The sequence below is a fragment of the Equus asinus genome, chromosome 8, assembly GCF_041296235.1.
Source record: "Equus asinus isolate D_3611 breed Donkey chromosome 8, EquAss-T2T_v2, whole genome shotgun sequence".
In the NCBI taxonomy this organism is placed as follows: domain Eukaryota; kingdom Metazoa; phylum Chordata; class Mammalia; order Perissodactyla; family Equidae; genus Equus; species Equus asinus.
This window is the reverse complement of record NC_091797.1, coordinates 1,766,688-2,041,759: the sequence shown is the minus strand read 5'-3', so window position 1 is coordinate 2,041,759 and position 275,072 is coordinate 1,766,688. Positions and strand designations below refer to the sequence as shown.

The following is a 275,072-nucleotide window of genomic DNA, read 5'->3' as shown; positions in this document are numbered from 1 at the left end:
GGAGGATCTCACAGACCCCCTGAAAGGGTCTCGGGGACCCCCAGGGTCCTGGGTCCACATCCTTCCAAGAACTGCTGAGCTAATTTATGTAGAGAGGGAGGTACTAAATGCAGACTCTTTGGAAGGGCTAGCAGAACAGGCTGAGCCTCGAAGACCGGGCTCCAGAACTGCACCGCAGTGCTGGCCAGAAAAGGGAGCTGCTGCCAGAAGTCAGGGGCAGCTGCACCTCTGCAGGCAGGAGCCGCCACCGCCACCGCCACCACCACCAGACGCCTGAGGCTGCTGCCACCCACACAGGCAAAGTCAAGTCCCAGTAGCTTTCCTTTCCCCTCTGCTGACCCATTTCTGCATCCTTGTCTTGCATGGGTGGACACTAAAAGTCAGAAGTCTGCATCTTCGTGGAGGCTGGGAGGTGTACTTTTACCAAATTCCACTCAGTGTGGGTAAGACAGGCTCCACATGGGGTGACTATCTGATGCAAAGACAGTGTCAAGAAGATTTTGGGCAGACACAAATATGACTTGTCCACACCGCCACCACCTGAAGAAACTAGTTGAGAATAGTTCCACTGGAGTATACAATATAGAAGTGTAAAATGTATAAAGTATAATACAGACATGTAAAAATAAGGTTTAAGTAATCCCTAACATGTTAAATGTCTGTTCCTGCTCCTTTGAAGAATGCTTCCACAGGGATTGAGCTTTTGAGCCCATAGTTTATTTTTATGTCTTTTACATAGCTTTGGTTAGTGAATATAAAGATTACTTATGTAAAAGTTGCTTAAAATTCTGTAACATCCTATATTCTTTTCCAATATGGTTTAGATATATTTAGGCCCTGTATTTCTACCTTAGTCTTAGCAGGTGGAATCTTGTCTGAGGCCTTGAAACCGCCAGTACTCCTGATTAGCTGTTGCTGGTGAGAAGGAATTGTGGACAGATTCAGGAGAGAGGTTGGTGGTGGCGGAGTGTGAGAAGGAGGTGGAGAACGAGCTTTCAGAAGGAACTGAGTAGAGAATACTGGAGCCGAAAAGTACGCACAAGGAGACAGGAGTGTCTGCAGGTTGTCTTTAAGTAGCCCCTTTGGAGAAATCTGAATGTATACACTGAGATGTTCCAGACAGTGGACTGAAAGATTGTGTATTTGTTAGCGCAGGAGGGCACTGTGTTCAAATTGGTTTCTACAAATTTAAAGGTACATAAAATTTGCATCCTTGGTTTACCACAGGGCTTCGTGTTTTGTCGCATCACTAAGAGGCTCAGGTAGATCCCTTATATTTAGAAAAGCTTGCATGAGGTTGTATTTTGATAGTGATCATCTCGTTTAATTCTGGTCGGAAGTGTTAGCACTCCTGAGAGTTGTCTGAGACGGATCGGAACCCTTGCTTGCATGAGTCGCCGCCCTCTGCATTGTCCAAACGCTGCAGCCTGACAACACACCCTACATCTTTATTTCACAGCTTTCTATTGGTGATGCTGACTAGAATGCCGCCTGCCCTCCTCTCCCAGCACCTCTCTCCTCTCTCTTCTCTCCAGTCCTTTGTGGAGTGAGGCTAGGTATAAATTAGATAAGTGAAATGCCCTTCTCTACAAAACAATGCATGGCTCACGTCAGACCTGATGCTTTTCCAGCTCCTTCCTCCTGACCCTCCCGCCGTGCCCATCACTGCAGCGGCTCCTCGTCCCTCTTGTGGACACGTGGCTGCCCTGTGCACATGTGTACTGTGGTTGTGGTGACCTGCCCTTGTCCTCTATTCCCATTTCCTGGGGAGCTTTTCTGTTCTGTAGGGGTTAGAATGCTGAAGACCGCCTTTCTGGTGGGGGTTCTGAGTGCGAGTTAAGTCCTGCCATTAGATGCTCTTGCTGAGGTTTGAAGGGGTGCGGGGCATGGCCGCCGTCCTTTACGGCTGGCAGCACAGCGTGGAGAGCTAGACTGCCTGCAGCAGCGCTCCAGTGTCTGCTCACTAGCCTTGCGGGGTCGAGAGGCACTGCAGGAGTGGCGTCCGAGACTCCTGGTTCCTGGCTGGCTTCTCTGTCAGTGTGTTCTTGTACTGAGCAGTTCCAGACAGACACTTTAGTTCCCCCCTTCCTCAGTGTGGCAGAGGGGACAGCCCCCACCCCACAATAAGCCGCTTTGGCCATCTTTTTCTTGAAGTTATTCCTGGAAGTCCACTCGAGTCTGCCCACCTGTCCCTTCCAGAAATATTTTCAGCACTTAAATACCTTTCTGTTTAGAATAACTAGAGAGGTTTCTAATTCCTGTGGGAAACTGACCATCAAGGTATTTATCTGTGAGTAGACCAGTTATGTCACGTCCTTTCTTCCTAGACTCTATATCCCCTTTTCTCTATATGAGCTACATGACCCCACCCCCATGGCAGTCCCTACCTCGGCTGACAAGTCCAGAAGGAGAGAAAGAGGAACAGAGGGGTGGAAATTATTAAAGAATCAATACAAGACCACTTAGCAGAATCAAAGGACATATTACCAGACTAAAGAGGCCGGCCAGTACCGATTCCAAGTCATTGTGAAATGCAGACTATCAGAGATAAAAAGAACTTCAAAAAGTTTCCAAAGAAGAGGAAAAAAAGTAACATAGGAAAAACCAAATGGTAGTAAAGTTTCCAACAGAACACTAAGAAATAGTAAAGCGATCTGATCAAAATTTTGACAGCAAATTCTTTTATTTAGAATTCAGTATAGCCTGCCAATCAAGTGTGAGCATAGGATATACGCAATCAAGTATGAGAATAGAATAAAACATTTTCGAACAGCAAGGCCTAGCGGAAAAAACCAACTTTGCTCCCATGTCCTTCATCTTAGGAAACAACTGATGGATGTGCTTTAGCAAAGAGAACATGAACCAAAAAAGGAAGAATAAATGGGATCTAGGCAGCAAGAGATTCAACCAAGGGGTGCAGTAAAGGGAAGTTCCAGGACACAGCTGTGCAGCGGCCCCGAGAACAGCCCGTCCAGACCAGAGTAAGAGGTGGGAACTGTGTGGGAGAGAGATGGGGTGAGAGGGAAATGAAAATGATCTATTGTTTACTGTGCTTGAGCATTAGAAAAGTTATTTATGAACATTTGACAAATGTTGGAGGATTTAGGAAACATCACAGATACATAGAAAACTATGCAAATAATGAGACAATTATTAAACTATTAACAACTAGAAAAAACAAAACTTTGTGCAAGAAAGAATATGTAACTACAGTACATACCTGACTCAGAAGGTAACTCAAAAAGTATGTAATTATTCCATAATCACAGCAATTGTTAAAACATTGTCTATTGCATTTTTTAAAATTATAACAGTGTACGGAGAGGAGGGAGAGGAAGTGGGCAGAGAGTGGCACTGTTGGAGAGCTGAATCTACAATTCCATATTAATAGGAAGTCAAGACATAATTGCTAAAGTTGATAAACCCAAGGACAACGAGGTATGCATATTACTTCGAAATATGGAGGTAGAATCAACCAGAAGGACTGAAAGTGGTTGCCTCCAGGGGTGAATTGGCTCGGCAAGGACTGCTGTTGTGCATTATAAGCTCTATTTCTTAAAATAAATGAATAGTTATTATTTTAAGAATTTATACAGGTTCATTGGGGAAATTTAGAAAACAAAATATAAAGAGAAAACGAAATGATCTATAAAGCCTTATACCTGCTCAGCCTTTGATGTGGCGTCCTTCGTTCTGGTATTCTGTGTGTGCATGTTTTCTGTATCGCTGTCATCCTAGCCACTTCATAGCCAAAATGGTATTTCGCCATTTTCATCTTCACTTTCTTGATCATAGGTGATACTACACACGTTTCCCTGTGTTTATCAGCCCTCTGCCATTTTTCTAATTGCTGTTTCTTGTCTCTTGCTCATTTTCTGTTGGATATTGGTCTTTTTCCTATCAATTTTTGTGAGACTTATGCTTTTCAGTGTGCTTCTTTATGCTGAAGTTTTTATTATTTTTATGGGGTCAATCTTTTTTTATTTGTAGAATAACTTGGCCTCTGTGTCCTGGATTTATTAATATTCTTTCCCAGATACTTTCGGTGGTTCCCGCCCGTGACGAAGTCTTAGTCCTGTGTCCCTCCTGGTCTGGCCCGTGACATTTGTTCGGGCCCCTTGTCCACAGCCCTCCATCCAGTCCAGCCCCACCACCCACAGCCTCTCCAACAGGCTTTTCAGTCTCTCCACACCGTGGCAGATAAGTGTGCCTTCTGCCTGAAATGCCCTTTTCTTTACTATCTGCCTAGAAAATACCTGTGAGCTATACCTCACCTCTTTGACTATCTTTTCTGTGTCATTTCCACATTTAGCTATTACAGACAGACTAACTCATTTTAGAATTAATTTTCAATTCTGTCTCCATTAGTCTGTGGGCTTCCTTATCTGTTCTGGTATTCCTGATTTGATTTATTCAGCTCTGTACCCACGACTGCAGCACACTGCTGAGTATTTAGTAAACATTTAATAAATGTTGGCTCAGTGTTGAATAATTTGGTGTTTGTGGTAGGCAGAATTTCCCAATGGCCCCCAGGATCACTCCTCCTGGTGTGCGTGCACTGTGTCATTCCCTCCCCATCCGGTGTGGAGGGACCTGTGCGCATGATGGAGGGTCATTCCCTCAGTTAGGTGATATGACATGGCCAAGGTAATGGAATAGTCCTTCTAGCAGTCGTGTCCCCTGTGTAAGACTCCAGTGCAGCCAACTGGGGGAAGATCCTCCTGCTGGCTTTGAAGAAATAAGACAGTATGTGGTGAGACTGCCCTTGGCCAGGACCTGAAGGCAGCTTCCAGGAGCTGAGAATGATTCCCTGCTGACAGCCAGCAAGAAAACAAGGGCCTCAGTCCTGCAACCACAAGGCCGAATTCTGCCAACCACCTGAGTGAGGTTGGAAGAGGAGTCTGAGCCCCAGATGAGATCCCAGCCCTGGCTGACACCTTCATTTCCGCCTAGTGAGACGCTGAGCAGAGGACCCAACTGACCCGTGCCCAGACTCCTGATCCAAGGAAGCTGTGGGTATAAACTTGTGCTGCTATAAGCCACTAAGTTTGTGGTGATGTCTCAGGCAGCAATAGGAAACTGATAGTGTTCAAGCTGCTGTTACTAGGGCATTGGCCTTGAATCTCAGGAGCAGTGACTGGGCTGGTTTTTAGTTGGGATAACTGGATCCTTGTTTTGATTATTCATACACAAAATCTCTCTGAGATCTGCTCTGCCAAACTCTTGCCATTGTCTCTCTGAAGAGAAAGGAAGCCCTGCTATGCGTAAGCATTCTTCTCTGCGCCAACTCCCTATTGAGAACAACACAGTTTAGTTACTGCCCTGGGTTCCTTCCTGCCGTGTCGTCTGCATGTGCTGTCCCTCCTGTTCCTCTGCGTGACTCCCTTCCCAGGGAACCACGTGCGTGTGAGCACCAGCTACCAGTTCCTGCGATAACGTCTGTGTGCCGCGTCAGGCCTGCTGGACTGGGCTGCCTTCAGCAGCCTGGTCTCCTTCACTGCCCAGAAGGCGGATCTGCCTCCTTCTTAGACTGTCCCCTCCAGTCACAGTTGCCTGGCCCCATATTCTAGACTCACGCCAGTTCAGTCCCTCAGGTGAGGTAAAATAATCCTAAGTCATTCAAAGAACATTTAGATGTGATGTATAATGCTATTTGCTTTAATTTAGAAAATATAATGAGAAGCATTTTTAAAACTTTAAATTGCCATAGAAATGCCCTCAAATTCTTTTAGGAATTAACTTATTAAATAAAAATGCATTGTTTTTAAAACCACCCGAAATACTAAAAGATTTGGAGTCTTCTGAGATATCTGATGTCAGTATGAGACAAGTAGCAGAAAGTTCACTTGAGCTGCAGGGGTGAGTGTTCAAGGTGGGTGGTGTTTAAGGAAGAGTCGGCAGGTTGGGCCAGTGTGCTGCCTGAGGGACAGAGGGGCTGGAGAGGCTGCACGCGCCGAGAGGGGAGGAACGTGTCCCACTGACAACTTGGTCTCAAGATGTCTGAGACCGGTTCGGGTCCTAACATCATGTCTGTAAGGACACAGTCTAGCCACAGGCAGTTGCCCTCCTTTTCTGTAAATGAACCAAGAACTTCAGGCTGAGTAAGGCTGACCCCACTTACTGGTCAGAACCACTAACTCCTCTTAAACTACTCATATTATTTGCATTTAATTTATATTAAGGAAATCTAAAAAGAATTCACTAGAAATGGGAATCAATCTGTAAATACAGCAAGTGCTAAAATGACAGAATAAAGACTCTACCATGCTCAGATACTTTCCAAAATTTAGAATAATTAAAATGTAAAAGGCAAAAACTGTTTCACAGAAGAATGCTGACATTTTCACATACTCTGGCCTGTGGCAGCCTGACCAGTGGTCTCCAGTGGAGAGCGAGCTGCTGCCCATCCCTGCCCGGCCCTGTGCCCCACGTCCACTCCTGCCGTGGGCAGGTGGTGGGCCTGGCACCACTGCAGGGTCAGGCTGCTGGGAAAGCGCTTAGATGTGAAATGTCACAGCTATGTCAGTAATTGAAGCACAAGATAGTTCCTGTTTTTCCCTTCGAAATGTGAGCACCAGGTAAGTCCCCCAGGGCACACTCAGAGCCAGTTCGAGACCTCCTGTCATGATGTAACCGAAGCCCTGTCAGAAAATTTTCTTTTCCCAAACTCTTCCCCACTACACTTCATGATATTCGTCACATCAGTGTCACCCCCAAATGGCCCTCTGGGTGCATGCTTGTCACAGTTTAAGGTACATGTTAGCGTGTGTAACTCATTAGAATGTGTTAATTGCTTTTGATATATTCATTGCCACTTGGCATTAAGCACTCCCCTTTATGGAAAATTAATGTCTAGAAAGAGAGAGGACATGTCATCTTTATTGTTGCCTAAGCTTTTGTTATGGAAATTTTCAAATACACAAAGGTAGCAAGAATGATATGGCATGTCCTCCCTGAAACTATCACCCAAGTTGAACACTTACTAATATTTATCAGCAGTTATTAATATTGTTTCACTATCCCCTTACACACATCTTTTTCTCCCCTCTGAGATATTTTGTGGCAAACAACTTCATATATAGAGGAGGTAAGCAAGTTTCAGAGGATGAGCCCCTGGCTGGGCAGCCTGTCAAGCACGGGGTGACGCTAATGGGGGTGTCAGCATGAAGGAGGCGTGAGCCCGGGACTGGGGTGCCGCAAGATCAGTGGAGTTTTTAAAATGTGTTTGTGAGAAGGAAACAACCAATCTTGTCTGTAAACCAAAATAATGGTCTCGTTCTAAGGTTTTATTTCATCTTCCGTATAGGAAGATTTTGCCTATGTTCATTTATTTTGAGGTACTTATTTTAGACTTAAAATAACCCTAATTACATGAGTTTAAACATCCTTTTGCAACCAGGATGGTCACCCATTGGTTCTCAGTTCCTCAGTTTTATAGCCTTCTCTTAAAGACCAAAGAATATGATTTCACAAATTTTAGGACATACATGAAAAAGATTCATCATCTTTTACATTCAGGAAAATTATTATTATTGGTTCAGTTCTCTTTGATTATATAGTATATTTTCATTTCTTTTCCTTTGGAAAAGTGGCAGTTAAACTCTTCGGCACCGTTCCTTAAACAAACTTCTGTTTCCAAATAGTCAGCATGCGGTCTTTGAGAGGGTCCCTGATCTGTCTTTAAGTGGAGTGGAACCCCAGTGACTACCTGCCCCTTGCACCAGCATATTGGAAAGGGGGTTTGTCACAGGACCATATGTGAGTCAGTCCTCACTGCAGAGGCGGCATCCTGGCCACTCGGCCACTTGGCGCCCATCTGTGGCCCTCAGCCCTGCTCACACCTCCGTGCCCCTGCCTCCTCCTGGTGGGATGCTGATGCAGCCACCATGGTGTGGCGGAGTGTGGGGTGCTCTTGGAGCCACGATGGCCACAGCATGGTGGAAGGTGATGGGACAGGCCACACTTCCCTGTATCCCCGTGTCCCTGACTCCTCTGCTCATGACAGTCTCTCACCGAAGATTTGGGGAGACTGAGTTTGTGTTTGGGGCAGCACAGAGCAGGAACAGCTGCACACCAACAGGACAAATTATTAAGGAGAAAAATCCACTGGGCTTTTTTCTTATGTTATTGGTTTTGTTTAATTCTTGGGGCCTCAGCAGGGAATAAGAATTTCTCCACCCCTTCCACCAGCCCAGGAAGGGGAGGCCAGTATTGTGTCCATGGTCCCAGTTCTTTTTACGTCTTCCACTGCATCAGGGAAGTGAACAGCTGCTGTGATTCAGGTCCTTTGGGGGACTGAACCTTCCACCTGTGAGGGAGAGGGGATTCCTGGGGACAGAGGCTGAGTGCCACAGCCTGGGAGGCTATGTTCGTTTCCAGGGGTTGCTGTAACTTAAGTGTCACAAATCAGGTGGCTTAAGACAACGGGAACTTACTCTCCGTCAGTTCTGGAGCCTGGAGGCTGAAATCGAGGTGTCGGCAGAGCCAGGTTCCCAGTGGGACCTGTAGGAGGGTCCTTCCGGCCTCCTCCAGCCTCTGGGGGATGCCAGCAATCCTTGGCTCCAGTCTCTGCCTTCGTAGACACACGGTGTTCTCACTGTGTGTGTCTGTTTTCATGTGGTCACCAGTCATACTGGAGTAGGGTGGGCCCTTTTCTTAGCAAATCACATCTGCAATGACACTCTTTCCAAATAAGGTCACATTCTGAGGTACCAGGGGTTAGGACCTCAACATGTCTTTTTGGGGGAGACACAATTTAACCCATAACAAGAACCGTGGCACAAGGTGCCTATGCCAGGGGCTATGGAGGAGGGAGCCAAGCCCTTGAATAGGCCACGCGAGCTTGAAGAGGGGCCGTTCTCTGCACGGACCAGTTGAAGACCAGAGGCCATCCCCAGGCTTTCTAGCCTGTCAGCATTTAGAGACTGACACAACCTCAGGAGGAAGGAAGCCCCCTGTGCCCCTCCACACCCCGAGAGTCCAATTGTGCTGCCCTTCCCAGGGGCAGCCTGGGCGATCCCACCCCGAGCCGGAGGGGCACGTTCTGATGAGGACAGCTGACGTCTCCCCGGCTGCTTTTCTCCCAAGTGCCCCACCTGCCATTCACTGTGCACACTTGCAAGTGCTGTACCTGTAGAAGCCTCGCTTTTCTTCTGACAGTTGAGATTCTATGGCCTAAATACATGTGGGCAGAAAACCAAGGTCACTTCCTAGTGGAAGTGCCACCCCTCTGGGTCACCAGCCTCAGTAATAAAACGTTTTGTGATGACAGTTTTTCTCCAGTACAGCCTATATAAAATGTGTAGGAAGACCTCCTTCCCCTCCAGACCCTGTAAACAGCAGAGGAGGGTAGGAAACATGCTGGTCTCATCGCGTCCATCCTGGGGTTGAGAATGTGGAAGGCCGGATTTTTTCTTCCAGTTGTATAAAAATCAAAGAAATGCCCCATTTCTGCTCAAATTCATTTGAGACATCACCACTCTGATTTTTTCTTATTTTTAAAGCTAAAATCTGTCTACAGTTTTTGAAATCTCATAAATAGCAACCTCCCACTCAGAGACAAAATGGAAACCTCTGTACACTGTACTGTAATCCAAGCTTCTTCACACAGTTACATAGAGGGAAAAATCCAAGAATTAAGGCAACAACAAGCAAACCATAAAATCATATGTAAAAGCATTTTGTTATGTTTGATAATACAGCTAATTACCAATAAAATTGCTAAACCACTTTCCTTATTGAATACTGCAAACAAATTCTCCTTTAATACAATCAGAAGGTGGGGCTGTCAGAAATTGCCCTTTACCCTTCCTTCATAGAAAATCATTAAGGCAGTTTTAGCAATCTGAATGCAGGATCATTTACAAAGAGGAAGTCAGTTTATTTTTTTCAAGTATGTATATAGTTTTTCTTTGGGGCTGTGCATATTTGTGATCCAGTGCCTGAACACACCCGTAGCCGGCCCAGGGAAATTACTATGATTCATTGACTCATTTACCCAAAGCTTGATTAGCCGTACCCAATGAAAGTGTCGAAGAGGAGAGGCAGGGGTGGGAACCGGAGGGTGACCTGGATTCTACGAGGTAAGAACCGAGAGTAGCTCCTGAGCGCCTGTCGGGGCAGAACTGGAGGGGGCGATGTTATGTCTTGAGTAAGGGGACTGTTTGAGGAGAATGTAGGATGAGGGTAAGAGTTTCATCCTAGTCACGGCCGTTAGCTCCTGACAGGGTTAGATCTTGAAGGTACCTGAGATGACCTAGTGTTCAGCCTAGCAAACAGGTGCAGAGACTAGTATGGACCCGGCTCAGCAGCTCTGGGGTCAGAACTTGGGTTCTTGACCTCCAGGTCAGGGGTCCTCACCCTCCGTTCTCACCTCCCCATTGCTTCTCTGGAAACTAAATGTAAAATGTCACTAACTTAGAAAGGAAAGTTTCCAGTTTGAATTTGTTTTATTTGAGGGGTATGTAGATCATGGATCAGTAATGTAATGTTTTCCTCCATATTTAGTCATTTCAAAGTATACATATAACGTAGATGAAATTGATAGTCAAGTAAATGTCTTTTTAACTTTAGAAGTGAGTTGCTAGCCTCCATTTCAAAGATTCTCTGCGAGCCCATTTGTTCCCTTAACTGCTTCTCCAGTGTCAAGGGGACAGTCAAGAACAGCGTCAGCATCCTGTGCCTGCTTGCGTGAGCATGTGCCCTGGTCTCCAGCACTTTATTAGAACTTTCACTGCTCTTTGCCCCAGCGCCATCCACTTGAATTCATTTCCCCACATAGCCCTTACCCACTGCAAGGCAGTCAGTGGTCTCTCGCCCTCTGACACCAAGAAGTACAGGCACTGACAGTTTAATGGCCTAGTTACAAATTATTTCCATAAAGTTCATTAGTTACTCCTTGGTTTTAAAAGTAATGGTACAAACTAAACTACATATTGGTAATTGTTTTTTATGAAACCATCCATTTTTCTTTATTTCAGTACTCCCAAGCAAAACAAAAAACCCAGTGTACTTGGTCCATTTTTCTTGTCAAACCAAGCTGTTAAAAGGGCAAAGAGTACCATGAAAAACTATATGCCAACAAATTGGACAACCTAGAAGAAATAAATAATTTCTTAGACTCAACAACCTCCCAAAACTGAATCAAGAAGAAATAGGGAATCTGAATAGACCAATCACAAGTGAAGAGATTGAAACAGTAATTAAAAACCTCCCCAAAAATAAAAGTCCAGGACCAGACGGCTTCTCTGGAAAATTCTACCAAACATTCAAAGAAGATTTAATACCTATCCTCAAACTATTCCACAAAATTGAGGAAGATGATGCACTTCCTAACACATTCTACGAGGCCAGCATTACCCTGACCCCAAAACCAGCCAAGGACAACACAAAGAGGGAAAATTACAGGCCAATATCACTGATGAATATAGAGGCAAAAATCCTCAACAAAATATTGGCAAACCGAATACGGCAATACATTAAACAGATCATACACCACGATCAAGTGGGATTTGTACCAGGGACACAGGGATGGCTCAACAGCCACAAGTCAATCAATGTGATACACCACATTAACAAAATGAGGAACAAAAACCACATGATCATTTCAATAGACACAGAGAAAGCACTTGACAAGATCCAACATCCATTTATGATAAAAACTGCCAATAAAATGGATATAGAAAGAAAGTACCTCAACATAATAAAGGCCACATATGACAAACCCACAGCCAACATTATACTTAGTGGGGAAAAACTGAAGGCCATCCTTCTGAAAACAGAAACAAGACAAGGGTGCCCACTCTCACCACTCTTATTCAACATAGTACTGGATGTTTTGGCCAGAGCAATTAAGCAAGAAAAAGAAATAAAAGAAGTCCAAATAGACAACGAAGAAGTGAAACTCTCACTGTTTGCAGATGACATGATTTTATATATAGAAAACCCTAAAAAGTCTATCACGAAGCTACTAGAAGTAACCAACAACTACAGCAAAGTTTCAGGGTAAAAAATTAACTTACATAAATCAGTTGCATTTCTATACTCTAATAACAGACTAACAGAAAGAGAAGTCAAGAACACAATCCCATTCACAATTGCAACAAAAAGAATAAAATATCTTGGAATAAATTTAACCAAGGAGGTGAAAGACCTATACAATGAAAACTACAAGACTTTCCTGAAAGAGATTGATGATGACATAAAGAGATAGAAAGACATTCCATGCACATGGATTGGAAGAATAAACATAGTTAAAATGTCCATACTACCTAAAGCAATCTACAGACTCAGTGCAATCTCAATCAGAATCCCAATGACATTCTTCAAAGAAATAGAACAAAGAATCCTAAAATTCATATGGGGCAACAGAAGACCCTGAATTGCTAAAGCAATCCTGAGAAAAAAGAACAAAGCTGGAGGCATCACAATCCCTGGCTTCAAAACATACTACAAAGCTATAGTAATCAAAACAGCATGGTACTGGTGCAAACACAGGCACACAGATCAATGGAACAGAATTGAGAGCCCAGAAATAAAACCACACATCTATGGACAGCTAATCTTCGATGATGGAGAGGAGAACACACAATGGAGAAAGGAAAGTCTCTTCAACAAATGGTGTTGGGAAAACTGGTCAACCACGTGTAAAAGAATGAAAATAGACCATTCTCTTATGCCATTCACAAAAATAAACTCAAAATGGATCAAAGACTTAAACGTAAGACCTGAAACCATAAGCCTTCTAGAAGAAAATATAGGCAGTACACTCTTTGACATGGGTCTTAAAAGGATATTTTTGGACACCGTGTCTCCTCAGACAAGGGAAACAATAGAAAGAATGAACAAATGGGACTTCATCAGACTAAAGAGCTTCTTCAAGGCAAGGGAAAACAGGATTGAAACAAAAAGACAACCCACCAACTGGGAAAAAATATTTGCAAATTATATATCTGACAAAGGGTTAATCTCCATAATATATAAAGAACTCACACAGCTCAACAACAAAAACTCAAACCACCCAATCAAAAAATGGGCAGGGGATATGAATAGACATTTCTCCAAAGAAGATATACAGATGGCCAACAGGCATATGAAAAGATGCTCATCATCACTGATGATCAGGGAAATGCAAATCAAAACTACACTAAGATATCACCTTACACCCATTAGAATGGCTATAATAACCAAGACAAAAAATAACAAATGTTGGTGAGGTTGTGGAGAAAAAGGAACTCTCATCCACTGCTGGTGGGAATGGAAACTGGTGCAGCCACTATGGAAAACAGTACGGAGATTTCTCAAAAAAATTAAAAATGGAAGTACCATATGACCCAGCCTTCCCACTACTGGATATCTATCCAAAGAGCTTGAAATCAGCAGTTCAAAGAGACTCATGCACTCCTATGTTCCTTGCAGCATTATTCACAATAGCCAAGACATAGAAGCAACCTAAGTGCGCATCAACTGATAACTGAATAAAGAAGATATGGTATATATATATATACAATGGAATGCTACTCAGCCATAAAAAATAATAAAAGCATCCCATTCACCACAACATGGATGGACATTGAGGGTATTAAGTGAAATAAGCCAGATAGAGAAACACAAACTCTGCATGATTCCACTCATATGTGAAAGATAAACAAACACATGTGCAAAGGGAACAGATTAGTGGTTACCAGGGACAAGGAGGATGAGAGGTGGACACCAAGAGTGAAGGGGCTCACCTATAAGATGACTGACAAATAATAATGTACAACTGAAATTTCACAATGTTGTAAACTATCGTATCCTCAATTAAAAAAATAAATAAAAAATGCAATCCCTAAATGAAAAAAAAAGGGGTGAAGAATCAACATACAAAGTATTCAATGAAAATTATATGAAGCCACTCTAAACAATATCATTAGTGCAAATCCATTTGTCATTCATTTTCTTGAGAACAAATAACCAGTGAAACTCAATGATCAGCTCTCGACTTACCACCTGTGATTTTTACAGTGACTGCATAGTGCACAAGTCTCCTCTCCTCACCTCAGCTGCTCAGCAGCCATTCTAGGGCTGGAATTATTGGGGCTGGCTGGTGGTGGTGGATGTATCATGTGGTGGATGTTTGGGAATGGTGCACTCATCAGCTTCCCCAGGATGGCTGCTTTTCCCTGGACCTGTTCTCCCTCCCAGGCAAATGTGCTGCTGTACAGAGAGCACCCCGCTGTCTCCTGCCAGCATCCAGGTGGTGATGATAAGGATGGACGAAACGTGCCTAGCTTGCTCCCATGCAGGGCTGCTGGCCATTTCACTCTGTGCTCGCGAACCTCTACTTCTCATGTATGTCGCGGGGACAGTGCCCCTGCACACTGCCCAGGGCCTGGGGCGTGTCAGGGCAAGGCAAGCCGGGGCCCCTCAGCAGAGGTGGCTGGACAAGGGGGTGCTCTGCACATTCTCGTAGGGCCTGTGGCTACTTTCCCCCCTTCCCAGAGGCACCACCAGTTCTGGTCAAGTTATCAGAGGTTAGAACTGGACACTCCCTATGCATCGTAAATTCCAAGTAGTATCCAGAGCAGAGGAGAATAATTCTCAAATTAAATAATTTATATTTATATTTCTGTTTATGAAATGAATTGCTTCAGATGCTCTTGAGACGCAACTGTAACTAAGAACATGAGGTGTGTGTGAATTCTCCATTCGATTCCTGCAACCAGGAATTCAGGTTCATCAGATCTTTTCGGGAGATAAGATTTCTGATCAAGATAGAAAGTCTTCCTTAGGGAAATAAATAACCCTAATGGTAGAAGCATCATAGAACTGGAATCAGAGAATTACTATTTCTGGTCTTCTTATTTCAGAGAGAAGGAAACTGAGCTCAGAGAGGGTAAGTATGGAAAACACAGGATCACAGGAGGAGTCTCCCACCCCCCAGTGTGAGACACAACCAATTGAAGCAGCCCCCCCCTGGATTCAGCTCTTCTTCCTCAGAGCGTCCATCACCAGGTCAGAGAGCTGACCACCCAAGAGGTGGTGAATAATTATCCACCAAGAAACTGGCTGGGCCACCTCCAATTTCAGAAATTGGACTGGGTCCTGGTCTACTGATCTTTTCCTTTTATGAAATTATGAAATAGCCCTTTTCAAATGAAAGATTGATGCGTTTATTTATTTGTCAAACTGATGTGTAGAAGGGCTAACTGTTTCTGCACACAGTTTGGAAATCATGCTCTCACTGGCATTCATCACTCTAATGTGTTTGGCAGGATCATCTCAAATTTGAAGAAATTATGAGTCCAAGCCAGCACATGCATTAACTCCAAGCAAAATTAAATCTCAGTTTGTGAGAGTGCTGACATTACTTTGAAAACAGGATGCACTAAAATTATAAAAATAAAAATAGACTAGTACTTTTACTTGGTCTGTACCCATTTTTGTCCTTAGAATTACAAAAGGGAAAGCATTTGACAGTATTTCCTACTAGTGATGTATACATGTATGCGTATGTAAGGCGCACACGCAAACCATCCTGGACAGATAAATGCACACATATACACGCACACTGGTGTTACTGAACACAAACACAGGTTCGTTTACTGGCAGCATGGGAGGGCCAATAACTGGACCGCCAGGCTTGTGGCAAAGAAAGAGGTTTACTATGGAAACGCAGCCAGATGAGGAGATGGGAGTTAGAACTCAGATCCACCTCCTGGAAGGGAAAAAGGTAGGGGTTTTTATCCGGAGTTTTAGGTGGGGAGGGGGTGTGTGCTGGGGTTTCAGGTGGGGGAGGGGAGCCTGTGCTGGGGTTTCAGGTGGGGGAGGGGGTGTGTGCTGGGGTTTCAGGTGGGGGAGGGGAGCCTGTGCTGGGGTTTCAGGTGGGGGAGGGGGTGTGTGCTGGGGTTTCAGGTGGGGGAGGGGAGCCTTGCTGGGGTTTCAGGTGGGGGAGGGGGTGTGTGCTGGGGTTTCAGGTGGGGGAGGGGAGCCTGTGCTGGGGTTTCAGGTGGGGGAGGGGGTGTGTGCTGGGGTTTCAGGTGGGGGAGGGGAGCCTTGCTGGGGTTTCAGGTGGGGGAGGGGGTGTGTGCTGGGGTTTCAGGTGGGGGAGGGGAGCCTTGCTGGGGTTTCAGGTGGGGGAGGGGGTGTGTGCTGGGGTTTCAGGTGGGGGAGGGGAGCCTTGCTGGGGTTTCAGGTGGGGGAGGGGGTGTGTGCTGGGGTTTCAGGTGGGGGAGGGGAGCCTGTGCTGGGGTTTCTGGTGGGGGTGGGGGTGTGTGCTGGGGTTTCAGGTGGGGGAGGGGAGCCTGTGCTGGGGTTTCAGGTGGGGGAGGGGGTGTGTGCTGGGGTTTCAGGTGGGGGAGGGGAGCCTTGCTGGGGTTTCAGGTGGGGGAGGGGGTGTGTGCTGGGGTTTCAGGTGGGGGAGGGGAGCCTGTGCTGGGGTTTTGGGGTGGGAGGGGTGTGTGTGCGAGGGTTTCAGGTGGGGGAGGGGGACGTGTGCAGGGATTTCAGGTGGGGGAGGGTGGTGTGTGCTGGGGTATTAGGTGGGGGAGGGGAGGCTTGCAGGGGTTTCAGGTGGGGGAGGGGAGGCTTGCAGGGGTTTTAGGTGGGGGAGGGGGCGTGTGCTGGGGTTTTAGGTGGAGGAGGGGGCATGTGCTGGGGTATTAGGTGGGGGAGGGGCGTGTGCTAGGGTATTAGGTCGGGGAGGGGGAGCATGTGGCCTTGCTGGTTGGCACCTTCCCACCAGCCTGCCTTTGGCCTTGACGACTGAGTTTCTTTTCCCTTGACTATCTGGACTTTTCCAGTTAGTTTTCATCTTTAGCCGCGTTTGACCTTCTGAGGCTGTATCTTGACATCTGGACCTTGACTTCCTGGGAAAAACAGCTCACTCATATTAAGGAGGGACAGAAAGACCCTGTTAGTTTTAAACAGCAGTTGATTATGCTGAGTATGCACAGCTGCAGTTAGCAAAGCTAATCTCAAAGTTTTGGCTCTAAGGAAGACTTTAACTCCCTCATTCTGTTTCATGAGGTGTAGAAGAGATGTATTCTTCCAGCTGAGCAGGGAATTCCTCTTAGGGAATAGCACCCCCTCCCCCAACCCCACCCCTGTGCACTGATGGTTGCATCAGTCAGGACAGACTAGCATCTGCTGAGGTGGGTTGGGGGCCCAAGGGTCCTTTTAAGATGCCAACAAATCACAAACATTTTTCGCCCAGGATTATTGTTTCTTTGCTAGTACCACTGCCTCAAAAGCTTCATGGCCCTGTCGCCACTTTGGTTGGGATGGGGCGCTCAGCTCCTGAGTTTCCAGTGCTCAGCAGAGCTGGAGCTGGGGCAAAGGGGACTGGTCAGTGTGGTCCATGCGTCCAAAGGAGGAGGGGCCAAATGCACAGCCTGAGTGTGTGGAAGGCTGATTGCACGTGGAGGGACTGAGCAGCAAGTGAGATGTTGAGGATAATGGGAGCCAGTCGTCCTCCCGTCAGAGAAACGAGGTGCAAATATGGAACAGGGTAGGCCAGAATACATGCTGGGGCATCGAATGGGAATTGGAGGGAGAGGTATCAGTGTGAAAATATGGTTTTCAAGGTAGATGGGTAGATGATAGGCGTTTGTGTAGATGTGTGTGTGTGTTGACACATGCGTATATCACTTATCTTTTTCTGCTAAGAGGGCCTGCAAGTAATGACACTCCTGTAGCAGTGAGCACACTGAACTCCCAGATCTTGCTTTCTAATACCATTCTCCACTCAAGGAGCCAGGGCTCTTGAATAAATGGCTGATTGCAGGGCTGGGGCAGGAAAAGTACAAGGTGAGCCTGGAATATCTAGTTTTGCCAGAAAGTACGGCTGCATTCTAGCGGTTAAGATCAGCACTCTGACTGCCACAGCCCAGGTGCATTTCCTGGTCAGGGAACCACACCAGCCATTTGTCGGTTGTCACACTGTGGCAGGTACATGTTGCTATGATGCTGAAAGCTCTGCCACCAGGATTTCGAATACCAGCAGGGTCACCCATGGTGGACAACTTTCAGCAGAGCTTCCAGGCTAAGACAGACTAGGAAGAAGGACCTGGACACTCACTTCTGAAAAAATTGGCCTTGAAAACCCTGTGATTAGCAGCTGAGCGTTGTCTGATGCAGCGCAGGAAGGTGAGAGGACAGCGCAGAAAGACTGGGCAGGGTTCTGCTCTGCTGTACGCAGGGGCACTAGGAGTCAGAATCCACTCCACGGCACTAACAACAAAAGGATGTGTTCAAAGAATAATAAGCAAAAGGACACAGGAGCCACTGTCAAAGGTCTCCCACTGGCCAAATATGAAGAAACATTTTGAGGGTGAATGGTGATCCATGTTATGCTACAGCAACATATACTTTGCCTCTGATAATTGGGAAGGCAGATGATGTGCTTCTGGACGTGGAATTGTAGGAGAAGAGATTGATTAATTTTTGTTGGATTTCACAAATTACCACACGACTGATTGGTTCAGGAATAGCTGGCGAGTTTATAAGCAGGAACAAAATGGGATAGAGAGTCTAGAAATTCAGAACTCATAGTATTGAAAGAGGCAACTGCTACTCAACTCAAAATAATAAAAGATGAAAATTAAGAATTGAGTTTGTCGCAAGGATCAAGCCCAGGACGTGGCTGTCAGACCCATGGTTTATACCTGTGAGTGGACAGGTGGCACTCGGTAAATCCTTCAGTTGGAAAAAGAGCTCAGGGAAGACAGACTGAAGAGAGTGGCTCCAGAATTCCCCAGCTAACACTCGCCACATCAGCCTTGTCATAGTCACTGTCCCTCTGCTCGCTTGCTCTCCCCATACGCACGTGCACACATATCATTAGCACTTTCCTGTTCCCTTTGAGAGAGTAAATTGCAGACATGATGCCTGATATCTCTAATACTTTAATGTTACTCTGAAAACCCCACAGCTAGCTTCATACTTGAAGGTGAGAGGTGGAAAGCTTTCCCCCTGCGATGAAGAGTAAGACAAGGATGTCTGCTCCCACCACTTCTATTCAACATCGCGCTGGAAGTTCTAGACAGGGCGACTAAGCAAGAGAAAGAGATAAAAGGCATCCAAATTGGAAAGGAAGACAAAATTATCTCCATTTGTTGATGATATGATCATGTTCATAGAATATCCAAAGGAATCTACTAAAAAACTATGAGAACTAATCAGTGAGTTCAACAAGCTTGAAGAATACAAGATCAGTATATAAAACCAATTGTATTTTTACACCTTAGCAATGAACAAACCAAATTGACTTTAAGAAAATAATTTCATTTGCAACAGCATCAAAGACAATACAATACTTATGAATAAATTTTTAAAAGGAAGTGAAAACCTTGAGAACTACAAAACATTATTGATAGAAATTAGGGAAGAAACTAAGGACAGAAATGAAGTGGAAAGAGAATACTGTTCACGCATCGGAAGACTTACTGTGTTAAGGTGGCCACACTCCCCAAACTGATCTGTAGATTCGGTACAGACTCTATCAATACCATCTGCCTTTTTTGAATAAATTGACAAGCTGATTCGAAAATTCCAGTGGAAAGGCAACAGACTCAGGCTAGCCAAAACAATTAAAAATAAAACACGGGCCCACCCTGTGGCATTGTGATTGAGTTTGTACACTCCATTTCAGCAGCCCAGGGTTCGTGAGTTTGGATCCTGGGCATGGACCTACACACCACTCATCAAACCATGCTGTGGGGATATTCCACATGTAAAGTAGAGGAAGATGGGCACTGATGTTCGCTCAGGGACAATCTTCTTCAAGCAAAAAGAGAAAGATTGGCAACAAATGTTAGCTCAGAGCAAATCTTCCTCACCAAAAAAAAAAAAGCTAATTCAAAAAAGTTTAAAAGATGAAAATCCCTTTGAGACACAAAATTCTATCATCATACTGCATACCGCTGTTCAATAGAGACTCTCCAAGAATCCGTTATAAATGGAGGTATGAACCTTAGAAAATGGCTGTTCATGTGATTTGACATGGTCCTGATGAAGATTTTGTAAACTATGTGTTTAGTTTTGTCACCAGAGGATTGGATATCGCAGAAAGTACCATAGAGTAAGTCTGGTTATTTCTTTCCGAGATAAATGAATAGTCTACAAAGGCCCGTTTCTTGAAATTAGTGGGAAAGTTTAGTCAAACGCACCTCCCCGATGTCCGAAGGTGTCCTGCTGGAGGAGAAAGTCCTGTGCTGTTTGTCAGGCTAAGGTCTGGATCCTGGCTTACCACTCACTGTCTGGGTGACTGTGAGCAGATCACTTTCTCTCTTGCGATCTAGGATTCATCTTATATAAGGAGAGGGTTACTTCTGCCCCACGGGTCTCCTGTAGGGATTCAGTGAGGTGATGGACATGAAGAAGCTCATCAAGCCTACGGGATTATTAATAACTTCACTACTCAGCCTATGTAGATCGTGTATTGAAAACATCCTGAAAAGAAGTAACCAGATATTCAACTGTCAGCTTTCTAGAGTTTTCTAAGAAGACAGAACATCTGAGGACACTGCTCACTAAAGTGAGTAAACTGGTACCTTAATGAAACAGGCACCATGAAGCTCCGCGTCAGATACCCAGTTTTAGGATCATGGAGTGGTACAGAAAGTCTCAGGATGGGATTTGAGGAACCTAAATTACTGGGACTCAGACACTCACGGTTGCTGTGGCAAATGCACCTCTAACCCTTCCTTTGGGGAAATTGTCATTTCAGAGGCTGATACAAGAGCAGGGAGAGGTGACCTAATCAAAGGACAGTGTTAGTAACTCATAACACAGATTAATGGTTGGGAATGCCCTTTCCACATATGATCCCAAAGGAGAGAAACCGGGGCACTTTTCCTTCATTAGGTAAAGTCTGCAGGTGGAAGCGAGCTCGCCCCGGGAGGTTCCTGCCGGCCTCATGCAGAGGCAGGAACAGGAACGGGTGCAATGGGCAGGTGCACACCACGCAGAAACCCGCATCTCCAAAGACACACTAAAGCTTTTATGCATTAGAGAGGTGTTAGTATGGCAAAAAGGTGTTCTTAATAATTCAGCACACATAGTAGCCTAAGATGGGCTTAAAGTTCGTTTATTAGAAAAGCAACTTATTGTCAGCCCATTTTCAATTGGTCACTTTATTACCAGTTTATGCCAAAGGTTGTCATTTCTCTTTTTTGTTTTCTTTTATATCTGATTTCATATCTTTATGAGACAGATTTAAGAAGTCATAAGATATTTCTTCATTATGTTTTTACCTCGCTGAGTTTTCTCGCTCCCCTGCTGTCCCTTCCCCACATTATATTACAGAGTGTCATCAACAACAAGACGTTAACGGTTTAAAGGTTGAAAACAAATGTTCCTTGTCTGACACAAGCTTAGGGAGAGTTACCAGGACAGGAACTTGTGTTGAAAGGAAAGTTGGGACTGTATTTTAGTGGCCGATAAGCTTAATATGTACAACAGAATAATAGCTGCTTAAAAAAAAAAGCAAAAGGTCAAAATGAACTTAGCTTCCCTATATGGAAATAAAGTGCTTGGAGCACAGGAAGGTAGTAGTTGTATTTTTTGCTGGTGAAACCACAGCTGAGATAGAGAGTTCAATTTGGGAACACTTAATCCAGGAGCAGTATGGAGGAGGGCTGCCAGGACAGAAGGACTCGTAACAGTCAGGGCAGGAAGCGCAGAAGGCGTTTGGGAGGACTGGCTCGAGGAAGAGAACAAAAGGGGGAGACAGGACCATGGTCTGAAAACAGACAGAGAGCCACTGAGTGAAAGAAAGTGGAAACTGTGGTACCTTTATCCACAGAGCCAGGTTTCTTATGCAGAAATCAGAGGGAACTACATTATGGGTTAAATTGTTTAAAATTATGTTATCACAGATAGACCTATCTAAAAACAGAATACGCTATCTTGGAAAGTAGTCATTTCTCCACCATTCAAGTAGAAGATAAACGGGCATCTGTCTAGAGCGACACTGTCCAGTGGAACTTTGTGCGGTGATGGAAATGTCCCAGATCTGTCTTGTCAAGACTGAACCCACCAGCCACATGGCAAAGAGCCCTTGAAATATGACTAGTGAGACTGAGAAACTGAGTTATTTTATTTTAAGTACTTATAAGTTAAATTTAATGGGCACAGTGGCTGCCATACTGGAGAGTACACCTATAGTGTCTAGGAGCAATCCCTGCACTGGGCTGGGGTTTGGAATAAGCCACCTCTAGGAGTGCTAACCTTACCTCGTGACACCCCCCTGCCCCCTGCCTCCTTCCCCCACTCCCCACACCCCACTCTGGTGGTGTTTCGCTGCCTATGTTCTCCTGAATACACAGTGCTACTGCATGCTTGTAAATGTTTTCTTTGCATGCAATGCCCTCCTCCAATATGTTCTGCTTTTCCGCATCCTTCGTCCCATTCTCAGGTATTTCTGTGAAACTTATGTTGTCTGTATCTTGGACATACATCTCGTATTACGTGCATCACACAATGTGCTAACCCTCTGTTTGCATCTCCCTCTCACCCATGGCTTTGAGTCTCTTGAGGGTGGGGCAGTGTTGTCTCCAGCACCCAGCGTCCTGACTTCCGCAGTGGTGCCATTGAACAGAAATGGAAGATGAGTGTGCCCGATACTCCAACAGACACATGTGTTTACAAAGTGATACCTAAGAAATCTCCTCCACGTAAGAAGAGATGTTACCACTTATACTTTACAGGTAAGAATAAAGAAGTCAAGGTTTTAAAATGATTTGTCCAATATCATGCAAAAAAAGCAAGTAGAAGAAACTGGCATATGATCATATTTTAACACTCACCTCACTGCCCCATTTCTGAATATCTTTGTGTCAAGTTGAATACAGTTACTTTGGAAGAATTTTAATTAAAATTCTTAGAGCTGCAAGGGGTTCCAAGATATCTCCTGCCTTTTAGGAGTGACATCCACAAAGGACGAGTAACTTTCTCAAGTTTACTCAGCTAGGAAGTGTCAGCGTTGGCTTTAAAACCAGGTTTCCTATTTATTCAGAATTTCTGTCTCTGATATACAATACTAGTTGTTATTTTAAAATTAAATATGTGCTCAAATTTTCCTGATTCCAAAATAATACTTGTTCTTTATAGAAACATTTGAAAATATGGAAAAAAATAGAAAAGTATGAAGAAGAGAATAAAGATCATCCATAATTTCCAAATGTAGACACTGATAGATTCATTGACTCTGTCCCACCCAGTACCAAAGGCCACCAAGAACGCGGCCAAAGTGGGACAAGTGGTCTAATTACGCACCGCAATGACGGGGACACACCCCCTGGAGAACACGCGTCTCTGTAAGAGCATGTGGGGAGAATGTGCTACGCTAGGACTTGTGCCTTGAGTGACTCAGGGGAGGGTCTGAGGAGGGGAAGAAGGGGTTTGCCCTAGACTGGTTCCTGGCAGAAAATAAGGGGCTTCTGTGCCTGGGTATCTCAAATCATATTTGTGAGAAGGGCAGACTAGAACAAGGATGAAGTTGTAATTCATAAAGAAGCAGTCACTCATTTTGTCCAAGAGAGGGGGCACTTGGGGGCAGCACACTGACCCCATTTTTATCTATTGTTAGACAAAACTGTGAAGAGGCCTTACTCGTCTTCTTTTATCATGGTCTCAGAATAAGCTTGTCTGAGGTTGGTGTTCTCTGAGATGGTTTATTCTAACAGGACTATAGCATGGCCCGACCGTGTCAGGTGAGCTCAGAATGTGTGGGGCTGCTGCTTTTTGTCTTTCTTTTTCAAGTCAGTTGTTCATTCCATAAATATTTATTGAGCACCTACTTATAACTCAGATAAATGAGTCGGGATGTCGTGAATAAAGGACAGTCCGTGTTCGCCTGGGGATTACATTCTAACCTGGGGATTTAAGTAAGCAAGCAAATAAATATGTAAAACAAGGTCAGGAAACGCTGACCTTCGTAGTCAAATACGATGAAGAAACAGAAAGCCCAGGTGGTGGAGGTTCTGGTTTTAGGTCAGGTGGGCAGGGAAGGCCACTTTTAAGGTGATCTGAGCAGAGATCTGAATGAAATGAGCGCGTAAACCAGAAAAGGTCTGAGGGAAAAGAATTCCAAGCAGAAGAAACAGATTGAAAGTTCCTGGTGGGAGGGGGCTGGCCCCGTGGCCGAGTGGTTAAGTTCGCGCACTCTGCTGCAGGCGGCCCAGTGTTTCATTGGTTCGAATCCTGGGCGCGGACATGGCACTGCTCATCAAGCCACGCTGAGGCAGCATCCCACATATCGCAACTAGAAGGAGCCACAACGAAGAATATACAACTATGTACCAGGGGGCTTTGGGGAGAAAAAGGAAAAAATAAAATCTTTAAAAAAAAAAAAAAGAAAGAAAGTTCCTGGTGGGAGAGGATGCTCCCTATGTTTGAGGAACAGCCAGTAGGCCAGGGGGCAGCAAAGGAGTGAAGAAGGGGTCTGCGGTCAGAGATAAGGTCTGGGGGGGTGAGGGGAAGGGAGGTCCGAGGGTGAAGGGCTTTGTAAGCAGCGATGAAGTATTTGGGCTTTATTCTAAATGTGACCCAAGTCATTGGAGGGTTTGAGCAGGGAATGAACATGATCTTGCTTGCGTTTTCAAAGAATCTCCCTGGCTGACAAGAGGAGAAGATCTGTGGAGGCAGCAGGAGAGAGGCATGACGTACAATGGGAGACCAACTAACATACAGGGTCATCGGTGCAGGTGACAGACGATGCACTGTTCCGTATGTTACCATGCGTCACGTGGTAACTACTGAGCACTTGAAATGGGGCCCGTCCACACTGAGATGTGCCGTAAGTGTGAAATACACATGGGCTTTGGAAGACAGCTGAAAACATAATGTGAAATATCTCACTTATAATTTTTATAGTTATTACATGTTGAAATGATAAAGATTTGGATATATTTGGTCACATAAAATATATAATTAAAATTGACTTCACTTCCTTCTTTTTATCTTTTTTAATGTGACTACTAGGAAATTTAGAATTATCCATGTGGCTCACATTATATTTCTGTTGGACAGCACTGGTCTGGAGTCATAGGGTGAAGGTGATGAGGAAAGGTCAGATTCGTGATGTATTCCCAAGGTAACGTTGGCATTTCTTGCTGATAAACTGGATGAGGAGTGTGAGGGAAAGAAAGGAATCAAGGATGATTCCAAGGTTTGAACTTGAGCATCTAGGTGAACAGAGGTGCCATTTACTGAACTAGGAAACGCCAGAGGAGGAGCAGCTTTGGGGAGGAGGGAATCAAGAAGTCAATTTTGGACATGCTAAGTTTGAGGTGTCCATTAGAAATCCAAGTGAGATGTCTAGGAGGCAGTTCAAGGGAGAGGCTGGGACTGGGGATATAAATTTGCAGGTCACAGGCGTATGGATGTTATTTAAAGTCACGGAACTGGATGAGATCACCACAGAAATAAGAATGATGGAGAAAAGAAGCAATCCAAGGACCGCGTCTAGGGGCACTGTGGGAAAAAAGAGCACGTGTTGGGAAAAAAGTCCAGGAGAGGGTAATATTCCAGAAGTCAAATGAAGAAAGTGTTTGAAGAATATGGGAGTGTTCAGCTCTATCAAATACCACCGAGAGATTCAATAAGAGAGGGACCGAGAAGTGACCACTGGATTTGAAAATGTGGGTCAGAACATTGTCAGTGTGTGGTGGGAATGAGCCCTGATCCAAGTGGGTGCAGGAGACAAGAGGAGTGGAGGCTGAGGACACAGTGATTAAAGTCTGTCCTTGAGTTTTGTTGCAAAGGGGACAGAGAAATTAGAGGTAGCTGTGGGGCAATGTGGAGTCTGGCAGTGAGATGGATGGGATCTGGTGATAAGTGGAGAGGTCGCCTTAGGTAGGAGCCCACATTGTCCTTCCATTCCAACAGAGGGGAAGGCAGAGAGCACAGGTGGGGTACAGATAAGTGGGGAGAATTTGGAAGTTCTCTTCAAATTGATTTCATTTTCTTAGTGAAATAAGAAACAAGCCATCTGCTGAGAGCTAGGATGGGAGACGGTGTTGAAAGCATGAGGAAAGAAAACATGTAAAACAGGCATCTTGAAGAGTAGGAGAGTGATATTATTAGGAAAGATTTTACCTCCTGGCTCTCTGTCACTTTCTTCAAAACTAGTCCTTTCATAAAATGCTTTCAATTCAGTATCCATGTACATAATCTTTTCAACGCTCTGGCCTCTCAGTTGCTTCCTGTCCTCTCTTCCAACGATCTTTTCCTCCACTTACTCCCATGAGACCCTAGACTTTATCATTTACATAAAACTGCCACCCTCCCATAGTTTCTCTTCCAAGCACTCCACTTTCTGACCACCACCTTCCCACTTTCTAGCCTGTTTCCTCTGGTACCCCAACGCCAGCAATCCTTCAGTCCATCACACTCCTTTACTCTGTGCCTCACTCCACTCCCATTCAGCCCCCTCCTTAGCCAGCGTAGATGCCTCAATCCACCATAACGGCCCCTGGATCTCACCTCCACTGCTTGCTCCACCTGTCCGTCTCACTGCTCATAGATGGCACTCCAGTGAGTCTCCTCTCTCTCTTGTTTCTTCAAATTTTCTTCCTCTTCTTGATTTTTCCTTCCTTATACAATACATGCTATAATTTCTCCCATCTTGAAAAACACCATTTTTTTATCCTACTTCCTCCTCTAACTACTATGCTTACTCTCTTTCCCTGTATAGAAACAAAATTTGTCTCTATTGTTTCCAAGTCCTTTCCTTCCATTTTCTCCTGAACCCTCTCTAAGAGCCTTTCCTTACCACCACCCCACTAATCTCCATATTGCAGAGTCTGGTTGTTTATTCTCAGTCCTCATTTTACTCCTTCTATCAGGGATTTCATCTTATTTCATCCTTTTCTGCAGTTAACTTCAAGGACACCAGAGTTTTCTGATTTTCCTTCCATCTCACTGGCTACTCCTTCTGAACACCGAAGAGCTCAGACCTTGGACTCCTTCCTGTCTCCATTCACTCCCTTGATGATCTGATTGAGCCTCATGGCATCAAATGCCACATGTGTACTTATGACTCCCAGATTTTGTCTTTGGCCCAGGTCTGTCCCTGAATTCCAAGCTTGTATATAACTTCCTACTCAACATCCCCACTTGAGTATCTAACTGGCATCTCAGATCTAGCATATCCCAGACTGACATTTTAGCTTCCCTTCTCAACTTACACCACCCAGGCTTCCTTGTCAGGGTTGATGGCAACTCTGTCTTTCCAGCTGTTCAGGCCAAAAACCCAGGGCTCACCCTTGACTCCTCTCTGTCTCACATCTCACAACCAATGTGTCTGAAATTTGCCCATTTTTTACCACCTTGGGCCACCCCAGGCCTTCCTTTTTTCCTAGACTGAGTGGCTTCATGTCTCGGCAATGTGGACTTTATTTTTCAAGCAATGAGGAGTCATTGAAAAGTCTTAAGTAGGGGGAAACATAAGCAGATTCATTTTGGGAAGGTCACTCTTACAGCAAAGTGGAAGATAAGGTGGACAGGACACACCTGGAGCAGGGGGATACTCAAAAAGAAGAACGATTGCAATAGCCTAGGAGAAAGATGACAAAGACCTGAAACAAGGTCGGCTCTGTGGGGACAAAGAGGCAGAAGACAAGGCTAACATATTTAAATATATATATATATACAATCCCTTAGATTTGGTGTATCATTGAATATGGAGAAAGGAGGGAGTCAAGGATGATTCCCAGTTCTCAGCCTTGGGTGTGTTTGGATGGTGGTGCTACCACCTGACATAGGAGACAGGAGCAACTACAGAGGAGAAATGATGAGTTCTGTTGGACAGACTGAGTTCTGGGTATTCAGGGACATCTCAGTGCAGATGTCCAGGATGTTGTAAATTTTATGGGTCAGGAGCTCTGGAGAGTGGTTTGGGTTGAAGATGTGAATTTAGGGGTTATTTGTACACATACCGTTCTAGCCTGGGCTTAGGAATTGCTCAGTAATAGTGTAGTATCTCCCTCAGTGATAGCCGAGGGAGAAGAAAAACAATCCAAGGATAACAGTAGGTCTGTGCAGAGGAAAAGGAACCCCTAAGCATCCAGAATGGTTGGAGGTAAGATGAAAACCAAGAGAGGATGATGTGTCAGAAATTAAGGGAGGAATTTCACGAGAGGGAGTTATCATCAAGTAAGATTAAGATTGTCTTAGCTCCGGCTACTATAACGAATTACCATAGACCAAGGTGGCTTTAGCAACAGACATTGATTTCTCCCAGTTCCGGAGGCTGGAAGTCCAAGTCAAGGTGCTGGTAGATATGGGGCCTGGTGAGAGCCCTCTTCCTGGCTTGCCAAAGGCCACCTTCTGGCTGTGTCCTCACATGGTGGAGAGAGGGGTGAGGTATGCCAGAGCTCTGGTCTCGCTTCTGCTTCTTATAAGGACACTAATCCTATTATCATGAAGGTTACAACCTCATCACCTCATCTAAACCTAATCATCTCCCAAAGGGCCCACATCTAAATGCTATCACATTGGGGGTTAGGGCTTAAACATATGAATTTGGAGGGGACGGAAATCCATAACCAGGATTAAAGGAGTCCTCCAGATTTGGCAGTCAAGAAGCGTTTGGTGGCCCTGGTCAGAACAGATTTTGGTGAAATTGTGAGTGTAGAAGTCTGATGGCAGATAAAGAGAAAAGTCAGAAAGCCGAGACAATGATTTCACGCTAGTGTTCCAGCACCTGCCTTCAAAGGGAAGGAGAAAGACAGGAATGTATTCAGAGAGGGGTGCAGAGCTGTTTTAAGATGGAGAGATGTGAGCATGCTTGCAGGCATCTAGAGGGTGTCAGAAGGAGGATATCAGTAAAGAATAATCTGATAATTTTAAAATGCTGGAGAGAAAAGAGATGACTAATGCTCCTTCAGGTGGTGGAAGACGATTGCACCAGGAGAAAGAAGAGTTGGATGGGAAGCAAGACTGCTGCTGGGAGGAGAGAAGAGGAAGTGAGGTTGGGGCCAACAGAGTAAACATGTAAGTGTGAGCAGCACACGCTTCATGGGCGTGTGACCTGTCCAGGCCTGGTACACTCAGTTTCTTTTTCTTCCTTCTGGAAAGTTGGAGGCAAGAAAAATGAGGGTGGGTGGGTAGGAGGAGTGTAGGTTCTGAGTGTGGACTCCGGGGAGCATTTGAATGGTTTAAAATGTTATGTGGGGATCAGTGAGGGAGCGAGCACTTTGTCTGAGGGTTTAAAGTACTTCCAATATAATAATTTCCGTAAACTTCGTTTATTGCTACATCTATAATATGCATTTTATGACCAATCATAAAGAAAATTACTTTTAGGAATTATCCTGTTTCTACCAAAACATTTGCTGGGTTTAATATCATGTTTGACAAGTGCAATACAATTAGCTTGACTCAACAGGAAATAACAGTGTGCCTAAGGTCCAGATTCTAAAACTGGCATATACTCATCATTGAAAATTTGAAAATTTTGTTATATAGAGAAAAAAATTACAGGTCCTTCTTTCAAAGTCTACTACTGTTATAATTTTAATATGTTTTCTTCCAGATTTTTCCTCAGCAAATTAATTAGATTATAATTGTAATCATATAGTTACATGTTATATAAATTGTTCATAAAAATCATTTTAATGTTTATATGATTGTCCATTAATTGGCTCTGTCCTGCATGATTTATCCACTTACCTATTGTTGGACATTTAGGTTGTTTCCCACTTTTTTGTAATTTTATATGACTACATGAAGACTCCTTATTGAACTCCTTTCCAGGTAAAATATTTCTAAAATTAAACTAAATTTAATCATATTCCATTTCAGTGCCTGTCTCTCCTTTTTAACAAACACACAAAAATGTGAGTCACCGACCTATTTGAATCTTAGTTACTAAGACTGTTATCCATAAAAAAATTATTCTTGGAATAACCATTATGACCTTATTTTCTGTTATATGGCCTCGCAGTTAAAATGCCTGAGGATTTCCTAGTAGGGAGGGGAGGCAAAGATTCAGATATTGCATGACAGCTGAATGAATCATTGCAGGAGAGAACTCAGGCTGGAAACAAGTAAAGGATCCCTGACAGATATAATAAGCTATTTTCTGTCATCTCTAAACTATTTAAATGTACATAGGTCATTTGGAAGCACATTTAGATTTTCCCAAATGAGCACTCTCACTGGGAAACTCTCATTTGCCCTCTCTTCAATTACTGGCTGTTCAGGATATTTCTGTTGTGGGCAAGTGACTTGAAAGAATTAAAGCACTTTGCAAATGCCTTACTTGTGTGTGGGATTAATTTACTCCCACAACAGGAGCTGGCTGACCAGAGCTTCAGACGCATCTAAAGAAAATTCTATGTTACACACATCACTGCACCGCTTGCTGTCTCACCAGGAGCCCACACAAAAACAGCTTGGCGGAGTAAAACTTATTTTTGTCTTTCTGTTCCATGAATTTTCCACAAAACAGCTGGCCTCTTCTAGAATGAGGCTGACTAACCATTTATGAGATTTGAGAAGGGACTAATGAGTATTGTAGGTTGATTGGAGGTCGTATCTATTTTTATGAAGAAAAACCTCATAAGAGAAGCATTTTTCTGGTGGCTGGCTTATAAAATTAGTTTTCACAAGTCACAGCATCACAGTGTGGCTACAGCATAGGAACAAAGCCCTTGATTCTTTGTCGCTGTTTGAGATTGGGCCCGTCGTAAATAGTGTCACTCAGCTGCGTGATTGTACACAGTTTCATAGGTTGAGACACAGGAACCCTGACCCGTTGTGTTCACAGATGTGTCATCAGCTTTTCAAGGTAGGGGCCACACCAAAGTTCCCTCGCAGGCCTTTCCTTTGGGGGTTGAAGAGATGACGGGATACAGCACAGGAGTCTTGCAGTTGAGGGGACAGTGATCATGAGGGCCCCTCGCAACCTCCCTGCCCCCATCCTGACTCCTGACAAGGAGGCTCCTTCAACGCCCTGCCAGCACTGGGCCAATCCTTACCTCCAAAGAGAGCATCGTGGACAACACAACAGAACACAGAGAGCGCTTCTGCAGGGCTGAATGCCGAGTCTCGAAGCTCTTTACTGCTCTTCTCTCCCTGTCCTCCAGCTAGGCTAGGTCCTCTGATTAACTAGTCTCACTATCCTCCAGCTAGGCTAGGTCCTCTGACTAACTAGTCTCACTATCCTCCAGCTAGGCTGAGTCCTCAGATTAAATAGTCTGAATTAACTCGGAATTCCTAAAGCTCCAGGACTCTCTTCTCTCTTTACCTACATTCTTGTGAAACCCCCGCCTCGTGCAGCTTTGTCCTGGCCCCACTCTCCTTTGGCTATTTTTACCTTCACCGCAGTTTCAGTCCAGAGGGCAGCTTCCCGGACCATGCCCTGCCCCACTAAAACATGGAAACAAACAAAGGCCCCACAGGTGAGAGCAGCAACAGCACCACATGTAAAGCCCGCTCACCCTTTTCCCACAGCCTCCTGCGCGGAAGCTTCCAGTAGCACTCTCCTCTCTTAGAGTCACCTCTTCACTGGGGGCCTCCCCCGTTAGATGGTGACATTCTGGAGAACACTGCTTTGTCCATCTTTATATGCCATTATGTTAAAGAGGTCTACAACACAGCTCCTTTCATCAAGGAATTCGCAATCCAGTCGTGAGAAAAAGGTGTATTTATGTAAAACCAACAGTAAAAAGTATACATAATTAACTTAAAAACTGTTTGGTATAGTTATTAGATCAAAGGGAATTTATAGACAAGACTGACCTGTGAAGGCGGGAGCAACCTAAAGAGGCTTCACGGGGAAGCTGAGATTAGAACTGGCCAGATGTTGTTGCTGTAGGACTGGAAGGGGTGGTGCTATAGGCTGCGGGAATAAAATGAACAAAAGTGTGAAAGTTGGAATCAGCCTAAAAGATGGATTAAACTAGCCAGACAGCAAAGGCTGGGTCATGGAGAAGGAGTGTCAGCAGAGGTCGCAACAAGAATGAAGCACAAGGAGAGAACTAGCCTGACTAGAAAGAACTGTAGGTCATGTTCTGGGGAGAGAAGTAATTTAGATTGGACTTGATGGGAAATAAGGAATCATGATGTGTTCCTCAGCAGAGCCCAACTGTGGAGATGGCTACCCTCCCTCACTCCCACGGGGCCACCCCTCCCATGCTTTTAAACATGGACATGTGTACCTGTAGGTGAAGAGTTTCTCCTGTCTCTGCTCCCACCTTGACCCTGAGCTTGGACATGTGACTTGCTTTGGCCCATAGGGTGTCAGCCAACATGACTATTGCCTTGGAGTTTGTCCTTTTGGAATGCTGCCCTTGCTGTGAAGAGCGAGGCCTGGCAGTGCATCATTCAGCCATCCCAGCTGAGGCACCAGACGGGCAAGTGAGGCCACCTCGGAGTGTCCATCCCAGCGGAGGCGCTAACTGATCACAGTTGCATATGTGACCTCAGGTGAGACAACAGAAGAACTACCCAGCTGAGACCAGACCAGGCAGAATTGCTGACCCACAGGATTTGAGCAGTAAAATGGTGGTTGTTTTAAGCAGCTAAGTTTTGGGCTGGTTTATCACACAGCAATAAATAAATGATTAAGATGAAGGATTTTTCTCCTCTCTCTCTGGCTGCTTTTGCTTGGTCACCTGTGCAGGTTCATCACGCGTGGCCTATGTCAATACTCAGTAAATACCGAGGTCCCGGAAGGCTGGGCCGCTCAGTCCTAGGCCCTCTTCTGTGTTTACTCAGTTGTCCCTCCTTATGGGATTCCATCCACTTCCATAGCTTCTTTAATGTAATAAGGAATCACCACTTAGATACTTTCAACCACTAGTTTATATCTCCAGCTCAGGCTCTTCTCTGGGCTCCAGACTCAGATCTCCAGCTGCCTGCCTGACAGCTCCGTTTGCATATGTCAAAGGCCCTCAGACTTAGGATCGCCCTAAAACATACTCCTGTTCTGGCATTGCCTCGGTCAGTGAATAGCCCCATGAAACCAGAAATCTTAGTCATTCCTCCCCGCCCAGCTTTATTGAGATATAATTGACAATTAAAAGTTGTATACTTTTAGGGTGTACAATTAGGTGATTTAATATATGTATACATTGTGAAATATTCACCATAACCAAGCCAATTAACATATCCATTACCTTACATAGTTCCCTTTTTCTTTCTTTCTTTTTTTTTGTGGTGATAACACATAAGATCTACCCTCTTAGCAAATTTCAAGTATACAACACAATATTGTGAACTATGATCACATTGTTCCACGTTAGATCTCCAGAATTATTCACCTCAGAGGCATTTTTGACACCTCCTTCTCCCTCTCTGCCCCTATCGCTCATTGCTAGCGCTTGCTGATTTTGCCTTCTCAACTCTTCTCAAGTCCATCTGCTTCTTACCATCTCCATAACCACCACTCTCATCCAGTCAGCACCATCACACCTAGACCATTGCCAGAGATGCCCAACTGCTCTCCCTGCATCCACTTTTGCCTACACCCAATCTGTTCCCTACACTGCTGCCGGGAATGTTTATTTCTCAAAACAAATCTGATCATGTCAGTACAGAGTTTGAAACACTCCAATAACTTCCTAGTACTCTTGAGATAAAGACCCAAATCTTCATTGTTAGTTCAAGTTCTCCAAGAAACAGATGCTAAGATGGGATTAGACATGAAAGATATTTATTAGAGAGAACACTCGTGAAGAATACAGAAGAGGGAAATGGAGAATGTGGGAGAGCTCTCAGACTGGGATGCAGGTCTAACGCCTGTGAAAGAGAGAGGGAAGGAAGATGGGGTGCAGAGAGCCTCAGATTGCAGCAAAGTTCTGAGAAAGCTTTGGCCATGTCAACAGAGGTCTTTGAGCCCAAGTTGTGGGTTAAAGGGTCTCTTGTCATATAGTAGTAACCCCCCCCCTCCACCCCACGCTCAATCATTGACTGGGAACAGCCCAGGGGAAGTATGGCCTCAGTGCGAACACAGTGGTGCATCCACGAGATCGATGACTCAGGTTCAGTCAGCCATGCCCCCTGCAGCAGAGATCTGGGCGGGCACTTCTAAGACCACCACGAGGCCTGTGTGGTTTGGCTCTGCCCACTCCCCAGCCTCACCTTGTGCCATGCTGCCCTTTGTGGTGTCATACTGCCTTTTCAGCTGCTTTATCTGCCTGCAGCTAATGAAGAGTTGATGACCTCATCCTTTGATGTGAGGTCCACAGGTTCTAAGAAAATAGCATTGGGTGAATTAGGGTCAGAGAAAGTGTGGAAGCAAAGAGGCCCATCCACCCAGGACGGAATGAGGAGCTGATGAGCCAAATTATAGGAGACATTTTTAAAAAGAAATGAAATGAGAAGGTCACTTACTGAACATTTCATTTATTTAGAGTGAATCAAAAATGACTCTAAGGCTTTAAGTCAGGTGACTGGGATCACGGAGATGCCAATGTCAGAGGCAGGGGAAGATGAGTTTGCTTTTGAAGATGCAGATTTCTAAATGAAGCCAGCCTCTCCTAGTGGGGGAATGGTCAGGGGGGCACTTGGAGATGTAGAAGTGAGGCTGGTGTGAGAGGCGTAAAGTCCACTGAGTGTCTCCTCTACAAGAAGCCTGCCGTGGCAGCCAAGTTGCAGGGTCTTGGAAGTCTGGGTTGGGTGAGGAGGTAGGGGCAGCTCGCCCTCAACCTGCACCGGGTGGAGAATAGGAGGTGCCTGAGAGGCAGTTTCATGGAGAGAAGGAAAATGTTGGCTGGGCATCTGGCAAGCAGAGTAGACGGTCAGAGGAGCTCCCAGTGCAAAGTATCAACGCAGAGATGTGGAAACTGGATGGGAGCTGAGTGAATGGGAAATGGGCTCAGAAGAGATGGAAGGTTTGAAGAGGGTGATGGAAAGGGCTCCGGGAGAGACTCTCTGCGCCCACAGGAGGACGGCCGTCAAAGCCTGTAGCTCTGGCTGTGCAAGGACAGGACCTTTCTGCTAGTTCCTCAGAGCAGAAGTGATGGTGGAAGCTGTGCGAATGCACAGACCCTGAAAAAAACACACGTGCTTCAGAAGAGAAGGGCAAGGACTTGGGACTCAACACCAACAATGAGGGAAGAGATTGAGGTGAGGTTTTCATGAGGCTCAGAGAAGGAGCGTTGGGAGGCAGGTACACAGAAGTGCTGAGAGGAGAGCTTCAAAGAAGGAGAAGGAGAAATTCTCAGCTCAGAATCGGGAGTAATGGGAACAAGTGAAACCAGGCTATGCTCGATATCCTAGTGGTATAATGTCCCCAATACCTTCGTTCTATTGAGATATAATTTATGTATAATAAAATGTAGAGCTCTTAGGGATATAGTCCAATGAGTTCTGACAACTATACACTCCTGTGTATTTTACTATCTATGCCGCGCAGTTACCACACAAAACGTTTACATCCCCCAGAAAGCTCCCTATGCACCTCTCCAGTCAACCCCTGCTTGGCACCCTCTGCAGGCAATCAGGCCACATACTAGTTTTGTCCGACCTAGAACCTCATATAAATGGAACCATAGTTTGTACTCTTTTGTGTCAGACTTCTTTTACTCCACATAGTATTTTTGAGCTTCATCCATGTGTTTTGGGTACAGTAGTTTGTTCCTTTTAAATTGCTGAGTAGTATTCCATGGTAGACATATACCATTACTTGTTTATCCATTCCCTTGTTTATGGACGTTTAGGTTGTTTCCAGGTTTTGGATATCATGAATTAAGCTATTTTGAATGTTCTTATGTAAGCTTTTTTGTGAATATATTTTTTCATTTCTCTATGAGTGGAATTGTTGGGTGACAGGAGAAGTGTGTGTTTAACTTTATCTGACAAGTAGTTTTCCAGAATGGGTATAACATTCCTCACTCCCACCAGCGACAGAGTTGCTTCACAACCTACTTAATGTTTGGAATTGTGGGTCTTTTTCATTGCAGTCATTCTCGTGGGTGTAAAGAGATATCTCACTGTGGTTTTTACTTACATTCCCTTAATGACTAATGATGTTGAACACCTTTTCACATGGTTATTGGTCATTCACGTATCTTCTTTTTGACATATTTCTTTAAGTCTTTTGCCATTTTTAATGGGACTGTTTGTCTTTTTATTATTGGCTTGCAGGAATTCCTTATGTAATCTCTAAATAAGTCCTTTGTATTTATCATGTGCTGTAGATATTTTCTCCAAATCTATGACTTGCTTTTTCATGTTCTTTTTTAAAAACATATTTCCAAATTTTATTTTTTTTCCCCAACTTTTTTGAAAAATAATTGACACATTGTGTAATACTTACCTTAAACAACGTGTAAGTTTAAAGTGTACAACACCTTTTCATTTTCTTAGTGGTGTCTTTTGAAATTTTAAATTTTAATGAAGTCTGATTTTCAATTTTTTTCTTTTACAGTCAGTGCATCTTGTGTCCTAAGAAATCTCTGCTTATCTTAAGGTGGTAAAGAATAAATAACATTTTAAAACACTTTAAAATAAACCTATGCGTATTTCCTTTCCCCCTTTCTCCTAAAATGATGCTACTTTTAGTTGAAAATTATTAAGATGATATGCACCATTTTGGTAAGAAGGTCAAGAATGAGAAAGGCAGAAAATTTCGTCTATGAAGCATCTCATCCCAGCAAGGTCACCAAACCTCAAAGGCCTCGAAGGAAAGGAATGGGTTCCTTTAAAGACTAGAAAAAGAAGCTAAGTTTTTTGAAAATGTGCCACTCCACTTCCATCAGATGGCACATGGCTCATTATGTATAATTTTGGTGCTCTACGTAAGTCAGTTTTAGTTTGACTTTCTATATCTAACAAACAAAAGAGGACTGCATTAGAAGACTCACTGGGGCACTCAGAGAATCTAAGGAAAGCTAAAGCCAGTCTTCAGAAGGGACAGGAGCCAGAGTAGCTGTGAGGATGAAAGGAGCAGGATCAAAGTGATGAGCAGACCTCCTTGGGGATGAGCCATCTCTGGTGGTTTCTGTCTGTGTCACTCTTCTCAAGCTCAACTCTCAAGAGGAAAGTATCTGAATGGCCTAATTTGGTCACAGGTCCAAGGGAGGTACAGGAACCTCAGCTGACAGTCTCTTCTTCAAAACTGGATTCAACAGAGGAAGGGGATAGTTCCCCAAAGGGAAACTGGGGCACTGCTGTAGAAGAAGGGGGTGGACTCTGGTAGGGCGAAAACAATGCCCACTAAACTCGGACATGGCAGACACGCACCTTTCCACTTGTGCTTATGTCTCCTGCTTGAGCAAGATGAGACTGCCCGTATTCCTTTTTCTTTGAGTCTTCCCTCCAAGAACTGCGCTTGGTTGGTTAAACCCCATTGCTGCCAAGGCCAAATTCGTGAAAGTGCGTGTGCCTGACCGGAGCTCATCCCAGGTTAGTTTCATTGTCATTATTATTGTTTTGAGTCTTGAAGTTGACTGTGTATTTCTGATTACTTAGAATTCTCTTTCTAAATTGAGATGCAGAAACTCTGTGAAATCTAATATTAAGTGGCGAAAAGGGACAACACTAAGTAAGACATATCTTGACCAAGATCGGAAGTGAGTTAGGAGTGAGATAGAATTTTTAGGCACTATATTTCCTTTTTAAAAACTGCTTAAAATGTTATGTTTCTTAATTTTGCTTTGAGAAACTATATGTTTGCACATATAAGCTCCTACATTCAATCCTATTTTCTCATTCATTCAGCAAACACTTATTAAGGGCTTGCCATGGGCGTTACTGGCAGGGGCTCTGGAGGTCTCTAACAAGGAGATAGTGAGAGAACATGGTATAGGAAGATAGACAATAAACTATTGCAGGAGTGAGGAATGGGGCTGTGACTGATTTGTTCACTAACTGTTATCCCTAGTACCGGGCACAGAGCCTGCGTTTCGAAGGAACTCAAAAATGTGTTGTTGAAGGGATGGCTAAACGGATGGAGGAAGCAGCCAGCTCCCACCGAAAGACTGGGGGGGGAGGGGGGGCTGGGAGTGGAAGAGGATAATGGGAAGCGGCAGGTTCGGAAAATTTTCTTAGAGTTGTTGAATTTTGCCTCAACAAAAAGCTTAAAAGAATGAAGGCTAGGGTTGCCAAAGCCCAAGCTTGAGGACCGGCTCCCCTCTGTGGTCCCAGCAGGGGTCTGCCTCCTGCAGGCCGGGTATCCTGATCCATCAAAGAACCGCAGGGTTGGACGTGCTCCTCTGGCTCCTCGTATCAGGCGTTTTGTGACTGGGACACTGGTTGCCCATATCAATACCAAAAACATTGCAGTGTCTCTGCACTGCGGGTAAAAAGATGAGGTATTAAGATTTTGGAAATTACTTTTTCCTACATTAAGCAGTGTGATGTTATGGGTTCTTGTGTAATAGCTACTTGCTCAATCCTATATATTTGGAAATAACTTGCTTCTAAAGGAGGTGGGGAGGAGGTGTGTGGAAATAGAGACCACATTCCCCACACTGAGGGGAGTCCACTGGTGTGTAAGCATAAATCAAAAGAGTGCTCCACACACGAGTTGCACAGAGTTTTTAGGAACCACAAACACACTAACATTCCCTGGTGTGACTTTTAAAAACAAAATAAAAACAAAATCTGGGTCTTTCCTGGTTTTCCTTTCTTTGTGATTGTGTACGTTGTGTTTGTTTATATACTGTTCCTCTTGCCTCAATCACTTGGCCTCTCTTTAACTGGTGTCATTGCTGGATCTAACTTGTTATGTTTGTTTTCCATCGCAGGGGGTAGCATGGCTTATGAAAGGAGCAGGGCCTTAATGGTGAAAAGACCTGACTTCAAATGCCAGGTATGCCATGTAACATCTGGGCAACTTTCAGCAAAGTCCTCAACATCCCTGAGTTTCTGAGCTGTTCAGTGACATTTCCATTTCTCCTTCTAGGTACGAGGTAGGGTTGAACTTCTGATGCCCTTGATGTTAGGACCGGTCATGCACTTGCTCTGGCCAGTGGAGGGAGAGTAGACGCCGACAGGGATCGTTCCTGGGGTGAAGCCTGTAAGAGAGCTATTTTGTTGCCTCTCCCCTAAAAGACAGCAGAGACTCTATCAGTCTGGGTCCTGAGTTGGGACCAGGGAGCAGAATCCATACCAACCCACAGCACATGTAGTATGACTAAGAAATCAACTTACATTATTTGAGGTCATGAGATTTTGGGGTTGTTACTCGACATGAATTAGCCCATCCTGGCTGACATTTCCTAACACGAATAATGACTTTAATAAGGTTTACCTCACAAGTTGGTAAGAGGATTATTAACCCACAGCAGTGGCTCTGGTTATACTGTCACCCCCATTCTCCTAGCTGTCCCTATCGCCTGCTCTCACCAGACCTTCCGCCCCTACCCTCACACATGACTCACTCGTGTCCATTTCACTACACCGTATCTTCCTTCATTTCCGCACTCTCCCTCTTTCCCTGTGTCCTCGTGGAATAGTGGCTCCATTGTGTTCCAACTCTCTAAACCTGTTTCTCACTTTTTCCTCCAACTAGAAACAGAATTTTAGAGTTGAAAGGGACCTCACCTCTCCAAGAACTTTCAGGAACAGACCTTGGCCTCACTCCCCAGCCATCAGGCATCCATAGACACCTTGACATCCTGGACCTCTTCAGTACAAGTTACTACTCCCCTCTGAGAGCCGCCACTAGGTTCTCTCTTTCAGCTGTTAGCACCTGTGTCCTAAGGACCCCAAATCACCTCTGGCCTTGAAGGAACCTGCGGGCCGTGGCTGCTCCTGCTCCTCCTCTCCCACAGGCACTGTGGACACTTCCCTCACCTCACACTCCACAGTCAGCTCTGGCACTGCTTCCTGTCCTTGTGCCTACGTTTCCTGCTTTTTTCCCCTTCTAACCATCTCCACCCCTCCCTTAACCTTTTACTGAAACAGCAGACAATCGCAGTCCCTGGGAAGCCTCACTAGAAGATTTCTCTTCTCTTGTTCCTGGGCTAAAGGCCAGTTGTGAAGGAAAACAATGCACTGTGCAGACCCGTGACTACAGGCAGTACGTGTGGTCTAGAACAGAGGTAAGTGACTTTTCTGGAGCAGTGGCATTAGGGCTCACCCTTCTCAGAGGTCTCTCCTCTCACAGCCTCTGGCTCTCTCCCTGGCCACACTTCACCTCTATTTGCAATGGTTCTTTCTCTGTCCACTCCTCATTTAGCTGGCACTCCTCTGAGTTTTGTCCTTGGGACTCTTTTCTTTTTTGTTTACGCGATTTCTCTGGAGGAATCTCATCCACCCTTACGACTTCTTTGACCGTTTAAATGTAGCTGACTCCCAGATGACTTCACTAGCACTAACTTCTCTTTAGAGCTCTGGAAGTAGGTACACAGTGTCCTTTAGACATATGGACTGGATGTGCTATGGACACCTTAAACTTAACATGTCTTAAGCAAACACCTTTGCTCCTCTGACCCCAAATCTGTACTATCCCTTCTATTCTTGGTCTGGGTTAATGACATCACCATTTACCTGCCTCCCAACTTAGAAATTTTGGTGTCATTCTCACCTCCTCTCTCTCAACCCCCACACACATTCAGCTGCCAAATCTTGCTGCTTCTAATTTTAAAACATCATTTAATTCTGTCTCTTCCAAACTCTATGCTACTGCCTTGAAATAGGCTTTCATCATATCTTCTTTGGACATTATATCTTCTGTGTTGCATCATATTATTGCAACAGCCCTGTCCATAATCTGTTCCCTTGATAACATTTTCCCCCACCCATGTTCTCCAGCCTGCCACTCCGGTTACAGAAAACAAAGTTAATTAAGTCTTTTCTCTGTGAAAAGCTTCAGCTGGATCTCTATGCCCATGGGGTAAAATTCAAACTATGTAGTTTGGCCACACAGTTCTGGACCTCCCCGCCCCAATCGACCTCTCCACCTGAGTTTCTCCTCCTCCCTTCACATTCTCCATGCAAATTCTAGGTTCCTGGTGCCGCACAGTCTCACTGCCTCCAGCCATGCATTTTCAGAAGCTCATACAGGTTTCTTTCAAGCTATTCCTTTTCCTCCTCTCCACTTCTATTCACTTGAAAAATTCCCACATCTGTTAAAATCAAATTTAAGCATCACATACCTGATGAAGGCTTCCCTGATTCTTCCAGGCTACTGAAGTTCTGTTTCTTTTGCTCCCAGAACACTTTATATTTGCTACAGACTTTACAGTGTGGCTGTTAATTTTTCTATTTACATGTTTGTATGTCACACTAGACGGTAAGACATGTAAGCTTGTGATTATCAGAGAACTGAATAGAAGTTGTTTAATAAATGTTGGTGAATGAATGCAATGTTATTTTCCTCCCAAGATGTTTTAGCCATCAGTGTCTACTTTTATTTTCCATTCTTCCTGTTACATCCCTAATAAACAACCAACTCAAACTTAGATATGTTTTTGAGGAAGATTAGCCCTGAGCTAACATCCACCACCAATCCTCCTCTTTTATTTTTTCTTTTTTTGCTGAGGAAGATTGGCCCTGAGCTAACATCTGTGCCCATCTTCTTCTACTTGATATGTGGGATGCCTGCCACAGCATGGTTGATAAGTGGCGCATATGTCCACGCCTGGGATCCAAACTAGTGAAACCCGGGCTGCCGAAGCAGAGCATGTGAACTTAACCACTATGTCACTGGGCTGGCCCCTCAAACTTAGATTTTTAATAGCTTCTGGGCTGACCATCTAGAGCAGCATTGTTCAATAATGTACCCACTAGCCATATGTGGCTATTGAGCACCTGAAATGCAGCTAGTCCAAGTTGAAATGAGCTGTAAGTGTAGAGTACACACTAGATTTTGAAGACAGGATGAAAACAGGAATGTAAAATATTTCACTACTAATTTTTTATGTTACTCATATGTTGAAATGATAATATTTTGGATACATTGGGTTAAATAAAATGTACTATTAAAATTAATTTCATTTGTTCCTTTTTCTATTTTTAAATATGGCTACTAGAAGATTTAAAAGTACACACGTGGTGTGCATTATATCTCTATAGACACTACTGTGACCCTTCAGTCCATTGGGTAGATCATTTCTTGGTGGTAAGCTTATCTTTTGCTTTTTCTGAATCCTTGCAGTGCTAAGCAAAATTTTCGTGGGGTGGGGAGAGACCACTCAAAAATGGTGTTTGTTAATTAGACTAACTTTCTCAAAACATCCTTTTTTTCATGCTACTATCCTAGTTCAAGAATCTTCACTTTTCTATTGTCAACTGCATCAATGTAGATTGCTTTGTCTGCTTCCCCAAACCTTCTTTAATTCTGTTGCACTTGACTTATCCAGCCTTATCTCCACTCATCCCAAGTAGCACCCCTATCCTTCAGTCTGTTTTCTGGGCTCCTTGAAGTCTCTGTGCTTTTGTGCATGCTGCTCTTGCTCAATATCTCCCTCCTGCACCCCCATCTGAATCAAGCCAGTCTTCAAGATGTGGCTTAAAAGTTCTACCTCCCATAAGATGTTTTTTCTGTTTATTGGAAATTACTGTGCTATCTTCCTAGTTATTATTTGCCAAAGCCACACAGTTTAAGCTCTAATTTGCTAATTACTCAGCATCTTCACTGCCATCACCATTCAATTTAATTCTACAAACATTTTTGAGATCCTGGGCCAAGAACGGGGCTAAATGAGCATGAGGGTCACTTTCACGGAGGGTTTATGTGAGGAATTGGCCCTCTAAAAGGTATAAGACACAGACTCCTGCTCACTGCCTTTCTTAGCATTGGCCCCACCACAGGCAAGGGCCACGTTTATTCTGGTTACATAAGCCCCATATCAGCAATTGCTAATAAGCCATGTGGAAATGAATAAACAGAAACCTCATTAAATTGCAGTGGGAAGGCAAAAAGGGGGAGCTCTCATGCCCTACCTTGATAATAGAGCCCAACAGGAAAAAGAAAGACTTCATCTTCTTGACTAGCAAGAAGCTCAGCCCAGGAGAGACTGTTATAACTCAGCCAGTGAGAAGTCACTAGATATGGAGCTCTCAGTTCCTTCAATGGACTCTTTATTTACAACAGCCCTCCCAACTTCCTCTTCTCCTCTATAAAAGTTTTCTCCTCCCTTGCTGCTTGGACATTTGCATGTGGCTAGCCATGGTTGCAGATCCCCAATTGCAAGTTTTTGCTGACCCCAAATAAACCCATTTTTGCTGGAGAAATAACTGGCTATTTGTTTAAGGTCAACAGCCACAACATACCAAAACATTCAAACTGCCTCACCTGGGGTTCAGATCCCCTGAGCCTGGACTGGGGAGCTCCGATCTCCAATCAAGAGCGTCTTCTTCCCTTAGTTTTCTTTCACCTTCATTAAATATCACTGTTTATACAGCTCTCCTTAAAGTGACACTGCCCAGTATCTGGCTCCTTGGCCACAGTTTCCCCTCCTATGGAAGGACCTTTTCCCAGTGTTTTACACTCTGGAGCCGGCTGGCTTTGGATTTGAATCTCAGTTCCTCCACTGAGCAGCTCTGTAACTTCCTTCCCTCCTGCATGCCCCAATTTCCCACCTGTGTAAGGAGGCTATCAGTATCACAGATCTCAATAGGGTTGACTGAGTTCACGCACAGAGTAATTACTCACTGGTTGCACTCAACACATGTCACTACCAGACTACTTCTCTCCCCTAACATGTGAGAGATGACTTTGTCTACTTTAGTCTGTTACCGCAGGAAGCTGGGGTTCTCTGCCTGACGTGCATAAACAAGCCTATTGACTATGGCGTCAGCCTTGGGGGGAATCAGCTTTCATACAGCCAGATGTATCTGCATGGAGACAGGAAGTGTGGGCCCTCAGATCCGTCTGTCCAAGCCAGGATTTGGGGGTGACGTGTAAGAGGTTAGGGAGAACAGACTGGCACCTGGGAATGCCGGTAGGACAGGTTTTGACCGGTGGGTTTTAAACATTTGGGAAAGAATTTTGACACCAGATCTTCCTGAATGAGGGATCCCCTGCTTCTGATAAGAGTGCACCTTTCAAGTTCTGGTTGTGTCCTGGCCCTTGGGTTCTGTGGGGAGGTGGATCTTTAGTCCCGAGGCTGTTTCAGGTCACAATTTCTTCTTCTACACATGCTCTGGGTAGGTGACTTGGCAGTTTTTCTTAAAGACAATCCTCAGTCACTTTGTTGATAAGAGATGGGGTCCCTGGAACTGGCTCCAAATGGGCCAGCGATTACAACTCCACGTGTCTCCAGCTTCCAGGATGGAGCCTGTTTCAGAACTGCAAGTGAATGACCACCCCTCCCCGCTCCCTCCCAAGGAAGAAACAGTCCGCCCAGTCACTTCTATTTCTGAGCTTCTGACGTTGCGCCAGCAGCGGCAGAGACAAGAACCACGCGAGGCCGCCTCCCCGCCAGACGTCTTCCCGGACGTCTTTCCGGAAGCCCTCGGCCACAGTCACGTGTCACACCGGGGGAGTTCCCAGCGGGCAGCGCGCGACGCCCTTCCGGAAGCCCCGCGGCCAGGGCCTCGCGCGGACAGGCCGGCTTCCGGGAAGCCCGGCGCATGCGCGCGGCGGCGCGGGCCCCTTCCTGCGGCGCCCGGAAGTCGAGGCCCCGCCCTCCAGCCCTCCCCTCCCGCCGGCCGGGAGGTGCGTGCGGGCGGGCGGGCGGCCGGCGAGGGGGCGGGACACGTCGGCGCTGCCACCACCGCGCCGCTTCCTGGGCTGCGTCCCCGCGTCCGTCCCGCGGCGCCGCGCGTCCCGGCCCGGCTGCTGCCCGCGTCCGCCGCCGGGCCAGCCGCCCGCCGCCGCCGTGATGGCGACGCGCTCCTGCCGGGAGAAGGCGCAGAAGCTGAACGAGCAGCACCAGCTGATCCTGTCCCGGCTGCTGCGGGAGGAGGACAACAAGTACTGCGCCGACTGCGAGGCCAAAGGTGCGGGCGCCGCCGCGACCTTCGGGCCCGCGGTGGCGGGCGGCTACCCCCCGGCGCCCGCCGGGCCTCGCCCTCGCCTGATGCAGGGATGGAGGGATGGAGGGATGCGGGCCGCGGGGGCGGGCTCCCCACTTCTCCCTGCGCCCCGGCCCGCCCCGGGGACTCGGCCCGCCTCGGCTCCCGCGGGCTCCCCTCGGGGCTCCGGCCGCCGCCTCCCGCAGAGCCGGCCGGGTCGCTGGGCTGGGTCAGAGTTTGACCGAGTGGGCGGTTGGGAGGGGGCTTCAGGCTGGCGGTGAGCGGGCTTGGGGCCGGGTGTCAGCCGGAGCGACGGGAGCCTCGCGCCCGGACCAGCTGGGTGCGGGGGACGTGTGGACGCGGGTCGGTGTGCCCGTGCCCGGTGAGGGCGCGTTTCAGAGGTTCGGAATCGAAAGAACCCTAATTTTAGTTTGTTCGGTTGCAGGGCTTCTGCCCCAGCCTCGGAAATAGAGGCGCTATTTTTAGCCTATATGTTTTGGGTTTGGAGATCTGATGTATATTTAATGTCTTGTAAGTAATCTCACGGGACAGATGTTTCAGGTTTTTAAGAACCGGTCTCTCATATGGTTAGGAAGAGATCTTGCTCATTGGTGAGTTAGTTTATTTGGTGAGAAATAGGTAGGTCTCCGAAGCAGGACTCAGTCAGTCTTTGGGAATGTCATTTACGATTTCTGCCTTATTTGATCTATTGAAGCTTTACTGTTCTTCCTCAATGCTATATAAATGAGTCACGTTTCAGTAGGCTGGCGATGTTGGATTAGAGTAAGCCACACAACATCAGCAAATTACTAAGATGCCAGAGCAGGTACTGGAGTCGGGGAAGGTCGTGGGGGAATCCTGGAACTAGACCATTTTATGAAGGCCTTTTGAGTATCATGGTAACTTTATTGAGCCAGTCTTATATTTATTCTGTGTAACCTTTCAGGTGCTGAGTTAAAAATGCCTGAGTATTTGTTTACCTGGTATTGATTATGTGTGTGGTTTTTGGGGGGGAATACTGTTCTGTATTGAGGCCCATTTGCTCGCTCAATAAACACTGAAAAACAGGCCCTTAAAAGACCAGAAAAAGATAGGTGCTGAAGTTATAGAGTATGCATTTTGAGTAATAAGTAACATGGCCAAATAGAGATGCTAGTATATAGTAAATGTCTTTATTAAAAATTGAATATAACAGTTTCAGTCATTATCTCCCTTTAGGTATAGAAATCATTGAAAAATAATTTTTGTTCAAATTTCTTTCCCCCAAAATGGTACCTTATAAAATCAGATTTCTCAATAAAGCTTCCTAAAGTAATTTATGAGTTTTTTAAAAGTTATTATTTACCGCATGTTAACATTTTCATTCACCTTTTTTAAGATGGGGGAAGGAGAATCATGTATTTCTCAAATGAGGACCAACATTTTATTTCTTCTGCCCTGAGGAGTAGGGAGCATTAGTTTAGCTCACTGTTTGTACTGCCACTGAGGTCGATAGATATGTGTTGAATAGATGTCTGTTTTATTTTGGTTTTGTTTGGTCTTTTGTTTGTGAGTTGTTTGCTTTTGAGAAGTGGAGGAGGTGGGAGAGAAGAGAAGAGTGTTCAGAGTTTGAGGGTGCAAGGTGAGGGGCATGAACTCCACAGTTAGGATTTATGAAGATGGTTATTTTTTCCTTGTTCTGCTAAGTCTGGAATGTTACAATGATCTAAATTATTTAACTACTTTATCTTGATCTTTCAGGAAAAAAAATCACAGTTAAGGCCACTTACTGGTTTCATTAGACTTGATTTCGTAGTTATAATAATGGAAATTTGACATGATTGGGCAATTGATAGAATTAAATATATTTTGTAAAGTTTTTGAGTGTTTGGTATGGTTCAATCCTATTATCGAGCTCTCTTAGTAGAATTCTTGGCTTCTTACATGATTTTGGGTCTATTATATATGCCAGATGACATAATAAATGTAGTTAGTGAAATTCTGATTAAATTTACTTTTGGAAAACATGCTAAGGGGCTCATTCTACAGCTCAGTTATTATGAATTCCATACTGTATATATGTATTGATGTTTTCTTCACTGTCTTGTAAACTACATCAAGCTTTTCATGTATTTTGAAACTATTTCCTAGCTGATTCAATTTTCTTTCTTTCAAAGAATGCTTCCCCCTTTGAGAGCCCGTACCAGAACTGAAGTCTAGGGTTAGTGATTACCCCGTTGTGTTGACTTATAATAGTTAGCAGAGGTGTGTCAGTGGGATTTTGACATTTTCTTACTGAGTCACCAGTGTGTGTTTCCTGAGGTGACTGTTTAGGAAGTAGGGAAGGAGAAAAGGATGGCATAGGTGCCAGTGTCCTGCTCTTCATCCTCCTCCTACCAAATCTGTTGAGCGACTGGAGAATAGGGCAGGCAGATGGAGCTGCCCTTCCTCTCCCTGGCCTCGATCATGACTCTGAGTTTTAAACCAGTTCTGTTGGTTGTTAGTTGGTGGCACTTTATGGAGCAGTGAGGATTGAGGGCCCTTTGCCAACTTAAAGTTTAGTTTTTGCTGTTTAAAGTTTCATCCACTGTTAATACTGGCTTTGATTCTGAACACACATAAGTTGCCATGAAAATGTGTCTCTTGCCTGATAAGTTTTGGGGTAGTCAGAAGCATGAGGTTTTTGAACCCTAGAGATGGTCTTGTCCCACCTGTCTGATATTGAGAGGTTAAGCTCCTCGTCCACATGAAACACTCATTTCTTCATTCCGCAGATCTTGACTTGAGGGGACATGTTAAGCACTGTGTTGGACTATGAGGCTAAAACAGTTTGTTTAGTTGGGGCTGCATTTTTGCAAATGAATAATCCCACAGCGTCGCACTGAGTGTTATAACAGTGGTTGTAAGAAGTACCTGCTTCTCCACTGGTTTTGGGCAGCTGTCTCCCTTTCATCCTCGCTTTTGTCTGTCAGTGGTCTTCACGCTTCCTAGACTGCTGCCTCCAGGCCTTTGCACGTGGTGTTCCTTCTGCCTGGGAGGCTCTCTAACAGTTTTTTGTCTGATCAGTTTTGTCTGTCTTCCAGTTTTTGCTTAAATGTCTCTTCAAGGGAAATGATTCTCCCGGCTCCTTCCAGATTAGGTTAGACTTGCATTTATACACATAAGATGCACCCTGAATCTTTTAGTACACTTACCACAATTGCAATTAAACGCTGTTTGGGTTTTTACTAGGTAATCTATAGTTCTGTTGGATTATAGCTGTAAGAGAAAAGAGACCTCGTCTGTCTCGTTCTGGCTTGTACCCCCGGCCCTCCGCACAGTGTGTGACATGTGGTAGGTAAATGTAACTCAGCAAATGTCTTTTGAATGAGTGGATGTGACTGAGCACAGAGCCAAGGGCAGGCAACGGGTTTTGTGGAAGTGAGTGCACATGTGGGCATGTGGAATGACCCTGTTGGGAAAGATTCACAGGAGTGTGGTTCGAGCTGGGTTCTGAGGGTGGAGTGGGTTTTCACCAGATGGACAAGGAATCCAAGGACACACACAGTCAGCTGCATGCACAAGGCACAGGTATATGAAAGAACATACGAGGTTTCCAGGTGGCCCTTTTTGATAAGCTTTCTTTAAGCACGATCAGATTTGGTGGTGGCAAGTCAGAGGAAGACCTGGAATGGTGAGAGATGGCAGGGAAGTCACCTAGTTATGACAGCAGTCCAAGCAAGAGTGTAAGAGGACCTGACCTCACTTGATGTCATGATGTCACAAATCAGGGTGCAGGGCGAGAATCAGAACCCTGTAGCTATTTTAAGGAATAGGGTGCTTACCACATCATTAAAGGGCCTAGAGGAGCAAAATCAGGGAGCCACTTCTGGACGTCTGGTTTCAAGGCCGTGCACTACTGCCACTGCTCCCACTGCCACTGCTCCCATTGCCACCACTGCCATGGCTGCTTCTCCCCCGTAGGGCTGGGGCGCTCGCGGGGGAGCCAGGTTTGCTGCAACCGTTCAGTGCCCATTAGACGTTCTGTCACTTGCCTTACTGTAGGAAGATGGCCCTTGTCGCTCTTGTGCCTTCCGCGTGCAAATGGTTGGCAGACCTGTGCCTAACAGCTGGCCTTCAAGGGAGTCTTTTAGCTTGCTGACGTCTTCAGGAAGTAGAAGAATGAGAGGTGGTTGTGAGACCCAGTCCAGGAGTCCTCTGCAGGTGGAGAACTTCATGAAGTGTTCACTCTTTAAGTGTTCTTGTATAAACCTGTTTCAGAGTAGCTCCTACTAAAAGGTAAAGTTCACCTTGAGGCTCTGGAATTTGTGATGACGTTGGTGCTTGCAGGTCTGTGATTATAATTCGTCAGAAGAGACCTGCCAGTCTGAAAGTTCTCCCCGGTGCTAAACTTCAGTGTGATGGCTCTGTTGTGATTCTGCTGATCTTGAGTTTTTCCCTGATCATTGGGCGCAGGGCCCTGGTGTTGGAGCCGGTGGAAGTGTTTAAAGCTTGGACTGTGTGTCATCCCGCTCCTTTTTTCCCCTCTCGATTCTTCTTTGTCTTTTTTTTTAAGATTTTATTTTTTCTTTTTCTCCCCAAAGACCCCTGGTACATAGTTGTATATTCTAGTTGAGAGTCCTTCTAGTTAAGGCACGTGGGACGCCACCTCAGCATGGCCTGACGAGCGGTGCCATGTCTGTGCCCAGGATCCGAACCGGCAACACCCTAGGCCGCTGAAGCGGAGCGCGTGAACTTAACCACTCGGCCATGGAGCTGGCCCCCTTCTTTGTCTTTTTTTTAAGATTAAAATATTCTTTCATCACTAGATTTCATTAATTAAGGAAACCTGTGTCTCTAATTATTGCCGTAAAAGATATATTTAACCCCTACTGACCTTTGAGGACTTAAACCCATGCTCTCTTTAAGGCAAAGTCAAATATTCAGCATTCTAATTATGTACTTTCTAAACTGAAGCCTTTTCCTACTGCTGCTGCTACTACCACTTCTAGTCTTTTCACTGGATAGAATCAACTCATTTTTCTTTCCTTTTCTCAATAGAAGATAAACTTGGTGACCTTTTTGTTTAAGTTGTAATTATTATCAAAAATGTTGACTGCCTTCATTCTGACCACTGTAAAGAGTTGATTTAACAGACCTGTGATTTAGTAGGTAAATCAGTATTTCCTGGGCACTACAAAGATTAAATATCATGTCAGATACTGTTGTGTGTGCTAAGAAGTTTTGGGTGTGGTCCACAAACGACTTAGAGATCTCAGTACACATGAAACGACGATGGTTTGCAGTCTAACCTATGGGTAGACTCTAGATTCGTTAAAAGCTTAGTGATGGGAGAACTCACTGTGACTTGGAGAAGGTACAACTGTAGGGTTGAAAGTTCAAAACAGAACAGAACAAATAGTAACATTGCGTATATGCGTGTAAGTTAGTGATGCTTTCTTCCTGCAGGCCCTGTTGTGAGCACTTTACATGTGTTCATTCATTTCGTCTTCAAAACAACCTTTTGAGGTAGGTAGTATTATTATCCCGTGTCACAAAGGAGGAAATGCCACCCAACAAATGAGGCACACAGAGATTAATGAGCTTTCCCAAGGTTACCTAGCTAGAAAGTGGTAGGGCCAGGAACTTTTTCATTAGAAGACTAATTTTATTTATTTATTTATTTATTGGTGAGGACTGGCCCTGAGCTAACATCCGTGCCAGTCTTCCTCTATTTTGTAAGTGGGATGCCACCACAGCCTGGCTTGATGAGCCGTATGTAGGTCTACGCCTGGGATCTGAAGCCATGAAGCCCAGGCCGCTGAAGCGGAGCACATGAACTTAACCACTATGCCACCAGGCTGGCCCCAAAAGAAAAAAAATTTTGATGGCTGCACTATTTCAGGCACTTTTTCTAGAAGCAGGGAGCAGGTAGATGAGGTCTATGCTCTAAAGGATCTCCTGCTCTGTTGGATCTACCATCTGTTGGAAGGAGGCCTGATTCACAAGGTTGGCCCTTGGCTGGCATCAGGAACCTGGATTTGGGGAGGGTCTCACCACCCTTAGTGATAAGCGTCAGTCACTATGCCTAAACTGTACAAGCAGTGTGGTTTATGCTGAACACCTGCTTTCCTTCTGGGAGTCTGGAATTTGCATATGTGCTAGGCACAGGTCCTGTGTGACTGCCTCCTGGTAAAAACCCTAGGTACTGAGTCTAATGAGCTTCCCTGGTTGGCAGCATTTCACACTTGTTGGAGCTCGTGGCTGGGCGAATTCAGTGTGTCAGTGCAACCCCACTGGAAGGGGACACCTGGACGTTTATGGCTGTTTTCTCTTGGACTTCACTCCATGCCGCTCTCCCCTTTGTGGACTGTACTTGGCATCCTTGTACTGTAATAAGTGACAGCCATGAGGACACTGTCTGTGGAGTCTTGTGAGTCCTCTCAGCAAATTACTGAACCTGAGGGTGGTCTTGTGAGCCTCCCAGAATGATTGATAGTCGCGATTTTCCTCAGCATGTTGTGCAGGACGTGTCAGAGTCTCAGCGTCTCTCAGCTCTGGAGCCTAGCCTGCTAGCAAGGGTGCGGCCCAGGGGAGCAGGTCTGAGCATTAGAGGAAGCTCTGGCTTTCCTGGGTGGCATGGAGGTGGGGCTCTGGACTGTGGAGTCCACATTTGAGCCCCGGAGGTTTGGTTCTCGAGCTTGTGGTGTTAACCAGTGTTCGCCGGCGTGAAGTGAAACATGCTTTTGCAGTTGAAGTTTTGTGATAGAAGAGAGTGTTGTTGGGAAGACATGGTCACCTCCCAGCGGAGTTCACATGTCTCTCCAGGAAATCGTTGCCCAGTGTGCTCAGTGTGCACGGTGTCTTTGTTTTAACTTGTGTCTCTGCATTTAATAGCAGAACCACTGTAGCTTCAAAATACTGGTAGAAACAAAATAGAATTTTTTTCTCATCACTAAACTTTATTCTACAAATTGATTGAATCTGTAGACATGTCCTTTAGTGTTTTTGGTTTTGTCTTCCATATTGCGTCTTTGTTTTCTATTTCTGCCGTTATGTCCTTAGGTCAGGTGCTGGTCACGTACCCTGGCTTTTGCTGTCATAGAAACAGTATGATAGAGTTGAAACAGCACTGGCCTGGATGAGTTAGTAAAGCTAGATTTGAGTCCAAGCTTTGCCTCTGACTTGCTTGGTGACCTGTTGTCCCTGTCTTCATGGAGCCTTACTACAAAGATTGATTTCAGCTGTGACATGGTCTTTGTTCTTTTCTGAATCCCATGCCTCTTGTCACTTCTATGTCCGTATTTACTATTATTGTTAATTTTATTTATTTATTTATTTTTTGAGGAAGATTAGCCCTGAGCTAACATCCGCTGCCAATCCTCCTCTTTTGGCTAAGGAAGACTGGCCCTGAGCTAACATCCGTGCTCATCTTCCTCTGCTTTATATGTGGGACGCCTACCACAGCATGGCTTGCCAAGCAGTGTCATGTCCTTACCTGGGATCCAAACTGGCGAACCCCGGGCCGCCAAAGCGGAATGTGCGAACTTAACCACTGCGCCATCAGGCTGGCCCTTGTTAATTTTTTAAAATTTCTGTTTTTGAGGGTTTATACTTTTGGGTTTTATTTAACTTTGAATCATCATCAAACCTTTATACTTTTTAAAGCTTTTCACTGATGACTTAGGTCTTGCTGCACAGATTTACCTGGTATTATCTTTAATTTGTCTCAAGCCATATCATGGAACTCACAGGAATATTCCTCACAGGTTAAGGAATCCTTTTGTTTGGAACTTTGCCACTTTAATACTGTCTTGGAGTGATGAGAGTCGAGTCAAGGAAACCACCACCTCTTCCAGTCAGCTTCTACGGCCCAAGACCCTTTTATTCATCAGTTTAAAGAAAAGACCTAGCAGTATGTTAAATTTTCGGTCACCATGTACATTTATCAACGTCAGTATTTTCTACCTAAGCTATTAGGTAGAATTATGTTAACTCTGAATGGCATTTAGCTATAGTACCATGTAGAAATGATTTTAAAAAATAAATCACTTAAAACAGAGCTTAGAAGATGCTGTTGGAAATTTGTGCTAATTTCGTGTTCACATATATTTTGAGTGGTAAATGTGAGGACTTTCAGAGTCCAAAGGGGAGAGCTTTAGAAGCTTTGTAGTAATCCTCCGTTCTCTGTGCCCCTCGGCCCCACTCAACAGGTTTGGTCTCCATTTCACAAGAGATCCAACTGATTGCTTTTAGGAGTGATTGATGGTAGACCTTCCGATATCTGTCATTGATCTTTTGTAAAGAATGCATTTCAAGGACCAGTGATGAGCTCAGACCCAAACTTAAAAAGAAAATAAAGGAGATTTAAAAAATTCTGTGAGAAATCATATTTAAGATAGCTTTATCTTCCAGTATAAGAAAATTCATTAAAAATTATGTTTTAGTCTAGATGTTTTTTAGTTCATGCATTTCCACTCTTGAGAGTCGCTTTTGGTGTAGGGTGGTGATGGTGTCCAAGTGGTGCCAAAAAACTACAAGTATGTTTATTGAAGTGAAGTGATCATTACTGTTGTATTAACTTCCTATCACTGCTCTAACAAATTACCAAAACTTAGTGGCTGAAAACAACACAAGTTTATCATCTTACAGCTCTGTAGGTTAGAATCCAAAATGAGTCTTACTGAGCTTAAATCAAAGGTGTACCTTCTGGAGGCACTAGGGGAGAATCTGGTCCCTTCTCTTTTTCCAGCTTCTGGAGGTCGCCTGTGATGTCTGCTTCATGGCTCCTCCTCCGTCTTCACATCTCTCTCTGCTTCCATCATTGCATCTCCTTCTCTGGCTCTTTTGAGGACCCTTGTCAGTACATTGGTTTTACCTGGATAATCCAGCATAATACCGTCTCAGTGTCCTTTACTTAAAATCACCCGTGAAGCCTCTTTTTTCGTAGAAGGTAACATATTTCCAGATTCCAGGGATTGGAACATGGACGTCTTTGGGGGCCATTACTCTGCTTATCACTAGTGGATTTGTGATAAAAATTGTATATTGAACCTAGATTTTTATAAGAAGTACTGCTTTGGATGTATTTAAGATGGCATAGGATGGTGAAGTGAATACAGTTTAAATTAGCCGTTCTCACAGATACTACTTTAAAAGTATCATACACATGCAAGAGTCATTTAACAAACTCTTTGCAACATGATCATTTATGTAGAAAATCCTTAGAAATTTACAAAAGAAGCTATTAGAACCAGTAATTGAGTTTATCAAGGTTGCAGGAATCAAGATAAATATAGAAAAAAATAACTATACTAGCAACAAACGGTTGGAAGTTGAAATAAAAATTACCATTTACAGTAGTATGAAAATATAAAAACTTAGAGATAAATTTAACAAAATGCATGTGAGATTTGTACACCAAAAACTACCAAAGATTGCTGAGAGAAACTAAAGAATACCTAAAGAAATGCAGAGATATATCCTGTTTATGGATTAGAAGACTCTATCTTTATGTTACTTCTCTTGAAATTAATCTATAGATTCAACATGATCCCAGTCAAAATCCCAGAAGACTTTTATGTAGAAACTGACAGGCTGATTCTGAAGTTTATAAATAAATGCAAAAGACCCCCCCAAAAAATCTAAACAATTTTGAAAAAGAACGTTGGAGTTCTTATACAGCCTGACTTCAACAGTTATTGTAAAGGTACTGTAATCAAGACAGTGTGTATTGGTGTAAGGAGAGTCATAGATCAGTGGAACAAAATAGGTAGTCAAGAGGGACTAGCCCCGTGGCCGAGTGGTTAAGTTTGCGCGCTCTGCTTCAGTGGCCCAAGGTTTCGCTGGTTCAGATCTTGGGTGCGGACATGGTACCACTCATCAGGCCGTGCTGGGGTGGCATTCCACATAGCACAACCAGGGGCACTCACAACTGGAACATACATCTTTGTACTGGGGGCTTTGGGAAGAAGAAGGAAAAAAAAAGATTGGCAACAGTTGTTAGCTCAGGTGCCAACTTTAAAAAAAAGAAAAAAATAGATAGGGCATAATCAAGAAATCCACTCACATATAGGGTCAGTTAATTTTTAACAGAAGTGCCAAGGTAATTCAATAGGGAAAGGATAGTCTTTTCAGCAACAACAACAAAAGAATGTACTTTGACCCTTTCTTCACACCATGCACAAAAATTAACTTGAAATGGATTAAAAAAACTTGACAGCTAGGGGCTGGCCCCATGGCTGAGTGGTTAAGTTCGCGCGCTCCGCTGCAGGCGGCCCAGTGTTTCGTTGGTTCGAATCCTGGGCGCGGACTTGGCACTGCTCATCAAACCACACTGAGGCAGCGTCCCACATGCCACAACTAGAAGGACCCACAACGAAGAATATACAACTATGTACTGGGGGGCTTTGGGGAGAAAAAGGAAAAAATAAAATCTTTAAAAAAAAAAAAAAACTGACAGCTAAAACCATAAAACTTCCAGAAGAAAATATAGGAAAAAAACCTATGGGACCTTGCGTTTGGCAAAGATTTTTTGGATAGGACACAAAAACACAATCCAGAAAGATAAAATTGAGAAAATGGACTTCATCAAAATTAAAAATACTGCTTTTCAAAAGACAATGTTAAAAAAATGAAAAAGAAAACTGTAGACTGGGAGAAAACATTATATCTGATAAGGCCCTTCATTCAGAATATATAAAGAAGTATTGCAGCTTAAGACAAGATAAGACATGAGCTTGAGTGCTCATAGCAGTTTATTCATCGTAGCCCAACACTGGGCACAGTCCGCATGTCCGTCACTTGGTCAGTGGATAAGCACACGGGTACATCCTGCTGTGGAATACGGCTTTGCAGGGTAAAGGAGCGTTCTTGTGATGCAGTCAGTAACATGGATGAGTCTTAGAATCCTTATGCTTAGTGCAGGAGTCCACGTACAAAAGACTACGTAACGTATGCTTCCAATTATATGGAGTTCTGGAAAGGGTAAAACTCATAGGAACAGGAAATAGATCAGCGGTTTCCAGGGGTTGGGGCTGAAGGTGGTGAGCTGCTTTTCAAAAGTAAAGCGATACATCGTTTTATTCATTTGGTGATATTAGCAGTTGCTGTAGATTATATAGCAGTTTCTCACTTATTTTATTTGAATCTGCACAGCATGTACATTCCTATTTTCCTTTTCCATGAAAATAAATTTAATCATCTGAGTAAAGATTTTGCAAAAGTAAAACTCTTCTTGATCCTGACTTAAAGGATGAAGAATCCTTGATTGATGCCTTTTTTTTTTTTTGCCAAGTCCATTAGAATACCAATAGGTACTTTAAAAACTTTATGGAAATCACTGGTTTAACTTTTTGTTTTCTTGGGGAGTTGTGTTATTCATTTACAGCTCTAAAGTTCCTTGTGGCATCTTTAGGACATCAGTTTTTTGATACCTCTAGGGTACGGGATTTTCTACTAGGCACTGTGATAATCTATAGGGATGCAATGTAAATACAGTCTATAGATAAGATTGTCATAATATCAGCCAAAAGAATACCACTGAAGTACTTTTAGTTATTACAAGGAGCTATACAACTTTTTGGTTCTATGATATTGGAATTTTTTGTTGTGAGACAAGTGGCCCACTTCTTAGGACTTGGACATCATTATTTGGGGGAAATTCAAATCATAATAAGGCAACCTGGGACCCTTTCACAGGGAGCCTTAAGTTTCTGATGTTCTCTTCCAGCTTAGTAAACTACTTAGGGCGAGACTGTGCCTACTTTTATCTTTTCCTGTTCCAGAAAGTTGTTAAGTAGGATCATATCATTAATCATGCATCTGCTGCAACTTCTTGAAATTTGTTGAAAAATTTAAAATTAATTTGTTACGTGTTTGTCCATATAAGGAAGTCCTCTGTCATAGATTTGAACATTTTCTCCTTTTAATGGCATTCTATTTTGCTGAGATGAGTTACTGCTCTATTAAGATGCCCTTTCAACATCTAGACTTTATAATCAAAGAGGGGCTTTCTCAAATTTATGTCTTCTCTTAGTTAATTCTTTCTTGTTGTTGACTAATATTCTGTTTTCAATGTCAACAAAGTGGCAGGTCTTTTTCCTGAGATTAGCTTGCACCAATCTAGGGTTCATGACAGTAGGACATGTATTTGAATAGGTAAATCAGGACAAAGTTGTGGATTACATTCAGTGGCAGACAGTGGAGCGTGGACTTGATGCAGTAGATAATAGGGCCTGCACCAACTTACCATCCGTTTGTCCGAAACTAAACTCTGCACACTGAATAAAACAAAGCAGAAAGATGAGTTTATTTCAGGGCTTCCGACTGGCAAGCCAGGAAACTCAAGGCTGTAGGAGCAACGAGTTCCGAGTTGCTCACAGACTAAGCGATTTTATGGGATAAATGTGGAAGTTGCTTGGCTTTTCCAGCTGATTGGTTGCCTAGTGGTCATCTTTCTTATTTGGATCAGGATAGCTGAGTCAGGGGAAGGAGGGGTCCAGAGAGGGCGTGAACAGACTTGGCGTTGGGGATTAGCTGGTGTCCTCTGCTCGTTTCTGGGAAGAGCGTAAATTCCTGTAAGGTTAGGTTAAGTTTCCTCTATGTGCCTGTGTTGACATCTCCATTTTGTCTTGGACACAAGTGACTCCATTTTAGTTTTGTTCTGCACCCTCTAGTGTTGACAGTATGAAGTCACCTCTTACATAGGTGGTTGGATTTTAAAATCAGCTTTGGCTGGGCTTTAAAACCCGTTAAAGAATAGTATACATGATTTTTATATCTCTAACCCTGTATAATTATGAAAACTAAAATTTCAGCACCTCAGAATAGTTAGAGTTCATTAAAGGAAAGAAACAAAGGGAAGTTTCTATGTTTTACACTGTTCTACTTAAAGTTGAGTGTCACGTCCTTCCTGGTGAGTGGGATGTAGGGGAGTGTTCCTCATCGTTTCTCCTTGACAGCCTGGTTTCCTGTATACAGTTTCAATATTAAACTTGTATAATCTTAGTAACTGTTGATATGTTAATAGGATTATCTGTGATGACTGTTGCATGATATGATGTATATGGAGCATTTATACAGAGTTTGATACCTAGTGGATAGTCAGTAAATGTTGGATTTGAATCTAAGTCTTGCATAATTAGACCCACAAACAACTCTGCAGTTGAACAGCAGTAGAAAAGAGCCTGGTTGGAGATAAATTGAAGTGTGTGGAATTAAGGTCAGGTTTCTGAAATCTCGACTCTTACTCTGTCTGCCAGAGTGAGCCTTGAAGATAAAGATAAACGGATACTGTCCCACGTGCAGTGTTCGTTCACCGAGCGTTTCGGCTGTGCCCTTTGACTGGGTCTTTGAAGAGGAATGAGACGTGGGGCCTGCTCTCCCAGTGAAAACTGTGGGATTGTGCTTGACCAGAGCACTTAGCAGATGTTAATTCGCTCTCCTGTGACTCGAGAGCCTTGTGTGTTCTGCTTTTGCATCAGTACTTCATGGAATTCCCCGGCAGTTCCAAGGGTATTAGAGATGGGAGCCCTGAAACTTAGAAGGATTCCCAGCTTGGCCAGAGCTGCCACGGTGCTAGGACTCTCACCGACATCGGCCAGACTCTGGAGGCCGTTGTGCTGCCTCTCATGTCAGATGTTCGTCTTGGTGTGCTGGAGTGGACCATGAGGGGTTTTCAGAAGCTCCTGTAACTGTTCTCGATGCCCCTGGCCAGAGCGCTTTCTCTGGCTGCCCTCCTGTGGGCCTCCCTGGCTCCTGCTCAGCCTGCCAGGGCCCTGCAGAGAGGAGGAGGCATCTGTGGAGGCGAGGCTTACAGGGCTCCTAGTGTTGAGGTGAAGGAGTCTTGGATGAGTAATCTAGTGTAGGAAGGTTGGCAATCCATATTTGTTTTACTTCATCTCATTTCATTTCAAAATTCAGTAAGAAAGCTGATCTGCTCCGTGCCCACCTGGGCAGATCTCAGAGTAGTTGAGATGTGTGCTGACGAACGTTTTTGCAAGGCACATTTAAGAGACATGACAGTTTTGTTAACATGTTGATATAGACGTTGAAGAGATTGTCTTATAAACACCTTGTTAATGTGCCCTTGATAACTGAATTTCAAAAATAAAGCAAAAAGCGTTTTTGTTTTCTTTTTCCTTCTAATTCCTTTTTAAGAGACCTGTCCAAGGTTCCGATGGGAGAAGACTTCCTCCTCCTCATTTTGCCTGTTTTATTGTTGTGAAATTTTTCTGAATTTTAAATAGTTTTTTTCACTTAGAAGTTGTAATTGATCGCCTCATGAGGGTTAACTTTTTGATGTAATTATTGTAGGATGTAAAAAAAGGATTAATTTCTATCCAAATGTTTGGTACAGACACTTTTCTTTGTAATATGGTGTCCCTTTCTATTTTCATTAAATTATTAATTTTATAAGCAAAGATTACTAGTCTGCTATTACTCCCCGCATATTGTCAGATTAAAATAAATGTTTTTTCCCTGTGAAAATTCTGCTCAACCATTGTATAGAAGCAGTTTTCTCTTTCTTGTTTATTTACTGAAAATTAGTTGTTATTTGGAATTTTTTTTTCAGTGGAGACAGTGATTTCACTTCTGTGGATAAGGCACAGCTGTTGGTGATTGCTTTCTTTTCTGGACTTTTATCACTTGTCCCAAATTTAGGCAATTATACTTTTGACTGTTTTTAACTTAGTTGTTAAAATACGCCTGTATGCATCAGGAAACAAAGGTTTTAACCTAAAATAAATGTTTCTCTAGTTTTCAAAAAATAGTTGAGTCCAGCTTCCAGTCTGGCCTCCACACTGGAGAGAGCTTCAAGTCTTCATCCTGTGCTGACAACAAGTAAAAAGCCGAGCACGCTGAAAAGTCAGCGTCTCTTCCTGGCTCCTTCCTAAAAGTGGGGTCACGCGGCAAACCGCAGACTCTGGTGTTGGAGAGACCGACAGAAGAATACAGAGCGTCACGAGTCCAGTCTCAGTCTGTGGGAGCCAGGACTGGGGCAGGCAACCCTGAGCTGACTGACCGACTGTGGCTGGAGGCTCGCATGCACGAGGCTGAGTCGAAAACTCTGGGGGCCTCAGTCGTGCGGGGAGTTCCCACACTTGTGCGACCTTTACCTCTAGGGGCTCAACACAGTGACCATGGGAGGAAAATCTCCTGGTGCTTCTGGCAGGGGAAGGGGAAAAGGAACCATTTTGAAATACACCAGAGCGTTCTGTTCTTCTTAGCAAGGTCTGCCTTCAGAAACTGTTTAACTAGAGCTTGACTGACCTGGGGAGGGAAAGGAGCTGACGTCAGCCAGCCATCTCTGGCCTTTCCCGTGAGAGAAGGGAAGTCCCAGCTCCAGCCTACTCTTGGCATCCTGTCTCACTGAGGAGGAGAACTGAGAAGATGTGTGAAGGTCACAGTACAGGGGCAGGGGCTCCCTGGAAGACTGGGACCTAATCCTGGACTACAGGTCGTTTCCCCTCCCCACACCTACCACCACCTTTCTAAAGGCCTGTGCACAGCAGTTACTGTGTTTACCCCGTGCACCGTGCCCGCCTATCAAGAAAAAGTGCCAAGGCGTACGAAAAGGCAAAAAAATAGGTGAGGTTCTTAAATTTCACGGTGAAAATGTTATCCAATATCTGAAGTATGGTAACAGGCTGCCAGCCGACACCTTGTGAGATGTAAATGTAATTAGAAAAACATGTAAACATATTTTCATATGTTTAACTGAATGTGTAAAACACATATGTATATGCAGCTTAATATGTAAATGGCTTAAGTTACTCCATGTTAGGATTGAATAAACTTACTCGTTTGCATCAAATCTATACTAAATTCTCTTAGTTTGAAGGTTCTGATGTTTTTGTGGAGGGGATATCAGTCCCAGATGATACTGTTCCCCAGAGCTAAGGGACAGAACTTGAGACTGGTCCCTCAGCTGAGCTTTCATCCTTATGGCAGACCTCGAATATCCACATTCAGATTCTTTTAGAATTCACATGAAGGAGCGTTGTACTGATTACTGACATTTCATATATGTTTGTGTCCCTTGAAAATATTTTAAATGTAGGTTGTAATTATTCTTTATATTAAACCTGGGTTTAATGTCTCTTTACCAAGTTGATGTGAAAAAGTTTGGGGGGGGGCTCTTCTAAGTTAAAGGGAACTTAAGAGACATAACCAATCATAGTGCGTGGTCCTTGAGAGGATACTTTTTTCTTTTTTATAATTTTATTGAGGTCATAATAGAAACTAACACTGAAATTTCAGTTGTACATTATTATTTGTCAGTCACCATATGTATGTACCGCTTTACCACTTACGCCCACCCCCCAGCTACTTCCCCTGGTAACACTAATCTGTTCTCTTTGTCCATGTGTTTGTTTATCTTCCGCATATGAGTGAAATCCTACGGTGTTTGTCTTTCTCTTTCTGGCTTATTTCTCTTAGCATAATACCCTCAAGGTCCAGCCATGTTGTTGCAAAAGGGACGATTTTTGTCTTTTTTATGGCAGAATAATATTCCGTTGTGTGTGTGTGTGTGTGTGTGTGTGTGTGTGTGTGTGTGTATGTATGTACACCACATCTTTATCTATTCATCCACTGATGGGCACTTGGGTTGCTTCCATGTCTTGGTTATTGTGAATAATGCTGCAGTGAACATAGGGGTGCATAAGTGAGAGGATACTTTTTTGAACAAGACCTTTACAAAAACCTTTTTTTTTGGAAGTGCATTTGTGGGAAATAGAATACATATTGAATATTAGGTGACATTGAGAACTTATTGTTAATTTGGTAGGTGTGATAATGATATTGTGGTTATGAGGAAAAAGTTCATATTTTTTATAAGTTTATACTGAAGTATTTAGGGGTGATGTGTTGATGCCTGAAATTACTTTAAGATACTTCAACATTAAAAAAGATGAAAATATGGCAAAATATTAACAATTGTTGAATCTAGGCAGTGGATGTCTGGGTATTTATTATACTATTCTTTCTGTATTTGAAAAATTTTGGTAATAAAAATTAACAAAGAAAAGATTCTAATTTTTGTGCCTAAAACAAACTCAAACAAGCTACCAAAAAACGGGGGACCCGTCTGGATTTAAAAATGTTCTCTTCACTTTGGTTTGCAGGTTTTTTTTTTCCACTTGGAAGAATAGCATCAATTAGCTAGTCTCCACTGACAGTGTATGTCTGGATATTTCTGTATGCTTGTACTGAGTGACTGCTTTTCAGCCTGTGTCAACTATTCTGAACATGCTCCGAGTCTGTGTAAACATACCAAGAGAACAAAAGAAGTTAAAAAAAATTCAAATAAACTGTTATTGCAAAGACACTGTGATTAAGGAGTAATTAAATTAGCTGTTGGCTCTTTATGGTAGACCCCTAATCATTTTAGGATGCTGGTCAGAAAAGGGTAATCATGGAGCTGTTCTAGCTTTGTCTGGCTGTTTGAAAATGCAATAATGAATGTTCCTCTAATTTTACTTCTCCATCATCCTGTTTTCCAAGAACACATTGAAAAGAACTGCCACAAACCATGAAGATACACTCGAACATCTAATATCACTCATGATCTGGATTTTATCCAGAGGTTACTTAAAGAAGTATTCATTTCACAGGTATTTTCTGAGCACCTGTTATGGCACCTGTTATGTTAAGGGACAACTGCTAATTGCCGTACGAATTGAAGTTCTGTAAGGTGTGTGAATCCTGACCCCAAGGCTTTCTGCATTATTTAGGACTTTCCTTTGGAGGGGATAGAAACAGAACTAGAAGTAAGTTCAGCAAAATAGCACTGGGCATTGGTGTTTTTAATCAGAAGGGAAGGGAGGCTTGCCTCCCAGGACTCAGTTCTTGACCCTCTCTCTGTTTGCATTCACTCTTTTGCTGGTCTCCTCTTGTCTCTTGATTTTAACTATCGATTCTAAGTTGACTCCTGGATATGTATTTTCAGGCCCAAAGACCTCCTCCCAGAACTCCATGCTGGTGTATCCAGTTGCCTGTGCTTGTTCATTCAGCAGCTCCAAATTAGCATGTCTTAATTGAATTCTTGAGCTTTCTCATCTAAGTATGCTCCTTGGGCAGTCTTCCCTATCTTACTCTGCCCTTTTGCTCTGGCCCAGAACTTTGGCGTTGTCCCCATGCTGACTCCAGTGGTCTCCCAGCTTTGTTCTTACCTGCTGTGGTCTGTTCTAACACAGCTGCCAGGGTGATCTTTGAAAAGGTAAGTCAGATCAGTTAGATCATTCACGGCCATACCTGAGACCGCCGTTGTTTTTGTCTGTCAGAGTAAAAGCCAGCGCCCTTGCAGTGGTCCACGCTGCCCTGCTTGCTCTTGAGGGTCCTCATCAGGCTTCTGTGTGTGTGTTCACACTGCTCTTCCCAATCCCCGGGGTGTTCTTCATCCAGACACACATGCATGTGTGTGGTGGGCCTCCTCACCCGGGTTAGGTCCTCACTCAAATATGTTATATACTTAATTTTGTTAAACATTTGTTTCCCTTTCTAGAATGTAAGAAGTCATGGATTTTTGTCTTTTTTGTTCTGTGCCTAGAATATTTCCTGGCACATAAGTATTTGTTGAATGAGTAAATGACAGGAGGGGGAGGAGCATGCTGGGCACAAGAATAATGTATATTGCCAGTTTAAGACACTCTCTACAAAAGATAAATAGCCATAATACAAGCAATATGAAAATCTAAGTTATCTCAGTGGTCTTAGAAATACTTCATAGGTGACTATGACTTTGGTGGTTTTCTTTCTGGAAAATAAGACCTCACCCAATATTTCTCTTTTTCTAACTTTCTTTTTTAGCTTATGTAAAACTTTGTTTAGTCAGATTTATAAAAGCCACTGGCTTTGAATACTGTCATCATATATTCTTTTTGTATCTTTAAGTTGAGGTTGTTTTAGTAGGGCCTCAGCACAGGACACAGAACCCTCCCTGTGTCTTGATAGGAATGCTTTCATGCGGGAGATCAGGTACTTATGAAAGCCCTGGGAGGGGCAGAAGCGGGGGCTCCAGGCTGAGCCTCCAGGAGTGACTCCCACATCGCGGCAGAAGAGGGTGCTCCAGGCTGAGCCTCCAGGAGTGACTCCCGCATCGCGGCAGAAGAGGGGGGGCTCCAGGCTGAGCCTCCAGGAGTGACTCCTGCATCGCGGCAGAAGAGGGGGTGCTCCAGGCTGAGCCTCCAGGAGTGACTCCCGCATCGCGGCAGAAGAGGGGGCTCCAGGCTGAGCCTCCAGGAGTGACTCCCGCATCGCAGCAGAAGAGGGGGTGCTCCAGGCTGAGCCTCCAGGAGTGACTCCCGCATCGCGGCAGAAGAGGGGGCTCCAGGCTGAGCCTCCAGGAGTGACTCCCGCATCGCGGCAGAAGAGGGGGGGCTCCAGGCTGAGCCTCCAGGAGTGACTCCCGCATCGCGGCAGAACTGACCTGCCAGGAGCCTCTAGCCCTGAGGCTGTTGCTGAACTGTTGAGTCTAAGAAAACACCAAGTAGGCTGTGATCCAGGCATTGGAAAGCTACAGCTACCTTACAACACCTGGATGCTGGCGACTGGGGACTGGAATGTGGGGGTCTCTCCGTCATCCGTGTCAAAACTCGTCTTCACTCCCAAGAAGCTAGAGACTAGACATTCTGTGATCCTCTCTTCCTGCAGAAAACAGCCAAAAAGGACAGGAAGATCGTTTCCATCTCACTTTTGCTTTCAAATACTGCACGAGTGCATCTAATTGGTGGAAACTAATTCTTGTTCAGAATTCTAACTACAAAGGCATCTGAGAAACAGAGCTTTTTAACTTTCCATCTTCTGAATACAGGAAGGCACACCAGAAATTGGGTGGAATAGAGGTTGTGTGAGCAAATCAACAATATCTCCTGTGGCTTCTGTCTTAGCTAGTTGCACCAGAATGAGTACAACATCCACAGCTTGACCTGGAAAGAACTAGAAAGTCCTCAGGCAGCTATTTTTTCTGTCTCTCTCTTTGGCTGTCTCTGTATCTCTGGGTCTGTAAAGTGTGACGCTTGTCATCTGCTTCATTCTTTACTGACTTCTTTCCTTATTCATTTGATTGCCTTTGTCTCATTAGCTTCTAAGTCTATGTGACCTGCTGTGTGGCTTCCTCTAGATGGTTGTCTCTTTCCTTGGGTCATATTCTGTTCTCCTGGTGAAAGGACCTGGCCCAGCCTGGGCCGTATGCTCACCTCTGGTCGTTTTGGTTTCTAGGCGGGAGGCCTGCAGGAACAGCAAGTACAGGTTCCTTTTCCATGGCTCAGTGCAGGCGAGTCTCTAAGGAGAAGGGCTGGTATGTACAGTTACTGTATTAATGCAAGATGTAGAGGAAAATTTGATTCAAAACACTGATTAAGTGGTAAGCTTTGGACAGGAGAAAAAGATCAGGAAGAATGTGGATGAGTTTATGAGGAAAGAAAGTGAGAGGGGTCTGAAGTGTGACGGACAATTGGGTGATGAAGTCACTTGCTGAAAATAGGATGGTAGGACATTGCGGGGGAGTCAAGGTTACTCTGCACAGCATGCTTGCTAATAGTAAGTATCCTTAAGTAATTTTAAAGTATTTTAAACTAATCTGCCCCCTCATTGATGGATATTTGCTTTCTGACTTTTGTGGTTACAAATAGCCCTGCTGTTAAAGTTTTATGTGCACATAGTCATTTCCTTGGAATAAAATCTCATATGTGAAAGGTGTAGTTAGAGTAAGCCATGTGGAAGCCTGTTTGATTTGTATTGCCAGAATGTTGGCCCAGTTGACCTTCCCACCACTATGTATAAAGAGTGGCTGACCCTCTGCAGCCCAGCCTGTCCTGGGTGTTCGTGTTTTTGAAAAGTTTCCTTAATATGGTCAGCGAAAATGGTATCATGCTGTTTTATTTTGCATTTTATTGATACTTTTAAAATTGAACCTTTTTAATATGCTTATTGGTCATTTCTATTCCTTTATGATTTGCCCCTTCATTTTGGGGATAGGGGTTGGCTGGCTGTTTCACATTTTTCTCTTGACCAGTCCTTGGGCCACAGCACAAACTTCTGGGCAGCATTCATTCCTCTGAGTGTGGTGGTAGGCCACACCAGTGACCCCTAGATTCTATAAGCCCATGAGTAAGTGACAGTTGAGCACCTGGGACAAACTTTCAGTCTCTGATGTACATCTTTTTGTAACTATGAAATTATAGAAAGTTTAGAGGTAGAAGAGACCTTTCATAGTATCTGGTCTAATCTCCTCTTAGAGGTTGGACAGATCGAGAGAGGCTGAATGACTTGCTCAGAGCTTTCTGACAGTGAGAGACCATGAGAATGAACCCAAGTTGTCTAGAATCCTTTCTGTTGCTCTGTGGGTCCACAAATGAATGTGTTACCCTTGACCTTTATGAAAGGTAACCCTCAGCCTGTTAATTTTTTCATTCTCCTTACATTTAGCCATTGTCCACTGTGAGAAAGGAGGTAAATTCTGTGTTTTTATGCTTAACTGTACTGTATCTATGTGTTGGCAGAATATTAAAAAAAAAATTAGTAATCAGAGTGAAGAATGATTACCTATTAAGTATTTACTTAACCAGTCCCTTCCTGGGGGCCTGCGGGCCAGGCAGGCGGTAAGGAGCGGGGCACACAGGGGTGCTTATTGACTCGGGGGGGCAGTCATGTAAGCATGTTTCAAAACTTGGAATTCTGTTTGTTGATGTGTCTGCAGTGTCAATTAAAGGCAAATCTTATCTCATGGAATAAATCTGTAAAGAGTGTCACGAACAGTTTAAAAGAGAGAGATTTGTAACTGTTGAAGATCTTTGTGCTTGAGAGAGAAGTTTTGCAGGTACACGGTGCTGAGCATTTGTGAGCGAGGACACCAAGTGGAGGAGACTGAGACATGCTTGCTCAAGCTTTTCAGCTTCCGAGCTGGACTTGTGAATCAAGCTGAGTTACCTGAACAGAGTAAGGAATAGGTTTGAGAAGGCTAAACTTGAGGACAGTCCGCTGAAACAAGGATTCTCGAGTCCTAAAATTGTCTCATTTCGTTTTCTCTTTTTATCTTGAACCATCTGATGACGAGTGAATCGTTACATGATTCCCACAGGTTAACTTCTTTGCCAGAGTAAATCAGCATTTGAAAAATGGCAGGGGAATGCTATATTTGTAGAGTTTGTTAGTTCCCTAAAGAACCGTGTAAGTTTTTCGGTATCCCTATGACATTTTGAATTTATTTACATGTTTATCATCTTCTTGAGTTCAGCATACAAATAATAAAAAAGAAGAGTTACATAGTAACTTGCCCTCTGCAGTGTTCTCCGCGATTGAGCGTCCCTCCGCTGTGGCCTTGGGAGCACACTGGCCTGTGAAGGCTCGCCGCTTCAGGTCAGTCTCAGCTCTCCCATGGCTGCCTCTGTGGTTTCCTCCTGCTCTTTCCCTCCCTCCCTCTCTCTTCCTCTCTCTTCTCTCTGCCTGCCTCCCCTCGATCCTTACTTTCTTGGGGCGGGAGTGTGGTATTTACACTTTCCAAGCCTCAGTGTCATTACAGTAAAATGGACATACCTGTGTCACAGGGTCGTGAGGCTTGACTGAGCTTGTGAAGTCATGTTGGGCACACAGTAAGGGTTTGATAAATGAGTAAGAGTTTGATAATTATGTCAGGTCTTGTTTTTGTTGTCTTTAGCGCTCATAGTTATTTTCTTACTTTGAAGGAAGCGTTTGTGAGTTGTGTTTTTTGACAGTGTAATTGAGCAGATTCTGAGCCTAGAGCCACACGAGAGTGCGTTATGGAGGCTGGGAAGAGAAGGAGCCACCGTTACTTTTTTATCCTTTGTCTGCTGGCCCGCTGGCCTGGCGGTTCCTGAGAGGCGTGTCACCAGCCCTGCCCCGCCTTCAGGAGCTTCACCCCAGGACACAGGCAGGCCGCCCGAGGAAGGGTGTCCTGGAGGAAGGGTGTCCTGGATCCGTGCGGGGGCGTTCCGGGTCACTCAGGCGCCGAGGGAGCTGGGGGAAGGAGTTGGTGAGAGTGGACGCAGTCCTAGAGGGGAAGAGCAGCCGAGTGGTGCGGGTGGGCAGAGGCCGGTGGCAGGTGTGTGCGTGTGCCTGCTGTTCCCTTCCTGGGGGCCTGCGGGCCAGGCAGGCGGTAAGGAGCGGGGCACACAGGGGTGCTTGTTGACTCGGGGGTCACCTGCGTGGACGTTTGCCAGCGCAGTGTAGATCGGAGGGTCGATGGCCACGACTGGGGGCAGCAGAGCGAGGGAGAAGCATTGCAGGAACCTGCGGGGAGCAGAGGAGCCTGGGCTAGAGGGTGTAGGGAGGGGCGTGGTCGGGAGAGTGGACGTGGGGGCTGCAGAAGGGCGTCCGTTCGGGCGTGCTGAGCGCCCCCCACCGCCCGCCCCGCCTCTGCACCCCAGCCCCCGCGCCCCCGCGCCCCCCTTCCTCACGCCCCCTCGCCCCCTCGCCCCTGCCCCTGCCCTCGGGAGGCGGAGCAGCTTCTCTGCTGCCTCGCGGCGCGCTGTTGCCGTGGCAGCTTTGCCATGTTTCGTGGCTTATTTTTCCTGCAGTTTAGTTTTGAAACACATGCTTTATTTTCCCACGGAGTTGTGAGGAAGATGATTTAGAGTTTACTTTGCAGCCCAGGGAATGACGTGAATATGTCAGTGGCCTTGAAAAGAGGGCTTGGCTGACATTTCACTTGGCAGGGTTGTTTTTTGTTTGAAGGATTATAGTTACCTCTGGAGTAAACTGATGAAATTAACGAAACCCGGTTTCCGGGGAGAGCTGTCCGTTTGTGCCGAGCCGTCTGCGCTGGCCCGTCGGAGCGCGTGCCTTCCGTGCAGGAGGCGGGCTGGGTCCCGGCGCGGCCCGCTGAGCCTCCTCTGGGGCTGGGTCGGGTCTCCGCCGCGTCTGCGCTCGGGCGGCGGCTCGCAGTTCCTCTGACGGCCCGCGGCCGCGAGGGGACGTTGGCAGAAGATTCCGGTGCTGTGGGAGGGAATGTGTTCTCTTAGGGCAGCCGCACGCTGAGCTGCTCTGCCGCCAGGGCGGGGTGCCGGAGGGGGAAGTGCTGGCACCCCGGGCGGACGGCCGCGTGCTGGGGGCCGTGCCTGCGAGCCCCGCCCCGGGTGCCGGGCCTTCCTCCCCCGTGCCCCAGCCGCACCCCGGGCGGACGGCCGCATGCTGGGGGCCGTGTCGCGGCGTGCCTGCGTCCCCGGGGGGCGTGCCTGCGAGCCCCGCCCCGGGTGCGAGCCGCCCGTGCAGCCGGGCCTTCCTCCCCCGTGCCCCAGCCGCACCCCGGGCGGACGGCCGCCTGCTGGGGGCTGCGGTGTCGGCCGGGCCGGTTAGAGAAGGCTGCCGGTCACAGGCGGTGCAGGGGCGGTGCGACTCTAATTGTTCAGTTTTAAAGACAAGGATTATTATTTTCGTGAAGTAATCATTATTCTTACATTTGTAATGAATTTCTTTCTTGGCCGTGTATCTTTTTCACATAAAAGCAGTTTATCAATAAAGCACCTTAATTACCTAAGGCAATGTGTTTAATAGGACTTTAAGATTTTTTTGTACCATGTAATTTAACGTACCTTATACATGTTTATTGCCAAATGATTACAGTACAGTTTTCTCAATGTAGAGCACTGAGCATTTCTACTGCTGTCATTCTGTTTTGAAGATGAAATTTAGGTTAAGCATAGTGGTCATATTTTCTCTGTGCCTTTTAATTGAGGTGATAGCTTCTTTTCTCCTTTGTGTGTGTGGGGTAGGAGAACTATAAATCAGAGCGTAGGTAGGGAAACTCAAGACGTGATGACTCTGTGAATCATAGTTTAATATATGTTGGTTGATTAACAAAATAGACACTTTACCCAGCTTCCTCTAATGGTGACGTCTTGCAAAAGTATCGTCATGTGAGCGTGTGTGTATTTAGTTGTATACGGTGTTGTCACGTGTAGATTCGTGTCTGCTGCCACAGTGAGGTAATGTACAGCTTCGTCACCACTGGGATCTCTTGTGTTGCCCACTTACAGCCACACATGTTCCTCCTGTTCCTCTCCCTCCCCTGTCCCTGATCTGGCAACCGCCAATCTGTTTTTCACTCTAAAATTTTGTCATCAAAAAATGTTATATAAATGGAATCATACAATACTTTTGGGACTGGCTTTATTCACTCAGTATAATTCTTTGGAGATTCGTCCACATTGTTGCGTGTATTAATGGTTGTTTTCTTTGTATTGATAAGTAGGATTTTGTGGTATGTATGTGTGTACCATAGTTTGTTTAACCGTTCACCCATTGAAGGACGTCTGGGCTGTTTCTAGTTTTTGACAATTACGAATAAAGCTGTACGTTTGTGTAGAGGTTTTTGTGTGAACACAGCTTTTCATTTCTCTAAGTGCCTAATAGTGCAGTTGCTGGGTTGTATGGTAATTGCGTGTTTAGAATCATTAAAAAACTGGCAAACTTTTCTAAAGTGGCTGTATTATTTTACATTCCCACCAGCAGTGTGTGAGTGCCCCAGCGTCTCCGCAGCTTTGCCAGCATTCGTTGTTGTTACTGTTTTTTCTCTTAGCCATTGTGTTAGATGTGTAGAGATAGTGATACTGGTTTTGACTTACATTTCCCTAACGGCTAATGATGTTGAACATCTTTCCATGTGCTCAGTTGCCATCTGTATATCCCCTTGAGTGACAGATCTGTTCAGGTCCTTATTTTCTAATTAGATTTTTTTTTACTGTTGAGGTTTTTTAAATAGACTTTTTTAGAGCAGTTTTAGGTTTACAGCAAAATTGAGTAGAAGGTACAGCGATTCCCATATACTCCCTGCCCCCATGCCCGTATAACCTCCCCCATTATCACCATACTCTTGAGCTTTGCAAGTGCTTTGTATGTTCTGGATGCTAGTCTTTTGTCGCATATATGCAGATATTTTCTCCTGCTTTGTAGCTTGTCTTTACATCCTCTTCATATGGTCTTTTACAGAGCAAAAGTTTTTCATTTTGATGAGGTCCAATTTATTAATTTTTCCTTTCATGGGTAGTGTTTTTGGCAAGTCTGAGCATCCTTTCCTAACCCAAATCATGAAGATTTCCTTCATGTTGTTTCCTAGAAGTTTTATAGATTTATATTTAAGGCTGTGATCCATTTTGAGTTGCGTTTTGTATATGATATAAGGTATGGATCAAAGTTAATTTTTTTGCATATGGATATTCAGTCGTTCTGGCACCATTTCTTGAAAAGACTCTCTCTTCTCCCCTGAGTGGCCTTTGCACCTTTGTCAGAAATCGTTTGACCGTATAAGTCAGTCTACAGAGGTGTACCTCGGAGATCTTGCGGGTTTGGTTCCAGACCACTGCAATAAAAGCGAATATTGCAATAAAGGAGTCACACAGTTTTTGGGTTTCCCAGTGCATATAAAAGTTATGTTGACGCTACGCTGTAGTCTGTTAAATATGCAATAGCATTATATCTAAAAAATAATGTGCATACCTTAGTGTAGAAATGCTTTATTGCTAAAAAAATGTTAACCTTCAGTTGAGCCTTCAGCGAGTTGTAATCTTTGCTGGTGGAGTCTTGTGAAAAACCATGTCTGCGAAGCACAATCAAGTGAGGTGTGCCTGGATTTCTGGGTTTAATTAGGCTGCATTGATCTGTTTGTCTGCGTTTATGCCAATATTACGCTGTCTTTGTTAGTCTGTCTTTATGATGAGTCTGGACGTCAGGTAGTGGAAGTCCTCCAGCTTTGTTTTCGAAGTTGTTTGGCCTATTCTAGGTCTGTTGAATTTCCCTAGGAATTTGAGAATCAGTTTGTCAGTTTCTGCACGGTAGTCTTCTGGGATTTTAGTTGGAATTGCTTTGAGTCTGTAGATCTATTTGGGAGGGAATTGACATCTTTAACAATATGGAGTCTTACAGTCCATGAACAAAGTGTATCTCTGTTTATTTAGATCTTATTTAATTTCTCTTAGCAATATTTTATTGTTTTCAGTGTACAGGTCTTGCTTATCTTAGGTTTATCTCTAAGTAGTTTTTATTTTTAAATGTTGTTGTAAATGGTATTTTTTAAATTTCAATTTGTTGTTGGAATATAGAAATGCAGTAGATTTTTGCATCTTTGTCTTCTATCCTGCAGTGTTGCTGACATCACGTATTTGTTTTAGTAGCTTTTTTGTAGAGTCTATCAGATATTCCACCTAGGTGATTGTCATCCTCCAGTAAAGACAATTTTTATTTCCTCTTCAATTTGGATGCCTTTAATTTCCTTTTTCTTACCGTATTTCACTAGCTAGAACCTTCAGTAAAATAGAAGCGGTGAGGATGGACTTGCTTGTTCATAGTGTTAAAGAGGGGACGCGTTCAGAGTTTCACCCTTTAGTATGATGTTAGCTAAAGGTTTTTCATAGATGATTTTTATCAAGTTGAGAAAAATTCCCTTCTATTCCTAGTTTACTGAGATTTCATTTTTTAATCAGAAATGGATGTTGGATTTTAGCAAATGCTTTTTCTGCATCTATTGAGATCATATAGTTTTTCTTTTTCAGTTCTTTAATATAGTGAATTATGTTGATTTTGCACTTTAAACTAACCTTCTGTCCTTGAGACAGACCACACTGGATCATGATGCGTTATCTTTCCTATGTTCCTGGATTTGATTTGCTAAAACTTTATTAAGAATTTTTGCAGATCTTCATGAAGGGTGTTGATCTGTAGGTTTCGTTTCTTGTGATGTCGGCTGGGCTGCCCACCCCCCAACCCCAGGCAGTTTCCTGAAGAGTTTGTGTAGAATTTGTATCAGTCCTTAATTGTTTGGTAGATTTCCCTAGTGAAGCCTTCTGGGCCTGAAGTTTTTTTTGCTGGAGGTTTTTAACTACAGATATATGCAGCTGCTTTTAAGATCTTTCTGTTTGTCCCTAGTATTTTTTTTTTTTTTAAGATTGACACCTGAGCTAACATCTGTTACCACATCTGATGGGCCATGAAAGGTGAGATTTTCTAGTCTGTCTGGTGGGCACAGACAACATTGCTGCCTATTTTGAGCTTTAAGATCGTTCGCTCTAACAGTTTTGGGCGGTTCTTACTGTTCCTCACATGTGCGCGTTAATCGGTACATGGTGGAGTACTCACAGGAGACCTTCTGCAGATCTAAGGACTTCTCTCTGCGTCTCTCCCCTCTCTTGTGCGCTGCCTTCTGACAGCTAGCCCCCTTGGTCTCTGTGGACTCCCAGCTCCGTCTCCTTGAGTCAGTGAGATCTGGGCAGCTCCCAGCTTCACCTTCCCTGTGCTGTGGTCTGGACTCCCTGGCAATGTGCTGAGTTCATTGTAGGCCCCTCACCCAGCTTGTTTTCCATCTCTTGATTTCCAGTCTCTTCCGGAATGTTATTTTATGTTTTGTTTTAAGTTTTTTCAGTCAGTAGAGTAAATTCCATGTCTGTTTCTTCATATTGGTTGGAAACAGAACTCAGTATAGTATTTTATTAGAAAAAAGGCATGAAAAGAAAATTACTTTTAAATATGTTTCTTTTTATTGAAACAAACTTCTCCTAGTCTCTTTGAAGAGAATAGTTCTATTTCAATCTTTGGAACACCTGTCTTCAGGACATACTTAGAGTGACTAACACAGCATAGGAGAAAATGACAGAACTGTCGATGGCCAGTCCTCTGCTGTTCCGTTGTCAGTTCCACGCCTGACTGCTGACTGAACGGGTGTGCTCCTCGTGTATAAATCTGATGTTACTTTGCTGACTGCTGATAGCACAGATTTCTTTCAAGTCAAATTAAAACATTTCTTTATACTCTGTAGCATATTATTAAATATTTCACATTTCAAAGATCATCTTCTATTTTGTACTGTTGAAAACATGTTTATATAATTATAGATAGCTATTCTCAAACTGGTGCAGAATTTGGCTTAGACTTTGCATTTTTCGTTGCTAAAAATGTAAACAAGGCTAATGTATTCCACAATGATATTTGTTAAAATCTTGATATATCAATGTTTCATTGGTTTATTACTGATATCAAAGACATTGTATGGGCTAAGTCAGCCATTTGCATTATTTGTGAACTTGCAAGACAAGAAAGTAGTTGAACTTTATAGATAATTCAGAATATCATTTTAGCCAACAGTTTCTGCTTTCCCCATATAAAGGCTTTTGTTAAAGCAACAGTTCCAATGTATATAGAGACACTAATTATTTAAATTATTTTTTTCTACTTCAAGCTGAAAGTTGGTATTAATTGAGACAGACAGATCTAAAGAAAATGAAGAAAAAGCAAGTTACTTTTGGTTCTGTGTAGTTAACAAACAGGCATAGACTCTGAATATGTTGAGTATTGAGTATATGCTTTTTCTTATGTTGTGGTTTCCTTCATTTCACTTGCGTATTCAAAACTATTCAGTGACTCCTTTATGCTCATAGTTATGAAGTCAGATTTGCGAGTCAAGGCTCTCGGCAGTGTCTTCAGCTTGTGTGTTCACTTATGCTGTCCTGCTTTGCTTTCTGTTGGATGCCATGGCTCACAGATATCGTGTGCTTCCCTATCTACATGTGTGCTTGGTTTTTATTCTACTAGAATAACCTCAGGGCCTTTGCGCTTGCTATACTGTCTGGAATCCTTTCCCTGGATATGCCTGAGTGGCTCCTTGCTTTAGGCCTCTGCTCAAATGCCATTTATCAGTGTGTGTTCCCTCACCATTGTCTGTAAAATAGCATCGCCTCTTTTTCTAAGCACTTCCTGTTCTCTTTACCCACTTAGTTCTTTTTTCTACCTAGCCTTTATCACACTCTGACTTCCTGTGTGTCGTATAACTTGTTTGTTTCTCTGTCTTGCTCCACTGAAATATAGAGTTCATGAGGGCAGGGACCTTAGTCTGTTTTATTTTCCTACTGGATCCTCAGCGTCTAGAGAGTTCTTGGCACTTTGAGCATATTTTTGATGACAGTGAATCAGTGAATGAGTGATTGAACAGTTAACCTTCTCACTCTTTTCTGCTCATCCATATCTCCTGCATCTTTCCAGGCCCACTTCATGGACATACTGCTTTCATGAAGTGGCCTTTGAGTGAAGCTGTCTCGACCTACTTCAGGTCATCATGATCTTTTCCTTCTTTGAACTTGTGGTATTTTCCTATCAGTATGAGAGAGAATTTTCTAGTCGATCTGATTCATATAATTGGAGTAGGTGCAAGATGGGAACATTCTGTTACTTGAAATGTTTAAGGAATGGCAGGATGGCCTTGTCAGTAAAGGGGACTGGCGTTGACATATGTAGTTCTCTTTGTGCTAGGTGCTTGTATACTTACTTCGTGCCTTTAATTTCAAGGGACCCTAAAAGGGGTGGATGACTCGTCTTCCTTTATTGTTGTGGACACTGCCGTTTCGAGAGGTGATATAATTGGTCTTAGGTCCGTAGCCATACGTGTCTGACTGGTGCTTCAAACCTGGTCTTTCTTTGTAGAAGAGCTGTCATGCTGCCTTCAGTGAGTGACTGCTTCATGAACTCGGCGTCCATTATGAGTGTGTGAAGTCTGGCAGTTTGGCATTTTTACCTGAATGGTACAGAATGACAACACTTGACTAAGAAGACCAAAAGGTTTTGGATAATGGTGTAATTACAAACGCCGGCAGGGAAGCAGAAGCACCAAACTTGGTCATTCTGTTCAGATCTTGGCCTGGTGATAAGTCAAGATTTTGACAACAGAGTTGGTGGATCTTATTTTGATTTCTTTAAGAAACATTTTTTGTTGGGCTTTATTGCTTTAGTTTTTATTTTTGTATGATACAGGTGATCTTACTTAAAACTTAAAATGAAAAATCTTAATTATTAAGCCAGTTTCCAGGTGGTGATAGCTACCATGTTTAATTAGGATATATATTAATTAAAAATTAATACTTATCAAGAGCTTGGGGCTAGCCCTGTGGCCGAGTGGTTAAGTTCACGCGCTCTGCTACAGGCAGCCCAGTGTTTCGTTGGTTCGAATCCTGGGCGTGGACATGGCACTGCTCATCAAACCACGCTGAGGCGGCGTCCCACATGCCACAACTAGAAGGACCTACAACGAAGAATATACAACTGTGTACTGGGGGGCTTTGGGGAGAAAAAGGGAAAAAAATAAAATCTTTAAAAAAAAAAATTAATACTTATCAAGAGCTTACCATGTGTCAGATGCTATGATTTATGTACATTATCTCATTGAATGTTTTCTACAACCATTATTGTCCAGTTTCTATTTTCAGCACCATTTCACAGATCAGGAAGCTAAAGCTGAGGGAGAGTCCAAACTCACACAGCAGTGAAGTGGTGGAGTCAGCAGGAGCCTCAACTTTTTGTCTCTGGGACACACTGAGAAAAAAACATTTCACACAGGCACTCAGTACATATATACATGCTTACACACGTGTGGCTGAAGTAAATGCTGCTCGAATGGTATTCACTCTTAGCACAATGTTGCACTCTCTTCTGTTCTGTACTGGTGTGTACCCCAGGAAAGATAGGACGTGTGATGGGTCACTGCCTGCAGTCTGAAGCTCTGGCCTGGCCGTTGTGCCGTCTTCGCCTTGACTGTACAGCAGTAGCCCACCTTGGCTTCCTCACGGTCATCCTGTCATGCTTGCGCCCCCTTTATCATATCTACCAACTTGTCTTCTGGCAGCAGAAACAAAAATATTGTAGTAAAAAAGAGTCCTTTTCCCCCAAGTGAATTTTCATTTTAAGTTAAAAATATTGAACTAATAACTTGTTTTTAGTGAAGATCATGTTTACTGGTAACGCATATTTTGAATTTGCCCTTCCTCGTGGTTTCATGTGACCCAGACAAACCACATTAAACTGCTGCTGGCTGCTCAGTGGTTGATCTGATAAACCTGTAGCTTCTCTTTAAAATAGAGGTTAAGGGGGGCTGGCCCTGTGGCCGAGTGATTAAGTTCTTGAGGTCCACTTCGGCTGCCCAGGGTTTCGCCGGTTCGGATCCTGGGCGTGGACGTGGCACCTCTCGTTAGGCCATGCTGAGGCGGCGTCCCACATACTACAACTAGAAGGACCCACAACTAAGAATATACAACTATGTACAGGGGGACTTTGAGAGAGATAAATAAAATCTCTTAAAAAAAAATAGAGGTTAAAGTGGGTCAGGTTATTGGTCAAATTGTACTGTCACTTACTCTGTTTGCTTCCCTATATGCTTGAAATATTTTCCAAATTAAAATTTTTAAAAAATTGTGTAACCCTATTTCCGTTTAATAAATGCCTTTGTATTAAATGGAAAAAACTTTTCAATCTTTGTCATACCTCCAGATGGTGCACAGTATTAATCAAAATTAAGATGCCTGTACCATTTTCTGAATCATGTTATGAGTATTGTTAGAATTTTGGCATGGGTGTCTAGTCTAATAATAATGGGATCTAGAATTCAGGAATGAAAGAAAAAAATGGAGTAATTAAGTTGCTAATGTATAGGCCTAGGGTATATTAAACCAGTGTTCAATAGAGTTTCTGGAATTTAATCCAGAATTAGGAATTAGAATAATATTAGAATAAAATTTAGGATTAGAAGTCTAACTGTTTTATATTTTGCCAAATATATTTGTCTTTCCTTGTTCTGAATTTTCCTATGATCTTACCAATAGTCGGTTTTAGTTTATCAGCTACTATTGACATTACTGATTTCTTTTTTTTTTGAGGAAGATTAGCCCTGAGCCAACTACTGCCAGTCCTCCTCTTTTTGCTGAGGAAGACTGGCCCTGAGCTAACATCTGTGCCCATCTCTCTTTACTTTATACGTGGGACGCCTACCACAACACGGCTTTTGCCAAGTGGTGCCATGTCTGCACCCGGGATCCGAATGGGTGAACCCCGGGCGGTGAAGAAGCGGAATGTGTGAACTTAACTGCTGTGCCACTGGGGTGGCCCCTGATTTCTTTTGTTATAAAGTGGTTTTGGTACTAACAGAGTAACTTTGTTCTAATTATGGTGTGTTGGAATTTAGATCTATCAGGTTTTGTTATATTTTTATCAAATCAACTTGCAATGTTTGGAGCTCTATTTCAATTTGACAAAATGAATAAACTTCATTTCCTCTCTGAATGTGTCCAGTTGTATCTACTCCCTAGAATTTTCCTGAATTATCTGCAACAAAGTATGTGATTTATTTCAATAACAAAAGGATGTTGAACTTAAATTAGTCATACTAAATAAAAGCTTTATATTCTGATGTAAGCATTTTTTAAGTTAAGGGGAACGATAAGCGAATTTTTCCCCCTAGTGTCATTGAGATATAATTAACACAGCTCTGTGTAAGTTTAGGTTGTATAGCATAATGATTAGTCTTACGTATGTTGTGAAATGATTACCACAATAAATTTAGTTAACACCCATTATCTTCTATGTGTATTTTACTTGTGGGGAGAACTCTAGGATCTCCTCTTACCTTCGTGTGTGTTATGCAGCAGTGTTCACTGGAGCCGTCACGTTGTAGGAGAATCTGTGCCTTTTGACCACCTGTGTCAATCCCATCCCCGTCCCCTGACCCCCCCCCCCCAGCCACAAAGCTGCTCTCTTCTTCTGTGAGTTTGCTTGGTTTTTTTTGATAGGCAACACTGATTGTATCGAAAGTGAGTTCTGAAAGCCATTGAGAACATGTGGTCTTCTCTGCCTCTTACTGTTTCCCTGGGCAAAAGAAAACAAAGCACGTGTTTTTTAAAGTAAGCTATTTTGGCATTAAAAAAAAACCTTGAAAATAGACATCTGAAACCTAACATTAAAGATGTATAAATCTAACACATTTTCAAGTCACATTTTTAGGTGAATTTGTTTCTGCTTGTACCATTTAAATAAAACTAGGATTTTGTTTTTTAAAATATACTAGGAAGATATATTTGGATATTGATTCTCATTTTTCCTGGGTACATCTTCTTAAAAGATTAAATACTTGAGGATTCTAGGAGATGATATACTGAATTTTAAAAAGTTTCTCTAACGTATCTGTTCTGCTGTTCTCGGGAAAGAAAAAGTTAAGTGACTTGTCACTTGCTGATTTTCACAGAGCAGATTTTGTAAAAGAAATGACTAAAATATAATATTTTATTATTTCTCCTTCCCCACAAGCTCTTTTCCCACTATTTCTATTTTGTCTTGGTCAGTGGTACTATAAGTAAATATATAGTCTGCCATTTCAACATAAGAAATATCTTTGTTCAGTGGTAACCATGCATGTTAATATATGCAGCCTTTCTTCAGTCTTAAATTTATAAGGAGATTCTTGAGTCGAAGTTGGTTCCTAGGGCCTCATTCACTTTTTGCCCCTAGGCCCAGACTGGTTTTGTTTTCTGATAGCTTTGATCCATTTTTCTAGTGGTATTCTTCTCAGAAGGCTCTTGCGTTAGAGAATTTCCCAATTTTATCTCTGCTATGGAATATGTGCATAAATCTTTTTGAGGTTTTCTGAAAGTTTGTACTCCTGGAAACTTTATAAAAAAACAGAATTAATAAAATGAGAAGATAAAATCCAAAATGTAATAGATAAGTGGTTAGGAGAAATCTTAAAAATATTTCGGTATTACCAGAAGTGGAACTAGCAAAAGCTGTGGTAGGGAAGTGGTGAAGCTGAGCCTGGATCCTCTAAGTGATGCTGAGGGAATCAGACTGAGGCTTGATGTGGTGGGTTAGTAAACCTGAGAAGCAGTGTTTGAGCCAGGAGGCTGTTTGGGAGGATGTTGTGGTAGTCTAGGACTCCGGGTGGTAGCTGACGAGATCCTGCACTGGGGCAGAGGCCCAGCTGCAGTGACATTAAAGTCAAAGATTTGAAAAAATTAAACAAAGTTATTAGGATGTTTGCTTGATTGAATGGTTATGGATGATGAAAGAAAGAGAGGAGTAAGAATAACTTCCTTATTTCTCCCCTTAAGTCATTAGGTGGATAATGTTGGGGGAATCAGGAAGAGTAGAGAGTGTGTGTGTGTGTGTGTGTGTGTGTGTGAGAAACAGGGAGAGAGAAGGGGGGGGGAGGGAGGGGCTGAATGGAGAGATGAACTCCATCTTGGACTTGTTTGATTGGTGGTACCCAAGTTGGTTATTAAGTATCTGACGCTTAGAGAAGAGATCAATACTAGAGACATGCCACATTTCCTCAATTATAAAAAATACTTTCTTGTGTTTCTCATCTTGAGAAGTGTCTCATAGTTAGTGTGTACCTTTAATGTGCTCCTTCTCCTTGAAATAGGATTATTTTATATCATATATAATCAACGGAATAGCATCATTAAGGGAATAGAGGTTTTTGGAGTCAAAATCCTGGCCTCTTAACCGTAGTAGATGACATTAGCAAGGAAAAGTGTGGGATACAGAGAAGAGCACGTTAGTCTTAGAAAATGATTTGTTGCTTTAGTGTGTGTTCATACATATTTTGTCACTCGGTGTTCAGAGCAGTCATTTGAATGTGGAATATGGTGGTATGTTTATTTTCAGATAAAGAAACTGATGTTCAGAGAAGTTGTGTACGGGAATATGTGTACAACTTCTATACAACTATACAAAAATGTATACAGGGTACATTTTTTTCTTCTTTGTATTACAGTGTCTGTTGAATGCTCATGCATAAGTATTCTACTGTTCTCATTTACTGTTCATTTCTACATGTGAAAACATACAGTGAAATGGAGGAAACTTAATGTAATACTCTCCCCCATCCTTTGTCCAGAATCTTCAAATGTTAACAGTTCACCACATTTGTTCTCTTTTTCTCCTGTATATACACACATTATTTTTTTCTAAACTGTTTCAGAATAAATTATAGACAAAATATTTCTGTACCTCTAAATACTTCAGTGTTTATCTTCTAAAAACAGGACTTTTCTTATGTAACCACAGTATAGTTATCAAACTCAGTGTTGTTCTATCACCTAATCTATAGGCCTTACTCAGATTTCACCAATTCTCCCAGTAACGTCAGGGATAAATTTCTGGTTTGTCAGGCTCAACAAAACTGAATGAAGGACAGTGTTGTGTAAATGGGCAAAAAGCTTTAGATTGAAGTCTGAGCATTGGTGAGCACAGTCTGCTTTCTTAAGATACTTAATGGACGTGAGTCTCTGTGAGTGTGTTTGCCTGCCCTATATGTATATATACATCTCCCAGTTAGACTTTGGATTTGGTAGAGACTAGGGAGTAGAATACTTTTTGTTTTGGCCTTATAACCCTTCCAGTGACAGAACAGCAGTGCATGCCCCAAACCGTCTTCGGAGGAATCCCAGCATTATTGTCCCTACTTAGCTTTCTGTCTTTCTCTCTTGCCTTTCTTTCATGCTCACTAAGCGTGTGCTGTGCACTGAATTAAAATGCTGGAAGTATCTATAAGTACTGATGGTGCTGATTTATTCTTAGGGACTGTCAGTAGATTGGGCAACAGTCATTTAAAAATGTTTTATAATAAATGTTTTATTATGATATTTGATGTAGGGATGTAAAAGTGGCCCTTCATTGACCCTTTAAAGAACAAACAAGCCAACAGAACCTCCTTGGTGTTTCTGAAGGCGAGCCTGGAGGTAAGCCTGACCCTGAGGAGGCATGGTCTGCCTTAGGTCCTGGGCGCACTGGGCCCTTTGCCTGACCTACTCTTGCCCACGGAGCTCAGTGGTTTGGTCCCCTGCCTCCTTTGGATCTCTGGTCAGAGAGTTTTCTGGCCAAGTAATAACTGCCTTCCTCTCCCCACTCCACCTGTGCTCCCCATCCACTTTCCCTTTTTCTCGGTAATATTCACTGCCGTCAACACACGGTTACTTCACATGTTTGTTCATTGTGTACCACTTTCCCCTGGATATGAGCTCCATGAGGGCAGGCGTCTGTCTTTGCTGTTCACCACCAATTCCCCAGGGCCTTGAACAAAAGTGCCTTGAATTAGTAGGCACTCAGTAATACTTGTTGGGTAAATGCATGTGCCGCTATTCTGAATCTGAGTGTAACAAACTTCTTTTTTTTAAATAGCAGTTTTGAGGGGATTACTTAAATATTGCAACTTAAATGCTGTCTTTCTGAATAGGGAGGTTTTTGAGTTCCTTTATCCTAGACCTTTTCTTTCAGAGGTTTTATTTTCTGTTATGTTATTGGTTTGGTTTTGCATAGGTTCTTAACAAGTAAAGATACTGAAGAAAGATGACTGCAGTATGTTAAAGGTTGATTCTTTTTTTTTTTTCTTGCTGAGGAAAATTGGCCCTGAGCTAACATCTGTTGCCAGTCTTCCTCTATTTTGTATATGGGCCACCACCACGGCATGGCCACTGACAAGCGGTGTAGGTCTGCACCTGGGAACCAAGCCTGGGCTGCCGAAGTGCTGTGTGCTGAACTTAACCACCAGGCTGCCAGAGCTGGCTCTCGATTCTTTTTTTTAACAAAACAAAAAATGTTCTTTTCTTACTATTTAATGTCAGTCTTGTTCAGACAAGTTTTAGGAGAATAAATTAATTACTTCTGCTGTTGCAAGTGATCTTTGTATTTGCAGGGCTTTTTATTTGAGTTCATGTTTAAAGATGGGAAATTACTGTGGGCTCGTTTTTGAGCGATTGCAATCGCTTGGCCTCTCTGTTCATGCTTCGTAGTCCCCCTCCAGGAGGTGACTGACTGGAGCAGCCTGCGGACCTTTCTTCTGAGCAGCCTCGTGGTGAGCTCTGAGGCTCGTCAAGCTGTGCAGTTGCTGCAGGTTATTCCTGCGTGTCTTCTCAGCGTTGCTGATGCTGCTTCACAGGACGTGGGTGTGATGGAGGCTGGCCGTCGGTGACTGTCTCAGACCAACATGCGTAGTTCCTTTCAGATGGAAAAAGAGAATAGTTTAAAGAACACTTCATTTCCTTCTTAGTAAGGTATTGTATGTTAAAATATTTAACATTTAAAAAAATGAGCTAAACATTCTGTTGAGTATGTTTGCTGGAAGAAACTGGCAATTTAAAATAACTGTTGTTGTAATACTGTTTCTGGAACTGCTGTTTAAACTCTCAGGTTTAGTTTGGAAACCTTTTTAATATGGTAGCATCTGTTTCCATGCTTCTTACCTGACGCCTCTGTGTGCCTGCCAGGATTGCACATCCTGAGATCGTCCACTCGTGTCTTATCAACGTCAGCGACTAGTTGTACTACTGGCTGCCATTCTTTCTCTTCTGGTAAAGTAAGGACAAGCAGTGAAAGGGGTGTATGGTATTTCATGTCTACATTTAAAGAAATGTATACAGGTTTTTTTTTAAGCAACCTTATTGAGCTATAACTTACATACTATAAAATTGACTTATTTTAAGTGTATAATTCAGTAATTTCTAGTATAGTAACAGTTTTGCCGTCATCATCATAATGGAATTTTAGAATATTTCCATCATTCTAAAAAGATCCCTCATGCTTATTTGCAGTAATTTCCCTTCCCCTACCTACAGGCTCTTCTGCAAGTTTGTAATTCACTTGTTTACAGTGTGGAAACCATGTTTTCATGGACTGTTGTTTGGTTCTGTTGGTGATCCACAAGTGTGCCTGACCCATAGCGTAGCTGACTGTGCACATGGAGGGCCGGGCAGTGCTCTTGGGTGAAGAAGAAAGGGCCTGTGGTAGAGAAAGGGAAAGGGCTTCTTCCTTGTTTCAGGCTTGATCCTGGACAGAGTGTTGGTATAGATAATTTCTCTGGGCTCCTTTTACTGCTTTGGTGTGTGTCCCTTGCCTGGGTGGGTGTCCCTGTGACACTGCCGTATGAACTCCCTTTACGTCCCACTTGCTTTGGCTGTCCTCTTCCCTTATCAGAATTCTCCACCCTTCCCAGTTTCCTTCTCCAACAAATAAAGCCAATTGTTACTGCCTCTAATCTTGGGTATTATGAGGAAACAAAGTGAACTTATAATAAGGTGGCAAGGATTGATACTTCTGGAAAGATGGAAAGGCTATTTGCATCTTTAAATCTGTATTATTAGCCTCAATAATAAGTGATTTGGCATTTCAGAAAGTTGACAGAATCGAGTAAAACCAGTCAGCCACTGTGAGGGAATTTTCTTTGGAAGGATGGAATTATCGTGGTAGGAGATGCAAAGTATTCACTATTGCATTTTGGGATCTGCCCATGGCGTAGTCGTTGCTCTTTCCTGCTTTCCAGAATTTTTCCTTATGTTTTGACCTTAAGTTCCTCAGTCCTGAAAACCCACCTCATGTGTTTATTAGGATTAAGTCAGACACTGTGTTTGGAAATATGATGAATCTGATGTCGTGCGTATTAAATAAGATGGTGGTTTCCTCTCAAAGTGCCCTCCTGGTGGTTTTGGCATCAGTAACTCGGGTGACTCAGGTCTTAGCTACCATTTGTAAGCTAGAGACTGCCGACGTTCTTTTTTGCTGAGGAAGACTGGCCCTGAACTAGCCTCTGTGCCCGTCTTCCTCCACTTTATGTGTGGGTGGCAGCCACACCGTGACTGACGAGTGGCCCTGAGCTAGCATCTGTGCCCGTCTTCCTCCACTTTATATGTGGGTCGCAGCCACACTGTGACTGACGAGTGGTGTAGGTCCGTGCCTGGGATCTGAACTTGCGAACCTGGGCCGCTGAGGTGGAGCACGCCGAACTTAACTGCTGCATCACGGGGCTGGCCCCAAGACTGCCTGCATTTTTATACCAGATGCTGTGCTCAATCCAGAGCACACGGAGATCAGTGAAATGAAGTCTCTCCTCTCAGAGACCCTTTCTCAGAAAAGAGAGCTGAAACAGTAACTGTAGATCGTTGCGAAAAATGTCATTAAAAGAGTGGTGCTGGGGCAGTGGGAGAAGGCTTTATGGAAGAACTGAGTCGTAAAAGGAGGTCACTGTTAGTAGATAGTGTTAAGTTTTCTGTTCCTCGTCATATTTACTTTTTACTTATAAAAAAATTCAAAGAAGCTTTTGTCTTTGCTAGTCTCTCATGGTAATCAGAAACTTACAAGAAGTTTCTTCTCAGAAGAGCATGCAATTTCACCATGTTTCTCGAATGGTGAGACAGCTGTGAGGCAGGTATGTTGAGTTCTCAGTAAAATTCCTCTTCATTTTTTAGATATAGTATTTTTTACATCGTTTAGATATATAATGATTTATGATTCAGTAAACTTCATTTTTCCACTTTCTGCAGAGGTTCTGTATCTTAAACTCTTTCATGTCTATCTGAAAGTTGTTAGTCACTTGGCACTCTATAAATTTTAGGTGTATATATATCACAACTCAGGGAAATCCCGTCAGTGTGTAAAGTGAAGAAGCTTCGTGTGCCCAGGTGCTGCAGCCACGTCCTTTCTGGTGCAGCGTTACAGCTGGCAAGGCTCCTCAAGGTGGAGGCACCGCTGCTTTCACTGAGCGGGCTTTGTCCCTACTGGACCTGCTCTAGTTGGACTCATCGTTAGCGATCGCCCTGAATGCCTCTGTCTCTGCAAAGCCTGCCCTGAGACCCCTGGCACGTTTGTCTCTTCCTCTGCTGTGTCCCCCATCACTTGTCCCCTGTACCGTGACCGTCGTGGGACTTAGCCGAGTGCCGGCTCCTTGAGAGTGGACCTGTGTTTGTCCTCTTCCTTTAATACCTTGGTGAACATAGGCACCTAATATGTATTTGGTATTTAAATTGAATCTAGAAAACTAAGAGTTGATGAAAATGTGCTGTCTTGTTCTTTAACTCCTCTTAGGATTTTGGCTCTGGGGGGCTGGCCCAAGGGTGCAGTGGGTAAGTCCAGTGTGTTCTGCTTCAGCAACCCGAGTTCACTCGTTCAGATCCCGGCCGTGGGCTTACACCACTTGTCAAGCCATGTTGTGGTGGCGACCCACATGCAAAATAGAGGAAGATTGGCACAGATGTTAGCTCAGAGTGAATTTTCCTCATCAAAAAAAAAAAAGAATTTTGGCTCTGAAATAAGGGATTAAATCTCTGGTACATTCCATTTACTGCCACCAACTTGTCAACTTGCAAATATAATTCTCATTAAATTAGGTTTGTTGCAGGCTTAGCTGCTGTAACAAAAAAACCCCCCAAATACTGTGGCTTAAACAGGATAGAAGTTTATTTCTCCTCCACGTTAGTCTGGAGATGAACTGTCCAATGTGGAGAGAGCAGCTCTGTCATCTTCAGCACGGGGCTTTTGTGTCTGGGTCCAAGGTAGCAGGTTCATTTCTTACCATCTCCCAGCCAGTGGCAGATAGGAGGAGACCCAGGGTCACAGGCCTGGTTTGGTTAACGGTGAAACACATTTCGGCTCACATTCCGTAGGGCAGAACTTGGTCTTGTGGCCACACTTGGCTGCAGGGGAGGCTGAGAAATGTCATCTCTGTCTGGGCAGCCATGTTTCTAACTGAAACTCAGGGCTTTTGTTATTAAAAGGAAGAGTGGAAAGCTGAACATTAAAGACAGCAGCTTCTACCACACAGTTTTTGCTTTTGGTTCCATTCTTTAAAACAGTGGATGGATTGCTTCAAGTATCAAAGAACCTGTGTATTTGATTCAGTCATCAGCCTTAGCACATTTCTTAGTGTGCTACCTGTTCCCGGCGTAGGTGGTGTCGAAGGCCATGGAAAGTCTGCCCAGGGAGAAGTTTACCATCTGTGTTAGTCAATGTGACTGAACATGCGGCAGGTACCTGTTGTGGCCCGTTGTCATGGGCTGTAACATTTATAGGAAAGGAGAATGAGGGATGGAGTCGTAAGGAAAGGCGTTATGGAGAATATGGGACTCCCGTTAGGCCTCAAAGATGAGTTAGGATTGGTATGATCACAAGCAGAACGTTTCGGACAAAGGAAATGGTGTGCAGGGATGGGTCAACACAGGGTAATTGAGTTGTGTTCAAGGGAAGGCAAGGAGTCTGTTCGGATTGGCTCCCTGAGTGTGTGCAAAATAAAGTTGATTTAAGAAGGATCACGATTATGGATGGTCCTGAGAGCCAGATAGAGGGAAATAGAGAACTGTGTTAGAGGATTGGAGTTGGCAACGGAAGCAGCGAGAGTTTACTCTGGTGATGGAATTCAGACGGGCGAATCCGTCCTTCACCCTGCTTGCTTTCTGTCTCCTCTCAGTTAACACGTCCAGAGGTTCTTTCCTAGCCCCGTGCTTAACTTCTCTAAAACTTTCGACACTTGACCATCTTTTCTTTAAAACTTTGGCCTTCTCTGATTTTGCGCTACCTTTCATTTTCTCCTTAAGACTTCGCACTCTGCTGCTTTTGCTCTGTCTGTTCTTGGGGCTGCAGCTGTCATCTTGAAGAAGGCGCTCGGTATATCTTCCAGTTTGAACTTCAGCCATCTATTCCTGAGCACTTGCTGACATTTTCATCTTGATGTGTCACTATCATTTAGAGCATATGACAGATCTCCTTCAGTTTTCTGACTCTGCAAGTAACCTCATGCTTTAAATCCCAGATGGGAAGCAGTACTTCAGACACCTTGATTTTTACTTAGTGAGTAGCCCTCTGTTTCCTACTTGCTAAGTCCTGTCGGTTCCTCCCGGTGATGCTCATGTTTGTTCATTTCCATTCCTGTTGCTGCCGTGTTTATCAATCTCTCGTGTGGTGCGTTTGGATTATCATTGTTCCCTGGGCGTTCACGGATGAAGGGTGTAGTCAGGGTGCTAACATCGGCGAGGCCAGAGACCACCTTCTCTGCTGTCGCTCGAGCTCTGCTGTGTTGTGACTGTGACACTGCGATTGCTCACGTGTTTGGTTGACGCCAGCTTTCTTGTGTTATGCTAGCATCTAGTGATAGGGATGACTCAAGATAGCCTGACATCTGAATTCAAAATAAGCTTTGAATTGTTTCCTCAGCAGATTTCATTCCTCGTTTGTTAAAATACGTTTTCACAGTTTAAGTCACATGCTCAGTAAGAATAATGAAAGCAGATCAGGAAGTATGCTGAATGCTGGAGTTGAAGACCACGTTGAGAATAATCTAGATTCTTGTATTCAAAATGTAGTCTGTAATGGCAGTGTGGACCTCTCTGGTCCTTGTTAGGAATGCAGAATCTCAGGTTCCACTCCAGGGCTACAGAATTAGTATCTGCATTTTCATTATCTCCCCAGGGATCTGCATGCATGTTAGAATTTGAGAGACGATCACCTGGAACTGACTGTGCATTTCTTTAACCTTTCATGGTTTGAGACTTGGCTGCTAAAATGATTAAATCCGTCAGCTATTTATCTGTTTGTATTCATCTATTTGGTTACCTTAGATTTGTTTGTAAACTTCAAAATAGATGAAGTGTTCCACGTTGTTGTAAGTGTCATAAATGAGGGCTGTACCCGGGAGAGGCAGCACGTTAGAGTCCTCTGCGAGCGGGCAGCGTGCGAGCAGAGACCACGGGACAGGGACGCCAGGCGTGCGAAGAGCCGATAAGGGACATGCAGGGCAGAGGGGGCAACAGGTGAAGGCGCGGGCCTAGTAGTGTCTAGTAGTACGAGAGTTGGGAGTCCTGTGGAGAGTGCGGAAGAGGCATCGCGGCCTCTTCTGAGGGGCAGGGTGAACGGCAGAAGGCCTTTTGTTCGTGACTTCCTCCCGTGAAGTCCTGAACCTTTCCCCAGATACTCTCATACTCTCCCCTCCAGCTGTACCAGGCTCCCTGTCACTCTGCCTTTGTTAGCCGTCACCGAGAATGTGTCCTGGCATAGTCTGTGCCTGCTGCCGAGTGTCAGCCTCTCAATTTCAGTTGAGGCTCTGCTTCTGCCGAGACCTGTGAGCCTTCTAGCAGACTGTATCCTGGGGGGGGTCCCCTTTGCCCTTCATGTGTTATCACATTGTGCCAAAATTGATTACTCCGTCTTATATTTCAGATTTATCCATGTTGATATGTGCACTTTCTTCATTTTCACGGTTGTGTAATGTTCCATCGTTTGGTGAGATAAACATGCTGGTGAACATTCAAGTTATTTCCAATTGTTTTAGAAACCATGCTGCTATAAATATTTTGGTGCGTGGCTTCTTGAAGGCCTATATGGGTTTCTCTGTAGTGTTTTTCAGCCCTCTTTTTTGACCATGACACAGAGAAACAACATTTCACAGCATCATTCAGTTTGTGTGTGAATGTGTGTCTGTACACATATATATGTTATTGATTTCTTAAAAATTTAATAAAATTATATTTTCCCTTCATGAGATGCACTTGTATCTTTTCATTCTCTTCTAAAAATAAATACTTGTTGAGATTAAATTAATGAGCTGTGATCTGTCATTTAAAATGTAGCTGTAGGGTGTGTGTTGTGTGTGTGTACATAGATATGTCACGTTACATATATAACCTTGCAAACCTGTACATCTGTGTGTGTAAACATGTGTGTGACAGAGAGAATGTGAATAGATTGCCCGGTGGAAGGTTTATTCACCTACAACTTGGCTGGATTTCGCAGATTGGTTTTACGTAGTAACACCTGTTTATGCCTGGCTTGGCCTCCTGCCTCCAGGAACTTAGCTTTTTGCCCTTGTGTCTGTGGTCTCTTCACAGCGTGTGCTTGGTACAGAGTTGGTAAGTACTCACTGAATAGTTTGGCGAATGAAAGTGAGGATTTCCTACCAATAATTGAAGCACAGTTATGTTGAACAACTGCTATTTTATCAAAGCAATTTTAGGTAAATTTGCAAGGCTGATTTCCTTTTTTTTTTTTGAGGAAGATTAGCGCTGAGCTAACATCTGCTGCCTATCATCCTCTTTTTGCTGAGGAAGACTGGCCCTGAGCTAACATCCATGCCCATCTTCCTCTACTTTATATGTGGGATGCCTGCCACAGCGTGGCTTGACAAGCAGTGTGTAGGTCTGCACCCGGGATCTGAACCAGCAAACCCCAGGCCACTGAAGTGGAACGTGCAAACTTAAGCGCTGTGCCACTGGGCTGGCCCCAATAAGATGGTTTTTATAGCCTTAAATTGTATAAGACCTAAACATCACCTAACATTTAATTACATCTCGCTTTGCTCAATAGTAATGTAGCCATTTTTCCTAACTGCTAGCGTTGTTCTTGTACAACTCTTTTATACATTTTAATCCCTTTATTGTCTTTGGGTGTTGTAAACATACACCACCGTGTTGGGTTCCACAGCTTTTTACCTGCAAGGACAGTCGCTATCACATTATGCAAATGATGCTTCCTAATTAGTTCATTCAGTCACTGCATTTGCTGCTTCGGGAAAATTGTCCCATAGAGAAAAGTCTCCATTTGTATTTGGCTGTGGGTCTAGCGATATTCTGAGGGGAGTCATTCAGTTTTAAGAACAAAAATGAAGCCACGCTTAAGGTGTGTTGAAAATGTTTTGTTTTCCTGTCATGCTCTGGACTAACTGCCCTTTTGGGAGCTGTTCTTGAGGAAAGTCAGGATACGGTTCCTCTGCAGACCAATGTGGAAACTTCTCTAGAGAAGGAAAAAGTATTGTGTTTTGATTTTCAAACTTTCTTAATGTGACGATAACTTGTACTTGACTAGTGCTTTAAAACTTTCAAGGTGGTTTCCGTTCAAGTCTGGCCTAGGTAGTGAGGGCAGCCAGGCCACTCCGCACTCATTTGCAGAGAAGAATCTCGTTGCTCAGTTTGTTGTTAGTCGAGTGTAATTTCTGCAGCTCCGAGGTGGCAGAGGGGTTGACAGTCCAGGTCTCCTGGCCTCTAATTCATTTTGAGTGTTAGTGGTCGAACAAGTATTAACCAGAGCTTGTCCCAGATGCTTAACAGCGGGGTGTTTGGGTGTAAATTGTATATGCAGAATCCACCTCCAGTGTAATTAAGGAGTTTGGGGGGATGTGTTTAATTTTATTTACTGTATTGTAATTACTAGCTGCAACGTTATTTTGTAGATTAACTCTCCCCTTTGGGTAAAAAGTATATACTTGAAATAGAAGCCTAAATTTTTTTAAAAACTTGGTTTTTATTGATGTCTCTTACTGTCTATATTTTTTTGATAATCAAGTGATTTATAGAAATCTGTGAGGTATAAGCTTCTGAATATTTGACATAATTTCCAGATACTACTTTATTTTTTAATTTTTATGTTAATTGTATAAGCAATATCAAAATAATCATGAGAACATTTAAAATTGTCATGAAATAGTATATTCAGAGATAGGAAGAACAGTACGGCTAGGGTTTATATTCTTGTATACTTGTGAGTTTCTCTGTAGTGTTTCTCAGAATCTTTTGGCCATGACCCAAAGAAGTAACATTTTGTAGCACACCTCAGTTCAGCTCACCTTTCTTAGTCTCTGGGTTATATCTGAGATTTATCCATGTCAGTACAAGGCTTCTTGAGGTGGTCCTTGTTGTTTCTCATCCTTGCCAACACTTAGTATTAATCAATTAAAAAAAATGTTTCCAGCTTTTCCAATTTTGTATTGAGTGCAAAATGGGGGTCGTTGTGGTTTTACAGGGCATTTTCCCTAATTACCAGTGAGGTTGTACCTGTTTACATAAGTTTATTGGCTATACATTTCTTCTTCTGTGAATTACCCACTCATGTCTTTTTGCCCGATTTTCTATTAGGTTGATTGACTTTTTCTTCCTAATTTCTAAGTTTCATTTTTGAGAACTCTGATTTTTTCGGGATCTGAAGCCACGAATCCCAGGCTGCCAAAGCGGAGTATGAACCTAACCACTACACGTGGCCAGTTGGCCCCTCTTCGTTTGATTTTTATTTATTGGTGATCTTTTAAGTACTATCTTACATATTTAATAAAGAACTTTTTACTCTGGGATATTGCTACTCCTGGTTCAAATATGCTGCATGAAATTCTTGTTCACATATAAATTACTTTTAAAGTCTTAGATTGGAGGAAAGATTTTAGGAAAGCAAAATTAGTAAACTTATGAAGCTTGTTGAAAGTTGATTTATAGCCTTTCAGCACAGCCAAGACACATGTCTTGTTTAGCAAGCCGCTGTTGGTACCATTTAAAAATTTGAGCATGTAAATTCTGTAAGCCTCCATTATAATTGTATAAAAAAGGAGAATGCTTCTCATATTCTGTCATGATGTTTATTTTGGTTTTTAATATTTGCTTTTCTTTGTTTCATCTCCTTAATTAGGTCCCCGATGGGCTTCCTGGAATATTGGTGTGTTTATTTGCATCAGATGTGCTGGAATCCACAGAAATCTTGGAGTTCATATATCCAGGGTCAAGTCAGTCAACCTAGACCAATGGACACCGGAACAGATACAGGTAAACATTTCCTTATTGAGAGATTACTAAAAATACTTAAAATGAATTTAAAATCTATAATGCTTCTTGCATCTAAGAATTAACATTTAGAAGTAGTATATTGAAATGGCATGTGCCACATATAAAATTTGAGTGTTATTTAAATTGTCAGTTCACAGATGTTTATTTCTTCTTGGGTCTATAATAAAGTCAGTTTTTAATCTTTTTATCTAAGATAGTGACTTTGGAGTATTTAAAACATGAATTCCTTCCCCTTGTGTTGGTGAAATTTGCCAGTGTAATCCGTGGTCTGCTCTGCATTCCTGTCAGCAGAGGGAGCCTGGGGAGAGAGCGTGAGCCTTGCCAGCCCAGGGGCTGACCTGCAGGCCACCTGCTGTCGGAGGTGCTTGGTGTGCAGACAGGGCCTCAGTGGGAAGGCAGCTGGTGAGCAAATGTCCTAATGACTGATTTGGATTTGTTTCAAGTGGGTTAGCTTTCTTAGAGACACATTTATGGTTTTAAGGGTTCACTGTTTTTCCAGTGTGACCACGTTAGATTCTCAAAATCTGTTTAATATCTGTTAATATACTGTTTAATCCTTAAGGTTGACTGCTAATGTAAAAATGATTATTTCTACTGGCTTTATTTTGTCACTTAGAGTGAAATTACACTACTTTTCTTATGTCCTTTGAAATTACTTTTAGTTAATATGAAGGCTAAATACACAAATCTGTGTACGTGAACCTCAGTGATAAGCATACATACATCAGAATCAGACAAAAACAAACAAAACACAAAAGTGGCCCTGGTGGGGTGGGGTAAGAGTAGAAAGAGGAGAATGGAAGGCTGGGGGCAGTGGGTCATTAAAAAAGAGTTAGATTGGGTAAAGAAAGTAAAACTTCTACGCCGAAGGTAGATTTCTGCCAAAGTAAATTCTAAATGGAGCAAAGATTTAAATGTGTTTAAAAATTAAACCTCAAAAATATTCACAGGGAAAAAAAGAATAGAGAATAAAGTCAGGCATAATTTATTCAGTCTTAAATTAGTTTTTGAGTGTTTTGCTGGCTAGGACACAAAAGGAAATATATTTTACGTATTTTCAAGGTTCTTGAGCAAAGAATTTACTTGTTACATCAAGGAAGCAGAGCTTTTTGAGCTCTTCATATGAGGCAGTGTTCTTAATGGCATCTCTGTGGTCACTGTGGTGACAGAGTCCGTGATGTTTCTTAAGGTGTCTTCAAGCAAATGTGAAGGGTCGTTTGCAGGGTAACTTGGTGTTTGTAGTGGGGTCTGGACCCAGAGGGAGACCTGGGCGGTCTCGACAGGACCCCTGCCGGCGGGCGGCCTCGCTGCTTCCTCGGTGGAGGGTGCCTTGGTGGAGGGTGCCGGGTGCAGTGCGTGAGAGTGGGTGAAGCCTGAGAGCGGTAGTCCCTGGCCGTCCTCCACTCGCCACAGCCTCAGCTCGTCAGTTGCTAGGAGTACTGGTCCGTTTGCTCACCTTGTAAGACCCTCAGCCTTGCTCTCCTGACTATCTTTCTGATCTTAAGGAATTTAGTGTCCTGTGTGCTGAATTGGTTGCTAAATGTACTACTGAGTAAATAATACACAAACTGATCCATTCTGCAATATTATTGAGTATAAATGAATTACTTTTTCAGAATATTTGCCAAAAATAATTAATTCATTTTTGGGAGCCTTGGGTGCTGAGGCATTTTGAGATGAGTAGTTAGGTAATTGTGTCACTTGTTGTCGAGGGTGCTTTTTGTTCAGCTGAAGTGCATCCTATTTCCTGTGGTGGTAGGTAGGTTCCGTGTAATACAACTCTCTTTATACCTTGGCATTTTATTTTTTTTACTTTTTTAAAAGAATTGAGGTCTAATTACAGAGAGAACAATTGACAGGTTAGAAGTGAGTTTTACCTGTCTTGGTGAGCGTCTCTACTGTGCCACCACCACCCCAGTGAAGATACACAGAGCACTTTTATCCCCTAAAAAGTTTCCTTGTGCCAAGTTCTAGTCAGGTCCCCCAGGGGCAGACACTGCCCTGAGCTCTGTCCCCTTGCGTTAGTTTTGCTGTGCACTGGAACTTTTGTTTTTTGAAGTTTGTTCCTGTTAACTCTGACTGTTAATTTAGAGTAGGGAAAGTGAAGATCACAATGTGATTTATTCCTTATTCATATGAGTATTTTATAGTATGTTCTATGTGTTCCTTATTCATATGATATTTTATAAGAATTTCTTTGATATAAAAAAGATTGGTGATATTTATAGAAGTAAGAGAAATACTTTGCCTGCATATGTAGTTCTACTCTCTGTCCTCCCTACCACCACTCCCAACATTTCATGGAAGTCATGTTACTAATTTTCAGACTATACTTAGTTTTGGGTAGTTCTATTTTTTTTTAATACCTTTTGTTAGTAAATATGGAAACATGATTTAATCTTTGAGCCTAGTCAAGTAATTAAATGAAATTGTTCCCCTTTTTTTTGTGACTCTGTAAAGAGTGACTACTTAGTAAGTTTTGCCTCAAGGTTACTTATTGACTGACTGGAGTTATATATACTCCATATTTATATCAGTTATTTATATGTATGTTGTGTGTGTGAGAGTCAATTTGAAGGGTATCTACCATGTTATACCTGTGTTAGAATTGCTGTATGCTTATTTTTTAAAGAAAATAATTTATCTACCAAAACTTATTTTGATTATTGTTAGCATAGAAATAGAGTTATTCACCTTAAATTTTAATCAAAATTCTTTTTTAAAATGTGGTTCATGGTCAGATTTTAAATGTCTTTGATCTTGGGTTTATTGTCAGGTACTTCTCAAATTTTTGGAAAGGACCAATTTTTTTTAATACTTTTACAAATACTATAGCTTTTACTTTTTGTTTTGCACTGGTTCATTAATCCTAAGTCTTGATTACCATTTTTCCCCTTAATTTAAAATTCTTAATTATTCATTTTTCAATGTGTATATTGAAGGAGTAAAAATGAAGAATACCTTATTCTTATTACAGAGGAATGTTGCTTTTGCTCTCAACTTTCTTAGCTCCCTTGCAGAATTGTGCTGCTTAATGAAACATCTCAATGAGACCTTGTCCATGTTAGAAAATACACTGCGTGTATTTGGTATTTGTCATGATAGCTTTTGGAGCCCTTTTAGTGTGTTTTGTTTCTGTGAATCTTTCCGTGTCTTCTCTCCTGGGCTCTTGGTTTACCCCCTCCTCGTGCTTTTTGTTGATACGTACTTGGTGTTTTCCTGGGAACCCCAGGCCCACTCAACTGAAATGTGTTCTTTTGTAAAAATATGTCTTGGGAGCTTTCCATTTGAAATTGCCCAGTCTCCACAGGATGTGACTTGTCCTTAGTGAACTTGCCTTCAGCATTTGTCTGCGTTTCCGGAAAACCCCCTCAGTTTCTATCCTCACTGTTTTTGCTGTAGCTTTGACTGCGCTTTGGGCTGGGAGGTCCTTAAACCCAGCTCTTTTCACGCCGTGTTTACTCTTACAGTGAAAGGATAGCAGCTTTCTTCCCTCTCGTTTTCTGTCCACCTAGCCCGGAAGGTTTCTGCTTTGACTTCAGCTCTTTTGTTCTCTTGTGTTAGGGGCAGAGTAGAAGGTGGTGGCCTCTGGTTTCTCTGCCTTTGTTTTCTTTCTCAATCTTCCTTCCTGTTTTTCCACCCAATTAAAAACATTATGTTCACTTGGGAGGCATCTTCAAACTCTTTCTTCTTCTTTGAAACATGCTGCTTTACGCCTCCTTCCATAAAAAGTCTCCCTGACAGCTGCTTTCCCTCAACATACAGCTCTTGACTGCTACACTCATTTCGTTTGTTTGCTTGTTCAGTCAGCAGACATTTATTAACTACTCACAGTGTGCCAGCCACTGTCTTCTATGGACTAGCTATTATCTTCCTTGAGTGGGCGAATTTTTTTTTTTAATGATTGGCACCTGAGCTAACATCTGTTGCCAGTCTTCTTCTTTTTCTTTCTTCTTCTTCTTCCCAAAGCCCCCCAGTACATAGTTATCTATTCTAGTTGTAGGTCCTTCTGGCTCAGCTACGTGGGACGCCACCTCAGCATGGCCTGATGAGCGGTGCCATGTCTGTGCCCGGGATCCAAACTGGTAAAACCCTGGGCCGCCGAAGCAGAGCAGGAACTTAACTATGCGGCCACGGGGCCAGCCCTAGCAGTTGAATTTCTTGAGCAAGGTCTTTACCTACTCTTTCATTTCATTACCTTACTTTTCTCTTTGCTAACTCACTTTTGTTCCCATCATTCTGCTAAGTTTGCACTCACAAAGAACGCTAGTTACTCCTGATGGCTGAATCCAGCTCTCCATCTGTCTTTTGCTTGATCTTCCTGCTTCGCTTGACACTAACCGCTGTCTTCTTGAAGCTGCTTCTTTGTAACGAAAGCTAAAGTTACTGTCTCCCATCTTTTATGTTGTGTAGTCTTTATTTTTTCCTGTTTCTTTTCCTTCTTTTTCCTCCGGCTGGAGATTTTCTACACTTTTGTCCTTCGCCCTTTTGTTCTTTTGCCTTTCTCCGTGAGAAAGCTCATTTCCTCCTGTGACTCAGCTGTTGTTTTCTGCACAGGTGGTTCTCTCCTCTCTTTCCAGTGGTGATTTCTACAGTGAGTTTCACTTCTTGTTTTAGATTGTCTGTGAGACCTTTGGTGTTCATGGGTTTATCATTTTTAAGAAAGCTTGGAAATCCTTGGCATGAAGTAAGTGGTAATTTTCCCAAGCATCCATTTTAGTCCTGGTACCAAACCTCTCAATCTCAAGTTCGTGTGCCTGATGTGCAGTAAGCCAAACACTGAGACACTGGTGCTTGGAGATGGAGAAAGGTTTATTCCATTTGACCCAGATGAGAAAGTGGGAGCATAGGTTCTCTCAAATCGGCCTTAACAAGAGCTGAAAGCAGGGCTAAGGGGCTGGGCAGGAGGAGCTTTGGAGAAGCAAAGGGGTCACTCCTGATAAGCCCCTTCGCAGTCCGACTGCTGAGTGTCAGCCATCCAGGAATCACAGCCTCGCCAGAGGCATTCTCTTTCTGCTGCAAAACAAGCTCACAGATCCTCAGGACCCCTGAGTCACTCCTCAAGTTAAACAAGAAAATGGCAGATTGGCCACATTTATCTGTGTCTGTGTTGGTGACAGGGTCGAAAGGCAGTCCTGTTCTTACTGAGTATCTGCAGCAACCCTCAGGTACCTGGCTTCAGTTGCGTGTTCTCTGAGGCTGGAGTTAGCCAGTTAGGTTGATTCCATGACGCTGGAATGTCAGTGTGGCCTTGCATTGTCTACTCATCTTTCTATATTCAGTAACTCTTGTGAAGTAGTTAGGAATTTTGTTGCTTTATGGAAAATGCTTTGCCACGAAGCAAAGAAAGCTGGCTGTTAATGCAGTGATAGAAGAGAAAGGAATAGATATGACTAGGCATGGATTTTTTTGCCAGATAACATTATGCATCTGAATGGAATAAAGAACGGAATATCAGAATTAACCACTGCTCTATAGCAGTATCAACAAAACCTCTCCAGCTTCCGTATGGAGACAGGAGAGAAGGATTTATGAAATTGTTCCAATGTGGGACATTTTGGCCACAGTCATAGTTATTAATGTGTAGCATGTGTAAATGTTAAGACTGGTAGATAGCTATTTGCTTGCACCTTGACCAAAGCTAAAATGTGAAGAATTATCTGGTTGTCCAGACTGGCTTTCTTTCTTAGCTAACGTCATTGTTCGGGTTAATCCTGAAAGCTTGTAGTCTTCTGTGGTTCTTCCTTCTTTCTTGTGCCTCTGTGTTCCATCACTTCTTAGTTCATCCGTCACTTCTGTTGGTTTCCGTTCCCCTTTCCACTGCCATGCCCGCGGCTTTAGCTTCTCCCTGGTCTTCCTGTCACTGTCGCCCTCCATCTGTTGTGCAGTCCGTGTCCAGAGTAATCTTCCTGCAACGCTGCTTTGGCCATTTTACTTCTCTCCGAAGAGATTTGCATTGGTTCTCCTCTGAGAATCATAGAAGTTTTGTTTTCCTTAAATTGATAATCAGGTACCTCTGCCGCCTGGCTTCATCCTGTCTTTGACCTCGCTCCAGAAGCTTTACGACAGATGCTTTGTCTGTATACAGACAGCTCTTCATGTTCAATCAATCTGATGGTTTGTCTTTGTTTTTTGACTTTTTGTTTTGGTTTTGCTGTTGCCCTTGTTGGAAATGTTTTTGCATATTCTTTCTGTCAAACTAAATCCTTCCCATTCCTTAAAGCCCAGCTTAAACCTCTACTCTAATGAAACCCTCTTCTGGCTACAGGTTGTGCTTAATTGTCTACTACCATATATTGTTATTCACCTTTGTGCATGTCTGTTGAATTAACTTAATTGTAAGCTTCCGATAGTTAGAAACTTTATCCTGTGCCTATCTGTAGTTCTTGTGATGGCTACCACAGTGCCAGGAACGTAGTAGGTGCTTAATTTTTTTAATGGCATGCTGAGAATAATGTTTGGTTTGATAAAATTCTGTGAGAGAATGCTTACTGCCTTTACACAGGAACGGGGAGAATAAAGAAAATGAAAAAAGTCAAACATTTCCCCCAAATGTATCCTATATTTTGTATATGGCATCTTTTTCATTTCTTGATCTCTACTCATTTCTCCCCATGTTCCTATATATTCTTAAAATTCCAAAAATAAGCAGCCATAGGGAGCCATAAGGCAGTATAAGTTAAGCCAGCATGCGCAAGTTCCAATGTATGCAAGCACTAGAATGGCAGGACTTGCAGCATTTCAAACCATCCCAAACTGAAATTGATTGCATTGGAAAGTTATGAGTCTCCCATTACTGGAATGGTTTGCCCAGAGGCTGAACAACCACTTGGAAATGCGTAGGTGGGATTCAGGCGTCGAATGGGTAGATGGGGAGTAGCTTAGATACTCTGAAGTCTCTTCCATTCTCGAGGTTCTTTGTGTGCTCAGTCCTCTGTTACCACAGCAGTTCAGAAAACATTTCATTATTTGCCTTTGAGTAAAAATGGCGTATCACAGTTAGCAATGTGGTTCAGCATTTTCCAAAAGTTAAATTCTAACATCAGGATAAACATTTTCTGCACTCTCGGGTAATTCAAAAGAACCTGACAAGAGTCTCGGGTTAAGTCTGAAAGATAGGTTCTAAAAATGTTTTGAACAAACATTTTTGCTGTTTATATTTTCTATCCTCAGGAAAGATCACTAGCTCAATGGGTATAGATTTCTGTGAGAGCCTCGTTACTCCTGGAAAAGCCTGCTCTAAGGTCACTGGGTAGCCTTCAGTTTAATTTAGCAATGGGTGTGTCATAGTATTGACCTGCTTGGCTTCCTTTAAACTTTTGATCTTTCTTAGAAAAAAGATTTTTTAAAGAAAGCTAAAATTGTGGCTTTCATTAATCTTCATCAGTAGGCTTTGCTGTATTCCGTGGCCCCAGCTTGAATTCCCAGTTGTTTAGGCCAAATACAGGGAGAATAGGCAAAAGGGAATTCATAGATACTTCAGATACTTCTCTGTGTGTTAAAAAGCAGTTAAAATTCCAGGTGCTTCTTAATTGGTGGTCATGTCGTGCCCGTCTTCAGTGGTGAAGTTGGGATGTGAGGGATGGCGAGAGGTCGGGGAGGAAAGTGGTAAAGCCTTAAAGTGCCTTCTCTTTGACTCTCTGACGCAGTGTGTTTCAGGTAAAGTTAGGGTGCGTTTTATTCTTTACAGGCATATTAATTTTGTGAAATAAAATGGCTTGCAGTTGCTAGAAGCACAGCGTTCCTGTGAGGCACCTCTGTCATCTTTATAAAACAAACCTGGAACTAGAGGAAACCTAGACGCTGACAGGCAGTTGAAACTTAAGTTTTATGTGAGTCGTGCGGCTGGGCAGGTTTGTTTCGCTGGAACAGGACGCGAGAGTGCTGTGCATTGATCCTTATCCTGAGCCTGTCTGAGCTTAGCAGTTCATTGCGAAGAATAGCTTTGCGACAGTTCTTGAGTCTTTAGATGAAGGTGAGATAAGTTATTGTTTTCCATGGGAGTTCTGCAAAGGAGAAAGATGATAAATAAAATGTTATTAAAATTAATTTTGCATGTTTTTATTTGTTGTAATGAGACTACTAGAAAATTTAGAGTGATGTAACTGGCTTAGATGATCTTCATAGCCCCGGAGAAGCGTTAAGTGTACTGAGTTGTTCTGAGTTTGCCTGGAGCTGCTGCAGTGTTCTCTTGTTCCATGTTTGCACGGTCTGTCTTCTTTGTGATTTTATGTGTAACCCGTCTATACCTTTACATATGAAGAGGTTTCTTTTAGACGAGAAATGCCTGCATGCCATGTGCTCTTTCAATATGTAGTTTCACTTTTTTTTTGGCAAGGAAGATTGGCCCTGAGCTAACATCTGTTGCCAATATTCCTCTTTTTGCTTGAGGAAGACTGTTGCTGAGCTAACATGTGTGCCCATCCTTCTCTGTTTTATGTGTGGGATGCCACCACAGCATGGCTTGATGAGGGGTGTGGGGCCACACCCAGGATACAGACCACGAACAATGGGCTGACGAAGCAGAGCATGTGAACTTAACCACTACACCACCAGACCAGCCCTAATCAGTGACCCTGTTAAATTAGTTAGTACCCTGTCTCCTCATTTGAGTTTTCTTTAAGGGCCTCTGACCTGTGGGCAGGTCTTCACTGCCTGACTTCAGTATTTCTCACTTTCTTTTGGGTCCTTTTCATTGCTTTCCTTTTTTTTAATCTAAACATTTTTTCTTTTTTTGTCTCTCCAGTTTTCTTAGGCCATTATTTGTTGTGTTTATTGGTCCTTGTGTTCCATTTTATTTCACATTCATTTCTGAAATATTTTTTCTTTTATTTCTAATTTTTTCCTGAGTTTTCATTTTAGTTCTGAATGTTTCTAATTTCTGGTTTAGCTGTTCTTTCGTAACTCCGTGTCTTTTAACTCGTGTAGCGTGTTCTGTCGTCTGTCTTTGAGCGTGCTCTGGATGGGTGGTTACGGTTTCGCTCTGTCTTCGGGCCGTATCAGTTCAGTGTGGCTTCGCTGCAGAGATGTCGCTCTGCTGCTGCCAGTGACTGTGTGGGACGCGACCTTGGCTGCTTCCTGCTGATCCTTTCTGTGACAGTTTTAGAAGGAGTTGCTGTTCGAGAGCTTCAGGCTTCACAGAGCTCTCTTCAGTTGTTTTCATGTCATGTTTAAAAGGAACGCTGCTTGTTTTCTGAGATGTTCCTGCTCTGTTTCCTTCTCCCAGTTGGAGCTGGACCTTCTCTTCCCTTCCCTCGTTATTCCTGTTCTGCTCAGTTTTGAATCGTTTCCCAGAGTTTCTCAGTGTGGGGCCCTGTCCTGGACAGGACACCTGGATGGTCACTTTATGAGAGTTCCTAGGGCCTAGGCTGTTTCCCCCATTCCGAGCTCATTCTGGGCCCTTGGCTCTTACGGGCTGTGGATTGGGGGAAGATCCTTTCAGTTCCGTGCACTGTCTTCAGGGAGGCTCACTGTAGTGTGCAGTGTGCATCGCCTCACTATTTTAGTGTTCTGTTCTCGCATCCCCCCAGCTTCCTGAGATGCTGGCGTTGTGCAGATCTGGTGGTCGTCAGTGCCTCGTCCCTCCCTGACGGGGGTGTGGGGTGTGTGGGGATACTTGACCACCAGGTTTTGTTGTAAATATTGTCCATGGGTTTTTGGCTTTTCTATCTAGTTACACTCTCTCTCTTTTTTTTTGGTGAGGAGCTTCATAAACTGTCACTGCCATTATAGAATTCCTGTGACAAGCAATATTTAATAGAATAAAATTCCACTTAAAAAAGCTGCTTTGCAGGGCTCTGGATTTGACCGCGTTTGACCCATGTGTGTTAGAACACTGTTTAGTCCCTCAAGGCTTTGAGCCTTAGTTGAGTTTTCGATGCTTTATAGAACCAGGCTCATAGTCAGCTTTCAGTACACAATTCTTGTTACACACGTACTCAAGAAAACCCCAGGTCAAACAACTTTTTTCTTATTTTGTGAGAGGAGTGCTCATTCTAATTCCTTCAGGCTAATGAACTTTCTCAAATCATGACCTCATGTACATATTTAACTTTTTAAATTGATTGCGATTCAACTTATGCTGCGTCCTCACAGGATCATGAAATGTGTCCTCAAGAAGAGCAGAACAGGGTAGCTTGCAGTCAGGTTTATGTATCACCTGCGTGTGCAGAGCGAGGTGAGGAAAAGTATGTGGTACTGTCTATAACAAAATTTAATCTGTGAAGCGTAATAAGAGGTTGCATTTTTACGCAATCTATTTGGGGAAAAGTCACATTTGTTTTGAATTGAATGTGCAAGATCGTGCCCTGTATTTTCCTCTTTCTCTTGGTTTGTTAATTATTTTTAGGGTTGAACTTTTAAAAAGATCAGTAATAGTTTTTAAAATTCTCTTCCTACTGACTGGCTTTAGTTCTTGGGTCAAAACAGTGAACAAAATAGTAAGATGTCACTTTAGTGGAAGTCTTTCATTAATTTGACCCTGCTGATTCTATACTGCCTAATCCAGGTAGAACTGAGAGAGTATAGTGGAGGAATAGTAAGCCTTGAGGGGAAGGGCTTGTATCCCCGGGTGGAGTGCTGTATTTGGTAGAAAATTGTTAGGTGGCGATGCACGACTGCCTTATGCATGGATCATCTGAAAACTATTATTATTAATTGCGTTGCACATAGTAACTTAGAAGAGTGGTCGCCTCTCTCCCTGCTCTGATGAGCGTGGGAGCGATGGAGGATAGCAGGCCGAGTCAAGGCCCAGCCTGGTGCTCTGCACACCTGGTTCTGCCTTTGGCTTTGTTGACTAAGTGGCAGGCGATCTTCAGCAAGTCGTTTACTTAGTAGTGCTCCCCCGTTTTTTTATTTATTTATTTTTTTTAAAGATTGGCACCTGAGCTAACAACTGTTGCCAATCTTTTTTTTTTTAAAGATTGGCACCTGAGCTAACAACTGTTGCCAATCTTTTTTTTTTTTCCCTGCTGTATCTCCCTAACCGCCCCCCCCACCCCCCCGTACACAGTTGTATATCCTAGTTGCAGGTCCTTCTAGTGGTAGGATGCAGGACACTGCCTCAACTTGGCCTGACGAACGGTGCCATGTCCGCGCCCAGGATCCGAACCCTGGGCTGTGCAGCGGAGCGCGTGAACTTAACCACTCGGCTACGGAGCCGGCCCCTCCCTCGTTTTTTTTAAAATATCAGTATCTAGTGATACGATAATTTCTAAACATAGTTTTAAAATGTCTCATTACTATTTTATAGTGACCTTTATTTGTTTATAAATTTCTAAAGGCATACTACAATATGCACAGGGCCTTCTCAGCAGAAAGATGGAGAAAGCACATTGTATTTGAGAAAGTAAGATGGTTTCCTGTGACCAGAGTGTTGGTCACGGGAGGTGACCGATAGGGGGTGAAGGTGGAAGTTACAGTCAGCAGTTGCTTGGGTTTTGATCCTGTGAGTGGTAGAGGGTGGGGATAGAGACAGAGCAGGGAGCTCTTAAAGCGTTCTGTGTTGAAGAGTGACGTCTAATGTTATGGTCTTTTTAAGAACATAAGTATGATGGGCTTGTTCCTGCAGTGGCCTAGGCAGTGGGTGACTAGATCTTGCACTAAAGTAGTGGCAGTGGGGCTGGTGAACCGGGGAGGCCTGGAAGAAATGTTAAATAGCATCATTGAGGCTTCTGACTGAAGAGGAGCGTCCAGGATGATCCTGAGCTGGGCCTTGAGCACCTAGGGTGAAAGTAGTGGTTTATTCCTAGACTTCAAATGGTATGAATTTCGTAGTAAGTAGAGATGACCATCAGAGAGTATGATGTGAAACTTTTCCACCTTCGTCATCACAATGTTTAATTTTATTGCTTATAAAACAAAGAATGTGCATTCTCTGAATTTGTAGCAACTAGCAAATGCTGCAACAGATAAAGCAAGATCTAAGAATATCTGGAAATTGTGAAAAATATGAAAACTGGTACCTCTAATTCCACATCATCATTTAAAAATTTTAATTTTTAAATATGTGTGGTTTACTGACTTTGTTCTTAAAAACCGTTAAAACTGAAAGAGAACAACTCCCCTAAAACACAATTTTATGAAAACTGAAGGAATGGACTCTGTATTAAATATTTCCAAAGAGTTCCTGAGACCAAAAACGGTGGCGCTTCTTTTCCAGCAGCTGGAATCCAAAAGATCTTGAAACCAGTCCTGAAAAGCTTGCTCCTATGCAAGAAATCCTGGTGGCTTTTGAGAGGAAGATAGAGAACTATTCTGGAAAATTCCAAATGGTAGTAGAGGTGAGTCACTGACATGAAGGGTTTATCCAGGGACTACAAATATTCATCTTCTCTTTTTAACTGAGGCGGGGTTTTTTTTTTTTTTTTAAATACATTCAGCTAAAGCAGTTTGAAAATCTTAGTTTTTGTGTTCTAAAAATGATAACGAGTAGAAAATAGTAGAGCAAATAGTATTCCCTTTCCCACACAAAAACAAATACATTGAAATTTCAGTGATGTGATCTTCATCAACAGTACTGTTTCTTTAAGAAGATGGTGATACTAGGAAAAGATGTGGTGTATAAATGCCATGTTTATACTTTGAGTGTATTTTGAGTGTAAGATCTGCTTGGATGAGATTTTAAAAAATGTGTTCATTTGGTACAGATGATCAGTTTCGGATCATCAGTAGACTTTGTTCTGGTGGGAGTGAGGACACCAGTGAGGAGGCATCTCCTTGCTCTGATTCAGATGCTGCTTGGGTACCCCAGCTAAGCTCCCTCTGGATAGTATTTTATTTGGAAACAATGCACGATTAATATAGCCCCCCTCTAATTATTTTATTGTTTCGGGGAATGGGAAATACATGGACATGGTACAAACTTCAAAGGATACAAAAAGGGTCGAGTGCATCGTCTCCCTCCCGTTTCTGTCCCTCAGTCCTTGAGCGTCCCTCCGTAGGAACAACCGTCTTTATCGGCTTCTTGTATATTCTTCCTGAAATGTTTATGCATACATACAGGCATATAGGTGCTGCACATTTTTAGCTGTTGTTATATCCTACACAATAGTCTTTGGACCTGCAGCTAAGATTCTTTTCTCCCATGTGTTCCTCAGAAAATTGGGTGGAAGAGTTTTTAATTTACATAGTTTTACCTTTCTTCCTCCAGCTTTAACACAGATGTGTAGCACCCTTCTGTTACACACGAATGTGTAATAGTCTGTTGATTATTTTAGTGTTTTTCATGTTTGCCATTGGGAATCTGGAAGATCTAGTTGCCACATTGTAACCTAATTATTTGCAACAAAGAAATTAGTAATCTCAGTCTTTTATTTTGTAGCTGCTCTTCTATTATTTTCCCACTTATTCTGTTTTTAAAAGCAGCCAGTAAACCCCAAAGGGCAAGTCAGTAGGCAGTACACACATAATTTATGAAACTATGCAGATAGCTTCCTGAAATGATAGATTGGTGTGAATTTTAGTTTAACTATAAATGGCTGTTGACCAGGTGCTTCTTTGTATCTGAGGGAGAAAGCAGGAGGGATTATGGGGGCAGGGGTAGGGGCTGGGGGAAAGCGGAAGATGTGCGAAGCTGAAGGAAAGGGGAGGTCCAAGGAGCTGTAGTCCGCCTGGCCTGGCTGAGTCTTCGGCTGGCTCGCACAGAGAGGCCATGCCCTGCTCTAGCTGCATCACTTAGTTGGATTCTACGAGAGCTCTGCTTTCCAAGATTTTGAAAGATGAAAGAAAAGAAGAAGTTTGACAGTGAGTCATTAACTTTGAATTTCAGGAGGCCTGTCATTGATCTTGCTATTATTATTATCTCCTCATATTGACAATGACTTAAACTTGGGCACAGTTTGTTTGTGTCTGTTCCTGTTAGCTTTTATCTTCACATTTACTTCACGGCTTTTTTCAGTAAAACTGCTCTTAATTACCATTGTTCACTGGAGATGCTCTGTTGACATGAAACGGTGATTTTTAAAAAACATATACTGCACTGTTGCATAAAAATAAAGTTTCCTATTACATTTGTTTGCTTACGTAATGATTCTGCCTATTTTCTTTTTATCCTCACTTTTTGTTATATTTATTTTTCAGTTATTTTTGTATGTTTCAGTTTATTAAATTCCACAAATCCAATAAGTAAATGCCAATTAAAACTAAATTGACAGCCCCACTTGTCTTCAGTCTCTGTAAAACATTAAAAACTTAGAACTCTTTTAGAATAGATTTTATTGGTTTTAGTGCAAAAGCTAGGATTGGTGAAATGTTTTCTGCTTAGACAGTTTCAGAAACAAAAATGCTTCATCTCCGTTAGATTGTGATGACGTATGTTAGCCCATAGATGCTTTTCACCGTTTCAGTTCAAATGTTTATTTTTTTGAAACTGAATCTCAAGTGATAATGTGAGGCTTTGGGTAGGTGGTGTTCTATGTACCGAATCATGTGGAAAAACCAAAAACACATGGATTATGGATTGATGAGGACAAAATGCTCTTGATGGCAGCTTTCGGGGTTCTTAACTGAGATTTATTGTACTCTTTCCATGTGAAGCCTTCCTTTGCAACTATAGTGGTGGTGATTTTGGATGAAGATGGTTCAATCCAAAAGTACAGTATAAAATTGATCTTTCTGGGGACATATAATGTATACATATACATATAATGTGTAACAGTAAATAACATTGATTTACGAATATGTTTTATCTAAATGGCATTTGTTGTAACTATGAAGTACACATTTCACTTATTTCTCAATATTTTAGTCTATTTTTCTTAAAGTAAAAATGAATGTTGTCTTTGTACTTAATATGTTCTTACATTCATTTCTTTGTCAGGAATAGCAATACATTTTCTGTTCACTGCAAGCTTGACTTGTTTTTTAAAAAAGTAATTTTGAAATGAATTATAATTTATTAACTAAATAAATATTTATTTAAAAATATTTTTAAAACAAACTTAGTGGAAACTTTGACTTAAGTAGTTGAGTGCTCTTCCTCCCCTTTTCATACTTGAAGTGTGGGAGAAAGAGAAAAAAAATATTGACAAAGAATGGCATGACTTCTGTAAAGCCAAAGAATTTTCAAAATTGGTAAGATCTTTGAATTTTTAATAGTCTATTTGATAGCCTTACCAGTATCCCTTCTATTGGAGAAGTGAAAATAGGTGTGGAAAATAAGTTTTTCAGAATTATGTGTAGTCCTAAGGGTCTGGCTTGATTCCCAGGAACTAGACGGTAGAAGTTAGGGAGCTAGTTCATTACCTATAACTTAAGTCTCACTGGAGTTAAAAATAATTAAAAATATAAAGCTTACTTTTTCTTTTAAAAGAAGTGTAGGCCCTTTGTCATCCCTTTGTTTTGCAACCAGTTTGCTCATCTCAGCTCTGGAAAGCTAAATCATAAATTGCCAAAGAATAAGCGACGAAAAATCTCTTAATAGTGCATTTTGATAAAGCATTTTGGATGAGATAACCTAAAAGAAAAGGAATAGTGTTTTAATAACAGACATTTTGTGTCAGTAACGGAGGCAACACTTGCAGTACTCTTGTGGTGACGTTTTCTGGTTGCTTGCTGTGACTGGTGAGAGCGTGGTGGGGAGGGCCGGAGCCAGGGAGCCTGGTCCCGGCTCAGCTCTGGAACGGGGTCGTTGTGTTATGCAGTAGAACACTCACGGAGCCTCTTTGTGCTTCAGTTTTCTCTCATCTGTAAAGTGAAAACTGCGCCTCTAAAGCAAAGAGCCTGGTGTTGGTACCTGTGAGCCCTGCAGGACAAGTGCCAGGTTCCGCTGGATGCGGCCTGGGTAGCTGACCCCCGGCCGCGGGTGAGGGTTCCGTCAGGAGTTCAGTCCCCGAGGTGGCCGACCCCCGGCCGCGGGTGAGGGTTCCGCCAGGACTTCAGTCCCTGTGGAGGCTAGTAGTCTCGGACCTGTGCTTGATGTCTCACGGCTTCAGCTTCCTTTCCTCTCAAGTTAGGGTAATAATGTCTAAGTCAGCATCTGTTGAGATTTAAAATGGCATATATATGTACATATTTAAATATAATACAATATATATTTTATATATATAATATATATTTATATATATAATATATATATTATAATATAATAATAATTGTGTAGTTATTATATGCAATTTATAATGATAGCTCGAGGCTAATGCCTGTCACTGTAGTTGTTAGGCTATTTTCATTATTTTCTTCTGCCAATTACGAGACAGAGTTTGCTCTTCCGGGCAATAGAATAAGTTTTCCTAAGTGTTCTTAGGGCCCTTCCCTGTAGTGTCCTGAAACTTTCAGGACAGCTAGTTTGTACCATATTCCTGTCACCTCCCCAAAATGTCAGCTCCTGCTGTTTTCTCCCCCTGCTCTAACCATCTCCAGATTGCTTAGCCTTTCATCTCCGCTGGTCCTTTCATTTCTGGCCTTCCTCACACCCTACTCTGTCCTACTTTCTAGAAACCCAGAAACTGTCTGAGCTTACCAGTGTCTTCCTTCTCCTCACAAAATGATCTCTGCATCTGTGATGTCATTGAATCCTGGTTTCCTCCAGTCCCAGCTCTCTCGCTCGCTCTCTCTGTCTCACACACACCCCCTGCCCCTGTCCCCAGTCACTTTTGGGCAGTGGTCTCTCTCTCTCTCACACACACACACACACACACACACACACACACCCCCTGCCCCTGTCCACAGTCACTTTTGGGCAGTGGTCTCTGTCTCTCTCACACACACACACACACACACACACACCCCCTGCCCCTGTCCACAGTCACTTTTGGGCAGTGGTCTCTCTCTCACACACACACACACACACACACACACCCTGCCCCTGTCCACAGTCACTTTTGGGCAGTGGTCTCTCTCTCTCTCTCTCTCTCTCACACACACACACACACACACACACACACACACCCCCTGCCCCTGTCCCCGGTCACTTTTGGGCAGTGGTCTCTCTCTCTCTCTCTCACACACACACACACACACACACCCCCTGCCCCTGTCCACAGTCACTTTTGGGCAGTGGTCTCTCTCTCTCTCACATACACACACACACACACACACACACACACCCTGCCCCTGTCCCCGGTCACTTTTGGGCAGTGGTCTCTCTCTCACACACACACACACACACACACACACACACACACACACCCTGCCCCTGTCCACAGTCACTTTTGGGCAGTGGTCTCTCTCTCTCTCTCTCTCTCACACACACACACACACACACACACACACACACACCCTGCCCCTGTCCCCGGTCACTTTTGGGCAGTGGTCTCTCTCTCTCACACACACACACACACACACACACACACACCCTGCCCCTGTCCACAGTCACTTTTGGGCAGTGGTCTCTCTCTCTCTCACATACACACACACACACACACACACCCTGCCCCTGTCCCCGGTCACTTTTGGGCAGTGGTCTCTCTCTCTCTCTCTCACACACACACACACACACACACACACACACCCCCTGCCCCTGTCCCCAGTCACTTTTGGGCAGTGGTCTCTGTCTCTCACACACACACACACACACACACACACACACACCCCTGCCCCTGTCCACAGTCACTTTTGGGCAGTGGTCTCTCTCTCTCACACACACACACACACACACACACACACACACACCCTGCCCCTGTCCCCGGTCACTTTTGGGCAGTGGTCTCCTGTAGAAGTGGCTTGTTATTTCACGTCACTTCTCCCTTTCAGCTTTTTATACCTCTTTTTTTCTCCCTCCTGTGTAATTGTGATGGAGAACATCCCTAGGACAAAATTAAATAATTTGGTATAATGTGCTTGTATGCCCTATTCCTATTTATTTTTTATTTAACCAAAACAAAATATTAATGACCTACATTAAATAAAGAGAATATTTTATATAAAATGTATGCATTCACATTCATTGAATATAAGATTGCTGATTGTAGGAAGCATCTTCATTTTATGGACTAATACAAAATTATTACAAGACACCATCAATTGTAAGATGCATTCTTATTTCATAAACATTAAAATATGAAAAAAGTATAACAGGATCAGTGAGATATGGCATGTATAATACTGTTTTTAGTCTTATTAACTTTTTTGTTAAAATATCCATGTACTCTTGTTTGCTTGATAGAAACTTTTCAAACTTTCTTACTTTTGTAGTTTCTTTGAGCTGTATCTGAACTGTGTTTTGCTTCGTTGCTGATGCTGTGCACACTAAGAGACCTTTCTTTCTTGGTCTAGTTCTTAACAAATGTTTAATACCTTTATGATTACATAACTTGACCATCTCTACTTCCAAATTCCCACCATGGCACAAAGATGCAGTGTCATTTGAATGCTTGAGATGGAAAACATTTCTTGTTTTTTCAGGGAGGGTAAGCTACGCTGAGAGTTCCTCGCCCTTCTCCCCACACACAGAATTACGTGTTAGCTCTGCTCGTACTAACTTTGTGCTAGGACGCCTCCTGACACGGTCGAGCCCTCTGACCTTGTACTGTTAGTTCAGCTTATGAGTCTTTTTCCTCATTTTACATACTTTTGAAGTTTGGGTTTATTTTGCCTCAGCTTCTGTTTTCTCTCCACAGCTAAATAGCAAAAACCCCTCAATTTTTTTTGGTTTACTCTCCCTTGTGTTTCCTACCCTCCTATTATGTACTTCAATTTCTCATTATCTTTAGAGGAATGACTGAGAAACCTGGATTACTCTGAGAGAGTACTTCTGTTGAGGTAGGGTGGAAGTGAGTGTATGTTTGTGTTTTGCATACCTTCAAACTCTCAGAGAAAAGTCATTGTGTTTGAGAGAAGGTGGTTCTGTGTTCCCTTGAGGGCTACAACTCAAGGTTGGCATCTGGTAATCTGTTAAACCTGGGCTGTCTTCCCAAGGGTGTGGGGTGTGTGTCTAGAAAATCAGAACAAAGGAAAAATTATAAAACTGATCTTTCTAACAATTAAAACATTTCAGGGAGCTCAAGCTCTGTGTAAATGGTGTAAAATAGTAATAGTATAATGTTCTGTTGTAAATGTTACATTTAGTTTCTCATGTTACAGAATATCCAGGAAGTATAGTTTGGCTAGTACTTACTCATAGATGATACTGAAACTTAAATAAACTGGTTGAAGTGATTATCAAATTATTTTATGCCTCCCATGGGGTTTATAGATTTATAGGTTTATAAACTCCCATAGGGTTTATAGATTTTCGGCAGGACGTCCTATGAACTCCTGAACTTGTATGTAACATCTGGCCTTTGGGCCCAGGTTTCTTTGAGAGAGGATCCGTAGCTTTTGGCAGAATCTCAAAGAAGTTAATGACATCGAGAAGTAAAACCACTTCTGTGGAGTTGTAGGTCCGCAATATTTCTTTGTTATCTGCTCTCCATTGTGATCTTGGTTGTAAATCCTGAAAAACCCAGAGTATTTTGAAGCTCAAAACAAAGGAAATTTGATCTTGAGTTGTTAGCCATGGAAAGGGCAGCGCTGTCAAGTGGTGTACTGAAAACAGTGATGGTGCTGCCTCCGTCTGTCAGGGGACCGCTTCTAGGAGGTGGTGGGTATAAATAAGGAAGGCACTATTTTCACAGAAAAAAATTAGAAAACTGGATCTACGTATGTTGAAAAAATGTGAAGGATTAAAAATATGCTTCTGTTTTGAACTTGAGTAATTTCTTAGTTGTGATTTAAATTATTTTTCAAAGAAGACTATATATTGGAATAATAAATATTACCTGTTTTTGTTGTATATATGTTTGTATGTGTGTATATGTATATGTGTATAGGAATTATTTTTCAATGGTTATATGAGTAATGAAAATACTTGATTTTTTAATTATAGTGTATGCAAGATATGGGAAATACTAAAGCAAGACTACTCTATGAAGCCAATCTTCCAGAGAACTTTCGAAGACCGCAGACAGATCAGTATCCTTTGAAGTTTCTTTATTGTGGGTTTTAAAAGAATTAACTCACTTTTGCAGTTCATATTTTAACTGTTTGTATTTAAGAAGATGTGACCTTTGTCAGACTATTGTTCATTAAAGCTAGAAATCGATTTGCCCTGAACTGTGCTTTCTGTCTAGTAAGTTTTTAATGAAAATCTGGTAATACATGATCTACATAGTATTTTTATGTAATTATTGCCAAGTTTAAATATTATGACTGCTGCTTCTTGATTGTTCTCCAATTCTTGATTAGAGAGTATGTGTTATTATTTTAGACTATTTTTAGAGATTTGGTTTGTGAGCATCTTGAGTATTTTTTAAGCTCATTTCTGAAGGGATTTTCTTTGATCACTTCTATGTGATAGTTATATTTACGTGAAGCAATTTGGCATGCATTCATTTAAAAGGCAGCTTGCACATTTAGTGTAAGTGGATGTGCTGAAGTAACTTATGCTGGCATTTATTACTGACATTCTGTCTCCGTCATAGGTTGCACACTGTTTGCTTTACAGATCTGCCCTAATGAATGAATAGAATGTTTTCTCATAGGCTTGTTAGGATGTCTTGCACATTTGTTAAATATAAAATCATTTGATTCTATAGGATTTCTCAAACTCATATTGAAGCTTGACAAAGCAGCTCATCAAAATTGTGCTGCTTTATAAATAAATTGATGGTAGGTAATTGTGATTCTACCCAAGGGTGGCATTTGTAGTTTTGACAATAAAATGTAGTTTCTTAAAGATCAGTTATATATTACTCATTTGTATACTAAAACAGTTTGTGTGGTCAGTGAAAAAAATGTTATCTTTTCTCATGCAGAGATAGAGGCTGTTAATTTCTGTTTTCGTATTTGTCCAGAAACCTTCTAAGTTATAGTCAAAAAGTTAGTATTTGTATTTGGCCTTTTCTGTTTTTGCTCCTCCCACCTCCTTCCCACAAATTTAGCAATCTGATATCCAGGGCGACTTTATTATAGCAGGATCCTAGGGTAAGGGTGGGAGGAACATTTCAGGCATAAAAAATTGTGTGAGGAAACATGGCATTTTAGGGATTTAATGTGACAAGATTTAAGTTTTATGGGGCACGTGGCAGAAGAAGCTAGTTTTCCAGATTGTGAAGGGTTTTCAATAGTATACAGAGGAGTTTGGACCTCATTTCATTGCTCCAGAGGGTTGAAGGAGTTGAAAAGCCATGAAGGCTTTGGAAGCAGGAGAAACAGCAGAAACGTTAACTTCTTCCACAGGGGAGATTCGTTGGAGGAGGTCTTGGAGTCGGAGAGACCACGTAGAATACTGGTGCAGCCCTGGACTGGGCAGTGACGAGGATGGAGCCACACATGGCGTTGAGAGTGGACAGGAAGGACGGGGAGAGCAGGAGCAATGGCCTGGGTTCAGATTGGCCTGCTTCTGAGGAGGACACTGAGGTGACCCTAGACGTTCTGGTTTAGCTGAGGTTCTGTGGGTGAGGTGGAGCTTAGTCACCAGGAGAAGGCACTCAGTGCCAGATGCAGGTTTAAGGGTTAGAAATGAAAGTTAGTGAGTCATGTTTCGTTACTTTGGGCAGGTTCTGGAGTCTGTTGCACATGTTCATGGAGAAACCCACCCCGGAGCTGGAAACGTGAATCTGGACACTAGAAGGAAGCAGGACATGCAGTGCAGGTTGGAGAGTCACTTAGCATGTAGGCAACAGGAGAGTGCTGGGCGAAGTTACGTTTAGGGCGGTGGTCTTTTATTGTTTTGGGGGGTCTTATTGCGAATTTTGGGAATGCTGTTTTCCTTCTCTGAAAAATGAAGGCCTAGGGCAGAGTCCTGGGGACCAGAGCGTGGTGGAAGGAAATACAGCAGAGCAAATGACTAATGTCCTAGGTGGTTGTTACCAGCTGCTTGCTAGTTGTAGTGATTTATTCCTCCTGTTTCTGCTCCTCACCCCCAAGCCTGAGCTGATATACATGAGCCCTAAAATTGAGGAATCCCTTTTCTGGAAGTGTTTGTGTATGTTGGGGTGGGGAGAGGTTGGTTTGGTTTGAGTTGGGATTTTTGGACTTCCGTTGAATATTATTGGGTAAATTACTTGAGGTTCTTGAAATTTTTGGTAGTATCTGTGATGTGGTACCTTGTGGATGAAAGCAGCTTCCAAGTTTTTTAATCCTTCACCATGATTCCATGTTGTTTTGAATAAGCCTTGAAGACATTCAGGGAAGGACAGTATAGCTTCCTGGTGTCTTCTTATATGGAGCCTCCCTACGCACCATTTTGAATGTGTTGGTAGGAATACTATTTCTTAAGTAATTACCATCAGTTTTATTTTGACCCTCATAGACGTTAAGGATTAATGAGGTAGAGTTATTAATGTTGATATTTTTGCTATGTTTTTGAGTGGTTCGTCCTTATCTAAAAATTTCAGGAGAGATGAGATTTTTACAGTAAATTGATTAGTGTCTGGTATCAGTCAATCCTTGATCTTTGACACAGTGAAGATATAATGGAAACAACAGCTGCAGTGGCTTTACTGCTTAATAAGGGTTTGCTCTGTGCCAAGCACTGAGCTTGGCACTTTATGTACATTATCTTTTTTAAGTCTCAAAATAACTCAGTGAGATAGAGCCTAATGTTTTCATTTTTGGCAGGGGAGAGGGCAGGATGCTCAGAGAGCTGTTGAGACTTCCCCAGCCTCCAGACTTCCCTCCAGTATGGGGCACTTGATATTATTTAATGGTGATAGTCTGAGTAAAATCAGTGTTGCCACATATGAGACTTGATGGCCTTGAACAATAGATAAGCTTCTACCTTGGCACTCTTTGCAGCTAGGTCATAAGGTGTAGGTGAAGATTTCGGCTTTTGAGTCCCTGGTGTGACTCGTGTCAGCCTTTTAGGTTACGCGTATTTCTGCTACTGTTAGCTCAAGCATGCTTATTTTGATTTGTCAAACTGAATGTTACTACTTCTAAAGCATTTACAAATCATGCTCATATTTATATGAGGTGCTGACCTCTTACTGTTCACAAAAACGTAATCTAGTGGTTGTCAGAAACTACTCTAAGAGGGATTTTGTCTAAACAAATTTGAGATATGTGATTACTAATAATAAGAGTATAAGATGATGTCTCTTGGACCATACGACCAGCCTCTTTATCTAATATAATACTGTTTCCTTAAAAATTTTTTTGCCTTTGTTATTATAGCCACATCACTTTTATCCCTCTGTTTAATTATGAAACACTGTGACTTGGATGTTTTATTAGAGAGACTAGTAAGAAAACCAGTCCCCTTTTTCTTTCTTTCCTGAGTCACTCTAATGCTCAGTGCTCTTTGAAAAGCCTAACATCTCTGCCCTTTTATTGGTTTATATGTAGTCATCTCATCCCTAGAGGCAAGTGAACCGAACTGAGTGTAACTCACATAGTATGGGACCTCACTGCGTTCTTAACAATGGGTCACTTTTTAAAGCTTTACAATTTATACAGGTTATGCAGAAGCTGCTGTGAAAGTGTAATTTCTCATGTGAGATGTGGTTAATTATAGGTTGCATGTTCTAGTGCAGGACAAATGACAAGGCTGTACACTAAGGCTTTCAATATTAGGATATTTCGTCTTACTAAAGATTTCCCAGTCTTGCGTCACTCCATCGTATATGGGGTCCATCACTGACTGAGCGTCGTTGCGCGGTGTGCTGTGGGGTCCCTTGGTTCCATGAGCTCTCTTGTGTGCCAAAGCCGATCACGAGTTCTTCTCTCAGCTTTTGGAAGTTTTACTACTGTCAGTTGTATTTGTCTGGAACTGAAAGATTGTGCTCTTGGGAGTAGATATTAGTTGAATTGTCTTTTAAGTGGTATCTTTAAAGAAAGGAAAGCATCTTAAAATACATGTTAAAAGATGAAAGACATAGTAATGTTAAAATTTTTCTGGGCTTATATAGTACCATTTATTACTTTTGAGGACAGGCACAATTAAGGGTACTGTACTGAAGGATTTTAACTATAGGCATGGGAAAGATTCTGGGGTATTTTGTTGTTTGTTTACTAAATCCCAAATCAACCACTTAAACTTGAATTGAATTAATATATTCCTTGCCTTGGTTCTCTGAAAATATTATTGTTCTATTTCTAATTTATTTTTGGTCATATTATCGATCTCTCTCCGTATAACTAAGTCCTTATGTCTCAAATGACACCTGGAGACTGGAAAATGAAGTTGAATATTTCCTGGTCTCCAAATTTGTTGGTTCTTTTATTGTTGTTCCTCATTCGCTCACCTGTTTAAACTCAATGATGTGTGAGCCATCTTAGCCCTTCACGCAGTAGCTGCTGTCCGTCTCCTCCCTACAGTGAGTCCTCTGGTTTAAAAGATTTGCCTATCAAAATAGGTTTATTAATAATAAGAGCTAGAAATTAATCACACGCATTATGTGCCATGCACTGTGCTTAGTTCTTTACACAGCAGCTGATTGAATTCTTAACAGTAACGCTGTGAAATGTCTTAGCGTCATCTCTGTTTTACAGATGAGAAACTGAGATACAAAGTTATATATAAACACAAAAGCTAGCTTCATTTATTGAATGCTTACTGTTTGTTAGGTACTGTGCTAAGTGCTTTCTGTATGTTATCCCCAAAACTCTCAACAGCTTTGAGACATGAGCTATTCTCTTTCTTCTGCATCTAGACATGGGCTCAGTACCTTAGCTAACCTCAAGGTCACACTGTCTGCCAGTTAAATAACAAGTGCCTCCTGGTACCACAATGGCAGTGTACGTTGGAGACCATCTTCTTTGCGAATTGGCATTACAGTCAACATATAATGGAAAATTATTGTCAGAATTTCCCTTGAAAAGTCCTTGAATTATCATAATGACAGTTTGCAGACACAGAGACCCTCTATAAATCCGACTTAGCTGTCTTTGCCATCGAGTGTTGGAACAGAATTCAGAAATCTGTAACTTCAAACCCGTGACCCAGCTCTCGTTTTGGTAGAGTTTTATTGGAACACAGCCATGCTCCTTCACTTTCGAATTTTCTCTGGCTGCTTGGGAGCTGCAAAGGCAGAGTTGAGTAGTCGCCACATAGACCAACTGTCCTGCAAGCCTCAGATACTCTCTGGCCCTTTAAGAAAAATATACTGACCCTGGAATAAATCATTGTTTCTTTGAGTGAGTTAGCAGTGAAATACTGGCTTGCATTTGGGACCTTGTACAAAAATATATAAGGAGTGCATGGTACGTTCTTAAGAGGCATGTAGGAACTGAGAGCAACCAAGGACATCGCATGCTCCCTAAACCACAGCCCTTCCTCAGGCGACTTGTGTGGAATTTTAAAGGTTCACTTTGTGCTGTGCTTTGATTGCTTTTTAAAAGGTTATGTTTATGTTAATAATTAACAAGTAAGTTCTCCTGCCCTAATTCTTTGTTTTATTTTATTGTATTTTTTATATCCTTGAAAAACAGATCAATTTTCGTCTCATATAATTTTTTTAAATTGCTTACTTCTAGATAATTTCTGAGAGCGTTTCTTATCATAAGCAGAAACATTTGAATTACTTATATAAAATGCGTTAAGCGTAAATTAAGATTTCACTGATAGATCTATGTCTGAAAATACACAGCAACATATCATTTCACCAGATGTTACTATTGTTTTTCAGTCCAAAAGATTATATACTTAAAATGTTTGCCTTTTTCAAATTCAGTATTTATAAACCATCATAATTTCAATATTTTACTTTTATTATTGGTTGTTAAAATATATACTGTATTTCTAACCTTACTGAGTTTTCTAGTAGTAGTTTTTTGGTGATAAACAGTGATCTTTTCTTTGTTATAAGCATTTCATAAATGAGAATAGTGAAATCTTTTCAAGCTTTAATATGTAGTACACTACACAAGATCCAAAATAAACTGTTGTTTCTGTTTTTTTTTTTTTATTTTTTATTTATTTTTTTTATTTTTAAAGATTTTATTTTTTTCCTTTTTCTCCCCAAAGCCCCCCGGTACATAGTTGTATATTCTTCGTTGTGGGTCCTTCTAGTTGTGGCATGTGAGACGCCACCCCAGCATGGTCCGACGAGCAGCGCCACGTCCGCGCCCAGGACCTGAACCAACGAAACACCGGGCTGCCTGCAGCGGAGCGCGCGAACCCAACCACTCAGCCACGGGGCCAGCCTCCCTGTTGTTTCTGTTTTTAAGCAGGAAAAATATCAGTGTTATTCTCCTCTCAGATATTTAAATATAAAAATTATACTTTAAGAATTTAGATTTCTAAAAATATTCTTTAGTTAAAAAATTATATACATATTATGTTATATAATATTTTTATACAGTTTTTAAAAACAGTAAATATAAAATATTTTTTCTCTTCCCTTTCACGGAGGTAAATAGTTGTCACTATAAAGAAAATTGCTTGAATCATCCACATTCATACACCTCCTCCAAAGGGCCAGCTTTTTTGTGTCATTATTTCCTATTAGGAAAATGTAATATTGAAATTGGATTTACAGTTATGAGCAAATTTAGCATTTAGCTAATTTGTGAAATATTTTGAATAAAATAACGTTTTATTGCATTTTATGAAAATCTTGGCATATTTGTGATAATTTTTTGATATTGAGTTGGCTGCCAAAATAACTCAATAAGCACATAAGTATCTAAATATTCATGTCCCTAAATAAGCAGCCTTATAGTCTCCAAGGCTACCTTGAAAGCAAAGGCACCCTCCACATTTGACATTCTTCTCTGGTTTTTGAAGCATTTATTATCATGAGTGGAAATAAATTGATTCACAAAGGAACTTGTGATGACCGATAACATTCTGAAAAGGCAAATGTCAGACATTCCTAGTTTTGAATCACAGCTCTCCCTTGTGTTGTAGAATCGAAGAACTTAAACTTTCTATGCCTTAGTTTTAGTCGTGAAATGGCACCTACGTTATAGGTTGTCAAGAGGAGAAAAAGAGATAATCTAAAGTACCTTCCACATACTCAGCTTGCAGAAAAGTGACTTTAAAAATGGCCTTCAGTCGTTCAGCTTACTTCATAACCTGGACGTTTAGATTTCCTGTCCTACTTGCCTTCCCTGGCCTGCTCTGTGAGCTTTCGTAGTGCCCAGCTCTTGAGTGTCCAGGGTGTGGTGGCCCGCCAGCTCTTTCTGTGACCTGTTGACTCAACTGTCAATGTAAAAGGCTTTTGTAACTTCTGATAAGTGTATTGTTTTGCTGCTGCAGGTCACTTCTTTTGAATAGAAGGATGTCTTAACTTGTTATTCACTCAGAGATTGTGTTTCATTGTAATTCATTTCTTTTGTAATTCTATGGATTTTATTTTATGCTTTATTTATTACTTTTTTTTGAGGAAGATGAGCCCTGAGCTAACGTCCACCACCAGCCCTCCTCTTTCTCCTGGGGAAGACTGGCCCTGAGCTAACACCTGTGCCCATCTTCCTCTACTTCATATGTGGGACGCCACCACAGAATGGCTTGATGAGTGGTGTGTAGGTCCGCACCCAGGATCCGAACCCCAGGCTGCTGAAGTGGAGCACATGAACTTAACCACTGTGCCACAGGGCCAGCCCTATGTTTTATGCTTTAAAAAGCACTATCCCAGAAGGGAGTCCACAGGCTTGATCTGGCTGACAGAGCGATTCGTGATGTAAACAGGTTCAGAATCCCTGATGGAAGAATTCCCATTTCAGTGGAATGTGCTAAAGCAGATGCTGAGTGGTAAGCGGAGTCGTCTCTATCAGACAACTCAGAATTCTCGAATTCCACTAGAAGTGGCTCACTCTATCAATGGATAAAAGCTCATCCAGCCAACTTCAAAAAAATTAAATGGTGCCAGCCTTGGTTTTAGCATCTTGACTTCTCCATTCCTCAGCTTTGCCAGAAAAAAATTGGTTGCCATTCTTCTAATACACAGCGATTCCTCATGATATAGCCAGAGGCAGCCCTGCACGTTGGGACAGAACATAAGTATTGAAATCACAACTGTCTAATCTTTCCAAGTGACCATTGTTCCTCGTGGATGTGGAAATGATAATATGCACGTTGCTGGGTGGGGACTGCCAGTGGGTATTAGCTGCTTTTCTTATATTGAAAGTCTGAAATGAACCTTGGTTAAATTTAGAGTTTGGTTGGGGGTGAGGGCTGAGGAGTGTGATGCAGTTTGAGGAGTGTGGTTACTTTTCTTTCTAGAACTGGGTTGAGTGGTTTTGTTGAATGGGGAAAATTTCTTGAACGATACTTTATTTTGACAGAGAAAAAAGTAAGTTACAGAATTTAGTCACAAAAGGAGTGTGGGAAGAAAGCACAGACTGAGGAGTAGGAAAATGGAATTTGGAGTCTGGCTCTGTGGAGAGGATGAGTACAGGGGGTGTACCTGTTATGGAACTCATGCTTTTCCTTAAGTTATCTGTTTTCAGAGCAGTGGAGTTTTTCATCAGAGACAAATACGAAAAGAAGAAATACTATGATAAAAATGCTATAGCTATTGCAAACGTAAGTAAAACCTTCATCTCTATCACCAATTGATGATGTTTGTTGAATAGATTCAAACTTTTAACATACAGTACAACTTAATGTATTCCTTGTAAAAATATACTAGTTACATACTTTTCAAAATTTGAATTTTGGAATTTTTGTCGCATGATGTTAATAAGCTCTCAGAAAGCAGATCTCTTGATAATATTGAGTATATTCTAAGTAAGAGTCTAATAACTTCTTAAATGGCATTTGATTAAATTAATTTTATGAAATTTGCAAAAAAATAAAGCCACTAATTGAGAAAAGGGGAGAGAGAAAATGGTTTTACTAGATTGTGGAGATGAATGAAAAAGAAGAAATGTCAGATTTATCTTCCCTTCAGGGCTTTGGTGGATCTGCCCAGAATAAGTGGATTAAAACATGGCATTTTAGTTGGTTATTCTGAAGCATTTTGGTACGTAATAGTTGAGACCTTTGCTATGTGTTCAAATATGTTTTATCACTGTTTCTTTTAGTTTTGCTTTCTGATTAAATTTTCCCATCCCAGTTACTTACTGTTTAAAGCTAACTGGCTGTGTTGTCGCAGTCATTTTTTTTGGCCTTTGATTCCTAGATTGATAAGCTATAAATCAGCTAATCTTGTGGCTAGTCCTGTCGAGCAGTTTAGAGACAATCATTTCATTTCATTTTGCATGCAAACTGGGGTTTCCTTTTCAGTCCATATGGAGGAGCAATATACTAAAAAACTCAATCAAATACTAACAAAGTAAGGATATTTTAATATATTGTCTTTGACCATGAAAATAAATTTCGTTAAAAAATGTTTAAAGTATCATTACTGTCTTTTCTGGAGCAAAGATATCCTATGTGTAGAGTTTGGGTACATTTACAGTGGATGTAGGAGAGGAAATCTTTTGAAAGATTGATAAAAATGGACACTGTTGAGAATGATATTTATAATGTCCGTAAAATTAAGTTTAGTTATATCTTTAGGGGGAAAAAAGGACTAACTTTAAGAAATAAGTAACATATTTTCATAGGAAATTTTAAATCGTTTTAGTATATTTTATAAAACATACTGCTTTACATTAAACACCGTTTAAAAAAATCCTAAAGATTTGTTTTTTATTATATCTATATTTATAGTATTATTTTCTTCTTGGCAACAATTTAGAAATTATTTTTATGTAGTAAAGTATAGGAAAACAGTTTATCTTTGGGTGATTGCTGTCGTTATGAAATTGTTTTTTTCCTTAGGTGTAATATAGTATTATGCTTAGTTAAGAGAATCGCTTCTTTCATAAGACATGTCTGCTGGGATAAAATATTTAGGATCAAGTGTTATGATATCTGTAACTCACTTCTGAATGGCTCAGTGAAACCTGACAGCTGAGGTGTAGGGGAGAGAGACTGTGTGTGTGATCGCATACGCCCATAGGGAGAGAACAAAGTGGCTTAACGTTAACATTTAATGAATATTAGTAAAATTTGTAGAGGTATTCATTCTACTATGTTTTATATTTTTTGTAGACCTGAAAATAAAAATTCCATGATAAAAGATTGTATGCTCTTGAGTTTATAGTATTGATGTAATGAAAATTCAGAAAAGTTCACAAAAATCCCATTTAACCCAAGGGAAAATGTATTCTACTTATTCATTCATAAGCAAAATAATGTTCTAAAAAGTTTATATTATAACAAGTTTAAAATATTTCTTCCTCTTTCATGGCAGTCAGTGTTCAAGTAATTGCTAACTTTATGTGTTAAAGAATTACATTGTATGTTTATAGCCAGTGTTTTACCTTCAATAACAGAGTGAACATTCATTTAAGTAGTAGTTTTGATGACTTACTATGGTCACAGTTTCCTAGGATGCTAAAGCAAGGAGGATGTGACCTTTGCTCTCAGAGAGATTTAATTTCATGGTGGGGATGAGACCAGGTTAAAAAATAAACATAGCATGAGACGAAATAGAAGTATCTGATTCCTAAGGTACTTACGGAGTAAGAGGGCACTTAAGGGGCTGTCTCAGGAGAGACAGTTTGAAGACCAGTTGTACCCCGACACAGAGATGTCTTGCATGCCTGTTAAGCTTCATGCACTGGGACTCCTGTGTTACATGGCTCCAGATTGCTTTACCGTTAGAGCTTCCCTATCTGGCTTTTAGAATTTTCCTATCTCCTTTTATTTTAGCTGTCATCTTTTAGTGCTGCCAGTATCTGTTACTGCTCTTATTTTCCTATTTTCTACAAGAGTCCAGGCCTGAAGGGGACCCTGTTTCTGTCTGTAAGGCAGTAATTTCTTAACCCTTTTTATAAAACCACTGATAAAATCCTTGCCCTTCTGAAACATAAACCTTTCGGAATGTTATGGCAAAATACCAAGCAATAAACTACAGCAAAACAGTGGTGAAGTCTTGCCCTTTTCCTGAAATCTTGCCCCCCACCTCCCAGGCCGTCTAAGGTGCCTGTGAACTAGGCCATGGGAATCCATCATGCAGAGTGTGAGGGGCAAGGATGGGACTTCCCTCATCCTAGGGATTTATTTGTAGATGTGAAGAGTGGCTTCAGCGAATGTTAACAACCATGGTGTCTGGTTGTGTGGACGTGGTACTCCTGAGAAAGCAGGGGGGGTTGTGTAAGCCGCTTTTGTGGAGGGCACTGTAAGCATGAATTAAGGGACGAGGCTTAAAGGGGACAAGCGAATTCAGATAAAGACAAATACAAAGGAAAATATGTTACAAGTAGAAGTGTTTTTGTACTAGAATTTTTACTAGCTTGTAGCATCAAAAGGAAAAAAGATATTTTATTTCTTCTGCATATTTAAAAGTAACTGCATGGTGCTGGACGCCAGCATGGTCATATCACGTTAACCCTCAGTACTGCCCTTCATCGGTCCCCGGATCTGTGCCAGCCTCTTGTTTTGAAACTACATGTGGAATGACAGAGTTGGCCTGTCGAAGTTCCCTTGGATTGTTCTTTCCTTTGTTTGTTCATTTAGGCATGCAACAAACAAACGTTACTGAATGTATACCACGTGCAGGGCACTGAGATTGAAATGATATGATCTTAGTCCAAAAGTAGCTTACTCTCAAACATTGTCAACGTGTAAGGTACATGTACAATGAACTCTGCTCTAAAGCAGAATGTGGTAACCGTTAGAAGAATAAAAGTGCTATGGGAACACAAGTGTAGGCAGCACTAGGTAATTTCCACTGGTAGAATTCTTAAAGGAGTTATGTTTGAGATTATTCTTAATAGAAAAGTAGGATTTCAGCAAAGAGAACATGGGATGAGTGCTGATAATGCAGGAAGGACATTTCAGGCTGAAGGGACATTTTATCCCTTCTTTGCCAAAGTGAGATGAGGAGGAAAGAGAGGTCAGGTGTATCATTTGGCGTTTGGGTTTGGTGAGTAGTCCACAAGCGTGCTTGTCTCGTGAGTGTGAAAGAGGGCTCTCTGGGTGGGCAGATGAGGAGAGAAAGTGAGGAAATAAGTCTGGAAAGGCAAGTAGGGATTGTATGAAGAACTCAAATGCTAGACTGCCCAGGATTTTCCACTTTTTTTGAGTAAGGGATGGTTATTGTATTAGTTTTGCCATTTAAGAAATTGCTAGAAACTTGGTGACTTAAAACGACACACGTTTACTGTTTCTGTTGGTCAAGACTCTGGGTGTGGGTTAGCTGAGTTCTCAGCTCGGGCTGTCACTAGGCTGAAATCAGAGTTGGCCAGGGGTGTGATCTTCTCTGAGGCTCCTGTCTTCTTCCAAGCTCACGGTTGTCAGGATTCATTTCCTCTGGCTGCGTGGCTGAGGTCCTGTGTTCTTACTAATGCTGGACAGTTGGATGGAGACCACTCTCAGTTCCAAGGAGCCGCCCTGAGGTCCTTGCCAGAGAACCCCATCCTCTTACAACATGGCAGCTTACTTTTTCAAGGTCAGTTGGAGAATTCCTCTCACACTTCAAATGTCCTCTTTCAGGAAGGGGCTGGTCCTTTTAAGGGCCCATCAGATGAAGCCAGGTACACTCAGAATAGCTCCCATTTGAGTAATCCTCCATCAGCTGTTTTGGGATCTTAATTATAGCTGCAAAATTTCTTCACATTTGTCATATAACAAACTAAACCAGGGAGTGAGGCCATCATATTCATAGTCCCGCCCACACTCAAGGGGAGGGCATTATACTGGGGGTGGGAATTTGGGTGGCCATCTTAGAATTTTCTGTACCACACTGATGCAGAATGAGTCTGCCCTCCCTGGTTGTTCCTTAATTGCATAAGTGATAGGGGAAATTTGAAAAGCTTAGAGCACAGAAATCTGCCCATCTGTCTTCTCCCCTCCCCTCCTTAGTTGGTGATGAGTCACAAGGAAGCACAGTGATAAAGTGAGCTCCTAGGAGGCCTTGAGGAGATGGGGCTGTACTCTGCCGTATTGTTTGCTCTTTTCCATCAGCACCTTTTCTCTCTCCCTCTCCCTCTCCTGCCTCTTCCCCACGTATTTCTGTCTTCACATTATTTATTTGCTGTCATAATGATCAAAACAAAAAGAAAATCTATTAGAGCAGCAAAATGTATAGGTAACTCTAACTATTTAGTCCTGACTCCCTAACTTCCTCACTTTTGTCTTGGAAAAACAGCTAATAATCTTTGGGAATTGGTGACTTTAAAATGAGCATTCGCTTGTTCTTGTTTCAGTTTATCTTAGGTTTCTTGCCTCCTTTACCACTTCTCGTCCCTCAGAAATAATCTGTGAACTCAGTTTGAGTACATACTTGAGTTTCAGCACACAAAGGTTTTAATCCTCCAGTCTGAATTTCACACAAAATTGCTTTTCCAATCAGTTGCCGTATAATTATTATATAAAAAGTTTAAAAATAGTGGAGTTTTCATTTGTTTTATATATATGTGTGTAAACTAAAGTTAAATTCATTATTTCAACTTAGAAATCATTGTAGAAACAATGTGTAAGGTATTATAATAAAAATGAGATAGCACTAGTAATTTTTATTAAGTTCTGTTTACAATGAACTGATGATTATATAATTCATTATTTAAGATACATGAACAGTAATTTCAAGACAGTGTGAATTGCAATGAATTTTAGATGACCTTCAAGATAGGGAGGAGAGAACAGAGATTGGGACGTCAGCAACATGGCGTCATGAGCTCACCCAGGACTCTCTCCCCTCCAAATTACAACTAAAAAGAGCAGCTGCTTTCCAACCAAAAAAGCAATCCTAATAACAGAAATAGAGACCCACAGCAGCCAAACGACGGAAGGCAGAGAGGCTGGAACCGCCCTCGGAGGAGCTGCAACGGGGTAGGAGAGAACTTCGCTCCTGCCCCTAGAGACTGGGATCGCTGCCACGGGGGAGGGGCCGTGTGTCTGGGGATCGTCCAGGACTCCCACGCCTGTGCAGCGAAACCCTGTAACGGGAAACCTTTCGCATGGGGGAGCCCCAGCAAGCCAGGGCCCTGGGAGACCAGGAACTGAGAGCTGATCCAATACCGGTGGGCGTGAGTGAAAGTGCCCCTCCTCCCCCAACCCACGCTGGGCGCAGCCATCTTGGCTGAAGGCGCGGGTCTCAGAAAACAAGCCTCTCGACCCGCATCTAGTGGCGATAGGCTGTAACTGCAGCTGAATAATAACATCATGTGCAAAAACCGCTCCTCTACCGTCCAGCAATTTATAAAAGCTCCAGTCCAAAAGGAAAACAATAAAAATACAGAAGTAGGTCCTGAGGGCTTGGAAATGGGTAAACTAAGTGAAAAGGAGTTCAAAATAGCTATCCTCAAAATATTCATTGAGGTAAAGGGAAATATAGAGAAACAAGTCAACGAGTTCTGGAGTTACTTCACAAAAGAGATCGAAATTATAAAGAAGAATCAATTAGAAATACTAGAGATGAAAAATACAGTGGATCAGATAAAACAGAATACGGTTTCCCTGAATGCCCGTGTAGACACCATAGAGGAACAAATTGGCATAATTGAAGATAGACAGGCTGAATGGCTCCAGACAGAGGAAGAAAGAGAACTAAGAATTAAAAAAACTGAAGAAAATCTCAGAGAAATAGCTGACTCAATGAGAAAATTCAACTTAAGAATCATTGGAATTCCTGAGGGCGTGGAAAAGGAAAATGGCTCAGAAAGTGTGCTCAATGAAATAATAGAAGAAAACTTCCCAAATCTAGGGATTGAGAGAGAAATGTGTGTGGAGGAAGCTTTCAGATCTCCTAGATTTGTCAATGTAGAAAGACGTACTGCAAGGCACATAGTAGTAAAAATGGCAAAAATGAAGGACAAAGAAAGAATACTCAGGGCAGCAAGGAAGAAGAAAATAACCTACAAATGAACCCCTGTCAGAGTTTCAGGGGATTTCTCTACAGAAACCTTACAAGCTAGGAGAGATTGGAGTGACATATTAAAAACTTTAATGGATAAAAATCTTCAGCCAAGAGTACTGTATCCACCAAAAATATCCTTCAGATATGAGGGAGAAATTAAATCTTTTCCAGACAAACAAAAGCTAAGGGACTTCGTAGTCACACAACCTCCACTACAAGAAATCCTCAAGAAGGCTCTCATACCTGAAAAAGGGAAAAAAGAGAGTAAGGGGTCACCAAACACAGAGTAGGGAGACAAATAGATAGAATCTGAATGGGATAGCAAATATTCAACTATAGCATTAGGATAAAGGGAAGGAAATCACCAAAGCAAAGACAATCTTATCACTCTAACCACAAACTCACAACACAAGTTGGAATAAGAGATGAAAATAATAATTTAGGAGGGGAGGAAGAAAGGGACTGAAACAGTCTAGGCTAAGGAAGTAAGAGACTACCAGAAAATGGAGTATGTTATACACGAGATTCTGAATACAAACTTCAGGGTAGCCACCAAACTGAAAAACAGAAGAGAGACACAAAACATAGATAAGGAAAAATCTAAGAAACCTAGTATAAGAAATTGCAGAAGTCAATGAGTAGGCTAAAACATACAGGATGAGAAACAAAGGAAACACAGGAAAACCGGAAAATGAGCAACAGAATGACAGCATGAAGCCCTCATGCATCAATACTCACCCTCAATGTAAATGGATTGAACTCTCCAATAAAAAGACACAGAGTGGCAAAATGGATTAAAGAACAAGATCCAACAATTTGTTACCTCCAGGAAACACACCTCAGCTCCAAGGACAAACACAGGCTCAGAGTGAAGGTGTGGAAGACAATACTCCAAGCTAATAGCAAACAAAAGAAAGCAGGTGTCGCAATACTTATATCAGACAAAACAGACTTCAAGATAAGGCAGGGAAAGAGAGGCATAGAGGGCCAATATATAATGATCAAAGGGACACTTCATCAAGAAGAAATAATGCTTATAAATATTTATGCACCCAAAACAGGAGCACCAAAGTGCATAAAGCAACTATTAACAAACCTAAAAGAAGATATCAAAAATAAGACAATAATAGTAGGAGACCTCAACACCCCACTCACATCAATGGGCAGATCATCCAGACAGAAAATCAACAAACAGTGGAGCTGAACGAAAAGCTAAAACAGTTGGACTTAATAGACATATATAGAACACTCCATCCAAAAACAGCAGAATACACATTCTTCTCAAACGCGCATGGAACATTCTCAAGGATAGACCATATGTTAGGAAACAAGGCAAGCCTCTACAAATTTAAAAAAATTTAAATAATAACAAGCATCTTCTCCGATCATAATGCTATAAAACTAGAAATTAATTACAAGAAAAAAGCTGAGAAAGGCACAAGGATGTGGAGACTAAACAATATGCTGTTGAACAAGCAATGGATCATTGAAGAAGTTAAAGACAAAATCAAAAAATACCTGGAGACAAATGAAAATTATAACGTGCCGTACCAGCTCATATGGGATGCAGCAAAAGCTGTATTAAGAGGAAAATTCATTGCAATTCAGGCACACCTTAACAAACAAGAAAAATCCCAAATCAGCAATCTTAAACTACACCTAACTGAATTAGAGAAAGAAAAACAAACAAAGCCCAAAGTCAGCAGAAGGAGAGAAATAATAAAAATCAGATCAGAAATAAATGCTATTGAAACAAAAAAGGCAGTAGAAAGGATCAGTGAAACAAAGAGCTGGTTCTTTGAGAAGATAAATACAATTGGCAAACCCCTAGCCAGACTTACAAAGAAAAAAGGAGAGAAAGCTCAAATAAACAAAATCAGAAATGAAAGACAAGAAATAACAACAGACTTCACAGAAATACAACGGATTATAAGAGAATACTACGAAAAACTATATGCCAGCAAAATGGATAACCTAGAGGAAATGGATAAATTCTTGGACTCCTACAATCTCCCAAAGCTCACTCAAGAAGAAGCAGACAATTTGAACAGACCAGTCACAAGGAAAGAGATTGAAACAGCCATCAAAAGCATCCCAAAGAATAAAACCCCAGGACCAGATGGCTTTTCTGGGGAATTCTACCAAACTTTCAGAGAGGATTTAATACCTCTCCTTTTCAAGCTATTCCAAAAAATTAGGGAGGATGGTACACTTCCTAACACATTCTATGAAGCCAACTGATACCAAAACCTGACAAAGACAGCACAAAAAAAGAGAACTACAGGACAATATCACTGATGAACATAGATACAAAAATTCTCAACAAAATTTTGGCAACCTGAATACAGCAATTCATCAAAAGGATCATATATCACGATCAAGTGGGATTCATACCAGGGACACAGGGATGGTTCAGCATCCACAAATCAATCAACGTGATACACCGCATCAACAAACTGAGAAATAAAAACCACATGATCATCTCAATAGATGCAGAGAATGCATTTGACAAGATCCGACAGCCATTTATGATAAAAACTCTGAACAAAGTGGGGCTAGAAGGCAACTACCTCAACATAATAAAGGCCATATGACAAACCCACAGCCAACATCATCCTCAGTGGGCAAAAACTGAGCACCACCCCCTGAGAACAGGAAGGAGCCAAGGATGCCCTCTATCACAACTCTTCTTTAACATAGTTCTGGAGGTCCTGGACAGAGGAATCAGGCAAGAAAAAGGAATAAAAGGAATCCAAATGGGGGGTAAGAAGTGAAACTCTAACTGTTTGCAGACGACATGATCTTATATATAGAAAACCCCAAAGAATCCATTGGAAAACTTTTAGAAGTAATCAACAACTACAGCAAAGTTGCAGGGTATAAAATCAATTTACATAAATCAGTAGCATTTCTATACTCTAGTAACGAACTAACAGAAAACGAACTCAAGAACACAATACCGTTCACAATCGCAACAAAAAGAATAAAATACCTTGGGGTGAATTTAACTAAGGAAGTGAAAGACTTATACAATGAAAATTACAAGGCTTTTCTGAAAGAAATGGATGATGACATAAAGAGATGGAAAGACATTTCATGTACATGGATTGGAAGAATAAACATAGTTAAAATGTCCATTCTACCTAAAGCAATCTACAGATTCAACGCCATCCCAATCAGAATCCCAATGACGTTCTTTACAGAAATAGAACAAAGAATCCTAAAATTCATATGAGGCAACAAAAGATCCCGAATTGCTAAAGCAATCCTGAGAAAAAAGAACACAGCTGGAGGCATCACAATCCCTGACTTCAAAACCTACTACAAAGCTATAGTAATCAAAACAGCATGGTACTGGTACAAAAACAGGTGCACAGATCAATGGAACAGAATTGAAAGCCCAGAAATAAAACCACACATCTGTGGACAGCTAATCTTCAACAAAGGAGCTGAGGGCATACAATGGAGAAAAGAAAGTCTTTTCAACAAATGGTGCTGAGAAAACTGGAAAGGCACATGTAAAAGAATGAAAATTGACCATTCTTTTTCACCATTCACCAAAATAAACTCAAAATGGATCAAAGACCTAAAGCTGAGACCTGAAACCATAAGGCTTCTAGAAGAAAATGTAGGCGGTACACTCTTTGACATCAGTATTAAAAGGATCTTTTCGGACACCATGCCTTCTCAGAGAAGGGAAACAATAGAAAGAATAGACAAATGGGACTTCATCAGACTAAAGAGCTTCTTCAAGGCAAATGAAAACAGAATTGAAACAAAAAAACACCCCACTAACTGGGAAAAAATATTTGCAAGTAATATATCCGACAAAGGCTTAATATCTACAATATATAAGAACTCACACAACTCAACAACAAAAAATTAAACAACCTCATCAAAAAATGGGCAGGAGACATGAACAGACTTTTCTCCAAAGAAGATATATGGATGGCCAATAGGCACACGAAAAGATGTTCATCATCGCTGAGCATCAGGGAAATGCAAATCAAAACTACACTAAGATATCACCTTACACCCATTAGAATGACAAAAATAACTAAAACAAATAGTAACAAACGTTGGAGAGGTTGTGGAGAAAAAGGAACCCTCATACACTGCTGGTGGGAATGCAAACTGGTGCAGCTACTATGAAGAACAGTATGGAGATTCCTCAAAAAATTAAAAATAGAACTACCATATGATCCAGCTATTCCACTACTGGGTATCTATCCAGAGAGCTTGAAGTCAGCAATTCCAAAAGTCCTATGCACCCCAATGTTTATTGCAGTATTATTTACAATCGCCAAGATGTGGAAGCAACCTAAGTGCCCATCAACAGATGATTGGATAAAGAAGATGTGGTATATATATTCAATGGGATACTACTCAGCCATAAAACAGAAAAAATCGTCCCATTTTCAACAACATGGATGGACCTTGAGGGAATTATGTTAAGTGAAATAAGCCAGATAGAGAAGGACGATCTCTGTATGACTCCACTCACATGAGGACTTTAAACCTGTGGACAAAGAGAACAGATTAATGGCTACCAGGGGAAAGGGGGCGTGGGGGGTGGGCACAAAGTGTGAAGGGTTGCACCTACAACACGACTGACAGACAATAATATACAAATTTCACAAGATTGTAACCTATCATTAACTCAAAAAATTAAAAAAAGATAGGGAGGAGAAACTTAGATGATTTAAATGTATCTTTAGCTTCTGTGTCTGAGACATACTATGGAATGTAATTGATGTTGGAAATCATATTTTCAAAATGATTTCTGGACTCCTGAAAAACTTGAGCTTCACAATATATTGAAAGCTGAAGAGATAGCCATTTGAGAACGGCTGTGATAAAACCTCCACTTAAAAAAAAAATTCCAAGAATTTCCAAATGGGATAGAAACAGTCTCCTGCTAGCAGTTAATCCGTAAGGTATTTTTCGGTGTTTTGGAGCACCAGATTTTTATTATACCATTATTCTATTAAAAAGAGTGGTAGGAAAAAAAATCATCAGGAAAATAATTTTTTCTTGAAAAGATAGATGGCCATTTTGCCTTATGGGCCTTCAAATAATCATTGCGGTGTTTTCATAATACTTAATAGCTTTTCAAAGTGTATTTACTCACCTTGTCCTGGTAGGCAAGAGTTGCAAACCTGTTTTGCCTGATGAGTTTTTCTTTTGCCAAATCTCAGTGAGTTTGTTCAATTGTACTGCTCTGGCAGTTTCTTCACACATAGTTTACGCTGGTGGTGGCCTGGGGAGGACCCTCTGGGCTGAAGAACTGAAGGAAGGACTGGAACTCATTTATTCCTGAAGGATATCTTTACTGGGTGCCCCTGTGTGTTCTCTCGTGCATGGAGGGGTGGGCGGGCGAAGGTAGGGAACAGAGGAACACTCAGACATGACTACTGAATTTTCTAAGGCCACAGTTCTCTCTCTCTAAAAGTTCTTGAATCCAGTGAAATGGAAGTAACATGTAGTTACAAGATAAATTTTGAATTTGACAATACGTGTAGATAATTTATATGAGATTTCAGAAAAGTATGTAGCCAGCCACTGAACTTGGAAAGGACAGTGATAACTGCCGAGATTGAACCTCCTTTTGGTTTTCCCTCGGAGATGCTGTCTTCCTCCTCTTTTCTTTTTCTCAAAAAAATATTTATGGACACCGGTTGAATGCTAGATGCTAGAGGTGGTGAACAGGCTGCAAGCTGTGTCTGTCTTGGAGAACTTCAGTTGAACAAAGAATCCTGATAAGTAATCAGATCTGTACAAGACAGCGTGTGATAACTTCTGCAGTAGAGAAGTACTAGAGAAAGTGCTTTGGGAGCACCTACAGTGGCTGCTTAACTCAGACTGGAGGGCTGAAGGAATACTTCCTGGAGGAGGCAATGTCAACTCAAAGGATGGGGAGGAACTAACAGAAGTGAGGTATTTCAGGCAGAGGCAACAGCAGGAGCAAAGACCCGTGGAGGCAGGAGAAGCACACTAGAGAGCTGGAACCAGGCTGGACAGCAGTGCAGCCAGGGCAGGGAAGGGTAGAGAGATGAGGTAGATGACATTTGTGGCGTGGCTAAGGAGTGTGGACTCTCCGTTTGTGGTGTGTGAGAGCTAGTTAAGCCTTCTAAGTTGGGACATGCAGGGATCAGATTTGCATTTGAGAACATCATAGTTTGGAGAAGAGCGAGGTTTGGGTGAGGAGACCATTTAGGAGGACTAACCTGGGTGACGGGGGAGACATGGTGGTGATTTCCTGCTGGGTCCCTTCGTGGGGGTGGAGGCAGTGCGTTGAGAGATTTAGAAAGCACACTCAGGAGCACCTGGGGTTTCTCGCCTCTGTGTTTTCCTTTTTCTCTTTCTCCTGCCCTTGTTTGTTCTCTCTCATCTATCTCCTTGTTCTGTAGTGTCTCTTGCTTCCAGTTGTCAATATGTTGACCTCTGTTTCCTCCTTCCTTGCTCACCTAATATATCTTACCTTGCTCATTCACTTTTAAAAGTTCAACTTTACTGAGGCATAATTTACATACAATAAAAGGCAGACAATTTAAGATACAGTTCAGTGAGTTTTGAAAAATACATAGCCCTTGGTAACCATCATCACAATCAGTGTGTGGAACCTTTCCTTCACTCTGAAAGGTTCCTTTCTTCTTCTTACCTCCCACCCCTGGCTCAGATAGATGCTGATGTGCTTTTTATCACTGGAGATTATAGTTGTATTTGCTGGAGTTTTGTAGGAATGGTATTATATACTATGTACTCTTGTGTCTGACTTCTTTCTTTCAGTATGTTTCTGAAATTCATCCCTATTTTTGTGTGTACTATTAGACCATACCTTTTTTATTGGTGGAAATTAGTTCAATTTATGGGTACAGTCGTCCCCCGGTATCTAGGGGAGATTGGTTCCAGGACATCCCCCTCCTCTTTGGATGCCAAAATCCTTGGATGCTCAAGTCCATTATATAAAATGACCTGGTATTTGCATAGAATGTACGCACATCTTCTTGTATACCCTAAATCATCTCTAGATTATTATAGTACCTAATACAATGTAAATGCTGTATAAGTGGTTGCTACACTGTATTGTTTAGGGAATAATGACAAGAAAAGAAGTCTGAAAATGGTCAGTATGGATGCAGCCATCACAGGCCTTTCATCCCACAGTTGGTTGAATCCACGGATGCAGAACCTGCGGGTACAGAATCTGGAAATACGGAGGGCCGACTGTGTAGCCCCAAAACAGTTTGTTTATCCATTCACCTATTGGTCTGCCCCTTGACTTTTCACACGGCTGCTCTACTGAAGAAGTCTCTGCGTTTTTTCCCAGCTGGAACACGATATTAAAGTGTTTTTTTTTTTTTAAATTAAAATGCTTTGCTAGATTACTGATACTTATTGAATAGTTTTTCATTCCTGCTTCTAAATTTTTAAAGTGACCAAATCAGTTTATCATCTTCTTAAAAGGAAAACAAGCACTGTTACAGTGAGTTATCTTGAATTAGTAATCCTCGACATACTAAATGCCCTGTTCCTCTTTTATATTTTTATGTTCAGCTTTTACATGAGTTTGGGCAAAAAGGTCTTTGTGATACAGTAAGGTTCTCATTTTAAGTGATTTTATGTGCTTTTTTGTCTTTTGTTGTCTGCATAAAGTGCAATTAAAGATCTCTGGCAAGTAAATGTCCAACAGGATAAATCAGCCTTGAAGCCAGCCTTTCAGGCACAGTTTGACTTTTTAGACATTTTTTCTATGTGTAGTTTTCATTAGTAAACTGAGTGGCTGGTTTGCAAAACTGTAACAGAGCCGACAAACAGTGTGTAAGGAAAAGACCCCTTAAGTTTGTGCTCTTGGGTTGTGATTCAAGAATTACAGCTGTAACTAAGTTAATAACAAGCAGATTGAGGACTTGTCATCTCACAATGTTATTTTGACTTTACATGATGACCTTTCTATAATAGCACCTTTTGTTTTTAAAAATTCCTCACAAGCACTATTGATATGATAGGGCAATATAGAGACGTCAGTTTTATGGCTCCGGAGGTCTACTGCGCATTCTGTAAACGTGTTTCAATTGTATTTTGGCAGTAAGGAGAGCAGGAAGATAATGCTTCCATTAAAGTGATTACGCATGTAGAAGTTGGGTAGGAAGATGTGTGAAAAGGCTTTTAGATGAAAGCCATTTTCATGTGTAAGTTGCCTCTGCTTCATATATAGCTGTCTTAGAATGCTTTGGGGTAATTCAGCAAATACAGCCCTGGAATGGTGTTTGTGTTAACTGATCTTAAAGAAGGAGGTGTATCAGTTGCTTTATAGGTCCATGTGTTGCTCAGCTGTTATGTTATGTTAATCCACTCTTTTTTTCTCCAAGCCTTTTTTCTGTTTTCTTAAACAGTTGATTAAAACTTTAACTTTTACTATTTCAGCTCTGTTTTATTTTCCATTCTTAAAACAGTTGTTATAAGTAAAAATAAACTCATTTGTGTTCACCTCCTGCTTGGAACAATGTATCTTCATACTTCAGAGCGTTAGTATTTCAGTAGTAACATTGACTAAAAGTGAACCATTGGAAAAACCGTCATTATTTTTCAAATCCTTTTGGTATGATCTTGTCTGAGTACATTTAAATTTTATATCCTAGTGAAATCCATTTAAAGTCATACGCTATTCTTTAATAGATACTTTCAGAAATTTCACATGGAAATTTTAAGAAGCAATACTTTTTTCTTGATGCATTGTTTCCCTTTAACATACTTCTCAGTGCTTCTGTGTTTCAGAAATACATGGGCTTTTGTTTCTTTCCTGTGCCTATCAGTTCTGATTACCTCCTTGTTTTTTCTCCTGACTTTTCATCTGCCTTCACAGATTTCCTCTTCTGATGCTCCTCTTCAGCCTTTGGTATCCTCTCCTTCTCTACAAGCTGCTGCTGAGAAAAACAAGTTGGAGGTACGGCAGTGTTGTCGCAGCTGCATTGTGTAGTGCTCAGGGGTAAATGACCTTGCTTTCATAATGTGCCCTAATGTGAGAGTGCTGTAATAGTTATGTTAAATGTGTTAAATACAGCAGTTTCTGGAATATTTTCCTTTGCCACAGGTAGGATTAAAGGGCTTTAATCTATATTTAATTTCAGAATGACTGATTTATTGGTACCATAGATAGATCTCAACATTTAAGAAGCAATTAGTTTTTTGTTGTTTCCGTTACTACCTTATACTTGCAGGAACTTTTTTATAGTTGCTGTTGAATTCTTTTGACTTATTAGGAAAGTCTTTGATTAAAAATGTGTTTTCCTATCGTTCAGTTGTTACAAGCACTTGAACAAAATTCATGTAGTTTGTTTTTTTACACAATAGTACCCATCATACAGATACGCTATGTGTAGTATAAAATCATCAGTGATTGTTAGAATGTGCTGGGGGTAGGTGAGTTAGGGTGCATGATACTATCATTATGGATTTTTAAAGCCATCCCTACAGATATTTGAGGGTTTTAATTTTTTTTGGCTCTTTACCTTTTTTCTTTTGTTATAAAGACCTTAACGAATTAGTTTGAGACATTCTTTCAGGCAACCCTTTTTCTGTATCTACTCCTCGATAAGTGGTGTGCTAGATGTGGGGATACAAAGACAGATAAGACAGAGCCCCTGCCCCCAAGGAGCTTGCAGTCTAGTGGAGGAGAGGAGGTCGCTGTGCTGAGGTTCTGCTGCAGTGCGCCGCTGCTGTGACTGACGTCCGCTCACTGCTGCTGCTAATGCAGGAGGATGCATGTTAGTGAGGATGGTCCATCACGCCGCTTCTTTGCTAAACTGGACTGATAATGTCTAGAAAGATCGTATCTAAAGGATTTTTGCACATCTCATTTATTCACTTATAAAGCAGGGGTAATATTACTTAGTGCGTGAAGTGGTTGTGAGAATTAAATGGGTCAGAATGGTGTCTGGCACCTAGTTGGGTTCAGTAAATACTGGCTGCTCTAAGGAAGAAGAGCATGATGATGAGCAGCTATGCTCCACTTGCAGCCATGAGTGCTGAGACTCGAGCTGGGCTTGGTTGCCTCTCTGCCCTGCCCCCCTCGGCCCTGCCGCTAGATGAGCTGTGTTGCTTTGTGCATTACTTTCCTAAGGTTTCGTTTCTTCATTTGTGTTTTCTTTTTTTTTTTTTTGAGGAAGATTAGCCCTGAGCTTACTACTGCCACTCCTCCTCTTTTTGCTAAGGAAGACTGGCCCTGAGCTAACATCTGTGCCCATCTTCCTCTACTTTATATGTGGGATGCCTGCCATGTCATGGCTTTGCCAAGTGGTGCCATGTCCGCACCCGGGATCTGAACTGGCGAACCCTGGGCTGCTGAGAAGTGGAACGTGCGAACTTAGCCACTGCGTCACCGGGCCGGCCCCTGTTTCTTCATTTGTAGAACAAGAACAGTGACTTCCTTTTTTGCTAAGGGAAGTTCGCCCTGAGCTAACCTCCGTGCCAGTCTTCCTAGTCTGTTTTGTATGTGGGTCGCCACCACAGCGTGGCCACCGAGGAGCGGTACAGGTCCACGCCCAGGAACCGAACCCAGCCGCCACAGCAGAGCGCACCGAACTTAACTGAGTTTTTCAGCAACAGTCATTGTAAAAATGAAATAGACAGTAAGGTGCTCATCACAGTGCCTGGCCCATGGGAGCTTTTATTCCATCTCTTGTGTTATGGCCTAGGAATTGCCAGTGTTATCTTCCCAGATTTACAAATAGCAAAAAGTCTGCTCTTGAGAGAGGCTGTGTCGAACACCATTTTAAAGGCACAGGTGCGAACACAGCCTTTGGGCCTTTTGATTGAGTTTTGTGTGTGTGTTATTCTGCCTTTCCTAGGGTCGTCAGCATCTCTTTTCGTGTCTGCTGCCGGGACGCTGAGGTCTGGGGCAGTGCTCAGTTCAGTTGTCATCCCATTCTAGGTTTCTGGCATCTCTTCCCTCTAAATGCCTGATGAGTACTCTTTGCTTAGTCTTTATTCTTGTTTCCTTCTTGGTATTTCCGTGGCCCTTAGGTTTATAATATTGTGTCCTGTTTCATCTTTCTTGGAAATCCAAATTGTGAACATTGTATTACCAGTATAGTTTACCCAGACTGGATTGAATTAAGTTCACTAACTAGGCAGCTGGCTCTGGTCCTCAAGCATCTTTAACATTTTCTTCATGAGAAAATTATTGTATTTGCCCTTTTTATAATCACAACACTATAGTAATGGACCGAAAATATTTTGTGATATTTTAAAAAATTGAAGCGATTTTACTCTTTTCTCCTCCTGTTGACATGTTATAATCTGTCTTCATCTGTGCCATGAGGAATTCTGTTCCATCAGTTAGTTTACTTATTCAGATTTCAACTTTATGGTTACTATTGGGAAGCCATATGTAAAGATGCAGTGAGAATTTATTGAATAGGGGTCTCATTTTTTTAAGAAAAGATGTGTTAACATGTAACCTCAATGAGAGTATGAATTTTCTGTGTTTACTTTTATATTTCAGTGTCACTGGATGTTGCCATCACTGAATATTTATACCTTTCTCAAATGGTGACTCAAACTAATAAAATAAAAATGTGCTAAGAGCTGACATTTTTAAAAAGTAAACTTATCAAAACTTTGGGCTGTGTTTTAGAAAGAAAAGGAAAAAAAAAAAGAAGAGAAAAAGAGAGAAAAGGAGCCAGAAAAGCCTGCAAAACCTCTCACAACTGAAAAGGTAAAATTCCTTTTTAAAATCTGTTAAGATTGCCGCCTTATTCGTTTACTTGTGAATGACTTCGGGGATATTTACGATAGGCACATAACCGTTCCTTCCGTAAGTGTTTGTTGGATGCCTGCCGAGTGCTGAGCGTCCTCCTAGCATGTCCTTTACGACTTGTCATCACGTTTGTGTGTGGAGGTCACGTGAGCTCCTCAAGGACAAGGGCGCTCGTGTTAAGGACCCAAAGAGGGTGTTGTTAGCTTTCACACTCGCTCAGCCTCCGTGGAAGTTCAGAGGGTGAGGGTCCTCCCCGAAGGGCCTTGGACAGGACTGCATGCTGCACAGAGTATTCCAGCTGTGTGGCGCCACGCAGGGAGGGCCGGGGAGGCCGGCGTCATCAGTCGGGGGAATGCCTGAGGACAGACGTGGAAACCGGGAACGGGCAAGCCATGTTTAGAAAAATAGTGAGGAGTGGAGTTTGAAGAAAGATAGGAGTCTGTGTAGAAAGTAGTGAAAAATGGGACCAGAATGGTAGATCAAGCTCAGATTATAGAGGTCCTTCAAGTCCAAGTTGATTCATTTTTGGCAGAAGGGCTGTGGGCAGCATTTCAGAGTTTCTAAAGCGGATGACACACCTAATTCAAAAAGGGTTGTTCTGGAAGGTTATTTGGCCATGACATGCAGGAGAGACGTGATTAGGCAAGCTAGAGGTAGAGAGCACTTTAGGGTCTTGTAAAGGGATTGGGTAAGTAATTATAGTGACCTGGCTTCAGGTACATTTCATCGTACAAGTATAGACGCATGGGAGGGGAATTGTCAGGAAAGGGAGCATCCAGCACTTCGGTTGTTGGCATTTTAAAAATTGACTTTATCGGATAAGGCATGACTTACATACTACAGAGTGTATCCATTTACAGTGTACATACCGGTATATCCTGGTTCTTTCTCTGTCGTCTGTTAGAACAGTCTCTACCTTCCGAGGGTTACACACGTGCCTTAGCGCTTCAGATGCACTGATGCAGGCTCCTCGGTCCTTCCTGCAATCACAGCCACCCACCATCGGACCCTACCTCCCTTCCTAGCCTTCTCCCTCTGTTCTTCATAGTGGTCACACTTGTCCCTGGTCACCTAACTTACTTTCCATCTCTCTGTTCACTAAATTGCTTTGCCAAGAATGTCCTTTCCTCTCCCCAACTCCTACCTAAAGCAGACTCATTCCACCTTTCTCATGAAGCCCTTCTAAGCATCCCTGCTGGACACGATGCCCCGTCCTCAAAGTTCTGACACTGTCACCCACTTGGTTTGCTTCCTTCCTGCCTCATCGTTGTTACTCATGCGGTTAGCTAATGTCCTTCCCTTGCGCAGGTGCGCAGGGCTGGTTAGCTGACATCCTGTGTGCAGGTGTGGTTAGCGCACATCTTTCCCGCGCACGGGTGCATAGAGGTTTTGCATCAGTCGGGTGGAAACCAAGTCCTGCGCGGTTTCTTGTACATGGTGGATGTTTAGAATAAATACATGTACACTGATTCATTGATGTTTTTCATCTTATAATTCCTGTTAGTGTCCTGATTGCAAGGTCATGCAGAACAATTAATAAACTGCAATTTATTTCTAATTAATTCATCAAATACTGAAGACTGTGAGACTCTGGCTAAGTGGAATTCTTTGAAATACTGTTTTGAAATACTTAGTGGTTAAAGTTAGCTTCTTTGACTATCACTACTTCTTTTAATGATAGTTTACTGAATTCTTACCTTTCACCAAATTAATTTTAGATGCTAAATGTTAAAATACTTTTTTAAAAGAGTGATTAAGTTGGTAATTCTAAGCTGATTGCTTAAATAGCTTTAATTCTCTTCTCTTAACTTTCACTTTAGCATGCCTCGGTAAGAAGCTGTAAGTGAAAGCTCTTAGAGTTTCCTGCTTGATTACAGGGGGATTTAAAAATTCCTAGTAGGTTTTATATCTTTTGTTTCCAAAAATTGGAAATATCAATATAAAGTGTTTATGTAATACCTTATTGTTCTACTTGGCAAGATTTAAATTTAACCACTTTTAAAACATTGTATACTTTCTCTCTTAAAAAAAAATATTTGGCGGCTGGCGCTGTGGCTGAGTGGTTAAAGTTCTGCGTGCTCTGCTTTGGCAGCCCAGATTTGCGGTTTCAGATCCCAGCCGTGGACTTGCTCCACTCATTAGCCATGCTGTGGAGGCATCCCACATACAACGTAGAGGAGAATGGGCACAGATGTCAGCTCAGGGCGAACCTTCCTCAAGCAAAAAAAAAAAGAGGAAAATTCCAATGGATGTTGGGGGAATCTTCCTCACAAAAAATAAAAATTTACCATTAAAACATAGTGAGCATTTGATGTGGTGACCTGTGTGTCCCTCAGCCTTGCACGTAAACCTTGCCTTCTGTTGCCTGCTGGGGAAAGGGGCTGCAGCAGCTCCCTGAGAATGGAGCGCTGTCTGGATGGGGAGCCCGGGGAGCAGTTCCGCTGTGTGAACAGCGAGGAATCAGTGCTTTTCCTCACTGTTTCCTGTCAGCACGGAGGTTTTGTTAAATCCCGTCCACGCCACCTCTGTTGTTCTTGCTCAGCCTGCAGAGAGCCTCGCTGGAGGACGTCCTCACAGGGGGACTTAAGTTCCTGTGGGAGTTCGTGGGCACGGTCGTGCAGAGTGCATGAGAAAGATGGGTCCAACGGGATAGCAGTGGGGAGGGAGCCTGAAAGAAGATAGCACAAGTGAAGAAGCCTTACTTCACATGTGGGCCTCTTTCTTTACGGTCTCTCCGAGCTGAGATTTTCAGGGGGCATATATTCGTAGTAAATGTCTATTTCATATGCGTATTTCATATGTATTACAGAGGAGTGATATCAGTGAAAATAATAGCAATAGTAGTCAGAATAATATCATCATCCTTAGTAAGAGTTGGTGTTGTTGACTGGCAGCTGTTTGCCAGGACCGTTATGGTGCACAGCTTGAGTGCAGTTGTGCATATAGAACTTAGGGGAAAGTGACCACCTGTGTATTTCCTAAGTCAGGAACTAGAAGGGGGCCAGCACCCAGAAGCTGGCCGCCCCCCGACCCTTCCCATCCAAAATCACTTCCCTTCTCCCCAGAGATAATTGTTTCCTTACACTTTAGAAATAAGGTTTACCGTCTCTGTGTGTATTTCTAAATAACGTGGTTTTTCTCCCTTTTTTTGAACATGTGGATGAAATAAGACCACAAATGTTCTTTTGTGGTTTGCTTTTGTCAGTCAACATTTTGTTTGTAAGGGTCAGTCGTGTTGTATATAGTTAGAGCCTATTCAGTTAAATGTTTTGTAGTCTTCCATATGTCCCTTACTTTATTTCTCCCTTCCACTGCTCATGGACACTGGGATCCTGTCCAGGCTTCAGCTCTTGTAAGTAGTGCTGCTGTGAGGGCTCTAGTACATGCGTCTAACCGTGCCTGCCTGTAGGGTGTGTTCAGATGGACGTGTTGGATCACGAAGCACCTGTATCTTGACCTTTACTAGATAATGTCAAACTTACTTTTGAAAATGTATAACAAATGTATTCTGGTCATGCTGTTCTTTACAACATGTGATATTGTCAGAGATTTTATTATTTGTAGTCTGGGGATATGTAATGGTATCATAATATTTTAATATTTAATATTTAACTGGCTTAAGTGGACATTAAAATTGCCCATTTGGATTTTCTCCTTTGGAGTTCTGACTCAGATCTGTTGCCTATTTTTCGATTGGTTTGCTTACCTTTTCCTTATTGATTTGTAACAGTCTGTACACGTACACACACCCGGAGGACACTAGTCCTTCTCCGGTTAGGTGTTTGCAAATATCTTATCTCTGTGACTTTAGTGTGGCTGGTTTTATTGTTCTTTTTGTCTCTGGTTTTTGAATCAGTGACAGAGGACATCCTTGTCTTATTCCTAACATCAAAGGGAAGCTTTCAACTTTTCACCCAAAGGTGTTCTTTATTCCTCACAAAAACTACAAGGTTGTTGTTGGTCCCGTTTTGTAGGGGCCAAGATTCAGAGAGAATAGATGATTTGCCTAATGTCACCTACTTTAGTTGGAGAATTTATGGAGTCTGGTTTGGAAAAATAAGGATTTAATTTATTTTTTAAACTTCATATCATGTCTCTTCACATGTTCAAAAGAGTGATGCTTGATAGCGGTTACTTATTCTAGAATACTTTTTCTCAGCCCGCTTATTTCCACAAGTAACTAAAGTCATCAGTATGGTTCTTGACACACAACAGTGGATTAATAAATGGCTACTTAAAAATAGTAATTTGGGGGTTGGAAGAGGAACCTTACTACTCCAGGACAAATCCCTTATTTTATAAAGAGATAAATTAAATCCTAGAAGGACCCCTAAGTCACTAAGAAGTGACTTGCTCAGTGTTAACAGTTGGTGGCAGCCCAGGGGTTTGAACCCAGGTCTTTTGAACCCAGGTCTTCTGATTTAAGTCCCAAGCTTGTGTGTGTGTCTTCTGGAGCCTTTCTTGTTGCAATTTTTAGTCCTGTTGTATGTTCTACATCATTTTATAATCAACTGTCCAGAGTTCCCTAAAAAAGAACTGTGTGTTAAATATAACCCCATCCTAGCTTGTGGAATAACTTTTAGTGATTTGTTAGCTTCTAGTAGGGGCTTCTTCCTTCTGTAAATAACCTAGTTTCCTTGTGCAGTCTACTACTATTTTTTTTCCTAACTATTTTATTGAGGTCATAGTAGTTTCTAACGTTGTATAATTTCAGGTGCACATTATTAATTATCAGTTCCTGTATGGACTGATTCCTGTCCACTGCCAATAGTCTAATTTTTATCCGTCACTCTACATATGTGCCCCTTTACCTGTACCCACCCTAACTCCTTTCCCCTCTGGTAACTACTAATCTGTTCTCTTTATCCATGTTTTTATTTATCTTCCACATATGAGTGAAATCATGCAGTGTTTGACTTTCTCTGTCTGGCTTATTTTGCTTAATATCATACTTTCAAAGTCCATCCATGTTGTTGCAAATGGGACGATTTTGTCTTTTTTTGTGGCTGAGTAGTACTGCATTGTATATATATATCACCTCTTCTTTATCCATTCATCAGCACTTGGGTGCATCCATTTCTTGGCTATTGTGAGTAATGCTGCAATGAAGATGAGAGCATTCAACAACAATTGAACTGTTGATTTCAAGTTCTTTGGAGAAATACCCAGTAGTGGGATAGCTGGATGGTATGTTATTTCTATTTTTAATTTTTTGAGAAATCCCCGTACTGTTTTCCATAATGGCTCTACCAGTTTGCATTCCAGCTAGCAGTGAATGTGGGTTCCCTTTTCTCCGCATCCTCTCCAACATTTGTTATTTTTTCTCTTGTTAATTATAGCCATTCTGATGGGTGTGAGGTGCTATTTCATTGTAGTTTTGATTTGCTTCCCTAATAATTCATGATGTTGAACATCTTTTCATGTGCCTGTTGGCCATCTGTATATCTTCTTTGGAAAAATATCTGTTCATACATACCCTCTGCACATTTTTTGATCCTGTTGTTTGTCTTTTTGTTGTTGAGTTGTATGAGTTCTTTATATATTGTGGAGATTAACCTCTTGTCGGATATATGACTTGCAAACATTTTGTCCCAGTTAATAGGTTGTCTTTTTGTTTTGTTCCTGGTTTCCCTTGCCTTGCAGAAGCTCTTTAGTCTGGTGTAGTCCCACTTGTTTATTTTTTCCTTTGTTTCTCTTGCCTGAGTAGACGCAGTATTCGAAAAGATGCTGCTAAGACCAATGTCAAAGAGTGTTCTGTCTATATTTTCTTCTAGGAGTTTTATGGTTTCATGTCTTAAATTCAAGTCCTTAATCCATTCTGAGTTAATTTTTGTGTGTGGTGTAAGATAGTGGTCTACTTTGATTCTTTTGCATGTGGCTGTCGAGTTTTCCCAGCACCATTTATTGAAGATACTTCCTTTCTCCATTGTATGTTTTTTACTCCTTTCTCAAAGATTAACTGTCCGTAGATGTGTGGTTGATTTCTGGCTTTCAATTCTGTTCCATTGATCTGTATGTCTGTTTTTGGGCCAGTATTTCTGCAGTTTCCATTGTAATTTCTCCTCTTTCATTTCTAATTTCATTTATTTGATCCCTTTCTTTTTTTATTAGTGAATCTGGCTATAAGAGTTTGTCAGTTTTATCTTCTCGAAGAACCAGCTCTTAGTTTCATTGATACTTTCTACTGTTTTTTTAGTTTCTAATTTATTTCTGCTCTGATTTTTATTATTTCTCTCCTTCTGCCGACTTTGGGCTGTGTTTATTCTTCTTTCTCTAGTTTCCTTGGGCGTAATTTGAGATTGCTTATTTGAGATTTTTGTTGTTTGTTGAGGTGGGCCTGTATTGCTATGAATTTCCCTTTTAGAACTGCTTTTGCTCCATTCCACAAGAATTGGTATGTTGTATTTTCATTTTCATTTGTCTCCAGGTATTTTTAGATTTCCCTTTTGATTTCTTCATCACTGATCCATTGGTTGTTTAGTAACATGTTGTTTAGTCTCCACATATTTGTGACTTTCCCAGGTTTTTTCCTGTAGTTGATTTCTAGTTTCATAGCATTGTGGTCAGAAAAATGTTTGCTAAGATTTCAATCGTCTTAAATTTATTGAGGCTTGCTTTGTTTCCCAACGTATGGTCTATCCTTGAGAATGTTCGATATGCACTTGAGAAGAATGTGTGTTCTGCTGTTTTTGGATGAAGTGTTTTCTGTATGTCTATTAAGCCCGTCTAGTCTAGTGTTTCATTTAATTCCACTGTTTCCATGTTGACTTTTCGTCTGGATGATGTGTCCATTGATGTAACTGGGGTGTTGAGGTCCCCTACTATTATTTTGTTACTGTCATTTTCTCCCTTTAGGTCTGTTATTGTTTCCTTTATGTACTTTGGTGCCTCCTGTATTAGGTGCATATGTATTCATAAGTGTTACGTCCTCTTGGTGGAGTGTCCCTTTTATCATTATGTACGGCCTGTCTTTGTCTCTCATTGTCTTCTTTCTCTTGGAGTCTGAGTTGTCTGACGTAAATCTGGCCACACCTGCTTTCTTTTGTTTGCCGTTAGCTTGGAGTATCATCTTCCATCCCTTCACTCTGAGCCTGTTTGTCATTGGAGCTGGGATGTGTTTTCTGGAGGTAGCATATTATTGGGTCTTGTTTTTTAATCCATCCATCCACTGTGTCTTTTGATGGGAGAATTCAATCTATTTACGTTTAGAGTGATTGTTGTTGTATGAGGGCTTAATATTGCCATTTTATTCCTTGTTTTCCGGTTGTTCTGTATTTCCACTGTTTCTCTTCTCTGTTACTTCTGACTGCCATTTCAGTTTGGTGGTTTTCTGGGATTTTTTCTCTTTACGAATTGTGACTCTGCTCTGATTTTTTGTTTAGTGGTTACCATGAGGTTTGTGTAAAACATCTTGTAGATGAGATAGTCCATTTTATGATAGCCTTTTATCTTCCTTAACCTAACCAGCTTCCATCCCATACCTCTTCCCCTTCTGAGGTATTGTTTTCACAAATTATTGTTTTTTGTTGTCAGTTTGTGACTAAATTGAAGTGTTTATAGTTATTTTTGATGCTTTCCTTCCCTTTATCTTTTATATTATAATTGTTTGCTGTCCTGTTCTGATGGAGAGCTACAGTTTTCTGATTTTGTCTGTCTCCTTGCTCAGTGCTTTGTAGACCTTTGCCTTTTTGTTTCAGGTATGAGGGCTTCCTTTATCATTTTTTTGTAAGAGAAGTCTAGTGGCAGATGAACTCCCTCAGCTTTTGTTTATCTGGGAAAGCTTTTATTTCTCCATCGTATCTGAAGGATAGTTTTGCTGGATAGTCTTCTTGGCTGAAGTTTTTGTCTTTCAGTATTTTGAATATTGAATTCCATTCTCTCCTAGCCTGTGAGGTTTCTGCTGAGAAATCCACTGAAAGCTTTAAAAGGGGTTCCTTTGTAGATTATTTTCTTCTGCCTTGCTGCTCTTAATATTTTTTCCTTGACTTTTGCCAGTTTTACTGTTTGCCTTGGAGAAGATATTTTTGCATTGATGTAATTAGGAGATCTCTTGGCTTTATGTACTTGTAATTCCAGTTCCTTCCCCAGCTCTGGGAAGTTCTCAGCTATTATTTCTTTGAACAAACTCTCTGCTCCTTTTTCCCTTCCTTCTTCCTCTGGAATACCTATAATCCTTATGTTGCTTTTCCTAATTGAGTCAGATATTTCTCGAAGAATTCCTTCATTTAAAAAAAAATGTCAGTTCTCTCTCTTCCACCTGAAGCGTTTCTACATTTCTCTTCTCTAAATCACTAACTCTGTCCTCCATAACATCAGCTCTACTTTCTGAGGATCCTAGATTATTTTTCATCTCATTAATTGTGTTCTTCTTATCCAGAATTTCTGCTTTTTTTTTTTTTTATAGTTTCAGTCTCTTTTGTGAAGTATTCATTCCTTCTTCTCAATTTTATTCCTGAGCTCACCGAACTGTCTTTCTGAGTTTTCTTGTAACTTGTTGAGTTTCTTTATGACAGTCACCTAGTCATTTGTAAGTTTCTGTGACTTCAGTCTCCGTTTCCTGAGACTTGTCATTTTCCTTCTGCTCTGAAGTGTCACTGTAGTTCTTCAGTGCTTGATGAGCTGACCCTTTGCTGGTGCATTCGTGGTGTTTGGGGTGGTGTCACGTTGCAGCTCCACCTGCCGCCGGGGGAAAGCAGGAGCTGTGTTTCTGATTCCACCCCGTCTGCTGGAAGTTGTGCTGGTTCAGTCAGTGTTCCTGCAGGCCAGGAAAGCATTCAAGTGCATGTGCAGTCTGCCGCCAGCTCTTCTTAAAGTCATGCCGAGGTGCATTCCCTCTGGTGGGGCCGCGGCGGCACGTGGCACGCTCCCGCAAGCCTGGAAAGCGTTTGCTGTGTGTGCAGGGCTGGCGCCTCTTCTTAAAGTCTTGCCGAGGCACGTTCCCTCTGGCGGGGCCACGGCGGCATGGTGCGCACTCCCGTGGGCCAGGATTGCGTTCACCACGGTCTGGGTGGACCCCACCTCCTCTCAGAGTCGCAGCAACCTGTGTGTGAGTTCTCGTGACCTGGCTCACGGCTGCTGCAGGCAAGAGCAGTGTTCGCCTGTCTCCACGGCTTCCTGGGGACCCAGGCCCCCCACCTTCGGACATGTAGCTGCACGAATCTCTCAGGCTGCTCCTGTGCTGTGTGGCATCCTCTGCTGGTCAGTGAATGTCCATTTAGTTGTACTTCAGAGGGGAGAGGCAAAGGGAACAGCTCATGCCACCGTGTTGCTGACATTGCTCTACTTTTGTTTAAATTGTATTTGGTACTTAAGTCTCACCGAGGTTTCTGTTTTTGTGGTGCATGAGCTCCTATTACTAACGAGGTCAGCTGGAGCCAGGTTTACTTTCTTTTTTCGGAAGGGAAAGGTAAAACTTAAAAATTTAATGAATCAAAGTATTAGGCAGATGCTTTCGACATTTAAATGGATGTGTCTTTTTTGTGCTTTGGATGTTCTGCTGAAGCATTGTGTAAAAATTTGAGTTTTTCTAAAATATTCTGTGGTATGTTTGACATTTCTCATTCACTTAGTTTAGGTTTATCTACTAGGCTGTCTCCCAAGTGGCCAGTGGTTTATAAATATGTTGATGTAGGTGAGAAGTACTTTATTAAACAAATGTACATTAGTTCTCTTTCAGTTTATAAAATCAGACCTTTTTTTGTTTTTGAGGAAGATTAGCACTGAGCCAACATCTCCTGCCAGTCCTCCTCTTAGTTTTTGCTGAGGAAGACTGGCCCTGAGCTAACATCTGTGTCCATCTTCCTCTACTTTATATGTGGGACACCTGCTACGGCGTGGCTTGCCAAGCAGTGCCATGTCCACACCCGGGATCCGAACCGGTGAGCCCTGGGCCCCCGAAGTGGAACGTGTGAACTTAACCACTGTGCCACTGGGCTGGCCCTCTATAATCAGATCTTAATTTCCCCTCTGGAAGGTTGTACATTTTATAGTTTTTCTTTTCTGAAATTTGTGCATATAAAAACATGGAAAGTGGACAAATAGTCAATTATTTTTGGTGGAGGAGTTAAACCTTTTATTATGTTTCTGGTTTTATTGCTATTTGTTACAACCTATTAAATTAGTTTTTATGGGTTAAGTTCCAAAACTTCTGAATTGTATGCTAAGAAACCTTTAGTGTATGGGTCTGCAAACTTTCTTCTGTAAAGAACCAGGTAGTAAATATTTTAAGCTGTAGACTATGGGTGTCTTTCACAACTACTCAACTCTTTGTAGCACAAAGCAGTGAAGGAATGTGTTCTAGTAAAACTGTTTACAAAAATAGCTGGCGGAGTTTGTTGACGTACTTCCCTTCTCCTCGTCCACAGCTGAGAACTGGTTGCACTGGGCGAGGCAGGGGCAGGAGGAGAGCCAGGTTTGAGCCCTGTGGTTAATTGTCTCCTTGCCAAAGTCACTTACTGCCCAGAACCTGCTTTACTTCGTTTATTAATGACAGCTTTTGCCTAGATCATCTCTCGAGATGTTTCTGACAATAAGTAGTTTTAAATTTAGTTTACTTATTCCACATGCTGAACATGGGGACAGATTCCTAAAGTCATCTGAATACAGCTATAAAGGTAGCTGTCAGAAGTCTGCAGAGTTGGTTTTTATTCAGTGAGTTGTCCCTGTTACTGCAGACTGGTGTCTCACCCACCTTAGTTGCCATTCTCTTTAATCAGCTCTTTTCCTGTTCAAACACAAAATCTAATTTAGGAGAAAAGGTATTCAGTTACTGCTAATGCAAGCTACTTCTGTATTTATAGAGAACATACGTATGTGTGTGTGCATATACAAAACTGATTTTTTAACCAAGAGACTGGGTAGATAAAAACCTAGTTGATTTTTAATGGCCTGTCTCTTTTACCTCCTTGTAATACCCAAACCATATATGTTTTTGAGAAGTTAGAAAACGTGCATAAACAGAAAGAAAAAAAATATCACCACTGATCTCACCACTTAGGGAAAATTCTCACTAACGTTTGATGGTCATTCTTCCTAATTGTTTCCTATAAATATACGTATATCCACATGGGATCATACTATACATATTATTTTGTAACCTACTCTGCTGCTCTGTCATTTAACAGTATATCTTGAATGCCCTTTCTTATTGATAAATATACGTATGCTTTTCTATCTTTAATGACATTCTGTTGAATGGGTGTATTATATTTTATTTTATCTTCTTCTGAGTACAGTAAGATTCTTCTTAAAATTTATCCCTCTTTTGAATAATGAAATGAAATGAATTTCAATATCACTTTTATTGAAAAATGAAATCAGTATGCAATTATGTGGTAACTTCTTAAGATCAGTTTTTAAAACGAGTATAGCTTAGTCAAAGAATATGGACTGTTACAGAGTCTTTTGAAAAATATTAACAAATTCCTGGAAGATGAAGGCCAGACTTGGTGAGAAGAATTTAATTCAATTCTCAGCTCTGCTGCTTAACTGACTTTCTGACCACTTTGACCCTCAGCTTCTTCATATGTAAATCTGTTAATTTAGTGGGCAGTTTTGAGGATCTCCCGCATGCCAAGCACTGTTTTAGATACTAGGGATGCACATGGTGGGGGATGTCCTGTGTCTTGCAGCGTGTCCAGCAGCTTCCTACCGGTCCTAACATCAAAAGTGTCTTCAGACACTGCTGGATGTCTCCTGAGTGCAGAACTGCTCCTCACTCCAGAATCGGTGCTTCACCTTCGAGATCCGTGAAACTGGGTCTCAGTAGGAGAACCACAGCCTGTCGGTGGCAAGACTCTCTGGAGAGCACCAGTGAGAATAGGCTTCCTTTGCATGCAGACGCAGCTCCTTTTCTCAGAAGTTTTCTCAGATGCTGAAAGGAAATGATACAGTTAGGTATGTGCAACAAGTTTACAATAACGCCAGTAAGTGGGAGGTAAAATAGAAGATCACTTGAAACAGAAATTGGCATTTTCTTAATTAGAAGTTATTCAGTCAAGTTTACCTTTTAAAATCACAGATCTTTTCATCTAATTCCTGTCTGAGTAGAATCATCTGCGTTTGGAGGCAAAAACAGAACAGTGTTGGGATAAAAATTTGATTAGATACATAGACTTGAGCCACATAAAGTATTGGCCCTATAGCCATAAACTCTGTTGTTGATTCATCTTCTGGCATATTACTTTTGTGGTACTTATAATTATTTGTCTACGTTACTGCGTTTATTTGAAGGTATTGAGGTGCTAGAAAAACTGGAAGCAGAAAAGAAAGATTCCAGCTTTATCAAAACTTAGTGGTGGCCTGTACACCGGGAAACGTGAAAAGTGACTGCGTGTGACTGCTGCAGAGCGGAGGCCAAGCGCCCGAGCCCTTCAGCCTCTGACTGTTACCTGTTTCCACTCTCCATTGTAGTTAGTCCTTTCTCAAATCTGTACAAGTTCCCGGGAAACTGTGCAGGTAATGTATTCTGAACATGCCTGTTTTTTGTTTTTTTGAGGAAGATTAGCTAACATCTGCCACCAGTCCTCTTTTTGCTGAGGAAGACTGGCCCTGAGCTAACATCCGTGCCCATCTTTCTCTTTTTTGTATGTGGGCATCTTGCACAGCATGACTTGTTAACGAGTATGTAGGTTTGCACTCGGGATCTGAACTGGCGAACCTCAGGCTGCCAAAGCGCAGTGTGCGAACTTAACCAGTGTAGTGATTCTTCAAAAAATTAAACATGGAATCACCACATGATCCAGCAATTTCACTTCTGGGTATATACCCCAAAGAATTAAAAACAGGGACTCAAACAGATATTTGCGCACCTGTATTCACAGCAGCATTGTTCACAATAGCCAAAAAGGGGAAACAGCCTGAATGCCCATCAGTGCACAAAGGGATAAGCAAAATGTGGCCCATCCATGCAATGGAATATCATTCAGCCCTAGACAGGAAGGAAGTTCTGACACATCCCACAACATGAGTGATCCTTGAGGACATTATACTGAGGAAGATAAGCCAGTGATGAAAGGAAAATACTGGACAATTCCACTTCTACCCACAGGAGGTCCCTGGAGTAGTCAGGTTCCTGTGACAGAAGGGAGAGCGGTGGTTCCAGGGGCTGCGGCAGGGAGCGGGCACTTGCTGTTTGGAGGGCACAGAGTTTCAGTTGTGCAAGGTGAAAAGAGCTGTGGACGTGGATGGTGTGACGGTTCCACAGCAGTGTGAACATACTTAATGCTACTGAACTGCATACTTAAAAATGGTTAAGAAGGCAAATTTTACGATATGTTTTTTACCACAATTAAAAAGTTAACAAATTTTTAAAAGGTACTTTGTAAAGATCTACAATTTTATCTTTATAAGCCAATTTTAATGAATTTTGTAGTATAACAGTTTTCTTGTCGTGTTTTTCTTGTGGATACATGTTTCGGCACTCATGAATTACGGCGTTTACTTTGCCTACCTTTTAGCTGAATATTCTGTATATCTGAGTTACAAGCTCTTCTCTTGTAGTCATGCTGTTTCAAAAATTATTTTTAAACTTTCAAAACTAGGCGTTAGCTTATTTTGCCTGTAACGGCCGTGTGTCGCGCAGACCTGTGGTCGTGTGCAAGGGGAAGTCTTGGCTTGTAGAGTGCCTGTCCAGCTGAGCAGAGAGCACCCACACTAACAAGTGTGGTCAGGCGGTGTCGTCTTCCCGTTTGTATGCTCTGCTCACAGGTGGGGACAGTGATGAGTTGAAAATAAGGTAGGCTTAAGTTATGCAGATGTATTCACATAGCATTTTGTTTAAGTGAAAACCTCTAAGGCTAGTAGATGCTTCTCTCCACCAACTATTTACACATGATGTGATAGACTACTCAGAATCATTAAAGGTTAATGTTATGTTTTCTTAATTACATAGAACTTCTAAATACAAAAATTTGAGGTATCGTTTTCACCTTTCCGTATTTCCCGTCCTACCCCCCAAAAGTAAAAACTGTTGGGGAAGGACTTACGCTTTGGATCCTAACCTTGTAGCGCTGTCGATTGATTAACGTATGCTTTCTCTGGTAATACTTGTTTTTTTAAAAAATTAAAAAAAAAGAATTCTAAGTGCACAAAATCTCCAAGAAAAATTTCAAAACCTATTTCTTATTTAACTTGAAGATCATTTTCTTTACATTCTTATCCGTTAATCCATCTGGTGGCATTTGTCTTAAAGTGAGAAAGTCTGACCAGAAAGAGGGTAAAACATGCAGCGATGAAAGCACAAGCCTCTCACTCACGTGGGAGGTGCCGGGTTGTGTTGGAGAGTGTCATTCTGTGTCAGTGCAGGAACCCTGGCCTTGGGCATTGCAGCTCTTTCTGTTTTGTTGCCTGCTGGAGACGGCTGTCTGGATAGATGTCTCTACCTTTTAGAGTTCTACTTGCCTAGGTTTGTGGCCTCCTGCTACCAGCCTGGCCCCCGTTGTTATTCCTGCATTTCACGTTCTTAGCTGTGGATTTGGAGAAACAGATGGGGACTCTTTTTTCAGGTAGCAGTGATAAGCAATCTTGATTCAGGTATTGCTCCAAAAGTACCCAGAATGTTTTTCCCTTTGGTGAGGAAGATTGGCCCTGAGCTAACATCTGTTGCCAATCTCCCTCTTTTTTTCCCTTTTTCTCCCCAAAGCCCCAGTACATAGTTGCATATCCTAGTGTTGGGTCACTCTAGTTCTTCTACGTGGGATGCCACACAGCACGGCGTGATGAGTCGTGCATAGGTCCATGCCCAGGACCTGAACCGGTGAACCCCGGGCTGCCAAAGCAGAGTGTACGAGCCCAAACACTCGCGACGGGGCCGGTGCCTGTGCAATGGTTTTTGTGTGTGTCTTACCGTAACAGGTGTCACCACTTCATAGTCACTACCTGTGTGCACATCCTTAGACTCCGGCGAGGCCTCTGACAGCAGTGAATGTGAGTGACCTCGCAGAGGCCACTGTGCTCCCTTGGTTTCTCCCTCTGTGCCGAGCACTCTCCACAACGTGCGTCGTTTGATGCTTTCCCGTTTAGCTTCGTAAGCTGCACAGCTTTAATCAGGCGCAGCGGAGGCCAGGTGTGTCGCTATGTTCCCTGAACTCAGTTCCCCGAGCAGGCTGTCTGACATCTTCGTCCGCACCCACCCTCACCCTCCCGTCTTGACTGTGTGGCACGTGCTGTGGGCCTGAGTGGGCGTTGCTGGTGAGCTGCTGTGACGTTCTATGTGGTTTAAGTGTGAGGCTGAGACAAGTGACTTTCAGAGGGATTTGGTCGGACAGTTTGGTTCAAGTAGACTGAATGCTACCACCGTTTCGAATCCGTATGTCTAGTGAGTGAGTGTGAGTGTGTGTGTGTGCTCGTGTGTGCGAGTGTGTGTGTGGGGGGGTGTGTGTGTGGAGGGGGGAAGGAGATTTAGAGAAGACGCTGAAAGGTTTCTGGGAGGAAATATCTGGATTGAATTTAGCAACTATTAGCATGCTTTCAGTGTACAAGGCACACGGAAGGATTGGAAGGAATATAAAAATGATGAAGACAGAGCTCACCCTCAAGAATCTTAAAATTCAGAAAGAGCAAGTGATTGAAAGGGGATGACATGAAAATTAACTCTAGGGGCTGGCCTAGTGGTCCAGCGGTTAAGATTGTGTGCTCTGCTTCAGTAGCCTGGGGTTTGCCAGTTTGGATCCCAGGCGTGGATCTACACACTGCTCATCAAGCCACGCTGTAGCAGTGTCTCACATAAAATAGAGCAAGGTGGGCACAGATGTTAGCTTAGGGCCAGTCTTCCTCAGCAAAAACGGGAGGATTGGTGGCGGATGTTAGCTTAGGGCTAATCTTCCTCAAAAACAAGTAACTTAAGCAAACGGCTGATGGAGTACAACAGGAGAGGTCGGTGTAGAGTGTGCAGGTTTGGAGCAGAGGGGGCTGGCGTGTTGGGGTTCTTAGGAATGTCTCCATGGAGGTGGTTACATTTGACATGAGCTTCGGGAGATTGTTTGGGAGGAGGAGGAGAGGGCAACAGGCAGAGGGAAGAGGATGAAAAGATGCTCGACGTTGTAAGGCATATTTTGGTGATAATGAATAGTCCAGTTTAACTGGAGTGTAGAACAATAATGGGGTGCCACACATTAAAGATAATTTTGAGAGAAGCTGAAGTTTCATGTTAAGCTGTGGATTGCTTCTGATTTAGGGTAGGGAAGTACATTGATTTGAGCAGTGACTTAGTAAGATGGTATCCTGGCTGCGGAGTGTAAGATGTATTGAAGGGAGGAGAGACGGAGCTGCAGTCCAAGCAAGAGATGACGGAGGCTTGATGTGGAGTGCTGTGTGTAACAGTAGATCAGCCAGCGTCCGCTTCTCGGAGGAGGAGGATTGAAAGCCTTCTTTGTTTTAGTGCATTTTACTTTGCTTTTTAACGGATAGTCTTGTCAGACTCCAAAGGGCTGTTGTATCAGATTCACTCATTCATTCACTCAACAAACATTTGTTAAGCAGTCACTGTACACATAGTAGTAGGGATACAGGAATAAACAGAACAAAAATTCCTGCCTGCATGTGCAGGTGTGCATAGAATCATTGCAAATGCATAAGGTCTTTACCAATAAAAGTTATTAATGTAATATTTAGTCATTGCCCACCACCATTACTTTATATTAGTCAAAAGCCTAAAATGACTTTATTATGCCAACTCTATATTTTATCTCCCAAGAGAGATTTTAATGGGTCATTAGACTTGAAACTTCATAGCCTTGGTAAAGAGTTTATAAAGATTTAGTACTTTGATTTTAATGATGAATATGCATTTACTTATTTTTCAAGGAAATTTAGGAAATGTCTATTTCCAATATATTGATGATTTATGGACATTGCATTGAATCTAACAAATCCCCCACTTCCATCTCTCCCCCAACCAAAAGGTAGGTTTTGGTTACAGGACGCCATTCCCAGACCCTTAATTCTGGTCCCAGCAGTGGTTCTCAGACTATGAAAGGATCCTTCCATTCCTGATGATGTGGATTCAGCGGCTCTGGGGTGGCCCACATTTTGTTGTTTAACACGTAGACTCTAGAGGAGAGGAAACGCAGCAAGGGGATATTCTCCTACCACTGTCTCTGCTTCTCAACCACTGATCCTCGTGAAGCCAAACTTCTGTGATGCTCTTGAGTAGGTAAAGGTCCAGTGTCCCTCTTTTTTCTTACCACACCTTAGGACCTTATTTCTGTAGCTTTGTAAACTTTAATTTTCTGGAACTAACTGCTGGAAGGGGAAGCCAGCCTCCTTCCTGATTGATTTGAAAGTGCCTGGGAGGGATCTCCTTCGCTGCTGCTGGGCTGCTGATCTCCGGAGGTCTGAGCTGGTCTGTCTAATCTGGCTCTTGCAGTGACGGGAAGGGTCAGACTTCCCCCTTCTCTGTAGCCTGAGCCTGTGCTCTCAGCACACGGGACGTGCCTTCTTCCCCACAGCTCCTCCAGCCTAGAGTCTCTGCCTCCGTTGAAGAGGTCCTTTCAAGTGACAGCCGGACAGTCTGGGCACTGACTTCCTCAGTGTTCTTTGCGTCTTTTTTGTTTGTTTTTGTAGTTGTCCCTTTGTAACTGTTGTCCATCTAAGTTCTCAAAGATGTTCACAAAGTTTAAATCCTCTCTGGTTCCATCTCTCGTTGATCGTAAACAGAGGTCAGGAAATGAATTTAATGTTTAATGTGTATTTCCCACCTCCCGGCTGCCTGGAGTTCCCAGAAAACCAAGTGCAAGCCTCTGAGGTCCATAAGGGAGTAAAGGGACCCATGTAGACCCATTCTGGAAGACCCAAGGATGTTGAGAATTGTCTTTGAAACAGGTGTTTGTAATTACATTATAAAATCTTTAAAAAAAAAGTTAATTGTCAGGGTAAGATTGTTGTAATATTTATATAAATTTCCCCTTGTTACAAGATCATAAATCTTTGGGATTTATTTCTTGAAGTATATTGTATTTGTAAATGTACATTTAGTCCAGATATTTACAGTTTCATTTTATCAACATTTATATGGCTGTCTAATGGATGCACCCCTGTTCCTCAGCCTCGGCAGTCGTCAGCTCCGGCCCGCCTTGTTTCAGCCGTGCCTTTGCTCTCTCCACGGATTGTTGTGAACCAAATCCCAGAAATGGATTTTGCTGATCTGCGTCTCCATGGTTCTTGTGTTGTTTGTATTTCCTATAAATAGGCAGTTGATTGGATTCCCACTTGATTTTCTTTTTTAAGCTTAACTGTTGTGGTGGTATTACTTTTCCATTGGAGCCGCATAATGTCTGGTGGTCTCTCTTTTTGCAGTGTTAGCCCGTTTACCTCAATACATGTTTCCAGCAGTTCATCAGGGGCTACAAAATGGTGACATCCTAATTCTATTTTCTTTTGTTTTTTGTTTTTGAGGACGATTAGCCCTGAGCTAACTACTGCCAGTCCTCCTCTTTTTTGCTGAGGAAGACTGGCCCTGAGCTAACATCCGTGCTCATCTTCCTCTACTTTATGTGTGGGACGCCTGCCACAGCATGGCGTGCCAAGCGGTGCCATGTCCGTACCCGGGATCCGAATTGGCAAACCCCGGGCCGCTGAAGTGGAACGTACAAACTTAACCACTCTGCCACCGGGCCGGCCCCTATTTTCTTTTTTTTTAATTGAGGTAACATTGGTTTGTAATATTATATAAATTTCAGGTCTTTATTGTATTTTGATTTCTGTGTAGACTACATCATGTTCACCAACCAAAGACTAATTACCATCCGTCACTATACATATATGCCCTATTACGCCCTTTGCCCTGCTCCTTATTGTTTCTTTGTCATTTAGTGGTAGAAATATTTCCACTAGTTTTGGTTACCTAGTAGTATAATTCATATAGGAGAGGCAGCTTGATTCTTTCTCTTAATTTACCAGTTTTCCGAATGATGAGTTCATTCATTAGTACCCTTCACTGGTGTCCACTTAGGGTCTTTTTGTCTCATTATCTATTTATTATACTAATTCATTAAATTGGTACTGAGTACGTATGAATTAAACATATATGGCTTGTTTCTGTCCTTTGCGGTTACTATCCTGTGATGGGAAGCCCCTTCAGTTTGGCTCCTGAGTCTCTCTGATGTAGCAGTCGGATAATTTCTTTGACGTTTGGTGGGATGATTGTTTTAAGCTCTCTTGTACATTTCCTGCCCCAGACCTGTAATCTGCCATTTGACTGGAAGCCCTGCTTCCTTTTAGTGGGAAGGGGTATCTCATTACCACAGTATGGGTCCTAGGGGTGCTCATGTCAGTCTGTATGCGATAGACGGTTTGTCAGATTCAAGTTATTTGCTCTCTGTGCCTGTCATTTTATAGAAAGAAGTTGTGACTGGTGATGGCAAATTGAGAATACATTGTGGATTTGAATTTAGAACTCCATGGCTTACTGTCTTTTTAGTTGAAAAAATATGGTTCCCACACCAAATAGCTGACGTGACCGTGTTAGATCTGTGGCCTGCTGCTCAGGAACCACAGGCAGTGGGTGTTTCTTCCATTCCCATTTCTCCATTGTTTTCACTTTCCCCCATTTCTAAATCCTGTGTTTAAATATGCTAGTACATTAAAATTTGATGGGATATATTCAAGTCTTGTTTATAGCCACTTATTGTGGTTTTCATCTTATGCTGGTTCGCCACGTCCAAATGCATTTGCAAACAAAACAGGGCAGAGAAAGCTTATAATAGAGATTTCTCTCAGCAGTTGGTATCCAGGAGGTACTCTTGGCTTTTGGGGTGGGGTGTTGAGGTGGAGAGGTGCTCTCCTCAATCTTCTCTGGCTTCCTAACCCTCTTTCTTTCGGGGGATGAAGAGGAGCTGGGCTCGAGGACACTAGATCTGTGGTAATGGGAGAGTGTTGGCGTTCCTCAGACTGGACTGGAATATTTACTGTTGAAGTATAATCATGGTAGTCTTTTTATTTCGTTTGCGGAAAAAACATGATGATGGCATTTTCCAATTGTAAATTTTTCTACCATATTATTTTTTAAATAACAGTTTTACTGAGATATGTCACATTTTATAAAATTCACCCATTAGCGTGTACAATTTATTGGGTTTTATTGTATTAGTAGAGTTGTACAACCATCACCACTGTCCAATTTTAGAAAATTTTCATCACCCCCAAAAGAAACCCCATAGCAATTAGCAGTCACTCCCCATGGCAACCACTAATCTTTCTGTCTCTGGATGTGCCTATTCTGGACGTTTCATATAAGTGGTGTTTTATACCACGTGGTATTTTGTGACTGGCTTCTTTCACTTAGTGTAATGCTTTTGAGATTCCTCCATGTCATAGCATGTGACAGTCTCATATTCTTTTCTTGTAATGTATTTTTTTGTTTTTGCAATTATGGAGCAAAGAAAATGATCATTCTCTCAACAAAATTATGAGCTGTCAGAGTTTGAAAAAGTATCATGCTTTAATGATGCAAGAATAAGGAGAACCAGAAGTAGCCATTTATTAGGGAGATATTTGAAATCTGGAATCAGTATTTACAAGATAGATAAGTTCCATGTACATGGATATTTCATTCAAAGAATACTGCCCATTTCAGGTATATGTATACTGTCAAAACCAGCAACATGTGGAATTAAAATTTGAGTTTTGTGTGTTTCAATTCTTATTGAAATATTTAACGTAGCTTTTCATCTTTTATGCTTTCTAAAGTAAGCATAACATGACTTGAAAACATGAAAAAATAAAAAGAATTACTTAGACGCAGATGGTAAATGGTGAGAACTGTTTATCCTAATAAACTGAGGGTTTAATCAACTACTAAACGGGAATAGCCTTGATCCAGTTTTTATTGGAACAGAATATGTTAAAGCCACATCAGAACAATATTAATGTTTCTAGCATTTTGAAACAGGACACCACACATATTGCTACTTAAAACTAAATTCTGCCAATAAGAAAGGAGCATTCTGCTGAGTTGGCAGTAACATGCCTCCACTTAAGATCATTTCGCAAAGCCTTGTCCCAGCCCTGGATTCACGCAGTGGACTAGATTCAGAGTCCCGGTTCTTCTGTATTCCCTGCCCATCGGCCCTGTAGGGCGTTGACTTCGGTTTCACTCTCTGCTTTGCCTTTCTGTTTGATTTCTGCTCCGGGAAGAGGTTACTTCAGTTCTGAGCTTCTCTCATCTCATGGGTTTTCTACTTGATAGTTTGTCATGTGTTTGAAGGTGAAGGGATGTAGTTAAGGAGGAAATTCTGGAGCCATGTTGGCTACAGAATATTATGATGTAAGTGAAAACATGAAAAACTAATTTAAAGAATATCTTCCTTTGATTAAGTAAACTTGAGCTAAGCTACACACCAAATAGTAATTTACCAAAAACAGTCAATATCTGTTGGATAAATTGTTTATAGATTTTCATATCTTTTCTGTACAGTAAAATGTAGAGAAAAAGTCATCATTGATATTATCAGCTTTGTAAAGAGGAGAAAGGGAGGAGAAAACTGATTTGATGGTGGTAGGTAGGGTATGTCTTGGTACAGAGGCTAAAGAAAAACTGTGAAAATGTCCTATGTTATGCAAGGTAATTTTGAGCCACTGAGAGAACTTCCATCTAGGACAGTCTAGCAGATATTTTTTGTTATTTTTTTCCCACTTAATTATATAGAGTGAGTGAGTTTATTTTCTTCTGAGTAGGCATTATCATCAGCCTGCTTTTCACCACTATGGAACAATCCTTAAATAAGCATTTAAGTCTCCAGACTCTTCTTCTTTTAAATAGGCTGAACTATCCGCGTGAGTGAGCTACTGACCCGTCTGGGAACGGTCGTTCCAGGAGTAATCAGCAGCTGCTGGGCTGTCCTCGCAGGGTCCCGAGTTGGACTCCTCTTCCCTTTCCCCAGTAAAACCCGGGTGGCCGCATGTCACTCTCGGTAGCGCTTCAAATTGCTGTGGGGATTTCCCCCCTTTTTTTCAAGATGTTCTCTGTTTTAAAGAGAAAATTAAGAGAATTTTTAAAAACTTGTGTAATTATATCGTGAATGTATGTCTATCTGAAAGTGACATTTTGTGACTTCATAGAAGTTTCAGAAGTTTTAAAAAATTTCTTAACCTTTTTATTGGAGTATAACGTAGGTCTTAAGTGAATTTTTACAGATTTGTACACTTGTGCAACCAGTGCGTAGATCACTATCAGAACGTTCCGGGCACCTCTGCACTGTCCCAGAGTTAATCGCTATTCAGATTTCTGTCGGTGTCGGTGGGTTTTGTCTGCTTTTGAATTTTGCGTAAATGAATCATACAGCCATACTCTTTCTGTGTCTGGTTTCTCTTATCATTGTGCCTGTGAGACTCATTCGTGCTGTTGTGTGTTCTTTCCTTATTGCTAAGTATTATTCTATTGTCTACACGCACCCTACTTAATTTTCCAATCTACTGGTGGTCACCATGAGTGGTTTTTGGCTTAGGACTTTGATGAATAAAGCTGCTGTGAACATTCTCGTACGTGCCTCTTGGTGAACGTACACCCACAGTTGATTGGGTACATATGCAAGTCTGGAAATGCTGGGTCACGGGTACGTGTTTTCTAGAGAGTTTCCCAAAGTGATTCTACCAATTTATACTCTCTTCAGCATTTATGATAGTTATAGTTGCATTGTTCACCAAGACCTCATATTTTTACTTAAAAAAAGAATCTGAGGAGTACAGAAACTAGTATTTTTGTTACTTGGTGCTAATTAAGTGTATAGAATGTCCTGGCAATTCTTTCACCCAAGACACTTTGCTCTCTTCTCACTGTTTTATCTAGTTTAAAAAAAGAAAGAAGTGAGTAGTTAAAATAAGAATTATTATCTTATAGAAAGCAATAACAAGATGATAGTAACTTAATTTTGTTAGTTAAATAACTATACTAAGATGCCCTCAAGCTTAAAAGAAAAAGGAGCTAGCCGAAGTTGTAATAGCTTTTTACTACTTGCTCATTGTTAAAGTAACTGTGCTGATAAAGAGTATGTAAGTTGTGGCAGAAAACCATATTTTAGGTTCTTTTACAGGCATGTAGTAAACTGGACACATTTTTTTCTTCCTGCAATTCTAAAATGTTTTTGCAATCATTTAAAGCTTTATTGCAAGCGAGGCAATAAAAAGGGAAGAAATCCAATTACTTTATGTGCAAAGCTTTCATTTCCTCTTTAATGAAAGAAAGACACTTGTTCAGTAAGCATGCAAGCTTTACAGTCCCTCACAGCAAATTAGAAATTTCCTTAAGTGGAAAATGAGAAAAGTATTTCCTCAATAAATGCTTTGATAAAGATAGTTTTACCAAGTTAAAACCAGTGTGTGAGAATGTTGCAGCCAAGGTGGAAGGGCCAGCAGTTGGATTTGATAGGTCATTGAAGGCAGTAAAAATGGTAAGTGCTTTCTTGGTGCTTAACGTATGCAGGCATTGTACCCTCTCTGTCTGTGTGTGATTTCATAGTCCTCACAGGACTCCACGAGGGTGATACTGCTTTTCTCCTCGTTTACTGATGAGAACCTTGGTAGTTATTCCAAGGTCACACACTGTTGAGTAGTGAAGCTGAGATATGAATCTGCACCTTCTGCCTTCAGAGGATGTTCTCTTCCCCAATGTGCTATATGGTCTCTCAGTATGTCACTATTATGGGCAAAAGTGGAGAAAGAAAGAACGGTCAAGGGGTTCACTAAGTTTCTACTAAGTGCCATGCATTGTGCTAATAATAGCATTTTATGTGTGCTAATTAATTCACACAGTAACCCTAGATAGTTTTAATACAGTCATCAGACAAAGGAGAAACGAAAGAGTCAGAGAGAGAAATTTACCCAGGGTTACACATCTCATAATTGACAGAGAAATCTTTTCAGAAGGAGGCCACTGATAGGAAGCTCATTGAATATCCGCTATGGGTTAACTTAAACAGCTGCTGATACTCATTAGGAAGTAGCCAGCTTATATCTTTAGCATAAATTTTCTAATACATGTGTTCCTGGAGGGATTTAACACACCATCTCTGCTAAATAACGGCAACATGGTGTAGTAAAAAGAATGTGGACTTTGGAGTCAGAAGGACCTAAGTGTTTGTGATTAAAGTTTAACTTTAAAATGGTAATTCAAAGTCATAGTTTATAAGCCTTTTTGGATGGACCACTCATCTGTCTAATCCTGAAGATGCACCCCAATTATTCATTAGATCTGTATCGAGTGCCTGATACGTGACAGAGTGACAGACACTGTAATAGGCTTCTGGAAGACAGCAGTGAACAAATCAGATGAAAACCCGTGCCCTTTAGAGCTTAGAGTCTAATCAAGTGGATTTAGTTGTGATTTGCTCCCGGGAGACTGTGATCTCGATATTGTCTCCTTGCTCTCCTTCCAGCAGCCTGACGGGATAAGGGCCCGTCTAGCTGCTAGAGAGTTCATTTCCAAGAGCGTCCAGGAGCTAAGGTGTTTAGGTCCCCTCTGCGCTAGTTTTCTCCGAGACCACCAATTGTCTTGATCTTTGCCCAGGTGTTATAAGTTCAGTACGCGTTTATTGACCACTGTTATGTGATGGGTCCTATTCCAGCACTGGGGGTGCAAAGAAGACATCAGAAAAAAATATGCATCCTCCAGGAGCTTATCGTCTGGGACAAAGATGAGGAGCCAAGGGAAAGGAGGAAGAAACCTGTTGTCTCCTACCTGTGATCACTCCCCAACCCGCTTTTTTCTTCCATGAAAACTACCTCTGAGCAGGGGGTGTCAGGCTTGGTTGTGTGTGTCCCTTAACCTCAGTCATTCCCTCTTCCTGGCCTGTGGTTGTCCCTCAAGTATTCCTTGAAGGGAGGGACGGAAGGAAGGTATATTTCCAGATTATGTATATCTTGTTTTCTGGTTCATTTGGTTTAATTTTAGTTGATCTTTCAGTGATATTTTCCTACCATCCCTCTTTTATGATGTTTTGACACGTGTACAATCATTGTATGTAGGAAGTCCTTATGGAAAAGTCCAGTCACTGCAGTTGAGTCATAATACGAAAAGATTTCGAGTGGCTAGTGCTGTTGCTCTAATTACATGCAGTGCCACTGTCAAAGGAGGGTTTGATAGAGATAAGCCAGTTAACAATTGAAGGAGAGAAAATTGCCTCCAGATGGACTGACTTAAATAGTCCTCCTGAGTGAACGCATTGCAGTCTCCTTCTGCTCACTTGTGCGGCCTCCCTGCTCTCCCTCAGTGGGACTCCCGTCTGGCAAGCACTGGTTCAGCCCAGTATTGTCCTATTCCGAGCCCTCAGTTGAGCGGAAACTCTCTGCTGACTGGTCTCACTTTCAGTTCGTGGCTGCAGCCTCACATGGGCGTGAATGCTGCCTGGCAGTCCTATTACACTTTCCTAGTATGTTGCTTTCTGGTTTTCCAAAGAGTTGTTTCCTGCTTTCTCTTCTCTTTATAAACATTCACACACCCCATTTCAGTAATGTTTTTGCTTCATATTTGACTGAGAAAATAGCAGTCATACAGGAACGCCCTCGTTTCCCCCACCAGTCATTCAGTTGCGTCTGTGCCCCATGTTTCCTCCTGATGAAATGGGCAGGTCCTGCCCCTGTCAGAGACCATCTGCTCCAAGTGGGCTCTGGGTGTCTACCTAACAGCTTCAGTCATTTTTTGTCTCCTGCCCTGCTGCCTCAGTTTTCTCCTTTCTTCTGCATCATATTATTTCCAATTGTTATTGTCTCTGGCTACCAGTCTTTTTGAAAGAGTCATCTCTGGTCATTGCACTTTCTTACTCAAGCTTTCCTCCTCCTCGCATTCTATTGCAGTTTCTTTTTGCAGCTTTCTCCTGACACTCCTCAAATCAAGGTCACCAGTTATCTCTATGTTCCCAAATCCAGCGGCTTTTTCTGATTTTATCCTTCTTCTCATCGGTGTCTTAGACAGATGGCCACTCTTTCTAACTAAAGCACTTTCTCGTCTTGGTTTCCATGAACCCCATTCTGGTTTGATTCTCACATTGTTGCCTGTTCCTCATAAGAATCCAACAAAGGCTCCATCTCCTCTGCCAGATCCCAAAATGTTGTAGGATCCCAGTTCAGTGCTGGGCTCCCTTCCTTTGTTCTCTGCCTGAATGCCTCAACCACTGCCAGAACTTTAACTCTCAAGGACATGCAGATAGCTCCCAAATCTGTCTCTCTAGTCTTGGCCCAGCCTCAGAACCTCAGAACAGACAAGTGTGTTCAGCGGGCTTCTTGTCATCTCCACATGGCAGAGGTCTTAGATTGAACATGACCAAGACAGAATTCTTGGTCCTTCCCATTCTGCTGTCTACCCCGGATCTCAAGAAACCATATCAGTAGTCAGTACACGGAATTGCTTAAGACAGCAGTCTGAGTTGACCTGGTTTTTGCTTTCTTTCACCAGCTCTGAGATGTCACTTCTGTCAGCAAATCCTGGCAGTTACACCTCTTGCCATCTTCACTGCTAACGCCCTGGGTCAAGCTACCATTATCTCTTTCCTGGATCGGATCTCTGTTATACCCTCTAAATGTTTTCCCTTTTTTTCAGATTTATCTTTTTAAAGGTAAATCAGATCATGTTACTTGCTTGGCTGACACCTTCCAGTGATTTCCCACCACACTCAGAATGACATTTAGCTCCTTAGACCTTGTCCTGTAAAGCCTTATATAGTGAAGCCTTACGCCCCTGCCTGTGTCTCCGACTTCACCTCCTTCCACTCTCTCCCTTATTTTCTGCTCCAGCCATCCCGTTTTTGTGTTCCCAAAACAAATCAGACCCATTGTGACCTCAAGACCTTTGCACTGTTGTCCCTACCTAAGTTGCCTTTCCCGATCTTCTCGTGGGTGCCTTCTTCTTGATGTTCAGATTTCACTATAAGCAGTACCTTAGAGAGAGGCCTACCTGGAACCCCTAATTCAAAGTAGCCCCTGTCATGCTTGATTACCTGTGGCACTTGACACTGTCTACTGTTTTATTTGTGGTCATTTGTTTTATTGTCCCTGTTTCCTCTCTGCACCTCTTCCCCACCTCCCCAGAATGCCACCTGTGGAATGTCAGTGCCTAGAACGGTGCTGAGCATATAGAGGCTTAATTATGGAATAAATGACTGTCAATGGAATAGGCAGTCCTTGTGGAAAATGATGGTCGGCAATGATCCTCTTTATGACTGTGCTGTTGGAGAAGTTGAACGTGAAGACTGACGCAGTTTAGAGGAGTGAAGGGGACCGAAGGGGACTTGTTCTTACAACCAAGAGAGAAGGTTAGTTCTTGTCCGATGACTGTCTGCTGCAATGCAGACAGCTCACCTCAGGTCACTTACCGTATAGACTGAGTGCTGAGTGAACAAGGCCCAGAGCAGTTGAATCAGCCTTCGGAGGGCTGACACAGGTCACACAGCAGCTGATCCTGCAGTGGAATGTCTAAACAGCTTGTTTATCCCTGCAACCGATACTTTTAATAACCTACCTTAGGGAAATTTTTAAAAATAAGGAAGAGATAAAGCCACCTTTATAATACTGGAAAGTATTTCCCCAAAACATAGAAACTATTTTTAAAAGGTAACATGTGTCGCTATTATAGCAGAAAAGTCCTGCTGGATGAATTATTAAGAAATCTCTGCAGTTCTACAAGGATTAGTTAATACAGTGCTGATAGCTAAACTGAGTTATATCTTTTAATGATATATCTTGGACTATCTATACGGGCTTTGCCATTTCAAAGGGTATTTTCCTGCACTAAAGATTCTGGTGCAGTAGCTGATGGGCCATGTATGTGCCAGCCCTTGGTGAGGCCCAGCAGCACCCATATGCAAACAGGCTTTTCTGTAGAAGGGAGATCTTTAGGGCCACATTAGACTTCACTTGCATACTTCTGGTGTCTTAGAGCTGGTGAGGATGCAAGCTGTCTAGTCCAACCCCTTATTCTTCAGGTGAAGAGACGGGAGCTGAGTGTGTTGCACAGTGTGCAAGTGATGCCACGACTCAGGTCCTGCAGCTCCTGACCTGAATCTGCAAGTGACAGCTTGTTCTCGTGGTTGTCTAGCCAGCAGTGATGACTCGGGGCAGCAGTGAGCATGCCTGCCCAGTGATGGATGCAGTCTTCTTTATCAGTTGACTATTTGTGCGTACCCAAACCCTGCAGGAAATCCTTTCAGCTTTCATTTTTGTGTCTGACTTTGGAACTTGAACAGTAGTTTTTCATACACAGTAATCTGTTCATTGGTTGCTGGTAAAATATTGGATAATTTGTAAAATGTGTTCAGTTGTCTTGAAAGCTTTTCCTCATGCTTCTCCCTATCTAGCATCACTAGGCTGAGGGCCCATATTTCTCTGGCGGAATCAGGAGATAGGGGCTTGGAGATATCCACCTTTTGCCTAGTTTGAAAAGAAGACGATAAAGCTGGAAGTAAAGCCCTGAGAGATAGCATTGTATTATTCTAAAGTAGCCGCAACCAAGTGCTAAAGAGAGAATGTCTGTTCTTGAGGAGGGAAGGAGAGCAGGTTGGGTTGGAAGCTAATGGAGCAGAGAGGAAGGAGGGTAGCAGTGGGGGTGTTTGTAGTGGGGCAGTAAGGGTAGCAGGACCTGTGGCAGCAGTGCAGCACTGTAGCGCAGTGCTTTGTCTGGAAGAGCACAGTCTCCAAGCCCTCGTATGGCAGTGTGTCTCTGGATGATTATCATTAACTAATAAAAATAAAACATAAAAACATGGGTTTACTGCATTCAAACCCCATAAATGGAAGTTGTTGTTGTGGTTGTGTTGGTTGTGGTAACTAAGTTATATCTTTGGATGGATTTCTTACCAAATTACTAGAATTCTTTTAACATGAATTTAGAGATAGTACGTATCAAATAATGTTATCTCACTAGTAACTATATAAAATCACATTCTGAAATAAAGTAGCTATAAAATACTCTGTCCTTCAGTAACAGTGATTTTATTATTAGATATTTTACTTTATTGAAACCAAGAACTTTAAATAGAGAAACGTCCTCTTGTGTTTGAGGATGAGTGAGTGGTTTCTGACACTGTAAACTTCCGTTTCCACTAAAGACTTTTAACACATCATCTTAATGCATCTTAAACAGTGAAAAGGTGAAGTTCTTTACTAGGTTTCTTGTGACCTAGTAATAAGTTGCTCTGATTTCCAGAGTTCACAGCCTGGCTATAAAGGAAATTTTTTTTTTTTTTTTTTTTTGAGGAAGATTAGCTCTGAGCTAACATCTGCTGCCAATCCTCCTCTTTTTGCTGAGGAAGCCTGGCCCTGAGCTAACATCCATGCCCATCTTCCTCTACTTTATACGTGGGACGCCTGCCACAGCATGGCATGCCAAGCAGTGCCATGTCCGCACCGGGATCCGAACCGGCAAACCCCGGGCCACTGAGAAGCGGAATGTGCACACTTAAGTGCTGTGCCACCGGGCCGGCCCCTATAAAGGAAATCTTGAAACAGTGTAAGGGTCTGATAAAGCAGGCAGACATTATGCAGTTCTGCTGAAATGTGTTTGGTGATGCTGTGTTCCGGTCACAGTACCTGCGATGTGATGATGCATAAGCTAGCAGCGTCTGAGACAGCAGTAAAGACAGAGAGAAGGAAGGGTTAAGTTATAATAATAACGGTAAAGTCTCGAATGTTTATAATGTGTTTGATTTTTAAGGTTTAACAAGCACTGTTGTAATGTTTACCTTACTCTACCTTCACTTATTCCTTCTCTGGTCTTCTTCCTTTTTGTGTAGTTCTGAGTTTCTGACCTTATCATTTTCCTTCACTGTGAAAAACTTCTTTTAACATTTCTTTCAAGGCAATTCAGCAGGCACCAAATTCCTTCAATTTTTGTTTGTGAGAGAAAGTCTTTGTTTCTCCTTCACTTTGGAAGGCTAATTTTGCAGGATACAGAATTCTAGGTCTGTGGAGCGTTTTCTTTCAGCACTTTAAATATTTGAAGTACTTGCGTGGTTTCTAAGGAGAAGTTAGATGTAAATCTTATCTTTGTTCCTCTACAGGTAAGTTTTTTTCCCTCCAGCTTCTTTGTCTGATTTTCTGTAGTTTAAAAATGATATGCCTAGGTGTATTTTTTGTATAGCTTTTAACCTGCTTGGTGTTCTCTGAGCTTCCTGGATCTAGTTTGGTGTCTGACATTAATTTGGGGAAATTCTGTCATTATGGCTTCAAATATTTCTTCTGTTCCTTTTTCTCTGTCATACGTGTATTGGTATTCCCATCACATGTATGTTGCACCTTTTAGAGTTGTCCCACTTGGATGTTCTGTTTCTGTTTTTTCTACTCTTTTTTCTCTTTGCCTTTCCATTTTATTTCTATTGACATATCCTTAACCTCAGAGGTTCTCTCCTCAGCCCTGTCCAGTCTGCTAATGAGCCTGTCGTTGGCATTCTTCATTTCTGTTACAGTGTTTTTGATCTGTTGCATTTTTTCATTCGTTCTTGGAATTTCATTTTTCTGCTTAGATCACCACATCTGTTCTTGCCTGTTGTCTACTTTTTCCAGTAGAACTCTTAGCATATAAATTGTAGCTGTTTTAAATTCACAGTCTGATCATTCCAGCGTCACTGCTCTATCTGAGTCTGGTTCAGATGCTTGGTCTGTCTCTTCAAACTGTTTTCTGCCTTTTATTATGCCTTGTAATTTGTTGTTGAAAGCTGAGCATAACGTAGCAGGTGAAAGGGACTCTGGTAAACGGGCCTTTGGTGATGTGGTGGTGAGGTGTGGGGAGAGGGAGCGTTCTGTGGTCCCATGATCAGGTGTCTGTCTTCTAGGGAGCCTGTGTCCCTGGGCTGTGAACCTCACGAGTGCCTCTGGTTTCTCCCCACCTGACGTGGGGCAGGTTGGCTGGAGGGAGGCTGACGTTGGGGGTTTCCCTGCCCTGGTAGGCTAGGCTCTGATAAAACTCCTGTGGGTTTGGCTCTAGGGAGAGTCTTGAAGGAAGGCTTTGTTAAGAACAGGATGCTCTGGTGTATTTCTAAATGGTTATTTTTCCTTTCCCCCTGCCAAAACCAGGGGGTTTTTGTCCAGTCTTCCCTGTGAGAACCTGGGTAGTGCTTCTCGGAGGCCCCCATGTGACGGAGCCCCCTGGGCCTTTCGACTCAGCCTCATGCACTTTGAGCCTCCAGGACTTTGTCAGTTACTGGTCAGGTTTTCATGCCCTGGCGCTGGATTTCTGCTCCAGGAAGTTGTAATTCTCTGTGTCCTCTCTGTCTCTCTCATCTGGAGACTGCAGTTTGCCCTGTGACCTCATTTGTCTGATGGATCTAAGAAGAGTTGTTGATTTTTCAGTTTGTTCAACTTTTTACTTGTTCGGGTGGAGTGGTGACTTTCATTTGCTTAGATGCCAGACCAAAAACTGGAAGTCTTGTTATATTTATCTTAATTATTATTTTAGCAGTCATAAGGTCAATATGACAGATATTATTATTCATATTTTACTAATCAAAAACGAAGGCTCAGAGACACGGCCAGCTACATAATTTGCAGGACAAGTGCAAAAGGAAGATTAGAGGCCCCTTGGTCAAAAATCAAGAAAAAAGTACCATTAAAGGCACTAAAATATAAAGCTTTTCTCTTTCTTCTGCAGTCTCTCCACTTGTCAAGGTCTCTCTCTTTTTTTTTTAATAGATTTTTTTTATTTTTTCCTTTTTCTCCCCAAAGCCCCCTGGTACACAGTTGTATATTCTTCGTTGTGGGTCCTTCTAGTTGTGGCATGTGGGACGCTGCCTCAGCGTGGTTTGATGAGCAGTGCCATGTCCGCGCCCAGGATTCGAACCAACGAAACACTGGGCCGCCTGCAGCGGAGCGCGGGAATTTAACTACTCAGCCATGGGGCCAGCCCCGTCAAGGTCTCTTTTATTTGCTGTTTAATGTTGTTCTAAGTAGGGAAAAACTGAAAATTTACGTTATTAACTTGAATTTTATCGTTCATGTTTATATCGTACAAAAGCAACGTCTGACTGCAAACATGAGGATTAGGTTCCTACGTGGAGCCGTCAGAACTCTGCAGCCTGCCTTTCTCAGCTCATGCGTGCGCCTGATTCTATTCTCCCCAGAGCAGTGGGAATGCTGCCCAACACCAGCTCCCCGGCTTTTCTCTCACGTCGCGGTACGCTCACTCCGTCAGCACTCCGCCGCCTGGCCCGGAGCGGGAGGACTGCACGGAAGAGGGGCTGCCGTGGTCCTGTCCTCTTTCCTGCTTTGTCTTCACTGTGAATAGCTGGCTGATGTGGGGAAGTGACGTGAGTGGGAAAGCATGGGATAGTAACTTTCGGTCTTTCTTCTTCGAGCACCGTTGCCGCCTTCTGCTGTTGAAGTGAGCTCTAGGTGGGACAGAACCTGGCCTTCCAAGGCTGTCAGTACCCCGCCCACCCTGTGCTCACGTGGTCCTCACGGATCATCCTGCGCACATCTGCCAGCGGGCAGCAGGGAGTGTGGAGGACACGTGTTCTGTGTATCTCCCATGCTTCAGCTTATGTTCCATTGTCCCGTTGGATTGACAAAATCAGCTTCAAAGGTAAAATCGTTAAGAATTTCAAGAAGCCACAGCAGAGCATGAAACCTGTGGGGCTCTCTGGGCCTGCACAGGTACAAGCCCATGAAACCGACTCTGCTCAGAGATACTGAGTGACTTGTTCACAGTCACACAGCTGGGACATGTCCAAGCTGGGCTTAAAACTGGTGTTTGGGGGCCAGCCTGGAAGTGCAGCACTTGAGTTTGCACGTTCCACTTCAGCAGCCCAGGGTTCGCCAGTTCGAATCCCGGATGCGCATCTACGCACCACTTGTCAAGCCATACTGTGGCAGGGGTCCCACATAAGGTAGAGGAAGACAGGCACGTTGTTAGCTCAGGGCCAGTCTTCCTCAGCAAAAGAGGAGGATTGGTGGCAGATGTTAGCTCAGGGGCTAATCCTTCTCAAAAAGACACAGAACACAACTGGTGTTTGGCTGTTTTCTATCTTTCTTCATGATTTTCTGTTAAGTAAGTGGTAATTATCAAAGCGACTGTCTTTTTCCTTATCTGTAGCCCTCCAGACTGCTGTGCGAAGCAAAAGCAGCAGCAGTGAATGAGTGTAAAGGCACGGACGGCCGGAGCCCAGGCCTGGGATCTGCTGGTCTTTTTCAGTCTCGCTGACTCGCTGCTGGGAGGCTGGCTGGGACTTGCAGGCAGTCTCAGTCTCCCAGAACTTGGCAAGATCACTCTGCCCTTAGGGAGCTGACCATTGCTGGGAGGAGACGAGCCGTCTGGGCCGAAGTCCAGCAGTACTGTAGCGATTCCTGTCTCCAGGCAAAGGCTCTCACTGTACCTGGGATGCGTATTTCAAACTGAGTGCTTCTAAGGGGGAAAGCAGGCACTATTGACAGTTCAGTTTGAACAACAGGCATTAACTGGAGTTGTCCTGAACAAACCAGGACATGTGGTCACCCATCTCACAATGCAACATCCAGACACATGCTGAGCCTAAGCACGCTACTCCTGGGAGCTTCCAGAGAACTTATTATTATTTTTGTTTAAACTACATCATTGCACTGATACACAGTGAACCAGAGTTATGTTTGTGTGTTTGCTCGACTGGAATATAAGCTTCTAAAGATTAGGAGCCACGTCGTACTCATTTTTGTATCCCTAGTGCTTACAGGTCCTGGCACATGACTTTTTATGAAAGGTGCCACCACCAGCTGCCATTTAGGAAGCACCTTTGATGTGCTAGCCACTGGGAAAAGGACTCTCTCTGTGTTATTTTACCTAATCCTTTTTTATTTTACTTTTTTAATTTTTAATTTTTTTATTTTAAAGAAACTTAACCAAAGTAGGCATTCGATATTTGTGTTGAATAATGAGAAACTTTGCAGACCCAATGTATATGGCACCATAGGTCATTCTTTGAGAAAATGTACAAACTGAGATGGGAACCAGAAGATTAGAGACGAGCGCATGTCCAGATTTTTGGAAGGAAAAGTGGATTATGAATGCCCGTATCCTTGAGCTTGGCATAAATTCTATGAAAAATTCAAATAGCATCTTTTTTAATGGCTTACTTCTTTTTTCAAAGTGTTAACAGCACGCTAGTTGCCTACATGGGTTCACCAAGAACAGTTCCTGTCAGACTAAGCCTATTGGTCAAGATTTTTAGATACCCTTTTGGGCAAGATGTACCCAGGGGGGCCTGATGATGCGATTGTAGGTAGACTGTCAGCTCCACCCAGACAAGTCCGATTAACAGCGTTGATGTCAGGACCAAGGGAGTGCGCTGCCTTCTTCAGGGGTCAGTTCTGGGCTTTGTTCTTTTTGCATTTTTATTGAGTACATCAATGTCAGATTTTCAAGTGACCACGTAATGAAGATTAGTTAAGACTGAGTGACGGAGTGAAATCCTCAGGAAATCTTAAACACAAATACCAACAAATTGGATAAGAGTAAAATTCTGAAATATAGGCACCCAGACCTCAACTGCCCTGAATATATTTGCACCAAAGCCAGTGTCAGGGAACTTTGGGTGGCTGAGGCTCGCTATGGGTGAGTGGCCAAGGGGCTGCTGAGGGCCGCTGCTCCCCGTCCTCGTCCTTCCTTTTGCTTTCTGCATGGCTGTGTGGTGGGGAAGGGGCTGAATGGGCGGATGTTAGGAGTTGCCTGAAGAGGAAACTTTCTCATATTTAGCATTTTCCAAATATGGAATATGCTGTGTCCTCATATCTAGTGATTCCATAATACTGGAAAATTTCCTTACAGAGAGCCTGGCCACGTAAGAGAGACATTAGAGGTATTTTATACATCACATAATGAACTGAGTAAATGTCTTGTAAGGCTCCTTCCTGTTCTGGAATTTATGTAAGCCTTTGAGACTTCTCCATCCCAGTGAAGTATTGTTTGAGATTATAGTGTCTCCAGGCCTTATAGAGAGCCATTTACTGAAAGATGTCCCTATGGTTGGGGACATAAAATGTAGTTTACAATTTTAATTGAACCCTAAAAATACAATTTAAGAAAGAATATTAAATTCAAAAATGGAGTATACTATGTATTAACAGGTTTAATGTGAAAAAGATCTATAAGTACATTATAAAGAGTGGTAAAGAAGAAAAAGGGAAACTTTAATAAGATTTTCAATAAGTAGGACAAAATATGATACTGGGAACAAGAGTTTGTGCAAGATTACCTCCCACATAAAATAGTTTTAAACTAGGCTGTGTATAATTTGGTTGTGAAAGTGCACACTTATAAACACATGTAAGGTAATTATAGCCATCAGTCTCTAGTGGGAATGCAAGACAGCTCGTGCTTTTTATTAATGTACTGATAGCACACAATCAAACGGCTTTGATGGGTGAACAACATGGATGATGCAGTATTTGAATTCTTTTCTACTTCATGCTAGAGTATATGATAATATGCAACCCAGCACCTTTTGAGCAACTCATCATCCATAAGTTTTTCTAAAGATTTTAGTAAAGGTTAACTCCTACTGTGAAGATTTCAGCAGGTGCCCAGACGAGGAAGTGCTCTGGGAAGTGTGTGTCATTGAGTAACTTGTGAGAACATGTATCTCGGTTTCAAGCTGTAATGAGGCAGCAGGGTAGTGTTGATCTTCCTGAAGCATTGCTCTGTCACAGCCGCAGCCCCCGCCCATGCCTGCACTGGGAGTGATAGATCTTGCTTGCTCAGGACACTCATGTGCACAGTGATATCTTTGTTTTCGCCACCCTCTTTGAGACTCAGTGGCCTGTGTAATTACTTGCTCTGGTTGACTGTTCAGGTCCTTCCACAGTGTGGTCCCAGCCTATGTTCTCTGATTTACCTTTTTATTACTTCCTTACACTTAGACCTGTAGGTAAGTCAGGGGTGTCCACCGTCTTCCCTGCTCTCCCACAACAAGCTACCTTCACCACCTCCTGCCTGTTAGATTCCTTCCTGTCCTTCCTGCAGACCTCCGAGGAAGTGTCACTGCTTTGCAAGTCCTCATCGTCCCCTGACCACCGTCACCTTTGAACTTGATAGCGTCGTCTCCCTGTCATACGGTCTTTCCATCTTCTACCGTGTGTACTTGCCCTGCCCCTCCTGTCGGATTGTGGTTCCTTTGTGAAGCTAACTGTGATAAATAGAGATGATTAAGGGAAAGGCATCACAGTGCCGAGGAAGGAGCCCTGTCGTGGGATGAGCTCTGCCAGTACAGACCCTTGGGACAAATCATACTCCTCCAATACCTTTAACTTCAAAATGGGAGAACGGAACGTTTGAGGTTTGTGTCCCTTCTAGTTGTATGATTCTGTGAGTGTTAAAGGAGACTAGTGATAGATCACCTGGTTAAAGCATAACTTGAGGTGTAGTCAGTTTTTAAAGAAAATTTTTAATAACTACTTGTGGAACTTAAGAGAGTTGTTTAGCTTCCTTATTCTCATAATAGATATTAATGCTGTTATCTACGTTGATTGGCCAACTAAAGCATAGCGAATGCCATCCTAGAGGCTCGGCTGTTGCCTCTGTTATTTAAAGGGGGAGGAAATGGGAGTAACTGTAGGAGTTGGAAGCTAAGTGGTTTTTGATTCGGTTATATTCTGTGGAGTAGTGTCACCAGTTACAGGAAGATTGGCCAGGGTGCCTTCCACTGATAAAGGTTTTAATAATTTGAATGAAACATCTGTTCAATTTGAATCTAAGGAAATTACATTTTATAAAATTGCTTTATCTAAGTGGACCTATGTTCTTACTTGTTAGAAAATTCTATTTAATAAATTATAGATTGCCTAATTTTATCCACTCACAGTCGACTGCATTCCTCACTTATTAAAAGGCAAATTCTATATGTGATGTTTGAAGTATCAGGAAAATTTAAAGCAGAATGATTCTCTTCAGACTGCTTGACATGTCTGAGCTGCATGTGAAGTATCACAAGGGTGACAGTTACATGAGGGAAAATGTGCTTCTGAGGGTCTCAGTTTACTGTTACCACATTTTATTCTATCCCTGCCCCGAAATCCTACCAAGATAATAGCATTTTCATTCTAGAGTCTGCTAAAATTTGACTTCAAGAAATTATGTACTTTATATGATAGTTAGATTTCAAATATCTTAAATAATTTTATCTTGTTATTCTTTGCAAGGTGCAACAGAATTGATATGCTATAGAACAAAGGTACCGATTAATAATTTGTATATTAATATTTTTGTTGTTGAAGGTTTTCTATCTTTGTAGCCTGAAAATATTTGATAAATAGGACTTCTTGTGTTATAGGCAAGTCTGGTAGAAATCAGATAGGTTCTTGAAGATTTTTTTCATTTTAGAAGGACTTGTGAGAATGGCATAACCTATTACATATCCGTTTGTTAACCAAAGTGTTTAATTGGAATTCATTTTGGGAGTCCACTTACAGTTCTCCTGTAACATTAATCTGGTTATATGTATCAAGCTCTATCTGTATTTGTATTTATATCTCTAAGTTTTGTATGGAAATAAAGAGAGCAACAAATACATTTTGCTTTAGAAACTAAGTAGACTTCAGAGTGACTGTTGAGACAGGGTTTTTGGGGTAAATGCAGAGTTTTCAAGGTAAATGCTTCTGCTCCCTTCTTGAGAGATCTGGGTGATTAAAGGCTATTGCTTTGCCTTGTTGCTGTGGAAATTGTAATGAGGGACATGAGGAACACTATTCCGAACTTCCTATCTTACTTCTTGAGACTTGATTTTAATAATTTTAAATGTTTCATTTTTGAAATGCTGGGTTATACAATGTGGTAAAGAGATTTCTTATTTATTATTTTGACTGTCTCTTCCAAGTCCACTGTCTGAGACCACCCATAGCCTTCCTCCTCAGTCTTGTCAGCCTTTAGAACGTCACGGTGTGGGGCGGTCACGGCGGTCGCGGCCGTGGACTGATAATGGCTGGAAGTAGGACCTTTCTGAAAGAGGCTTTGCCTCTCAGTTTATTGGTGGTAGTGTTGGGCTTAAATGTACAGTATAATGGAGTAAAACGCGGTACCTAGAGACTTTTAGTTTGTGTTTTTTAAACGTTGGGTCTGTCTTCGTTTGGAGGATTGTTCAATTTAGAGGATTGTTTTAGAGATTTTTTGAACCCTCATAATGACACTATATAAGCAAAGATTTTTTTTTATCCTCCAAGTCTCTATTTTTAGATACGTTTTTAGATTACTCATCCAAGACTAGGAAAATAAATACTTTCTTCCTGTCATTTTACACAAAGATCTGTAACAATAATTGTAAATATAAATGAGAATTAATTTTCAGTTGTTATTGGAAAGTCACTTAAAGAAATTATATACAAAATTATTATCTTTTTATGGATAGTTAGCTCTGAAAGATTAAGTATTATTCTGACTGTTATTTCGGGACGACTCCTTACCTGTGTAGTTTGGCGCTTTATGTATCTGTCCTTGAATTTTCTCTTAATATGTTTCAAAGTAAAAGTAAATATTGAGGCTAACGTCTTTTGTTTACTTTCGTGAGCAAAGCAGAGTACCATCTGAGTTCGGTGTTGTGGCTCTCACTGATGCGTGTGAGGTAGAACCTGGGTCACTGTGCAGACGGGAGAGTGAGCTCTGCAGTTCTCTCTGCCGCGTGCCAGCGTGCTCGCGATGCTGCTCAGCAGGATTTGAGGAGGAAGGATACTAGACTATGTTTAAAGTACTAACTCTTTTGCCTTGTTGATCTGTGGAACAATGTTTGAGATGCCAAGTATAAGGGTAATCCTTATCTAAATTGTTGAAATCCATCTAGAATAGCTAGCTCTATTTGGAGTACAGTCGTGTGTCACTTAACAAGGGGGGCACATTCTGAGAAATGCCTCGTCAGATGATTTCATCCTTGTGTGAGCATCACAGAGTGCACTTTACAAACCTAGATGGTCTCCATGCCACACACCCAGGCTGTGTGGGACTGATCTTATGGGACCACCATTGTAATGCGGTTTGTTGTTGACTGAAGCATCATTGTGCCGTGCGTGACTGTGGTTGGTAAGGTTTCAGGCATAGGCATTCCTCACTCAGGTAGCTGACACGTCGTAGGAGGCAAGGAGCAGCTTGTCCTTAGAGCAGTCTTTCTCAACCTGTGACTCTGGTCAGAAGTGTGTTGTCCATTATGATCCAGCCTGCGTGTGCTCCCATGTGTCACAAATGTGCAAAACAATTCATGAATACTTAGTTTTACTTTGTGTGGTGCATTCTGTTTTCTATGTTTCATTTTCTTTTAAATGCCAAAAAAATTTCTAGTTGTAATCTGTAAAATAGATTTCAAAACCCACTTGTGGGCACACCTGCAGCTGAGGTGGGAGTGCTTCCCAGAGGACGTCTGCTTTTTGGATTTGTCTTTTCCACCGTTTTCCAAACAATGAGTGGGTCATTTCATACTCAGCACTGTTTTAAAATGTCGTTCTAATTTGGTGGGAAAGTAGCTCAAACCAGAATGCGAATTTGACTTGTTAAAAAGAAATCATTTTAGCCTGCAGAGGTTCCAGATTCTTAGACTGCAGAAGGTGAATAGGAAGCAGTCCCTCACAGGTCTGGTTTCTCTTCCTGGCCTCTTTCCATGGAAGAAGATTCAGTGAGATACTACACCAAAGAAAGAGTTCTCATTTGAGGGACATAAATAAGTTTTAGTTAGCCGTCCCTGTTTGGCATATAATATCTGAGCCTCAGTTAATTTGCAGAATGAATGAGTTTGGCCAAATTATCTGAAGTTATTTCCAACTTTAAGGCTTTCTGCTTTTAAATTAAATCAGTGATTAGATCTTTAAGTGCCCACTAAGCATAAGACACACAGTATTACAGCAGGGGTGTGACCAGTGAAGGCCGGCCCCCAGAAGCTGCCAGGATCCTGCAGGAGTATTAGAACTGTATGTGCTCGTGGCCACTTCATCCTCAGATTCTGTTGCAGATGTAAGTATTTATGGTAACACAGGTTGTCAAGTTAAAAAAAAAAAGGAAGGAAATTCCAGCAGTTTAACTGTTCAGTTGAAAAGAATTGCTTACTTTGCTGCTCTCAACTATGCTTTCTTTGAAACAATTTTGCTAAGAAGGTAAGTGTTACTTATGTTGGAGTTTGAAAAGTGGAAGAGAATGTGAAATGGGTTACGTTAAACTTCTGAGAAGTGTGTATAATTACAGACGGATGATTCTGTGTTTGAGAAGGTCGTTAAAGCATCGATGCGTGGGTGGTGAGCTACTCGGCTGAAAAATAATCCTGAAGAGACAGTAGTGGCTAAATACAAGTAAGGGTAGATGTGTGTTCTTAGAAATTATTCATCTGTCGAGCGGACAGAAAACTCGTGCGACAACTGAGGGAGTTGTCTGTAGCTTAGAAGCAGTGGTCTTGGAGGAATGGTTTGAGGAATGAATGAATGTTTTCTTTTCTTGGTTTAAGAAAGGTAGGCTTTGTATTCAATGGAATATCATTCAGCCATAAAAAAGAATGAAGTCTTGCTATTTGTGACAGTGTGGATGGACCTTGAGGGTATTATGCTAAGTGAAATAAGTCAGACAGAGAAAGACAAATACTATATGATCTCACTTATATGTAGAATCTAAAAAAACCCAACAAAACAAAACAAAAAAACCCCAAATAAACAAAAAACCCCTGAGCTCGTAGATAGAACAAACAGATTGGTGGTTGCTAGAGGCAAGGGTGGAATTGGGCGAAATGGGTGAAGGGCGTTAAAAAGTACAAAATTCCAGCTATAAAATAAATAAGTGCTGGGGGTATAATGTACACATGGTGACTATAGTTACTAATACCATATTGTATATTTGAAAGTTGCTGAGAGAGTAGATCTTAAAAGTTTTCATCACAAGAAAGTAAAATTTTGTAACAGTGTATGGTGATGGATGTTAACAGACTTATTGTGGTGCTCATTTCACGGTATCCAAGAGTCTCGCATCACTGTGTTGTTTACCTGAAGCTATTGTAATGCTGTCTGTCAGTTAGACCTCAATGAAAATGGAGAGGTGGGCTTTTGAGTTGAGAATCCTGTAGATACAGGTCTTTCCATGCGGTCCTACACGTTGTTTGTATAATGAGAAAGGGAGTTTGGAATGTGTAACTGTGACTTGGGCTCCCGAGGACTAGGAGAAGAATATTTATAAAATGTTACTGATCGTGTACATTCAGGAGGGAAACAGATCAGGTGACATTTCATCAGGCTTTTCTTGGTGCAGTGACGTCTCGCTTGTCAGCAGTGTGGCTGGTGGGGGTGGCATTGTGCTCCTGGGGACTCCAAGGCCTGCCCAGCCTGTGCCAGCAGGCGCATGTCAACAGTAGCTAGCAGAGGTGAAGTGCGGTTCCTAAAAAAGTATAATTTCACATAAAGGATTTAAATGGTTAAGAACAATTATATTAAGATGTAAATTTGTATATTCACTCTTTTGGGGTCCTAATATGTAAGGTTTGTCATTTCAAGTTCAGTGATCATGTTTACTTGTTTTTTATATAATAATACATGCTGTAGACTTCCTTACACTATGCCTCCTATGCTTCATCACACTAACTTTATCAAAAATACACAAAATTAATTGGGGCTTAAAAGCCTTGTCCAGTTTATTTAAGAAAAATTAATCTGATTATTTACTTTAAAGCTGCAGAAGAAAGAAGATCAGCAATTGGAGCCTAAAAAAAGTACCAGCCCTAAAAAAGCTGCAGAGCCCACCGTTGATCTTTTAGGACTTGGTAAGTAATAAAAAATACATGTCACCATTACAGTTAAAAAAAATGGAAACCTTGACTTGAAATGAGTATGGTGGCTTTATCATCAGTTTCCCAAAAGATACCTGTTAACTGAATTTGAAAATGGTATGATTAGTTTGCTGAGTTCCCAGAACAAAGGAAATGTGTAATAAAGGAGCTGGTGTCTGCCAGCACATCTTCACTGAAATATGAGTAATGAGTTCCTTGGGGAAGGAAGAAGTATCAAGTAACCTTCAGAGGCTTGGCGGACTGGACATTGCCACACTGAAATAAAAGGCGGATTCTTTTTGCTTCTCTCTCTTTATTTAGTTTTGTTGCTGGAGGAGGGGTTTCCCTTAACAAAATAATTCTGGGGTAGCCTTATTGGAAAATTTAATTTTGGTTAGCTGCAGCAGCTACTTCATACCAGCTCTGGTGGCTAGACCTTTCACGTGTCTGCTGGCACTGGGAAGCGCTTGTTGTAATTTCCCGCTGTGTGTGGTTGCGGGTGGGGCTCTGGGCCGTGTGCCTGGTGCGTGAGCTGGCTTTGCTCAAGGTGAGCTCGCACTGCGCTTGTCTACAAACACGTCGTCTTCCTTCCAAAGTAACTTGATAAATGGTTATTTCTAGTAATGTCTAAGCCTTGGAGCAGTAAGTATTGAAAACTTTTTTAATTTGGAGAAAGATTATCAATTAAAAGAGAAGAATGAAAGAGAGTTGAAGGGTAGGGTTGAACTTCATATATGGTTTTTCTAAACATTGTCCTAGTTCTTATTGAGTAAACTGTTTTCCATTTTAAGAATTATGGATGAATGTTTTATTCATTTCTTAGGAAGCTAGTATATCATGCAAATATACCCCCACAAGGTAAAAGTCTTTTGTGGTGGTTAAAATGAATAGTATATTAGAAATATTAAAAATAACTGAAATTTTGAAAACAGGGCTTCGGTCCAAGGGCTCCAAATATAATTATGTAGAATTCTAGTCATTGTAATTCCTGTATTTTATTTCCTTTGCTGCAAACGAGAAAAGAAAAAGACTTATTACCGAAGTGAGAAACTGTCTTACTGAACCACGTGGGTCTTTTTCCGCACGGCGGCGTCTCTTTTCCAGCCCACGTGCCTGGTGGACACGCTCGGAACTTAGGAGTGTACGAGAGAAACTGGACCTGCCTCTTACCCGAGGCTCGTGCGTCATTATGCAGGTGTCTGTTAGGTGTCTGCTGTGTGTCCAGCACCATTGTAGGCACTAGGGAGCTAGCTGTGAAAGGAAACGGCTACAATACCTGATCTGGGAGCTTTCATTCTCTCTGGGGAGACGGTGATTAAACAGTTAAGAAAAATGTCTCATGGATGCTATGTGGTAAGTGCTACAGATAAAGAGAACAAAAATGAGTAGTTGTGATTTTAAATAGGGTGGCCAGGGCAGCTCACTGAGTGTCACCGGAGTAGAGACCTGGAGAAGTCGAGGCTCTGGACGAGTGGGGCGGGGGCGTCCTGAGGTGAGAGGACAGCAAGTGCAGAGCCCTGGAGGAGTCGGGGCTCTGGACGAGTGGGCGGGGTGTCCTGAGGTGAGGGGACAGCAAGTGCAGAGCCCTGGAGGAGTCGGGGCTCTGGACGAGTGGGCGGGGCGTCCTGAGGTGAGGGGACAGCAAGTGCAGAGCCCTGGAGGAGTCGGGGCTCTGGACGAGTGGGCGGGGCGTCCTGAGGTGAGGGGACAGCATGTGCAGAGCCCTGGAGGAGTCGGGGCTCTGGATGAGTGGCCGGGGCGTCCTGAGGTGAGGGGACAGCAAGTGCAGAGCCCTGGAGGAGTCGGGGCTCTGGACGAGTGGCCGGGGTGTCCTGAGGTGAGGGGACAGCAAGTGCACTGGCTCTGCAGCAGCAGCGTCCTTGCTGTGTGCGAGGACCACAGGTATGACGGGGTGCTGGAGCCGGGTGGTCTGAGGGAGAGCGGTGGTGGGGTGGGGGGTGAGGAGGCAGGTTGTGACAGGACTTCAGTTTCTACGCTGAGTGACCTGGAAACACACTGGCGGGATTTGAGCAAAGAAGTGTGTGATCTGACTTTAGTTTTTGAAGAATTCTTGTAGCTGCTCTGTTAAGATCTGTGGTAGCAGGGCTTACAGTGACAGAGGGGAGAGATGACACTGGCCTGGAGTTGGTGGCGGCGTGGAGCTTGTACGCAGTAATCAAGTTCTGGATGTGCTTTAGACAGAGACCAAGGATGTGCTGACCAGATGAGATGGGAGGATGTTTGCCTTTGAGAGGGGGCCTGTAGGACAAGCACACGTGATGCTTCAGGACAAGAAGAATTGCTGCAGCCCTGTCTTGAGTAGCAGGAGGGCGTGGGGTCTAGTAGACAAATGGACTGACTGCCTCAGACACTCTGCTGTGGCTGCAGCCGCCCTGCGTAGTAAATGACCCCCAGAGCTCAGCGCTCACGTCGGTAGGCGTTTCTTCCTCTTACTCCCAGGGCCGTGGTCGACTAGGGCCTCTCCGCCAGAGCTTCATTTGACGTTTCCTGCCTTCCAGGCTGTTGCTGGGACTGCTCACCCACAGTTTCACTGTCACGTGTTGTCTCTAGTTTCCAAGCTCCTATAAGTGTTTCCTTGTCTAACGCCCCCTAGTCTCAAAGTCAGTACCACAGCTTTTAGGGTGTGCTGGTGGAACTGGTACCTCTTCTGGTATCGGTTTCTGTGATGGTCAGTGACCTGTTGCCGCCATGCTGCCTAGCAGACAACTCCAGACTCTCCGTGGGTTGCATCGGTTAAGGTTTATTTCTCTCACGTGTGGTCTGCGGGTCTGCTGAGGCCGTTCTCGTTTAGACAGTGGGAGATCTTCAGGAAACAGTGTCTTTAGGGAGAACCGGGGTTCATTTAGGGCTGGAGGGTGAAGGGAAGCTTGAAGAAGAGGTTAAAGATATATAGGGGATTTTGCTGGTGACTGACAGTTTTACATCAGATGTTGGAAGAGTTCCAAGGTGGCAGGGTGGAGGTGAAGTCAGAAGGAGGACTCTCTGCCCGATGGAGGTTTAACAGCAGGAAACGGGGTGTCACACCCAGAGCGTGTGCAGCTCCTTACTCCTGCTGCTTATCGATAGCCTAAATTCTTGTCAAAGATATTTTCAGACCTTTTTTTCCTAAAGCTTTGTTAAGCGTGAAGTTTGATAAGTTCATGAAAGTCCAGGGGGCCACAGAGAATCAGAGGTCCCTTTCAGCTCAAAACCAACAGTGGTCTTGAATCAGGATTGAGTATTGGTGTCCAGCTTGGGCGACAGACCGTTTTTCTGCTTGTAAGCACGTTGAAGCATGAGGAGTAGGGAGCAGGTGCCTTGCAGTGTGATGTATGGTCATGCAGAAATGGCAGCATATCCTCATAGCAATGAGACCAGAACAGGCATTAACTTTAAGCATTTGCAGAAAATCCAGAGGGAGCGCCACAGAGTTAGTTTAGTTACACAGGATAAGGGGGCCGCAGACCACGAGCTTACAGCTTGGCCTCGGGACCACTACTGACAGTCTCGTAATAGGATCATGGTTAAGATCATGTTTTAGAAGTTCAATCTTCACTTTAAATGGGACTCTGGTGAGCGCGTGCTCTCTTTCAAGCTGGTGACTCGGGCTAAACACTCTTCGCACATTTCCTGATCCCCTCCCTGTCCCGAGGTCCAACATAAAATGCTCTTTTTAGCAAGGATCACATTTTTTCTAGAAAGGACAAAATGTTTTGGGCTTTGCAGGCCATATGGCCTCTGTTGCAACTACTCCCCTTTCCTGTTGTAATGTGCGAGGAGCCGTGCACAAGTATGTGAGCGAGTGCGCATGGCTGTGTCCCAGCAAACTTCCAGCACAGGCAGTGGCTCTGGTTTGCTGGTCTTGGCCTTATCTTCCTGGCCGTACCTGCAAGAAGTGCTTCACGTTCACATGTTGATTTGCGTTTGAAGCCTGTAGAAATAATGTTTATTCAGTCCTTTACTCCCTCATACCGGGCTGGGGGGCAGTGTGTCAAATTCTTGGCTATTACCTGCCTTCTAGGCTTGGAAATAACTCAAGTTCTTGGGGCCCGTCTTAACTAAGGGCCGGACTGCACAATCCCTGAATGCTGAGGGCTCAGATCGGACTCCACACAGACCTGTCTTGACTTGAACGTGGACCTCCTCTGTTAGAAGAGAATTGAAACCAGCTTCTGGGGCAGGTGGGGGTGCTCTTCTCGCCTCGACCGGTGTAGTTAGTCCAGGACTGGGAATTACGCTGTTGTGCTAGCATCCATTCTTTGCTGATTTTTGCTTAGTTTTCACAGGATCAAAACTGATAGACTGCTTAGCACTTGGTTAGGATGATCTCCCCAGACTAGTACTTTCATTCAGCGGTGCTTTTTTTTTGTAGAAGACCCTGTTTGAGAATAGAATCTTCAAGGATGAGCGCATGCTCTAAGCTTAAGGCTTGAGAAGAACCACACGTTGCAGATGGTGAACGTGGCGCTGCAGTGTCAGTTCAGTCCTCCCCCGAAGGTGCAGAGCCTCCTGCAGGCTTTCCGTCTTGCTGCCGTCCCTTGTGCGTGTGCACTGTGGAGCAGCCGGGCCCTGTTGGGCGCTGCGGCCAGCAGCCCCTCGGGCCCAGAGGGCCTGTGACTGGGGCTGGCCTCGTGTGTCTCAGGGTCCAGAAGGCGTCTTGCAGAGAACCAGGCGTGGTCTGGGCAGTGAACGTCGAGCTCAGGATGAATTCACTGCTTGAATAAAATCACCTGTTCTTACACTGTTCACTTTTCAGCCAGGGGCATTTCTGCCTAAACATTTTGTAAGTTTTGTTTTAAGTTATTTTAAATACTGAACTATATAGAGAAGTAGATAGAGATTTCCTCAGTTTTTTCTTAATTGAGAAGCTCGAAGGAACATACACAGTTGGGCAGGTTTTAAAGTTTTCTCATTCATGCTTATATTTCAGGAAATGAAAGCTTTAACTTCTCGCAAGGGCCAAGTTAAGGTGGATTGACAATGCTAGTTAAATGTAGTTATCAGTATATAACCTACTCAATTATCTTATAACGTATACTCCAGTTTAGTGAGACAGATGAATACTTTACCCTTTTTTCCTGTTAGTTTTTTTGTTTCTAAATGATTTCCTGGACAGAAACAGACTGAAAGATAGAACACCCACAGAAAGCACTGTGTTCCTTTAGAGCAGAGAAGTCCCACAGAGAAATCGCTCTTGCTCAGAGTCGACGTGCCGTGCCGTAACATAGACCCAGTCTGGAGAGAGCTGGCTGAAAGAATGCTGGACCCCGCAGCGTGGCCTGGCAACCCCCGCGTCCTGTGAGCCGTGCGTGGACCAGGTCAGGAGGGTGCCCGTGCAGGTGTGCGCACCCCCGGTACTCCAGCACAAGTGCCCCAAGCTATTTTATAGTCTCTCATGTTTTTCAGACCTGGTTTAAAACCTCATGAAAACTTGTATTGTTTCTGCTCAGAGGAGTATGTTCAATGAACTAATATAAACTATTATCACCCTTTCAAAAAGGAGGTTTAGGAATTGGCTTTATTTTTGTGTAGCCACATCTGTGGAGGAAAGAAAATGCAGGCAGGTGAACACATTGCTGTAAGAGAGCTGCAGGAGGCAGATCCTGGCAAGTGGCCCCCAGTCCATGCTGGGGAGAAGCGGAGGGTGAGTGGCTGGGCAGTTGGGAGAACTGGCATCAGAGGCAGGAGGAGGAGGGAGCTCGGTGACATCTCAGACTTCAGAGGTGAGCAAGGAGGGGCAGCTCGTTGGTGGTGCTGACACAGCACGGAACCTCTAAAGACTGTGCCGATGGACAGCACGGCAAAGAGAGAAGATAGTCGTCGCCGCTTATCTGCGGGGGCCACGTTCCAAGAGCCCCAGTGGATGGCTGAACTGGATAGTACCAAGCCCATCTGTACTGTGGTTTTTCCTAAATGTACATTCCTGTGATAAAGTTTAATTTATAAATTAGGCAGAATTAAAGATTAACAGCAATAACATAACAAAATAGAACAATTACAGCAATATACTGTAATATAAAAGTTAGCGTAGATGTTAGCAACCTCAGCATATGGTGTTTTTTCTTTCCTCAAGTCGAGAACTTTCGGCTTTTTACTTTACACTTCTCTTTGGATATCTGAAGTGCCAGCATCACTGCTTTTATGCTTTGGGGCCGTTAATAAGTAAAATAAGAGTTCCTTGAACACAGGCACCTGGTCGATCTGGTAACCGAAATGTGACTCATGGGCGAGAGGCCTGTCCATTGTGGATCCGCTGGACAAAGGGCTGAGTGGGTCGGGGTGGGATGCAGCGGGACGGTGAGAGATTTCACCATGCTGCTCAGAAGGGCACGGCATGTGCAATTTATGAATTGTGTATTTCTGGAATTTTTCATCTAATATTTTCAGGCCACGGTTGACGGCAGGAAACTGAAACTGTGGATTAGGGGCCTACTGTATTCAGGTGTTGACAGGGGTGAAAATGACCTGTGAGTGAGGCCACTTCTGATTGCAAGTGACTGAAAGCCTGCACGTGGCTGAAACAGCAGGCCATGGGTAGTTCCTGAGAGTCCACAGGCCCGGGGGTGCAGGGCCAGCAGGGGTGCAACGGTGAGGTCAGCCGCTGGGCCCCGTTCCTTCTTCCCGTCCTGCCACCCTTGTCCCACCCTCATCCCAGCACTGGCTCCAGCCTTCAGGCTTCTGCCTCGTGGTCACACATGGTGGTGCAGCCACCCCACCTTGTCCTCACAGGACCACAGCCAAAGGGTGGTTTCCCTTAACGGGTTTGTTTTCTCAGGAAGGAAAACTCTATCCGGAGAATTTCCCAGCAGAGTTCTCAGGGTCCCCTGGTCAGAACGGGACCATGTGACCTCACTCTGGTTGCAGTAGAGGTGAGGAAACAGGATCCAGCCTCTGGAGCGGGAGCAAACCTTGTTGGCAAGAAGCGCCAGCCGGGGCACAGGTTGCGTCGTCCTGGAGCAGTCCTTCAGGGTGGATGAACCTTTTACACACACACATGCGCACACACACACGCACCACACACGTGTGCGTGCACACACGCACCTTTTCCCTTTCTGTTTTTGTTAACAGACAAGAAAACCGAAGCTAACAAAAGTTAATTCCAAGGCCCAGCCTCTGGACGGTGGAACTGGGATTCAAACCTTGGTTTCTCTGACTCCACAGTCCAGCCTCAGCTCTTAAGATGGGCCAAGGTATTACTCAGGTGTTAGTTAAATCAGTGTCTTGTCACCTTAAGAAACAGTGCTTGCTATGTGCCAGGCACTGTTTTGCGTGTTTACAGATGTTTGTTCATTGAATCTTGGCAACAGCCCTAAGGTTGGTGAACTAGCATTATTTCCATTTTACAGATGAAGAAACTGAGGCACAGAGAGGTTAGGTAAGTTGCCCAAAGTCACACAGCCACTACATTACAGAGCCAGGCCCATGTTCTTTTTTATTTTATTTTATTTTTCCATTTTCTCCCCAAAGCCCCCCGGTACATAGCTCTATATGTATATATGTTTTTTAGTTGTGTGCCCTTCTGGTTGTAGCATGTGGGACGCCGCCTCAACGTGGCCTGACGAGCGGTGCCATGTCCGTGCCCAGGATCCGAACCAGTGAAACCCTGGGCCGCCAAAGCAGAGTGCGCGAACTTAACCACTCGGCCACAGGGCGGCTCCAGGCCCATGTTCTTAATGATTACACTGTGTTGAGCTGTGATAGAAAATGAAGCTCTTGGGCATTGGGCCCATTGTTGTGCTGACAGCTGGCAGCGTTGTGTCATGAGAGGAGCACTGGATCTAGAGGAAGCACCTGTGTTTGTCTGGGCTCCACGTCTCCATCTGGGAAATCCTCTGCGACTGATGACCAGAATAGACAAGTAGATAAGCGTGAAGCACCAGCACGGTGACTCGCACGCAGTGCTGTGTGGAGACCGTAACCTGCACATCAGTTGGAGGAGAGCAGTGCGCGGCAGCTTGGGCCTTTGAAGGGGGAGCGGAGGGCGCTCACCTGTGCCGAGCGACGCGGACGGTGCTCCTGCTGGGCCTGTGAGGCTCGCAGCTGCCAGAGAGCTGAGGAAATTGGGGGGCCTCGGGAAATCTAGTCTGTCACCATTTTTAAAGTATTTAGAAAGAAATTTCTTTTATACAATTTGGTATTTCATATTTATGTATTTCTTGCTTTATGGGACTTCATAAATATTATATATACAGAGAGAGAGACATTAAAAAACAATCAGTTCTATGAGGTTTACACCTTAAGCCACTTCTCAGCCGTCTCGGACAGCAGCTCTCAATGGGCGGGTCCCCGGGGGCCGCGGCGCTGTGGGGTCGTCCTGCAATCCTCAGGGCGGCCCCTGCTCCAGAGTCGGCCGGGCTGCAGGAAAATGTGCAGCATGGAGGGCTGGGGAAGGGAGGGACAGACAACAAGAGCGTGAAGATCATCTTTTAAGGCCACTTCCATCATTTCAGTAAATTAGCCTAAATAACTCTGGTTTAGCTGTAAGAAAAGTTAACTTAAAAAATAAAAATAAATAGCTTCGCTTAACTCTCAGGCACCTATTTTTTTTAAGCATTTGAATACAGTTTGAAGCTTGACAATTTTAACATGCTTCAAATGGACATTTGTGACTTGAATTTACAAAGTAACTCACAGGAGAGTTTTTCATTTTATAAAAGCAAGTTGTATTTTAATACAGAGGAATTTCAAATAACAGATTTATTAAGGAAAGAGCATTAAATGGTTTCTTGAGTAGAAAATAAAAAGGGTTCTTTGAGTAGCATGAAGATTTATAAAGCTTTAACGAGGAGGAGTTTTGCCATTAAGGTGAGCATCGCTGCGTCTCACGGAAGCAGGCTTCTTTAGTCAGAGCTGCTTCCACTTTACGTTCATCCCTTCCCCAGATGACGCCTCAGCAGTTACGATGAATTAGGTGTGGCAGTTGTCATCATAGCCAGGGTATACTCAAGGCTGAATGTTCATGCTCAGTCAAAAACGGTAACGAAAAACATAGCATCCGTTTACTTACCATATTCTTACCTGCCTTAAACTGGATTAGTGATACATCACATCTCATGTTGCTCTTTGACCTTTTTTATTATTTGTGCAAATAGATTATAACCAGCTAATGCCTCTGACATTCAAGTAAAGGATGAACTCAATTAGTATTTATTGAGCACCAGCAGAGTTCATGGAACTCTAGTAAATACCAGAAGATGCAGCCTCGTTTCTGTCTAGGAGTGCAAGTGGGGGATGAGGTTGCAGTGTGGAAACTAGGAGAAAGAATTATTAGTGAGGAAAGAGATGGGATTACGTTAAGAGAATTGGTTACGAGAATTTAGTTTGAAATCTGGAGTAATGCTAAAGTTCCCAAATTAAATTTTATTTTGCTCAATTCAAAGGTTAACTTTCTTGCGGCTCCTGGTTAGAGGATGAGCACATGAGGTTTTTTGTAAATTAAAACTTACAGACTTACCTTGAGCGCAGTCTCATGTGTTCTGGAGGTCGTCTTTGGAGCGAACAGCAGGTAGGAAGGTAGGCGGCTCCCTAGATGAACGCAGCTCCTGGTGCCCTCCCTCCCTTTGTGAAGCCCCTCTCATCTTCCTGAGCAGACGCGTTTGGGGGGCTGACGTGCGTAAGTCCTGTGTGCTGCCTTGGACGGAGTGACTGGAGGACACGTTTCTCATTTAGAGAGATGGCTCCAACCTCGTTGTCATCAGTGAACTGGAGTGAGGAAACCCTGGGGAAGCAGTTGTAATGCCCTAGGCAAACGGTCGCCTGCAGGCTGTGGCTGTGAACACAGAGGCGCCAGCGAAGATGTCGACAGCAGCGGCTGCAGAGTCTGCCAGGAGAGTGTGGCCTTAGACTCAAAGGGAGGAGATTTTCAAGGAGGAAGCATTGGCTAGGACTAAATGCGGTGGTGGCAAAGTAGGGCAAGGGCTAACGAGGGATTTGTAGGCAGATCCCTGCTACTTTTCAAAAATAGTGTCATTATTCCACGTTTTCTCCCAAAAGGAAGATCACTTGACTTGTTTTCCTCCGTTGCTCTGCTGTCACCAAGGAATCCTCCCGTCATCTGTGTCTGGAAAGCACTTCAGCTCGCAGGCAGCTATTGAGCATTTGCTGTGTGTCAAGCTGCGCTCTCTTCCTGGGCAGAGGCCAGGATGGAGTGCACAGGGCTCTGCGCCGTGAACACGGTGCCAGGGTGAGGTACTGCGCATGCCTGTCCAATCTCAGTGCCTTCAGGTGCTGTTACAAACTCAACATAACAACTGTAGGCACTTGGGCAGGCGGCCACTTTGCAGCCCCTGGATTTTGGGAGGAAGAGCCTGTAGGCCTGACTGAACAGAGCGCGTGATGTGGCCTACAGCGGGAGTGGGGCTGCGTCTTGTGGGCTCAGGAGTCCTTTGTTGCCTCAGAAGGGATCTCGGGCCAAGTACTGTGCCTGGGCTGAGTAGTGACCAGCCCCTGCCCGCTAGGTGCGTTTAGAGGGAGGGCGACTGTCATTAAACCATTCTAAGGCTGGACAGGAGGGGCACCAGGAAAAGCTGCTCAGGCTGGACAGGAAGGGGCACCAGGAAAAGCTGCTCAGGCTGGACAGGAGGGGCACCAGGAAAAGCTGCTCAGGCCGGTTAGGGCAGGTGAGTTTTCCAGGCGCACCACCAGACTTCTGTGGGAATCCTGGGCTTATTGTGTAAACTGTCCTGCTGCGAGGGTTAAACTGAGATACTTCATATAAAGCATTGATCAGAGTACCTGGCAATAGAGCTTAAATAAAAATATTAGTGTTAAAAATGTGTTATTAAAATGCAAAGTGTTACATTCTTATTTCCTTTTAGTTTATAAATTGTTGTTCAAAGGCACTTGGAATGGGCCAAGGAGAAGACGCTAAATATTGTTTTAAATACTATGTTTACCTTTACTCATTTGGATTATTGGTGTCAGATGAGTTGTGGTATAGCCACTGTTAATGGAATCGAGTCTTACTCACCATATTGAGGATTTCTAGATGATAGAGACTGGCCTTCGGGACTTTGTCATAGTTGAAATGTTGCCTTCTCTCCAAGTGTCCGTCAGCGTCACCATGTGAGGCATGCCAGTGCATGCGTGCTGGCACGCCTTATGTTCCTGTGAGATGGAGCGCTGGGTTTTTAACAACTTTTTTTTTTTTTACTTCAAAACATTTTAACCTTTTCTTGTAAATTTCTGCTATGTGTGCAGTTTAAAATAGTCATCTACTAACTCAGTGTTCAAAGAAAATGCTAGCCTGGAATCTTAAGGTAACATTGGAAAAAAAGTTACCCTCAAGCTACTAACTGAAGGCTTGCTTGATCCTTTGCTTTTGAGATTGAGATGTGTCTTCATTTTACCACGTTGTCCTGATTTCTTCTGTTTGCTCGTTGCCTTTTCGAGGGGTCCTTTGTGCTTCATTATCATTCTTTATGATGTTCTGCCCAGCTAAGTGTCTTCCATTTGCCTCAGGCTTTTCTTGTACTCTGGATCTCCCATTATTTGTATTGTCCACCAGCTGCTGTTTCTGCGTACTGATTGAGGGGCCACTGCCCTCCTGCTGCCGCTGCTCCCACCGAGCTGTAGCTGAGCAGGGGACACATGCACGCCCAGGAGCCTGTCTGTGGTGAGCTCTGACTGCTGTTTGTACAGACGTCCTTCTCGCACAGAAGGCAGTGTCTGCAGCTCCCACCCTGAAAGAGGATGTTTCCCTTTGTGTATGTGCACAGCCATGCACATTTGTGCACACAAAATGCAACCCATGTTGGATTTAAATTATGGTGATTGGTACGATGTAACTCATTTAATTCGACTAAGCCTTATTCTTTCTAAATCTTTAAACTATCTGACAAACTGTATTTTTGACATGTTGGTGTTCTGTTGCTTTTGTGGCCTCTGAGCTTTTTCAGTCAGCAGAGACAGCTCTTAGTGGACTCTTGATTAGAGGATGCATTGAACTCCCAGCCACTTGTAAACATTGTTGATGCAGCACTGATTGTATCCACACCTGCTTCTCTCTGATGACCACGTCCACCTGGGTCCTTCACTGAAAATTGGGAGGCTGGGGGCTGGTAGGAGGACAGTGGAGTTGGGAGATGATTAGGCGGGGGTGTGTGGTGCTGAACGGGTTTTGAATGGTTTATGTGACTGCTTCTCTAACTTAGTACAAATAATTATAAACTACTTAAAAGTTGGTTTTTAATTTTCAGAATTTTAAGTGATTTCTTTGTAGTTTGGGACAGTTGTAATTACATTTTTTGTGTGTGGTTTAGAGAAAAGAGCACTCACAGTTTGGGGTCAGAAGACTGTTCCATGGCAGGTTTTCCCCTTAACCAGGGAAGTGACGTTGAGCAACTTGTAATCTGTCTGCACCCTAGTTTTTCTAACTGGAGATCATGGAAGGAGATGGCCCTCCCATCTGTAATGGAGACGAAAATGATAACGTGTAAACGTTCTTTAAAAACATCCAGGCAACATGTGATGTTTATAATGATGGTAATGATAGCTAGTCTTTAATTGTCCTTTTAAAGTACTGAAAATAAAAAAAAAACCACCTTCAAAGTGAATTAAAACAATCTTTTTTAAAGAAGGTGTTTAGCAAGCCAAATCTAGTAAGTCAAATCAGCAAACATTGAAATCAATGGGAAAAACCATTGGGAACTTGTATTTGCAAGGCTGAGAAGTTGTCATTTAGGCTAAGGATTTGTTTTTCAACAATTCTGTGAATGCTTAGCTTTCATAGCAACAAGGAAGATTGATGGGAGTGAAATCCATCCTATTAGGGGAATCATACGGGGAGAAGACTGATTGGGGTAGAGAGAAGAGAGGGCAGCGGGTGTGTTCTAGACTTGAGAGCAGAGCAGAGTCACCTGTGCCCATCACGAGGCTGGATAGAGAGAAGCCTCGGGCAGGTTGGGAGAAAGTTCCTTATCTGATGTTTTTGGAGCTAAAAGAAAATCTTCCCCAGTCACTTGAAAATAGTGTCAATCTGGCCACAGAGATTCTGTCCCTAAGCACACGCTTCCTCCCTCTCATTCTAAAGGATCCCACAGCCCCTTGGTCTTACAGTACGAGTTGACTTTCGCGACGGCTCCATTAACTCTTGTTGGGGAGGTTACAAAGAGAGCCCAGCTCTGTTGTTTGTGAGGTATGCCTTTCTGAGATTTCAAAAGGCCACTTAAAATTTTTTTCTTACGGAATAAGAGTGTGGAGTTGTTGACAGTGCAGCGGTCATTCCCTGCAGGCTTGCTGTTAGGGGCATGCGTGCTCAGTGGTCTGTCTGTAATGGTGACGGTCTGGAAACGGCCTCAAGCGCTCACCAGGGAATTTTATGTGAAGAAAACTATTTGTGTATTTACATCGTTTCGAGCATATGTCTATAAGCACAGGAAATGTATGATAGAGACATTTCTATTGTGGTGAAATACATGACATAAAATTTACCATTTTAACCAGTTTTAAGTGTACAGTTTAGTGGCATTGAGCACATTCACGTTATTGTGCAACCATCGCCACCTTCCGTGGTAGGGAACTTTTAGTCTATTCATTTTTGCATGGTTTGCATCTCTTACAAGAAAATGAGTAAGATAACACATAAGGCTTTGCTCTAGCCCTGGGACACTGGACGAGTTCGACTCTTGCCGTCTGTAAGTGGGATGAGTAGTAGTGCCCCTCACAGCTTCGTTAAAAAGATTAAACCAGGGGCCAGCTGCGTGGCCAAGTAGTTTGTGTGCTCTGCTTCGGCAGCCCGGGGTTTCGCCAGTTCGAGTCCTGGGTGCGGACATAGCACCACTCATCGAGACATGCTGAGGCGGCATCCCACATGCCACAATTAGAAGGACCCACAACTAAAAAAAATACACAGCTACGTACTGGGGGACTTTGGGGAGAAAAAGGAAAAATAAAATCTTAAAAAAAAAAAGATTAAACCAGGGTGGGTGTGTGTTTCTGTGTGTATTTGTATTTTTCAGGCTTGGCACAAAACAAACACCACGCTAAGTGCCAGTCTTCTTTTTATTAGTCACATATGTGATCCTAAGAGTGTGAATGAAAAATAAGATTCATGGGGGCCAGCCCGGAGGCGCACCAGTTAAGTTCACACGTTCCGCTTCTCAGCGGCCTGGGGTTCACCAGTGTGGATCCCGGGTGCGGACGTGGCACCGCTTGGCAAAAGCCATGCTGTGGTAGGCGTCCCATGTATAAAGTAGAGGAAGATGGGCACAGATGTTAGCTCAGGGCCAGTCTTCCTTAGCAAAAAGAGGAGGATTGGCAGCAGTTAGCTCAGGGCTAATCTTCCTCAAAAAAAACAGAGAAAGAAAAAAGAAAAAGAAGATTCAAATCCAAGTGAGGTGCTGCGTGGTGCTGCACAGGTGGGACGCTGTGCTGCCAGGTGCTGAGTAGGGTGCAGATTTGAAAGTAGAAATAAGTTAATATTCTTAGTGGACTGTAATGTCCTATTCAGAACAGACTTTAAGTTTCTGAACTATGCACAGTTTGTAAAAGAAGTGAAGACAGCGTTTGCCTCTAGTGGAGGAAGCGCTGGGTCCTCACCCGTGCGCCCTGGCTCCCTGGTGCTCTGTACGCTGGATTATGTCCCCTGGGAAACATCAGTTGGTAGTATTTTTTCAGTTTACCAAAAACTTAATAATAGTGTTTTCTCATGTTTAAAATTTCTTTCACAAATTTGTCCTAATTGTTAGTCAGCTATTACTTGAAAAAGCAAAAAATTTTAACCGAAAAACTGGAAATACTTACACTCAACTTATCAGCTGTTTCTTTTTCTGCTTTTGGTCCTCTTGGTCGTAGTTTGTTTGAGGACATGTGCTTGTTTGTGAGTTTAAACTGCATATATATCATCAGTCATATTTTCTGCAAATAAAGTGCCTCCTTGCTCGTGGGGGAGAAGGGAGCTGTCTGTCTGGGGAGTTGGGTCCCAGCCCCTCGGCAGCTCACAGGTTAGGGCGTGTGGCTCACGTGGCCTTGCCGCTCGAGTTTCCTTACTGCGCTGTCATGGACACCATGGTAACAAGATGCTCCTGTCGTCGTGTTTTTAATCTGGAATACCTGTCCATTTACAATTGTCTATTTCTAGTTAGTATTTACATGATGTATGTGGAACGGACTAGGAAACACAAGACAGCTCTTTCAAGAGGTCTCACTTCAAAATGCATGTTGCCATTTGAAAGGGTTAGAAATGAAAGAAGTTCCTTTCATGTATGAGTCCTTTTTGAATTCTTTTATGTCACAGTTGTGTCTTAGCTTAAAATTATGTTTATTGTTAGTAATAATCTGTGCATTATTTTATTGCTTCACCTTTAAATTGTCAATAGTGCTTGACGGAGATATACAACACGTGCAATACAGAGACATACGTAGTACTGTAAACATATCATCACTGAAAATGACTGAAAAATATTTGCAGTTGATTCCTTCCAAACTAACCTTTTGTGGGTTTCACACTCCCTTTTATAAATTAAGTAGTAAAAAATATTTTATTGTGACCATTCATTCATTGAAATTAATGACAATTTGTGATTCACTGAAGGTTAAACAGGGAATTAAAGATACCAATTTCTATAGTTATATTTCAAAAAAGAGAAGAAACCTGTGAGTTTCTGTGGGTTGTGGTAGAAATACCCAGTAGGTGGTAGACCTCCATTAAACTTGTCAGATATTTGAGTAGCTGCTCTGCAAGACATCCCGCTCAGTGATGAAAAGATGACAGATCTGCCTTTGAGGAGGGTGTGGTAGATGAGAGAGAGAGCAGATGAGACGGGAAATTGTTAAAACAGCAGCTCGATTCGGATATGCGTCCCAGAGATTAGAGTTGTGATTCTCTGAACCGTTACTTGGTCATGGCCACAGAAGCCTGAAGGACGCGCAGTGTTCCGTTCCCTGGAGTGCCGCACTCACAGACTCTCCACCCCGCTGCACCTCCCACCCCTGCCACCTGGTGAGTTCTGCATGAACATGGAAAGGAGATAGAAAGTAAACTTAAAGAAATCTTTTTGAATGGTAGGGTGAGCAGAAAGCTGATAGAGGATGTTGGCACTCTCTGAGAGTTCCCTTCCTGGTGCGGTTACGTGGCTCGGTACTGCCATCACTGGAGGTGGCTGTGCTGGAATAGAGGGTTCATTTCAGAGTCTTATGGATACTTCCTGTAGAATCAGTTTATATAGTGTAGGTTTGTTTTCTTTCTTTCTAACCAGTTTTTTTCCTTATTGTAACTTTAAAATTCAACACTTCAGACATTTTAAATCATGAAAATTTATTTCCAAGGTAGGTGGATGGTATGAAATGATATCCGAAACATTCGTGTGCACACACACATTTATGGAGAGGTGTTATTAGTAAGGACATGGTATCAAATCCCAGCTCAGCCAGCTATCTCAGAAGCAGTGTGTGTCTCATATGGTTATGGGGATTAAATGAGCAACTATACGTGAAGCTCCCAGAACGGTGCCCGGCACATAAGGAAGCATCAGATGCAGAATAATGTGAAGAGTGTGGTACTACTGGTTAACAAGGGGTTTGGATAAGTACCTAGAAACCGGTGGGTAAAGAATATTTCTGGGAGAATAAGCAAAATTGGAAATCATGTTTTTGGGAAAGAGGCTACAACCTCGGGTAGAGAGGGGACACATATTTTGTTGTCAACTTTTTGAACCATTCTTTTTTTTAAACCATATATTAATTTTTAAAAGAACGCCATGTTTCAAGTAATTTAAGAGATTCTACTTTAAGACAAGAATCTATATCCATGTTCTTCTCAGATGGCCCTGCTGAGGCACCAGTGACCAATGGGAACACGACCACAGTGCCAGCCCTGAATGATGATCTGGACATCTTTGGACCAATGATTTCTAATCCCTTACCTGCATCTGTCATGCCCCCAGCTCAGGTATGTGGTAAGAATATGGTTTTACATGATTGCCGCTTATTTTCTTTTTGGAAAAGTGTCAGAATTTCAATTTTGAAAGACTTGTTTCTGAGCAGTCACTGATTTGAAAGCCTCTGTTCTTTAGACCAGGGTTGGCAAACTAAGCCTGCAGCTTGTCTCTGTCAAGAAAGTTTTATGGGAACACAGCCACTCCATTCGCTACATCTTGTCTGTGGCTGCTTTAACGCTGCAAAAGCAGGTTGAATGGTTAGACACTCTGGGACCACAGAGCTTCAGTGTGCACTGTCTGACGTTTACCAGCTTGCTTTAGGAAACAGGTTTTTTAGCATGAGCAAGTGGGAACACTCAGACTGCGTGAACCTTGCCTGAGATCAAGGAGCTCACTCACTCCAGAAGTTATTAACTGGGTGTGTCAACGCTGACCAGCAGCCACTCGTCTCAGGCTCGACCGAGCCATCCCCGGGAGGGTGTTTGCCTCTGCTTGAGGAGAACTGAGAATCAGAAGTTCTAGCAAATTCAGTCCTCATGTTCTGATGAAGGTCAACTGTTTACAGTTTATCTTCATCAAAGCTTTTAAGCCATAAAATCTTGTTTTTTATTTTAGTGGCTTTAAAAAAACTATTTAGAACATAATATTAATGATCAGGATTTTTTTTTAAGTATTAATGGTAAAGAAATGTTGAATTGCCTTCTTAACATTACATGGAATGTTTTGCCTTTTTTAAATTGTACTATATTTAAAGTGTATAATGGTTTGATATACATACCCATCGTGAAGGCACTCCTACCATCATCTTAATTAACACACCCATCGCCTCACATATTTAACCTTTGAGGGTGAGAGCACTCAAGTTCTTCTCTCTCAGCAGATTCCAGTCGTACAACAGTGTTATCGACTGTAGGCGCCATGTTATGCATTAGATCCTCAGGCCTTGTTCATTTATAATTGGAGGTTTGTGCCCTTTTACTAACACACCCCCCCCCCTTGCAAACCACCATTCTGCTGTTTCTGTGAGTTTGACTGTTCTTTTAGATTCCACATGTAAGTGATGTCATACAGTATTTGTCTTTCTTTAAGATGAAATAGATGAACTTTCAGGAATACAGTTTACTCTTAGATATACAACTTTAAGATTCTATTTTAAATATATACTTTACAAATAAACAACCAGTTTGTTTCAGTACAGCATAATTTTTGAGGTAAAATATATTCCTTTCTCTAGAAAAACTGAGCCAAGTGGAAATTGTTTCGATGGAAAGTTTTAATAAGAACGAACCTAGGTTGTATTAAGACGACTAATTACATATATTTTTATTACATATATTTATTATTATGATAGTCATTGTATAATTACTACTGGAATTGAGCAAATAGATTTCTTAGGAATAATTAGTTTAAATGGATCTTTATCAAAACTGCAGCATTAATGTTTATTTTCAGGAAAGATAGCTTTATTTTATGGTTTTGCTACTTCTCCTCCCCCTCCCCCAACACATAAAAAGAGGGACTAAGTGTTGCCACTATTGTGTCAGTTAACATTAATTACCTTGTGAATTTGTGCAGGCCTGGGTATGCATATGATAATAAAAAATTCTCTAATGCTAGTATTGTGTCTTTGGAAGGACGCATTTAGGGTATTTGACAGTCTGAGCATGAAAAGCAGTTTCTTTCGGTCTAGCGTTCTAGTGAGGCTTTATAATCTGCTGAACTCCTTTAGATGCCACTGGGTGAGAGTTGCTTTTCGACTGCTGGAGAATCACACCCCCGTCTGAGGCACCGGTGTGCCTCCCATGTTCTGTCCAGCGTCAGAGCAGCGAGTGGACCCGTGTAGACCTCACTGGACTCTTAGGTAGCGCCGTGCTGAGGAGTGTGGGGGTAGCTCCCCCCCGCTGTGAGGGTTGGGCCAGCCTCATGCTCTGGGCATTCTGATAGCATAGAGGGCTGAGTTTTTCACTCATACCGAATTCTGTTTTTGTAACATTGTTTTTGGACCAAAATTGTGCCAGACATACTGAGCCCTATAAAGTATTTGATGAACAGAATTATCTGTCACCCAAACTAACATGTAAAGATTAAAATCCAGGCAAAAAGTAATGTTTTTGAAAATGGGAGGAGGGTAAGTCAGGTTAAAGCACACATTTTATACATACACTGCTACTTGGTAATGCACTAGTTTTGGTGGGTTTTTATTATGTGAAATTGACTGGAGACCAATAGGAATTACTCTGAATCCTATATTTGTTCACTCCTGATTTTATTTTCTGAGCACAGTACAAATTCTAGTAGATTTTCCTACTCGGTTGAACATGAGATCATTGATTTTACTATCTGCTTTACTCGTCTGGCTGTGTAGTCTTCCTGAGGGGCTTGGAAATACCCAGCTCACCGGAGTGTACATGTGTGTGAGGGTGCAGGGGAATCGTTGCCGAGTCCCCAAAGGTGACATGTAGAAGCCATCCCTGTCCTGTTCTGTCTGCAGTACACACGCACCAGCTGTGACTGGTCCTGCTCGAGTGCTCTCACCTGTCCTTGGTTTAGCCCTAGGATCCAGACAGCCAGAGGGCCTTTGGTTAGGGATCCTTCCTGCAGCCTCCTGAAGTGTCACTTGACAGGCAAAAGTTGTCCCCTTATCCTGGAGTTCTAGTGCTGGCAAATGGAGCGCTGAAAGAAATAAACCGCTGAGTGCTCACTAGTCATGCTCTTCGGTTGGACTGTTCTAGGCGGTGTCCGTGTTGAAGTAGATGTTCCATATTGTCTGCCTTCATCCGAAGAAAATCCATGTTTAGAGCCTGTATTAGTCAGGCTGCGCCAGGAGACTGGAGTAAAGCTTTTGCAGCCACTTGGGGTTTTCTTGTAGTTGTCTCTCCACAGGGAATAGACCTCATGGTTTTGGCAGGTTTTTAGATTAAACAGACACTAAACATGATGAAAAGATCAGTTAGAGATCTAAAAAGACAACAACAAAACAGCAAGCTCATAGATACAGAGAACAGATGGGCGGTTGCCAGAGGCGCGGGTGGGAGAAATAGATGAAGGGGCTCAAGAAGTAAAACAAAACAAAACATCTGTCAAATGAATGAATGTATGTTGGCTGAACTGCAGTCTGAATCATCTCATAAAAACAGAATACAGAATTGATTTTACTCATTCCACTTTCATTCAACGTTCATTCAATAAATAGTATTTCTAACCTAGTGTTTTTATCATAATGTATGCATATAGCTCATGAGTGAACAAACATAAATTTAACCATATTGGACAAAAAGAAAAAGATCACTGAGGGAGGTAGTTGCTTGTTATCTGACAACATTAACAATGCACATTGTGCTTAAGCCTGCCATTGTGCACAGCACATCTTGTGGTCACCAAGCGGTTCTGTAAGGTAAGTATCCTGTTCTCCTCATTTACAGGAGTGAGACGACGGGGTGAGTAGAGGGCAGGAGGTAGGAAGTGGTGGGCAGAGCCCTGGTCCTGGCGGGCTGCTGCAGGGCCCACACTCTCAGCCTGGTGATCTGCTTCTTCCCTGGCAGTTCACATACGTTGTGCTCAAGCACCTGTTATATTTGCTGTTCCATCATGTCTAATTTCTTACACATTTCAGATCTTTTGCAAAATTAAGTGGCTTTTTCTTTCCATCTCAAAATTCTTGCTTAATTCATCATAATAGATTCAAAATATTGTTCTGCTTAAAGTAGTTTGTGAATACAATGCTTGGATGATAATTTATTGCAAGGTTTTTTAGCCAAGACTTTAAATATTTTAAGTTTGTTTAAATTCAAGGCAAATCATATACATGATCTTTAACTTCTACTTGCTACTCACTTTATTCTATAGTTTGAGAAGACTTTTAGCCAGTTTTTACACTAGTCTTGGTAGAATTCTTTGAAACTCTTCATATCTAAAACAAGTCCATGTAAACAAATGTGAATGTGATTGAATATTTAATGACCACAGATCATTAAAGTCAGGTTATCAGTTGTGATTGTATAATACTGTGTGCAAGATAGGAGATTACGTGAAAATTTTTGTTTTGTGTTAAATCTCTGCAGTTTATTTGCATTTATGTTCATTCACCCCTTGCCTGAAAGTGGAGTGCAAGCTAGGGTCGAGAGTGTAGTGGCTGATGTTTGCTGTGCTTCATTTCTGGATAGACTAGAAGTGTTCTCAGGTGGGTAAAACTGACCCAGAGGCCTCCTCATGGCTGAGCAGTTATGTTTGCCTGCTCCACATTGGTGGCCCAGGGTTTCACTGGTTCAGATCCTGGGCGCTGACCTAGCACCGCTCATCAGGCCATGCTGAGGGGGCGTCCCACATGCCACAACTAGAAGGACCTGCAGCTGGAGTATACACCTATGTACTGGGGGGCTTTGGGGAGAAGAAGAAGGGGGAAAAAAAGTTGGCAACAGATGTTAGCTCAGGTGCCAATCTTAAAAAAAAAAACTGATTTAGATTAGGCTTATAAAAATATCACAATGCATCTTTTGGGAAACAAGCCCCGCCCCACGCAAAACAGACAAAATCAGCCATTACAGGAGCCGGTTGCAGTCTGCTGTAGTTGTAGAAATGTTCTTTATTCCAAGGAAGGGACACCAGTTCCTTGAAGCACTGGTTGCTGAGGATGCCTGAGGCTCTCCCGGGAGTGGTGGTCCTCAGGCAGCAGCCACATACCATGTGGTTGGGATATGATGGGCAGAAACTGTTAGTCTAGCAGGTGAACGCAGTTTATTACGAAAGAGCTGTGATCTACCTCTGCTACGTGAACAGGTTCAGGGTAGGAACATTGTGCCTTTATCCTCGATGTTGTTCTTTCGTGTGTGGGCTTGTGGAATGATCTCTCTAACGTCACCGTTTTACCTTCCACAGTTGTTTACTCTCTGCCTGGTGTCATAACTTCACTTGGACTTTAGGTGACGGATGAGCTTTGTTTTAGTGCTTGTTTTGGTGTCTGTCTTAGGGCACGTCCTCTGTACCAGCAGCTGCTGCTCTGTCTACAGTAACCTCTGGGGATCTGGATCTCTTCACTGAGCAAACGACAAAATCAGAAGAGGTGGCAAAGAAACAGCTCTCCAAGGACTCCATCTTGTCTCTGTATGGCACAGGGACCCTTCCGCAGCAGAGTGCTGGTAATTCAGCTTGAAGTCTGCTTTCAGTGAATTGCAGTGACGTTACTAAAAGGATATCCTTTCTGGTTATGACAGTATCACTTATATTTCTTACCTATTTCTCTATGTAGTGGGTGCTTTTGTTGTTGCAATTTATACAACTACAAAACTGAACCGAATGAGGCGTTAAAATTAAAAAGCATGTACAGGATTCACAAAACTTTATTCATTCGAATTAACAAGCTGTGCACATAATACTTAATATTGTTTCACAAGCTTACAGGGCATGGATTATCTTTGAAGAATTACTTAAATTGGATTTACATGAAATTTATAACTTTGTGTACAGTATGGTATTTTCTCTGCAAGTAAACACCACAGTCTGAACTATCACATGGATTCCAAAAAAGCTTTGGGTTTTTTTAAATGATTATAGTGAAATACTAGCATGGTAAGATTTATTGTTTATACAGTTTTAATGTCAGACCATTTCGTCTAAAATAATGAGCTGCATTTCACATAGAAGCTGAAACTGTGACATCCCAGCTGCTTCCATTAACTGCAGACACAGTCAGCTCCGTCTCTGGTGGAGGGGCCAGTGGAGCAGGTCGCAGAGGCAGCACGTGGTCTCCTGGTTTCACAGTGGGTGCTTTCTGTAGCTGTTGCGTAGGATTCCTTTATCCGAATTAAACTTGCTCAGGTTAACAACTGATGTGTCTGCATTCGGGACATAACAGCTCTGAAGGTGCAGGTGTGAGTGGGTCTGAGGAGGCGGAGCAGCCAGACTGGAATTAGATTTTTTCTGTGGGTAGTTCAGAAAGGTGGTAATGCTTTTTCTTTGATTACAGAGGTGAGTGCTGCACCTGGAATAACAGCTGTTTTCTTCATTTTCTTTTCTTGCTTCTTATGATGCAGGTGTGTTTATGGGACCCACAAATATACCATTTACCTCACAAGCACCAACTGCTTTTCAAGGTTTTTCATCAATGGGCGCACCTGTGCCTGCAGCTCCTGGCCTTATAGGAAGTATGATGGGACAGAGCGCAAGCATGATGGTGGGCATGCCCATGCCCATGCCCAATGGGTTCATGGGAAATGCACAAACTGGTGTGATGCCCCTTCCTCCGAACGTTGTTGGCACCCAGGGAGGAATGGTGGGCCAGATGGGTGTGCCCCAGAGTAAGTTTGGCCTGCCACAAGCTCAACAGCCCCAGTGGAACCTCTCTCAGGTAGGGGTCATTTACTCTCCAATTTCTCCAAAATCAGAGAAACCAGATTGTTTCTAAATGGTTTTATTTGTATTTAAATCTAACGATCTAGCAGAAAGAATTGAGTAGGGATATTGTATAAGGTCACAGTGTCTATAGATATCCTGAACTTCTATCAGATAGACAGATGAGCCGTCCTTGGCCCTGTATTGAGAGTATTCAGACTGTAGCAGTGGAAGTCATCTTGGGGACCCTCGGAGACTCCCTGTCTGCCCCTTTACGTTAGCACAAGGCCCTAACTCAGCTCCTAATGTGTTGGGGCGTTGTTATAGTGCACTTAGACCAACTATCTTTACTAATTATTTTTGGGTTTTTTATAACTCACAAATTAGAAAAGAGATCTGGCCTCATATTCTCAAAGTGCTATTTTATGAGGGATGTAGGCTGTTCTGCATGTCATGTGGCTTCTGGCCATGGATTTATAAAAATCTTTCCAAAAATTTTTGTAGAGTTGTATTATGTTTATGTTTAAAAAGAATATCACTAGTTCAAGAATTCCCATAAGATGTGAACAAGCCCACATTTGTCTTAGCCATCCCTTCATATACAAAATCTTGTTTCTACTTATTAGTTTAGAGCCAAGAGCTGATGTTTCAGTATTCCCTCCTTCAAACCCACTCCTCCTTGAGGGCCCCCTGACTCCTGGCTCCATGGCCCAGGCCCGCACTCCTGCTCCCCCTCGCACGTGCTGCTTGCTGTGCTCTCAGTTTGCTGATCTGGGTTTCTGCTCTAGCAGCTGCTTTACCTGGAAGGCATGTGGGGAATGGTCAGTATTGCCCCATGATGCTGCAAGTTACTTTTACTGTCATCGTTTAAAGGAGTAGCTGTATCACATTGGTCTCCACTCTCTGGGAATCGCAGACATTGTAAGTACGAAATGTCAGGAGCAGCTTCCGTGTAGGCAGCATGCTGAAGCACACCTGCTCAGCTTAAGGTGCGGGGTGAGCCCTTGTCCATCATGCTGAGGGGAGCGCTGTCCTCCTCCAGTCTCCCTCAGTGGGACCTGCTGGCCAGCGACAGGTGGTTAAAGCTCCTTTAGTGGGTATGAAGAAGTGATCTGCCCCTTCAGACACTTCTGCATGATCAGTGGCATGGTTAATCTTAGTGTCTTTATTAAGAATATAGTCCAACCCTGAGCCCAGGTTTTTAACCTGCTCTGTGCTGTGTGGTAAATCTTCTTGCCTTCCCTTCACTTATCATCAATCTTGGAAGGAAGAGAACTACAGGGAAGGGTTAAGATGCTTCTATACAAACAGGACTCCAGTCTGGAAGAAAAATACATGTAATCTTACACCTTATACCATATAAGGAAAGTTAATTTTAGATGTTTATGTGGTTAGCTAAGCAAAAGAAAAAATGTATGCCTTATGACCATGGTTTTTAATACTCAGAAAGTAAGTATATAGAGCCATTTGAGATTTCTAACAGCAATCATGTGCAATTTATAATTTTGGACTATTGCACTTTCTAGAATGTCCTTAGTCCTTAGTAGTTAAAGCACAATATCCTAGTACAGTTGAAAGTTACACTAGTGGACTCGTCGTATAACCATATACAAATTCAAAGATTGCTTTGGTACATTTTTTTGGGTTGTGGCTGATCTTTGGGGGACAAGAAATTGAGTCTAAAAGATGAATAGATACATTGAGATCACTTTATGGACAGGCTAAAAAGTGGAAGAAAATAAAGACTAAGAAGGGAACAGAGTAGCTCTTTGCTTTCTGTACAGGAATAATTGTATGTTGTTGCTTGTACCCAGGGCTTTGACTGATTTTCATGTTGATGAAAAACACTATAATTGCTGTTAAATTTCAGTATCTCTTCTAATAAAACAGGGTGACTATTAAAAATGTCTAACTGTGGCTAAGGAAACAAGGGTGAGGAGTGATGCAAGCCTCTTAGACTGAGCCTTCTGTGTCTCACAGATGAGTCAGCAGATGGCTGGCATGACTCTCGGTGCGAACCCTCCCGTGGGCCTCGGCCAGCCCCCCAGCACCACGGCAGGATGGTCCGGAAGCTCATCGGGTCAGACTCTCAGCACGCAGCTGTGGAAGTGAAAACTGCAGCGCAAGCTTCCTCCAGCACACGCGCCTGACACTCCTCGCTGGAGCGCATCGAGTCCCCTGTTTATTCATGTACATAATATTTTTTTCTTTTCCCCCATTTGTTCATATTAAGAATTACCTGATTGGCCATGTGGTCTGTCCTGATTTAATCTGATGTGGTGAAAAGCAGGTTGAGAAACCATTTTGTGTCCAGGGCAGCTTTGCTCATGTTTCCCATGATTTCATAAACCACATTGTTTGAGAAGCTGCTCAGTCAACTTGCATAATCAGTTTTACTCTCGATAAAATTATAGATCTAATGTTTGCATATAAGGGAAGTAGTTATCATGTTAGTAATACCTCTAACAGTATAAGCCTCACCCCAGATTAGCCCGTAATCCTGTAGGAAGGTACTGTACGATCAAATGTGTAATCATATAAATAGAATGTCAGTGTGTCACTGAGCACTGTTTCCTGGTGTATCCAGAGTCCCTGATTTCATCATTCACTTCACTGTGCTGTGGTTACGATGTGCTTAACAGGGAACGTGGTTAGTGAAAGGAAGATAAACCTGGATGTTCCTGCAAAACGTACCTTAACGAATGTTGAAAGAATTCAGATTTTATCTGCCTCTCTCTTAATTTGGATCTCTTCTATACATAGTGCTCACATGAAGACCTTTCTCTGCGCTATATACAAACAGGGTAACCAAACAAAGCCACTTTCACTTCTTGAAGGTATATCCAGGTTTATGACAGTAATTGTGTTTACATTTTATGGTGCCTAGTATTGACAAATGTTATAGCCCTATATTAAACAGATGAATCCATAGACCTTTTTTCTGTGGGTTTTATTTCCTACGATGTATACTATCACTAACCTTACAAAAATTAACCTTGCAAAGTCAGGAATTGGGAACATTTAGATGATGAAATACCAGTCATCTGTTTCTGATACCTGTTCACTTCCACCAATTATAAGGCCAAATGGGAAAACAAGTATACGCAATACTCAGAATGGTCCCTGCAGTGTCACTGAGCTGTACTTTACGAGATACTCAGAATGGTCCCTGCAGTGTCACTGAGCTGTACTTTACGAGATACTCAGAATGGTCCCTGCAGTGTCACTGAGCTGTACTTTACGAGATACTCAGAATGGTCCCTGCAGTGTCACTGAGCTGTACTTTACGAGATACTCAGAATGGTCCCTGCAGTGTCACTGAGCTGTACTTTACGAGATACTCAGAATGGTCCCTGCAGTGTCACTGAGCTGTACTTTACGAGATACTCAGAATGGTCCTGCAGTGTCACTGAGCTGTACTTTACGAGATACTCAGAATGGTCCCTGCAGTGTCACTGAGCAGTACATACATCTTCCAGTTTGGTTGGAGGGAGAACATGCAGAACAACGAAGACAAAAACAGACACCGTATACCATCCAGCTGGCTGATGTCAGCTGACAAGCTCTGTGTGAACAGATGTCCGCCAGGTGACGACTGAGGCTGTTGTACTGGAGTGGACAGTACCTGCAGGCTCTGCAGCCTGGCCGCCCTGCGTCCTCTTCCACACCCGCTGGCCAGGCACATGGCACCAGGTGCTGCGGCATTCACACCTCAATTTTCACTGTGTCCAGGTGGTACTTTGGCTCGTTGGCTAGATTAACCTTCTCAGTCCGAGTGTGCCACACGAGGACCTAAGGGGAGGGAGACCTTTGGTAGCCACACAGTGCCGACCCTCACCGTGGTCAGGCAGCACAAGTGAAATGAGTACCTTGGTACAGTTACTGGCTTTTGGTTCCAGTTCTTCGACTGTTGTTATCTGTTTTAGGAAGTCAGACTCCTGCATCCCCGGCTGGGATCCACGCCGTTTAAACACAGCTTTTGGATTGGACAAGATGACTTGAAGGCTTACAGCAAATCCTTTGTGAAAAGTTAGGAAAAAGAAAAAAGACTTTAAAGTAAAATATTGGTATACGTCTCTTTTTTTCTATATACAATTTTGGTCACATCAAAATTTTTCAGTATCTGCTCTGTGCCAGGTGTTGGTTCACAGAGTTGAACGCGAGCCTGACATGTATCATGGTCTCAAGAGGAGACCAGTGGTCACCCTACAGCCCCTGCAGTGCCGTGGGAGAGGCATGTGCACCGGCCTCCTGTAAACTGGGGGGTCCAGGTTGTGGGTAATTCAGGGCGACCTGCCTAAGATGCTGCACACCCTGCGGTTGACACGCAGGAACAACTGAGAAGCAGATGTAGCTGTGGAGCCTCAGAGTGACTCCCCGTGAGAGCCTGCCTCTGACGTCCTCCGTACGCGTGCCATCCAGACCACTGCTGTCATCAACCTTGAATTTAGAAGACTGACGAACACAGTAGGTCAGTCAGAAGATGAATAATACATAACTGTTTGGTCTAAATTTCCAATTTGGTTCAATCTGAAAAGGGGCGGTTGGAAATCAGTGCAGGAGATAGCCGGCCATCTGATAAACTTGTTTTTTGTATTTCACTTTTCAAGGAAATAAACTAGTGTCAATTTCCTTCAATGGTTTGGTCATATGAAAACTCATTACTGTCTAATCTGTAGTTTAATAAACTCGTGTCAAAGGCTTGGCTGTGAAAGACTCTACAGCCTTCGCAACCACTTTGAAAGTCTGAAGCCCAGGACCTCTGCTCTTCAGGACTGAGGCGACACTGTACGCCAGGCACCCCCAGAGCGAAAGCTGTGAGAACCAGAACACAGGAACATTGCTCAGCAGTTTTTTGCCCATCTCTACATTAACTGAAGTGATTTATGCTGCTTTTTGCAAGAATATAGTTAGCAAAGCAAGTAGCGAATGAGACCAGGCAGTAATGAGGAGCTTCCCATATCCTCCCCAGAGGCCACGCCAGCCAGCGCCATGCTCTAGGCCCTGCTGCCCTTGTGGGAAACTTAGCACAAAGCTGTACACAACAGGTGGGCACGACGGGTGCTGAGTGGAGCAGAACGATCAAAGCATCAGCCCGAGGACTGGCCGCAGTCTCTCCCACCAGTCCTGGAGGGGCAGCGCATGCCCACAGGAAGAACACTGGATTCGGAATTAGAAGCCTTTTGTTCTGCCTGGGTCCTTGCCATGGGACAATGGCCAAGTCACTCAGCCGTTCTTGGTTCTGAAACTTCCGTTTCCTGATCTGCAAGAGGTGTGACACCTTCTCAGCTCTGTCTCTCAGGTAGACCCCTTGCATGGGAAGACTCCACTAACTGAGAAGCATGGTGCAAAAGGCACTGTGGTATTATCAGTGAAACCCATCATCAGCATCATCACGAGGCCTGGAGAGCAGGCTGTGCAGGTGAAGGGCTTGTCGAAGTCCCACCAGCTGCCCTCAGACCCAGCAGAACTGCCCCAGGCTCCTCAACCGAAAGCTAGAGGTTCAGATTAACATGAGAAGGGCCTTTCTAAGAGGTCACTCTGATTCCTTGCTTTATTTTCATGTGCTTATTCATCTTTTTTGCTGGTTGAGGGTCTGCCCTTCTGAATCACGTTGAAGCTCTTGGTATACTTTTCACATAGCTTCAAGGTACTGATTGTATTTCCCCCTTCTCATAAAAAAATAGGGCACACATTGTGCAGAAGTCATTCTGAAAATGATGTGAAGGCATGCTGACCTGAGTCCCTTCGTTTGCTCCTAAGATTGTACACATTCACCATCATGACACTGAAGGATTCAGGTTATTTTCTTGCTTCCCATATGTAGCACAGTAGTATCCTTGTAGCTCTTACAGCAGTTAGTTACGTGGCAAACGGACAAGTTCAGCAAAGCTGATGGCAGGTGGGAAGCTGCATGCTGTTCACCGGGCCTCACTGGAGAGAGGAGAACTGGAAGCCAGCTCCCTGCAGGAGATCTGAGTGGGGCTGCCTCAGCAGCGGAGAGGCTCTCTCTTTTCTAATACAAGATGGGACAGGGGCTTCAGATGCTCCTCAGAGCCCACCTCCATTTCTTGGGCCGCATTCCTGCTCAGGGAGCCCTTCAAAAGAGGCAGGTTGCAGCCAGCATGGGAACCACCTGCTAATGAGGCCAAACCCAGGATGCCTTTTGGGAACCATCTGACCTGCTGGGAAGCTGGAGAGTTCAAGTTCTCCCTCTGAAAGTGGACAAGGAGTTTTTAGTTCCTAAACCATTAGTTTCCAACCCAAGATATCTTGAGTGTCCTTCATTTCCAAGTATTTTGCCTCAAGTAGTACAAGTTGTACTTTTTCCCTATTTTAGTGAAATTAATTTAGCTTTAAAGATTTTTGCAGTAGATTTTTGAGATACTAGAAGCCTTACAAAAATCATGGGAGTAAGATTCTCTGCCTGGTCAGTTGTTTAAAAAATGAAATGAAAATTGGCTGCCAACTGAGTGCAGGATGTCCTGACTTCCACTGGAGGTTGGGAGTTTGTTCCCTCACACTCAGGGACAGGGCCACTCAGTATATGCTTACTGATTAGTCAGCAGAAACAACATTTGTGAGACATTCAAAGTCCAACAAGCCATTTCCACTTCTGGACAAGACGGAGCAACAAGGACTGGTTTTTCCCACTGTCTTAAGTAATTAAAAACTAGACAAACTATTAGGGGGGGCAGCTTCCAGACACTGGGAAAGAGGCACACGACAGAGATCTCAGAAGAGAGAGACAAACAAGAGCCCTGCAGTCGGCCCAGCTTCCTGCCTGAAGCGAGCTTGCAGGCTCTCATGGGGGGAGGAACTCGCTCAGCTTTGCAGTCTCCTTGAGCAGAGGAAGCAGAATCGAGAATTGGGGGAGGCCATAACAGACAAGTACTGGAGAGGAAAGAGCTCCATTCTGCAGAGGGCTCTCCTCAAGTCCAGCTGAGCGGGATCAGCAAATGCCTGTGAGACGGCCGAGGCCAAGCACAGAACCACTGGAAGGAAGCACACGGACCACCTCCTGGAGCTTGTGCAGGGCTGGGCGGAGGCCATGCTCCTAACAGCCACAGGGAACTGGTGGTAGCTGGGGCATCCAGAAGAGTACTTGGAAAGTTACTGTGTCCACTCTGGGGACAAATTAGCCCAAAACTAAAGGCTGAGCTGGTTCCACCTACCAAACGTTAAAAGCCTGGAAAGAATCAAAATGTTTCCCACTTAGTTGTATTCCAGGAAAAAAACATGTGTATAGAAATGTATGTTACACATGTTACCTATGTGTGTATGTGTATTTACATATATGTATCTTACCTAGTAACATAAAATTTAAAATGCCTGAGAAACAGAAATTACCAGCTGTACAAAGAAGCAGGAAAAGATAATTCCATAATGAAGAGAAAAAACTAGCAGAAACAAACCCAGAAATGACACAGATGATAGAATTACAGAACAAGGACAATAAAACACAAATATACTTCATATGTTTGAAAAGGTCGAGGAAAGATGGAGCACGCTAAGGAGAGATGGAAGACAGAAAGACCCAAAGTGATCTCGTGATAAAAATGTGGGAAGGAAGACAGGGCTGGCCCTGTGGCGCGGCGGTTAAGTTCGCACGCTCTGCTTCAGTGGCCCGGGGTTTGCCAGTTTGGATCCTGGGTGTGGACCTCCTCGCCGCTCGGCAAGCCATGCTGTGGCAGCCGTCTCACATGTAAAGTAGAGGAAGATGGGCACAGATATTAGCTCAGGGCCAATCTTCCTCAGCAAAAGGAGGGGGATTGGCAGCAGATGTGAGCTCAGGGCTATCGTCCTCAAAAAAAAAAAAAAAAAAAGTGGGAAAGATGAAAAAGTGGGATTAACAACTGACGAGACATTGCAGAATAAAAGATGAGTAACCTTGAACGCATAACAATAGAAACTACCAAAATGAAACACAAAAGACACACATGCACATACAATACACTCACACATGTACACACACACTGGAGGCACAGAAACAGAATGAAAGGTGGGAGAGGTAACAAAAATTTTTTTTAAGAAATAACTGAAAATTTTCCAAATTGGAAAAGCCAGCAAGGATATATAAGACTTACCACTATCAACCAACTTGACCTGACATTTATGGGCCACTCCACCCAACAACAGCAGATACACAGTCTTCTCAGTGCACATGGGACATTGTCAGGACAGGCCATTGTCCGGGCCATATATCTCAGTAAAACTAAAAGAATTCAAACTGTACAAAGTATTTCTCGGATCACAATGGAAGTAAAATAGAAACCAAGGAGATAAAGATATTTGGAAAATCCCCAAAATATTTGGAAACTAAACATAATTCAAAATAAAATACAGATCAAAGACAAAATCAAAAGGGAAATGAAAAAGTGGTTAATTGAATGAAAAAAACAAATCAAAATTTGTGGGATGCACCTAAGTAATACTTAGATGGAAAATTAATTTTTAAAAATACTTGACTCTTTTGATGAGAAGAAAGGTCTCAACTCAATGACCTAAGCTCCCACCTTTATATACTAGAAAAAGAAGAGTAAACAAGACCAAAAGTAAATAGAAAAAAAGTACTAGCACTAGTGAGGTTTATCCCAAGACTGCAATGTTGGCTTAACATTTCAAAATCAATCAATGTAATTCACCAAATTAAGAGACTGAAAAGTGAAAAAACATCTGATTATCTCAATGGATGGAGAAAATGCACTTGACAAAAATCCAACATCCAGTCATAATTTTAACAACGTCTCTCAGCAAATTAAGAATAGAATGAACATCCTCAACTTAGAAAGGGCATCTACAAAAACCTATTGCCAATATCATACTTAACGGTGAAGATTGAGTGTTACACCCCTGAAGAATGGGGCAAGGACGTCTGCTCTCGACTTTCAGTTAACAGTGTACTGAGGGTCCTAGCCTTTGCAATAAGGGGGGGGAAAAAAGGCACACAAATTGGAAAGGAAGAAGGCCAGCCCAGCACACCCCCCTTCTCCCTTCAGAGTTAATAGCGTCAGTATTGCTTATCAGTTCCTTCAATTGTGTGTCAACTTCGTCTCACCTCCACACACTCATCCCACTCTCTAACTACACATCATCTAATTTCAGCAAGGCTGCTACAAGTCAAAACCACTGCCAGTTCCCAAAGGACAGTCTTTGGCGACAGTACCTTTGCAGTCTGGTCAAATGGCTGTTTGTCTAGAACAGTCATTGTGGCTCACTGTACTAGAATGTTGGGCTCTTGACACTCTTCTGTTGGCAGTAAGCATCAGGTGATCTCAAAAATCTCTCTCTACCCACTTTAAACAAGAAGAAGAAAAAACTATTTCAGTTTCCAAATTGACGTATCTACACACAGTAGTCTCGGGACTTGCTGGAGCAGGAAGTGTGTGAGAGGCAGGACCCCCTCTCCTCCTTTCTCCAATTCTTCCTGAGGTGGCCGACTCTCCTTTCACACACTTCCTAGCGAAGCACACACTGCCTTTTGGAGTGTCATGCATGTGTGTGTGTGTGCCTGAGTATTTTCTACGTAAAAGAACATGTTGATAAAGGAGAGAGTTGTGCTTCTTCCCTCCCAACCTGGATGCTTTTATTCCCCTTTCTTGCCTCATTGTCCTGCCACGAGCCACAGGACACTGGTGAAAACTGGCATCAGCAGGCTTATCCTTGTTGTGTTCTTGATCTTAGGGGAAAAGCTTTCAGCGTTCCACTATTAGGTATGATGTTGGCTGTTTCTCGTAGATGCCCTTCCTCAAGTAGAGGAAGTTCCTTTCCATTCCTTGTTTATTCATCTTCTGTGTAGTGTTTTTATCATGAAAGAATGTTAAATTTTGTCAGGTGCTTTTTCTGCATCTATTGATTTGATCATGTGGCTTTTGCCCTTGGCTCTACTGATGTGGTGTGTGACATGTATTGACTTTTGTGCATGAACTAACCTTACACTCCAGGGATGAACTTCACCTGGGCATGTTGTATAATCCTCCTTCTGTGTTGTTGTTTTAACTTTACTAGTGTTTTGTTTGGGACTTTTGCATCTATATTCATAAGGGATATTGGTTTAGGTTTTTTCTTTTTTCTTTTTTTTCCTTTTTTCTCCCAATGCCCCCTGGTACACAGCTGTACATTTTTAGTTGTGGGTCCTTCTAGTTGTGGCATGTGGGACGCTGCCTCAGCATGGCTTGATAAGCTGTGCTGTGTCCGCAGCCAGAATTCAAACCAGTGAAACCCTGGGCCACCACAACAGAGCACACAAACTTAACCACTCAGCCATGGGGCCAGCCCCCTAGGTTTTTTCTTTGTGACATCTTTGTCTGGTTTTGGTGTGAGTGACTTTAAAAGTGTTCCCCCCTTTCTACTGTTTTGGAAACGTTTGTGAAGAACTGGTCTTAATTCTTCTCTAAAGGTTTGGAAGAATTCACCAGTAAAGCCATCTGTAACTGGGCTTTTCTCTGTAGGAAGTTTTGTTGATTACTAATTCAATCTATTTCTTATAGGTCAATTCAGATTGTCTGTTTCCTTTTGAGTTGGTTTTAATAGTCTTTCTATGAATTTGTCCTTGTCATCTAGGTTATATAGTTTGTTGGCATATAATTTTTCTTAGCTTTATATTTTTTTAAAATGTCTATAATGTTGGTAATAATGCTTCTGCTTTCATTCCAGATTTTAGTAATCTGAGGCTTCTCTCCTTTTTCCTGAGCAGTCTAACTAAGGGGTTATCAATTTTGATGATGCTTTCAAAGAATACAGTTTTGGTTTTTTGATTTGCTCTATTGCTTTTTTATTTTCTATTTCATTTATTTTTGCTCTATTCCTTATTTCCTTCCTGCTGCTTATTTTGGGTTTAGTTTCCTCTTCTGTTACTAGTTTCTTATGGTAAAAGGTTAGCTTATTCGTTTGAGATCTTTCTTCTTTTTAATATAAGCATTCACAGCTATGAATTTTCCTCTAAGCATGACTTTAGCTGCACCCCATGAGTTTTTGTATGCTGTGTTTCATTTTCATTCATCTCAAAGTATTTTCCAATATCCCTTATGATTTCCTCTTTGACCACTGGTTGTTTAGGAGTGTGCTGTTTAATTTTCACATACTTGTGAATTTCACAAATTCCTTTCTGGTATTGATTTATAATTTCATTGTTGTTTGGTCCAAGAATATACTTTGTATAATTTCATTTATTTTAACTTTATTGAGACCTGTTTTATGGCCTAACACATGATCTATCCTGGAGAAGGTTCAGTTGTGCATTTGAGAAGCATGTGCATTCTGCTGTTGCTGGGTGAGGTGTTCTACAGATGTCATTGGTCTACGTGCTTTATAGTGCTTTCCAATGCTTCTAGTTGATCTTCTGTCTAGTTATTATTACTGAACGTGGAATGTTGACATTTGCAACTATTATTGCTGACCTGTCTATTTCTCCCTTCAGTTCTGTCATTTTTTTTGATGCTTTATGTATTTCGGGGCTCTATTGTAGGATGCATATATATTTATAAGTGTTATATCTTTTTGATGAATAGCCATTTTTATCATTATAAAATAACCATTTTTGTGTCTAGTAACAATTTTTGTCTGAAAGTCTATTTTGCCTGTTATTCATACAGCCATTCCAGCTCATTTTTCATTCTTGTTTGCATGATGTTATCTTTTTCCATTTTTTTGCTTTCAATTAATTTGTGTCTTTGAATCTAAAATGTTTGCCTTGTAGACAGCATAAAGTTGGATTGTGTTTGTTTTAAGCTATTCTGCCCATCTGCCTTTTGACTGCATTATTTAATCTATTTACATTTAATGTAATCACTGATAAGGTTTACATCTGCCATTTTGCAATTTGTTTTCTATACGTCTAATGTATTTTCATTTCTCTATTTCTCCATTACCATCTTCTTTTGCATTAAATAGAAATTTCCTAGTATATGATTTTTAATGGACTTGCCATTTCTTTTACAATAGTTTTTTGAGTTATTTTCTTAGAGGTTGCCCTGTGGATTACAATTAGCATCTTAACTTTAACAATCCAGTTCAGATTAATACCAACTTAATTTCAATAGTTTACAAAAACTTTACTCCTACATAGCTCCATTCTTTTATCTTCTCCTTTATGCTGTAATTGTCATACAAATTACATCTACATACATTGCATGTCTCTCAACCCAGATTTCTAATTATTGCTTCATGCAGTTGTCTTTTAAATCAGAGAGGAGGAAAAAACCAGTTAAAGGTAAACATTACCTTTATACTGTTTTAAATTTATCTATGGAGTTACTTTTACTGGTGTTCTTATTTGTTAATGTGGATTAGAGTTACTGTCTAGTATCCTTTCAGTCTAAAGCACTACCTTTAGTATGTCTTGTAGGACATATATGCTGGCAGTGAATATTCATGGCATTTATTTATTGGGAATATCTTAATTTTTCCTTCATTTGTGAAGGATAATTTTGCTGGATATAGAATTCTTGGTTGACAATTTTCTTTTTCTGGTGTTTTAAATATATCACCTCACTGCCTTCTGGCTTCCATGGTTCCTGATGAGGAATTAGCTGTCAGTCTTACTGATGATCACTTATAAGTGATGAATTGCTTCTCTTTTGCTACTCTCAAGATTCTCTTCATCTTTGGCTTTCAACTATTTGCTTCTGATGTGTCTACATGCAGATCTCTGAGTTTATCCTACTTGGAATCCATTAAGCTTTTGGGTATGTAGATTAACATTTTTCATACAAATTTTGGAAGTTTTCAACCATTATTTCTTCAACTGTTCTCTCTGGCCCTTTCCTTCTCTTTCTGGGACTCAAGTATGCATTTATTGGTACTCTTCATCCAGAGGTCTCTGAGGCTTTATTCATTTTTCTTTTCTTTATGCTCCTCAAACTCAATCATCTCAATTTACCTTCTTTCAAGTTTTCTGATTCTTTGAGCTTCTCAGTTCTACTCTGAGCCTCTCTAGTGAATTTTCCATTTCTGTTATTGTACTTTTCAACTCCAGCATTTCTTCTTGATTCCTTTTTTAAAATATAATTTCTACCTCTTTATATCATCTATTGGATGAGACATCATTCTCATATTTCTTTTTCGTTATTTAGACATGGTTTCCTTTGGTTGACTGGATATATTTAAAATAGCTGACTGAAAGTCTTTGTCTAAACAAGAAACCTCAAGATGGCAGTCTAGGAAGATCCTGAGTTCCCCTATTCCCGCAGAGATATCCATAGCCTATTTCTAGGCTACAAAGGGAACAATTCTCTCTGATAAAGACCTAAAGACTAGCTGAACAGCTCTTTCGAGGCAAAAGAAAGGCCACATTGCGATGGGTAGAAGAGGCAGAGACACACTCCTGCCAAAACGTCATGCACCCCAACCCCTGAGATCTGCACTGGAGCCCCCAGAACATCTGGCTTTGAAAACCCATGGGGCTTACATCGAGGGGACCCAGAGGGCTGCAGGAAACTGAGACTCTGCTCTTGGGCTCATGTACAGCCTCACTTGCCCTAAGACCCAGCACAGATGCAGCAGTGTGGAAAGCATCTGGGCCATATGTGAAGGAGATCCACTAACTAATCTTAAAGTGTCTGCTGAGGGGCGGGCGTCTGTTAGAACTCCCACTGGGGATGGATCGCTGGCAGGGGCCATTTTTGCACTCTCATTCTACCTTGCTAGCTCAGTGTTTGTGGATTCCGTTTTGGTGTTCTCCCTTCTACCTTGCTGGCACCAATTGTCCTGGCCTGGTGCTCCATTGTAGCCCAGCTGTGGCCTGGCACTCTACCATGGCGTGACCCTGCCCTGCCAAACCCTGTGGGTGCATGCAGTAAACACTGGATGCCCCTTGAACACCTGGCACTGGTGGCTCGGGGCCCTGCATTTCTAGGCCCTTACCAAACTGAAACAATCGGAGAGACATTTGTTGGCAGGCTACCACCACCAGGGCACCACACAGACAACAGACCAAGGCACACTCTCAGTCTTCCTGTGACCACTCCTTCAAGAATGGGGGAGAGCTGTTTCACCTAAGACACAGAAACAAACATGGAGAGTCATGCAAAATGAGGAAACAGAGGGATATGTTCTAAATGAAAGAACAAGACAAAACCTCAGGAAAAACCCTTAAGGAAACAGAGATAAGTAATTTACCTGATAAAGAATTCAAAGTAATGGTCATAAAGATGCTCACCGATCTTGGGAGAAAAATGGATGAACACAGTGAGAACTTCAACAAAAGGACAGAATATAAGAAAATTCCAAACAAATCACAGAGCTGAAGAATAACTGAACTAAAAATACACTATAGGGGTTCAACAGCAGATTAGACAAGCAGACGAAAGGATCAGTGATCAGAAAGACAGGGCAGTGGAACTCACAATGCAAACAGAGCAGCAAAAAGGAAGAAGGATTTTTAAAAGCCAAGATAGCTTAAAGGACCTATGGAACAACATCACAACTAAAAGAAAATTCAAATTATAGGGGCCCCAGAAGGAGAAGAGAGAGAAAAAGGGACAGAAAACCTATTTTAAGAAATAAGCTGAAAATTTCCCTACCCTGGGGAAGGAAACAGATGTCCAGGTCCAAGAAGCCCAGAGAGTCCCAAATAAAATGACCCCAAAGAGATCCACGCCAAGACACAATAAATCAAAATGTCAAAAGTAAAAGATAAAGAGAAAATCTTAAAAACAGCAAGAGGAAAACATGTTATGTACAAGGGAACCCGCATTAGACTATAAGCACATTTTTCAGCTGAAACTGTTCAGGCCAGAAGAGAGTGGTATGACATATTCAAAGTGCTGAAAGCAAAAATACTCTACTTGGCAAGGGTGTCATTCAGAATCAAAGGAGAGAGAAAGAGTTTTCCAGACAAGCAAAAGCTAAAAGAGTCACTACCACCAAACTGGTCTTATAAGAAATGCTAAGGGGACTCCTTTAAGCTGAAAAGAAAGGACACTAATTAGTAACAAGAAACTATTTCACCAAGAAAGTGAAAATCTTACTGGCAAAGGTAAATATATAGTAAAGGTAGCAGACTAATCAATTATAAAGCTAATATGAAGGTTAAAAGACAAAAGTAGTAAAAATACAACTAGAACAATTGATTAAGATACACACAAAATAAAAACAGATAAAATGTGACACTGAAAACATAAAATGTAGGGGCCGGGCCCATGGCCAAGTGGTTAAAATTTCCACATGCTCTGCTTTGGTGGCCCGAGTTCACAGGTTTGGATCCCAGGTGCGGACCTACTCCACTCATCAGCCATGCTGTGGAGGCATCCCACATACAAAGTAGAGGAAGACTGGCACAGATGCTGGCTCAGGGCTCATCTTCCTCAACCAAAAAAAAAAAGGAGGATTGGCAATGGATGTTAGCTCAGGATGAATCTTCCTCACACACATAAAATGTGAGTGGGGGAGTAAAAATGTAGAGTTTTATTCTGTGTGTTTTAGTATGTGTTCAAACTTAATTTGCTATCAACTTAAAAGAGACCAGTATATATACAGGCTGATATATGGTAGCCTCATGGGAACCACAAAGTAAAAACCTATAGTACATAATGATAATGTACAGTAGAATCTAAACATAACAGTAAAGAAAGGCACCAAACCACAAGAAAAGAGAACAAAAGAAGAAAAAAGGAAGAGAGAGGAACTACAAAACAGCCAGAAAATAATTAACAAAACAGCAATAAGCACATACCTATCTATAATTACTTCAAATGTAAATGGACTAAAGTATCCAATCAAAACACACAGAGTGGCTTAATGGATTAAAAAAACAAGACCCATCTATGTGCTGTGTACAAGAGACTCACTTCAGATGAACACACACAGACTGAAAGCGAAGGTATGGAAAAAGATGTTTCTTGCACATGGAAACTAAAAGAAAGTGGGGTAGCTCTACGTAGACAAAACAGACTTTAAAACAAAGACTGTCATAAAAGACAAAGATGGGCGTTAGAGAATGATAAAGGGGTCAGTCCAACACGAACGTACAACATTCATAAATAATTATGCACCCAACATAGGAGCACCTAAATATGTAAAGCAAATATTAACAGACCTAAAGGGAGAAGTCAACAGCAACAATAAGAGTAGGAGACTTTAATACCCGACTTGCATCACTGGATAGATCATCCAGACAGAAATCAATAAGGAAACAGCGGCCTTAAATGACACATTAGAACAGATGGACTTAACACATATATACAAAACATTCCATCCAAAAGCAGCAGAATACACATTCTTCTCAGGCACACATGGAACATTCTCTGAGACAGATCATATGGCACTGCAGAAAATGAGTCTCAATAAATTTAAGAAGACTGAAATCATACGAAGCATCTTTTCATGCCACAATGGTATGAAACTGGAAATCAATCACAAAAAGAAAACTGAAAAAATTTATAAATATGTGGAGATTAAACAATATGCTACTGAAAAACCAATGGGTCAACAAAGAAATCAAAGGAGAGATCAAAAAATATCTTGAGACAAATGAAAATGGAAATGCAATATATCAAAATCTATGGGATGCAGCAAAAGCAGTTAAAAGAGAGAAGTTCATAGTGATACAGGCCTATCTCAAGAAACAAGAAAAGTCTCAAATAAACAATCTAACTTCATACCTACAGGATCTAGAAAAAGAAGAAAACTCAAAGCCCAAAGTTAGTAGAAGGAAAAAAAATAACAAATTTCAGAGTGGAAATAAATGAAATGCAGACCAAAAAAAAATAGAAAAGATCAATGAAACTAAGAGCTGGTTCTTTGAAAAGATAAAACTGACAAACCTTTAGCTAAACTCACCAAGAAAAAAAGAGAGGGTTCAAATAAATAAAATCGGAAATGAAAGAGAAGTTACAACTGATACCACAGAAACACAAGAGATCATAAGAGACTACTATGAACAATTATATGCCAACAAATTGACAACCTAGAAAAAGATGGATAAAGTCCTAGAAACATACAATCTTCCAAAATAATCATGAAAAAATAGAAAATGTGAATAGAAGAATTACTAACAAGGAGATTGAATCAGTAATAAAAAAATCTCCAAACAAAAGTTGAGGACCAGATGGCTTCAGTGGTGAATTCTACCAAACATTCAAAAAAGATTTAATACCAATCCTTCTTAAACTCTTCCAAAAAATTGAAGAGAAGAAAATGTTTCCAACTCATTTTACAAAGCCAGCATTACCCTGATACCGAAACCAGACCAGGATACCACAAAAAGGGAAGATTGCAGGCCAATATTCCTGATGAACACAGATGCAAAAACCCTCAACAAAATATCAGCAAACTGAATTCAGCAATACATTAAAAGGATCATACACCATGATCAAGTGGGATTTACTCCAGGGGTGCAGGGATGGTTCAACATCTGCAATAAAAATTTTATCATCTCAATAGATGCAGAAAAAGCATTTGAGAAAGTTCAACATCCATTTATGAGAAAAACTTAACAAAGTGCATATAGAGGGAACATACCTCAACATAACAAAGGCCATATATGACAAGCCCACAGCTAGCATCATGTTCAATGGTGAAAAGCTGAAAGCTTTTCCTGTAACATCAGGACAAGACAAGATGCCCACCCTCACACTTTTATTCCATATAGTATTGGAAGTCTAGCCACAGCCATTAGGCAAGAAAAACAAATAAAAGCCATCCAAATCAGGAAGAAGTAAAACTCTCTTTGCAGATGACAATGACTATACACAGAAAACCTTAAAGACTCCACCAAAAAACTGTTAGAATAAATGAATTCAGTAAAGTTGAAATACAGACAGGATACAAATACAGGCAGGATACAAAATCAATAAACAGAACTGTGTAATGTTTCTATATACTAATAATCAACTATCAGAAAGAGAAATTAAGAAAAGCCCATTTACAATTGCATCAAAAAAGAAGAAAATACTTAGGAATAAATGTAGCCAAAGTGATGAAAGACCTGTAAACTGAAAAGAAATTGAAGAAGACACAAATTAGATTAGATTAGAAAAATTAATACTGTTAAAATGTCCACAGTACCCACAGCAGATTCAATGCAATCCCTATCAAAATTCCAGTGGCATTTTTCACAAAACCAGATAAATAATTCTACAATTTGTATGGAACTATACAAGACCCCAAATAACCAAAGCAATCTTGAGACAGAAGAACAAAGCTTAAGGCATCACACTCCCTGATTTCAAAGTATATTACAACTATACTAATCAAAACAGTATGGTACTGGCAGAAAAAACAGACACAGATCAACGGAACAGACTTGAGAGCCCAGAATTAAACCTATGCATATATGATCAATAAATTTATGATACAGGAGGAAAGAATATACAATGGGGAAAAGACACTCTCCAATAAATGATGCTGGGAACATTGGATAGCCACATGTAAGAGAATGAAACTGGATCACTAACTTACACCACACACAAAAATTCAATTGAAATGGATTAAAGAATTGAATATAAGACCTGAACCCAGAAGGAAACATAGGCCCTAGGCTTCCTGACGTCAGTCTTAGCAATGCTTTTTTTTGATCTGACTCCAATGGCAAGGGAAACAAAAGCAAAAATAAACAAGTGGAACTACATCGAACTAAGAAGCTTCTGCACAGCGAAGGAAACTATCATCAAAATGAAAAGGCAACCTACTGAAGGGGAGAAGATATTTGCAAATCATATCTAATAAGCAGTTAATATCCAAAATATATAAAGAACACATACAGCTCAACAACAGAAAACAAACGACCCAATTAAAAAATGGGCAGAGGATCTGAACAGACATTTTTCCAAAGAAGACATACAAATGGCCAACAGGCACGTGAAACACACCATCACTAATTATCAGGGAAATGCAAATCAAAACCACAATGAGACATCACCTCACACCTGTCAGAATGGCTATTATCAAAAAGACAAGAAATAACAAGTGTTGGTGAGGATGTGGAGAAAAGGGAACCCTCGTGCACTGTTGGTGGGAATGTAAATTGGTGCAGCCACTATGGAAACAGAATGGAGGTTCCTTGAAAAATTAAAAATAGAACTACCATACAATCCAGCTATCCTACTTCTGAGTATTTATCCTAAGAATAATAAAACACTAGTTTGAAAAGATATGTGCCCCTATGTTTATTGCAGCATTATTTACAATAACCAAGACTTAGAAACAATCTAAGTGTCCACTGAATGGATGAATGGATAAAGACGTGGTATATATATACAATGGGATACTACACAGCCATAAAAAGAAGTATCGCCATTTGTGACAACATGGATGGACCTTGAGGATATTATGCTAAATGAAGTAAGTCAGATGGAGAAAGACAAATACAATATGATTTCACTTATATGTGGAATCTAAAAAACAAACTCATAGATAGAACAGATTGGTGGTTACCAGAGGGAAAGGGGGTTGGGGGGTGGACAAAATGGGTGAAGGGGGTCAACTGTATGGTGATGGGTGGTAACCAGGCTTATGGTGGGTGGTCACTTTGTAGTGTATACAAATATCAAATTATAATGCTGGACACCTGAAACTTATATGATGTCGTATACCAATTTTACCTCAATAAAAAGTGTGTACCTAGTAAGTACAACGTGTGGACTTTCTCAGAGACAGTTTCCACTGACTGCTTTCCTGTGTGCTGACCACGCTTTATTTCTTTGCATGTCTTGTACTTTCCTGTTGAAGAGTGGACATTTTATATAACATAATGCGGCAACTCGAATCAGACTCTCTCCCCTCTCTAGGGTTTGTTGTTGTTGTTGTTACTGTTTGTTTAGTGACTTTCTTGAACTAACGCTGTAATGTCTCTGTTCTTTGCTCCGTGTGGCCACTGAAGTCTCTGCTCAGTTAAATATTGGGCGCAGACTTCCTAAAATGCCTGGAACCAAAGAGTCTCTCGCTCTTTGCCAAGGGGCTCTGTGTGCTTGTTGGGCACTTCCAAGGTCAGCCGGGCGGTTCACAGCTCTGGCCTAGCCTTCACCTCCTGCTTGCACAGAGGCTCAAGCTCAGCCCGAGGTCAGAACCCAGGGCCTTGTAAGGTTTTTGAACATGTGTACACAGACCTACACATCCATATGACCTTCAACAATCCCAGAAAGACATCAGGACTTTTTAAAGCCCTCTATGGAATGAAATATTCTCCTGGCGTTTTCTTTCAAATGTTTTGCTTAGCTTACTGTTTTTCACAACTGTTAACCTTGCCTCAGGGAGCAGTGAGGGTAAAAATCAATGGTTTGTTTTTAGTTTTTGCTTGTTTTGGTTTGGTTTTGGTTTTGTTTTTGACAAATACTGCTAGGGAAAAGGCTGTTTGCATTGGGTGAGCTCTGAGTGAGGTCAGATAAAGACAAGCCTGTGGACGGGGTTTTTCTAGGGAACTGCTGGGCACACAATGGCAGTTCTAGAATGGAGCTTGAGTGAGTTCCAACCCTGTCCTCCCCTTCCAGGGACTGCTAGCGTCAGTGGCTGCTGCGTCCACCACGACTGCAGGGCTCTTGGTTGTCACGGTGACCATGGAGCTGGGGAAGGGGGTGGGAGTAGGGCAGCCTGAAACACCGAGGTGCTCACTGCTCTTTCCAAGATTAGTCATTATTCTTGAGTAAACACCCTCCAGGTTGTTGCACACCTCTGGTTAACTTCCACCGTTCTAAAGGAGGTGATTTTGACAATTTTTGCCAGTATTCTCGTGGTTTTTATGGAGGAGTGGATATTTGGAGGCCCTTACTCACTATTTCCAATGATGTCACTGCCTTGCTCTTTTTCACACCCCCAAACCCATTATCACCCTTTGACACACATAAGCGTGGAAGAAAAAGCCACAGCATGTAGGGCACGAAGGTGAAAATGGAAGCCTACTACGTAAGTGCTTTTTTTCCCTCATCTTGTACCTTCCAGCCTTGGCATCTCAGAACTAGCGAACTGAAAAACAAATACGTTAATGGTAGTGTTTTAGGAATCATTTTTACCAGATTTAAATCAGATACAGAAAGCAGAAAAGAAGGCTACATAAAAGGAATGTGTCTTTATTTACTGTCATCTTCAGGTTCCCACTGTTTGATGCAGGTGTTCAACTACAGACGTCCTTGGTTCTGAGACTGGATGCTCGCATGTCACGACGTGCTCTCTAAGGACGGGATACAGACTCCTTCGCAGCCTCTGCTTCCTGAGGGCCAGACAGAACTATAGCTGTCCACGTTACTTCCAATTATCCTTTAGAATCATTTTCTTCCCGTGCAGAGAAGGCACGAAGCCTGGCCCTGCTGTTAGGTAGGCCTGTTAATCTGCTCCTGAACACTGCCCGAGACTTTGTGACTGCTTCAGGGTAAAACATTTTTTAAAACTTCTTGTCTAGTTTTGAAAACTCCTCAAAAGCCATTTAGCAGCCATTGTTCTTTGTGGAAAAAATTAAACACTCTTCCTTTCTAGGATGTATTCTTTATTTAATCTATAAATGGTTCATTTAAATCTCTACTCTGAAAACAATAAAGCATTGTAGAAAACCAAATCTTCTAAGGGAACAATCAGGAGGCTGAACAAGGATGGAAAACTTGATCCTAAGAATAAAAGTTAAATTAAGGAGGCTTAATTAACTGAAAACTAAAAATACCCATGACTGACTCGAGTCAGTTGGTGGAGGGAACCAAGGCACACCTCATCCTGATGCTACAGGGGGACGTGGTTCTGTCGGCTCGATGGCCAGACAGACTGACGGGCAGTGACCCATGGCTGCGTATGCTGGGCAGGGCAGGATGCACGGGCCTGGCGCCACCTGTCTAAGAACCACCGTTTCCTCCTTTGTCGCCTGGGAGACTTGCTGCTTTACATTATCCATGAGCACCACTGACTGTGCCACACACGCTGCTCTGGCCCCACCCAGAAAATACAGCACAACACGGGGAAAGGCATCTATGTTCCTGTTCCCCAAACCCCAGCACGCACGGGAAAATAATTTTAAAATGACAAGAGTGAGTGAGGACACGGAGAATGTGGATTGTTGATGGGAATGTAAAGTGATGCAGCCACTGTGGAAAAAAAGTACGGTGGTTCCTCAAAAAAATTAAACATACAATGACCATGCAATCCAGCAATTCCGCTCCTAGGTGTGTACTCGAAAGAACGGAACGCAGGGACTTGAAGAGGCAGCCGCACACTCACATTCACTGTTCACAACAGCCAAAAGGTGGAGACAGAACAGTGTCCATCAGTGCGTGAATGGATAAACAAAACGCTGTCTATACCTGCAACGAAATACTACTCAGCCTTAAAAAGGAGGCACTTCTGACACGTTACAACATGGATGAACCCTGACGACATCACGCTAAGTGAAACAAGCCAGACACAAAGGACAAACGTGAGACAACTGCAGGTCTGTGAGGGACCCAGAGCAGTCAGCTCACAGACACAGAGAATGGTGGTTCCCAGGGCCAGGGGTGGGGCAGGGGTCAGCGTTTAATGGGGCAGAGTTTCAGTTTGCAATGATGAGAAAGTTCTGGAGATGGATGGCTGTGATGGTGGCACAATGTGAATGTTCTTAATGCCACTGTACACTTAAAATGGTTAAAATGGTAAATTTTACCACAATAAAAAAATAAACTTGCATTCCCAGTGAATACAGGTGGTCTTTTCTATGGTTGGTGGTGCTTTTCAGCTGTTAGGATTTAAAAAACTCCCTTGTGCTCAAATTCTCTTCTTGCTTGACCAATGGAAATAATTCTATGGAGCATTCGCACACTTTTGGTAGCATGAGGCTATCCTACCTCAAACCCCCAGACTGACTCGGTGGGGCCATGGGAAGGGCTGTGTCTACTAACAAACTACAGTGAACTACAGCAAGGAGCACGAGTAGCTCTGACCACCTACACCAGCCGTTCTGTCTCTGGCTGCACTCTACAGTCACTGAGACTTAAAAAGCACCTCCCCCCAACACCAGGCCCCCCGCCCAGAGATTACGTCCTAATTGATCCAAAATGGAGCCCAGCTTCGGGTGTTTGTGCCAAGCTCCCTAGGGGGTTCTGATGTGTAGCAGGGTGAGACCCACACAACTGGACCCTCCTTAGAGGGCTCCTGGAATACAGCTCCAGATCCTCCTTTTTTTTTTAATCTCACCATTAAGAAATAATGGCAATGTGGTCTCAGAAGGAATAACAAGCTGCAAAACTTTTAGTTTTGATAATCCTTGAAGTAGAAAAGAAAGACAAGTTAAAATCATGAATTCAGCAACCATTACGAGGGATGCTGCGAGGCCTGGAGACGCAGGGAGACGGATGAGCGGGAGGTCCCCCAGCGGAGCTCAGGTAGCAGAGGAGGCATCAGCAGGCGGGACACTGACATCAGCGCCACCACGAGGACACATGCATAAGTGCAGGATGCTAGGGGAACATGTCAGAGCACCATCCACACTGGATGGAAAATCAGAACCAACTTCCCAGAGAAAGCAGTTCCTGCACCAATAGAGTCTTGAAAGGTGACTGGAAATCAGCCAGCAAACACGGGAAGACAAGGTGACATTCCTTGTTCTGGGCTGGAGGGCAGAGGTGCCACTCTCGATGGCCCCAGGCCCATCAGCTGGGGCAGCGCTTGGCTGACCCTGGAGGTCGGCGTGGTTGAGGGAATTAAAACGAGGTGGACTGAAGTGCAGTGTTCGGGACGAGGGTGATGTGGCTGCTCAGGGGCCGGGGAAGAACCCAGCCAACTTCAGCTTCTGAAGCCAGCACAGAGAAGTGTGTAGCCAGCGCCACCAACCTATGTGCCGAGGAAAACTGGCAGCGTGCCGGCCCCCAGGTGAGCGGAACACAGCAACAGTCCCCAATTCTTATTATTCACACCAATGAACTGTCTTTAATAGATTCCAGATGAAAATTCCAGCTACCGATGCTCTCCGAGGGAGTCCCAGGAAAGTCAAGGTGGTGAAAAAGGACATTTCTCCCCCTTGTGACCTGGTTAGAAAACATGAGACATTCTTGTGAATCCCGCCAGGTGCCATCAGTAACGCGTACAGAGAACAACTCTCCTCAGCTGCAGGGGCTGGAACGCAGGCCACGCCGGACGCCTCCAAGTCTAGGCGCACAACGGCGTTTTCCTTGGAAAGCTCAAACGCTTTTTGTTTGTTTGTTTAGTTTTTCAGCTGGGAAATTATGAAGATGAGCACATATCTGCTTCTTGACAAGTTTTAAACGATCTTTTTTTGAGTTTTTATTTTTCATCACTCTCTTTTTGGAGTATTTTATGTAAAGCAAGGCCAGTGTTCATCCCCACGTCATCCTGCATGCTGAGCTAATTCACTGAAGGATGCTGAGCACAGGTCCACCAGCCTGGAGAGGAAGGAAGTTCATCACGAGCCCAAAGCAAAACGTTTGCATGTTCTCAAGTATTAGCTTCAAGAAAAACCGAAAAGGCTCTACACAGTGAGGATTCCCACACTCACAGAACGGCAGGGACTCTTGTGCGTGTCTACTCCCCTTTCAACCTTGCATAACCCAGGAGGCAGGTGTCCGGTCCCTAACCTACAGGTGAGGAACCGAGACAGTACAGCCTGCGTGTGCCCCGTGGGGCCTGGGGGTCAGTGAGCCCCCTCCCCACAGCTGCCTGCACGGCTCTGACCCCCATGCTCATCAGTCACACAGCACTGAGCTGAATCCCCTGGTCACTCGTATGAGCCACTCGAACCCAGGCACACAGTCTGATCTTGCTTCTTGGTTCAGAGACACATTTGAGTGTCTACACGGAACCAGGTGCTCCGTATATGTGGTCTTGTTCTGTGAAGGATTGCATTTCCTGTTCTGCGGATGAAGAACATAGAGGCTCAGAGACCAAGAACTCAGCCACTGGCTGTAAACTGGTGAGGTGGGATTCAGGGCCCGGCGGCAGGGCCATCCCTGGAGACAAGTGGACCCGAGTTTGAATCCCAGCTCTACCACTTGTCGTTTGCAACCTTGGATAAGTGGCTCAGCCAGTCCAGGCCTCGGTTTCCTTATATTTAAGTGAGGACAATTCACAGGGTTGGGTGGAGACTAAGTAAGAAAGCACAGGGTGCCTAAGAGCCCCCGGTGCCTGGTCAGTGCTCCACAGACGGTCATTACCAAGTCTGCTCGACTGCCCTGACACGGGGAAAACTTCCGGTTTCAAAGTTCGTAGTCCTGAAGGAAAGCTTTATTCCGCTGAAATTCTGAGGGGACACTCTCCACCACCACCACCTCAGCACCCTCGTCTTCCACATCCATGACATGAGGCCTCCAACAACTGAACTCATGATTTGTCCACCTCTTCTCTCCAGGGACTACTGGCCAGTCCATCCCAAAACCCCCTCGTTGGCCCTGCCCTTCCCTGCCTCCCGCCACCAGCAGCCACTCTAAATGACTGCTCCCAGGACGCAATCCTAGGCCACCACAGGCATCCCTGGGAGCTCATCCCGTTCCCAGGGCTTCATCACACCCACACCACAGGACTCCAGGCCACAACACCAAGAGACTTCCCATCCCTCTGGAAACCACACCTGAGAAACAGTTTTATCACTTGATAACCATGTCTCATTTTTATCAGTCCTGATGAAGTCCACAGGCAAAGCTGAAAGTGAAGTCCACAGGCAAAGCTGAAAGTGACCGTGACACACCACTTCACACCCCTCTGCTTTGTGGATGAAAGCATGATAAAAGGGGCTGCCGGAGACACTCTTCTTTAGGACAGGAAAGTTATCCCTTATTGAGCCTGGGGTCTGAGAAAAAACTTGTGTGGCCTTTTTGCCAGGTTCTTGGCAAGGAGCTTGTCAAACCCTTAGAATTTCCCAAGTGACAGGAGTGACTCTGTAATGCTGATGGGGTGGCTGGTGGTGGGCCCTGGGTGGCTTCAGGATGGGGCTGGTCACCAGAAAAACCAACCATGTGATTAGAGGGTTGGCACTTTGGGCCGTCCTGACCTCTGGGGCTGGAAGCTAGAGACTGAATTCAATCACGTGGCCGCTGATTTGGTCAATCATGCCTACGTGATGCAGCTGCAGTAAAAACTCTGAATGCAGAAGCTCAGTGGAGCTCCCTGGGCTGTGAGCACATTAATGTGCTGGCAGGGCGAGGCAGCCTAATTCCACAGGAAAAGCACAGAGGCTCTGCCTGCTCTCGCAGACCTCACCCTACGGGTCTCTCCACTGGCTGGTCCTAAATTGTAGCTTTTGTAATAGAACTGTAATAATAAGTAGAGTGCCATCCTGAGTTCTGCAAGTCCTTCTAGAAAATTATCAAACCCGAGAGGGTTGTGGGAAACATCAAATTTATAGCCACATGGTCAAAAGTGAAGACGGCCTGGGAAGCCCCACAGTGTGGCTGGTGTCTGAAGTAAGGGCAGTCTTGAGAGGGACCGTGCCCTGTAACTTGCAGGTCTGTGCTAACTCTGGGGGGTCAGTGCCAGAGCTGAACGACAGTGCACCCAGTTGGATTTTTACTGGAACAGAATCCCTACTGTGTGCCAGGCACTTGACTGGGAACCATATACACTATCATTGAAGGAGGACAGCGCCCTGTCTGCCACCTTCTCAAGTTAAGAATAAAGTGCATGCAAATGTTGAGAGCTCAGAATAAATTATCGCAGCCTTAGGTTCTGAATGGGAGCAAATCTACCCCTCTTGGCACAGCTGAAGATTACTTTAAGCTCAGTTCTTTCAAGCAACGCTCTTATTGACACCTCTCTGGAAGTGAGCGTCACTTGAAAGTAACTCCCTGACTTCAAAACAGAGCTAACAACTGCCTGGACTGCCTCGCTTTCAGTCACTCAGAGCCCGCCAGCGGTCAGTGCCCGAGGTGTAGTGACTGAAGCCCAGGGCACAGACCAGCCAGGTCCCAATGGCTTGGCAGAGCAGTGCAGCCACTGACCAACCGCAGACGCCACCTGCCGCTGCTGCCAGTGCGGGGCGGCCCCGATGCCTTCCTTCCATCTGTGGGTCAGCATCTTAAGTTCTTTTCCAGGATTAATCATCAGAAATTTTTTTTTCCCCTCAGTACAACAGAAATAATCTTTACTTCTGCCACTAACGTTTTGCATATAATTTCAAAACAATGTTTTCTCATCTGAGAGTAAAAACAGCATCTACAAAGTCCAATGTGGCAGAATACAGACAGACACTAAGTCAAACTCCCTGGACGACACAGCACAGCGGACCCAACGCCTGACGCTCGAATGAGCGGCTCGTGCTGGGCTGGGCCGACTTCACAGGAGTACAAGCTGGTCAGACCCTGAGGGGCTCCCACCAAATCTGCTCAGTGTCTGCGCCCCCCCCCCCCACCAAAGCAGGACAGCTGTGGAAATGTTACGTTTGGCTCTAAGCTCCACATTTCTTAATCAGCTGTGGAAATCCAGGAGGGACCCAGCTCGCACGCAGCGCTCTCCCTCCGCGATCACAGACCCCCTCGTAAGCAGCACTCGTCGTCCACGAGGGCACGGCAGGGAAGACGGCTCCCAGCCTCCCTCTCTCTTCTGGAAATCGTGAGTGTTTGTGCAACTTGAAAATGAGCGGGAAGTGCCACTGGACACAGAGGTCCTCAAGGCCCTCCCCTCTCCCCACAGAGGAGCAACGAATCTTCCATGGGGCCTAAATAAGCCGGGACTTTTCAAGTTTTAGAATGAGAACAAAATGCCTCAAAATCAGAATCATTATCTTATCAACCAAACCAGTCTCAGTTAACGGCTTCCAAAAATATCAGTAACTTACTGAAAACTAATTTGCAAAGCACGTTCATGTGCGAAGTGAAGGAAATCATTTAACGTGGCAAAGGTTGTTCCCTTGGAGATAGAAATGCTATTCCTATTTTAAAACAAGGATAATTAATACAAATCATTCATATTTTATGACAGGTCTTATATTATGCAAATATATTGAAATACTCAGAAAAATCCAAACGTCAGTTATGTCACGGAGAATAGTTTCCCAGGGAATGTGGCAGTGAACGAGCATCAGTATCTTGCCGTGGGCCAGCCCTAACGCACAAACCCACGTGCCTTTCTTGAACTTTAGCTCTAACTATTGGGATCCAGACTGTGGGGCGACCAATGCGGAATACTCAATGGGTTCACTGGATGCTTGAGCTTCTACATCAGGTTCTTACCTCAAGTCCAGGAGGAGTTACCTGAGCCGCCCTCACCCTGCAGTGGCCTTGCAGAGTGACGGGCAGGGATCCTGTGTAAGGGACGTGTCTGGGAGGATCGTGTTGAAACGAGGCTCCGGGAAGGAGAAGAGCCAAACATCTGTCAGAGGGCTGCTTCAGCCGTCAGGACTCCTCCGAGAGCCCAGTGCCCCGGGCTGTTGTCCGAGCTTCCCAGGAGGGAAGCCAGAGCAGGAAGGATACACTGGAGAAGACCTCAGCGGTCACTCGCGACACTGCCTCATTTTGCCCAGGAGAAGCCAGGTCCCAGAGAAGCCAGACTTTGCCCAACGTTCTCCAGGTTTTCTGCTCAAGGTACCCTGCTAATCAGAAGGAGTCTGATTCTCAAAAGACATATTCAGAGCCATGAACACGGACTCGAGCGAGGACAGGCCTCCCTGGAGAACCCTCGGGACCTTCCCAGCCTGGCCCACCTGCCTCTCCGTCCGCCTTCAGGTCAACGCTCTGGTCGAGACGCCAGCTCAGCCCTGGGGCCGCACGAACTGAAGACCGAAGCGTAAGTTGAGGGTTAGAAGAGGAGGGAGAGCCCAGGAAGCAGACGGGGTGTGGGAGAGGGCGCCCTGGGCAGAGGAAGAGACCTAGATTGTCCTAGGGGTCAGAGGCCACAGCCCCACAAAACGGGCCCGCAGGAAGTGTTTGTTAAACGCTGAGTAAGAATGTCCCAGTTTGTCCTCTCCTGTGATGCAGTGTGACAGACCCATCACAGTGCCGTCCACGAGCGCTTGCCCCACAGCTCTCACTCCCAGTATTCTTCACCATCTCGCTCCTGCAAATTCACAGTGTGGTCAGACAGAAGTGGGGAATCCAGTTCCGAACACGGCCTTCACCCATCAGAACGCTGAGCATCAGGGTTCTGACTGCAGCGGGAAATGCACACAAGATTGGCCAGGCACAGGAGGCCGCCCGCCGGGCTGAAGATGGTGAGAGCAGTTTTGAAGCTCTTCTGCCTTCATCTTCTAGGTTATAGATGTCAGTGACTTTTTTTTGCCTCTAAGCCTCATGTTTCTAACTGCATCCTTCCACAGTTATCACAGGCATCACTTTATATAACCCACAGAAAATGAGTCACTTTATGATGAAGTAGCTCTTTAGAATTTGTGGTCTACCATGGTTCTTACTCAATTCAGTTGGTTGGTCAGAGAATAAAACCATTCAAAGACAGTTACACTCAAAGTTAATAGATGCCTGAGAAAATGGTAATCCAACTTCATATATTAGCTATTAAATGTATCAATAAGCACTAAATTTATCAATGAGCATTAAAATGATTGGCTTGTCAATTTCATATCACTATTAAATTTATCAATAAGCATGAGATATAACAAATTGGACTTCTAGAGAGAGGTACCAAAAGGTACAGTCGACAGAGCCCCGTGGGGCAGGAGCCAGGCCCTGAATCGCCAACGCCAACCCAGACAGACCTGGCCCATAATGCGTCCTAGATGAAGGGCCGGCCGCACGGTCAGCTGACACGATGGAATGGAAAGAGGATTTCCTAATCACCCCCAAAAAACACTTCCACCTGAACTGACCACAGAACTGTTTTGAAAGTTTAGTTAAATAGTTCATCTGCTGCATATGGTATATTTTGGCTCAAACCCCTTTCCAGGTCTTTCAAAGGTGCCTCCCTCCAGTGCCCTGTCACAAACAGTGTCGGCAAGAGCACTCAGGCAGGGTAAATGCCACCCTCCACACTCCTCACCTGCCATGTCGATGGCAAAGGGCCTGTCTGCTCTCCAGCCCGTGTACCAGCCAACGACTTTGCCGTTCTCCACCAAGGGTCGTTCGTAGCGTCGCCCACCAACCAAGCCCACCGGCCAGACAGAGACCTTGCGCGTTGTTCGCATCTACAAAAAAGGGGAGAGAGACTTGGTTCAAGTTTCCTTAGGGAAAGAACTTGAAGGGAGGAAAGGAAGGGAGCCACAGAGCAGAAATGGGCAGGGGGCGTGCAGATTTCCTAAACCACAAGTTCCCTACAGGACCCTTCTGCTGGCCGGCGGCTCCCCTTCTCCTGGTCTCTGGTGGCTGAGGGCCATCGCTGTGTGAGGGCCATCGGTCCTGGACGCAGCCAGTGGCTCAGGGCCAAAGAGAAATGCCACAGGCGTCCATAGTGAACATCGCTCAGACGAAGCTAAGGTGTGACTATAGGATATTTTCTACTTGTTTCAAAGGCGAATATTTCAAAAAACACTTTGTATGTTCGGAGGCGAGAGGCTCACTACCCATCTCAGAAACTTTATTACTCAGCAACAGCAAAAATTTCGCTCAGAGGGGCCACGGGAGTTGCCTTTCTCCAAATTTTTTATTGCTACAGACACATGGAAATCTTGGCTTGGGATAGTCATAATGGGATCCAGACACAGAACAGACACCAGGCATCCCCCAGAGTGCCAAAAAGAAAAACGAGCTCTAAAGTCACCTGTCTCTCAAGGGCAACTGGGCCAAACTAGAGAAGAAGCTGCCCCAGGCGGGCAGCTGAGCGCTGGCTCCTTTCCCAGGTACACTGCTGCACCCAGCAGAGTTCGGGTCAAGACGGCCCTCAGCTCAAAGTCATCTGCTGGATTTCTTCAAGGAGAAAGACATGTACACCAGAAAGCTTGCTGACATCAGGCAGCATCTTGGGGAAACCACCACCCTCCTCCAGGATGGGTGTTGGACAGGGCAACAGTAAAAATAATTAGAAGCTCCCATTTGCTGAGCATCCCAATTTTACTTACTTATTTTATTTTTTTTTTAAAGATTTTATTTTTTTTTTCTTTTTCTCCCCAAAGCCCCCCGGTACATAGTTGTATATTCTTCGTTGTGGGTCCTTGTAGTTGTGGCATGTGGGACGCTCCCTCAGCGTGGTTTGATGAGTAGTGCCATGTCCGCGCCCAGGATTCGAACCAACGAAACACTGGGCCGCCTGCAGCGGAGCGCGCAAACTTAACCACTCGGCCACGGGGCCAGCCCCTTTACTTACTTATTAATATCCCACCTATTCCAAAAAGAGGATTTAAGGGTGTAAAGCATTCCAGGTAATAAAGACGTCAGTATTTTGGGCTTCCCCAAATCTGAAATTACTATTTTTATAGTCCATCCCTTTTCCAATAAATTAATCACCATTGCTTGTGCTAGCTCATACTAACTTACATGATGATTTTTTTTTAAAGTTCCACTGAGGTATAACAGAGCACAGAAGAGAGTTAGTCCTGAGACTGTCGTCTTCCCAAACGCCTGCTTGCAAGGATGGTGCTTGGCAGGCACATGGGAACTTGGCTTTTGAAACAGTCCCCACACTGATACGGTTCTTTGCCTGCCTGGGGCACTGAACACTTTATTTCCTTCTGGGAATCTGAAATATTGATGGGCAGGGGGTGTCTATATGACCAGCCCCCCAGAAAAACCCTGAGCCCTGATTCTTATATGGGTTTCCCTGGGCATTTCTGCTGCTGGACGGAGGGTGTGCTGCATGTGGCTCCCCATGGGCGGGAGAGCACGGGAAGCTGCACATGGATTCCTGCAGACGCTTCCCCACGTCTTTCTCCCGCACTCATCGGCTACGTGTCCTGACTGTCGCTGTAATAAACCTGGGCCACAAGTACAACTGTGTGCTGAGCGCGGTGAGTCCTAGTAAATCACCAAACATGCGGGTGGTCTCGGGGACCCTGGAGAGAATAAAATGCACTTTTTAAAATGTAAAACTTGATACATGTTGACATACGTATACAACCACGAGACCATCAGCACTGTGACGAGAATGGACATATCCATCACCCCCTGTGCCTTTTAACCCCTCCCTCCACCTCTCCACATGCCCTGTCCCCATGCAGCTACTCATCTCCCTCCTGTCACTATACATTGGTTTGCATTTCCTAGAATTTTACATGAATGGATTCCTACAGTATACATTCTGCTATTTTTTTTTAATTTGGCTTCTTTCACGAACATAACTATATGGGGATTCGTTCATGCTGTAACATGTATCAATGGTTCATTCCTTTATATTGCTGAGTAGTATTCTATCATATGGATGGACTGCAGGTTTTTCTTTTTTATTCATTCTCCTGTTGATGGACATTTGGGTTGTTTCAAGCTTCTGGCTATTACAGATGAAGCTGCTGTGAACATTGTGTACAAGTCTATGTGAACTTCATATTTTTGATAAATACCTCCGAGTGGAATGGCTGGATCATATGGTAGGTGTACATTTAATTTTTTAAGAAACTGCCAAATTATTTTCCAAAGTGGTTGGGCCATTTTCCATTCCCACCAGCGGTGTGTGAGCATTCTACTTCCTCCCATCCTCACCAGCACTAGGTGTGCTCAGTCTTTAATTTTAGCCATTCTAAAAGGTACGAATAGTGTCTGGTTGTGGTTTCAGTTTGCATTTTTCTAATGACTAATGAGGTTGCATATCTTTTCATGTGCTTATTTGCCATCTGTATCTCTTTTTCAGTGAAATATCTGTGCAAATATTTTGCCTATGTTAAAATTATTTCCTTACTATTGAGTTTTGAGGGTTATTTATATATCCCGCATACAAATCCTTTCTCAGATATATGATTTATAAATATTTTCTCCCAGTCTGTGGCTCATCTTTTCATGCTCATCATAGTATTTTTTCAAGCGCTTAATGTTGATGAAGGCCAAGCCACCAGCTGGTTCTTTCATGGATTGTGCTCCTGGTGTTGTGTCTAAGACTTCTCTGCTGCCAACTCAAGGTCACAAGCATTTTCCTTTCTAGAAGTATCACAGTTGTAGGTTTTACACTTAGGTTGTGATCTATTTTGAGTTAATCTGTGTGTATAGTATGAGGACTGATTGAAGTCCTCTTCCCTTTGTTTTTGCATACAGATATCCGGTTGTTCAAATGATATCTAATTGTCCCAAAGCAACCCAACTGCCTTTGCACCTTTGTCAAAAATCAGTGGCTATGTATGAGTGGGTGTATTTCCGGACTTTCCAGTCTGATCCGCTGGTCTGCCTGCTGATCTCCACGCTGACACCACACTGTCCTGATTTACTGGAGCTTTATAATAACTTTCGTAATCAGGTAGTCTTAGTCCTCCAACTTTGTTCTTTATCAAAGTCATCTGGACTGTTCAAACTCCTTTTCATTTCCGTTTGAGTTCCAGAGTCAGTCTGTCCGTTTCAGTGGACTCTGACTGGGATTGCGCTGAATCCACATGTCAACTTGGTGAGAACGGACATCTTAACATTACTGAGTCTTCCGGCCCATGGACACGATCTCTCTCTTCAGTTGTTTAGAGCTGTAATTTCTCTCAACAGTGTTTCGGTGATTTAATTCTTGAATCAACATTAATGTTTCATGCTTTTGTGTCCTAGGTCTTCCATATAGGTGGGAAAAAAGCCCCAGAAAATTCACTAAAATTTTCACAAAAATACAGCTCCCTCCCCAACTCACTCCACTTTCAGACTCCTGTTCCCTCACTCACTGCAGAAAGAGAAAACATTTCAATTTTCTTATCTTATATATCAAAATTACTAAGAAACCAAGTTAAATCTAATTTATATGTTTTTCTTAAAATAACAGAATGGCCTTATAACTATAAGGCACTAAAAATAGTATTCTTTTTTTAAATATTTTCTTAAGATACCTATGATTTTTCAGCTCCTAACTTGCTTTTGCCCAGAGCTTTAAATTTTCAAATCTGTGCAAGCCTAGGAAGCAGACTCCATCTCAGACTCTCGTGTCCTCTTGAGAGAACACAGCTGTGCCCTGCACACAGCAGGTGCCAAAAAGTTCTTGATAAGTGTGTAAGCCCCAGGTAGAAATGTGGGCCACATGTAACAGGCCATCTGTGTGTGCCTGTGCCGTGCAAGGGACAGCTCACAATCAAAGAGGAAGACAGACAATAAAAGAACGGAAGGCAAAAATGTTCCGAAAATAGGAAAAGAGAAATGGCCATGAAAGAGAATAATAAGCCATAACTGCGGGACCTCTAGTAAGGAGGAGTTAAACATGGCCAAGGGAGTTTTGTGGCAGACTTTTCGCTTAAGCTGTGTAGGATTTTGCCCACAGACTACAGAGTGGCCTGGGCTTCAAGGTGATGAGATGAATCAAAAAGCAAAACTTCACATTTCTGGGCCAGTTTCATGCTAGAAAATGTAGGTTTCACTTAGCACACTCCAGATTTCTGAGAGCAGCTCAGACTTGCCACTTGCTCACGTCTTATGTTTTCCAAGGGTCAGGCGTGCAAGGTGAAGTGATGACTGTTTGAACGCAGGGATGTGGCAGGCTTATGTTTCCAGGTACGCTAAATTTTAAAAAGTTTGTCATTTAAATAGCTTAAAACTTCGGAAAGATCCTGATGCCCTTGCCACATATGCTGCTCTGAGATTCAGCATGGAACCTTCGTCACGGAGTTAGACACACAGCCCCTGGGCACACGATCGCTGCAGCACACAGAGTGTGCAGACGTTTCAAAGGAAAGTAGCACAGCTGTTTACAGAACTTCTTCATTTCACCCCCCGGGGTCTTTCCTTTGTTCTGTGTCCTTTTCACTCAAGCTATGCTCTTTAAGGATTCCTTGGCAGCCAAGTTCTTTTCTGAGAGGGGGAAACTGTAACAAGGACTGTTCCTATGAAAAGTAAAAGCACTTTCATATAACTAAAAGATCGTCAGTATTTAAGAGTTTTGTTACTTTCTTAACACAAAATAGCAGTTACATAACAGGCACAACTTCAGGTGCCTGGTGTGAGCTCCAATCTAAAACTGAGGAATGAAGCACTGGAAATTAGGAAAAAGAGGAAGCAATTCACAGATTTATAAGAGTTATGATACTACAAACAGGTCTGATCCCCAAAGGCATTCTCTTCCCGTTTATTTATTCAATTTCAAAGTCACATTCTCCCATTTATTCCTTTCCCCATGACCCACAATTAAACGGACAGGACTTGCATAGCAATGCTAACCAGCCAAAACCCCAGGCAGAGTAATTGCCAGAGACCCCATGGCCACAAAGGACACAGGAGAGGATTCGGTACATGCCCACACCCCTCCAGGCTAAATGCTGCTGAAACCTTCCCAGGACAGGTGGAGCTTGTGGTCTTCATCTTCTCCAGGAAAGGAGGGAGGCAGGTAACAACTGTGCGCTCCCGTGTCTTACCAACAACCAGCTCCTGTTTCTTTAGCCAACTCCTTTTTCTTCAGCTGTAAGCTGCATCCTTTTGGTCCCTCCCTGGGAGATGGCTAGCAGCCAGCTCCGGAGACTGGAGCCCTTGAAAGGATGACACGAGGGTGATCGTCAGAATGCCCTTAGAGGAAAACAGAAGAAGCTAAACAAATGTCTTCAGCTCCCTTTGAGACACACCAATAGGTGAAATCTTGTTTTATTTTTTCCAAAGAGAAATGAAAAAATTCTTGATCTTCTGAAATGTCAGATGCTATAGGTAATCTCAAGGAATAGAATTACAATAAAGAATGTTACACTCTGTATCCTGCTTTTAAACTAATAATTTAAGTGGCAAAAAAAAAAAAAAGACCCAAAACCAAAACCCACCCCAAATCCATCAGGATCCAATGAACTAGGACACAAAGGGAAGAGCAGTGCCAATAAGACGAAGGAACGCAGAAGTGATGGCCTGGAGCCAAGTGTCCTTTCCAACGTCCTTGTCCATAAACATCTGAAATTCTCCAACACGGAGTCTACATTTCTATGATCCAACACACTTGTAAATTTTCTTTGGAACCAGTTTGGAAATTAACAGCATGTCTGCTCTTTCTCTTTCCTGCGTCCGCCCCCTAATGATTTCACCATCCTTTCCTCCTAATTGTCACTTGGCTCAGTGCTATTCACTCCACACAGTGTCCTTCGCATGACTTTCTATTTCCCTGGCTCTTTTTTTGCCTGTTTTGATTTCCATACAGCACCACTCCCACGGCATGAACTTCTGAGGTGCAAAAGCTAATTACTTAAAGGAGCTAAGAATTCCAGAAGGCAGAAATGTTCCTACTTTTATATTCTCAACCCTTCTCCTATGTCATTGGGTAGAAGATCGAGTCTAACATTTCCTCCATCTCTCCTGTGTTTTTCCACTAAATATCCCTCACGGACCTACTGTGTGTCCAGTGCTGCGCTAGCCCCAGAGCAAGGAAGACAAAGTCCTTGCCTACAGAGCCAAAATTCTGGGAAAATAAAAGCAATGGCACATCCACCTGCAAAATTCATCACTTGAGTTTGACGCTGACAGGGCTGGAAGGGAAGCAGGTGGTGCAAGGAGAGCGAGCACATTGCAGAGAAGCTGCCTGTTTGGGACCTGCTGGGGCTCCTCGAGGTCATCAGCACAAGCTAAGCCTAAAGCAGCAGCAGCATTAACCACTGTGGACAGGAAGACCAAAAACCAAAAACCTGCCAGGATGGAGGGAACTCAAGTGCTGCAGGCCCTTGACAGGGCGTCCCACTGCATTCCTTAATTAAAAAGATCTATTTCAGATGGTGGATGTTAGAGTGAGAACTTACAGATAAGCAAAATAGAAGGCTAGAATGATCCATGTGGTTACGGATTAGAGCTGGAGACAGCAGTATGAACTCACATTTACCCTAATATAGAGATGGTCATATATAGATACATTGATAGATATGTGTATCTCTCCTTGCTCTGTCAGCTGAGGGGGTCTAGCAGCAATGAGCCCACCTAGCACCCAGATCTTGGTTTCTGATACCATGCTCTAATAAAAGGAAGCAGAGCTACCTGGAGAAGTAGCTGATTCTAGGGCTGGGGCAGAAAATATACAAGATGATCCTGGGGTATCTTTAGAGCCAGAAAGTAAGAAAATGCACAAGGAAAGAAAAACCCACAAATTGATGGAGGCACACAGAAGACCCACAGGAGTCGACTGAAAGACCTCCCAATGGCCAAAGCTGGAAGAATTTGAGCAACAGAATGAAGCAGTATTGGGTCACAATCCAAAGTATAAAGTAAATGCTGAAAACAAATACAAGCTAAGGTATATAAATAAATGATTGAATAAAAAAGCATATGGGGAACAGACAAATCCCCCATGCAGAAGAATTCCAAATAATTATGTGAGGCGGGGGCTGTAACTTCACAGGGAAGAAACCAGTAAGCCCTCCCTTAGCTAGGTGATCAAGGCCAACATCAACAGTGACGAGACATGTTGACAGCATGTACCCTTGACATGAAGTGCTGAGACTGGAACTTGACCTCTGTGGTCTTTTTAAATACCCTTCTCTAATAAGAGGAACCCCAGTTTCTTGGAGAAATGGCTGATTCTAGCACTGGGATGGGAAAAATACAAGATGAGCCTAAAGCATCTTATAATGCCAGAGACTAAGGAGGTATTTAAAAATGCAAACAAAACCCCAAATAAACCCACATTGATGGGGTCATGTGAAAAGCACACAGCCAACTGAAAGAGCTCCCAGTGGCCAGAGCCGGAACAAGCTGAGCTATAAGATAATATTGACAGTATGTACCCTTGACATGATGTGATTAAAATGCAACTTTACCCCTGTGATCTTCTCCCAAACCCACAACCACATTCTACTCATGAGAAAAATCTCAGAAAGTCCCAATAGAGGGGCATGTTATAACATACCTAACCAGTACTCCTCAAAACTGTCAAGATCATCAAAAACAAAGAAAATCTGAGAACCTGTCACAGCCAAGGGGAACCTATGGAGACAAGACAACTAAATGTAATGTGGTACCCAGAACAGGATCTGGGAACAGAAAAAGGACACTGGTAAAAACCAAGGACATCTGAATAAAGAACAGACTTTAGTTTGCATTGATTCATTAATTGTAACACAGGTACCATACTCATGTGGGGTGTTAATAATACGGAAACTGGGTGTGGGGTATGTGGGAACTTTCTAGTAGCTTCTCAGTTTTTCTGTCAAGCTAAAACTGTTCTAAAAATAAAGTCTATTGTTAAAAAGAAATCTCTTTCAAAAGTTCCCGAGGCGATCATCCTTCTCGAGTCACCCTGTCGGGTATAACGCAGACTTATTCTCTGGCCCGGGTTCAATTTTTCACTCGCTTTCTGTATTCTTCTTTATTGTCCACACCAGAGGTCACAAGCTGGAGCATTTGGCCATATGTGGCCCTAAAGGCAAGTCTGGTCTGGCCTGCACAGAGCTTGTGTCTTAAATTGAGACCTGTTAAAATCCAAAGGTTTCTGGCCTCTCTGAAAATTTGGCAAACTGCGCTAGATCCCATGATGGCAGCAGTGGCATTGAAAGGCCACTTTCCGCAGGGCCAACCCTCCCCTGTTCACCATGGTTCCCCACCATTCCCGTCACAGCCCCAAATCTCAGTCTACAGGTCAGTCACCATTCCTGACCAGCTTGTGCTGTCACAGGAGACAGTCTTCTCTCCAAAGCAGGAGGCTCAGAAACAAAGCAAACGGGCCGTGTATGTCAAGTGTGGAAATCAGTAAACAGAAACCTCATTAAAATGGAGTTGGGAGGCCAAACAGGGACACTCTGACACCGTACCTTGACAGCAGAGCCCAACAGAAAGAAGAAAGACTTCCTCTTCTTGACCAGCAAGAAGCTCAGCCAATGAGAGACTGTCACAACTCAGCCACTGAGAAGCCACAGCATATGGAACTCTCAGTTCTTCCAATGGACTCTTCGTTTACAATAACCCCCCAACTTCCTTTTCCCCTCTATAAAGATTTTCTCCTCCCCTTGCTGCTCCAGACTTGCACGGGGCTCCCCATGGTTGCAGACCCCAAGCTGCAATTCTTTGAAGATCCCAAATAAACTCACTTTTGCTGGAGAAATAACTGGCTGTTTAAGGACAACACAAGAAAACAGGGAGGCAAGACTGTTGTATGTATGGAAATGAGGAACATTCCAGTATATTTAATATGCAAAGTATGTGTATAAAACACACCATTAGAAATAATAAGAACTGTGAGAAATATATGGGAAAGGAACATAATTAAAAATCTTAATAAATGAAAATAAACCAGGTTAAAGTTTTAGTCCTTTAAGTTTTAATACAAATAAAGTCATACTACTTACACACGGCCAGCTTCACTTAATTGTTACTTGCTCGAAGGCATATGAAGGTGTGAATCCTGGACTGTCTGGGAGGAGCTAGCCTCGGCTCTGCTTATTACAAAGTGAGAGTAATCAAGACAATGTGGCATCAGTGTAAAGATAGGCAGATAAATGGAAAAGATTAGAGAGCTCAGAAGTAGTTCTTCCCACAAATGGCTGGTTGATCTTTTTTACTAAGATGCCAAGGCAATTCAATGGGAGAAAGGATAGTCTTTTTAACACATAGTGCTGGAACAAATGGACATCTATGTTAAAAAAAAAGAAAGAAAGAGAAAGAACTTTGATCCGTATACCTCACAATACTCATAAAAATTAACTCAAAATAGAATCATGGACCTAGACACAAAAACTAGTTATAAAATCTGTAGAAGAAAATATAGAAGAAAGTCTTTGAGGTCTTAGGGTAGGCAAAGATTCCTTACATAGGACCTTAAAACATGAACCCTAAAAAATTTCACAAATTGGACTTAAAATTAAAATTTTCTACTCTCCAAAGGATACTGTTAAAAAATTTTAAAGCAACTCACAGACTGGGAGAAAATATCTCAATACATATATCTTACAAAAGACAAATTCAGAATACACAGAATTCTTACAGCTCAATAAAAAAGGCTAAAGTATGATTGGCATTAACCATGCTGGACAATTAAAATATGGCCAAAAGATTTGAACAGACGTTTCATCAAAGAAAAATGAATGAGCAATTAGAACTTGCAAAGATGTTCTATATCATCAGTGATTATGGAAATCAAAACCACAATAAGATACCTTCACATCCCTTTAGAATGGCTAAAATTGAAAGACTGACAATACTAAGTGTTGATGAAGATGTGGAGTAATTAGGTCTCATACATCCCTGGTGGGAGTACAAAATGGTACAACCACCTTGGAAAACAATTTGGCAGTTTCTTGTAAAGTTAAAAAATATACTTATCATATGACCAAGCAATTTTCTAGGTATTTACCCAAGAGAAACAAAAGCATAGGTACACACAAAAACTTGTAGGTGAATGTCCACAGCAGCTTTACTCTGGAAATAGCCCTAATGTGAACCATCTTGGGAACAGATTAAACAAACAGTGATCTATCCACACAACTGATTACTACTCAGCCATACAGAGTAATGAACTATTGATATTCACGACAGCATGAATGAATCTCAAAAACATAATGCTGAGCGAAAGAAACAAAGGGCTACATATTGTATTAGTCCCTCATGTGAAATTCTAGAATAGATCAACAAATCGGTAGAGACAGAAAGCAAAGTAGAGGCCACGGGTGGTGAACACCAACTGCAGATGTTTATAAGGTGATAATTACGAGGCTGCAAGTGTTTGCCAAAACGCAGCAAACTCTACACTTAAAACAAGACATTTTATTATAGGTAAGTTATGCCTCAATACATCTGATTTAAGATAAAAACAAAATATTAGGAGGTTTCAATACGATCTCGTGAGTTAAAGCCCTAGAAATATTAACACCCCAGTAGCAATACATACAACCTAACACTCAGATTTGGTTTGCAAATACCATTCTCCATTAAAAGGAATCAGAGCTCCTTGGAGAAGTGGCTGATTCCAGGGCTGGCCAGGGAAAGTATAAGATGAGTCTAGAATTTTTTGTGCCAAAAAAGCAAAGACATGCTCATAGATAAACAAGGACACGTGCAAGAAAGACAGAAGCTGGTCTGAAGCGTTGCGGCCAATCTCTGAACAATTTGAGCATCAAAAAGAATGACACTCATAGATCAAAACACACTGGGGAGAAAGGGAGCCCCAAGCCTGTGGTTATAGATGGGGGGGGGGGGAGGTGTGAGAGGGAAGCTGTTCTTTAGGAAGAAGGCCAGCTGGCAAATGTAGAAGAAATGATCCAGTAAGGAAATCACCATTTGGTCTCCCCGGTGCAATAATGAATTGAAGCAAGAATCACTACCGGATGCTGGAACTCTTGGGTAAACATTGCTGGGAAACAAGATATTCACAGTCTCAGAGTATCAATCTATGGGTTACTTATTAATTACACACTGTCTCAGAGTATCAATCTATGGGTCATTAGTTACACACCATCTCAGAGTATCAACCTATGGGTTTCCTAGTAATTACAAAAGAAAAATGTGCCTTTACAATGGAGAACTTGGCGGTCACTACCTTGATCAAGTGGTCAAGCTTGGCCTCACCATCCGTAAGATGACCTGACAATATGTGCCACCTCACTGGACGCAGGAGAGGAAGACATAATCATCTACCTGGTGTCCTTGCTAAGGAGGTTTGGCCTGAAGGTATTTATGCGGAAACAGATGACTCATGGAGACTAAAGAGCCAAATGCAATTTGTGTGTCTGTGAGTGAGTGCATGCATGCGTGTGTGTGTGTGTGTGTGTGTGTGTACTTATCCTAGCCAAATTTACAAACTATTTAAACTTCTATTTTCCTCCAGGCTTCTAGGAAAGTAGCACTGTTGCAGAAAAGAACTCCTGCCTAAGAGCATAATGCTACTGTGACAATATTGGACACAGACAAGAGAAAAGGGTTACTACTTGGAGGTCCCCCTACCCTACACGAGCCCATCCTCTCTCCTGCCATCAGTGTTAAAACACACGCCTTCTGGAAAATTCAAATAAGCCCCATCTATTTTACTATCCCTTGTACAGTTCTATATACTTTAGTAAAATTCGATGTTTACTGAAATTATGAACATAATTAACAATTGCCAATACCACATTCATCTTCATTTGGATATCAAAAAGGAAAACTTTACATAAAATCAAATGTGTAGTTAGGTTTGCAGAAAACTTCTGCAAATTAGCTTGTTAACACATTCTAACATATTAAGCTGTTGCTGCCCTTTAAAATGTGCCCCTTTTGCTATACATTCCCCAAAATGTCTCAGGAGAGCAGAGGGCATATTAACTCACCTCTGTGGCAGCGTGTCCAGCACGTAAAAGGAAGGGTGTCCAAGTGTACAGTTCACTTGGCGTGGGCATCTGGAGCTCTAACCAACGCACAATGGCTGGTCTCGTTAGTCCACTGGCCTTTCCATGCAATAGGCAGACTTACATACCAAGAAGTAATCCAGACTTCAGTAAAGTTGCAAACCAATACCACTGACGTGAAAGCATTAAAAAAAATGAATATGGTCTCAGAATATGTCTTCTGGTGCTCTGTGTGTGTGTGTGTGTGTGTGTGCATATGTGAGTGTGGGTGTGTGCATGTGTGAGTGTGGGTGTGTGCAGAGGGGGGATGCTGAGGAGTCAGGCCCAGGGGCTGGGGGCACTGGTCCTCTCCATGCAAGATTCACATTTACTGGACCTAATGCACAAGAAGTTGGGAACTTTTAATTTTGGTGGAGTCTTTGACTAAATAGTCTCTTGGAGTAGCAGGATGGGAGTTTTAATTTTTTTTCACCTATTAATAAATCACTAGAGTACTATGGTGATCAATACAGCAAAGCATCTCATGGTAAATTCTAATTTCCCAAATAAATAGAGCATTATGAGAATTCCAACTTGAAAATAAAAGCTCCACAGTCAGAAGCAGTGGATTAGATTTATTGCTCAGGGCAATAAAAATACATCTTTAAATCATGGTACAGCATGGAAAGGTAGAAAAAAATCTATTCCATAATGGCACTTATATACATTTAAAATACTGCACACAAAACATGATACATTTCACAAGGAGACACAGAAACGAAATAATCTGCAGCATGCATGCTAGAATAGATGCCTGACAGTAAGAACAAAGGCAACAAGAAGGGAGGGAGCTTGCATGCGACGATGTCGATGGTAGGTTAGGATGGGGAAGCACGATCAACTCCACCTCTGTACCTGAAATCTGAGAGAAAGAAAAACACTTTTCAGGCTCTCCTGATGGGAAATATACTCAGAATATGTGACAAATGAATAAAAGAGGAACAGGGAGGGAACCCTCTAAGATTATAGAAGTAATTAAACACTCTCAGAAAATACTAAAAAGGAAGAATTTGATAGAACTTTCCTGGGCAGTAAGTAGACTCTTTGTAGCCTCAGCAAATGGTTACTTTACAAAGTTATCATGACCAACCTTTACTTGGTTTACCTTCCCCTCAAAAGATGCAGGGGGTACTTGAAAGAAAACCTAATTCAGGAAAGTCCAATTCATAAAAAATACAGAGGCTGTTTACTCAGTATAAGATTCACAGCAGGAATTATTTAAATAAGGCTTTGTTTACAGGTTATTCTCCCAAGTTCTTACCTTGGGAGAAGAGCATAAGAAAAGCAAAAAGGATTAAAAAAATGAGAACCAACTATATGCTATTTACAACAGACACACCTTAAATATAAGAACAGAGACAGGATAAAGTAAAAGGATGGAAAGAGATACACCAGACAGTCAGCATAGGAAAGCTACTGTGGTTACAGTAACATCAGACAAAGTAGCTTTCAAGACAAAGAGATCACCAGAGGTGCTGAGGGACATCTCAAAACAATAAAAGGTCAATTCATCAAGACAAAACAACAAATCTACAGGTGAATGCACCAAATAACATAGCTTCAAAATACATGAAGCAAAAAGTAGATAAATGTAAAAGGAGAAAGACTAATTCACAAGCACAGTCAGAAATTTTAACACAGCTCTCTTTGTACAAGATAGAGCAAGCACGCCAAATATCAGTACAGATTTAGGGAGTTTAAGCAGCACCCCACTAATTGATATGTACAGAACTCTAAACCTAACAACTGCAGAATAAACATTCTTTTTAGGTACACGTGGAACATGCACCAAAACTGGCCGTATGCTGGAACATAAAGCAAATCTCAATACATTTCAACCAGTGAAACTAGATTATGTATTCAGACTGCAAAGAATTAAACTAGAAATCAGAACCACAGATAATTTAAAAAGCCATAAGTGTTCACAAATTAAGCAACATACTTTGAATTACTTAGTAAAATTATACAAAAAGATACGAAAAAATAAATCAACAGAAATTAGAAAATATTTTGAAGTGAACTTTGAAAACACAGCGTCAACATTTATGGGATGCAGCTCAAACAGTGTGTTTAGCTTTCAGCATATATCAGAAAAAAGAAAAGTAGAAAAATCAAGGAGCTAAGTTTTTATCTCAATAAACCAAAAAAAGAAGAGAAAATTAAATCAAAAACAAAGAAGGCAGGCAATAAAAGAGCAAAATAAAACAAAAAAATAAATGAATTAGAGACAAAGCAAGTGAAAAGCTGGATCTGTGAGCCTGACCCCAGCACTCAAATCTCAACTCCACCACTAGTTAGCTGTGTGGTCTTGGGCAAGTTAGCAAGACTCTCTGTGCTGTTCCCACATATGGAAATGGGTATAGTAACACTACGGTACCATAGGGTTGTTTTGAGGATTGAATGAGGTAACACAGGTACATAAATAAACGCAGTATCAGTGTCTGCTGCCATCACTGCCACCACCATCACCATCACCACGTATTGCTCAGGGCAGAGATTCTCCGACCGTGGCTTAGACCATGGGACCTGTCACCAGGCAAACCCTGTCTCAGATGAGTAAGAAACAAGACACCTATCTTTCCAGGAAAAACTACACCATGTAAACGCTACACACTCAGGCCTGGAATAAGGGATGCTCTTCCTTCTGTGTTTCAGGATTTAGAAGTTTAGTCTCTCATGCATGTGGGATCATGAACATGAACAAAAGCCAAGTCATTTAAAATCATGCCTGGAAATGTCTCACCAGAGACCACCGTCCTAGGAACACAACCAGAAAACGGAGAATTACTTTATTTGTGTGTCCTTGTGAAATGCATAACACTTTGTGTGCAGTATTTTAAATGTACATAAATGGCCTTGTGGAACAGATTCCTCCCCCCTCCCATTTTTCTATGCTGTACCATATTTTTAAGATCTATTTATGTTGCTCTGTGTAGCCAAAGTTTCCCTCAGTCCTGGATTTTTTAGTTCTATTGGTAGTATATGATGATATTTTTCAGATATGGGAGAGAGACCAAAACCGAATTAATAAAACCTAACAGGTAGCATCAAAAAGAAAATAATTAACAATAAACCTAAGGAAGCAAAATATGTGTACACTGAAAACTATAAAACATTGCTGAAAGAAGTTAAGGAAGACACCAATAAGTGGAATGGCATTCCATGTTCATGGATTTAAACATTTAATACGGTCAGAATGAAACACTATCCAAAGCAATCTGCAAATTTAATGCAACCCCTATCAAAATCCCAATGACGTCTTTTGCAGAAAGTGAAAAAAGTCCATCCTAAAATTCATATGAAATCTCAAGGGACCGCAGACAGCCCAAACAATCTTAAAAAAGAACCAAGTTGGAGGACTCACACTTCCTCACTCTAAAACTTACTGCAAAGCAACAGGAATCAAAACAGTGTGGTGTTGGCATAAAGACAAACATACAGGCCAATGAATAGGACAGAGAGCCCAGAAATAAACCCTCATGTACATAGTCAAATGATTTTCAACAACGTGCCAAGACCATCTAATGGGGAAAGGACAGTCTTTTCAACAAATGGTGCTGGGAAAATAGGACATCCATATGCAAAAGAATGAAGTTGAAACCTCACCTAATACTATGTACAAAAATTAATTCAAAATGGACCCACCTTAATTACTAAACATAAGAGCTAATTATGCAACTATTAAAAGGGGAAAAGTTTCGTGACATTGAATTTGGCAACATTTCCTTGGATACGACATCAAAACCAGAAGGAACAAGAAAAAAATAATTGAACTTCATCAAAATTACAAACTTTAGGGCATCAGAGGACACTATCAACAGAATAAAAAGGCAGCCCTCAGAATGGGAGAAAATATTTGCAAATCACATATCTGATTCATGATTAATATCCAGAATATATGAAGAACTCTTAAAACTCAACAAAAACAAATAACTCAATTTGAAAATGGGCAAAGGACATGAATAGACATTTCTACAAAAATATATACAAATGACCAACAGGTACATGAAAAGATGCTCAACATCACTAATCATTAGGGAAATGCAAATCAAAACCACAATAAGATACCACTTCACACTATTATCAAAACCAGAAAATAACGAGTGTTGGAGAGGATGTGGCACAACTGAAACCCTTGTGCTCCATTGGTGGGAATATAAAACGGTACAGCCACTGTGGAAAACAGTATGGTGGTTACCCCCCAAATTAAACATAGAACTACCCCATGACCCAGCAACTCCACTTCTGTATATACCCACATATAAGAATTGAAAGCATAAACTCAACAGATATTTCTACACCCACGTTCACAACGTTCAGCAGCATTCACAACAGCCAAACCGTGGAAACAATCCAAGTATCCTTCACCAGGTGAAAGGTAAAATGTGGAATATACATACAATGGAATATTATTCAGCCTTAAAAAGAAAGAAATTTTAATACATGCTACCATGTAGCTAAACCTTGAAGACATTATGACAAGATCCAACATCCATTTATGATAAAAACTCTCAATAAAATGGGGACAGAAGGAAAGTACCTCAACATAATAAGGCCACATATGAAAAACCCACAGCCAACATCATACTCAATGGGGAAAAACTGAAAGCCATCCCTCTGAAAACAGGAACAAGACAAGGGTGCCCACTCTCACCACTCTTATTTAACATAGTACTGGAGGTTTTGGCCAGAGAAATTAGGCAGGAAAAAGAAATATATGGAATCCAAATACGCAATCAAGAAGTGAAACTCTCACTGTCTGCAGATGACATGATGTTATATATAGAAAACCCTAAAAAATCCATCAGAAAGCTTCTAGAAGTAATCAACAACTAGAGCAAAGTTGCAGGGTACAAAGTCAACTTACAAAAATCAGTTGCATTTCTGTACTCTAACAACCAGCTAACAGAAAGAGAACTCAATAATACAATCCCTTGGGGCCGGCCCAGTGGCACAGCGGTTAAGCGCGCATGTCCCACTTCGGCAGCCTGGGGTTTGCCAGTTTGGATCCCGGGTGCGGACATGACACCTCTTGGCAAGCCACGCTGTGGTAGGCCTCCCACTTATAAAGTAGAAGAAGATGGGCACGGATGTTAGCTCAGGGCCAGTCTTCCTCAGAAAAAAGAGGAGGATTGGCAGCAGTTAACTCAGGGCTAATCTTCATCAAAAAAAAAAATAATAATAAAGAATACAATCCTATTTATAATCTCAACAAAAAGAATAAAATATCTAGGAATAAATCTAACCAAGGAGGTGAAAGACCTATACAATGAAAACTGTAAGACATTATTGAAAGAAGTCGATGATGACATACAGAAATGGAAAAATATTCTATGCACATGGATTGGAAGAATAAATGTAGTTAAAATGTCCCTACTACCTAAAGCAATCTACAGACTCAACGCAATCCCAATCAGAATCCCAATGACATTCTTCATGGAAACAGAACAAAGAATCTTAAAATTCATATGGGGCAACCAAAGACCCTGAATAGCCAGAGCAATCCTGAGGAAAAAAGAACGAAGCTTGAGGCATCACAATCCCCGACTTCAAAATATACTACAAAGCTATAGTAATCAAAACAGCACAGTACCGATACAAAAACAGGCACACAGATCAATGGAACAGAACTGAAAGCCCAGAAATAAAACCACACACTTACTGAGAGCTAATCTTCAACAAAGGAGCTAAGAACATAAAATGGAGAAAGGAAAGTCTCTTTAATAAATGGTGTTGGGAAAACTGGACAGCCTCCTACAAAAGAATGAAAGTAGACCATTATCTTTCACCATACACAAAAATTAACTCAAAATGGATCAATGACTTGAAGGTAAGACATGAAACCACAAAGCTCCTAAAAGAAAATAGAGGCAGTAGACTCTTTGGCATCAGTTTTAGAATACCATGTCTACTTGGACAAGGGAAACAAAAGAAAAGATAAACAAGTGGAATTTCATCAGACTAAAGAGCTTCTGCAAGGCAAAGGAACCTATGAACAAAATGAAAAGACAACCCACCAACTGGGAGAAAAATATTTGCAAATCATATATCTGACAAGGGGCTAATCTCCAAAACATATAAAGAACTCACATAACTCAACAACAAAAAGACAAACAACCCAATCAAAAAATGGGCAAAGGATCTGAACAGACATTTTTCCAAAGAAGATATACAGATGGCCAATAGGCACATGAAATGATGTTCAACATCACTAATCATCAGGGAATGCAAATCAAAACTACACTGAGATATCACTTTACACTCATTAGAATGGCTATAATCACCAAGACAAAAAATAACAAATGTTGGAGAGGATGTGGAGAAAAGGGAACCCTCATCCACTGCTGGTGGGAATGCAAACTGGTACAGCCACTATGGAAAACAGTATGGAGATTTCTCAAAAAATTAAAAATAGAAATACCATACCACCTAGCTACCCCACTACCAGGTATTTATCTAAAGAACTTGAAATCAACAATCCAAAGAGACTTATGCATCCCCTGTTCATTGCAGCATTATTTACAATAGCTGAGATGTGGAAGGAACCCAAGTACCCATCGACCAATGATTGGATAAAGAAGATGTGGAATATATACACAATGGAATACTACTCAGCCATAAAAAGACAAAATTGTCCCATTTGCAACAACATGGATGGACCTTGAGGGTGTTATGTTAAGTGAAATAAGCCAGACAGAAAAAGACAAATACTGCATGATTTCACTCATATGAGGAAGATAAACCAACACGTGGACAAAGAGAACAGTTTAGTGGTTACCAGAGGGGAAGGGGGTTGGGGGGTGGGCATAAGGGGAAAGGGGCACATATATATGGTGACTGAGAAATAATAATGTACAACTGAACTTTCACAATGTTATAAACTATTATGACCTCAATAAAATTAAAAAGAAAATTATCAGGCATGTGCAATGGATTATCTTAGTTCATATCTGTAAATTGGAAATCTATTCTAAACCTACTTACTTATCACCTACCTACCTATCTATCTATCTGTGGGCAGATACAACAATTTTATGTTTTGGGAGAGATTTTGAAAACCATGCAAAACTTAAATTTCACATTTCAACAGCACCATAAATCAAATATACAATAATGTGTTAACTTGTACAGACTGAGCAAATATTCCATCAGAGTCCAAAATATTTGAATAGACACATCTGAGCATTATTGAATCTGGTAACAAAAAAAGCTCTAAATACCACCTGGAATAGTTAATAAATAAGACCGCTCACTTTGGGTGTTCTATTTTACTTTTGTAGTATGCCTTAAAGCAATTACTATTCCATTACTGTTCACACAAGAGAAAACTTACCAGCTTGTAATTTAGAGGCAAGTGGAGCAGACAGAAGAAAATGGAGCCGCCCCAGAGGGTCTCCAAGAAGCAGCGGACAACAGTCTAAATGTGAAAAGACACACAGCCACTGCACCAAACCACAACCCGGCCGTCTCCAGGTCTGTTCACGAGAAAGACTAATCAGAGGAAAGTAGCTGGAGGGCAAAGAATGATGGAAAAAGACAACAGGAAGGGGCAGAAGGGAGAACGTCTTTTAAACCCAAACTAGTTATTTCTGGTCCATTAAAATATCAAAATCCCAAATGAAAACCGCTTGTCTCCAAAGAAAATTCTGTAAAAATTAGTCATAACTCAAGTACTGTACACCCAGGGAGAGTAAAAACATCTGTAGCTCTAACATCGACAGCCTCAGAAAATGGGCTGTAGTTTTCTATATACATTTTTACAGAATTCTCACATTTTATCAGACCTATGGCATGACTATTAATATGCTTTTAGATGGAGAGAAATAAAATACAAGGGGCACATTTCAGGTCAAATAGTCTCTTTGTACTATACCTAAGAGAATCTTCTAGGTTTCTTTGCTTTGAAAAGACAATCACCCTACAGAAGCACCTGCATCTCTTGTCTCCTTGCAGGAAACACACACAGACTTCACGACCCAGGGAGAGAAGTGCCAAGCATTGTAGATTTGAGTTCCCTTTGGATTGTGGCTCCAATAAGCTGCATGTAAAGGGGGAGCATATAAATGATATAAGCGCTTCAGAAAAGGAGCCAGAGAATTAACCCTCGTCCCCTCCACCTGCCCAGAGCACAGACAGCTCAACAGCACCAACCACAAAACCCAGACACAGGGCCTCTTTAGTCCACTCCTTGCCAGAGACATCGTGGAGATGCAGTCTCATTAACCGAGTGGGCCCCTTAAGTGTCTCAGAGTCGGCCTGTCTTCCAGTCTTACCTCATTAAAGTTTTTTTCTTCTTCCTTGAAAAGTGCTACTTTTTAACCTTTCAATTCAATTGATTTCCTAGGTGAAAGCAACTTCGCCGGAAAGGCACCAGCTTTACACTCAGGAAAGCTTGGAAGGTTTTCTAACAAAGAACGGAAACCTGATCAATAGTGTTATTGAAAATATGACTAGTTACAGACTCGCATTTATCTGCAGTTGTGGCTTTTCCTAAAGCAGTTTAAATCCTCTGCAAATAAGCTTTTCCGGAGAGCTGGATCGATAGGGTGCACTGGCAGGCAGGCTCACCCGTGTGCCACAGGGCAAGACCTCACCCAGGCCGCAGGAAGAGCAGGAGGAGCCCTGGAGATCCTGAGCCTGAACCCCGCCCACCTCCTTCTCAAAGGCAGGGTCTGCAGGTGCCACCCCCATCGACCTCCATTTGCAGGAGGATGTGGCTCTGAAGCAGGACTGTTCAACGCAAATATTTCTCTCTGGTGGCACAGCTCGGGTGAAACGGGAGGCTGAAAATTAGTCAGCTGTATGGGAGAAGAAAGCGCCATTCCGGTTACCAGGGAGGGATAACTGAACACGGACCGCCTGTTGCACCTCTAATTTAATTTGGAGACCTTTCATCTTTACCTTCCTTCCTATGCCGCCAGTGCTCAGGGAGCTAATTTGTACCTGGTTCATTTTCCTCTTTTATCTCATCTACTTAACATCAACCATGGAAATCAGATGCACTACGATCAAAAGATGAAGCCTGACTTGGGACATTTGTGTGTGTGTTTGAGGAAGATTGGCCCTCAGCTAACATCTGTGCCAGTCTTCCTCTGTTTTATTTGTGGGACACTGCCACAGCATGGCTTGATGAGCAGTGTGTAGCTCTGTGCCCAGGATCCAAAGCCAGGAACCCCAGCTGCCAAAGCGGAATCTTTGAACTTAACCACTATGCCCCCGGCCGGCCCCAGGACATTCTTTCCTTAAGTACTGCAAATTACTTAAGAACTAATTTGTGTGTGTGCACAATGCAAAGAGACCTATGCCTCGGCCCTACAGCATCTTCCCTTCCCCCAGGAGCTGCAGTTTTCAGATGGTTTTTCTGGTCCTATCTTTTCTCCAAGAGAGCAATGTCTGGACTGTAATCCACATGGAATCATCAATCCTAGACTGGGTGTAGGGTAGACCATCCCATCAATGCACAAGACTAAGAATGCATAAATTCCACTATCTGACGTTTTAGAGAGTTCAATACTGCTTTCTATGAAAACACTGCTTGCTAAGGAAAAGAATGTGTTGTAAAAAATGGAATGTATCAACGTGTATGCTGGTGACAGACGCCTACTCTGTCAAAAACACTCATGTGGGGAGGAGGAATGGTGGTGGAGAAAGGGACTAGTCATGAAATTACTGTCTGGGAAGAACCTCTAGGAACTACAGAATTTAAATTCCAAGTGTACCATGCATATTATGATTTTCAAAAATTCCTTCTGCTCTGCATTTTGTACACTCCGCATGCCTCTCTAAAGACTTGCAGATGCTCTTAATTTCAGTCTACTTTAGTGTCTTCAAAGTTTTGCAAGTTTTTCCCTTCCTAGTTTCCTTTTGGCCAATAGTATTTCTTCTCACCCTCTCTTCTTTCTTTCATCTTCTTTCTTTTTCTTTTTCCCCCTATGGACCAATGAAAAAACCTGGCCGAGTGGTTAAAGTTCCACACGCTGGCTTCGGCACCTGTGTTTGCCCGTTGGGATGCTGGGCATGGACCTACTCCACTCGGCAGACATGCTGTGGAGACGACCCACATAAAAGTAGAGGAAGGTTGGCACAGATGTTAGCTCAGGGCAAATCTTCCTCACCGAAAAAAAAGAAAAAGAAAAAAACCTACTGGATGCTTCTCTTGCTGCTTAATATCCACTACCGCCAAGCGTTCCTTTCAGTTTGGGAAGCACTGAAGACAGACACTGTTCTGACCGTTTCACTGCCCGCAGTGCCCGCTCCCCCACGCCTCTAACACAGCACCCCAACAGGCTGGCGGCGGGGAACGCACTGAAACCAGGCCCCCTCACGGCCCACGCCGCTGAAAGGTTAGCTAACAACGACGTCATTACTTCACTCTCACGGAAGCACATTTTCACAGGTAAGGCAGCTTCCAAGCTGCAGAAGAAACAAACTTTGAGGTTTAAAATTATGGTGTACTGAAACGCAAAGCTCCTTCCTTCAGAATACAAACCACATCTTTCGGGTGAAGAGCACATAAGCAGGATCAAAATAAAAGCCCAACTTAAATAAACCAGAGGACGTCTCTAATCTTGACACCTATAATCTCTAATAACAAAGACCATACCACACAACGTCAAGCTTACTCATTTCTTCTGAGAAAACAGGGAAGGAAAGCCCCATAGGGTGAAAGGATGAAGAAGGAAAGATGGAGAGCAATTACTGGTCCTTTTACACACAAAGAAGGAGGCGGTGAATGCGTACGAAGGGGCGACTGCCCTTAAGAAATGGATTTTTAAAAGCCACGTAGGAAGGAAAATTAAACTGTTAGAGTACAGAGAACCTCTGCCCTCAGTTAAGAAAGCCACATGGATATTCGGATGCAAGTGTGCGGCCTATATGATTACTAGACGCACAGGCCGCCCACTTTACTGGGGGGCGGGGTCTTGGAGGCAGGAGGCCCGGGAATTTGGGGTAGAGGAAGGCGACCGTCGCACGGGATGTGAGAAATCCAACACTTTTTTAAAGATCTACTTGTGTACGAGGAAGAAGAAAACTGACAAAACCATGCAACCCAGTCTCGTTTGCAGGAAACACAGACCGCAAAATACCAGCCTCAAGAAACACCACCGGCCCCCATCTCCGCCGGTCTGGGCACGCGCGCCCCGAGGGAGGAGCGCGCCTCAGCGGCCGGGCCGCCGGTAAGCACCGGGGCGAGCGCCCGGGGCAGGAGAGGCCCGGGAGAGGTCCGGAAAAGGAACCGGCAGTCCGGGGGATGCCTCGGGCTGCGAAGAGACACACCCACCGGGCCGCACAGCCCAACTCATTTGCCAGAGGGTTTCCTTGCACAAGAGGTCATCTTCGGAGTCAGAAAGGGCCTTTGCGGGGTGGGGGAAGAGGGAGGGAAGACCCCTAGGAAGTCAGTGTTGTCACTACTACCCATTTCCGTGCCAGGGGGCTGGACGAGGGAAAGGTCTCTGGGCTGATTCTGAGTCACCACCTGCATCTTCCTCCCCATGCGGCTCTGGACTCAGTCACACCTGTGCAGGGGCCCCCGCTCTCCCGAGCTCGCCTGGCCGCCGCCCCTCCGCCTCTGGGCTCCACCCTCACAGTCGCTCCTCACCCTGCGCTGTCCCTCGGCCCGACCTCGGGGCCCGGGGGCAGCACAGCCTCGGCCAGCCTCACTCCCTTGGGTCACAGGGGTCCTCTCGCCCGCCCTCCATCCCCGGGGCAGCGGGGGCTACGGGAGCCCCGAGGAGCTCCTCCCGGCGTCCCGGCGAGGCCCCTCCCGCCCCGCGGCGGGCGGCGCTACCTCCTGGAAGAGCTCCAGACTGTAGGTGTTGTCGTCGTCGGCGAAGAAGAGCACGCCGGGCTGCGCGCGCTGGTGCCGGTGCCGCTGGCGCAGCCAGGCCAGGCCGGCGTTGCGCTGCTCCGTGGCGCGCGGCAGCCCGGGCCGCTTGTAGCGCCGCGGCGTGGGCACGTGCAGGTGCGTGCAGGGCAGCCCGGCGCGCGCCACGAAGCGGCTCACCAGCTCGCTGCGCGCCGCCGCGTCCTCCACCAGGATCCAGTGCAGCTGCGCCACCTGGCGAAAGGTGTTGGCCAGGCGCGTCAGCTCTGCCTTCTGCACCGGGCGGCTGTAGGTGGGCGTGATGGCATAGATGGTGGGCAGGGGCGGCGCGCGCGGCGGCCCGGACTCGTTGCGCCGCTCGGAGCCGCGCCCTGGGCCGCCCCTGCGGAGCGGGGGTCGGGCGCCCCCGCGGCCCCCAGCGTAGGGAGAGAAGTAGAGGCGCGGGGTGAGCGGGAGCGCGGGCCTGCGCGTGTCCACGTCGAGCATGATGATGACGATCAGGATCCAGGGCAGCAGGATGAAGAAGCGGCTGAACAGCACGGACTTCATGGCGCGATCCCCGCCGGTTTCTCGGACGTCCTAGGAGGAGCGAGCCGGGGACCCAGCTTGCAGCTTGGACGGCGGCGCCCGCACTCAGAAAGCGGCGGCCGGCGCGCTCTCCATGGGGTCGGGGTCGGGGCGCTGCCGGGCCGGGCCCCGGGCTCGGGGGCTCCGCGCAGGTGCCGAGGAGCGGGGGCCACGGGGCGGGTCGGCGGCAAGCGGACTCGGTGCAGCGCGCGCTGCGGGCCCGGAGTGGAGCCGACCCCAGGAAGGCGGAGATGCCCGCGCTCTTCCCGAGGACTGCGAGCCGGTGCGGGTCCCGCGGCGCTGCGGGCGCTGTGCTCAGCCGTGGGCCCCGATGCGCTCTTTGGGGCACCTTCGAGGGCAGGAGGCAGGCGCCCAGGGCTCCTTGGTCACGTCCCAGCGGGGGCGGTGAGTCCCGGGAGGGGACCCCGGGGCGCTGGTGCCAGCTCTGAGCGCGCGCCGCAGCCAAGCCTGCGCTCCGTCCTGCTCCTCTCAGAGCCGCTCCCGCTCCGGCAGCGATCCCAAAGCCGGGAAGAAAGAAGGAGCGAGGGGCGGGGGCGCTGCAGACTCCAGCGTGCTCCCAGCCCCCCCCCCCGCCCCCCCCCCCGAGGGAGACCGCGGCGCGGCTGCGGGCGGGAGGGGAAAGGAAGGGGCCGCACGGCCGGGGAGGCGGGCAGGGGGCCCCGCGGGGAGGCGCGACCTCCGGGAGGGGGTGCTCGTCCGCTGAGGTCCGCGCGCGCAGCTTTCTCAAATGCTGCCCAGTCTTTGGAGATCCGCCAGGAAAGCTCATGCCCGGGCGGAAAACTCGGGAGCCTGGGGTTCGGGTGCGAGGAGGTGGGAGGGGCCGGGACCCCCCTCGGGAGCCCGGCGCGGGGTGGGCCGAGCGGCGGCCGCAGAGCGGGGTCCCCGAAAGGTCCAAGTCGGTGGAGCCGGGGACGAGAGGCCGCGCTCGGGGCTCGGCCTGCGAGATGCGCATGAGGAGAACTCGCTCCGTGCGATTGCTGCCCGGCTGCAGTGTGACCATTGGGGAAATTCCTGCAACTCCAGCCGAGCACATTTAACTTATTTTTCTCAGTAATTTGGAGGCACAGCCCCTCGGAGTCCGCGCCATCGGCATTATTCCGTCTGACCCTCCCAACGACCCTTTCTAGGAGGCCTGGCAGGTGGCATCACTTTCATTTTCTGGACGAGGAAGCCGAGGCTCAGAGTTTAAAGTGAGTTCCTCGAGGTCAGTGGCAAGCGGCCAAGTGGACACAGGACGCGGGTCCCCGCGCGGCGGGGGAATCACTCGGACACGGCTGGAGCTGCGCTCCCGGGGCGTGCGCACGGCTCACAGCGTCCGAGGACAGCGTCCGCCAGGCACTAGCACACGGCTGGCGCCCAGTGCGGACTCTTCTATGGGGCGCCCCTGCCGCCAGGCCCCGGGGTCTGTAAAGCACGCGGAGGAGGCAGGGGCCGCGCGCACGCTCGGTCCCGGGAGGCGCGGGCAGAGCCGCGGGAAAGCCTCCCCCCAGCCGGCGGCAGTGGTTTCCGAGCCCGTTTCCTGGGCTGGCTGTCCTGCTCAGGCTTGCCTTCTGAGGGCGGGCGATGGCGAGCTAGGGGCTGGGGGTGCCCTCGGCCGTTCCGACCCCGAGCCCCCCCACCCCCGTCCCCCGTTGGTCGGTCTGTGAAGGTCCCTGCCTTCCCGCCGAGTCTGAAAGCTGAGAGAGACGTGTGTAGATGTGATGCGCCGCCCCCCCCTCGGCGGGGCCAGCCGTGGGTCCCCACCTCCCTGGGTCACCCAGAACGCACACTTCAAACGCGGCAGGTTAGCGCATCCCCACCGCAGGAAACGGCGAACCCGTGCCACGCGCTGCTGTTCTCGGCCAGCCTGGTGGGCCTCGACCCTCTCACAGCCTCGGGCAAACGTGCGCCCGTCCGGCCGGGGCTGCGCCCGCGGACATCGCAGTGGGCGTCTTGCGGGAGGGAGGTCAGCGCAGGCTTTTCTTAAATCCTAGAAAGCGCCACACACGCCCGCCCGGCCCGAGGAGATCACTGAAGGCCCCTAAGTCCTCTTGGAGTTTTTGATGTGCGTAGTTGGAGAGCGGAGCCCTGTGGGTTAGCTGGGTAAATCCCAGGTGGTTACCAAATTGTATTAAAAAGCATCGCCTCAGGGCGCCCTGGTGGCGCAGCGGTTAAGTGCGCACGTTCCACTTCTCGGTGGACCAGGTTGCTGGTTCGGATCCCCGGTGCGGACATGGCGCCTCTTGGCTAAGCCATGCTGTGGCAGGCGTCCCACATATAAAGTGGAGGAAGATGGGCATGGAAGTTCGCTCAGGGCCAGTCTTCCTCAGCAAAAAATAGGAGGATTGGCAGTAGTTAGCTCAGGGCTAATCTTCCTCAAAAAAATAAAAAATAAAAAGCATTGCCTCGTTAGTAGGGAACTCTTGGTTATTCTCACTTTACCATAAAACCTATTTCTTAATTGCTTCTTCTCCAGCAACCGGGGCTATTGAGTGATGACACACTTTCAAAATCAATCATATTTTGGGATTTGAGATATTAACGGGTGCCCAGAATTCACACGTGTCGTATAACACAACACTTAGGCAGCACCTCCGCATCAAGGAGGTCATGTCATCGTTTCCGTTATCCTTGGTCAGCCTTTGCCTCCAGGTTTACCTCAATCAGCCTTCTGTTGGGGGCATCGTGGTTCTCCGAGGCAGGCAGACCTGGGTTTGAATCCCATCCAGGCTGCTTCAGCAACGTTAGAAAGTCGGTGAGCCTGTCAAAGCATCCGTCTCCTCGTCTAGAAAATGGAGTTAGTAGTACATACTCCCTGGGAATGTTGTAAGGATCAAATAGGATAAGTTAGGTAAGGTATTTTGCAGAGGAGCTGGCATTATGCAGGCAGTCAATAAATGTTATTTACATACAGATAACACTTCCTCAAAATAAGATCTTAACCCAGGAGGTCTTGCAGGATCGTCATCACACAGGAACATAAAATAAAATCCGTTCTAGACAGGACTGACAACCCTCTAAATAAGGCCCCACCTGTCGGGGAGGCATTAGTGTGTGTGGTAAAGTCTTCTCAATTTGGGGTAGGGAGAGGAAGAAAGAGGAAATCAATTTACGCCCAATACAAGGTGCAGCTTGTCTCGCAATAAGGATGACATGTTTCCAAGTGACATTTATTTCAAAGACTGGATATGCCATATTGTTTCACATTCATTAACTCAAAAATGTGACCCACATCTTTTATGATCAAATCTGAGTAAAGATATAGAGATACAAAAATTACTAAGAATGTCCACTTGAAGCAGCAAACTCGGGTAAGTCACTTTTGTGTGTGTGTGTGTGTGTGTGTGTGTGTGTGTATGCATGCATGTGTGTGTGTGAGGAAGGATGTCCCTGAGCTGACATCTGTGCCAATCTTCCTCTGTTCTGTATGTGGGTCAGCACCACAGCATGGCTGGATGAGCTGTGTGCAGGTTCACGCTCGGGATCCCAACCCATGAACCCCGGGCCCCGGAAGCCTGGAGCAGGAACCTAACTGTGCCATCAACCAGCCCCAGGGCAAATCACTTTTACATGCAAAAATACATCATAGTTATAAAATATTTAGAGAGTTTATCAGGCACTGGGATAGAAACACCTTCTTTAAATGGAAGCTTGGAGAAAATGTGACTCGTATGAATCATAATCACTGGGTAGCCACAGTACTTTTCCATATAGTTTATCATTCTTACATAGAACAATTTAAACTTGACCTGTGGTTGATAATGAAGGTTGGTGTCAGTCACTGGAGAAATTAAAATGATTAGCCAGCTTCAGAGCTTCTCTACATCCTCTCAGTGTTTGTTTTCATTTAATCTCTCTAATCATTTGTGTAACGAGATGAGCATGGCTTCATCTGTGCTAGTGAAGCCTTAGATTGCTGGCATCAGCCACTGCATTTCAGCATTCAGTTGTTCTCAGATAAACAAAGGTAAAAACATCTCATCTGCAGAATTAACAAAAAGGTATCATCTAATCACTAAATGTTTGCTTTTGCCTTGGTGAGTGATATGCAGCTGTACCTTCTGCAGCACGATTAGGGCACCATATAGAACTGACCCCATTTGACAGTGGAGCCTGGGGCTCTGCGAGTGCGACTCAGGCAACTTTGAAATGCGAATCTGGGGATATCTTGGTATTCTTGACGAGAGAGAGCAAGAAAAAGATCTATGCACAAGTATTTGTAAATATGTGATGATATTATGTGCATACAAGTCAGGTTGAAAAGAGAATCACAACTAATTCATGTGCAAGTAATAACATGAAGGTATTGATAATCAATACCCACACACATGTGAACATAAGTATTTTCTTTTGAAATAGCAGACACAATTATGTGAAAGAGTGGTGTCAAAATAAATCATTCTGATAGCCCCAAATTCCAGGAATACGTGACAGTTTCATTGATGACTGTCAGAAAAATGATACCTGAATCATGAATTAAAGGGCTCATTTCGTTTATTTTATTTTCATGCATCTGGATCCTCTACAGATATCACTTTTGGCTTAGAATTGTTCTAAGTTATAATGCTTCCTTAAAATTTTAGACATTTGCAGCTATTATGTACAAAATGTGACATTAGCTGTAGTTTGTTCGGTAAAATCCTACTTTTATAGGGTGGGTTGGAATCAAGGTTATTCAATAAAAGCAGTTTTCTAGAAAAGTAGAAGTTGGCAATTTATCCTAACAATTTTATTGAAAAATAGTTCTATTCGGTTTGAATAATAGCTGAAGATAAAACATGCCAGTGTTCCTCCTTTTGCCTTTATTAATGAATTAGGATGCACAAAACCCAATAAAACATGCATAAAGGCATACGAGCATACTTTATAGTTTTTTTTCCTCTATCTTAAAAATTGACATTTACATTAAAATGGTAATTTGTGAGAAATAGGATTTTACTGTAAAATCACATGACCTAGCATTTACAGTTGTTAGGAGATGAAAGCATTTTAAAGACTGTGAAGGAGTTGATACATAAAGTAGAGGAGATTGGCCGTGAGTTCATAATTGTTGAAGCTGGGAGATTACACACGAGGGTTCCTTGTATTATTGGGCCTCTTTTTCAAAATTTCCATAATAAAAAGTTAAAATACATAAAATAGGCTATTATGTACTACAGTTTGTTTACCAAGATAAGTCTGGTGTCACCACCAGAAGCTGAGGTGGTAGATTGTTCCTTATCCTGTTGAATCAGACTCTTGGTCCTGAAAATAGGTCAGTTCAGTTAAGCAGTTATGTCCTATTTCGGGAGGCAGTGGTGTAATGGAAGTGACGGGGGCATCTAAATTAGGCCTTTATATAGTATGAGTAACAGGTATTTAATGGGGGGCATTTATATGGAAATAAAAGAAAAACAAAGGTTAATGATTAGCACAAAGTGTAAACTCAGTTTTTGAGTCCAGAGGCCAGTCAGTCAAGAAGATGTTTAAATCTTGAGATGGTGGATTGAGGACAGGCAGTGAAAATCCCATGAAACTTTTCTGTGTTGGTTTGTAGTTTGAATGTCTCTGGTCATGGCATCAGGTGTTACGGTGAACTTTCTGAGTGGCCTATACTGCACCAGGCATGAAGGTTGTCCATACAGGATCTGGTGTGCTGATTTCCCTGAAATGTATATCAAGTCATCAAGCTTCAGCTTGCAGGGCTTCAGAAAAAGGACAGCTTTAGTTTTTAGTGAGATCAAGTAAGGGGGTGATGTGAAAAATTGGAGAAATTAATTATTGACAAAATGCACAAAATGGCAGGAGCAAGTTTATAAAGAGGATAAAAAGCATAAAGTCAGTGAACATGTCACTTTCTCACAGCCCACAAGGCTTTTATTGAAACATAGAATTTCCTCCCTACAATCAGCCCCATTTTTATCAAAGAGGATCAAAGAAAGATGAATTTGTTTGTAAAACAAATCTACTCTCATTAAACCTGGCTTGATTATTTACATAAGTGTGACAAGAATAGTGATTTATCATATAGGCTCTTCCTTGGCTGGCACTTTTAATAAAGGATCTCAGATTGGCCCTTTAAAAGCCTATAGAGGTTCATCAGCCAAGTCAGGAACTCGCCACCAGACTTTTTCTGCAATACCTATAGATTTGGTTAAATTCCTCTCTTTTGGGGGTCCCCAGTATATCTTAGGTTTCCTGGGTCTGGTAGGTGGTGACCTTCTTTACTCTCCTATAAGGTTGGAAACCCTGTAAGCAAGCTACCAGGCTGGTATTCCAATGAACTTTAGAAGCATTGGCTCCATCAATCTTAAATTGTTCCTTAAATCTGTCTGGTCATATCTGATTCTATGCATATCATTCTCAAATATGACATTCCAATCAAAGCCTTGGTAATATAACCAATGTTTTCAATTATGACCTGTTACAAGAAGAACATATTTTTATTAAACTTATGGAAACAACTATAATATCATGAAAATAGGAATATTCAATAAAAGTTTCCAAATTCTGAAGGGATCAGGTAGGGAGAAAAGATAAATGGTTCAATTCTGTTTACAAAGGTATAATTCAAAAAATTGTTGTAGGTTATAGTTTAAGAGAAAAAAGAAAATGAATTTTTTAATCTGGACAACAAAATATTTAAAAAACTAATATTTTAACAAAAATTAATTGAAAAATATAACCAGTTTCTTTAGTCCTGTGTGATTAATTCTTGTTTTTCTTGCTCTTGAGTGAGCAGTTTTATGAATCAATCAGTTTCTTCATTAGATTTCCAGAATTTCTTAGTTCAGTTGTATGATTTTTTTTTTTTTTTAAGGATTGGCACCTGGGCTAACAACTGTTGCCAATCTTTCTTTTTTTTTTTTTCCTGCTTTATCTCCCAACCCCCCCCCCCCCCCCCCCCAGTTGTATATCTTAGCTGCAGGTCCTTCTAGTTGTGGGATGTGGGACACCACCTCAACGTGGCCTGACGAGCGGTGCCATGTCCGCGCCCAGGATCCGAACCCTGGGCCGCTGCAGTGGAGCGTGCGAACTTAACCACTCGGCCACGGAGCCGGCCCCCAGTGGTATGATTTTAAAGTTATCAGAAACCTGTGTTCCAGGAGACTTGTCCCAGGCCTTTCTGTGAATCTCTTTGAAGATGAAGCACTTTGGTTTGTAGTTGACTGTAAAAGCTTTCAGGGAATCATCAGAGTGGAAAAAACTATCTGTGAGTGACAAAAGGCTCAAAAATAGCTATGGTTAGAGATCTGATGAGAGTTCATTATAAGGTGATTGACAAGGAAATTGTGTTATTTCTGTGGCATTTAACATTTTAAGATAATAATTGGAATTATTACTGATTATATGCATAGTAAGGACATTGACAAATTTTTAAGAATTTTAAACAATTTTTAATTTCTTGTATTAATAGCATATATTCATACAAATAGAACCTAAAGAACGATAAACAGCACTTTTATTCAAAAATGTTTCCTATGTAATTAAACTTATCAAATAAGCCTAATTAGTTTATCTCTCTTTTTATAAGGAGAGAAAACAAATCTTTTGAGATTTTCCAGGGGCCTTCTAGGAAATCCCAAAGTTGGTTTCAGGTCAAAAAAGACTTTGTTCAAAATTTGATTTGAGGGAGTTTTTAAAAAAATGTTAAAAAGTTTGAACACTTAATTAAATAGATCACAGATAACTATGAAACAATGTCTAGTTATCCATCTAACCGAAGTGACAATAAAAAATTGTGAAGCCAAATGCAAGAAGTAATATACTTTAGTGAAAAAAAACCTTAGCTTTTTACATATTGAGAAGACTCAGGTTTTCTCTGTAATCAAATAAGCAGAGATCTTCTAGTTTTCATTTTAAATCTTATCTGTGAGTTAAGTATAAATACAGAAACATGAAGTTTACTAATTTCTACAGGAGTTGATTCTCATCTTTGCTTCATTAATATTTTTCCTTTCAATCTGATCTTCCCATAGGTAAAAATAGGATATTTGTTTAGGATAAGCGATCTCTAAAAAATCCTTTTAGAGAAAAAAAGCCCAAATCTTCAAAGGTATATCTATTTCAACATGGCTACAAACCAATAAGCCTTTTAACGGATTAACTGTGGGCACAGGAGACAGTCCCAAAGAGGATGCAAAAGACACAGGCCTCCTGAGCTCCAGAGCCCCACCAGAGACAGACTCAGACAACCCGAGAGCTGGTGACTGTCGGGAGGATGCTAGTGTGGATGGGGGGCAACCACCGTATTCTCAATCTGACAACTGGCTGCCTGCAGATACCCACCCAGACATCTGCCTTCCCTGGCAGGCAGAAAGCCAAGCCAAGCTCTCAGAACACAAACAAAGACAAAGTGGAAAGCAATAGCTGTCCCTGGTAGGGAAAGGATCAATAATCAATGGGTGCCCAAACCAAATTCTCAAGAGTCACAATCCAAGAACTAATGTTTTTACAAATGTTTTTCTCCTGCCATCTGTACTTGGAAAGGAAGAGACAAGAAGTTTTCACCTTCCTCTCCACTGGTACGACAGAGACCTGGCAGAGCTGACTGTGGGAAGAATTCTTGCCTTCTGCCAGCTTTTGTCAGTTCTCCCAGGACCGCATCCACAGGCTCTGGGGAGGGTAGGAGTGGGACATCCCAGCCTTTTAGGAGCATCCTCATTGTCCAGAAACTGTAGGGGAGGCAAAACTTAGGGTCTGTCTGACCCTGAGAATTAAATAGACATAAAACTGATTAACAGGGGGAAAGCATACAAATTTATTTAACATAAGTTTTATGTGACATGTGAGGGAGCCCTCATAAGGAAATGAAGACCCCAAAGAAGTGGGAAAACCTATGCTTTTGTACTAAGTGGAACAGAGAGGTATTGTGGAAAAGTAACTAAAATGTGTGGAGAGGCTAAAGGAAGATGAGAATTATTTTAATAAGTCTGTACAGAATTTCCTCGGCCTTAACTCCCCATCTCCGGTGATATGAATATTTCTTTCCTCCTGGTATAGGGAGGGCATCTTCCACACAGGAGTTTTATCTCCTGCTTTCAGAAGAAAGGGAAGGATCAGAGGCCCTTCTTGCATCTGCTGTTTTTCAAGTGCCTTTAGCTCAAAATAATCCTTATGCCAAAGTGGTATATTTTGGGGTGGTATATTCTGTTCCCCTTCAGGCTACTATAACAAAGTAGCAGACACTGGGTGGCTTGAACAACAAACATCTATTTGGCACAGTTCTGGTGGCTTCTAAGTCCAAGATCAAGGTGCCAGCAGGTTTGGTGTCTGGTGAGAGCCCTCTTCTGGGTGGCTGACTGCTGACTTCTCGTGGTGTCCTCACAGGGCAGAAAGAGAGCAACAGAGCTCTCTGGGGTCCCCTTTATAAGGACTCTAATCCCATTCTTGAGAGATCTACTCTCATGACCTAATTACCTCCCAAAGAGCCCACATCCTAATACCATAGCACTGGGGGTTAGGGTTTTATCATATGAATTATAGGGGGACCCAAACATGTGGTCCATTGCACAGGGTTAAAGAAGGTTTGCAGTATCTTCTTAAATAAGAAACCATCTCCTGCTTGTCTCAAAGTAAATCCAGTCCCTGCCAGTAAACACATGTTTTATGAGTGCCTCACCTGCAAAATACAAGAATTAAAATAATAGAACCTTGTCAATGCTGTAGATGCAATTTCTTCTAAATATGGTAGTCCACTGGCTTGAATTAGTTTGTTTTTATTTTCATAACAAATGAATTTATGAGCCTACTGTTGGGAGTTGAAGTACCTACATTTATTAGTTTCTGTTTCTTGAGTGCCAGATTGAGTATGACTTGGCTCAGGCATGTATTCAGGATTCTAAATGAAATAGGAACCCCTCAAGCAAAGTGAACAGGGAGTCTGCTCCCTTCTTCCTCTGCCCACCAGGAGTTTATTGCTTCAGCCTAAGAATTTACCCACATAGATTGAGTCAGAAAAGGAGCTCATTCAGAAGCTTGGTTCTGAAGCAGAAATAGCATAAGGGCTGCAAAATTGAGTCTATTATTTTTGAAGAAAAGTGCTTGGAATTCTATTCAAATAGAATGCAATTAAGCCAGCAAAACCATCATTCCCCAACTATCGCATAACTTCCTACAGTCACACTTCAACTAACCCACAGCAACAGCCCTCAAATTCCAAGTGAAGCCCATGCTCTAAGACAGTCTCCAAGCAGCTGGGGGCAAGGCTGTCACTCTGTAGGGTCAGGAAGCATCATTATTCAGAAGGTGGTCGTAATAAAGCACAGAAACCTAAGTGTGGATGCTGTCCGCTGGCACGGTTACTGCAGTGCTTAGACGTTACCTGAGACCCAGGTCAGCTTTGTCACGAGGGTTGCAACCTGGCACCCAGGAGGAAGAGCTGGTCAGAATGAGGAGACCTGAGTCTGTATCCTAGATACCCATCTCTGGGTTCCTCTCTGAAGTTCTTCCTCGCTTGTCAAATGAATATGAAAACAGTCCCTGCCTCCTGTCGTCACTCCTAGAACTATGAAGTGCTGTGTAAAAACTGTCATGGACCACATTCTGTTCAATGCACTAAACGCACTTTAGCACAACTACTCTGCAAAGTAGGTGCAGAGTGCGGGAACACTTTCCGAGGTCATACTGCTGGTAAGTATGAGACTGAATTTGAACCCAATTCATTATTTTATTCCAAAGCCAGCGTTCTTTCCACTGCCATAGCGGTTTCCCACAAATGTAGAAGAGTTGAAGGGGTAGTAGGAGATCTGTAAATGTAAGTTATCTCAGCGTTCAAATCCTTGTGATGAAATGAGCTGATACATGTCAACTCTTAGAACAACGACACAGTAAGTATTCAGTAAGCATGGGCTGCGGCTGTGATGATGATGACGTAGGGTGCACTTTTGGCCTCTGAACATGCAGCGAATCACGATAATTAGAATAGGACTGATTGTACACGATTTTAAAAATAAGTAATCAAGTTGTCATTGTTATGCCAAAACACAAACTAGTGGTAGAAAGAGGCCTGGGCTGGAGGTCAGAAGAGCAGGATCCCAGTGTGGGCCCCTCCCATCTTGTTACTCGTAACAATAAGAACCGCCTGGGGAACAATGCGTGTGAAGTTCTGTTTGTAATCCGCACAGCACTGTAAAAATGCTAGTGGATATTCAGAGAAGGCATCTCTGTTGGGCCTAAGGATTTATTGATACCCATACCCAGTGTTTTCTCTTTGTTGCTGCCAGCATCAGGTTGGTGGTAACGAGAGAGAAAGGGATGTTTGCTGGTCAGACTGTAACTGAGGTCATATGGCAAGAAGCTGTAGTTTCAAAGGAATGCTGCTTTTTTTTCATTTTAACAAGGACGCTTGACTAGCAGGAGAAAAAACTCCAATAATAGAAATTTTAAGAAATTCATTTACTGTGGTGTTTGATGTATGTGGTGTCCTTCCGATAGTGCTTGTGCGTGGCCAGTGCTCTGTGTGTTAGCTGGTATTATTGCTGCTATCTTTAGGGAAGTCAACTAGCAGGAATGCCATGGATTGGATGTTTGTGCCTCCTCCAAATTCGCGTGTTGAATCTAATCCCCATCGTGAGGGATGAAAGTAGAGGTGAGGCCTTTGGGAAGGGGTGAGGTTTGGATGAGTTGATGGGGCGGAGCCCCCGTGATGGGATTGGTGCCCTTAGGAGGGGTGAAGAGCTAAGAGCTCTTTTCAACATGTGAGGACACAAGGAGAAGTCAGCCATTTACAGCCCTGAAGAGGGGTCGCCCCAGAACCTGACGGTGCTGGCACCTGATTGCGGACTTCCAGCTCAGAACTGTGAGAAATCAATTTCTGTGGTTGGTAAGGCACCCAGTTTATGGTATTTTGTGAAGGCAGCTGGAAGGGACTAAGACAAGGGGCAAGCAGTCCCAGCCAGCTCGACCTCCTTCAGGGGTGGTTACGGAGGTCATCCTTGTCACCATAGACAGACACTCTATAAATGGTAACGGGGTAGTAAGCAATCTCACGTTTCTGACACAAGTAATAAAACTATACCTTCTTAAAGTTTTGAACAGCTATGGACAGATATGTAAGTTATACAGGAGAAGGGGGAATGGCAGAGAGAAAGTCGGGGTGGAGGAAGGGAGAAAATGGACTAAAGATGTGCTGTCCGGTAGGGTGGCCGCTGGGCAGACACAGTGGCTGCGGAACACTGAAATGTGCCTAGTTTGAATTGAGAGGTGCTGCAAGTGTAAACTGCACACGAGATTTCAAAGTCTTGGTACAAAAAAACTATCTCAGCAATTTTTATATTGATGACAGGTTGAAATGGTAATATTTTGGATATGTTGGGGTAAATAAAAGGTATTATTAAAATTAATCTTACCTGTTCCTTTCTACTTTTTAAATCTCCTAGAAAATGTAAAATTTGTTTATGGTTTGCATCATATTGCTGTGGACAGGGCTGGGCTAGCGGAGCGGGGGCGGGGGAAGTCACGTGGACGGATGTGGGGAGAGAGCTGTCACAGATGGTCCTGGGGCTAAAGCAATCCACGGGACGCTCACAGAACAGGCCTTGAGGTTTATGATGGTGCTTCCTTTTGCAGCGCCAATACAGGCACAGATAGGAAGGCCACCATGGTGTCTGCCCAGCCTGCCTGGAGCCAGACGTTGTGAAATCAGATTATCAGATCTGGCCCACAGGTCAGAACTTCCCAATGATTCCTAAAATTAGGAATTACTTTTATGCTCTCTTCTTGTTACACCCCTTCCCCCTTGAGAAGGACACCGAACCAAGCTATACATACTCAAAATAGTTTTGAGTAAGGCCCCGTTTTGGCTGGTTTCCTGTCCCCACAACCTAGCACAGTGATGGCACGTGAGCGCACCCACTCTGTGCCTTTCGTTGGTGCTCCATGAATGTCTGTTGAATGAATGAATGAATACTTGGAAGTGTTCAATTAATTAACTCCACCACTGTATATATGCATCATGTAAGCGTTAAAATAAGAGCCTAAAAGTCTCAGTGGTCACGAATGACCCAGCTTCACAGGCGCACAGCCGACCAGCTGCTGCTCCTTGATTCCCGGGCTGCTGAGCTTTGCAAGAGCAGAGATCTGTTCACCAAAGGGGACAGGACCTTCCCCGGCAGGCATCCCTCTATGTGCTCCCCCGAAGAAACGGCCAGTCTTTGTTGCCGTGTTTCAGAGTGAAATTTTGTCAGTGCTAGGGGCAGGGACCCAAAAAAGCCTGACTCCAGCCCACCTTTGTGATTCCCAAGGGAACAACACACTCGAGAATCAGCAGAATGAAAACCCACAGGTACTAATGCTTGGGCCACCCCTGCTGTTCCAGGGCTGAGCTCTGATACGCAGCTGGGGGGAATTTTTTAAAAGGGGCCCCTCACCCCATCATCAGACCTGGGACCTTCAGCACAGGCAGAGCAGAGGGCCAGGTGGGAGGCAGGAGAGTAAGCAGGCAAATTCCCAGAGAAACCTAACGGCTGAACCTAAGGGGGAAGGCACAGCCTGACGGGGCTCCAAGGCGGGGCCCCTGCCCACCAGGAATCCAGGCCCAGCAGGGTGCTGGGCTCAGACCAGGGGGGTTGGTGGCGCTGCTCCAGGGCGAGCGCAAGTGCAGCCAGCCGAGAGGGTAGGAGGGCCTCTCTTCCGAAGGGCCAGGGGCCAACTCGCAGCTAAGGGATGTCGTCAGCCACCCGGGGCACTCCAACCAGGGACTGCACCAGGCCTGGGCAGTGGGAGGCAGGGAGCCAAAGCCAGCTCCCCAGGCCCTTATTAGGGTCACTTGTTACCTAGTTGCTTGTCTCAGCTGCATGTAATTTTTTTCTCACTTCTTTTCTTCTTTTCTTTCCCTCTCCCCCCGCCCCCAACTTCTTTCCACCCGTTTCGTTACAAACACACCATTACATGTGTCAGAATTTGTCATTGTTGAGTGATGCCATTGTTTGAGCGATAGACTTTTCCTTCTGATAAAAAAGAACTAATATTTATTCAGCGATTGTGTGTCAGTCACTATGCTAGCACTTTAAACGTGTTGTGTCATTGATGCCTCACAGCAATACCACCCATTTTATGGACAGGGAAACTGAGGCCTGGAGAGGCCATTTATCCAGTGAGCGGCAGAGCCCCTGTGAGCCCAGATCCAGCTGTTTTCAAGCTCCGGCTCTGCCACCCGCTTCAACCTGCCTCCATCTCTCCCTTCTGGCCTCCTGCTGCCATCTTGTTTTTCACCAACTTTTTAAAAAGTTTGCTCCCTTTCTGTCTTCTTTCTTTCTGTTTGTCCTTAATGCCTTGTTTTATTCCTCTGTTAAATTTACCCTCTCCCTTTATTTTCTTATTTAAAATTGTCCCCTTCTCCTCCTCTCTTACACTTTTCTTCATTGTTTAAAGTAGTCTTTAACGGTCAGTAGTAGAAATGCAGCTGTGGTGACAGTGGGACAATGCTCCCCCGCCTCTCCTCCCCCCAGCCCTGCAGCCGCCCTGTCATCCCCCCAGTGGCAGTGGTTCTCAGCCTTGAGCTGCCCCACAACCTTGGCTGGACGGTTTGCTAAAATGCACATGGCAGGCCACTCCCCAGAGTTCCAGATTCAGCAGGTCTGGGTGGAGCCTGGGAGTCTGCATTTCTAACTGGTGCCCATGTGATGCTGAAGCTGTTGGTCCAGGGACCACAGTTTGAGAAGCATTGGTTTGTGGAGTTCCCACCCCATTCAGAGTAATTTCTCCAAAATGCCTCCATCGATTCTCAGGAGACCTGCAGGTGTAAATCTCTATTTGGACAGGTTTTTATTCTTAGGGAACTATGATTGTTCCTAGAAGTCATATCACATGTTATTTTAAAGCCCCTGGTCTCTGGTACATAAAGTCATTGAAGTTTGGGCAAATGTTGTCGATAATGTCATGAGCCGGAATGCAAAGTCTCACGGGCAGGTGAGCGGTCACTCTTCCATATGCAGACTCTGGTCTGTACTTGAAGATCAATCAATTTTGCATCTGGGCAGATGTGGAGGAGGACCAGTTCAGGTACCAGGTGCTGGGCATCACTTTCACAAGTGGTCTGATTCAACAGCCTGCAGTGGCAGAGCCATAGCAGACGGTCTTGGCATGTGGCTTGCTCAGTTTCTTCTCCTCGTGAAGGTCAAAGAGAAATTGGCTTAAGCAAGTGTTAAGTGTGAATAACTAGCTCAGTTCTGCCTATACTGGTGGTTTTCTTAACTAATTAGGATCTAGACTGGGTCTCCCCAATCCTCTCAGAAGACTAGGGCATGACGGAAACACAAGGCTGTCTAACCCTTGGCCCTTGACCTTTTCCAGAAAGGTGTTAGGATCCTGGGAGGCATCTGAAACTGGGTTTCTCCCACCCTCTGGCAGCCTCCTGAAGGAAGATAGAGCGACTGAAGTCCCTTCACGATTAGACCAAGTCTCCACTTGGGGCATTTTTCTTCCAGTAGGTGTGTGGGTCCCTTCACAGACCCTCCCTATGATGACTCTGTCTGATGGCCTTCTGTTTAACCTTCCCACCCAGCCTCAGAAAGTCCCACCAGTTCTGCCTGAGGGACTGTTCTTCAGCTCACCTGTGCCCATTGTCCTCCTCCTACTCTATTTTCCCTGTAGTCCTTGATAATCTTTGTTGTTTGCATGGTCACCTCAGTGCCAGTGATATGGTTCAAGAGCTTACAGGATTCCCTGTTGTCACAATGTTAGAAGGAGCTTTGTCCACCATAAATTATAAAATATATGTGAGGACATAGTCTCTTTTGTCTTGTAGGGAGAGACTGTGTTATTAATCTTCAGAATTTGTGCAGCTAGACACTGCTGGCTGCTTAGAACAAGCAAACACCCTCATGTGCTACATAAAGTAGAAAATGAACTCAACGTCATGTCACTGGAAGTGCTGTTACCACGACCTGCTCATCTGGGAAGATGCATCACAGATTGAGATTCTGACTAATTAGAACACCAGGGAATTCAACCAATCAGTGCTCCGTGATGCCCTTGGTCATCACACATATGCTAGCTCTCAGAATTCAGTAAGTAAGAAGAATGGTCATTAATTTAGCACTACATAAGCAATATGGGTCAACTAAAAAGGTGAATTGCCTGTGGTTATGAAAAATAAGAAGAAAATAAGATTATATACATCCCCAAATATCTATATGTGGGAGAGAACACGACAAGGGCAAACTATATTAGTAAGCTTTACGAAAGAGCACAAAAGGACAAATTTGGAAAACTATAAATTTCTTATATAAGACTCAAAGCCTCATTAATTCTTAACATTTTTTAGAAGTAAGGACATGATTAGGGTAAAATTTTCAAACAGCATTAAAGAGTAGGAAGTAACAGTTCCCTGTTTTTCCACTTTTTTCCTACCACCCCCAAGCCCCAGGATGTCCACCCCTCTGTAGCAAGTGCCGTTAATAATGTCTTTGAGTCTGAGACTGCACCCTCTATCTGCCACCTACTTGTCTCTGCCGTGGGCCAGGCCATCAGCTATAAACATGAACCTGCCCGGAGGGTTACTGTAAGGTGAGACCCAGGAAACCATGGCCATGTTGTACAAACATTGTTGAGACCTGTTCATTACTTTATAGTGTTCTCTCAGTGAAGACCCACAAGAGAAATTTGTCTCCAGTCTCTCAGAGCTGGGAAGGGTTGAGCTCCTCCAGATTCATTCTCATCTGAAAGACTGTTGCAGTTGCTATGGCCGCCTAATAAATTACGCTACAACTTAGTGGTGTAAAATGGTCATTTATTATGCTCCTGAATTCTGTGGGCCAGGAATTCCAACAGGGCACGGTGGGGTGTCCTGTCTCTGCTCCACAATGTCAGGGATCTCAGCTGGAAGACTCAAAGGCTGGCGGTTAGACTTCTGTAGGCTCCTTTCCTCATGTGTCTGATGCTGGCTTTGGCTGGTGCTGTTGGCCGGAACACTTGCAAATAGCTTCTCCACATGGCCTGGGGTTCCTCACATGTGGTGGCTGGGTTCCAAGTGTGAACCTCCCCAGAGAGAGAGAGAGGCAGAAAGAGCGAGCTGGGTGGAAGCTCTGTCATCTTCTGTGGCCCAGCCCTGGACATCACATAGCATCAGATCTGTTGCTTCCCACTTGTTGGCAGTCACAAAGTCATTCCCAGGTTCAGGGGAAGGGAAATAGAGTCCACCTCTTGACTGCGAGTATAGCAAGGTTCCAGAGAAACACAAGGGACTTGAAATATTGCTCTGTCCCTTTTTGGAAAATGTGATTGGCCACGGACCCTCTGACACATGGTCCACTCTATATACTGTGTACTTAGACATCCGAAAGGCCAATTTGTGGCCACCTC

The 275,072-nt window shown here is 43.0% G+C and overlaps 2 protein-coding genes across 13 annotated transcripts; one reads left to right on the top strand and one right to left on the bottom strand.

The window, feature by feature from the left end:
- The first annotated feature begins 44,497 nt into the window (after positions 1 to 44,497).
- On the top strand, positions 44,498 to 206,196 carry SMAP1 (small ArfGAP 1). 8 transcript variants are annotated; one of them, XM_070514611.1, is made up of 12 exons: positions 44,527 to 44,826; positions 91,771 to 91,904; positions 104,086 to 104,206; positions 111,730 to 111,815; positions 120,240 to 120,315; positions 135,510 to 135,590; positions 138,282 to 138,362; positions 179,965 to 180,055; positions 196,822 to 196,949; positions 201,905 to 202,073; positions 202,968 to 203,281; positions 205,246 to 206,196. In XM_070514611.1, exons 3-12 carry the CDS (start codon positions 104,135 to 104,137, stop codon positions 205,375 to 205,377), a joined length of 1,230 nt encoding a protein of 409 aa, XP_070370712.1. In that variant the 5' UTR covers positions 44,527 to 44,826; positions 91,771 to 91,904; positions 104,086 to 104,134; the 3' UTR covers positions 205,378 to 206,196. The 8 variants fall into 8 exon arrangements, with proteins under 8 accessions (XP_044632913.1, XP_044632914.1, XP_070370711.1 ...); XM_070514612.1 differs by having other exon boundaries at positions 44,570 to 44,826; positions 104,089 to 104,206; XM_044776978.2 differs by lacking the exon at positions 104,086 to 104,206 and having other exon boundaries at positions 44,498 to 44,826.
- Positions 204,466 to 257,905, bottom strand: B3GAT2 (beta-1,3-glucuronyltransferase 2). 5 transcript variants are annotated; one of them, XR_006532092.2, is made up of 5 exons: positions 257,187 to 257,905; positions 233,092 to 233,236; positions 207,135 to 207,283; positions 206,891 to 207,057; positions 204,466 to 204,585 (listed from the first exon to the last, which is right to left on the bottom strand). XR_006532092.2 is itself a non-coding variant. In XM_014845847.3 (4 exons), the coding sequence occupies exons 1-4, from the start codon at positions 257,769 to 257,771 to the stop codon at positions 206,971 to 206,973; spliced, it is 966 nt and encodes a 321-aa protein (XP_014701333.1). In that variant the 5' UTR covers positions 257,772 to 257,905; the 3' UTR covers positions 206,178 to 206,970. The 5 variants fall into 5 exon arrangements, 3 of the variants coding, with proteins under 3 accessions (XP_014701333.1, XP_014701331.3, XP_070370717.1); XR_011504909.1 differs by having other exon boundaries at positions 206,891 to 207,283; XM_014845847.3 differs by lacking the exon at positions 204,466 to 204,585 and having other exon boundaries at positions 206,178 to 207,057.
- Between the last annotated feature and the right edge of the window lie 17,167 nt (positions 257,906 to 275,072).

Excerpts from the sequence above, each read along its gene's own strand:
- SMAP1 (XM_044776978.2), top strand. The coding sequence starts at position 44,709 with ATGGCGACGCGCTCCTGCCGGGAGAAGGCGCAGAAGCTGAACGAGCAG. Across the intron at positions 91,905-111,729 it reads GGACACCGGAACAGATACAG|TGTATGCAAGATATGGGAAA; the intron begins GTAAACATTTCC and ends TTTTAATTATAG. Across the intron at positions 202,074-202,967 it reads CCTTCCGCAGCAGAGTGCTG|GTGTGTTTATGGGACCCACA; the intron begins GTAATTCAGCTT and ends CTTATGATGCAG.
- B3GAT2 (XM_014845845.3), bottom strand. The coding sequence starts at position 257,771 with ATGAAGTCCGTGCTGTTCAGCCGCTTCTTCATCCTGCTGCCCTGGATC. Across the intron at positions 233,237-257,186 it reads GTCTGGAGCTCTTCCAGGAG|ATGCGAACAACGCGCAAGGT; the intron begins GTAGCGCCGCCC and ends CCTTTTTTGTAG. Across the intron at positions 207,284-233,091 it reads CTTTGCCATCGACATGGCAG|GATTTGCTGTAAGCCTTCAA; the intron begins GTGAGGAGTGTG and ends CTTTTCACAAAG.